Source organism: Phoenix dactylifera, chromosome 10, assembly GCF_009389715.1.
Source record: "Phoenix dactylifera cultivar Barhee BC4 chromosome 10, palm_55x_up_171113_PBpolish2nd_filt_p, whole genome shotgun sequence".
Classification (NCBI taxonomy): domain Eukaryota; kingdom Viridiplantae; phylum Streptophyta; class Magnoliopsida; order Arecales; family Arecaceae; genus Phoenix; species Phoenix dactylifera.
In genome coordinates this window covers 3,218,768-3,487,896 of record NC_052401.1, presented here as the reverse complement: position 1 = coordinate 3,487,896, position 269,129 = coordinate 3,218,768, and the positions used below count along the sequence as shown (strand labels likewise).

The following is a 269,129-nucleotide window of genomic DNA, read 5'->3' as shown; positions in this document are numbered from 1 at the left end:
TTTTTGGTATTAAATTTAGGTTTATTAGTTGTTTAATTGTATTATAATTTATATGACCTAATCTACCATACCAAATAGAAGGAGGTTCTATATTCATAATCAAAAAATTTTTAATTATTAAAGAAACTATTATATTCAACTTAAACAATCCTTCACTTAGAAATTCTTTTCCAATAAACATTACACCATGAGAAATTACAATTTTATTGGACTCAAAAACAAGACGATAGCCTTGCTGGACAAGCAAGAAACCACTAATTAGGTTTCTCCTAACAACCGAAACATGTTGAACGCCGTGCAGGGACAGAACTTTTTCAAAAGTAAGTTTTAAGTCTACACGTCCCACTCCTAGCACACGCACCTCTGAGCTGTTTGCCATGATCACAGCTCCTCCACTTGAGACCTGGTAAGAAGAAAATCAAGAGTGATCCGAACAAATGTGAATACCAGCTCCAATATCAATCCACCAATCAAGTGCTTGTAAAGTCATGTTAACTTCAAGAGGAAAGGAAACGGACCTGAAAGCGGTCTCAGAGAAGCCAGCGCCGGAAGTCACCATGTTGACTTGAGCATTGGTTGCGTATGGACCTTTCTTCTTGGATTGAAGAGGTGCAGTTTTCTTATAGAAGCACCGAGGAGCCAAATGGTTGGTCCGACCACACACATAACAGAAACGAACACCACCTTCCTCTTTCTTTTTCTTCTACTTCTGGGATTGGATTGGTTTCCCATTATGGTGGTTAGGGTTTCTTTTTGTAATGCTTATTTTTGAAGGGTCGGTTCTGATTTTTTCTAGATGGGGCCTCTACATTATAAGCATCATTCTTGTTCCCAGTAGAGATTTTACTCCTGAGCCTGTGTTGCTCTTTAATCCTAATGGAGTTCAAAACTTGGGTTAGGGTGAGACCTTCTTGGGTATGGCTCAGAGTCTTAGCAAAATCAGACCAGAAATTAGGTAATTTATCTATCAGATAGGCTACTTGAATTGATTCATCCATTAGTCCTAAGCTGATGGATCAGGATTTCAAAATCATGGATTTGGTCATTCATAGGCTTTGAGTCTACCATCCTAAAGTTATTGAAGTCGGAGGCCTTGAGCCTCTTTACCCCAACATCATCAAGGTCATATTTGCTATCTAGGATGTCTTAGAGTTCTTTGGCACTTTTGGCTATGTAATAAATATCATACAGCCTTTCAGAGAGGGCACCTAGGATTCCATGGATGCAATGAAAGTTTATCTCATCAGATGTCCTAGTGGGTGTGCTGGTGGAGGTAGAAGGTTCAGTTTGGGAGGAGGATGAACTTCGATTTGGGTTTGGGTTTGGATTTTGGCGAGTAGCAGATCGTGAAGTAGTTGGGTTGGACCCATTATCAACTTCAGTAGTGCTCTCATCTATGGCTGAGATCAACCCCAATGTAGTGAGCCAGAACCACATTTGGTTCTGCCACATCCTAAAGTTATGGCCATCAAATTTTTCAAGTTTGGCACTAAGGTGATCACTAGTGTTAGAGGCCATAGGTTCAAGGTTATAGGGAAGGGACAAAAATCTAAATGAAGGTAAAAAGTTTATGTCAAAAGATTGCACTAAAATTTGTATTGAATTTTGAATATCTAGTTGATATATCCAAAAAATAATAGCTAGATCAGCTCCAGATCGGTGGTGGAGCACTAGGCTCACTTAAGTACTAGCCTTTCTAAGGTACGTTTGCCTTTTTGACAAGCTTTTCTTTGACACTATTAGTTAGTGGATATAATCACTAGAAATTACACAAATTCAATTTTTTTACAAAAGCCTAAGTGCAAACTTAAATTTGTTATTATGGATTAATCAATTTTCAAATTTTCTGTTTGAATTTTTTCAATTAGTAATAATTAATTATTAATTTAGTGCTAGCTAGACAATTATTGTAATTGAAATTTAATATGTCAATTTAATGAATTATATATTAGAATTGATTTATTACCTTATTAGAATAATTGATTACTAATTTTGTACCAGCAAATCAATTATTGTAATTGAGATATAAAATATCAATTCAATAAATTATAAGATTTAACTTATTAAAATAATTGATTACTAATTTTGTGTCAGCAAATCAATTATTGTAATTGAGATCTAAAATGTCAATTCAATGAATTATAAGATTTATTACTTTATTAGAATAATTGATTACTAATTTTGTGGTAGCAAATCAATTATTATAATTGAGATCTAAAATGTCAATTCAATGAATTATATAATTTATTACCTTATTAGAATAATTGATTGAGATCTAATAAGTCAATTTAATGAATTAATTATTATGTATTAACCAATTTTCGAATTTTTTGTTTGAATGGAATCATGAAATTACTCCTTGAAGAATCCAAATGGAGGTATGATAAACCTCTTAGAGGTTAAACAAATTATTACCTTTTTAAAATGATTTACTGAATTATATATTACTAACAAAAAAAATAAACAAACACTTATTTAGATTGTTAGCAATATACCACCTAACTAAGCAAATAAATCTAATAATTGCAATTAATAGAAAATCTTAAACGGAATAATATATATATATATATGTATATTATTCGACATCAAAATAATTCTATTATAGTATAAAAGAAATCTATTCTAGTACAAAATAAATCTATTCATTTAATAAATTCAAATCATAAAATTGCAAATCCTACAGATCCACTAATATTAAATTTATAACAAGTAAGAGAAAATATCCCGATTGAAGGTAGGTCGAAGCGCGTAGAGTTGTTCCAAAAAAGTATTTGCCCCACGTACGGGTGTCTCGGCAATCTTCCTCAGAGATACGACGACCCTAAATTTTTTATTCGGTACGTCTCGGAAGAAGCCAAATCAAAACCGATCAAACTTACAGATCCAGCGAAGAACGAAATGAAAAGAATAAAATAAACTGAATATAATTGCAAAATAATAATCAGAAGTGGCTAAGAGGAAGAACTTTTCTCTAGAATTTTTTTGATATTTTTCTCTAATTTTTCATGTCCTGAAAGAGATGAAATCAAGAGGTATTTATAGGGGTATTTGAGCAAGGATATTTTAGTCTTTTTGTGAACACGTCCACGCCTTCCGCGGACGCACCCACGGTGATTTCGTGGAGGAAAACCACAGCGACGCCAGCTGCTATTGCGCACGCGGCCCAAAAATGGTCGCGTGCGCATTTAATTTTTTCAACAGCTTTACTATCGTAATTGAGTGGATTCATCAAGCTGAGCGACAGGGCAATAGCCTTCTATTATTCCAGGATATCCAGAGATTGGTGTCCGGATGTCGCTCTATTCAGGTTGCTCATGTTTATCAGGAGGCGAACAGGATTGCTGACAGAATTGCCTCCTTTGCTGCTTATCATTCGAGAGAAGACGTGTGGACAAGGTCCAACTCTGCCCCTTCACCCTCGTGTCATTTTTTTTTGGCTCTGCCGGTAGTACTCATGCTAGGCTGATGTGAGCTACCATTATATATATATATATATATATATATATATATATATATATATATATATATATATATATATATATATATATATATATATATATATATATAGTTAGAATTGATCGTCTGCGAATAGTTACTGTTGTAGGAAATTTGAGTCCAACAATTAGGCTAGAATGGCCACGTGCAGATTCTTGTCATGGTTGGTGTGCAGGGAAATAAAATATGGTTGGAATGTTTTGTCACTTCTTAGAATGTAAATTTCTCGATTGTCATGCGGTTTAAATTACAATTCAAACATATTGCATTGTGGATCAGATCATGCCACATATTAGATGAGTGGCAAGACATCAACCTGATTCTATATAAAATAATTTTGCTATGGAAATTATATAAGATCATATTCAAAATCAAGAAATTGCATGTGATGATCTATGCTTTCCCTTGAATTGTCCTTTTCTTTCACTTTCTTATTCTATCTTGATATGGTGAAATAAAATTTTTGCGTATTAAATGGTCAACAATATTTACATTATCATGATATGTTGTTCTCAAGCAAAGTGACATGATATTTTGTTCTCAAGCAAAGAAATATGCATCACAACTTCTTGTACTTTCGGTTTCCCTTCTAGGTTAGTAAATTTGTGAATGATATAACTAGAGTCTTGGTTGTTGCAACTTACCTAGCAACTAATATTCTTAGTAGTTGAGCGATTTTGCATGAGACTTAAATGGTTCTTGCGAAATTTAATAGAGAACAATCCAACTTATCTAGCAACTAATATTCATAGGAGGGCGTTGCACCTGTAACATAACAACCATTGGAGCAGTGCTCAGAGTAGCTTAGGAGGGCATCACCTTCGCGAGACGTATTTTAGATGCTAATGATATATTTCTAGAAGGAGACTCAGCAATAGTGATCAAATGAATTCGGGATGAGGAGTAAACGGACGATAGCCATCTACTGCTCAGAGATATATGCAGGATAGTAAAAAACAATGACTCATTTCAGGTTGCTTATATGTATCGGAGGCGAAAAAAGCAGCAGATTGGATTGTTTCTTTCGCTGCTAACATATTTCATAAAAGTCTCTCTATTCTTATGTTATCTTCTTTTTATCCTTGTTGGTTGCACTTATTCTAGAGTAAAAAAAAAAAACAACACCACCAGACCCAAACTATATTCAGAGCGGATGAATGATTTCTTATAATGGCGCACCCAGAACCATCCGATCAGTGGATTTCCAGCTACCCTCCACTCGTGCAGATACTTTTATTTCCAGAGGCCCACTGACCGTTACTGGATTCCCAACGAGAGAGCTAGCACCTATGTAACTTTTCAGTTAAACTACTCCGACGCAAAGAGACAAAAACAACCCCTCCTAACGATGCGATACCTCATGGAGTTCAGCGGTAGGAATAGTTTTATAAACTATTCTCTAAACGAACATTTAACCAAGCCGCTCCACGTGCTTCCAGATAAGATGCTCCCTTTTATTATTAGGCCCCCGCGGTATACCGAAATCATATCGCGATACGACTCGGCCAAGTGGACCGATATTTTAAGAATATCGTAATTTGAGGTTGGCAATTAGGAACACGTGCTGTACGAGTTTCCACGTGCCAATCTATTTGGGCTGCATCCTAGGCTCCTAGCGATGCTTGCATGATGGGGTGCGGTGATGCGTGGGCCCATTGTATGACGTGGGATGCGACGCTTGTTTATGGCCGTTGATGTGATGTTCCCTCCAAGGGATCATACGGTTGCTACCTCGCGATCGAAAGACGCCCGGACATGGGGTCCACAAAATGAACGGTGATGATCTGAGGAATCTTGAAGAAGCCCAGCTTGACCTCATAATAAGGTTAGATTTTTGTAGCCATTTCGCAGCATACTTTGTTACCACCCCGGAGCAGCAACGCATATGTCTATATATATACAGGACGGCCCAATGAATTGAGGGGTTTAAAGGCCGTTTTCTTTGAAGCCTTTCTGCAGTGGGTCAGCCTAAAGCAAACTTATAAAAGAGCTTTTTTTTTTATTTTTTCTTTAAATACTTTTCTGTGGTGAGTCTTCTTTGGGCTATATATATATATTATACCCACGTACATAAATGCCTATATATATATATATATATATATATATATATATATATATATTAGATTTTTGTAGCCATTTCCCTTGTGCGGCTTGTTAGTGGGCTTCGCAGCATACTTTGTTACCACCCGGGAGCATCAACGCATATGTCTATATATATACAGGACGGCCCAATGAATTTAGGGGCCTAAGGTTCGTTTTGTCTTTAAAATCTTTTCTGCAGTGGGCCAACCTAAAGAGAACTCATAAGGAACCTTTTTCCTTTTTATTTTATCTTTAAATCCTTTTTTGTGGTGAACCTTCTTTGGGCCGGAGCCTTAGGCGACCGCCTCAGTCGCCTAAGAGTTGGGCCGGCCCTGTGTATATATATATATATATATATATATATATATATATATATATATATATATATATATATATATATTATACACACACATACATGTCTATATATATATATATATGTATATTACACACACATACATATATAGATACACGCACACATACATATACATGCACATGCACAAATACATACACATATACATATATACATATATACATATATGTGTATATATATATATATATATATGCATACATGTATACAAGTTGAACTTGGTTACACTCAAGTGGATCTCTGATCAGATCTTGATCAGATGATCAGAATCTCACATTAATAATTCAAGCCATTGGATATGATCTACTATCTTTAAATTGTTTACACACCAATAATTATATGATTTGAAGACCTTTAACTTATGCATATAGTGGTCAAAAAAGCACGTACTATCTCATATTATTTAAACTGGCCAATTTTTTGACCACTTAATGCATAAGCTAACAGTCTCTAAATTATATGATATTTAGTGTGTAAGCAGTTTAAATGTACTAAATTATATCCAGCAGTTCGGATCACCAATGTGAGACTTCCATTGTATGACCTAGATTTGACTGAATCTAAGTGGAGATCCACTTGAGTGTAAATAAAGTCCAGCTCCATATATATATATATATATATACAACAGTTCGGATCACCAATGTGAGACTTCCATTGTCTGACCTAAATTTGACTGAATCTAAGTGGAGATCCACTTGAGTGTAAATAAAGTCCAACTCATATATATATATATATATATATATATATATATATATATATATATATATATATATATATATAAGTTTTGTATTACATTTAGTAGATAAAGATTGTTTTGCAGATACTAATGCTAATTTGGTGTCACCGTGCTTGTGTTCCAAGTGATTATAATGGATTTCAAATCAGAAACATTTATCCTGTTAATTTAGTGTTCAAATTGTTATATTTTGCTGTCTACTACTTGGCAATTACCGATGTTTCCATTTTATACATAGAGGATGTAATCTACAATTAATGCAAACAGTCTAACATGACCCTCGGAATTGCTAGATTTTTATGAGTGTAGAATGGTATATCGATTAATTTAACTTAATATTGAAGTTCATAAAAACTTTTTCTCTAGTTTGAAATGAAAGTTGGATAGCGATAATGGATATACGAAAGCAAATATTCTATTTTAACATCCAACAATAATTTCGAACCCTTGTTGCTCATCAGTTGGAAGCAAAATGCTTCCTCAAAGTAACCCTAGGTTTACGTCAATTATATATTATATAGTCAAGACAATTAAGCTTCAATTTGTACCTCAATGCCACACTTCTTATTGCTTGGTCATGTGCTACTTATAGAGTCAACACTTATTAATGCTAAGTCTTTAGGAACTAATGTAGTATTTAAAACATGAGTCATGTCACTCTATTGTCATTGTTTTTTTACCTAGGAAGATGAAAAAAATGTAAACATCCTGCTTCGGGCACTCCGTAAGCTTGTATTTTTTGATTTTATTAGATGTATTCATACACGCATGGTATGAAAATCCGTAAAAAATAATAAAATAAAAATAATAAATAAATAAATAAGAAAATGAAATATGCAACTCTCAGTGCTTTCCTATAAAAATTTCTTAATAGCTGAATGAGTTCTCTGTAAATAACATATTCTAGAAGGGTGGTGTTGTCTATCCTGTGGTTCATACACTTTGGGATTTACCGGACACTTTGTTGGATGACAATATTTTGTCCTTCTTGCCATGTTCTCTTCCATTTTCAATTAAAATAATTTCTTGTATGATTCCTTTTTTGCTGAAAAGTTATCTATCACTGAAGTGCTATCTGCTGTTCTCATATTAGTTCATTCACATTTCCTTGTTTCTTATAAAATTCTTTTCTATGGTGATACTTAAATAAATATTTGATGAGCTTTGGCCTTCTGTCTGTTTTTGTGTTGATGTTGAACAATTCTTTTTTCTTTGATATTCTTTCGGGCAGTTGGGAAGCCAATAGTTGTGGGTACCATGTGGACAGGCAAAAGGAGAATCTTTGCCATTCAGGCGAAGCATGTATTCCGGAAGGCCAATAGGGTTGCCAATTGATTGGCTTCTTTTGTTGCCAACCATTCAGGTAGACACTTATGGGTGGACGAGGCGGAACTGCCTAGTGCTTTTTGAAATATTTTGCTTTTTGACTTTTTTGGCTATATTCGTATAAGTTTAGTATGATACTTCCATTTTAGTGGGAAAAAAAAAATGATGGCCCTACATTTATATCTGGTGATGCAATAGGTGCTGGTATCAACTATGCATCACTATAATTCCTTTTCTAATTTGGTTATTAATTTGAAATAAGAAAATAGCCGGACTGTCATAGTTTCTTATATGGTTACATGACTTGCTGATCTGTCAGCATAGTTATAAAATTGCTGAAGTGCTTTATTTTGATTGTCCTAATTGGTCTTAACAGGGTTTTAAGTTTTAACGGGAATTAAAATTTTTTGGTTAAAACCAAGAAAATTTGGTTCGAATTTATCCGCTATTTTTCAGGTGAAAATGTAATGCATATATCAGTTATTAGTATATTTTTTATTAGTTTTTCTTTTTTCCTTCTTAAATTGATGGAAAACCATTTTAAATAAATGCTTTCTTAAATTGGAAATTGATTATAAGTTTATAAAAAATTCATAAACATTTGGTTGTGGGGTCTCAAGAAATTTGAAATGTATTTTTTTTTCAAATATTAATTAGTTTAGTTTTAGGCGAAATTTACATGGAGGAGAAAGTCAATTTATATATAAAAAAAAAGTAGTTTGATTGAGTGGCCTTGATGATTTGTTTTTAAGTGCTAACCTTTTTCCTCTAAATCAAATGAAAAATAGCATCGAGCAACCTACAGAAAACTAGAAGTAACTCACACTATTAAGCTTTTGAATGGGAGATATTTTAGGATATTTCCATCCAAATTTTCCAGCTTTTTGACAATAACCGAGTTGCCTGATTCATTTGTGATTTCCAAAAAATGGTCACCGACATATTTCAAATTCTTGTCTAGCTGAAGTTAACCATTTATGGTGCCAATTGCTGACTTGCTTTTCGACAAGAAGCTTGCATAATTAGAGTTATGATGGGTCTTCCATAATCATGGGAATTACACTCAATCTCCAACTCCATAGAGTATCATATTAGTGCCACTGCATATTTCGTTTTAAAAACAAATTCAAAAGAAAAGAGGCTGAAGTTCCTCTTTTATTTCGAAACAGAGGCTCTACCCTGTTATGCACTATGGAGGAGAGAGCGCTTTGAAAGCCCTCTCTATCCCCCTCCATGTCTCTCACTCTTTGCTGCCTTCTCTCTCCCTCTCTTTTGTCTCTTTCTCTTCCTCTCTCTCCTTCTCCCTCTCCTCTTTTCTTGCCAGTTTCTTTTTGTCACATGCCGAAACGATCTATTAGTAGGGGTGCCAGTTCTGGTATTGCGAACCTTATCATATATAATATAGTTCTTGTAATCTTTTTGGTTGTGAAATTTCTTCTTTTTACAGTGAATAGGGGGTATGCAAATTAAGTAACCATTATCCTGGGTATATCAATGTGGGATCTAGGCATGCTAAGTTTCTTTTTGGGTTCGAGAGGTGCAGTGTAGATTTAGACTTTAGATGGATAGGATTTCTTCAATAAGATTCGGAGCAGGGTCGGCGAAATTATTCCGAACTGGGCAGTTTCGGGCGTTCCAAGCCGTTCCACCAGCTGATCGGCACGGTTCCAACAACGGAAATGAAATCCATTGCCGAAGGAGGAGAAGGAGGAAGAAAGAGAGAAAAAAAGAGAGCGAGCGGGGGAGGGAGGGAGAGGGAGAGGAAGAAAAAGAGAGAGCTATAGACTGGCCGGCAGAGGGCTGGCGAGCCACGTGGAGAATGCTCCTCCGGGCTCCGTGGTTCCGCAGTTTGGAAACAGGGCGGGTCTCCTGTTCCGTTCAAAATAGGGGTTCGACCTTTTTTTATTTTGCGATTTTTAAGTGAAGTCAGCAAATTGCAAAATAAAAAAAGAGTCGGATCCCTGTTTTGAGCGAAATGGGGGACCCACCCTGTTTTCAGGCCGCGGAGGTTTTCTCATATATTTAAGTCAGAAACCTAGAACAATAGTGGAAGAGAGAGAATATGTTGAGAGAAGACTGTGTTCACTTAACTAAGGATCCTCGGGTTACCCCTTTATATAGGGTTAAGATAGATGCCCATTACCGGATTTGGCGCGGTGTGCTTAACTATGAGATAACAATCAGTTACACATTAACGATGTGGTAATCGTCCCGCACAAATAGCACACAGCAACAATCGCACTAATCATGCCTTAACTACGACTTTAGCATAACCAGTAATCTTTATTGCTTCAATCAGGATAGAGTCTCAATTTACTTCGAAGCCATTCACCTCGTTTACGGCCAAAGTCCAAATAGTCGGTTTAAGCGGAGGTCAAGATGTCCGATATTCTCCTCGTCAAACATAAAAGATGTGAACGATAGCTTTTGGTGATGGAAACACATTCCTCTAGAAGCCCTGAGCGTCTACCAGGAGATAGTTAGGGAAAATAAAAATGTTGCTGTGAAATGGCAAAAGGGTGATGTTCTTGTAAGTGGATAACCTCACAGTTCAACATGCGAAAAGACCTAGGAAGCCACCACGACTTACACTTGTTTCTGTATGTAATTAGAGTCCTTTGGCACCAATACTTTCCTTCATCCAAATCCAATATAGACTCAGGTGTTTGATTAGCTCTTTTCCAAATAAGCTGCACTATATATGTAACTTACGGCATATAGGTTCTAATGAAATTTTCAATGAGAAATACTAGGGGATGCCACCATTGGAATTTGAATCCAATATGGAGGAAGATGCCAACCAGCTAAGATAAGTCTAATTAAGTATAATTAACCAAAAATTAAAGATGTTACCAGATAATATGTATTACCGTATCTTTATTGTTACACGTTTATGATGCAAACTTTTGATGGTTTGTTTTCAGTGTAATAGTTATCCGTTATATATACAGAACTTAACCATTCATTCATCTTGACGCTTTGGCCGAGTGGTTAAGGCGTGTGCCTGCTAAGTACATGGGGTTTCCCCGCGAGAGTTCGAATCTCTCAGGCGTCGAAAATATTCTTTAGTTTTTTTTTTGACCTAGAGTGAGGGATTTCTCTGTAATATTTCATCAGATAGGGAGTTATGTGTAAATAAAATGACATCTATTTTTGGTAATATTATCATGCAAACACTATTACGTAAAACACCTTGTCGAAATTAAATATAACTAATAGCCTTTCATCGAAATTTCTCAGTGCACGTGATCATATGTACTAAGACATGGGGTTCCATAATAAGAAAATACCTGAGTTCCCGTCACCTCCTGTCTTCCTCTCTCAAACCCTAGTAGCTTGCCGGAACCCTAAACCCTCCGGCCATGGCGCTCTCCCTCCGCCTTCGCCGAGCCCTCGCCCTCTCCTCCTCCCTCCTCAAGGACCGCTCCTTTTCCTCGATCGTCTCCTCTTCTTCCCCTCCTCTCCCTCTCTCGCGGTTCCGCGCCGCCCCGGCGCTTCTCGGAAGCCCTCGCACTAGCCTCCATTATCGGATCCAATCACTCTCGTTCCGTTCGTCGCCGATGCTCGCTGACCGCCGTGCGGACGGCGGCGAGGAGAGGAAGATATCGCCGGACGAGATTTTGTTCGAGGGCTGCGACTACAACCACTGGCTCATCACGATGGACTTCCCCAAGGACCCCGCGCCCACGCGCGAGGAGATGATCGAGACCTACATCCAGACCCTGGCCAAGGTCGTCGGAAGGTGAGCCTTCGTTCTGCTCTTGGATTCAGTTCTTTGGTGGTATTCAATTGAATGAAGCGTTTTATGAGGAAATCTTGGTTAGATCGTTGAATTAGAGAAGCTAGCAGACTAATTTGCTGGCCAAAGTGGAATCTTTTTCCATTTGAAATTGGATTTGGTAGGTTTCTAATAATTGGGATTTGGTTTGAGGTTTTCGATGGGTGGCATATGTATGATGAGATGGATGGTGGAATTTGAATATGTATTTGGATTTAGCATGTGGAGCATAATCAGTTGGATACTGTCTTACGAATTGGAATGTTTGATATTTTCCCTTGAGTTCTAGTTGCTTCTGTTGTGTTTAGTATCATCTGCCATTCTGAGTCCAACTAGTGGTGTGGGTTTAATCCATTTTTTTGGCTATGGATGTTTGATTTACTAATTAAGAGTCTGTTTCGTATTTCTTCATTTTGTTTTCATAAACCCAAGAAGAAATATGAAATAGACTGAACAAAATATGATTAAACCCTTTCATTTTTTAAACTGTTAGAGGTTTTGGCAGCAAAGGTTTATTTTCTTCCGGAAATAGTGAAAATAAAAGGCAACGAATAGCAGAAGACTTGTAAAAATGCAATCTTCAACATCAATCTCCATGTGGTGCTTCGCCAATTTGTAGGTAAACAAAAACACAAAAATAACAACTATACAAAACAGTCCCAAACATAGTTCAGTTGCAGATTTTATTCTTCAAATCTTACCATACAAAATTAGAATTTAATTTTTGATTCAGTTAAAAAGAAAATGACCTGCATTGTGGTATTTGGCTAAATAACCTTTTTTTTTAAAAAAAATAAGATGTACATTATTTTTAGGTGATATTGTTTTGTTTTACATCCATTTCCTGTTGCGGCATCTGCTTTGATATTTTGCGTTCTGACCTCAACTATATATGGCATTTTTGGTCATTCATATAATGGACATGGATCTTCTGAAGTATTAAGTTAACCGATTGCTGATGGTTGCAGTGTGGAGGAGGCTAAGAAAAGAATGTATGCTTTAAGCACCACAACCTACACTGGTTTTCAAGCTGTAATGACCGAAGAAATGTCTGAAAAGTTTCGAGGTGAGTTCTGTCCTCTCAAGGCAAGCATGATCCATACAATTCAGGATTTGAACACTTACATCTTACATCATTGGAATCAGGCCTGCCTGGAGTTGTCTTCATTTTGCCTGACTCATATATTGATCCAGTAAACAAGGAGTATGGAGGTTTGCTACTTTCCACTTGATTCTTATTATTTATGTTTGCAAGTTTTGAGAAATCCTCTTCTATGGTGGACTATGAGTCAAACATGTATGATGTTTGATATAACGTTGGTTTTTTAAGCATTGAACCAGAACATTTAATTAATGAGAGTTTCTTAACTTTTATATGAGAATTATATGTGCATTTCCCCTTCATCTTGAAATATTTCAGGCGACAAATATGACAATGGGGTTATCACTCCGAGGCCTCCTCCAATTCAATATGGGAGACAAGGAAGACCAAGAAACCAAAACAGATACAACAGGCCAAATTATAACAGACCACCACTGCAAGGAAACCTGCCACCTGATAATCAGGGCTATATGCAACGAGATGGAGGAAATTATGCTCCACAGCAGAATTATAGTGAGGCCAGAACAGATGGAAGGGGTTATGGTCCACCAGGAGAGAGGAGGGAATTTGGGCTAGGTGAGCGAAGAGATTATGCACCAGCTGGGCCAAGAGATGGTTACCAGGGAGAACGGAGAGGTCCAGGGTCTTCGTATCAAACAGATTTTAACCAAGGAAATCGAGGTAATTTTGGCCCTCCAGAGCAGAGGAACTTCCCACAAGGACAGGGAGGAGATTATAAATATGGTGGCTCTTCTGGTTATGGAGATTACAGGCAAAATTCAGACCCTGGTTACACTGGAGATTACAGACAGGGGTCGGTCCCTGGTTACAGTGGACAAGGTTATGGTGGAGATAACAGACAAGGAGCAGGACCTGGATATGGGGCAGATTATATGCAAGGATCAGGTACTGGTTATGCACAGGGCCACCCTGGTCCTATAGAAGGACAACCACAGCCGTGGAAGGTATAATTCCCATTGAAACTCATTTAAAAATCGTGCTTGCTTTGTTTGCTGATATGATTTCCAGACAATCTTAAGATTTTCCGTTGATTTTGAAGGTTGATAGTATGTGTAAAATGCCATATTTTTAGTTAGCGAATGTTTATGATTTTGGAATGTACGAGGTCATACTAAATTTGCAATAGTCATGAATGTTCCTTGTTAAACAATGAAATCAGGAAATGTGGTTTCTAGTGGATGTATTGTATGGGATGCTAGAGAACTGATATGTTAATGTAATAACCATTCAAGTGCATATCATTACTGGAAATACCTTAGATCCTCAAAGAAGAGGTCCTGAAAATTTTTACTGTCTCTGGACATGGCTTTGCTTGCAAATTGCCATATATAGCAACGTAGGATATACGGGCTTCCCATGCACTTGATTTATATATATGCCACCTTTCTTATGAAGGCCATAATTTAATGGATTGATAGAGAATTGACTAGTAAAAAGAGCTTATATCTCATCATGCTTATGGAAGGCCATGATTTAATGGGTTGATATTGGTTTGACTTGCAAAGAGAGCTTGTATCTATGGTAGAACCCATAGCCCACAGGCATGGGCAACACATCGGGTTGGGGGAGTGGGGTAAGCCCTCCCTCAATACCCTTAAACCCTCCCAAGCAAGATGAACAAGATGGGATTCATAACACTGGTTTCTGGAACAACCACCCTAGAGACTTTCCCTGCAGGCTACCTTGACACATGCTAAGAAAAAGGATAAAATGACTATCCTTGCATTTTCACTTTTATATGCAAGATTTTCTAATTTCAAATGCAATGTATGATCTAAGTTAAACTTTGTCTGCTACAAAAACGTTGCTTGTAATTGTAAATTTGTCTATTTTAAATACATTCCTTGTCGGGATTATCTATGTCTTGCTTGGAGGTTGGTAAAATGTTGCTATAGTGTGAATTTGTCTATCACAAGTAGGATTATAAATGCCTTATTTTCACTTACAGAGACTTACTTTCACTTTCAATGCTATAACTTGTTGAATATTTCTCCACTTTGTTGATCTAACGTGGACTGAGTTAATAGGTGCAGTTGTGAGAGATTTTGGTGAAGTGACGCTGACATGTCTCGGTTATACAGGGTGGTCAAATTAATAAGTTAACTTCAACATACTAAAACTTTGTTTCACCAACCTAGAAGTCTGTGATCTGTCTGATAATGTGTTGTGATTGTCTATTGCTGATATATTATTAGCTGATTTGTTATATTTTTTTTATTTTGGATCCATGGCTGCATGCTATGACTAAGGTTCTGTCAAAACTTTTGTATCCATTGTTCTTTTATTTTGTGACACAGGGGCATCCTCAACATACTGATGTTGAATCAAGTTGGAATTCAAGGAGATGAAAGATAAAATCTCTCCCCGAAAATGCATAACGGCACTCAATTCACTGTAAATTTTTGTGTTAAGTGTGCTCATTCAAACTAATGTATGGGCATTTTGACTGTCTATTGTTAATGGAGCACATATGTGGCCTTTTACCTGTGTCTGGTCTTTCTTTCTGTAGCATTTGTTATAAATTTAATGTTTTTCTTTCTACGGAGCTTCAAGGGACTAACAATAAATTCCTTTTCTTTCGCGGCACTGATTTTGTGTGTTTTAAGTTCTCATTTGCTGATTTTGTGAGAATTCCCCATTTGAGCTAATTGGTTTCTGTTTTAAGTTGCTGCTATTCTGTAACCCATCCATGATCCAGCTCTATTTTAAACGTGAAAATGTAGTGCAGCTTACTAGCCATGTGGAATTCTGATTGTAAGTTGGGACTTGGTCAATAATTTTATCTTGGAACTAATTTTCAGATTGTCAGCCTGGCTTAATCAACCACATCTTTCTTTGCTATGGCTTTAATATCTCTAAGTGATCGGATGAATTATCCTGAAATAACCAGGTTAATTTATTTCTAACCTACTGTACTCTGCATCCAATAGGATGAAATAGCAAAAGCTAAAAAAATGTTATTTTTTGTTTCCAGAAAAAAGAATTATCTGGCTTTGGTGGTAACATTATTGAGTTAAGGAGGGATTTTAGTTGTCACCAGAGTTTAGTTCAAATGATGTACTGTTTGCAAGTTAAGGCAAGGGCAGAGGGTCGATTTAAGGAAGGTGTCAACTTTTGTCTCAGGCTGCCGTTACTCAATACCTTAATTTCACAAGCATTGGATTCTGGCCTAGGTTAAAATCCTGGTATGGTTATAGGATATTAGGTAGGGTTAACATCAAGTTTCACTATCTTAAATTAAAGTTCGCTGTATTGGTGTAGAATTTCGTATTGATACTATTCTATTCTATTACATTATCAATATATAGTGTCATATAGTAAGGTTTAACATACTAAGTATTAGTACGATACGATAGCACGTAGCCGGTTCAGTACCCTAGAAATCTTGTTTTTATGCAAGTTCTCAATCTGGACTTGCTCTCAAAACTGAATCACGGAGTTCTATCAATTTTGCCTCTTAAGTATGCGTTTAGTCTCCACATCTTTTACCTATATATATCTTTCCTTCTAGACTAGGCCTCCATTACATCAATTCTATAGCTACACTTGCCATACTGATTGCTCTTTATGAGTAGTGTTTTATGATCTCCATACCAGGAAGGCAAGCCTCTTGGAAACCTAGCACATCTGTCACACTTTGCAAGTCATCATTCTCATCACTTGCTCAATACCTACTCATTTAGAGAATCACTTGAGATAATGATCACCAGATGCTTTATTTAAGTCGTTTGAAGATTTAAAAGCGAATAAATAGATTCCGACTATGAAATCCAACACATTGGGGATGTAGCTCAAATGGTAGAGCGCTCGCTTTGCATGCGAGAGGCACGGGGTTCGATCCCCCGCATCTCCACTTACTTTTTTTACGGTGAAACACGGACCACACAAAAAATTAATTATTTAGTTCTCTTTCCCTGCTTTTAGTAACTTTTTCTTCTTTTGCGTTTTTTAGCAACTAAATAGAGCCTGAAGTTGTTACAAGTTCACACCATGGAGTCAACAAGCTATATAGTAATTTTTTCATAATAATTTTTTGCCTTGGAAATGACTTGGTGCTGCTAACTCTGAGCTTATAACCATTTTGGCTTCCATCATATTTGAAGGAGTTCCAACACAGGCTGACATGGAGGAGATTAAATACACTTTATCGAAGATTGTCAAAGGAGTATCATCTTGACACAACATCGCTCCCTCTAAAAGAAGCCATTGAGGAAGGCATCCAATTAATATCCCGAGCTACAAGATTAACTACCGTTCCTACCTTAGCTCGAGAGGCCGAGAGTAGAGATGATAATGCTTAACTATTTAACCCATTTAACTTGGTTTAACTTATTGTGCGTTGGATTAGGTTATCTATTCAATAAAATAGCCGGATTTGCATTTGAATTTTTGATCTATTTGATAAACATGTCGAATTCGAGTTGACAAACTTTTGATCTAGCTTAGTATCCAACTCGATCCGATTACTGACCTTAATTTAGAGCCGTCGAGCCCAGAGGATGAAGATGAAGCAAGATGTGCGAAACTATGAATCATTAACAAATACGGTGAACCGATTTGGTGGAAAGAACATGAAACTCGGCGTTCAAGCAATGACAGCCATAATTATTGATGCAGAAATCTTATTGTTCTCTATCTATTGTCATACTTATGTGGTCATTTTAAGGAGCAATATTGATATCGTAATGTTTTACGTTATGCTAATTGGAGCATGTGATACAACATGATGGGGACATCGGAGCTGATTATGTCCCCGCTTAGTCCACCATTTTATTTTTTATATTTGTTTTATGTTATTTCTGAGCTTGTTTGCATTTTAGGGCTTATTTATGTTATTCGTGGGCTTATTAGGATTTATTTCTGTGTAAGGAAATTTATGCAAATTGTGTATTTGGGCCCTATATGTAGGAAACCTCTTCTCCTCCTCTCTGTCATTCCTCATCTCTTCTTCCCCTTCTATTCTTCCTCCCTCTTCCTCTGTTCCTATTTTAAAGCCACAACGCACGGCAATAATCCCAAGAGTGCATCGTCACTGCTGCAGCCATCCTTCCCGGGACCGATCCTACACCATCTTGGCATCCCTCCCGTGACTGGTCCTGCACCACAACAGCTGTGGGAGTTTTGGTGGCTGCAAAATATGGCAGGAAACAGTGCACTGTGCTGGCCTGACTAATGGGCATGAAAAGTTTAAACTGTATATATGGATATATGGTGAAATTCAAATATGTAGCAGTTATAAGGTTAATTAGCTTCAAATATGCAGCATTATTTATTCATGTTTCAGTCCATCAACATTCATTTGATTTGGGCACATTAATAAGTTTATCACTGCTAATGCTACAGAAGAACAAGCTGATGGTAGAAAATCAACCATGAATACCCTCTCTAGTGTATAATCACTGCACCTCTCTTTTATCCATCTATCCATCTATCTATTTATCTATCTATAACCAGTTTTTGCCAATGCACACAGAACAATAAAGAATCAATCAAGAGTCTGTGCATCAATCACCTAAATGAAAGAGATATGGCAAAACATCTCAAATATATCAGTGCTTGATGGCATCACAAACATACATCAAATGGCTTGTGTTGAATCCATGACCTATAAGCGATCTGGGTGGTATCATCGGTTGCTGCTATCTTCATGAATTTGCTGGCATCTTGGCAAGCATGCATGGTGGCTATTTTGCCATCTTGTCAAGCTTGCATGTTGGCCTGTTGGCACTTGGTACCCGTGATATGCATGACAATATTTATGAAAGCAATATGTGTTGGTTATCAAAATCCTCTCATGCAATGAGGGTAATTCAATTTTATTCCTTATTTTCTGGAGATAGAGATGGGCAATATCTTGTTAGGGACTCTTTTTTGGCACCTAATACGACTACCGGTTGGATTAATCTAAAGCAAAATACTGTCATTACAAAAATATCCCTTCCTTTCTACAAATTAAATGCTCCCTATTTGGTTGGCTGACATAACGTATAGAATGGAGCATTACTTGCCTCCTGTCTAGCCAAAGTTCATGAAAAGGGCGTATCTTCAAACTGGGGCTGGGGCTAGGAGCCATGCTACGTACCATGCAATATCGCACACGTACAGTGACATGCAAATATATATATATATTAGATTTTATCTCTTATACATTTTTAACTATACGTATGCATGCATGAGGGAGGTAGAAAAAGTTCTACAACATACTTAACATTCTTAACATTATGTTTGTCATCTACAAGAGAAACCTCAGATATCTGCTACATCCAAGGCCCACAATAAGAAGGTAGATGGTCATGAGCAGATTAACATGCATCCTTTGAGTTTTTTTATGGTCTATTTCTATTGTTTCTCTTTGCAAAATAAACAGAGTAAGATCTAAACTAAGATAAATGTATCTGTAGAAAAGATAGTGATGGAAGGATAAAGGTGCCATCTGCAGTGCTAGTGAACAAACAAAAGGGTAAAATGCAAGGATAAATAGATATTTTACTAAAGGTCAACTTGTCACCATGACTATAGAACTACTAATTGATGACAAACCAATCTCAGACTCTTAGGTGTGGTATTTCTAGAAACCATTTGCCTGTCTACGTGACCTCCTGTTCATTTGATTTGCAGCTATGCACATTATAAAATAATAATAATAGTAATAACAACATCATATTAATATTAATATTAAATCAAAACTCTCTAATTCTACTCCATTTTGTCTAAGTACCTCTCTGCATCTCCATCAAAAATACATTCATCAGATTAGTAAAAATCAATAGCTCTCCTATTTTTGTCTGTCCTGAAATTTCTATATTGCCAAAACCACTTTTTAACTTGTACTTCTAAAAGAAAGAAAATGCTTTTATTTTAGTTAAATTTATCTTTTTAATAACTATCTTACAACAAAGAATGGTTAAAAATGTATTATTAATTTAATAATAGTTAATTAAAATAGTTAATCTAATTTTTAGATCATAGTCATGACAAGTGATAGATTGTGGCCGATCATCCCCTTGGTAGGGCAGTCATTCTAACCCACAAACACAATATCCGATCGAGTCATCACTCTGACCAACTAATCAATAGGTTGGATATGACTCCAAAGTTAGACACATTGAAAATTTTGGATCAAATTTAAGTTTGAAATTTTAGACCCAATCCAATCTTGACTAATTAGCTAGTTATATTATAACTTTTATATATATATAGACGGCGCACCCACTCACCTACGTTGCAACTTTGTGATTCTTGGTATGTGAAATTTTGGCATTTGCACTTGATGCTAAATTAGATGTATCTTTTAATTATTAGTCAATTATTATTTATGGTTAACTATCATGTGGCAAGTATTCATTATTTAATAATTAAATATTTTATTAGCTAACTATTCTAAATATAAATTATTTTAGTTTGCTTAACTGTTCATTGTTCAAGATAAATTATTTGATAACTAATTTTTTCCAGATTGTGTGTGTATAAATAAAATTTAGATCCGAAATCCCAGTAGCTCTTGTACTAATATCGGACCCGACCCGACCCGGTAGCGCCCCTTCCCCTTCTTTCTTCCACCGCTGCGGCGACCGAAACTGGTACGCTCTCTCTCTCTCGTCTTTCTTTCTCTCCTCCCCTGTTTTCTTCAATTCGATTAAAATAGCTCCATCAAACAACAGCTGTTGTCAACTTTTCGTTGTCCGCCACGAAATTCTTGTTTAAATTGTTTAAAATTAGATTTTTTTCATCTTGATTCTGATTTCTCTTTGCCGGATGCCATCTTTTTCTTTAAAAAAAACCGATTTTGGCTGCCAATGATTAGAGCGTGGTGTTGAAGGAAGAGAAATCTAACGGCTGTATGCATTTTTTCTTGCAGATTTCCATCTGGCTCTGATTGAAGTTCTCTTCGTGTCCATCTAGAGCGCCGATTAACACCGAATTAGAGTGTCTTCTGATAATTTTAATTTGTTTCTCAATAAATTTCTCTTTTTTTCCTTTTCCGTCGGAAGAGGGTTTATGTATCAAGATTAGGAATTTAGTATCATATCGGTTTATCCTTTGAATCCTCCCCTGGTTTTGTTTGATACAGTTCTATATTCACCAAAAAGAAGTTTCCTGAGGGAAAGTTCCCTTCTTTCTGTTTTTGTTCATTAGAATCTACTTGCGTTTCGTTTTTTTCACCTGTTTTAGTGAGAGATCTGTACTGCGAGACTAGAAATTCGGAATCTGTACAAGTTTTCGTTCCAAAGTTTGGTCTTGGTGGGTTTAATCTCTTACTGGCTTTTGGGGGAATTTGATGCCAGTATCCATTGGGTACTCATGATCTCGCTGCTTTCCTGCCATCATGAATAACCAGTCATACGGGCCAGGAAGTCCCAAGTCCTTTCATGCTTACCCTAGAGGGGACTTTGATTTAGAATCAGGAAACTCCTGGAAGGTCCGAAGGTCCAAAAATTCGCAGTCCGAACCCCTCAAGATGCTTAAATCCATCGGAAATCGCTTTTATCATTTCTACAAGCGGCACCCTGTTGCAATTTTTCTCATCTCATTGTCCTTTGGAGTGACAATTCTGATTGTTCTATCTGTGTATGAGAGCCGGGTTAGAATGATGGGTTACCGAAGGGTTGATGATCTGAGTGTTGGTTCGGGTTCTTATCCTTTTGCGAATCTCCACAATCTTGTCATGGTTGCGGGGCATTCGATTTATACGAGCAACAGCTGTGGGAAGATTGACCGTGAGGATTCATGGTTCTTGGAGCCATATCAGAGGCACCAAGGTCAAGCTGCTACTTTTTTGTCACATATAAGAGAAGGGGTGGAGATTGCAGCTAAGGATGAGGGAGCTCTTCTTTTATTTAGTGGTGGGGAGACTCGAAAGGATGCTGGCCCTCGAAGCGAAGCACAGAGTTATTGGGCAGTCGCAGAATCAAAAGGGTGGTTTGGTAATTCGTTCACTTTCTCTCTTGGTGATTGTTTATAAATTTTCACTGGATCTCATCTGCTGAATTCAATTTTTTTTTGTTCCGGATGTGATGTTCTATCTTGGCTGTGCTTGATCTGAAGTTATGGTGTTGACTGATTGTGGAATCAGGGTGCAACTGTGGTTGAATTTTATAGAACAGTAAGAACAAGGTAGAATAGATCTTGTTCCCAAAAGTGTTTCACCGCGATGCTTGGACATTTCTTTTGTGAGTGACTCTCTATTTTCTTATACTGTTGCATATTACTTTATAATTGTGATTGTAGTGTTGGGTTGGATTCTCAGGTTGGAAGTATTGGACGAGCTTAGAAAATAGACCTTGCATCCATAAGCATATATGCACTACCACTAAAGAATGAAAATGATCTGTTTGTCAAATACATGGTCATTCTTGATTTTGTTAAGCTGGCTGATAAAGCAGTTATTTGTTTACATCATAATTTCTCATCCATTTAGTTACTTTTTTTAGGAATGCCACCATCAACAACAACTATTTTCATTAGCTCTGTGATTTGAGGTCCTTGTACTCTTGCAACAGTTGGTCATACAAGAACCTGGTTTACTATATGGATGTCATGATATCTTCACCACCTCATCAGCGATTTGGCTAACTAGGTTTTGTTATTAAATGGTGGACATAATAAACAACGTGTTAATCTTGCAAATGTGTGTTATCATTATTTCCAACCACTCGATTCAGATCTTGATATTTTCAGACTTTATAATTGACCATTCTGATCCCAATCAATACTTTTACAATGTTGGTCATGCTGAACTTCCACTTAGCAATATTTCATATGTTACTAGTTTCTTAAACAACTAATTTTGCTGGCTTTAAAACAAGTGGATTTTTTGATCCAGCATTCCTACTTAGGGCATTGCTGCTTCTCTGGCATCTAGGTCTTGCATCTGCTTCTTCGCAATTGACATCCTTTATCTCTACTGCCAAACATCACTTGTGCAACATTATTGATTTACATACACATTTAACAATGCTGGTTTCTTTAAACAAAAACATGAAATAGTTCTCTTTCTTGTTTAATCAAGCACCATGGTGCACAAAGTCTTTGCTTCTATTGCCTATTTTTCTGGGACAGTAATATGCAACTCATTTTGTTCCATCAAATATAGGTTATCAGGTATTTGTATGCTTAAACTCATCAAAATGCATTTGTTGAACACACTTTTACAGATTCAGTATTACCAATCATTATATTATCCCTGTACTTCAAACATCATCATTTTTAAAGCAGGTGCATATGCATGGTGCCAACCAGTAAAGATAGATTAGATCAATTAAGTGAAATCAGGGTATGATTTTTTATAATTTCCTACAGGCTTAATGACTACGAACTAATGAAGCATGACTGCTTTTCTATACATATAGAAGATGTATGTGCATGGACAAACATATGAGTAATATTCAAGAATGTGGCACATGTGTGTTTCCACCATGCCACCAGGAATGGACCACTATTTGACCTAATGTTAGTGGATCATGATTTTAACTTAGTGTTAAGCTACTTGACTTATTTAAAGTTCAAGCTGAATAAGTGAGAGCAATTTCTGAAGCAAGTTAAAGGGTAGACCTGGGCGCAATGGTAAGGTTGCTCCATTATGACTTGCATGTTATAGGTTTGAAATACAGAAATAGCCTCTCCGCTCATGAGTTAAAGTGTGTTCATCTGTCCCTCCCCAAATCTTATAGTGATGGGAGCCTCGTGCATTGGGATGCTTTTAGTTTGAATCATTTTACTCTCAAGACTAATAAGTTGGGGTTCCTTTAAATTTTTATGCTTTGTGAAAACAGATGATCAACTAAACCGCTTTAGATGGTGCCATGAAAATTTCGATGTCAGCTTGGTGATTCTTTTGACATACCAGAAGTACAATCTGAGAGCAAAATGGACAAGTTAGTTGACTTTGAAGGAATGCTTTTATTTTTGAAAAATTGGTGGTCATAATTAAAATGATTAGGCTTCTAGATTAGAATGGGGCAAATCAAACATTTATATTAGAAACAAGAAAATAGCTGCATATCTAGTGAGCTTGCTACCAAACATTTATGTTAGGCTGGATGGAAACCGGAAAGAGGCTGCATATCTAGTGAGCTTGTTTTTGATCAAAATGTTAAGTTTTCACCCGTTTTCTACATTTTGATTAATTTTTCATAACTAGCCTGGCCAACTAGCTATGTCCCATCTTATTAGATTAGTTTGTAAGAATATTTCTTGCCCATTCATTCAATGGAGGACTACATACTACGTCAGTACACTTGGTGCAAATTTCAGAACTTCCCGGCCTCTAATTTGCATACTTAATATCTTTACTGCCAATAACTGGTTGATTCTATTTTTGAGGATATTTCATTTGGAATTAAACCACGCTGTTACAATTTAACATATGGTTGCTTTATGTCTTCTTGCTAATGAGAAATCAATAATTATGTACCTTCCAAACACTTCTCTATTACTGAAATAAGTCATTAATGTCCTCACAAGAAAGTCAGAGCCACCAACAAAATTGTCTGCATGTGAGTTTTGTATGTCGGCAATTCAGAACATTTGTAATACTTAAGTTCTTGAATACAAACTTGACAACTCGAGTGATTCTTTTCATTTTTTAGTGGACTATTAGCTTTGCAACTGCTATATTGATTTCATGTTTATCCTTAGTGAAATTTGTTTTAATTTCCTTTTTCCTTGTTTTTTCATAACTTAAGTTCTAATATTGATATATAGATCTTGTTTCTGGCATTTGCTTTATCCTTCTATTAATTATCATGTGATTATACACTTCGTCTAGGGTTGGAACGGTTTAGGCTGGGTAGGGTTTTCCTGCTGCTCAGGCCCGGGCCTTTTGGGCCTCGAGTCAGGCCTAGGCCTGGATTTTTTTTAAAGTACGACTTGAGCTCAAAACTAAGCCGACCTGATGCTTGAATGGGCCTGACCTGAGTAAAGCCCTCTAGGGGGAAAGAGAGAGAGAGATCTTATCCTTGGGTTTTGTCCTCCATGGGTGGGGGTTTGGGTGATGAGAGAGAGAAAGAACATTAGGTGGTGGGAGGAAGAGAGAGAGAGGAAGCGAATCAGGTGAGGGGAGGGAGAGGAGATTAGGGAGGTGGAGAGAGATTGAAGAGATTGGAGAGGTGGAGAGAGAGTGGGGGAGAAGGGGATCGTGTTTGTGTGGGGGAGAGGTGGGGGGAGAGGGGGGGAGAGAGAGAGAGAGAGAGGAGATCATGGGAGAGAGAGGGGGGGAGTGGAAAGGGGATCAAGTGAGGGGAGAAAAGGGGGGCACTGAGAGGGGAGGAGAAGAGAGAGGGGCAGCTGTTGAGCAATAAGATGGGATGGAGAGGTGAGAGGAGGGTAGCGTAGATATTTTAATGGGGAGATCGGGACAGGGGCCAGGCCAAACAACAAGGAGTCTGACAGCTGGCATGAAATTTAATCTAACCATGAGTTTCAGGTCCAAGCCTTACCTGAATTTTCATCAGGCCGGGCCCAAAGCTTGACTCAAAGCTGGCCTAAGTTGAGCCCATTACCAACCCTAACTTCATCTAAGATTGATTTCTCATATTTAAAGGATTATCACTCCTTCCCTTGTCGTCATGCCTTGGAATTACCTAAAATTGGTTTTGACAACATTTTTGGGAAAATTAATGCTTTAATCATATGAAGTCTTTTTTCCTAATGGTTTAATCATATGAAGTCCTTTTAAATGTTTGAGTTTTGGTGACATTTGACTTGCAGATCACATGGAATTGTCCCATAACCTGTTCCTTGGAAATTATGGCTATTGAATACTCTCCTATGACATTGAGATGCTTTTGTCCTGCCACAGGGAAACAAGATAGTGTGAGGAGCAGAGCACTCACAGAAGAGCATGCAAGAGACAGTTTTGAGAACCTTCTTTTTAGTGTGTGTCGGTTTCGAGAACTTACTGGCACTTATCCTCAGAATATTACTGTGAGCTTCTGTCTCTTTTCCTGTGATGCTCATTTCTTTTTGGCCATTTATGCTTCTCCAAACATCTTGAAGAATAATCTTGTTTGACTCAGAATTTGGAGGCATGCTAACAAGTTTTTTTTTTTTTTTTTTGGTGGTGTTTTTTTTTTTTTTTTTTGGGGGGGGGGGGGAGTGGATTAGGATATTTTTGTCTTAAAAAAGAAAGAGATTTTCCTGAATGACATTTTAAGTTCTTGGTCGCCTGAAAGGTTGCCACTTGAGAGTTGCCCATTTCAGGTTTGACTCAAGCATGTAGCTCAAATTTGCAAGAATGGTATTTCACGACCTCTAAATCATTGAATTGATCTAAACATTGATCTAAGCTTTTCCAACAAAAATACCCTTTGGTAACGTTATTTCATTCAAAAGTTGTGAAAAGCATGCTTGTTAATAGAAGGTGGGTAGTTCTAGGGTTGCTTGCTTCAACTCGAGGACCAAATGTTTATATGGCATACTGTTACAGTCTTTAGAACCTTTTAAAATGAACAATTGGTTAATCGGACATTTGGTAGTTCTGAACTTTATATAATTTGTTTTTTTCCTTTTATGGAATATCTTTATTTCTTTTTAAAAGAACTGGAGGTGGTGGAAGTTTGATCAATCAAGTCCCCCCCCCCCCCCCCCTTTTCCGCTTCATAAAAAAAGAACTCCCGAGCATTAGACATAAAATTGATTTTGCCGAGATGTGTCTAGGTGAATGCATTTTCAGTAGGATTCTACATGGAAGAGTAAAGGCCATGTCCTCTCCACATGTTGGTTGTGGAGATGTCCTGAGAACCAATTCAATTAGATAGAGCTTGTTTTTTATGCATAATTATTGATTCGACCTGGATGCCCAAAATGCTCACTTCTGCAGTGCATTTAGTAAATGGTCAAGTTCGTGCTTTGGTTCTCACATCTCACGGCTGTTTTTTGCCATTTATAACATGGATAATAGTAGGGTCTTGAGCAGACTTTACGATGTATTGAAAGCACATACTTCCTTTATTTGATGGCAGGTTGTGAGCTATGATTTCAAGGAGGAGAGGTTCGCACATTTACATCGTTCGGCAATTGGATTTCCAGAAGGAAGGTTTTTCTATTTCGGCACTGCTGCTTCTCCAACTGCAAAAGAGGCGGCGAAGAAAGGTGAAGCTTCTGTTAGGGTCCAGTTCCAAGAAGACCCATATGGATGTCTAGGTTCTCTTCATCGTAAGAAACTTAAGAGGGATCCATTTCATAGGACCATCCCTTATCCCAATGGATGCCCTGAGCTGAAGGGCTTGTTCAGCTACTGCGGTCCAGTTCCTTATCCAGGTTCTCTTCCTTGGACCCAGTAGGATCAAGGTTGGATGGAGCTTGTTCCTTGACAATTTCGCAGATTAAACATCCTAACCTTGAGTCAGATGCAGTATGGATCTTGAAACTAACTGTAATCATCTCTGCATTTTCTTTTGCATACTGTGTCTATGAGAAAAAAATGAAGTTTTGCAGTGAGGATTTTAGAGAACAAAACATGTTGAAAGAATACAAATATTTTTGGTGATATTAAACCGGACCTTGTAACGGTGCCTTGGCATATAACTAGGCATTCCTCATTGTTCTCAAATTAAGTCTTAAACATGAGTTTAAAGGATGATGATGATCTGCTTGTTTGTTGATTTGAAGGACCAAGCAGTTAGTTTGGTTATTTAAAGTGGAAGATGACAGAGTTTTTCATCCCTTAGGACAACTAAGAAGAGAGAAATGCCGGCCAAAATCGGGTGAAGGCGGCACTGCAGAGCTTGTAAGTTTCTTTTGATGAAATAACGTTACAATTGCACGCTACAATTGCATGTACGATTTTTCTATCTGTTCTCTATACAATGACGGCACGCAGCCCATCACACTCTGGCCACTGTATGCACTAAAACTTGTAGGCATCGTAACCCCATGACCTAAATCTTGCTAGAAACAAAGATCACCAATAATCCCATCAAATCTTGAAAGATTTAGGAAGGCGGAAGGCACTGGCGGTGTGTGTGGGTGTCAATCCTCTATTTCGAGATATCTGTGTCATGATTAGTGGTGGCATGGTGTTTCAGGCCAAATATGTTTGCAGAGAGATCAATAAGGCTGCAGACTAGATGACCTTGTACGAGGCTAATTATTTTGAAGTTGCCCTATGAGTAGGAAGGAGCTGCATAGAGTGCTTCGAGATGTATTATTTTTCGATCTTTTTAGATGTGTCCATACTAAAATTGTATAAATAATCTATCTGAGCAAAAAAAAAAAAAAAACTTCTAAAACTGGCCAATACGACAAACATAGTGTTGCTCGTGTCCTAAGTAATGGATACGCTCGGTCTCAAATCACGGACCATCCATGATTCATTCAATAGCCCATGATACAGTGGATCATGCATACCAAAACCTCTCATTCCCAACATTTGTGGTTGTGAACCTTGGTGAAGGATGAAGGGGCCTTTTTGACCAAGCATGTATTCCAAAAAGCTAATAGAGCTGTGAACTGGGTGGCCGCTTATGCGGCCAGCCATGCAGATAGTACCTTATGGGCTGGGGATGGAGAGCTGCCTCGAGCACTTCGAGATATTTTGTTTTCTAATTTTATTGGGTGCATTTATACTCGTCAGGTATGAATCGCCCGTTCTAGCACAAAAAAAAAAAAAAAAAAAACTTGGCTTGCCACAAGTTGCCATACACAAGAGGTTATATACAAATAGTATCTGTATCTGACTTACATGGTAAGGTGACATGAGATTTTTTCCTCCCTGGCTATATTTAGCCGTTAATCCCTGTCGCCGTCCGCTGCGACGAATGGATTTGGTTCCAGGAGGAAGCGTGCTTGGGAGGAGGCGGCTCTCTCCTCTGATCGCCTCCTTAGCCTCTCCCAGACCCAGTGTTTGCCCGCGGTGTGCGTTCCCCTTCACGAAATGCCCCTATCCCTCCCCGTATTCTGCAAATATTTCTCTCACTAGCCACGCCAAGAAGAGGGACACCTACGCGCAACCAGTTCCTAAACAAACTACAACTAGAGCTGAAGAAGAAGAAAGAGTGGAAGAAGAATTTATGGAAGATTTTGAAGATGGTAACTACTGAATGCTCCCATGGTTCTGTTCATACTCTATCTGTATTTATTTTTGAAGACAGTGCAAGTTTTATTGCTAGTTGGATGCATGGAAGCTAGTGTTTCTCGTTGCTTTTGTTAGATGAAATGTTATCTGTATTTACTTCTCGTCGCTTTCTTTTTGTTAGAACTTTTCTATCTTACTATAGGAATTGGGATTCTTATTTCTTTTTCTTTTTCTATTTTATTTTTTACTCTTAGATTCTACTTTTGTTTCAAAACAACAAAATGTTGAGCTTATTTCTTTTGTTGTACAAATCAGAAGTTATTAGCTTTTTTATAATTTCGACATGATTAAATGTTTTCTTTTTTTATTTTTAAGCCAGAACATGATATTACTTTTTTTTCCTGCTACTTGCTAACAGAACAAACCAACTGAGAGATGGATGATGATTGATATTCTCCAAAGCTCAATTTTGGTACTACTTAGTTCTATTTTAAGAGTGATCACAACATCTCTGACTTAGCATGCCAAAAAGAGTCAAATAGAATTAGGAATTAAATTTCAAGCTTAAGGCCTCAAAAGGGAAAGCCAATATTTTATGCATCAGGATTCGATAAATTAATATGCTGTCCCAGAGTTCTCTTGTCGTCGTCGGCACATCGGATTATAGAGAATGCCATTTCCTTGCCCATGTGATGGAAGCAGAGAAGTCTGAAGAACTAGGTTTTTCACATACATTTTTTTTTTTAAAAAAAAAAATCCTAATCAATTTCAAGTCAAACAGCAAAATCAACTGTTAGGCAATTGTCTTATTTATCTACTTATTGCACTACAATTATCATTCCTTGTCTGATTATTTTGGGTCAGCTTGATAAATCCTTCTTCTAATCATTCCTACTTAATAAGTTTTCTTATGCAAACAGTTAATGTAAGGTTTAGAGAGAAGTGGAAGAACCAACATATAAATTTTATTGACTTGGGAAAATCTTAAGTTATTTTTTTCTCCTTCCAAAAGAAAAAAAATGTGGAAAAGTGAGGATTCACCCTGGTTCATTTCATGAGATATGAAAGGAAACAACCTGAACTTAGACTATTCAGAAAGCTTAAATGATGGGCAAAAAAAAGGCTGGGCAGAAGGAGTGGGAGGTTGCAGAGTGACGCATATGCAATGGGTGTATTGATACCGTTAATCATCTAGGGAAGAGCAAAGAAACTAGTGTACCAATTACATATGGAGATAGCATGTAGTTTTTTTGTGGTAGTAAGCTTTTGCTGGTGATCATTTTTAAACACTTCACTTTTTCATCTGTTTTAGGTGCATTATCTGATGATATCCAAGAGGAGGTACCTTTGTGTATGTTTTCTGCCTATAACATAGTGTTGGTTGATAACATAAGAAAGGGTGAGCACTAACTCAAAACTGAATGGAAATTAGATCAGTTTCTGAGTAGTAGCCTTTTAGGATCCCCAGGTGCCTATATAGACCTAAGTCACCAAGACTCTCTAGGCATTTATTATATATAAAGGGAACTAAGGGAGGAGGAGGAAGAGGAGCAGGAAAATATCTAAAAGAACAAAAATTTGAAAGGAAGGAAATCAGTTTTCTTTTTAATTAATACTAATGGCCAAAAAATACTCAACCTTCAATCTCCTTCCGGCTTTCCTTCTGGTTTTATGATAGCTGTAATTCTAAAATCTGATTTTCTTTCACAGTCATCAATTTTCTTCCAATTTCTAGAATTAATTTTTTTTCTGTCCTGTCCAAGGCTATCAGCATATGCAATCACTTGGGCACCTGCAATCACCTACTAGGGATCGTAACTGGTCGGGCAAGGTCAAACTCATTCAAATTCGTTCAGCAGGCTTGTTCCGCTTGTTGGCCTGCTCTTGTGTACTTTTTTACTTGCTTTTATCTCTCATCTGCCTCAATATTCACATATGTATAACACTTATTTGGACCTCTTTATGCCCCTCAAATTGTACGAGGTCAGTGTTAGCTGTCATGAAGAAATTTATTTGGGGTCTTACTGGAACGTGATGACCATACAAGACATGAGTTCATCGACTTTGCTCTGGATTGGTCCATATAGTCCTTTTATTTTTTATTTTTTACTCTACAATATATGTGAGATCTTTAAAATAATTAATTTGGGGTGCTTCATGGACTTTATATCAGCTGAGGCTTTGCTAAAATTTTATCACGCTTGCAATGTCTTCTCCTTTTCTAATTATAAAGTTATTTTTGTATTACATTTTTCTTTTCCTACATCAAAGCTTCTAATATTTTGTTTGTGAAGAATTTGTTCGATTCTATAATCCATGAGAAGTGACTTTAGAAAGTCAGCTTTATTAAATCTGTCTTATAAGGCCCCTTGAATGGGCTTAAGGCTGTAACTTCCCCTAGTTTTAGTTACTGTTAGTAGTAGAATCATCTTCATCTAATGTCTTCTCTTGATTTTGATTTTTCCCTTGTTTTTTTTGCCCTTGTAACCGCAGGTTGATCCTATTTTATTTTCTCTTAAAACATGCAATGAGGTCCATACACCCTCTTTTTTTCTTTTCCCCTTCTCTTCATCGAGGTGCAACTGTAAATCTTACCATGCATAACTATGTCTAATGAGATCTCTATGTTAAAATTCATCACACATAACTTCTCCTAGGCTGGCTAACGCCAACCAGCTAGAGAAAAAAATGCTATGCCCACTTTTATCTGAAGTGATAACCATGCGGAAGATACAATCCTTATGAAATGAAGGATCGGTAGTAGCTTGTTTCTGTCAACATGATGTGAAATAATGCTTTCTTGGAGTTACATGGCGCGATCTAAATTGGTTGAGCTTATTTATCACTGTTGTGCTGATTGAAGATCTTTAAGATCTGTACTCGACTGAAAGTCCTATCGGAGTTCATCTTCCAAAGCAGAAGCGTGATGTTTCTCTGGTACATAACCTCTTTTAAGGATGTTCTACCTAACTTTTTTTTGACTGTTTGTTTAAACTGTGTAGAGATCATGATGGATGATACCGAGGACTTTGAAGATGATTTTGAGGTGGAGTATGTAGATCTCAATGTGAGCTTCTTGTCTCTGAAATTGCACATGCACCAACACACGTTCTACAAGTTTCAAGGAGCTACAATGTTTTTCTAATCAATTTGAATCTTCTGAAGGTAGGAGATGGAGCTGAAGGAGGTGGTATCTCTCTTGCTGGTACATGGTGGGACAAAGAGGCATTGCTTATTGCAGAAGAGGTCTCAATGTTATTTGACGGTGACTTGAAAATATATGCTTTTAAAACATCTACAAATTTGACCATCCGTTTGCGCATCGAAAAGCTTTCCAGTAAGTAAGTATCTATCAGCATTTTACCGGCCAACAAAGTAGCTTCTGCAACAGTTGTTAAGTTTATGCTAGTTTACTTGTATTTAAGTGTATAAATCAACATATAATGAAGATACCAATTGAATAGGTGAGAACATTGGAGAGATCAAAACTGGCATTGCACCATCTCTCTCTTCAGTATCATATGCATGTACTGCTGTCACCAACCGAACCATCAATCAACAAGTTTGCTACAAAGCATGTATTTTTAATCTTCTTAATGTAGTACTTGAACAACAAGAGTTGAAGCATGTAGACTAATCATCAGATTTGCAATGCACTTGAACAAAATCTTCTCATATGAGACTTAAAGTTGTATAGGAAAGTTGTTATTGGAGTCCAGGAGAATTTCATCTGACAAATGGAAATCTAGGTAGATATCATGGACTGGTGAGTGGACCATGATTTGATGCTTCAACATCCAATCCTGTTTTGTTGGGTAAACTATCTGGTCCCATGTAACACTCTTTACAAGTAATGATGGAGATCACTCATGAGTTATTCCCTCCAAATGATTTGACCTGAAGATGTCAATATTTGTTATGTTTTCAGATATATATATGTGCATTTGCACACGAAAAGGTATAGCCACTATCCAAAAGGAGAAACCACTTACTTTTAAAGAGGAAAATAGGAGCTAAGTCCACATCAAATCATAGTTCAACAAGGTCTGGAGGTGATAGTGTACCTAGCATGGAAGTCTCAACTGTGTTTGTGAACACAACTAAGAATGATTGGATGTTACATGCAGGTGGGTTCCCCAATTGAGCGTTATTGAAGAAGCCCTTATAAAATCCTGATGTGCTGGCTGATATACATGGTTGTTAAGCACATTATAACAACATTCACAACTAAAAGATGTAAAAATCTATGGAGTATATATACAGTTCATTGTGCAAAAACTTCGCCGGTTATTGTGGTGGTTTGAGGAACTCTTAGTGTGCTGTCATTTCTTAACAAGGTAACAGTTCGAATTGTCAACCAAAACCAGCCTTTTCTTCCCATTGTAGGTCCTAAAGAGGGCAAATATGAAGGGAAAATTATATACTATGCAAGTTTTTGAGTTAATGAAGTTGATCAGGAAAACTAGTTCAGAAATGTGCAAGCTTAGCATGATGAAATTGGGATGTTCTTTGTCCCAGAAATGTGATATGACAAATAGTTGTCATTGTAGAAGTGTATAATTATGCATCTGTACTCAGCTGTAGGCCCCTTTAATAGAATTTACTTGGAAGATTAGTTGAATTTTTTTATTTGCTGGGTGCTTTGCTACAGTTTTCTTCTGCCATATTTAAATTATGGAATGCGTTATTATGCCATCAAATTTATAATACATTAAGTTTGGCCCTTCTATGCTAATCAAACTTGCTTAGGAATTCAGCACCAATCTAAGTTTATCTTCCGCTTGATATCACTGCCGGTTACTTGTTATTTTGGTAAAAAGTTATTCTAATCAACCGCCATTTTATAGATATGGTTCTCCATGTATGAGTGACATTGAGGCCTTTTCTACTGCTTATCAATCACACTTGGATGAAGCTGAGCTTGCTGGAAAAATACCAAAGAACATATCCCTGGAGGTATTTTATTTAATCATTGTTAAGCTGTTATGATACAAAGCTGCACTTTCCTTCCTATTAATTTGTGGTCTTGCTAATTATCAAAGAAAATCTTATAGGATACTGTCAATAGTTGAAGCTAATTCAATTTTGATGCTTTCAAGGTGTCTTCTCCTGGTGTAGAGAGGGTTGTCCGTGTCCCGGAGGAGCTCGAACGATTCAAAGACTTGCCGATGTATGTGAAGTATTCCAGCATTAATGCGGAGACAGCCTTAACTCAAGAAAATGATGGCGTCTTTAAACTTATTTCCTTTGACTTGGACTTATGCCAGTGTACTTGGGGTTTAGCTGATGTGAGGATAAATAGACAACAGGCAGGAAAGGGAAGGCCATTAAGCAGAAAACAAAGAGAATGGCAGTTGCAGACGCCATTTGAGTCCTTGAGTCTAGTTCGATTGTATTCAGATTGTTGAGATACGGTGCAAACTCATGTTCTTTGTTATCACTGTGTTTTGATAATGATATCTTGGCTCTTGCTTTATACAGGTGCCTGAGAGTGAAAGTTCATTAAATTTTAATATTTTTGGACAAAGTTCATTGAAGTAGAATTAATTAAAATTGTAAGGCCTCTGCTTTAGTGTCAATAAAAACATTGAGAAGTGGATGAAGTGGAGATGTGTTTAGGATTGTCTCATGCTCATCATATGGTTGGTGATTACTGATGGGAAGCCACCAAACTTGGTCTGAACCTAGGAACTTCCTCAGTGCATATGGCAAGTGTCTGAAAATCTCACATGTTTAGAGGTTGAAGAACTCTAGATGAATTTCTTAAAGAGTTCAAAACCAGTGGAGAATAAATTGATGCAGAATCTGCCTGAGATGTTTTCAATGAGGTGAACAGGAGTGCTATTTATAATTATGGAAAGTGGAAAATCATTAGAAAACTAATAATGGTTTTATTTATTTTTTTTAAAAAAATGCAGATTGTCAAATTTTGCAGCAGCTCTTCCTTGGGATAGAAAATTGTGTAGGAAACTGTAATTGGAAGGGAACTAATCGTCGATTTATTCTCTTCTTTTGTTGATCCTGTCTCTGTATAACCATACCACCTGAATGTTTTCTTTTCTCTTTGATATTTTAGTTATAAACAGTTGTTATCCCCTCAATTACAATCTGAGAAATTATATTTTTTTTTCTTACAGCACCAATAGTTTCGACGTTAAGTAGCTAGAACTACAACAGCACATGAAGCCAGGGACATGGTGCAGTGTTTATTAGCAACTGAAATCATAGAGAACAGGTTCACAAGATCAATTGGATGCACTGTAAGTAGTTGCAGTCTTAGGCCCTGTTTGGGAGAGCTGTTGGCAGTAGAGCTGTTGGAAGTAGAGCTGTTGGAAGTAAAGCTGTGTGAAGTAGAGCTGTTATAAAAAGCTGTTTGCTGTTTGGTAACTACATTCGTAAAGTGCTGTGGTACTTTGTTTTGTGTTTGGTAAACAAACTGAGAAAGTACTTTTATATGACAAAATTACCATAAAGGACATTGCATAGTATTATACAACACAACATAATAAAACATAACATAAATTAATACATAAATATACGATATAGTATAATATTATTGTAATATAAAATAATATTATGTTAATATAGCATAATAGTAATATAATTATTAGAGTAAATTAATATTTGGTAATATAACATAATATTAAATTATTTAACATAACATATTAATGTATTATGATATAATGTAATATATATTATATTTATAGTATAATACAATAATAAAAGTATAAAATATTATAATTATTAGTATAAATTAATTTCTCATAATATAACATAATATTAAATTATTTAAAATAACATATTAATGTATTACAATGTAATGTAATATAATACAATATTTATAGTATAATACAATAATAAAGGTATAAAATATTATAATTAATATTATAAATTAATTTTCCATAATATAACATAATATTAAATTATTTAAAATAACATATTAATGTATTATAATGTAATGTAATATAATACAATATTTATAGTATAATACAATAATAAAGGTATAAAATATTATAATTATTAGTATAAATTAATTTTTCATAATATAACATAATATTAAATTATTTAACATAACATATTAATGTATTATGATATAATATAATATGATATTATATTTATAGTATAATACAAAAATAAAGGTATAAAATATTATAATTATTAGTATAAAATAATTTCCCATAATAATTTTTCATAATTTCTCATAAAATAATTTTTCGCGGTCCAGGGGCTCTTCTTCGTGGTCCACGCTCGAGGAGGACCTCAGCGTGGGCCGCGAGGTTGATGATAAAAAAAAAACAATAGATTGATTTTGGAAGGTATGGAAAAGGATTAAAATTTTTTTCTTCTAAAATGTGGTTCAAGAGATGCATACAAAAATTGAAAAGAAAAATACATTTTTTTATGGAAGGGAGTCTGACGGCTTGGGTTCTTGGCTCCAGCAGATTTTTAGGTTTATATAGAGATAAACTATGTAATTATGTTATTTTAATATGGGCATTTTTGTCAAAAATACAGCTTTCCGAAAAAGCTAAAACAGCTTCCTCCCAAAAGCTCCAAATTGGAGCTTCCTCCCAAAAGCTGTTTTCAGCTTCCCGCAAAAGCTGAAACAGCTTTTTGAAAAAATTACCAAACACAGTTTTTCATCTAAAAGTACTGTTGGAGGGCCAGAAAGTGCTTTTTGGCCCTCCAAAAGCTCTCCAAACAGGGCCTTAAACATTAGAAAGGCTTATCTACTGCATCCCATATAAAAAGGCTTTCCCTTGTCCATGTTATCCATCTCCCACGTCAAGGCCTCATCAAGAAGAATTTTCCACACCAAGTGGCTCAGTTATTGCCGAGGGGTTCTCGACGTGACCATCCTCCCTCCTTTGTCTTCTTCGCCACAAGTCTCTGTCTCGTGACATGACTTTTCTTAGGAAACAAACACTAAAAAGAGAATTACGTTAATTTTATATGTTAACACGAGTGGTTGTGCATTGAATTCGACCTCTCATACGTCATTTTTGCCCAATAATTACTTTAATAATAAAACATAAAAATATCATTTGGTCCCTCACCTTGCCGTTTCAAGCCACACCCTCACTCTCTATCGCATTGATCCAATCTCTTAGTGCCATCTAAACCATGGTCTAGCCTCTATCACTGTTTTCTTTTTTTTTCGAACCGCGGCGCCTCACACACAAGGAGTGTGATTGCCGCCAACAAAATTAGAAAAAATAACTTAGCACAAAGAAAAAGGAGTAGACACGTGATTCTTTTAGATGAAACTACTGAAGTGATGAGCCGCGTAGGAGGCAATTCAGCTAGCTGCACTATTTGATATGTGTAGCCTAAAAGGAGTCACACATTCTTCCAAAAGTTTGCATATGTCGTGGAGCAGCGACATTTCATCGGTAGCGCAGCGCCGATCCCAAATGCACTCAATCATGATAGTCGAGATGGATGCGGTTCGCACCCAAAACGATCAACGTTGTCATCTTCTCTGGCTCATACTTGCTATTTTGTGGACTACAGCACATGAACGGCGGCATGTTCATCTTTTAGGTGGGAGCCACCCCTTTCTTAAACCCTTTTTTTTCCCCCCACACTCTCCTATAAGCAGGTACACATTCTTGAAGTATAAACAACTAGCAGAACAAATAAGTAGCAAGAAGCACTCTGTTCGACCACATGCACACCGATTGGAGCCTATTGGCAGGCGAAGGAAAGCCATGTGAAATTCTCCAGTGTCTTGAACTAAGCCATATAAAAATAAAAAAAAATATAATTAAAGGCATCACTATTTTGTATGTTCCGTAGGTTCATTATCCCAACTAGTCCCCACCTGATGGCTTTTTTTTTTTTGTTAAAAAAAAGAGGGGTAGGGGGGAGGAAGGGATCAGCCCACCCTCACGTAGCAACCTCCATACACTGGGCCTCCACCCCGCCAGGAGAATGTTCGATACGGGCGGACACCGTTTTACTCACATCATCCCTACCTGAAGGTGAGTACGTCACACCTGGCACCACTAAGCTACAGGTGGAAGGAAAGCATGACCGCCAACGAGCCAACCGGACGTGGAGCATCCAGTCCCCGAATTTAATCGACGCCCACACCTTTCAAACCCGGGCAACCCGGGCGAAATTATCGCCCTCTTACCACCAGGCTACCACCTTGGTGGCTTTCGAAAACAACAATTGTTAAAATTTGTTATCGAGAAATTATATCCTAACTTAGGTGCACCATGTCAGCACATCACGTAAATCAAATTTTTTGTTTCTATGAACTCCATTTATCATGCACCCTCCTTACATCATCTCTGATAGTTTTCATGGTGCACCGCTGATATGGTGCACCTGGTGTAGAGTATAATTTCTCCTATGATATTTTCCATTCAAGAATAGCTATGGAAGAGATTATGGTGCCTCCTATTAAAAAGTGATGCTTATTGAAATGGACTTATCCTAGCAAGTGGGCACCTTAGAAGTGACATTAGGAAAGAGAGCTCTAAAATATCTCGAAGCATCTTTTTATATGTAAGGGGAGATTCCTATGTAGCTTGAAAAGAAATAGATCTTATTAGAGATGACCCATGGTAGTCGAGTGGTACATGGTGTCATGAGATAAGATTCGATTGTTTTTTATCTGAACGCGTTAAAGTCGTAAATATCGTTGTCAATCACTAGAATCTTGGGATTGTCATGTTGGAAATATCTATTGGGTTCAAATTCAAAATCTCTCCTCATATGCTTCAAAAAAAAAAAACAAAAAACCCATAAACAATATTTGCAATATCGATCAAATACACGACTCAATCAACTTTTTGTTGAACACATCAAGATCTTTGCTATGGTTCATTGCATCAAGCCGTAGAGCACTCCAACTTGCACTTAAAATTGCATCAATAGCTTACCTATTAATGGTGTGTCATTTGTCTAGAGAACAACAATGTTGGACATTGTTTTCCGTCGGCACAAAGGTGCTAATGGTTTTTATTCACATCAATCGTGATCTATTTCAATCACTTCATATGTCGCCATTCTTTGTCCTTCAATCACATCTAGCTTTTGGAAAAAACGGCTACTGCAAGGGGTTTTTCTTGGTGTCCCTTCTAAAGTAGATGTGGATGGATAGCCCGGGGATGATTTCTTTGTCTTGGAAATATTGGATAATTCAGTTATGTTGTGTCCCATTATGGTAATAGGTGGTTTAGAAAATGATTTACAGGGGGATTTCATATCTTCTCCACATGCTATTTGGCATACACCATTCTATCTCCGGCATCTGGTTCCTCAATCTAATTGACTAATGAAGGCTTGGATTTTTTTTTTTTTGTTACCAACCATTCGGAGGACCACCTATGGGTATGAGAAACGGAATTGCATGGTGCGCTCCAGAATGTTTTGTTTTTTTATTTTCTTGGTTGTATCTGTATACGTTATATATGATACTTTCATTTTAGCCAAAAAAAAAAAGGCTTGGATTTCTTAATATCTCCTCTAAAATTAGATTGTGGTTCAGAACCAAGCTAATATTAATCTTAAATGATCACCGAACTCGATATGAACTACTTTAACTATTATAAGTAAGATTGGACAAAGGTCAAGAGCGAGAACCGCTATATCAAGAAGTCAAATTATATATCAAACTTCTAAAGATCATAACCTGCTCATATGACGACTAACGCTCGATTGAAATATTTTTTTTCTAAATTAACTTTTTAAAACCTACGACATGACATCACCTCCGAATGGGGTCATTCAACTAGAGATCAAGCATAGTTCCATTTATTGGGCCCTAAAACGAGCCGGTCAAATAATTTTTTTTTTTGAAAAATACTTTAACCAGACGTATCTCTCAATCCAAAAAAAAATGGGAGAGTGATAGAAATCAATGTACGAGTCGAAATCTATCTCATATAAGATTTTAGTTTTTATGTATTTATTTCTACTAGCAATATTTATTCTTGAAAAGCTAGTCCGATTTAAATTAGAAAAGGACTTTGACTCGATTTGTATAAGAGCGGGCCTCATTATTATAAATAGAGGCTATATATTTATAGTTTATAAATTATCAATAAAAGAAAATGGGATCTAAATCCTACTGTCAATTTTTCCACCTTTTTAAATTTTTTGAAAGATTCGAGTCAAGGTCATGAAAAGTTTTTCTTCTCCTTGATCGGATCAAATATAGATAATTTATTTTAGAATGAGAGTCTAAAATGATCTTTGGCATGTAGAAACAAACAAGCAAATACACAAAGGCAAAAAGTAGACTACTCTACGACTGAATCATTTTTGGTCGGTAAAATAGGCCTAAGGCGAACTAGGAGGGATTTGCCTTGGTCATCATTACAGGGGAAACGCCAAGGTACATATTTCTTCCATTGGAGGAGTTGATAAACTAAAATGAACTAAAATGACTATGAAGTTTGGAATTTTCACATGTACAAGAGGATATCTCTTTTAGTGTCTATTACATTTAGGGTTACAAATGGGTCAGATCGGGCTGGGTCTTGAGTGACTCTCATCGGACTCGGTTTCTTGTTCGAGTCCTAATTTTAGACCCATATTTGATCCGGTTAAAAATCGGGTCAGGTGCATGCCTACAAATTTTGATCCGACGAATCATTTGGGTCGGATCGGATCCATCCTACAAATTTTGACCATCATTAGATTTCAAAAAAAAAAAATGCAAACTAAGTTAACCCAAAAAAAAAGAGTCGGGTTGGGTTCGAGTCCGAGTCGAGCTTGGGTGGACCTGATCTGATCCAAAAAAATAGAACGGATCCAAATTTAGGACCTGTCCCAGCCCTGCGGATCCTAAAATTTGGGTCGGGTCAGATCTTACGCGAGTCGGGTCGGGTCACGGGTCGATCCGACCTATTTGCAGTCCTAATTACATTTGATGTCTAAGACTGGGTTGGTCTACTTCGTAAAAATACATGATGAGACATGAATCAGGGAAAGCATTGATTTAGCCATGTTTCTTATAATTTTCATGCGCACGAGCTTACTTTTACACCATTACATCTTTTCTCTCACTGCGTTCCAAAACTCTTTTGTCACTTTCACTAAAACATAGGTCGAATGTGTCCGAAGAAAGAACCTAAATTGCCTAATACGAAGGTAATTAAACAGATTCTAACAGTAGTAGCTAATGGCTTAAAGTACTCGGAACATTCTATTACAAGAAATAAGCTATTTTGGTCATACATACTTAAGATCAAAGGAATCCAGGTATCTTTCTTTTAATGATTATTTCCATCTCATAATGCTAATCAGCACAGACTCTACTTTGCATCCTTACAAGATTTTATGTTACAATAATTTCGACAAAAATTAATTCTTGAAATCTTCCATGCCTGCATATTAAATTCCCTTTTTTGTTATATTGATATAATTTTTTTGTAAAATTCACTATATATATAAATCAGTCATTCCACTAGTTTTTATTGACAAAATTCTAATTATGATCAACCTAGATTGCAGGAGGACAAAAACAACAATGAAGGAACACCATATTAAGAAGTCGGCTAAGAACAAAAATCTCTGAAAAATATGAAATTGGCATGTGAGAAAAATATAAGCAAAATATTTCATCATCATCGAGATTGAATCCATAGCGATCATAAATTGACTTAGCGACGATGAATTCTAGATAAAAAAATTTGATGGATGGATGATAACTGTATGTTTTTGTTTTCTCTCTTCTTTTTTTAAGAAGAAGGAACCGATGATAGATGCTGCGGAGGACGAAGAAGATTCAAATCTATTTTCAATTGGACTAAAACATCTTACAATACACATCTTCAATTCACCATGTCACAATGCAGTGTCCAATTTTGCCTAGGAGGCAAGGTGCAACCGGTCAACGCCAGCGGCGAGACCAGGAGGCCCTAGAACCGGCCGGCTCCGAATACCGGGGGCGGTTTCCGGTTTCCGGTTTCAGACCATGGTTTTAGACCTTGTGAACCCTCTCCCGCTCCCCCCATCCAAAAGTCCGAATCAAAGCTCAGCAAATCTGTCGCCGTGATACGGGAATTCGTAACTGGAAATTGTGGGTCCTTGAGAAATTATGGGGAAAAATCAAGCTTTTTTTTTTTTATAGATAAAATTGGATTTACCATGCTAATCCAGTAAAAATATATATCTAGCAATCAAAAAATAATATAAATATAAAATAAAATATATATATATATATAGAATTTTAAGAGAGTTTGATATTTTTCAAGCCAAAAAGATCAATACAATTGCCGACTAAGTTACGTCTTTTGCTGTGTGAGATTCTTGTTTCGAATCATTCTAGTATACTCATGCTCATCTTATCCCAATATATGTATATATATAGATATAATAAAATAATAATTTAGTAAATTTTTTTTGGATAAAATTGTATTTATCATGCTAATCTAGTAAAAATATATATCTAGCAATTAAAAAATAAAATATATTTAGAATTTTAAAAAAGTTTGATATTTTTTGAATTACGTGTATAGAGCTCTCGAGTAGGAGTGGCAAAATATGACCCGACCCGCCAACCCGACCCGTGTTCGACCCGCCATAAACAGGTTTGGGTTTGGCCTAAACAGATTCGGGTCGTAAACAGGTCGACCCGTTTAACCTGTTTATTAATTGGGTCGGATACGGGTTTTAGATGTCTGACCCGTTTAAACCGTTTAACCCGTTTAACTGTTGGGCAGGTTAAACAGGTCTAAACAGGTTAAACGGGTTAAACAGGTTAAACAGGTCTAAACAGGTTAAACGGGTCTAAACAGGTCTAAACAGGTCGGGTTGGGCAGGTTAAACAGGTTGGGTTGGACAGATTAAACAGGTCTAAACAGGTTAAACGGGTCAGGTTGGGCAAACAGGTTAAACAGGTCGGGTCGGGTTGGGTAAACAGGTTACCTGTTTATTAAACAGGTTAAACGGGTCGGGTCGGGTTACCTGTTTAATAAACAGGTCAGGTTCAGGTTTGTAATTCCTGACCCGTTTAATAAACAGGTCGGGTTCAGATTTATAGTTTTCTGATCCGATCTGTATTTGACCCGACCTGTTTATGCCTGACCCGACCCGATTGCCACCCCTACTCTCGAGTGAGTTGCGTCTTTTATCGTGCATCATTCGGAAGATTTTCTTCGGAAAATGTTATGGACACTCATGCTCATCTTATCTCAATACATATAAATATATATATATATAATAAAATAGTAATTTAGTAAAAAAAAAAATCAAAGTCTTTGACCTCTCTCTTGGCTACATATAGCGGAGCCACCACCCGGCTTTCTCCAACTTTGTTGTGCAAAGTAGCCTGAAAGAGTGATCTGATCATTGGAGAGGGTTTTGAGGAAGAGAGAGAGAGAGGTATTGGAAATTGAGGGGGAGGTGATGGCAAGCACTGCGGGTAAAGTCATCAAATGCAGAGGTTTGTTCCATGTTACTCACCATTCAGAGACTGATTTCTAGTTTCCAGTAGATCGTAATGCTTATTATTATTATTATTATTGGTGATGAAGTTTTGGTTTTTTTTTGGAATGCAGCGGCGGTGTCTTGGGAGGCGGGGAAGCCGCTGGTGATGGAGGAGGTGGAGGTTGCGCCGCCGCAGGCGATGGAGGTTCGGTTGAAGATCCTTTATACTTCGCTCTGCCATACCGATGTCTACTTCTGGGAAGCTAAGGTAATCTATTGGTGTTATTAGGAAAAAAAAAAAGTTTTCTTTCTTTCTCTTTTATGATCGATCTCCGAGTCATGATTGAATGAGTGATTTCTGTGTTTTTTTTGGATTGGATTGCTAAAATGATGATAATTTTGAATTTTACAGGGCCAGACTCCTGTCTTTCCTCGGATCTTTGGCCATGAAGCTGGAGGGTATGACTTCCTCAACCTTATCATTGCCATCTTCTTTTTTTTTTTTGTTTCTTCTGAACTTTGTTTATTGCAAGTTGATACAAAAATTTCTTAAGAATTTTGTCTGTTTACTTTTCGATCCATGGCATATTTGCCTTGATCCTGTCATCGAGAGTTATGTGAAATTGAAAAGCACTATTTTTCAGAGAAAATTCTGTTTTTTTCCTGAAAGCTTTGCTATCTATGTTTGCTATTTCTGTTCATGTTGGAACAACCCCTGCTTTATTATTATTTTCTTTTTGAAATTTCATGGTCAAGATATGTACTGAGTTTTTTTTTATCGATTATTTTTATTATCATTTGGTGCTCTTAGGATAGTAGAGAGTGTTGGGGAGGGTGTGACTGAGCTTGCACCCGGAGACCATGTCCTTCCTATATTCACTGGAGAATGCAGAGATTGTGCTCACTGTAAGTCCGAGGAGAGCAACATGTGTGATCTCCTCAGGATAAACACAGACCGTGGAGTGATGATCCATGACGGGAAATCGAGGTTCAGTATCAAGGGAAAACCCATTTACCATTTCTTAGGAACATCCACCTTCAGCGAGTACACAGTCGTCCATGTCGGCTGTGTTGCCAAGATCAACCCCTTGGCTCCCCTTGATAAGGTTTGTGTTGTTAGCTGTGGCATTTCAACAGGTGAGACACCAAGGCTGTCATATACATAAGATTTCAAGATTTAGATATAGTGAGGATTCTAATCTTCTTTTGAATTGTTGTTCTTAAGGGTTCGGTGCGACTGTTAATGTAGCAAAACCACCAAAGGGTTCGACAGTGGCTATTTTTGGTTTGGGAGCTGTAGGTCTTGCTGTGAGTATCATTCTCGTATCGTTTTTCTGTATTTAGTGCTTGGAAACTTCATATAAACTTGAATCAGCACCCGCTTCCTAAATGCTACATTGCCGCTGTTCTGAAAGCATCTGCATCGCTTTAGCTGCACCTGCAGCCGCTCTTGCACCTGCAACCGCACCTGGTTCTGTTGCTGAGGTCTGGCCTTCTGTTTCTTCCTTGTGGGCATGTGTTAATATTGTGTTTTGGCTTCATTTTTTGATTGATCCACTTCTATTTCAGGCTGCAGAAGGAGCTAGAGCTTCAGGAGCGTCAAGGATCATTGGTGTTGATGTGAACCCCAAGAGGTTTGAGGCAGGTGAAACAACTTCGCCTCTTAATCATTGAATCCATATTACTGCATCAATGAATCTAGTTCAGGCTAATTTAACTTTTAGCGATTTGTGAACAAAGTTTTTTTTTTCCCCCTGAGAATTCATTTGATGTAGTTCTACTCTTAGTAGCATAAAACTTCATATTGGGCAAAAATACACTCAGAGTGTTCTTAAAATACAACACTTGCTCTTGCTATTGCACTTGCGCTGCTCTTATTAGTTAACGCTTACTCATAAATGTTGATTCCAATATTTTGTGTGGGCATTTGATCGATACTAGATTTCTTTATAACATGGTGCTAAAAATCTCATTTTCTTTTTTGCACCAGCAAAGAATTTTGGTTGCACGGAGTTTGTGAATCCAATGGACTATGACAAACCACCCCAAGAGGTTTGTTTCTGGACATGATAATACTTCCTATGTGGTGATAAAGGCCTTCATTCCATGACACCTGCTATATTATAGAAGTTAAAACTATATTATTGGAATCAACTGAACTGATTGTATTGTCTCAAAAAGAATGTAGATGATTGTAACTAGAAAGATGGAATATTTTTCAGGTGATTGCTGAGATGACTAATGGTGGAGTTGATCGAAGCGTTGAATGCACCGGCAACATAAATGCCATGATATCTGCATTTGAATGTGTTCATGATGTATTCTCTGACTCCCTTTACATACTTGCAATTCAAACCCTGTGGTCCATAAATTGAGGCTCAGATATAATAGCAATCTGAAAATGTTATTTCCTCAGGGTTGGGGTGTTGCTGTACTGGTTGGGGTGCCTCACAAAGAAGCTGAGTTCAAAACCCATCCTATGAACTTCCTCAACGAGAGGACTCTTAAGGGAACCTTCTTTGGAAACTATAAACCGCGCTCTGACATTCCTTCGGTCGTTGAGAAGTATATGAACAAGGTAAACAAATGATTCTAATTTCTCTTGCTCAAATTGTATTGCTCTGTCTTGCTTAATGAAAGTGATTAGGCTCTGCCTGATCATTCTCAAAAATCTCTTTCTTAATGTATTTGTACTAATGGCTAAAAACGGTACTCCTAATGGATAGAGATTTTGAGGCCTTAGGTTTAGCTAACAAAACATGACGATTTATTGTAAGATTCTAGAGAAGTATATTTGTCTTCTTTGGTCATTAGTCTTATTGCAGATGTACCTCTAATTGGATTCTTACCATCACTACTATCCCATGTTGCATTGATGGTGCAGGAGCTAGAATTGGAGAAATTCATCACTCACAGTGTACCTTTCTCCGAGATCAACAAGGCCTTCGATTTGATGCTCAAGGGGGAAGGCCTTCGGTGCATCATTCGCATGGAGGGTTAGAGCAGGTTTACACCTTTCTAAAGCCACTCTGGAGAGAAAGAAACTGCAACATGAAGAATGTCCTATGCCATGCTAATCTTAGCTTTCCCTTTGTGTTTGAAATAAAATAGGCAACTGAGCCTGACTGTGAGATGAGCTCAGTCCTTATCTTTTATGCTAGTTGAATAAAATTTGGGTCGCATAATCTCTTTGTCTGTAATTCGCTTGCCTTTTGTTTCTTACGCGATGTGAGCTTCTTCTGGAGATTATGGGGAGACAGTTATCTGTTCTCATTTGCTGCAGCTCTTTCTCCTCTGTTATTTTTGGTTTGGAATGATCCATATCACTTTCTCCTCTGTCTGCTGTATCTCTCGGCTTGTTCTGCGCCCAGCTCTCTTGTGCCACAGTGTCATAGGGGATGCAAATACCAAAAGCTTCTATTGTAACCTGATACTTTCTTAACCTTTTTTTTACTAAAATTTTGGGTGGTGTTTTCCTGCCTCCCTTTCAGTCAAAACAAAAAAAAAGGTTATCTTTTCTCAGTTGTTACCTAAGCTTCTCTAGAAGGGCCTGATGAAACAAATGCTGGATTATTCTATTGATGGTTATCCAGAGGCATCTTCTAGTGTCATTTTTGATTTGGATTTCCTTTAACTGGTCCTGGGTTCTTTTAAAGGAGAATAAATCTCCATTCTACAATCCCACTACAGAAAGTGACATGTAGTGTATTGAGAAAAGGTCTTCACACATGAAGGTATCATGAGCCAGACAAGTTAGTGCAGGTGGATTTATGCAAGGAAACATCACAAGGTGGCTTGACTCTTTTGGTCGATAGTCATAGTGCCAAGATCTATTCGTCATCGACAAACTTAAGTTACTACATTTCTAGATATATAGGCCCTCCCTACTCCTGGTCTCTTAAGTCCCATATTTTCGATTGGATTTAATCTTCTACCAGGCTTGGCTCTAGATGGATTCCCTGCTCTTGGGCTTTTGTTAACAAACAAGAGTCTCGAGCAATTTTAATGAAATATTTCTTAGGTTTCTCTAAGGGCATTCTTAAATAAGAATTGTACAAAATAATGATTTATACAAGTGATTAAAATAAATAAACGTTCATCTGCATCATTAAGTGGTTCATTGTGTTTATTGTATGTATTCGACACCTTGTAGGTTTACCTATTAGGTCTTCATTTTAAGATCCAATGTTTTGTTTCAGAATTGCTCTTATGTGCCCTCCATAAGCCTATTCTCTCTCCATTATAATGATAATTTCCATAGAATTTGCAGTGTTATTTATCCCGTTTCCTTTAGCAGTAAAACAGTAACCTTATTGATAATTTCCAAATGAGTCTGTCTTTCAATGACCTAGCTGTAACCTTAGAAAAAAGTTCCAGTCCCCCAGTACTGAGAAGTGGAGGAAAACAAGGTTCTAGTTGGTCAAGAAATGGTAATATGAGTTTGTAAGTTTCCACTCAAGTTCTATAAGGCTTCTGCTGGGTAACAAGAGTTAGATAAGACACATGGAAAAGGGATCAATAGATGTAGAATGAAACAATAAACCCTCTCAAAGAAATTATTATCATAGTCGAGCAATATCAGCATGTTGGCTTGGATGCAAGTCGTTCGTTTCTAGCTCCTTGATCAAGCCTCTAAAATTTATGATGTACTTGCAGTGAGCCCAATATGTGGAATCCACCTTATAGTTAACCTTGTCACGCCCCAGATTCAGAATATAACATGGCCATACTACTGAGAGGTACAGTCCACTAGAACACGAAGCTAACATTACTTTTAGCTTTCAAATCCATCATAATAAATTATAATAATTAAATGTCTAAATTTCATCATCTATTAAATAAAACCAATATTGGTTCAGAGCGTCTAAATCTAACATCAATACCAAACCCATCACACTCAACATTCAAAAAATCATTAGCTACAAATTATAGCCAATACGAAAATTCTTCTACAAAATCGCCAAGCTTGCTAGTGCGAACTTTAATCTTAGACCAACCTTCGTCCCTACTAATCCTATTTGCCTGGAGAGAGAAAAAAAATAAAAATAGAGATATATGAGCGATACAGCTCAGTAAGTAAACCTTTACTACTTTACTAAATCAAGCATAAATTTTCCATGTCAATGCATCATTTAAGAAAAATAAAAGATATTCCAAAATAAGTATTTCATAACACAGTATATTAAAAACAGGTCATAAGGCAAATCATGAAAGAACAAATCATCTATCTTTCATAAACATAGTGTCAAGTTTGAAATTAAAATCGTAAATCGTTCTTTATGTTATGTAATCCTAGCATGAATCAAAACATTGCTCATAGATATTCATGCTATGGTCACTACAACCCGCGATAAGGTCATTTTCGTAATTGACAAGATATCATAGTTTATATTCATTACCAACTTTATTCCATTGGCAGAGGACCGTTTTTGTTGGATGTTAGCTCCAAGGTGTCAATTGACCCCTATTTCTAGAGGCAGTCATAGCAATCTGAGAGTCTTTGAAAACTTGTATCTTTTCTTAGAACATCTACATAAATAGGTAAAAAATACTAAATGGTATGATTAGGTTTATATTTCATAACAAAACTATTTTCATCAAAATATTCATAAAAACATTTTTCATAATAAAACATAACTTTCACAAATATTTCCACAAGCAAATATGCACGAAAATGGTCATTTGAAAAATAATAAAAAGTGCAATATCTACTTACCTGTTTTGTCTTAAACCATCAAATTTTAGAAAACAATTCAGCTAATCCTATACAAATATTAAAAACATAATTACTTTCAATTTAACAATTTTAATCTAATTAAAATAATAAGAAATACAGACGAGCATTCGACGATTTCGGGTGGATTAGGCCTAAGCGACTCGATCAATAAATCATAGGGCATAGACTCGATGAGGACTAGAGTTGTTTAACATAGTTCATCATTAGTGGGTTTTATGGACCTTGACAAGGCCGGGTCATCGATCCAGAAGGCGACCCATGGGCACCCAGGCAGTTCAAGGCCTCTTTTCAGGGGTCAACTTAGGTTTGCTGATCGGGACCCGACTCTAGATTCTTGAGACATTCTAGAGAGAGAAAGTAGAAAGGAGAGAGAAATTAGAGATAGAAAAGTATAGAAAAGAGAGAGGAAGGCATATTTGGTGGCAACCGAGTGACAACCAGGATCTTCTAGAATAGAAAAAATTTCGGTGAGAAAGGCATGGGGTAAAGAATACCATACCGCGCCATCCATGAAAATTTTGGGTTTTGAGATGTTATTCTGAGATGATCAAGATAGAGCTCATGATTGAGAAAATGACCATAAATATCTTCAAGAGACATAGCATCAACTCTAGTATTGATTGCCGTAACTAGCAATTCATAGGAAGAATCAAGTCCCGCTAAAGAAATTGGGCAACTTCAAAATCTTGGAGACGTTGGCCAATAGCAGCAAGAACATCAGAAAGAGATTTAACTTTTTGAAAATAATCAGAAATGGAGGAGTTGCCCTTTTTGATAGTCGAAAGATGGTAGCGGATTTGCATTACACGAGCCCGAGAGTGAGAAGAAAACATACGCTCCAAGACCACCAAAAGAGCCCGAGAACTTGTCAAGCCAACAACCTTGGCCATGATACTGTCAGAAATAGAGGACATGAGGGTGCTCAAGAGGACTTCGTCTTGTTGGAAGTACAATTGAAAGGATGGATTGAGTATACGGGTAGAGGATGAGGAAGAGGTGGAAGGTGACTCAATGTATTGCGGAGGTATTGTGGTTCAAATTTGGCCCAAGGGTGACCACGCTGGAGGAGTCGAAGGAGACGCCAGAGTGTGGAGGAAGAGGATGAAAGCCACCTCCTGCGGTCGGTGATGTACCTATACAAAGCCTCACCGGTGTTTCCGATGCGGGCCCTCCGACGATCAAGTTAGAGTGGGATCTAGTTGGTCCGGCCAAAAGTTTCTTAGGCGTTACCTGTTGGGGTTCTTTATAGTCTCAGTAGGAGCGCTTAGGTAGTGGAGGTATAGTCCGTTCCCATTATGAGTGGAAGTGGCGTGCAGCTAGAGCTTGCTTGTGGCGCGCGGTAGAGTCCGTTCTTGGAAACAGTAAGGCGTTGACAGCCGTAGCAGGGTATGGCCCATTTCCATCATGAGAGGGAGTGGCACGCAGCCAGAGCTTGCTGTGGTGCGCGGTGGAGTCCATTCTTGGGAACGGTAAGGCATTGACAACCGTGGCAAAGTATGGCCGAAGTAGCATATCGTGGTGGCGTCACAATGTACAACTACGTAGGAGGGCGTAGGCACGAACATGGATGTAGCCGTTGTAAGGCCGAGCTCGTCAAGAGGTCGCATTAGGCATTTGGCGAAGTTGGCTAGACGGGTGCTAAGGCCAACCTACCATCCCGGGTTCCGAGGTGTGCTCGGTGGAGCGCCCCGAGCTCAAGGGTCGGGGCGTATTACTGAAGAGGGTGCCCCGAACTTAGTCGGACGAGTCGGCGAAGATAGGAGGTGCCCGAAACTTGGTCGGGCGAGTTGGCGAAAATAGGAGGCGCCCCGAACTTGGTCGGACGAGTTGGCAGATACAGAAGGTGCCCCGAACTTGGTCGGACGAGTTGGCGAATACAGGATGCGCCCCAAACTTGGTTGCACGAGTCGGCGAAGATAGAAGGCGCCTGGAACTTGGTCAGGCGAGTCGACGAAGATAAGAGGCACCCCGAACTTGGTCGGGCAAGTCGGCGAATACAGGAGACGCCCCAAACTTGGTCGGACGAGTCGGCGAATACAGGAGATTGAAGGGGCTTTCGGCGGAGTCCGAGGTCGGGCTGATTCTAGGCCGAACCGAAGACACGTCTGGTCGGCGTTGGTGTTTATTGAGCCGAAATTGGGTGGCCCTTTTGTTATGGGCAGGACGATATATTTTGCCCCCTATCAGGAGGTATGAGAAAGCTTCCATCAACATAACCAAACAATTGTTGGCCAAGTAGGTAGGGTATGATCTAAGTTTTCCAAAGAAGAGAAGTGTCGGTGTTGAGTTTGACGGTGACAAGGTTGTGCATGCTGACCGTGGTAGAGACTTGAGGAAGGTTTGGGCTGGCTAGTAGTAGGAATAGTGTTTTGAGTAGTGGTAGGTGGAGGCATGTTTGGGTTGGAAGAGAGGGAAGACACGGTGACGACGTGTGTCATTTAGAAGGCTTTGATACTATGAAAGAGAGAATGTCAAATTGAGTAATAGCAAGGGACTCGTACACCTCGTCTAGCCTACTATATATTTCATTTATAGAAGGTAATTACAATATATTTTTGGAAATAATTACAAAGAAGGAAAGAGCATAAATTACGGGTCAATGACAATTATTTTCTTCTCTATAAGAAGATCTCGAATCTCACTAATAGGGAGGACCATAAATCACGGGTCAATGATAATTAATTTCTTCTCTATTTACAATTCTTTCCTTCTTTATAGGAGAATCTCGAATCTCACTAATACAACGTCATGCCCTACACATATAGTAAATTTTTATTAGATGATAACAAGGTCTTGGCTGTATAGTTCGTCGCTTCAAACATTCAGCTATTTTCAGATCCTGCAGTGGCGAAAACCTTGTGCATTGAATCATCTCTAGTTACGAAAACATGTGCTTGGTCGCCCATGTTTTTGGACCCAAGCCTTGATTTCAGTGGACTCGAGGTGCGAACCAGTGGACTGTGTTCCCTGTTGCCACCTAAAATCCAGCGGCCGTGCAAACCCCGATTAGCTCTACTATTAATCCAATCTCTCGAAACCTTAATCCATTCCCCTGCCGATAAAAGACAACAAAAACCCTGATTAGTAGTAACTACTCCCGCCAAAACCCGTTGTCTTACTCAATGTAGCCGGCTAACAAGAAGCTAGATAAGGAACACCGCAACCGATTCCCGGTTTTTCCGACCGACAGTTGGAAGGCGAAGGGGACCTAGATTCTTTGCACCCTCTCGCTTTCTCTGTGGGTATTCTTTGAACTCTCTCTCTCTGTTTCTCACTATCTGCGTGTGTATAAATACCTCTCTCTCTCTCTGTGCTCCAGTTTGCTCAGTCCTGTTGCATACGAACTGCTCTTTCCAGGGGCACTTGAGGAAGAGTTTCAGAGATGGCGATGGAAGTTGGTCGACTCATGAGATGTGGAGGTTTGTAGCCTTGTAAACCCACCATGTTGGGGTCATTTTGGGGAGCTTAGTTTTTGGATGGAATTGGAGGGTTTGATATTCTGTTTTCTATTAATGCCCCCATGCTGTGTGTTCTTGAATCTTCCTTTGAATTTGGTTCGGTTCTCTTCTCTGAATATTAGAGGCCTTCTAATTAATTTCTAAAGTTACCACTCTTTTTTTTTGTGTGTGTAGTTATTTGTCCTAGGGGATTTCCTATCTTGAATACCAAAATCCACAAGGTGCTAAAGAGTATGAGCAGAGGTGGTCAAGTCATAAGATGCCAAGGTTTGTAACCTTCCATAGTTTTATTCATGAATTCTTCCATTGTATCTCCAGTTAGTTTTGTTCTTGGGGGTCATTTTTGAAAGTACTTCTGTTGGATAGATTGGTATGATTGGATTTTTTTTTTACGCAGATACTCCCTCTCTCTTAAAGATTTGATTTAATTCTCTGCTCTGTTTCTTTTTTGCTAATTTTAGGCTCTCTAGTAAGTTTCTAAAGTCCTTTTTTTCTTTCTTTTCTTAAGTTAATGATTCCAGGGGACTTGCTACTGTACAGCCCAAAATCCGCAAGGTGGAAGAGATTGAAAGCACAGCTGGTCAGGTCATACAATGCCGAGGTAGCATTTTAAATCCATTAAAAGGATATCCAATTAAAAGTTTTTGTATGGTGTCATTTTTGTGTTTATGTCCCTATGCTATGTTCAGCTTTGTTTTAGATTTCGTTTGCGGTTCTGTAGTTACAAGATCTTTGAGTAGTGTAATCTTTTGTCCAAATAAGAGAATCTTAATTATTCTTCAATGAGGTAATGGCTTTTGTCGAGCTAATTTTGCAGAAATTTGATATGATCTTTTTTTTCAATAATCGTTGCAGAAGTTTTGCCTTTTCGAAAGTGGGCATCAAAAGTACCAGCCCAATAAGTTGGTAAAATCTCTTGGAAGATGTACCACAAACTTGGCTCAAATCTTGCCTTCAATGAGTTTAGGGGTTATGACACTTTTAAAATTTTTGGCTATGTTTGCTTCTGTTTTGTGGCTTATTGCCTACTAGCCTCTTCTACCCAGAAAAACAAAAAAACAAAAAACAGGCAGATGTTTGTGTTTTCTTAATCAAAGAAGTTAATATATTGCTAATTAGAAAAAAAATATTGTTAGAAATAATTAATTTACTACACTGGTCTTTGCTTTGCGTTATTAATTTTTGTTTCATATACAGCGGCAGTTGCATGGGAAGCTGGGAAGCCATTAGTGATCGAGGAGGTCGAGGTTGCTCCTCCAAAAGAAAAGGAAGTCCGGCTGAAGATCCTTTACACTTCCCTCTGCCACACTGATCTGTACTTCTGGGAAGCCAAGGTATTTTCATTAACATATATTATCAAAAAAACAATATTCGTTTTCTTCACAAGAATTTCCTCTGCCACTTAACATTTAAATGAGAGAGAGAGAGAGAGAGAGAGAGAGAGAGAGAGAGAGAGAGAGCTGATATCTATTGGTGATATACCTCTATCAGCTTTATTTTCTGTGTTCATGTTGTTAAGATTCTACAATTTTATTGGTTTTATAATTTGCAGGGCCAAACTCCCTTGTTTCCTCGAATCTTTGGCCATGAAGCAGGAGGGTATGGCTTCCATAATCTTATTTTTTTGAGCAAATCTGTTTGTTGATAACCGTTCTTATTTAGTTTTATTTGTTTAATGATTTGTTAGATGAGATTTCAAATTTATGGGACTAAAGTGATCTTAATAAATACCCATGCAACTCATATCACCAATATAGCATGCTGAACCTGGTGTCTCTTTCACTCCTCTTTTTTAAAAAGATTATAGCTGAAAAGGGATTAATTGTGGTTCATCTGCTTCATTAAAGGTGTTGCTGTCCATTGACTCTTTGATACATGAGACATTTGACTTAATGACAAGGTTATCATAGATTGAAAACTCAATACAAAATTGAGCAGCACTCAATAGTCTTATATTTCTGCAACCATTATTAGTTTCTGAAAGCTTTTCATTGAGATCTTTTTAGTAAGATTGGTAAATAAATTATGTTCACAGCGGACTACCCCTTTTTTCTTTCATCCAGAAGACTGATTTAATGAACTTTTTTCTATTCAGCATATATTAATTCATTTTTCTTGTTCGCCATATGGTGATATCAGGATCGTGGAGAGTGTTGGTGAAGGCGTAACAGATCTTGCACCAGGAGACCATGTCCTCCCTGTATTCACTGGAGAATGTAAAGAGTGCGCTCACTGTAAGCATGAGGAGAGCAATTTGTGTGATCTCCTTAGGATTAACACTGAAAGAGGGGTGATGATCAGTGATGGGCGGTCCAGGTTCTCTATGAATGGAAAACCAATTTATCATTTTCTAGGAACCTCCACTTTCAGTGAGTACACTGTCATCCATTCGGGCTGTGTTGCCAAGATCAACCCCTCGGCTCCCCTTGATAAAGTCTGTGTTCTTAGCTGTGGCATTTCAACAGGTGAGACACCAAGATTGTCATGCATCCAGAACTTCCAAAACAGACACATGAAATTCCCCATGTTGTTTTCTTTCTAAGGTCTTGGTGCAGCTCTTAATGTTGCGAAACCACCAAGGGGTTCGACGGTGGCAATTTTTGGATTGGGTGCTGTAGGCCTTGCTGTAAGTATCTTTCCTATTTCAGTTATCTGATTAATGGAGCTCCGAATGCGTAGTTGCGTGGCCCTCGGGTTCATGCTTCTTGATACATGATCTCCATGTAGTACTGTTTTTAGTTTCATTTATATTTGATTTATCAAACTAATATTAGGCAAACAATTATGTTTGATTTATGGCTTCTTATTAATAGGCTGCTGAAGGGGCCAGGATTGCAGGAGCATCAAGGGTTATCGGTGTTGATAGAAATCCTGCAAAATTTGATGAAGGTGATGCACTGCTTCCTTTGATTATTGAATGTGTCATACTATATCAACAAAACTAGTTTAGGGCCAAATTAACCTTTGTTGACATGAACACCAAAATTTAGCATGTTTTTTCTTCCAAACCATGCAGTATTCTATATTTCCATTCGTAGGCTAATCTGTTGACATCTGATTCCTGCTGAACTTGTTCAAAATTTGGTGCTAAAAGTCTCCCTTCGTGCCACCAGCAAAAAAGTTCGGCATCACTGAGTTTGTGAATCCAATGGACTACGACAAGCCAGTCCAAGAGGTTTGATCCATAATGAACTTTCATGTTCTGAAAATAGAATTATGGTGCTAGTAATATATCACAGGTTAAATTAGATGTTGAGTACTGGCTATACTGCTGCAACGACTATTATGCAATGGCAACATTAGAAGCACTGAATATTTTTCAGGTGCTTGCTGAAATGACTGGCGGTGGAGTTGATAGGAGCATCGAATGCACAGGCAACATAAATGCCATGATATCTGCGTTTGAATGCGTTCACGATGTATCTTCTGACTCCCCTTTACAAGCAGTTCGAAAGCCTTTTGCACTAATAATTTGTTTTGGAATATTGTAGTATTCTAAAAATGCCACCTTGGATGTCAGGGTTGGGGTGTTGCTGTGTTGGTTGGGGTGCCTCACAAAGAAGCCGTATTCAAGACCCACCCTATAAACTTTCTGAATGAAAGGACTCTCAAGGGAACCTTCTTTGGAAACTATAAGCCCCGAAGCCACCTTCCTTCGGTTGTGGAGAAGTACATGAACAAGGTAAATGCATGAAACAATCTTTCTAAAGGTAGAACTAGATAAATTATGCAGAGGTATTGATGAATGGAAATTCAGAAGCTTATCGACAATTATCTAGCAGTCACGATTGGTCCCTTAGAAATGCCCTGATCTTTTTTGAAACTTTGGTTACATGGTGCAGGAGCTAGAGGTGGAAAAGTTCATCACACACACTGTACCTTTCTCTGAGATCAACAAGGCCTTTGACTACATGCTCAAAGGAGATGGCCTTCGTTGCATCATTCGCATGGATGGTTAGAGCAGAATTTCACCACTTCCTTGAAGCTACTCTGGAAAGAAGAAGTTAGAAAATGAGGCATGTCTTGTTCCATGTTGATTGTAAGCCTTTCCCTTTTGTTGAAGAGGAAATAATGTCTACATCTTGAAGAAAATTTTGTGATATAATGTCTACTACTCACATTTCTGGAGGAAAGATAACAGCTTTTATCACATCAATTACTGATTCACACCTTACACAGGTCTCGAAGCACTTTAATATTTTTCTTTCATCTGCCTGCATTGATCTTGAAGCGGTCATTGTACGATCCAAGGTTGATGTCGTAAAAAAAAAATGAATCATTTTTTCGCATGAAAGATACAATCCGAACCCTAAAAAAAAATAGATGTATCTTTGTCCAAGAAAATAATGGCAATTGATATAGATAGATGGTCCCAAGCGAGAGTTGTAATGATAAATGGTGATTGATGTAATGCAATTGCCTTTACTTGGATCTTGTCAACTAGCTTGCAACCCTCCAAATCCTGGTTCGATCAAATTGCAAAGGGACATTTTCTATATGGTGGTGCAATGGAGATTAGAGCAACCAGCCTACAATGTAGTCTTTGCATTTAGTTCCGATGAAAATTCTAATCACTATAGAGGTGAAGGGCCTTACTTTAGTCAAAATGCTGAATGTTTGGATCAGCTCCTGCAAGTAATACTAGGTCTAAACATATTTTCAAAGAAGCTAAAAAGGTTGCAGACTTGGCGGCACATTGTTGTGACATCCAGGCCAATTGGGCCTGTCCTGGACCAAAGTCAGTAGGCTCAGCCGGCTTCAAATAATAATAAAAATAAATAAAAAAAGAGAGAGACAGTGCACACGTGCCAAAAAAAAAAAAAAGAGAGACAGTGCGCACGTGCCCGGCACGTGCAATGAAGGAAGAAAGACACCCGATGGGAGTCTCCTTCCTTCCGACTTCATTGGATGAATCCGATGCTGAGGCGGATTCCGGCGTCCTCCGGCCTATTTCGAAGCCCCTCTAATCTTTTATTCGATCCCACCGGATAACTTAGGCCCCAATCGAAGCCATCGCCAGATTCTTCGATTTCCTTTCCGATTGCTGGTCACCTTTCGCACTGTTGTCGCGGCTGAATCCTCCACGAAAAACTAGCAAGGGCCCTACCACCATCAAGCTACTCCTCTCCTCTTCCTTCCAGACTGTTTGGAATTTCTATTATGGCCGGTGATCGCCGGAATTTAGCCGAGAAGGACAACCCCTGTTGCCGCCCCTATTTGTTTTCTCTTTTCTTTTTATTCCGACCGCCTCCGCTACTGGTGTTCATCGCCAAAGCCCTCAACCCCTTCCATGCATCGCCTCCTGGCCGGAGCCAGACCCTGCAGCCGCCGGTGAATGGACTAGGATCTGAGGACAACCGAGCCAAAATTTTCTTATTCCACCCTGTTTTGGGTTAAATTCGGCCGACCGACCGCCCCCGCCGGCCACCCTCTACTTTCCGCCACCCCCGCCTATGGCTACTTCATCGGACCACCGGGATCATAGCCACTAGCCCACCTCCTCCTTCCCCTGTTTTGTCAACGAGAAAATAGTGGGAAAAAAAAGGAGGAAAGAAGAAGAGGAGATAACCCCTTCCATATGCATTGCCCCTTTGCCAGAGTCGGACTCTGCAGCCCCCGGCGAGTGGAAAGGACAACCAAGCCAAAATTCTCCTATTCCATCCTGTTTTGAATTGAATTCGGCCGACCGACCACTGCTGTCAGCCGCCATTTGCTTTCCGCCACCACCGCCTGCGACAGCTTCATCGGACAACCGTGGTCACAGCCACTAGCCCGCCTCCTCCTTCCCCTATTTTGCCGACGAGAAAAGAGTATTAAAAAAAACAGAGAGAGAGAGAGAACAACTTTCTTATTTCTCTCTCTTTCTTCTCTCTCATCTCTCTATTTGTCTTTTTTTCCATAGATCCATGAACTGAGTCTCATCTCTCTATACCTGAGTTAACCCTTACAAAAGGGCCCTAATCTGCCCTGGTGCCCGGGTAGCCTGACAGACTGATCACTCCAGCCCTGTTAAGTACATATAAAATCTAGTAATGATGAACTCTATCGAATGGCCTTGGCCTTAATCAAGTCTATGCCTCATCGAGTTGCTTAAACCTGACCTAACCAGGCCACCGTCATTTGGCCAATCGTTCTTTGTCTTGTTATTTCAATACTATTAAAGTAATTGAATGGGAATTAATCTTGCTCTTAATATCTTTAGATAGGTTTTGCAGGTTAGTCTAGTGAAGTTTGAAAGACTAAGACAAAAGAGGTAAGTAACCCTAACGCTCCTTATTAATTTTTAATTTTTCACTTATTTTCTGGTATTATAAAAAATATAAAAATAGTATTAAATATTGATGATATCATATTTTCTTAAAATCAAAGATCAAGCATATGATATTATGAAACTCATGATTTATTGTGAAATAATGGTTCCATAATTGTTTTACTGTTAAGCACTATTTGAACTATGAACTCCATAATTATGAAATTTATATTTTTGTTATGAAAAGAATAATTTCATGATTATTCTACTATTAAATGCTTATTTATGGGCTGTGAACTCTGTAAAACCATAATTTAAGAAAATATGACCTAAGAAAAAATTGTTTTAAGAATTATGACAAAAAGGCTCTTAAATAGCTATATATGGCTTCTGAAAGTGGGGTAGATCAATATCCAGTTCCATACGACACTACCGGTGGGTAACAGTAGTTGGCATATGACCCTACAAGTGAGTAATAGTAGTTGGTATGTGACCCTACTGGTGGATAATAATAGTTGTCATACGACCTTGCCAACTGGTAATAGTAGTTAATATACAATCCTACCAACAGGTAATATTAGTTGATGTTTGTCGATTACGACCCTGTCACAAGTATATAGTGATTGTAGCATAAATATCTGTGAGCAATATTTGGAACTATGATATGACTAAATAGCAGAAGAATGATTTATGAATTTTTTAGTAAAATAAATTTGGAACCATATTTATCAAATATGAATGATTTATGCATGCATAATTGGCTTTATGACTTGTTTTAATATATTGTGCTATAAAATATTCTATCTCGCAATAATTATTATTTTTACTTAATGATGCATCGATTCATACAAAAACTTATGCTTGATCCGGTTATATAGTGAAAGGTTAACTTATCGAGCTGTGTCGCTTACATATCTTTATTTTATTTTTCTCTCTTCAAATGTATAGAGTCGATAAGAATGAAAGATAGTCTAGGCTTGGAGTTTGCATTAGCAAGCTTGAAAATTTTATAGAAGAATTTAATATTTTAATTGACTATGAATTTGTAGTAAATAATTTTTTAAATATTAAGAATTATGGGTTTAGTATTTATGTTTGGATTTAGACACTATGAACCTGTATTGGTTTTATTTAATGGATGATGAAATTGGACTTTCAATTATTATATTTTGTTTGTGATGGATTTAGAAGTTAAGATATAATGGTTGGCTTCATATTATCGTGGGTTGTACCTTTCGGTAACATGACCATATGTCTCGAATTTGGGTTGCGACAATTGTGGACACATTTACTATGAAGTTTGTGTACACAGACTATTGAGAGGAAAAAAGGTCAGCTTTGGGACTTCTTTTCAGTAGCAGGCACTTTGTTATGCAATTCTATGAGAAGCCTAGATGAAGTTTTTCTTTCTTTGCAAAATTTAATGGAGTCTATATTTAATCCACATGTACCCACTCATACACAAAACAAAAAGGTCTAACATCAAAGCTGCATGGTGGAGTACTATGGTGGGCTCAAACCATGGAACAAGAGACACATGCCACCAACTATCCTGTCCCACTTTTTGGCACTTGGTTTGCATCCCCTTTAATCTCTTGGACATTGTGACACAAGGCCTGCTCCTTGTTGCCAACTTCTCCACTCCAATCCATTCCACTCCTAGTGGCCATCTTCCTACCTGTTTCTCCATCTATGCTCTTCCTCACTCAAATGCGCCTCCCCTCCCCTTCCCCTCATCATCATTTAGAGCTATGTTCTGTTCCACTTGGTCATGGTTCTCATCTCCTCTCTTCAATACCAGTCCTTGAGGCAACTTCAAGTAGGCTTTTACTCCAAGTCATGCCCAAATGCTGAGTCCATTGTCAGCTCAGTCATGAGAGAGGCTTCCCTCTGACCCCACTGCAGCTACTGAGTCTCCTTTACCCTGAACCGCCTTGTCCAGTGGCCCTTCTGGGGTGAGTCTTGATGTAATGGTAAAATTGCTTATTTCTATATGTTTGAAACATAGAAATAGCTTTTTTGCATAAGGGGTAAGACTGCATACATTCGATCCTCTGCAGTATCGAGTATATGATTAATAGAACTCTGTATAGGGTGACACAGGAAGTCAGTCACCCTCTGCACTGTGAAGTGGTTGAAAGCTTTGAGTCTGGCTTTAAGGAACTATTAGGACTGACAGCACTAGAAGTTAGGAGATCATGGAATTGGAATGTACCCAAGGACAACAGGGCTTATATTTTGCTCTATTAATGGTTGTTTGGATACTGCATATTCCCTTATTTATCCTCATTTTCATTTCTATTTCTATTTTGGACACTGAAGTGTCCCATACTTTCTAGAAGGGAAACCATCCAGCAAATTGGCTGGCGGAGGCAAGAGAAAGTTGAATTCATCAGAATTTAAGAAATATTTTTTGCTATTTCTGTTTTCTAAAAGTTATTTTAAAGTTATTTTTATTTTATTTTCTAGATAAAATATATTTTTCCATAATTAGTGTTTGATACTCATGTGTTGTAAAAGATGGCTTTAAAGGACCCATTTTATAGAATACAAGAAGTAGAAGTCAGAAGCTTTGTTTTTACTTCTTTTAGAAATATTTCTCACATAATACTACTAAATACTTATTTTTAAATTTTTATTTTAAAAATCATAAAAGAATTCCTTAAGAACACCAAACATGCCTTTAGAGGTCTCCAACTTCTACTCTCTTCCTCCTATCAAAAGAGGTATATGAAAAAAAAAACACTCTAACTTCCACTCTCTTCCTCTTATCAAAAGAAACAAAGTAAAAATATAGATTTTTTTTTTATTGAGTACTGTTAGATCTCCCCTCAATTCACTGACCTTTTCATTGTTTGGCTAATTTGCGAACACCATATTAGTGCAAGGTGTTAAGCAGGGATCGGCGGCGCAGGATGGTTCTTTTTTTTTTGATTGCAGTGAAATGATACCTTTCAAGCTCGCCCATTTACCTCTCTCTCTATAACATGCATTGTGGAGAGGGTGACAATCAGCTGATCCAAGTTCCATAAGCTCGGTTAGACATCAATGTTTTATATGGTTGTTTTACATATGATATTCTTTTTTACCAATCTCATTCCATTTTTCACTAAAATTTATGCCAACAACTTATAATCTTCAAGTTAGTTATTAAATTAGTTTAGGTGGAACCAATTTTTTTTTGGTCTTGGTTTGAGATACATGCCATCTTCAAGAAGGAACCAAGATCAAAATTTAACTCCACCCTCTCGATAGGTAACACAAACAAAGTTGTGGAGCAGAACTAAAAATTCTTCAGAAAATCCCTCTGTAATCCATATCATTTATAATTCACCGACAAAGACTCACCGAAAGGTATTTTTGGAGTTCCTTAGTCCTATATAAGTACCCAAAATCCCCCGATCAATAACTAATATGGGATTAAATATACGCCTGCATGGTTCTTACAACTTTATTGTTAGTTTGTGAAAGAGAGCAGGACCCTCTTTCCTCTTCTACTCTATCCCCACCCCTCCATTAGTTTAAATTTAAGATGTACAAAACTTTAATATAAATGCCCCCATAGCTTAGTAGCAAAGCATGGGACAATTAGACATTCAACTGTGGGTTAATATTTTAGAGACGCCATTTATGATTCAGGTGGGAAAGGATTTTGCGACTCAATACATGTTGGTAAACATCCATCCCCTGCGTGCAGATGTATGTCCAACATGCTTCTTCTTAAGCTATCAAGCTGATTACAATGATGAAATAGTTATTGCCAACGAGGATGTTGCTCTCAATCACAAGCACCCAACGACTACTACCATTAATTCTTGAGCAGATTCTACTAAAGATAAATTCTTAACACAAATCTTTAATGTGGGAGTTCTAGATTATCTCATATATATATAAGATATATTTCTGAAACCCAACTCGATTCGACCCATCTAGGCCTTAATCCCAAACTAGTTCAGATTGTCTAAAATATATGTATATATATTTCCAAAGCAAGAAAAATAAAAAAACATCGATAAATTCAGAGGTGTCCTTCATATAAGGTCACATATCAAATTTAGATTTTTCTGTTTACAAAATTCAATAAATCTTACTATTTAACATCAATAAGATGTCCACAAGCAATTCTGACCCTAATATATATGCATCATCTTGAAAAAGGAAAAACTGCTAACCTAACAACGAAATGACTTGTTGAAATGAATTGAACCCATCCTTCCCCTGAATTTTGTTTTCTTCCTTTTTTTTAAGGACTTAGGCAAGTTGAACCCGTAAAGTAAACCATATGATGCAAAAAAAAAGGACCAACATAACAACCTGAGACTTGAAAAACTACAACTACTTAGGTCAACATCCAAAACAGTTTGCATTAATGGAAGCATTAATTCTTTGAAATTTTGTTAAGTACTATAAACAGACTTTTATACTCTCAAGCTTATAATTTTGATCGATGCAGCAATTCATGAGAAGAAAGCATCATACGTAACCACCAAATATTTAAAATTCTCAAGCAATCATGCACTTTTTTTTTTTCAATTACAGTCTGTAGACTTCATAAGACAAATGGACTTGGAACCATTCCAACCAAATAGAATAAAGAGAATGCAATGAGCTCTGAAATACCAAGTCACACGCCAAAGGCAATTGATCTAAACGAACTAGGTGTTATCCCCGCAAGGTTTCCCTTTTACATTATTAAAATGATCACTATTGATTTATTTTAACTTTCAGGTTCATGAACCTACCCTTGGATTGCAATAAGAAATAACAGCTGAAAGTTGCAGGCATATGAAGAAATCTAGGGCGCTTGTGACCTTGTCATGGCGAGAAAATGTAGAAGTGAACATTCCTTTGTTCTTCTAAATATTATGTGGCTCAAGCATACCACAGCCAGCAGTGTTGTCAAAAAAGGTTGCTTAAAGTATTCAAATGTAGACTTCCATCAAAAACAAATAGATAAATAAATGTGGCCAGTTATACGTCGCAGTTTAATGTAAAAAATACTCATCATATTTTGGATTGACTTCCTTCTACTGTTGATGAATCATCTCATCATGTCTCACATATCCTAAAAAAGTCAATGCACAAGCCAGATTACAACCTCTTTGTAATATATTGGTTTTTAATAACTTAAAGTTTTTCTTTGAGTGACATTGGCATGTTTGATATCCTCAAAGAAGACAGAGTCACGGAGGCCAGAAGAAAAAAGGAAAACAAATGATTTAAGGCAGCCAAAGATTAGAATAGATGAATAACGGAGAAATAAACAAATAAATAATTAGTCATTTGAGCTCTGGTTGACAACCTTGGCCTTCAGGGCAACATCACAATGGTGAATTTTTTTTCCCTTAAGTAACCGCCTTGACCATTAATCCCAGGCTTACATAATTCCAGACGATTTTATTTTCCTAGTCAGTGGGATGTCCCTCCCTTGGTGCTCTTGTTTCAACATTTAATACTTAGTGCCAAGTCCTATTGTCAGACTGCAGATGTTAGTATTTTTCTGGACTTGAATTCAGACACTAATTTCTCTGCCTTTGTTTTTGGCATGAAGCTTTAAATTGACAGCAAGCATGGCACCATTATAGTTCTCCAGACCCAAACACATGCCTTCCCTTCAAAGAATCATGGAGATCGATCAAGCACATGACTCAACAAATCTCGACGATTACTCTCCTAACACCAAATCTGTGCTTTTTAGTTTACTTCAGACGAAGCCGGAGAGAAGCAATGCAGCAGAAGAGAGGACTGCATGGTTGCGATCTCAGCTGATCGGAAGCAGCTTGGAGTTCGACACCCCATTTGGGAAGCGCCTTCTCACGTATGCAGATCACACAGCATCAGGAAGGTGTTTGCAATACATTGAGAATTATATCATCGAAAAAGTCCTCCCAGTCTATGGTACTCTAGTTATTCCCCTTAGCTCCTTTCTGTTGTTCATTCCTCCTCCTCTCTCTTTGTTTGTAACAAGACAAACAACTTAAAGCATCTATATTTTTAGAAGTTTTCAGCAAGTTATCATGTAAGTTGTAGTTATAAATTGATAGATTGTCTTCTGAATTGGATGGAAGAAATGAATTTCTGAATTGATCTGCTTATAGGGAACACCCACACAGATGATAGCTTTGTAGGGAGCAAGACCACAAGGATGGTTCAGAGAGCGGCGACGTACATCAAGCAATGCATGGGAGGAGGACCCAATGATGCACTCATATTTTGCGGCTCAGGCTCCTCTGCGGCCATCAAGCGACTCCAGGAAGTGATAGGCATTGCAGTGCCTCCAATCATGAGAGATAGGGTGCTGCAGAGCCTAAGGGATGAGGAAAGATGGGTAGTCTTCGTCGGGCCATACGAGCATCACTCCAACCTCCTCTCATGGCGTCAGAGCCTCGCAGAGGTGGTGGAGATCGGCATGGATGACGAGGGCCTGGTCAACATGGAGGCCTTGAGTCTTGAACTCATGTCACCGAAGTATGCAAACCGGTCCATGCTCGGCTCTTTCTCGGCTTGCAGTAATGTCACTGGAATCCTTACCGACACTCGGGCTTTGGCTCGTCTTCTTCACCAGCACGGTGCATTTGCGTGCTTTGACTTCGCTGCAAGGTAAGCAATGGCATCCATATTTTTCATCTCATTGGATGCAAGGTAAGCAATGGCCTCCATATTTTTCATCTCATGTTATGGGATGAGGTTGGTCTTGGGATTGGGTCCTTGATAGAACAGTGCTCAGCTGCACCATGTCAAGCCTGTCTTTGTTTTCTGTTCTGGTTTGGAGAACTCTTTTTTTTCAAAATTTCAAAGTAGCACTCAAGAAGAAAAAGAAAATGAAGATAAGAGTCGCAAAGGTGGGTTTGACACTCAACCTGGTCAGAACCCCTTGCTCTCTTTTAATTTAGCAGCAAAATCCTTTTTCTAATACTCAATCGAGCAGCCAATATAATATTTTGTTTGCTGAGAATGAATTAGACGCCATTCCACATCAGCCGATGACTTGAACCATGAGCAGGCCAGCTATCATGGTTGGAGTCTTGGAGAACATCAAAACTATAATTTGACCTTGGGATACATTTTCTAAGGGAAGACCTTGTGATAGTACATGACTTCATGACAAGCCTAATTAACATGTGAATACATCCGTTTCCTTTCTTTTACTTTCAACTTTGGATTATGATCAAAACAACTTTCAACTTGAGACGTTGCTTCCCATCGTAACCAAGCAACTACTTCCCACCTACTCATAATTAAGATGCACCAGCTACCTCTTATGACTATCCAACTTCGAAAGCTCTTAGATCAAACAAAACCATCCACAAAGCTATCTTGCTTCCCACCTAAACTGAACCATCTTTAACTTCCGGTCATTCCCCGTGTAACTGGGGAAACTATACTTATATTTAATGAACTATGATCGTGTCTGGGCCTTCATGTGCATGTTCATGGCTTTAGCAACATGATTTGTGCTTATATAAGTCTTGTGTTGAGATGCAGTGGCCCATATGTAGAAATCGACATGCGATCGGGAGATGTAGATGGATACGATGCAGTCTTTCTCAGTCCTCACAAGTTTCTTGGAGGCCCTGGAACTCCTGGCATCCTCCTGATGCATAAAGCCCTCTATCAGCTGAGGTCTTCGCCACCTTCAACTTGTGGAGGTGGTACCGTTGCTTACGTTAATGGCTTCAATGAGAAGGTAGAGATGAGTTCATGGTAAGATTTAGTTTTCTCTACGATGAGAATCTAAGACATCGCAAAAAAAAAAAAAAAAAATAACGCAGGATACGCTGTACTATGACCATGTCGAGGAGAGGGAGGACAGTGGAACTCCACCCATCATCCAAAAGGTTCGAGCTGCAATGGCCTTTTGGGTGAAAGAGTACATTGGCCATGATCTCATCGATCTCCAAGAGCGAGTTTATGCTGAGACAGCACTCGGAAGGCTCCTCCACAATACGAACATCGTAGTACTAGGCAACAAGCAAGTCAAGCGACTCCCTATCTTCTCCTTCCTTGTGTACCCTCCCATGAATTCCTCGAGCAGTGAGGCGTATGGACTTAGGACTACTAGTCATGGAGTAAGAAGAGAAGGTTATAGGTGGCCAGAGGGAGAGAACAAGGAAGGCAAGCCCCTCCATGGGCGCTTCGTTGCAAGGCTACTTAATGACCTCTTTGGCATCCAGGCTCGTGGGGGCTGTGCTTGCGCCGGTCCCTACGGCCACCATCTCCTTGGAGTGGACAACACACTCTCTCTTCGCATTCGCTCGGCTATTCTGAAGGTATTAATCTCAGCATCCATTACCAATATCTTCTTCTTTCTCTTGGTAAAACAGTCTCTCTGGATGCAGAGGTAAGACTGCATATATCTGATCTTCCACAAACTATGACTACGGTTTATGATTCCTATTGTAGCAAGGATGGTTCCCTTAACACTTGCAATCTTAATGCAAATTGTCATATTTGACAGGGGTACAGTGGATTGAAGCCTGGATGGACTAGAATTAGCTTCCCATACTACATGTCCAAAGAAGAGTTTGCCTTCATCCTTGCTTCGGTCGAGTTCGTCGCAGCGCACGGTCACCGATTCCTCCCTCTATATCAATTTGATTGGGTGACAGGGGATTGGACTTTTCGTAAGCATGTGCTCAAGTATCATCTAATGAAAGAAGAACTAGTCCTCGCATCGCATGACTTGTTGGTAGAGAATGGTATTGGTGCGAAGGAAGAGGAGGCATGGAACTTAGAGGCAGGAAGAGCAAGTGACGAGAGCTCAAAGACAACGAGTGCAGCTCAAAGATTTGAGAGTTACTTAGAGAGTGCAAGAAGCATTGCACTCTCCCTCCCCGAGCAGCCTCATTCAAGCAGCATTCCAGAAGACATAGATCCCAACCTGATCCTTTTCAGAATCTAATTAATTATGAGCTCTTTAGTGCATAATAATGCAGTCTCCTTAATTTGCAAGCAAAAGAGAAAACTAGAAATTATAAAATGTGAGCTAGTGATTAACAATAATGGGGAAATGTCCCCTAGAGAATCAAAGAAAGGAGAGTCTTTCAAAGTATAGGGTATTCCTGCAGCATCCAAATCTCTTCTCGAGCCTAAGAAGATTAGAACAAGGTGTGAAAACTAAACTGACAGGTTTTAGCTAGAATGATACACTACGAAATCTATGGACATTTGTACAAGTTTCGTTTCATCCATTATTATCCAATATATATATTAGCGTTGAATCTTGGAGTCTTTTAATACTTGTTTTATATTTATTATTATTAAAGAAAGGGACTTTAACTACTTAGACGACTATGTGCTTATGTAGCCCCTTATGTCTCTCTTCTTATCTCTCTGTATTCTTCTTTCTCTTTAATAAATTTGGTCCCTTTGCCTTCCCTTCCATTGAAAAATTGTAACCCTTTATTATTATTATTATTATTATTATTATTATTATTGAAATGCCACTTATCATTTTGAATGGAAAAAGTCATGCACTTTATTTTTTAAGGACTCCACTAAAGAGATGAACTTTTTGAGGGGGAAAATGATTTAAGTATCATTTTACCTTCCTTTATGATGAACGACTCGGTGACTTCAAAATGCAGAAAAATGTCGTGAAATAGTTATAAAGGTCCAATCAAATTAAAATATTAGCCATATCTATGACATAGCATAAATGGAATATTATGTGCAGATTACTTGTCATACGAGTAATCTCACATATGTTTCAACATGCTTGTTTTAAATATAATATTTGAAATGTATACATACATACATACATATATATATATGTGTATATATATATATATAGATATATATATATATGTATATATATATATATATATATATATATATATATATATATATATATATATATATATATATATATATATATATATATATATATATATGTATATATGTATATATATATATGTATATATGTATATATATATATGTATATATGTATATATGTATATATATATATATATATATGTATATATATATATATATATATATATATATATATATATATATGTATATATATGTATATATATGTATGTATATATATGTATATATATGTATGTAGATATATGTATATATATGTATATATGTATATATATGTATATATATGTGTATATATGTATATATGTATATATATGTGTATATATGTGTATATATGTATATATGTATATATGTGTGTATATATGTATATATGTATATATGTGTGTATATATGTATATATGTATATGTATATATATATGTATATATATATATATATGTATGTATATATATATATATGTATGTATATATATATATATATATATGTATATATATATATGTGTGTGTGTGTTTGTAAAATTAAGATAGGTGCCCGCATCTAGGGATGAAAGCAGATCGGATAACATCCATCCGGATCCGTTTTCATATCCGAATACAGATAAATTTGAGCGTCCGACTAATATCTGTATCTGTATTCATCAAAAAAATATGGATATGAATAGATAACTATTCGATCCGTATTTAAATATCCGATTACACAAACAGGAGGAACAGAATAGAATAATTAACCAACCAAAGTAGACAGAACGCGAATGAGAACCAGCAAAAAAAAAAAAATAAAGCCACAGCAAAATACTAGTATTTAGCGTATAGGATGCATATGCACTACGGGTAGAGTGCGGAGGAAAAAGGTGGACGAGGGGAAAGAATTACTTTTGGAAAGGAGCAGGGGTGGGGGAGAGGAGAGAGAGTGGGATTGTCTCTAATTCATGGATTGAGCTAGAGACATCCAATTGCCCATAATTGTCTCTAATTCATGGATTGAGCTAGAGAATTGCCCATGCCAATCACCAGTTAATCATGTATTGTAACAGGGGCGTATGGACAAGTGGAACTCTAAGATGGAGACGCATTCCCAAAACTTGCATTCAGTAATGGATGGATAGATTCAAAGGAAGTTGAATGTGAAAACATGTTGCTGGACTTTCAAAAAGTTTTTTGACCAGACGGTTGAATTTTACATGGGCACTAAGAAAATTTGTACATCATCTTGGACCTGTCTCATTCTCATTTATAATTCTAATTAAAGAGGAAATCCTCTACATGTACAGACTACCAAATCCATACTGATGAATTGCTATTGAGGAAAAAAAGTGCAACATGTGGAGGATTACATGCAGGGCCACATTGCTTGGACTGAAGTTTAGCATCATTTAAGGCAAACCTATCTTCATGCTTCTTCACTATCAACTACCCTATCAATGCAACTGTCAACGAACTCTCCCTTACGCAGGCGCACATATTCTCATCCATGAGAGCATGGCTACCAACTTGCTGAGAAACAAGTTCCATCTAATTAGGGGGAAAAAAAGGAAAAGGAAAAGAAAACGGTTCCATTTCATAGAAAAGGTGAACGGGAGAGGATCGTCAGCATATAAAGTTATTGAAGGCACCTGCACAGGATACCACCTGATTAAAGAGGTCCATTACAAGTAAATACCAGTCCCAGGTCTCCTTGATTCTTTTTATCCATTTCCTTTTCTTTTTAGGAAGAACTATGAGGAATGAGTTTCCAATAATATTTTAGATCTTGAAGGAAATGACAAAATTGAACAAATTGGTCCACCTAAGAAGTTGATCAACGCTTTTGGGCCAGAAGTTATTGGCGAGAATGTAGAAGGAAAGGTTCTAAGAATGGAGGTAGCAGAGCATTCAGGAAGAACATTACTATCATATGAACTGGAACCATTCCGTGCTCTCATCACAGCTACTGCTGCTGGAAACCAGCTCTACTTGTTCAATGAAACTGCAAGTGGTAACACAATCTTCCATCATTTTCTGAGTAACCGTATGGGAAAACAAAGTCGAGGGTCTGAAACTTAACAAAGCTCTCTGATTTTGCAGGTCTTCAATGGAGGAGGCACTACAAGGGTTTAGAACAGATTGCAGATTCCTTTCGTGTAATCTATAGTTGCATGGATTTAAGTTCCTTATGTTTTCCAGATTTGAGATGATACCAAATCACAGAAATTCAGAAACCATTATCAACAATTATATCCATCTCAAAAAAAAAATTGCACATAATTTTGATGGTAAACCCTTGAGATAGCTTTCTTGGTTCAAAACCTGTCTTGGAAAATGTTCGTACTACTTTTCAAATCCACGTAAAATCCATGCATGCATGCATGCATACATACATACATACATACATACATACATACATACATACATACATACATACATACATACATACATATATATATATATATATATATATATATATATATATATATATATATATATATATATATATATATATACAGAGAGAGAGACAAACAGACTTGGCTACGCTTGAGCGTATTTTCATTTAGATTTGGTCAGAGATATTGAATGTATTGCCTTTAAATTATTTTCATACCAAAAATCATGCAATTTGATGCACAGGCTAAGGATCTGCAAATTATACGATTTTTGATGTGCAAGCAATTTAGAGGTTGTGGATCACATCAAACAACTTGGATCATCGATTTAGAATTATCATCATCTAATCTGGATCTGATCGGATCTGAATAAATATCCACTCGACCACAGCCAAGTCCAACTCTCTCTCTCTCTCTCTCTCTCTCTCTCTCTTCCCTCAAATATATATATATATATATATATATATGGATATATGTAATAATATATATCTATCTATAAATTTGAGATATTATACTTGAATCTAAAAGGAGGAGTATTTACTAGAGTACATCACAGCATCTCAAGAATGTGTGAGCATCCCCTAGAAGTGAGCATGCTGAACTAGACACTCCAGAATATTCGTTGTGCACAAAATTTATGTAGAAGAAATGTTTGTTTATTGATGCAGTTGAACATAAGTTTGAGCAAGATGCTAATACATCCTTTGAATTATTTCTGAGGGTCAATTCTTCCATGGAACCTTCTTAACTTTGAGTGATGTTGTATAGATAATATTGTATTTGATAAGAAGAGGCTTATGTGGACAAGGTGGTGAGATGGTGACAGTTATGTGTGAACATCATTTTAAACAAAATTACGACACAAACAAGCCAACACCAAGTTACTTTGCTTAAAGATAGTAATTCCCAACAAACATTGAAATTTTAAGAAAAAAAATTACTCTTTGAATGTTATAAATGTGAAAACCCCAAACAAATCTGAATATTTAAATAAGAAATTCTATCATTATCAAGGGCCTCAATTGTCTATAGAAATAAAATTTTAGTTTTACCAAATCACGTCTTTATATAGGTCCTAAAAAACTTGCTAAAGAAACATCTTCAAAACTAAACAGAAATTCTAATTATAACTAGGGTGTTTATGCCTAGAAGATTTTTAAAGTTCGGGGCATTATCATTTTAATAAGAGGCTTTTTTGTGAATGTAAAGTTCATCAAGTCATGGACTAGTAGGGAAAACATAATTCTTTGACCGCTGAGGTTTAATCTGAATATACTATTGATCCCTCATGAAAATGCGTCGAAGAGTTGATTTTGGAAGTTCATTTAGAGACACTACTAGTAAGACTTACCTAAAAGAATCTGTTGGAAGATTCAAGAGACCAGTCAAGATCTCTGTTGAAAGTGAACAACAAAATGGTAAAGAAATATAGCTATAACATTAACCACCCGGCGTCGTTTCTATGATGATTCTAACTTCATTGCTGATTGGAAATCATGTGGCTTCAACAGTATCTGAGTAAGAAATCAAGCTCAAGGAGTAAAACACAAGAGAAGTTCATAATAATTTCAAAAAATAGATAAATATCAGGAAACAAATATGTTACACAAGAATGCAATAAATTTAAGTGGAAGACATGTCCAAGAAAAAACAAACTAGCAAATAAACAGCTCACTAACAGAAACAGAGGCATCGTGAACAAAGGCACACTTAACTGCAGAAATATATTTTTAACAACATTTAGGGAGCAATCTGTATCATTACATTCACATCACACACTGGTACAGAAGATGATAGGATCTCAGTACCTTCAGATATGTTTCAAAAGACTGGTTCTGGTCTTCGATAGATTGTGGAACCATGAGAGTGCTGAGTTGCATGACTTTCGCCTACAAAACTTTTGGGTGAGGCTTGGATGACTCCCTATGAAATTGTAAGATCTCAACAAGTAATTAGCATGGAGTGCCTGAACCCCTTGGAGTGTCATTCCATTGCGCATCAAAACAATATATTCATTTGGAAGGAGAAGCAAATTGACTGATCTCAATAAGTAACTAGCATGGAGTGCCTGACCTGCTTGGTGCCACTCCATTGTTCATCAGAAAACAATATACTCATAGAGAGGAGTGATAAACTGATGGGTTCGGACAAAGTGGCTACATGTATCTTCACTCACCTTAACACAAGCTTCTGTTCAGTAACTTTAGGCAGCAAAACTGCATGCACCTCAACTGGATCAGAGCCAAACCCCAAGTCCATCTGCATGAAGAAACAATTGAGACATCCCTGTGCGCCTGCCATGGAAACACCAAAGGTACATTGATGTATATAGGTCTTCCAGAGCCTTTCCAACTTTAACAATAGGAATGAACTATGCAAAAGTTTCTATAAGGACTAATAGAGATCAACATAAAATTCAGCAAGTAAAAGATAGCTAAGTTACAAATAAATTTGGAAAAGCAAAGTGGGAGGGAATGGTACTTTAATTGATAAGTATAAGAAATGCTCAAGATATATATCCAGAGCCTAGGATGCTTCTTAATTTTAATCTGAAACGGAATGCATTTAATTGAATTTAGTTTCAGAACCCTGAATCTTCTTCAATTTGAAGATGTATTCTACAAATAATTTTCTCCAGAGTTAATCACTTAATGATCTTGACATTTTACAAAGCCAATTGTCCAACCTATGAAAGTCTTCCTGGTAAAAAAAAAAAAAGCCAACTTAACCTCCTTATCCAGTATCTAGTTTCATCAGCACTACCAGCAAATTAGTTCTTGTCTGTGCCTTTTAATTGTCATATCAGGGGGAAAATTACAAAAAAAAAAAAAAAGCTTTTAGGGAAAAAATGGGTCTTAAAACTTGGAAAAGGCAAGAAATTTTTTTTTAAAAAAAATGATAAATGGATAAATAAGATTATATATGACAACCATCAACTGGGAGGAAGCGTAGATACTAAGCTATGCGAGGGAACATTGCAAAGAGTGGGCGTTAGTGGTGCAACAAGCAAGTCAGCAAATGCAATTAGCTTGGCTCAATGAGGTCCTAACATTAGGTTCATTGCAAGTATGCATAATGCATGCAATCTTTACCAACACTCCTACAGCAAAATTCACCCTGCTGCTCCATATATGCAACATCAAGCAATGCCAGTGACAATGCATATACCATCTCTTCGAGTTGGAATCTTTAGTTCCATATTGAGATGATATCCAGGACCGGTTTTTTCTTTTTCTTTGGGAGGTGGAAGGGGGCTCATAATTTACTTAAATGTCCAATACCCAATAAGTTTTCCAATCACCAGTTTTCAATTAAAATTTACAAGACAACTAACATCCAGTGAGCAAAACTTCACATACATATCAGTATTCATGTTGCATATATAAAGGTCTCCACCAGCATTTTAAGAACCAGCCAACCGGGCAGTATGGAGCATACCATACCGACCCAGTGAGGAATCAAATATAGAAACCAGATTTGGTACCTAATTTCTGGGCAAACTGGGTCCATCTGGTTAATAACGTATCAACAGGTCATCAGTTAGCAAGAGGCACATGCAGCTTTCACCCGAACCCGTTGATACCGGATGAAAAAAAGTTTTGCTACCCTTTTTACATTCCTTCTTTTCTTTTTTTTTTATTTTCATGTGCTTTGGGTAGAAGAGAGGGTGAGTGAGGCGGAAAATAAGTTCTCCTATTTCAAAATATTCAACCACCCCTACTACAAATAGGCACAAGAAAAGCTTCTAGGAAAAACATCCCACCTCCCAACCACCATCACCAACTTTTTGCCACCAAAAATGGCGGAAGTTCGAATAAAATAATGCCGTTTTTTTTAGCATAATTTCTTGATATCTTGTAGGTACAGTATGGATCTACACATCCATGTGATTTTTTTGAAATTATTTTCTTTTATTCTTTAGATATACTGATTTTTGAAGTGAATAATATTAGAAATAAAAATAATTCTGAGAAAAAATTGTAGCATGTTATTGCTTAAGATGCCAACATGCTTCCCTAAAAACCATTAGAACTTGGAAGAATAACCTGAAAAACCTATGAAACAGTAAAAGAAACCGATACAATAAAAAATGGAAAGATGAAATTTAAAAAAAGAAATTTTTAGTGTAACTGCACCAGTATGGTGCCAAGCCAGTACTTGATTGACGCAAGGTCCGATACCGGTACTTAAAACACTAATCTCCACTATGAAGAGTTGCAAATATAAAAATCACCATCAGTCAGTTTTTCCTATGTAGCATCAGTCTAGTTCCTATTCAAAGATTTTACAGACAAACAATAAGGATCCTACATAGCCAGCAATGCAACAAACCAGGAAGGCAAGCAATTCTTGGCCAAGGACAAGAGAAGTTAATCACACCCAAGTTTTACTTCCTATGTAGCCTCCTTTCAATTCTTTTTTATGGCCTGTTTGGGTATTCCTGAAGGAACAGGTGAGGTGGAGGGGTGCGGTGAATGGAGGGAGGAGGAGATCAAGGAGAGGGTGGGGGTTCAGAAAAGATGAGAGAGAGAGGGAGAGGCCCAAACATCACAGGAAAAAAGGAAAAAAAGGACCATCAGAGGTCTCTTGTTTTTCATGCAGGATATGGGCTGGAGGATCCAGTTGATGTGGGCCGGGTTCGATGTACTTAGTGAAATCATGTTCCCAATACTTCAAATCCAGAAGGACTACTTAGATTCATTCTATTACATGATATGAACTTCCCCTAAAGAAGACAGTAAAATACCTAGGTTTAATCAAATGGAATCCTCAAAGGAAGTGGTCAGCCATCAACAACTGTGGTTTTTCTGTGTCTTCTTCAACCTGCATAGAGACTTCATCTTTGATCTCCTGGATCCTTTTGTCCCAAATGCCATCTATTAACTTCCATGTTTGGTCACTGATGATCTGTGTCTGTAGAAATTAAGAATGGCAGGAATTAGCTGCAACCATAGGATATTTACTTCTAAATTTTAAAAGACCACCTTAAATGCAAGTTCATGTACCTCTAAAGGTCTGGGTGCACCAAATGTAGCAAAACCCACATTTCCAGGTGCAAAGGTAACCCTCCCAGGACAGGAGATACCATGAATTCCCCATCTTCCAGCATAAATAAGTGCCCCATACTCATCAACTGGATGCACAGGTGGCTGCAACAATGACCAAAACAAATATATCAAAAAGCACACAGTATGTTTACATGCCTAAAGTTCCACAACATCAAACATCACTGTTGTTATTGTGAACAAAAACAACTGCGGCACAACAAAAAATATAAAAAAAATTAAAAATCAAGCAAGAAATGAAACCATATAAAAGTAAGATAAAAGCTTCAAGGTTCTAAAGCACCAGAGCATAGCAAAGAAGAACCATGTAGAACTAGCAGTTAAGGCCTGTTTGAATTGAATGCGAGAAGATCCGACTGATCCAATAAGATCTTCTGGCGGGGCTCCTCTTCTGAAAATATAATTGAAACAGAATAATTGAAGGATATCACAGCAGCCAGTGGGGCAACTAATCACTAATCATATTTTAAGATAAATCACCTTTGAAAAGGAATTTATAATGCCCCGCCCAGCTGACTGCTCCATTAACCACCCCAATTTCCGTGTTATTTTTTTTGTCTTGCCAGAAGATCTTATTGGAGGCATCTAAACAGGCCTTTTATGTAGCAAATAAAATGCAAGATTTTTATAAGTGTATGCATTCATGTATACAATATTACATGAAAAGGCATCTATAATATTGCAAAGAATTAGAAAATAGAAATAATATCCACCACATCTCCAGGTTATCACAACTGCAGCCTTTTATCAGTTTAGAATTAAAGCATTATATCACCATTTATCAGAAATGGAGACCTAAAAACAAGCTCTATCCTATATATTTGCAATAGTTTCATTGATCATTCTTCATTATTGGTTCCTTTCCAACATAATTAAGTCATGCAACTTGAAGTGTCTTCCACTCCTTCAATCCTCACTACTCTGAACCAAGTCTTCTTCGACAAACCCTCCTTATTTCTGATTAAAAAGGATGTTCCAGTGCATGAGGCTCCCATTATGCATCGTCTGGAGAGGGTTAGATGTACACGGCCTTACCCCCGCATGCAAAGAAGCCGCTTTCGTGTTTAAAAAATGTGACACCCAAGTCATAATAGACCAACCTTACCATTCTGCCAAGGCCCACCCTCTAGAGTCTAAATCCAGACCCCTTTACAATAAACGCCATCTATGGCCCACATTGCACGCATACTAACCATCATACTAGCCCCAATGGTACTAACTGTCATCTACTAATTTGCAACTGTATTTTTCCTAATTCCACCATACATCCAGCATATTTTCCAAACACATGTAGCATGAACTATCAGCATTTAACATAAAGCTATTTTTGGTTCACGAAAAGACCTGCACAAACTAGGATCTTTTTTCAGGATGCTGAAAACATTCTTCAAAGTAAAATTGGGATATAAAAATGATGCCATTTTTCTAAAGACTTCTCAAGATTCCTGGCTAAAGGCAGATCCTGTTGAAGTAGCAAGCAATGAGTACTAATCTCCTGTGTAGAGTGCATTTTAAAGTTGCTTAAAGTGTATCAAGAAATTTTACATAACAATAATTATTATTCACTTCTCCTAATGCTTTTCTGTCAAACTCAAACTTATATCTCACAAATCCATCAACCACTTGAAACTATCCATAGTTGGAGAGAAAAAATAGCATGGTGCAAACATTGAGAACAAGGAACATATACCCAGTGGTAGGACTGCAAGCCCACAATGTGAATATTCCAAGTCTTTAACTGTCTCCTGTATATTGACAAATGCATTTTATTGGTTCCCTCGTATAAAATTATAGTTCCGGAGCTCTGACCCTAAAGCATGTCAGCCTTCTCATGCTACAAATAATTTGATCGAGACTGATAATATCAATTGATTGCAACAGGGAAGTAAAGCACACAACAAGAAGTAATTCAATTTGGATAATGATCAAAAAAAAATTGTGTGTAATTATAGATCAGTTCATTTGTAAGGGTTATAGCCATGCAATGTCTACCAAATATGACAAAATATACTAGAGGCACAAATAACTAATTATGAAATGGAAGCTGAAAAACAGCCATAGTGTTTCAATGGGAGAAATTTTTCTGCCATTCCTAATAAAATAATAGAAAGAGCGAGAGAGGGAATTATGTGCATACTTGTGGAATTCGTGGGGCTTTTCTGTATATATCCCAAATTTCCTCTGCCTTAATCTGTCCTTTCTCAAGCAAAACATCTAAAACAGCACAAAATGTATCATTCTTCAGCAGCACACACTATCACATAATACCAATACATGACATAATACTTCAGTCTTGACATTAAGCTAACGATGTTGCATCTGAAACACATTTTAGCCTTCTAAAGAACTACAACTAATTCATAATATAGATTGAAATACCTGTAATTGTCTCAACTGCTGAACGATATTCCCTCAGCACAGATGAACATTTTTCCACAGCAAAGCGCATGTACTCATCCCTGAGAGCTTCCAACTTTGCTGCAAGCTGCATCCTTAAATAAATTTAGATTACTTATCTGAGCTATTTTTTCAGGCAAGGAAAAGGCTAGCCATTTGCAGAACCCATGGCAAAATGAATGGACTGTTGAAATTGAACAAATCTACCTACATGGGGCACAAGATCGCTCTGATTTCTGTAGTATGCTTTGCCAAATGCTGTCATCCCTGTTTGGAGAATCAAAAATTCTGCACGAGTCGATGCTTCTGATGTAGCCTTTGCAGAAATCCAACACAAGTTCTCCACACCAAACATCTCCTCCTCAATAACTCTTGCTATTTTTTTAAACATTTAACAGCACAGAACACATACTATTAGCAAAGTTTGGTCAATAAATCTGATTGAATGTGTGTATATGTATATACAAAATTATGAAAACACTACAAAGTTTAAAAAGAATAAGAAAATCATAATTTAAAGCAAAATTGAATAGCATATTCATGAACATGTGTTGGACAATAAATCATCATTGTCATAGGTGAGAATGAGATTATGGAATATGGATCCAACTTAAGAAGAGCATAAATCACAAGTAAAATTATTCGAGTAAAGGTCAGAAAAGTAAGAGAATAACAAGCAAAGCATAAAGCAAAAATGGCATTTGGCAAATGACAATCGGTAGATTTAGGACCATTCTCATAAACTACTCCCGAACGTACAAACCGCAATCATCTCTCTAAAATGCAGAGATGATTTACGTTAAATGATGGTAGGATTCAGAGGGGTATACAATGTCCCTCAAAGAAAGCAGGAGATAAACACAAAGTAATTTGGCATCCCCACCATACAAACTCTGTTGTCTAGTAATCTAGTGCATTCAGCTTTTTTCACGATTTTCCTAGGTTCTATAATTTTTAGTAAAGTCTTGAGTTTTTGCATTGTCTTCCTTTCTTCAATGTACAAGAAGAGAAGTTCAACTTATGATAGTAAAAGTAAAATGATAGAGTATGAGGGTTCTAGTTTCTAACTGATAATGAAGCCAAGATAATGATGGTCAAATAAACTAGTTAGTCTTTCTATACCCTCTTGCACAAGAATGTTCATAATTTTCATGAGAACGATGCAGTCACAAGCAATACTGCCAATCATGATCCGCAATCTCTGTACTAGGTACCGTATCAGTACATTACCGGTTCGATAAAATATGGTCGAAATGATATAATATTCATCCCAAGGATCGCCGACCGGTACCAGCAGACGTACCGATCGGCCACCGGACCGGTTCGATACCAGTTCGGACCAGTTCGGTACTGGTTCGGATCAGTACCGGACCGGTACCGAACCAGTACCACTGGTTCGGCCTCCAAAAGCTCAAAAAAAATTAGCCTAGCCGGTTCGGACCGGTACAGGCTAGTACCATTTTTTAACGCCGAACTGGACCAGTTCGATACATGCTGAACCAACCGGTACGGGCTGGTTCAGCATTCTTTGATTCATCACATACCAAGATAGATCTTGACCCCTTTTTCTACTTTTTTATTAGGGTACCACCGAAAACCAAGCAATACGGATTTGTACGGTATAGTATGCACCCCTGTTTTGGGCAGTACCGTATGGTACGATATGGTCCATCTCAGGGCGGTTTCGATCCAGTATGGTGCAGTACGGCAAACATTGCTTCCGATGTTGTTTAAAATAAAAGTTTCCAAAATTGAGCATAAATTTTCTAATCAACAGCAATTCTAGTATTCCTAAACTCAACTTTAATATTGTACCAAAAAAACTCTAACTTTAACATTAATAAATTGTTTCTACAAAGGTTTGCCAAAGCAGTACCGAGGCTCATACTAGTCAGCAATCGGTTGGGTACGATATGGGTCCGCATCATAACATGCCGAGTCATACTGAAACAGGGAGAGGGAGAGGAGAAAGCGAAAGGGGGAGGGGGAGAGAAAATCCTAACCCTAACATTAGGAAAACCCGGGGGGGCGGAGAGAAGAAGAAAGGGAGGAAGAGGGGCGTGGAGAGGAGGGAGAGGGAGAAGAAGAGGGAGGGAGAGCAATACCTAGGTTCGGCCACAATCAAAGGCGTCGGAGTCACCGTTGAGGCTGATCAAGGGGAGCATCAAGGCTGTCGACATCAATGGTCTTTGACATTGCATATTGTGGAGCTTCAAAGCTCCCATCATGGTGGAAAGGGGAGAAAGATCAATTGATTGATCGACTGAAAGGGTTAGGAACTGGGGGGGAGGGGCGCTTGGAGGCTTATTACGGGACTGAACCATCCCATCCTAACCACCCGAACCAATGAAGAAACCATTCAGATACTTCATTGGTTCGGGTTCGGTACAACCCGAACCACCTCATTTCAGCTAACCCTGAGCTCTACCTTGCATTCATCTATGATTATGCAATGTCATGCTCATTTCCTTCAAAGCTCATCTTCCAATGGAATTGCATCTTGTAAGTGTTCTCTGAAGGGCTAACATAGCAAGACTGCAACATGAAACCCTCTTGCTTTAACCAGGGAGGGCTTAAGTTTTGGACCCAACTAAAGATGGCCGAACATTGAGCTTAAGAAACCAGATTTGCCCTGGCAGTATATTAGGATTTCAAGACTTCCATATTAGAGGGATTAGCTTCTCTTAATGTCAATATGTCAGATTTTTAGAGGAAATCCTGTTTATGCATATGCATGTGTCTGTTTATAAATATGTATGTATGCATGCATGTATATATGTACATATATATATATGGGAAATAAAGTATAGTGGAGAGAATACATTTAAGATTACAATGGACTGGAGCATAACGTTTTGAAGTCCTCACTGTAACTGCACAAATATCTAAAGATTAATATTAACAAAGTAGAATGATAAAAACTTACGTGCACATGCTCGCACTATAGAGTTTACATAATCAGATTTTCTCAGAAATGCTCTTCCTGATGCTTCGGCATAATGCATATTTGGCTTACTACGGATGGAGTGGATATCAGTCTGCAAAACATAGATATATCTCAAGGCATTATTTGAGAAACAACAAGAACTACCACTGATATGAAATAAAGAGAATTGGATTCTTTGACCAACCTCAATAAATGGACGGTGAGAATCTGGATAGTAACATGCAAGAACAGCAGCAGCTGCTTCTCTGTATGCCAACCGAAGCTTTAATTCCTCAGGGATTTCAGTACTGTCTTCTTGACCTGTTTCAAAGGTACCTTTTTGCTGCAAACATGTAGAATGTGTAAGAAAATTGCTGTGCACAAGAAAGGGTTCAGTTCACTTGAATCACAGTATGAGCATTGGTTTTATGCCAACACTAAAAGCAAATGAATAAATGATCTACCCTCTTCAAAGCCTCCAATAGCTCTTCTCTTCCAATGTAATCTTGATCCTTTCTTGCAGTCAAAATACCAGCCTCATTCCTGACCATCAATTTGAATTTTTCAAGTGTCTCTCAGTTAGGTTTTGATCAAATAGAAAAGGTCTGGTAAATAATTACAATATATTTTGCAGCTCAGCTCCAGTAAAATCTACTGTAAGCTCTGCAATCTCTTGTAGAAGGGCCTCTTTTTCCTTTTCTGATCTGAAAAACTTGTTCCTAGCATGCACCTAGAATGTGCATAAGGCACGAATTAGATTATCCACCAGGAATACTACAAACTTAAATAAAGCGCAATCTTGGGAAATGAATAAGCTACCTGCAGTATGGCCAACCTTCCATCTTTAGATGGCAAGCCAACCCTAATAATTTTGTCAAAGCGACCCTTTCTCAACAGAGCTGGATCCAATATATCCAAGCGATTGGTTGCACCTATAACTAACACCTGAACAGTTGATTATAGCAGTTTATATTAATAGCATCTTCCATCTGGAAATTAAAAAAATTATAAACTATAGCATACCTGTGATGTTGATTCTTTAAATCCATCCAGCTCAGTTAAAATCTGAAGCAAGCCTTGCTCCCTTTCAGCACCACCCTAAAATTAAGCATACTCACATTTGAGTCATTGGACATGACAAGAAACTGTGCAGCAGTAACTACTAGTTTTGGGGGTAAAAAAAGGACAAAAGCTACAGTCCTTCCAACACTAAGCAGAATGCACTTGCTGCTATTTTAAGAGTGCATCAGGATTTGTTCCACGCATGTTTGATGCAAGGACATATTAAATAACAAAACATGGATGGGAATTTTTTAATGAGTAACCAATAACATTATAGAGAAATGTTAGATGCACACAAGAATGTCCACCCTAGAAGCATGCTCAGAGCCTCATGCTGCTATGTGTACGGCATTTATGCAAAAGCAGTATGTTAGGTGAAAAAATGGAATAAATTAATGTGTAACCAAAAACTTTTATATTGGATGTGGGACCAGTTGCAGTGTGAAGCTGCAAGTACTTCCCTCCATGCCCACTCACATGCACAAGTAGCACCCATGACATTTTAGGTAATTTCATAATGTGATGTGATGCTTCCTTCCAAATTTTTAGGTCATGATTTTTTCCTACACGCTCTAATACTCCTTCAGTGACATCATGCTAAAAGAGCACTAATCCCCTAACCTGAGCTACCTAGCAATGCCAAGAACATCAATTTTACTGGCCAACATATGGATTCCCAATTTACTGGTGGTACTTTCACTTACCATATCTCCCATCCCAATTCAAACTAGGATGAAACATCAACTTTTGAACAAATACGATGGACATCCCAAGTGTAAGGAGACGTGACCATTCAAACATGTTAAAAATGATCATTCCTGTACGAAAGAGGTCTTTTCTCCCTGGGAGACGATAAAGTGTTTTATTCATATCACCTGATGTCTAATTTGCTCTTTTCATTATTTGATCCACAATGCAGGTGTCCAATTTCTAATGATGTCTATGATGAACTTGAAACCACCAATCATGACCATCAAGAGATTTGCTTAGCTGATTCTTTTCTTTCAAATAAATCATTAGATGCCTTATGGAAAGGACAATGACCGCACCTTTCCCACATCCATATATTCTGTCCTCTCTTATAAGTGAATGACCTTTCTTCATAAACCTTTAGTGCACAACACTCAATTAAAGAATAATAATGTAAGTCTTTTATGCATTAAACAGATGTTATGATTAATGGCTTTGCTATTGATTGATATTTCTTGGATCTGTTGCCTAAGAAATTTATTTCAGCTATTGCTGTGGACATTAGAGATGTCCACAGACCCTCACAAATATGAATTGCTTTTCATTATGTAGAAGTTATGAGAGATAAGGAAGCCTTCTCACTCCCGCAAAGGTAAAAATTTAACTTTTTTCCAAGACAACCTTCATTTGTGTTAGCAATAATTCAAATCTTTCCCAATGCTTAACTGGCACAGTTGACAAGATCAACTACTTCTAAAGTATGTGATAACTCAGGCATAACTATATGGAATGTTATCAGTTTACTCCTCATTATGTCAATAAACAGTAACTCCACTGGGGTAAAAAAAAGAAGAAAAAAAAATCCAGAACATAAAATGAATAAAAAAAATGACAAGATGTAATGTTGTTAAAACAGTCATAAGAATCAATAAAAGCTAGCATGTAGAATAAAGAAAACAGTAGGAATTGCAATTTTTGTGTGACGAAATCAAAGTCTGTAAATACACAGAACAAGATGTCCCATGGCCATATATGCACATTTTCACGCTGCATAAACATCAAAGTATCAAACCTATAAGAAGAGAAAACACCAGGTTCCATCTTACCCCACCAATATCAGGCCCACCGCGTTTACTACCTATTGCATCGATCTCATCAATAAAGATTATAGATGGTGCAAATGATCTTGCATTAGCAAAAAGATCCTTAACACGTGCTGCTGCAACACCTACAAACATCTGCACTAATTCTGTCAGAAAGTGGATTTGTTCTCTTGCTAAAACTTAAAACTGATAAGACACATGGAAAACAATATATGGACCTATAATCGCAATATTTATTGTATAAGAACATTTGACCTATAATCGCAATGTTTCAGTAAATAGTGCAGTACAATTCACAGAAAAATGAAAGAAGATCCTCTTAGATTGAAATGCAATATATTACTGCATTAACAAACAATTTTTAAGATACTGAGAACAATGATGTATACTTGATTTACATATACACAAAAATAAAAAGTTAGGTTTGGGTGGGAAAGAAAAATACAAGAAAAGCATTCAGTTGTAATCTCAATCATAAGCCATTATCCATTAACTTGTGCACTTCCTTATGGTGCAAATTCTTTTTGGAGATAAGGGTGTCCATGGTTGTGTTAAAGGTCAAGGGCATGGTCGGCAGAACCGTCCCGCACCGTCCAGTTCGGAGCGTCCTGAGTCGTACCAGCGATGGACCGGGACGGTTCCGGTAACGAAACCAGAACCAGCAACTGAGGAAGAGAAGGAGAAGAAAAAAGAGGAAGCGAGAGAGAGAGTGAGGCAGGGAGGGAGAGGGAGAGAGAGAGAGAAAGGAAGAGATAAGCTGGCCGACGGAGGCCGGGGAGCCTCCGTGCGAAGGAGGTGGAGGCCGGAGAGCCGCAGAGGCGAGGCTCTGCCTCCAGGCCCCTTTTATTTGTCAGATTATTAAGTAAAAATCGGCAAACCCATTGTCTCCACGGCTCTCCGGCCTTTGCCTCCTTCGTGCAGAGCTCCCCTGCGTCCGTCGGCCGGCTCCGGCCAGCCTCTCTCTTCCTTCCTCTCCCTCTCCCTCTCTCTCCCGCTCTCTCTCTCTCTCTCGTTCTCCCTCTCCTTCGCCTTTACTGTGTCGGTACAGGGCCGGCATGGCACAATGCGGGGCTGTACTGACCCATGCCGCCAACAACCGATCCGGAGCCTGGTACCAACACAGCAAACTATGGTCAAGGGTGATTCACATAACATTATTATGAACAATACAGATGTCATATACGCATGATGCACAAAGAGATTGAAATCTTGTGCATATTGACCCCACACAAGCCGATAGACACCACTAGCCATGAGCCAGAACAATAGGGGCTGATAGACACTTTGGGTGAAACAAACCCTTCTCTTGCCATCTCAAGGCATATCAAACCCATACCAACTCAGTATTGCCTGATAAACTTTTCTTTTACTCTTCTTTAGCTCATTTGTTCTGAGGTTTATCAAGGCATACCATCCCCATATCGAGGATCATAACACACCAGCTGGCCATCAATGCAATTCTTGAGTTTGAATCCTTGTGTATAAATTTGATAGATTTGGAGACTCACATATTGGATAGGAGCAGCTTGGGGCCACTCTATAAGATCAATAATTGCTGATGAAGACACATATTGTGATGGACTCCCTTTGAGTTCTCTTTTCCTTGTGAAGAATACTAAAGGTTGTGTTTGTCTCTGGCAGACCCCATCACAACTTATGTATATGAAGACCTTATATGAAACGAGTCTAAAAGATTACGAGTCAATGCAATGATTGGGAAGCACTAGAAGGTCACTGAGGGATGAGAACCAATAGCTCAAGACCCAAACCAAGATAGATAACTTCACCTTCAGCCACCATCCATGCCACCCCACCCCGTTCCTCTTTTAATTCCGGTAGAAGCCTCCCCTCTAAACTAACACCACATCCAGGAAGGAATAAAGCGTCATGTACCATGTCTAAGACTAGCTAGTGGCTGGCACAGAGCAAGTATGGTGGTACTACATTATGCCAACACTTGGCATGCACCAACAATAAAGGTACCCAATTTTCAATAAATGTTCCAAAGTAAACGATACCCATGCAAGGAAAAAAAAATTCTATCCTTTTGGCAGGCAAACTTAGTTTAGTTGCCTTCTTATGAGAAGTAAATATTTGAATGTTCAAAAAAATTATACTCTTCCATAAGCATATTAGGTCAAATTAAATACACTTTGTTGCTAATGAACACAATCCCAAAGGTGTAATACACTATATAATAAAATATATTCCATGGAAGAACATCACGTATAACCTAGTAATCAAAAAGAATAACATGTGAAACAAGTTGTTGAAACATGTTTTTTTTTAACTTTCATTGTTTTAACTAAAAACAAATGATCATTTTAGGTGAAACTATGACATGCTTACAAATTTATGAAAAGAGAATGCAGCAAAAATTACTTTCAACTGGATGGGTTTATGATGGGTTTATGTATTGATATTTTAAAAAGGAAACTCATTTATCAACTCCCTTAACCCATTCTTGAATGAAGGATAATAAATGAATTTACTGAAAATTCCAAGATTCTCAATGTGTTTATTGCCTATCATCAATTTAATAAATTTAAATGTTAGAACTAAATAATTTGGATCAAGTGCTACCTCTTTAAATCTTGGATTAATTTTTAATTTGTATGTATTTGCTTATAATTTTATGTATCCAACCCTTCTTTGATGGCAAGACAACTTTGGAGAGGTTGAGGGGACTAAGATGCAAAACTAATCCCACTGTAAGAACATAACAAGCCATGTCAACCCCAGACATGGTGTACTGCTGTGATAGAATATGATATGAGATTATATGGACCCACTGTGACTAATACAGAGCGATGCAGGATAAATGTACCACGGTATTCTGCTGGTAGCCCCGTGGCATAGTGCATATCAAACAGCATCATACAATTCGAATCAACAGTTTTGGTCCTTAAAGCTAGTTGTAAAAGGTGGTGCAGGAAAAGTTGCCAAGCAAACTCAGTTGGGGTAGAGAGGTAAAGAAAAAGGGAAGAGAAGAGAGAGTTGTGCTTGATGGGGAAGAATTGTGTGTCGTGTGTTTCCACATTTGACCTTTCTTTCCTCTAACATTTCTGAAGCATCCTTAGCAAAGGACCAACAATAGAGCCAACTGAAGGTGCATCATTAATTGGTTGTCTGTGTCACCAGAAAAAACAAATTTTAAAAAAAAAATATACAGAGGACTATACATGGAAAACAAGATAGATTTTACCTACTTGTGTGAATTATCTTTTTCTTACGCATCATATGGACCAAATGCACAAGTATATCCTCAAGTAGTAATCCACATATATTTACAGTAAACAAAAAATATGATAACTGTTTATTTTCTATATTGCTAATTAAATAGCAGCTACTTTCTGAATTTGATCCCGTCAGAAATGGCAGAACTATGTGCAGTTTAATTAGCAGTCATTTTATCGACATGATAGAGCAATAATAGCTGTGACAAAGTTACTTAAATAGCATAAGACACATCGAATTTAAAAGGAGGACAACTGAAGATTATCATTATCAATGAACAGTCCTCAATCAAGTAGAATGTGAATAGTGGAAGTAATGTTAGTCTGCTAGGATCCTGAGCTTCACTTGGTGCAATATTAGGTCGCGCTCTATCTTTTACATATTCACTCAATGCAACATTAGGTTGGGACTCACCTCAACAAAATCAGTGCCATTTGCAGCAAAGAAAGGGAGACCTGCTTCACCAGCAATGGCTTTAGCCAGCAGAGTCTTTCCAGTTCCAGGTGGTCCATGAAGAAGCACACCTTTTGGGCAGTAAATGCCCTTATCTTGAAATTCCTCATCATTTTTAAGGATACGCACGATTTCTTGCAATTCCCTCTTTATGTAATCCTGGCCAGCAAAATCATCAAAGGTGATACCTGTAGTTTCTTCTGCGGATATGAATTTTGCCCTGCGGAGAAGCTAATATAAGAGGCCGGAAAAACCATTTGAGATTTAAGGTGTCTGACATGTCATTGCATTCATCAACCTCAGGATATATACTCTTCCGTCCAATTAACGGTACTGGCTGTCCGTACTAAAGAAATGTTGCTAAAGTGACAAGTGCACTCTACAAATGTTTGGCATTTACACAGGTTTTACAGATAAAATTCAAGTGAGGAAGCCTAACATATATTAAACTGCGTATATTGACTTCTAAGTCACTTCATGTAACTTCTGAATAGGATCAAAGCAATTTTGCACATGGTGCTAAGTGAACTGGTAAAGAAGTTAAATGGCAGCACAAGTCTAAGGACTGCCTGCAAGCATCAAAACCAAGAACCTTCTGGTGAACCGGTAGAGGATGATTTACTTAAGTTAATTTCATGCATGATTATTCTCCTTTCACAGCACTAGTTAAAAACTTATGATTCTTAGTCTTGTCATGTTTATTCTCAGATGTCCATGAGTATATGTATAGTATATTTATAAACGTATAGACACAGGCATTTGCCTAAAGAAAATTTAGCAGCAAGCAATATTTGCAGGAATTCAACTGCAAGAAATAAGCAGACAAATATCTCAAGAGAACTAGTCTTCACTCACCGACTTTTGCCTAAAGATCCAAGAGCACGGCGCTTGAGGGGCTGCCTTACTTTTGGTGCAGGTTTGCCCAAATCGCAGGGAATTAACTTGGAGTAAATTGGTCTTGTCACACTATCAACCCAAAGGTATACTGCAATCGAGAGGGCCAACCGCATAGACCATACAACAGCAGTTGCAACGGTGGAGTAGATCTCAGCAGGTACAGAATCCACATTAATAACATCAACATTTATCAGTTGCTGATGCAGCTTATTCCAAATATCATTCCAACCGTCAATTGGCAGTCGATCAACAATATGGCGGCGAAATACAATTTCTCTATTTGAATTTTCAATTCCTTCCCCTTTTCTTCCATCTTTATAATATGGTAAAATTACTGCAGAATAATTAAAATAGAATGTTATATTGAATGGTCAAAAATTGCATAAAGCCACTGATATAAGTAGGATAAACAAGATATCCAAGATGGAAGCAACCGAGGAAGGAGCATCTAGTAGATGCCTTGGCATGTATGCTCATACAGCAAAATTGGAGGAGCAATAATAAGTCTATTATCCTATAACTTTAAGTCCAACTAAAATCATGCCAGAAAGAGGAGGGGGCAGAAAAACAGAATTCATGGCATACAAGAGATTAAATGGTCACATGGGGAAAAGATCCTGATTTAGGGTACAGAGGCAGTCTAATTTGACTTTTTACTCTACAGATTATGAGTGGACGAACACCACGTGCAACAATTACAAGAAGAGTGATGTTTATGTGCTTGCATGTCCAAGGCATAGTGATAGTCATGTCAATATAGCACTTGTACGAAAGCGGTTCGAACATTTCAGTGTAACTAGGATAGGCAGGAAAAAAAGAGGATTGTTACAATCATCAATGCCACGGATCTTGGTCATCCACGAACGTCTCATCATGGATTAAGATCTCTTGCAAACCCCAACAAGTGTGATGGTTCAACAAATTAAAAGAAGAAGAAGAATACACATTTTTAACCAATATAAATTAGGTCAGCACCTAAGTAATTACACATTAGAGGGAAGGACCATGTGTTTGGAAAGTAGTCCCCTGAAGGTAGAGAAATTGGTAGGCTAAACCTGTTTAATGACTGCCTACCAGGATTGTTCATTGTTTTAGCATTGCTCTTGCAACAAATGTACAGCCTCTAAGACAAACAGGAGGAATGATTTGCTTGGTTATTTGCGGTACTTGGAATGTCTGCAAATCCCATGAATCATCAAGCATTTTTCAGTTTGTCACTCAGACATTTTTAGCATCATCAAACACATGATTTCATCAGCAAAGAAAGACAATAAGCAGTCCGTACGAATTTCATTTACCGTGCAAAAATATACAATGTTAGTGATGAATCAGCCATTTCACTTGAGGTTTCTTCGGTGAACCATTCAGAAGCTATAAATAGCTAATGTCTTTTAATTCATATGCCAGGTGACCAGTTCCAATACATATGGAGTATAATAGAAGAGCCACAGAGAAAGTGTCCTGAAGGAATTTCTTTCAGAAACTCTGGCTGCAGAGAGTAATCCTACCACTTTCAACTCCTAAGCAGATCATGGCTACACCTAACAGACATCTCAGATCTGATTTTTTTTTTTGAAATATAATAAATGGAAAGGTTCTTCAAATGTTAATTCTCTGAAATAGGCACCAGTCATTTGTCAAGGTTCTCATACAGAAAAAACTAAAAAAACTCTTAAGTAGATAGCCATGACAAGCCTATTATTGAGTGAACTTGTAATAATTTTATCTAAAATAGCAAGAGAATTTGAGTCAATCAGATCTTGATATAAGAAACAAGCATAAGCAGATAGACATCACATTGTATTTCATGTTACAGTATCATATGAAAAGCTGTCTCGTATGTCCAGCATAATTCTATCAATAAGTGGCATACAAAAATTAATAAATGCAATTGCCTTCCATGCACTTTCAGATGTTCTGCCATTTGGTGCTCTCACGAAGAAATTAGAAAAGACTATAATAATTTGCTGCAACATACAAGACCAAAACAAAATGACCAGCCTCTCTTTACTAAATGTAAGCTTTTTCTTTTAAATGCATTTAAAAAAAGAGAGATTTTTGTCCACTTTAACATCTAATGCAAGACTTGGAGTCAAGATGATGAATCACATACCAGAGATTGTTTGGCCAAAATTAGAGTATTCCATGAATTGGACATTGTTTGAGTTAAGAAGCGTCCAAAATTCACTAAAATCAAGAAGCGTCCACTCTACAGATTATGAGTGGACGAACACCACGTGCAACAATTACAAGAAGAGTGATGTTTATGTGCTTGCATGTCCAAGGCATAGTGATAGTCATGTCAATATAGCACTTGTACGAAAGCGGTTCGAACATTTCAGTGTAACTAGGATAGGCAGGAAAAAAAGAGGATTGTTACAATCATCAATGCCACGGATCTTGGTCATCCACGAACGTCTCATCATGGATTAAGATCTCTTGCAAACCCCAACAAGTGTGATGGTTCAACAAATTAAAAGAAGAAGAAGAATACACATTTTTAACCAATATAAATTAGGTCAGCACCTAAGTAATTACACATTAGAGGGAAGGACCATGTGTTTGGAAAGTAGTCCCCTGAAGGTAGAGAAATTGGTAGGCTAAACCTGTTTAATGACTGCCTACCAGGATTGTTCATTGTTTTAGCATTGCTCTTGCAACAAATGTACAGCCTCTAAGACAAACAGGAGGAATGATTTGCTTGGTTATTTGCGGTACTTGGAATGTCTGCAAATCCCATGAATCATCAAGCATTTTTCAGTTTGTCACTCAGACATTTTTAGCATCATCAAACACATGATTTCATCAGCAAAGAAAGACAATAAGCAGTCCGTACGAATTTCATTTACCGTGCAAAAATATACAATGTTAGTGATGAATCAGCCATTTCACTTGAGGTTTCTTCGGTGAACCATTCAGAAGCTATAAATAGCTAATGTCTTTTAATTCATATGCCAGGTGACCAGTTCCAATACATATGGAGTATAATAGAAGAGCCACAGAGAAAGTGTCCTGAAGGAATTTCTTTCAGAAACTCTGGCTGCAGAGAGTAATCCTACCACTTTCAACTCCTAAGCAGATCATGGCTACACCTAACAGACATCTCAGATCTGATTTTTTTTTTTGAAATATAATAAATGGAAAGGTTCTTCAAATGTTAATTCTCTGAAATAGGCACCAGTCATTTGTCAAGGTTCTCATACAGAAAAAACTAAAAAAACTCTTAAGTAGATAGCCATGACAAGCCTATTATTGAGTGAACTTGTAATAATTTTATCTAAAATAGCAAGAGAATTTGAGTCAATCAGATCTTGATATAAGAAACAAGCATAAGCAGATAGACATCACATTGTATTTCATGTTACAGTATCATATGAAAAGCTGTCTCGTATGTCCAGCATAATTCTATCAATAAGTGGCATACAAAAATTAATAAATGCAATTGCCTTCCATGCACTTTCAGATGTTCTGCCATTTGGTGCTCTCACGAAGAAATTAGAAAAGACTATAATAATTTGCTGCAACATACAAGACCAAAACAAAATGACCAGCCTCTCTTTACTAAATGTAAGCTTTTTCTTTTAAATGCATTTAAAAAAAGAGAGATTTTTGTCCACTTTAACATCTAATGCAAGACTTGGAGTCAAGATGATGAATCACATACCAGAGATTGTTTGGCCAAAATTAGAGTATTCCATGAATTGGACATTGTTTGAGTTAAGAAGCGTCCAAAATTCACTAAAATCAATCTTGTGAGAGTTCTCGGGGTCCCATTCTGTTCCCTTCAATTTTCCTTGCAAGGTCAGCAATGACCTGCTCCAACAGGAAGCCATGATAAGCTGCCTCTCCAATTGCATATTTGCTTTATTCTCAAACTTTTCCAATTTATCAATACGTTGTCGCTCAGCCTCCTTCAACTTCTGCAAACCCAATTTTTAAACTTTGCAAATGTGAGGAATAGACACTTGATCTCCATAAGGTGCAAGATGTAAAATGAATCAAATCAATTGACAAATATAAGAATAGTGCCTCAGCTAGAATTGTTATATGTCTTTAGGTTTTAATTATTTTATTTGTTCCCCAAAGATTTGAGAGAGCGGTTTATTAGGTTCATCTGATGACTGTCTTGGTATGATATGGAGTGCTTTCAAAACATGGGGTACCCTAGTAAGCTATCTATAACCCAGAATTTTAATTTCCTTATTAGTCAAGTCAGAATCCCACCATCCACAAGCATTTTCTGCCCAGGGATTTCTCAAGTAGCAAAAATGGGAATATGAGAAGGCCTCCAGAGAACTCATCCATTAACATCCACTCATGTTTCCAAGATCTTCGAACAACAATTGAGCATCATCCAAGCTTGTTGCATTACATGACACTCTAGTTTGGGCCCTTCATGACATAAACCATAACCATCTAGCCTTTTCCCAACTTTTCAGGGTTGCTGAGCCCTTCATGACAATTTATCTTAAGGAATATATTTTGAGACCACATCTAGGATTGTATCCAACTGCCCAACCATCAGAAAATTTAGTTCTGGAAGAATTATGAAATCTAACAGATCTTGGAGATTAGGAGCCTGCTTATATGGAAATTAGATCATACGGTAGAGTGTCAAAATGATAAGAAGCCAACTTAATTGCCACAGAAAGTGGAAGCTGCAAGACAAGAAACATAATATATGCAAAGTGGAACAAAAAGGCCACAAAATTTCTTTTACTCGTGGATATTAGGCATTCCCTATATTCTGTTTCAAATTTTATTTAAAAAAAAAAAAAGACCTTTGAAGTACCATTTTATCCCTCTTAATTCTTGTCTTCTCTTTGCTTCTTTTTTTCACTTTCAAGTATCAACCCCAGCCTTTCCCTTCTTGAACTTCTATCTTTTCATATATCTCCTTTTACCCAGTCTACCATACCAGAACTTCAGAGTTTGTTTCAATCAAATTGTAAACCCTAGAATTCTTCATTTTCCCTCCGTACGGGTAAAATTCTAAGAGGACGCAGTTCTCACATAACTCAACATGCCTAGCATCTTATAGAAAGCACCAGAAAACTTTCTTGTTTGAACATAATATTACTAAGATTCCTGACTCTAAAGCAGGGATTTACCAAAAGAGACTCATCAAAAACGTCATGTGATATCCCCACTGTAGTTTGTGTTATGTATGCCTTCAAACATAAAATTTGACTTTTCCACAACCAGTGAGACCAGAACCAATATCATATGGCCCAAAGCCTAAATTACAGTATTAAGTTTAAGACCATGAACCATTAGTTGTGAAATTTATTACATTGATAGTGTATCATTTATATGCCTGGTATCATTAGAAAATCTCTTTTCTTTTTTCACTGAGTCAAAACATCGAACACCAGTATTAGTATATAACAACCAATCCACAGCTTAGCAACGGTTCAAGTATATTAGCTCAAAGATCAACCCCGAATTTTTCGAATAAAAAATAAAAAAAATCAAATTAAATGCTCAAAAATGTGCACATGTTTTGGGGAATCTTCTTCGTATAGAATACATCCTAAACTGAGTTGTCTACCCATATTTAATTAAAAAAAAAAAAAACCTGAAATCAGAAAACGATGGGAACGCCATCAGGAACCTCAAAACAATCCCCAAAAACGAATATTTCATCACCAACAAGACCTAAAACAGGCAAAACAAAGCCGTACCTCGAAAAGCCGATACGACTCCATCTCCTCTGCCGTCCTTGCTCCTTCCATAGCTTCCGCTTCGCCATTGGAGACTACGGTGGAGTCCGATTCCGAGCTCCATACCCTAAAACGGCCGTTCTTGAGACGATGCCTCAGTCCGGCGGAGACAAAGAGGCGCCTCTTGAGCTGATAGCGTTCGAGATTTGCTCTATAAAATGCGGGGAGCGGAAGGAGCAGGGGCGAGGGCTTGGAGAAGCGCGAGATCGCCGGTGGGCTGAGAGCCGGCGAGGCCATCCCCTTCCGTCTTCAAGCACTCCTCCGTTCTTGTTCTCGCTCCCTAAACCCCAGAAAGCGAGGGTGGGACGGCCGCTCTTTATCCACCGAGGCCGGTGCTAGAAGAAAGTGATAACGGGTCGGATCTATCTCGGAGTCGCCAACCCGTAACCGACTTCAACGAGAAAACTTATTTATACGTACCCGGGAGAACATTAATTTACTTAAGAGTCCCTAAGTTATAAGAACCGTACAAAGTCGGCAGTGAAAACGACGGCTTTAGTTTCTATTTAGTACGTTCAGAAGAAATTATTTGAAGGTCCCTGATTAAATATAAAATTATATCTAAGTCTCAAACTGTTCTTTGGGCTGTTGATTTTATTTATTCCAAAAAGTTGTTGATAGATCCCTGATTGAATTGTAGTGCACCTATAAGTCCCTTATACTCTAGAATTGAACATTTCTGGTTTTTTACAAATGCTATGCAGAAGATTATTCTTGTGATATTCTCAAGATCGCATAGATGATTATGATCTTATATTTTCTTGTGATTCAATGTGTGTGTTTCTTGAAACTGGAAATCAGAATTGATTCAATATCTAGAGATTCAAAAATGTGAGTTGGATGATCAATTTTACAGCTTTGCTTGTTTTGACTTGGATTAAAGATAAACAAGGATGGAGTTGGCCCATAATGTTTGCTAAATGGTCAAATGGTCAGAACATCAAGAGATATTCCAAGTTTTATTACTCTCCAGATTAAATCCATGTTAGATATAGAACTTAACTTCCTATAAAAATATTTAACACCTAGATTGAAATTCAACTTACTTTTGTTATAGATTGAAATTCAATTTGCTTTGTTGATATCAAGATGCTATGAAGTATTCTCAGCAATCATTCAAGAAGTTGCTTCAAAATAATATACATTTTAAGAAAAAAGATGGTTTCCCAAGGATTCGTTTCTTGAGACATGAAAATGAACACACGATATGGAATAAAGGAAAGAAGGGATAGGAACAATTAAAAGGAGTAAAGCCTTTCTAAGGAATATTTAGAAGAAGACATTGAGCTGAACCTTTCTAACTCCACCAAATTTTGCATCACAACTCCCTGAAAACCAATCTTTTGCCATTGGACCATGTGATAGCTTTTAACTGTTTTTTTTTTTTTGCTAAGGCGGGTGGATCATACCTGATGAGTATGGATACACCCAATAAAATCGAAAAACAAAATACCTCGAAGTGCCAGGGGCAACTTCCCATCTCCAGCCCATAAGGTGCTACCGAAGTGACTGACTACATAAGCAGTCATTCAATCCGCAGTCCCATTAGCTTCACGGAACACGTGTTTGGCCTGAAGGCCCCTCCAGCCCCACCATTGTTCAGATATTTTAAAGCAAAGGGTGGGCACTACCATTACCTCTAGGCCCCTCCGAACCCAACTGATAACTGTGGCCGAGTCCCCCTCCAGGACAATAAAACTGGCCTGTAAAACACACCAAGCGTGATGAAGGCCCGTCCAAGCGGCCTTCAGTTCCACACCCAGGATCGATAAGTCAAAGAGTTGACTGCCCCTGACAGCCACGGCCCTGGCAGACGGATCCCGAATAACAAAACCCATACCGCCCCTTATACCTTCATACAAGACAGATCCATTGAAGTTGACCTTGAGAAAACTCGGGGGTAGGAGCTTCCAGGTGAAAAACACCGTACGATATGCTGCCGAAAACAAAATAGAAACTCCAGATGTCCCGAGCTGTCAACTTCCCTTCAACAGGTATGATGTGACTAAGCTTTTAACTACTTCATAGTTATAATCGATAACATATTTCAAATAATAATTGAAAGAGGGTACATTTAAACAAAGACACACAACCATAATGCAGTTATCCACTGTGCGTGTGTACATATATGTTGGTACTGTAGACAGTAATAATCATCAAAACAAAGTGAAAAAATATATGTCTACATTACTTTGTTATGCTTATGGATTCATGCATGCCCGCTCTAAGATCATCTACTTTTGCATTAACCAGTTATGTTTTGGCTAGTCATTGATTGGTCGCTCCTATCTTTTTTTTTCTTATTTGAAATGGTTATTATTCGCGTGCAAATATGAAAGTTCTTGAAATATTATGCCCACACAAATACTTGCACAAGGAGAAATAGAGAAGGAGAGAGAGGATAAGAGCATGATTAGAGAATTGCATGATGGATGACCATAGATATTGAAGAGCTAGCAAGACATAATAAATTTAAAATTGCATGGATACAGAAAAATTAAAAGTTTAATGACCCATGTTTTCTAGTTGGAGGCCGTGGCTATTTAAAACCAAAAAGAAAGTTGGGACCATGGTCACTATAACTATACGAACTTCATTTCAACTTGGTTTTATTCCTTACGTTCTTGACATCTATTTGTTATATCATTAATTATACCAAAAAAAAAAATAATCAGCACAGACATCACCAATAATTAGAAAATTCACAAATTGATTAATAAACTCTCTGCTAAACTATCTAATATTATGGTACACAAGTACAAATCTATTATATAAAAAAATACTACGAGCGGAGGATACACAACCAAACTGAAAAAATAAACTCCCTTATTATTATTATTATTATTTATTATTATTTTTTGCTAAGGCGGGTGAGTCAGACTATACAAGTACGGACACATCCAATAATATCATAAAACAATACATCACGGAATGTCGTAGGCAACTCAACTCTCCGGGTCCACAATGTGCTACCAGAGTGATTGGCCATATGCGCGGCCATCCAGTCTGCAGCGTCATTGGTCTTCTTAAAAACGTGTTTGCCTGGAACGCCACCCTACCTCCGACCATCGACCAAATATTCCGAAGCAGGGGGTGGTCTCTGCCCAACTCACTCGGCCCTCCTAAATCCAGCCTATCACTGTGACCGAGTCACCCTCCAAGATAATAGAATTGGTCCGCAACACGCGGTGAGCATAGCGAATACCCGCCCACGACTCACAACTCGGCTTCAGGTATAGCACTGTAAGAGAGCTGACAGCCACCAACGGCTTCCACTCTCGAGCGTGAGCCCCTGGTATCTCCTCCTTTCTCTCCCCCCCCCCCCCCCCCCCCCCCCAACCCTTTTGCTCTCTCGAAAGATATGCATGCATGATATAATTGGTTCTATATGTCATGCACTAATCGAGTAGCTACACTACCCAAACATGATCCTTTTTTCATTGTTCAGTTGAGCTCCATGCTCTGATTTTGCAATCCTACCCAACGGCAGTCAATAATTGGGTAGCAACCGCTCCTTGACGACATGGTGGTTGGTCAGGTGGTCCATATATTGGTGAGACGCCCACAAAACTTGCCAACTATGACGTCAAACATGATAGCCTTGCATTGTGCTTCCTTGTAAGCAAATGTGCCCCCTGTCCTAAGCAATGTCCTTGTCTTCAACTAAAACACTAAAACAAATGAGAATTTTTTATATAAATATCCTTTTAAAAAATTAAATTTACATAAATATTTTTAAAAATTTATATTTATTTCTATATTATTGTTTTCACAAATACTCCTCAATTCTTCTAACATTATTAATAAAAATTATATTTATTTTAATTAAAAAAATAAAATTTTAAAATTGCTTTTTGTCTTTCATCGCAATCGTCTTATATAATTTTTTTTTTTTGCATATCTGTATTTTAATCATTTTAATTTTAAATCTTTAATTTTTTAATGGTTTTATATGGTATGAATATATATGCAAAAATAAATAATAAAAAAATAAAATAAGTATTTTATGAAAAAATATATATGTAAATATCAATTTTAAAAATATATTTATATAAAATTTGATATTTGGAAAAATATTTATATAAAAATAACCCCACAAATGGCCTACAGGCCCTCACGATGAACCGGCGCCGTACCCTCGCCCCCAAAAGCTCCGAAATCCGTGCAACACTTCAATGGGTCTCGACTTCATCGTGTACCATCAACATCCAGCACCCGTCGGATTGTATCCAACGGTTCTGATCCGCTCATCCCAACGTCGATCATCCTTACATTCAGCGGCGCGCCAAGGTTCCACGTCGATCTTATTTCGAACGGCCAGGATCGAACGGAAGACAGTTCAAATTTAACCCGTTGGAAAAAAGAATTCGACAGGTTGGTCGGATCCGCTACACGTTGTACAAATCGAGTCCCACGCGCAACAATGCATCCTACCTGGACTTCAAAAGTCGCGCTGGCAACTAGGGATTCCTTACGATACACGACGAGTGAAGTCCACGTGGGCTGAGCGGACGCGAAGTCGAAGGCTTCCCTTCCTCTGCCTCGGAGGTAAAACCGCAACCCATTACGCCTCCCTCCCCTCTTTCCCTCTCTCGCCGACGACATGGCGGAGGAGCGAAAAAAAAGAGAGAGGAATAAAACAAAGCTAGAATCCGGCGAAAAATATTAAAAAGCCCTTCGCGAAACCCCCATTGAAGAGAAGAATTCTCTCCGCTTATCTCTACTCCCGCCGCCTTGAAATCCGAGAATCTCTCCGTCTCTCTGTCCGTAAATTTCAGTGAATTATTTCTTATTGATTCGAAGCCATTGAAACCCTTTTCTCCGATCCAGGAAACCCGAATCGAAGCCCTAATTCAAATCCTAATTAGGGTTTCGGCTCGGCTTATTTTCTAGGGTCTGTGTGGGTTCTCGGAGAGGATTTTCTTGTTTAGGGTTCGGAATCTTGGATTGGTTTGTTCTCGGTTTTGTTTGAATTGGAGGTGTTTTCGGGTTTGGATGGGGTGAGGGGAGCTGCGGGGGATGGGGGATTGATCATGGTGCGGCTGCTGGGATTGAATCGCTTCGGTGTCGACGACTCCCCGCGCGAGATCACCCGCACGAGTCCCATCGTCGCCGGCGGCGAGAGCAGCGGGGAGAACGGGTGGCTGATCCGGTTCTTCGACTCGGCCTTCTTCTGCGAGTGGATCGCGGTGAGCTACCTTTACAAGCATGACCACCCTGGGGTGCGCGACTACCTTTGCAACCGGATGTACACGCTACCGCTCGCCGGCATTGAGAGCTACCTCTTCCAGATCTGCTACATGCTCGTCCACAAGCCGAGCCCCTCGCTCGACAAGTTCGTCATCGATACGTGCTCGAAATCCCTTCGGATCGCTCTCAAGGTGCACTGGTTTTTAATGGCCGAGCTTGAAGACTCCGAGGACAACGAGGGCATCAGCCGGCTCCAGGAGAAGTGCCAGATCGCCGCCACCTTGATGGGGGAGTGGCCGCCGCTGGTTCGTGTGCCCCCGGCCTCCGCCAGCGCCCCTTCCAGTCCCAAGAGTAAGCCGGTGCTCAACCGGATACTCTCGTCCAAGCAGCGGCTGCTGTCCTTGGCCTCGTCCCCGGCATTGGGATCCAGCCCCCCGATTGAGGAGAGCAGCAAGAGCAATAGCAGTGGAGATGGGAACAGCAGGGCTTTGACCTCTTCAGAGGAAAATAAGCTGTTGAAGAAGCTGATCCCGGGGCCAAAAGTACGGGATGCGTTTTTCTTTAGGAAGTCCATGGAGAAGGGGGCGGAGGAGTCGGACAAAGATGGTTTTTTTCGAAGGCTTCTCAGGGAAAGCAAGGATAAGGAAGAGGAGGATTCAGACAAGGATGGGTTCTTTCGTAGGTTGCTCAGAGATAGCAAGGATAAGGAGGATGAGGATTCAGAAAAGGATGGCTTCTTTCGGAGACTGCTCAGTATCAACAAGGATGAAGATGTGGAGCTGACTGCAAGTTCAGAAAGCTTTATCAAGAGACTGTTTCGTGATAAAGATGAGAAATTGGGAGAGGAGGATGAGAAGGACAGTTTTTTCCGTACGATTTTCAAGGACAAGAATGAAGAGAAGAAAGATGGTGGCAATGATAGAAATGAGGAGGATAAGGCAAGGAGGAGCATCGAGGAAGATGAGAAAGATGGTTTTTTCCGCAGGCTTTTCAAAGACAAGATTGAAGACAAAAAAGATAGTGGGCAAGATAGGAACATGGAGAAAGATAAGGATAATGAGAGTATCGAGGAGGATGAAAAGGAAAGTTTTTTTCGCAGGCTATTCAAAGACAAGAATGAAGAGAAAAAAGATGGCGGGCATGATAGGAATGAGGAGGAAGGCAAATTCGGCAGGAGTGTTGAGGACGACAATTTCTTCCGTAGGCTTTTTAAGGACAAGAATGAAGAAAAGAAGGTTGTTGGGCATGATAAGAATGAAGAGGACAAGTGTAATGGGAGCACTGAGGAAAGTGAAAAGGATGGCTTCTTCCGTAGGTTTTTTAAGGACAAGCATGAGGAGAAGAAAAATGAAGGGCATAATAGGAATGAGGAAGCCAATAAGCAAAATGGGAGTTTTGAGGAAGAGGATGCTTCAGAATTTTTGTCATTCCGTAGGTTGTTTAGAGTGCATCCTGAAGATGTTAAGACAAGGGGTAGCAGTGAGAATGGTCTTTCCAGTGGTTCGCTGGAGAGCAGCCCAGGGACAGAGAACTTCTTCCGGAGGCTTTTTCGGGATAGAGACCGCTCTGTAGAAGATTCTGAACTGTTTGGTTCAAAGATACACAAGGAGGTAACAGTGAGTCTTGCTTTCATTGCCATTAGTCTCTGCATTGCGCCACTTTTCATGTACTTCTTTCTTGGTAATATTCAGTACTTTGCCGATGCATTCTGGATGCTTGATTATGAATTTGACTACTCTATCATAAGGTTGTTCTGTCATCCAGTTTCTTCTCATTTATTTAGTCATGGAATTTAAAGCACATTGGTGTTGCAATCTAATGTCAACCACCTTGACAAACAGAGATGAATCTTTTGACCGTCCACCTTTTATAGATGTATCTTTTTTTGTTATATTTATTACCATATCCTAACAAGCGAAAATTAATTATTTCTGCGAGGAATCAGGATAATAAAAATACACCTGTAATGTAAGACAGTAACAAACGATGTTCTAACACTATGCCTCTTGACCGGCAAGGTTCTGAGAAATGCAGGGAAGGTTGAGTATGGTGCTGATATTGTGCCTGACTCTTACCCACTACTTGATTAATCAGAAATTCTCTCCCTCCCTCCCTCTCTCTCTCTGAAAAAAGCCCTCATTTTTGTGCCTACAAGTTTTAAAATATTTGATCAGGTTCGTTGAAGTTGATGATCTTAGGTTTTAGTGTCTTGCTTTCCCCAAACAGTGAAGTGAACCAGTCCCCAAAGCAGTTGGCAATGCCAACTTATAATATAGTTGTTGCAATATTTAGACTCCAAGATTGCAATCTGGTTGGCCAAGAAAGTTATATCTACTGTTCCTGTTAACAGAGAATATATTAGCATGCCAGATGCATGAAGATAAGCAAAACAGAGAAATGAACATAATAACTGTTCTACTTTCCATATTATGTTGTTTTTGGAAAAAATACTAGCTGTACCAGATAGCTCTCATGAAGCTCCTTGTTATTGTATCTATCTGCCTTCATTTTATTCTCATGTCTTCTCAACGGACAACCTTATTGTCCCTTCGTAATCTTCTATCTGAATCCTATGCAAGGTGAAAATTTTGAGTCACCAAAAATCTTGTTGATAGTGAGATAGATCCCCCTACTAGATCTGTACATAAAAGGAAACTCGATTCTTGAATAGCATTGCAAAATAGTACTATTCTGATTGTTCCATAAGATCATAAGATCACTAGTTGGTTCTCCTGTTGTTCCCTGTGATTTCTGAAGTTCTTAGTTTGCTTGTTCTCTACAAAATTCAGGAATTGTTGCCATTGTTTTCTGAACATGACTTATCAATGATTGTCTGTACAAGAGACTTTGTTCATTACAAATCAAATTCGCATGCTAAATCCTTTGATTAATTATCATAAAACTACAAGATGATGATCCATGGAATGCCTAGGAGTTGGATGGCCCGAGTAATCTTCAAGAAATCCCTTTTCCGTCGAGAGAATCCTTGTCATTCTTCACTTTTGAATGCTGCACGTCTTATAAACTGAAAGTCCACATATTCATACCTTACATGACATGGATGTGGATGAGTTTATCGATCATTTGCTTCTTTATTTTTCTTATCAATCATTGTGTGTTCTTGAGATTGTGCATTTATCTTGGTTCTAGCCTAGGAATCTTTGCCATGCTTTGTAGCTTTTTTTTGTTGGTGTTTCTTTAATTCTAAAATCTACATGGGCCATTTCGTGAGAGATTAAGATAGATGAAATAGAAGATATTTCATAATCTTTTGTGCAGATTAGTGGATATTTTGCAAGCACACCTTTTTTATTGTACCTTTGTAGATGGCGAGTCTATTTGTGAAATATACATGTTGTATATGGTGCCTTTGTAAGGGGCACTTTAGTTAACTGTTTACATCGGTCATTGATTCTCAGTCACCAGTTAGATGATTGTGGCTTTTCTTTTGTTCTTTCTCTGTGAATAAAACTTTCTTCTAGCCCACTACAAAGAGGTCTTTTATGGAAATAGATTTCCATTTTGATCCGACAAATTTTGTTATTTAGAGAAGCATGAGGGGATGGGAACCTCATGAAAGAGTATACAGGAAGCAGTTCTTTTATGAAAATTGCACTATCTTGAGCACAAATCTCTAGAATATAAGTTTCATAAGGCAGCACATTTTTTGAGTAGAGATTTGCTCTAATATTTATAACCTTGAAGATGTGTATCAACATATCATTTCTGTGAAAACTCTGATAAGGGCAATCCATATGTCATGAAAGGATCTATTTTAGATGCATCAGGCACAACCATGGTTTTAAATACTATGGAATGGGGCCATCCCCATTATTTTGTGGAATGGGATTTCCCACATCTCGACACTTGGCACAGCTGATGTCCCATTTTGTCCCAGAGCATTTTCCAGCTCGTTTGTTCCTGACAGTCGGGATGGTGCCTTGTCTCAATAGTCGGGATGTTGAAAAGCCCTGCTGTCCCACTGGTATTTAAAACCTTGGGCATAACCTTATTAGCATTCTGCAGGATCAGATGTTTCCTACGCTGAACATGTAACTATACTACTATGTCATCTTTCCTTTTTCTAATTATTGATTCCTAATCATGCACTTGGAAATGCTTGATTTTTTTATCGTTAATGACCTATATTTTGCATAATTCCTTAATTTTATATATCATCATGTGCTGATTAAACTCGTTCAATTACATATGTAGTCGAAGAGAACCCAAGAGATTGCATGCTTTACAGAATCCCAACTCCATGTCAATCATGTCATCGCATACTGGAGATAATCCATTAACCCTATAATATGATCTTCAGTTATTTTGACGTAGATTATTTAGAAGGCCTATTTTTCATATTCTATATTGATAAATGAGCTAAAATTTGATGCCTTTCAGGTACTCAACACCTACCAGTTCTTCACAGCTTTTCAATGTTGTGCTTTACAAGTTTCTTGATTAGACTTTTTACAGCAAAAGAGCCTTTGATGTGATAGCTTTATACATTATAGGACGGTAATAGGCAATCACAAACAAGATGGCAAACATGTTGGCAAGTTGAATTTGAATGTTAGAATGATTTTAGAATTCTAAATGAAGTATTTTGTTTTTATTATTCTCTTCCCCAACTCTCATCTAAAATTTTATTGCAGAAGATATCTCCTATCATGTAATTCTCACCTATTAAATAACCTCAAGAATAATGCATGATCCTTATATGTCATGCTTTTGAAGAATAACCTCAAAAATTTTGTGATTGCATGATCCTTACATGTCATACTTGTCACCACATTTTGTCATTATTGTCATACTACTGTAGTACTATGACATGATTGCCTGCTTTTGAAAATATAAGGTCCCATTATAAGCAGATTATACTGAAACAATTTAAAATAGATTATGCTGATGTTTCTGTTGTGCCTTGGGCACTTGTTTTGATCTATATGCGTGCTTCCTTACTGCTCACTTTGTGCTTAGCAGAAGCGTCCTGGTTCACCAAGACAACGGAATGAAAAGCATGGAAAGCCGCCTCTACCAAATAATGTGATAGCAGAAATTCGCAAGGGGTCCTATCATGCTTCATTGGAGTTTGTTCAATCACTGTGCGAAACATCATATGGGCTAGTGGACATTTTTCCTATTGAAGATCGCAAAATTGCTCTTCGTGAGGTTGCTTAGGCTTATCCAGTGATATCTAGTTGTGTGCTTAATATTTTTTTTCTTTATCTCTAAAACCTCTCTCAATTTGTTTTCTTTTGGTTCTTGTGCTGCTAGTCGCTCATGGAGATCAATTCACATCTTGCTGCTGCTGAGAAAAATGGAGGTATTTTTTTGAGATTTTACTGCATTTTTTAACATTATTATTGTCAACTATCTCCAAGTGGTGCTTGCTCATGGGATCTCTTAATTATATCAATGCAATCTTTTTAATTATATGAAGCATTTTAAGAATCTTCTCACATCAAATTCACTTAGGTCACCAGTTGGGCAACATATAGGTCTCCATATGCCCAGGCAACCCTTGTCTAACTATTATACATTCAGATATACGAGGATACATGCACATATGCTCTTTATATGCAGATATATACATGTGCATACACACACACACACACATATATTAGCCTATATATATGCATATGTAAATTCTTATGTATGTTTCTGTGAATATGAGGAGACAATATTTTGAACATGTAGATCATACATACATTCATACAAATACACACACATGCACATGTAATGCTAAATCTTTAGTAAAGATTTTAATGATTCAAAAGCAATGATGAGCCATCCAAATTGGAAATCCTCACCATTGATCATGGTTTATAATTCCATTTTTACACCTTGATCCACTGGTGAGAGACCATTCTACACACAGTAGGCATATAGACTAAAAATTCTTCCAACTCCATACATCTTAAAATACGACGAAGTTAGAACTCAATAATTCTTGATGTTCAGACAGTAGCAAAACATCACATCATTATAACCAACTAACATTTGTTCTATAGCTCAGAGACCTCTAAATAATATTTGTTGAACTGGTACCAAAGGGCGTACTGGTTGGTACAGGTCCATACCGTGCCATTTCGGGACATATCGAAAACAGGGAGAGGGAGAGGGAGAAAAGGAAAGAGAAAGAGAGAGAGGGAGGAAAGGGGAGGTTCCCTCTAAACCGTAACCCTAATCCTGAGCAAGAGAGAGAGAAAGAGAGGGAGGGAGGGAGGTAGGAAGGGGGGAGGGTCAAGGGCTTACCTGTGATGGCCTCTTGTGGCTCTCGATTCGGCACCTGTTCCCTTCCTTCACCCCCCCCTCGGCGCCTTCCTCACATTGTTGAGGCAACCCACGGCTCCTCAGTGCTCAATTTGTTCAATCCGTCGGGAGATCATCTCGGATGGTTGCGAGCGGTGGGGGAAGGGGGTTAGCTCTCGAATTGTCACGAGCGAAGGTGGGGTGGAGGGTTGGACAGTTCTTAATCGCTTGGATGGGGCTGGGAGGGGTTTAAAATTGGACTAGGTTGAATTGGGGGGTTGGGGAGGGGTTTATTGTGCTGAACCAGGGGTCTGGGAGGGGTATATATATAAATGCACACGCATCTATTTTCATTTTTATAAATGACACGAGGATGCTAATAAGGGAGTAACGCACATTTGCCCAAGAAAACTGGATTGCACTTAAAAAAACAAAGACAACTTAAATTTTAAGTTTTATAGATGTAGACGCAAAAGGTTATTAATTTAAAAGACTAGGGTGACCAAGGAATCTCGATAATCTCTTACCTTTGAATTAAGATACTAAGGTTTGTTAGAATGTTAATTTGTTAACATAGTATGAAACTTTAATGATGTAAGTGAAGTATGAGCTCGTTAAACTGCTTATAAGATCTAAGATCGATCTCTCAAACCCAAGTTTAGATCTTGTCAATCAGTCTACATGCCTGTGAGTGCAGCATGCTCTTGAATTTTTGAATTGAACTGATTGTTTCCAGTTCTCTTAGTAGCTGCAAAAGAAATGTTTTTAATCTCAAGAAAATGCTTCCTGAAGATTGTATTTATTGCTCATGTGTAGGCATAGTAGCATTCTTTATGTGACTAATTGTTAAACAGAGCTATATATTTTCTATTCCATAGTTGAAATTTTGAGTAAAACCTATTATACGTAGAAATCAAGGTTTTCTTATCTTGTTCGCTTTATTCTCATATGTTTTCGATTAATTGGCAACTGAAGTGGTTTTTCATCATCTACTTATATCTTTTTGAGACTGGGGATATACTTTCGTCTCGTATGTTTTTGATTAATTGGCAACTGAAGTGGTTTTTCGTCATCTATTTATATTGCTCAACTAATTCTTGGTGAATAAGAGATGAGACTTGGAGAAGTCCAAAAATTTACTTGAATGAGTATAGCTAGAAATTCACAGCTTCTTTCTAGCCTAAACCAATTAGTTTTGGCCAAAAGTTACAGGCTTGAATACTGTCCTGGAAATGGTAAGCATAGTTTGAGAGGTATATCTGCGTGTTTCATTGATAGAGGAAGGACTTGATCATAACTGATCAGTTCTGGCTGTAACCTGAAACCTAAAGTTGCTTGTGGCTAGAATTTTGTTTCTTATTCTTGCTGAAACCTGTCTGTTTTGGCTGAAACTTAAAGCCCTAAACATTTTTGCTCGAAATAAGATGCTTAGAGATGACAAATTAAAAAATGATTAATGCTAGATAATTTTGAAATTTCAGAAATTTTATTCAGATAATGCTTACAATATATTTTAGAGTCCCATTTTAAGTATGATTTGTTTGAAAAAAGTTGGACATCTTGCTGTTTTAGGTGTCTTTCTATATAGGATTATGTGGGATTTTGAATTTTCTATTTTTAGGAAAGTTTTTGGAGATTGGCTATCTGGTTATTAAGAGTCCTAGATTATTTTCAAAATGAGTTATATAAAATCTATAAAATGGTGCATTAGGTTTGATGAAAATCATTGTATGTGATCTACTTTGAAAGGAACAACTACGGATTTCTTTAGGTCAAGTTTGGCCCTTTTTATCTCCCCCTTCGCCGGTGCTCTGTTCTTGAATTCTCTTCTGTTATCTTTGATCTGTCCTCCCAATCTAAACCTCACCACACTTTTGTTTTATATATAGATATAAAATATGTGACCCAAATTGCTGATATGGGATTACTATAGACTACCACCAATTGACAAGTGTTCTTTAGAAACTTGTCCTTTGGACCTTTACCTCATCTAAATTCTAAAGACCTACGACAGGTATTTTTTGACCTTGAATTCTACAATCACCAAAAGACACCTTTTCCCCCTGGTTTCTGTAATAGGTCAGCAGGGAAACTTCTTGACCTAAACTCTAGTTTTTTAAACCCTTTAGGTCCTTCAATGCATCATTGTAGGCCATCCTGATTGATCCTAAACCACATAGTTCAAGAAATATGTTTCTGTTTCTTCTTTAGAGAGAGAAGAGAGGAGGGGATGCTATGGTCATAATTTAATATCATGCTTCTACTTCTTTTTCCTGATATTCGAATCATCGAATAGGTAAATACTGGATATTATTGCTAGCTGGCTTCCATTTCCAACTTGGGGTGATCGTAACCTCAGGTTCTTGACTGTTTAGTTCTTGTTTATACATTTCAATATGAATTGAATACTATTGATTTTCCACAATTTTTAATCATTTCATCTATTATCACAGGAGTTTGCTTTCCAATGGGAAAGGGAATGTACAGGGTGGTTCATATACCTGAGGATGAAGCTGTTCTTCTGAATTCTAGGGAGAAGGCACCTTACCTAATATGTGTTGAGGTCTTAAAAGGTGAAGCACCAAGGTATATGAGATGTTATAGACACCTTCCGGTTGATTTTTTTTTTTTTGCTCTAAGAAAGAGAAACAGTTGTCAGGTATGATCCACCCGCCTTAGCAAAAAAAAAAAAGAGAGAAAAAAAAGAGAGAGAAACAGTTGTTGAAATAGTGTGTTCTTTATAACAAAAATCGAATTGCTATAATTAAAAAGTAATTTATGGTATTCTGGAACATGCTTTATGTTAAAATTATCTAGTTATAGAAGTTGTTTCTACCAGTATCTTACGTCTGATGACCGTGATCAATGAAAAAAATGCAGTTAGAACGTTAGATTGTCACACTCAACATTTTTATGAACACTATGTATTTTTTTCCAGTCATACAAAGGTGTCTTCCGATGCTCAAAAGCTCTCTAAAGGGGGGATTCCTCTAGCAAATGGAGATGCACAATTGCCAAAGCCTCCTCCGTGGGCATATCCTTTATGGAGGCAGTATGACATGCATCAAAATGTTACAGATAGGATGCTGATGTCTACGTCACAGGCTATTGACCAAGCAATGACTCAGTTATGGGAGGCCAAAGTAAAATTTGTTCATGTCAGTTTCTCTATTGAGAAGCAATTTGAAGATTGCTCAAAGAGTAGTGAAGGGCCTGACTCTCGACACAGCATCCAGCAAGCTGTAAATGGGCAATATCCAGCTCGTGAGCTAAGACCTAATGTTGATCACAACTTGGAATGGATAAGTGTTAATCTGACAGCAGTTCCTGGGGTCAACATGGAAGATGTGGATGATCAAGAGCCAGCACGTCGAAAAGACCATCGCCGTGTTCCAAGCACCATTGCCATAGAGGAAGTAAAGGTGGGCCTGTAAGTGAAAGATATAATTATATATTCGAAGTTTTGGTAGTATAGCAGTCAGACCAGATATATTTTCCCCTTTTTTGTATTTCATCATGGTTTTTGAAATGTTTAATAATTTTTGCAAGGCTAGCTTTTGTAGACTGCTCGGTGTTGGCATGAGTATGTGATGCTATATTTTAGCTTAATTTTTGGAAAACTATCATTTTTGATATAATATGAAGTCAGGATGTGTAATTGACATTGTACTGTGCTGTTATTAAATCGGCATTAGATCAGAAGTAGATGCATCGTCAAATGTTGTTCAAGTGCCGGGTCATCTTGTTGTTGACTTGTTTTGTAATTGATACTACTAGTTAAAGGTCCTTAATATTGTCTAGTGATTAGTGTCGCTTGTTTGCTGCTTTCTTCATTACTATCAATCTGATATTGATATTTCAATATTTCATACACTTCATTAGCAGTCTGTAAAACTTTTCCGACCCTTATTTAGTTCTATAAACTTCTACTAGGCAGTTTTTCGTTGTTGTTTTGGTGGTTGTCATCCTAACTGTTGTTTTCAAGATGGCCATAAAAAATTGCTGTTATCATGTTGACTGTCTGTCAATTTTTAGTTACGCATTTGTTATGAAGTCCAAGCCATCAGGCACGGTTGTATGGAACCTGAGTTGTTGATGATTAATTTGAGTTCCTACTTTAGGCTGCTGCAGCGAAAGGACAGGCTCCACCTGGGCTACCTTTGAAGGGAGCTGGACAGGATTCTGAGGATGCAAAACCAGAGGTGAAGGTTTTTGGATCTACTGTTTAATCATTTCAGAAGTACCTGGTGAATGGAGTTAACAGTGAGGCATAATCTCTAACAGGTGATGAATGGTGGCACTCCTAAACCCACTGATGCTTTGTCTGGTGAACTTTGGGAGGTAAAGAAGGAAAGGATACGGAGGTCATCAGTGTATGGGAAATCACCTGGTTGGGACTTATGTTCTGTAAGTGACCTTCTTGCTTAAACTTCTCTGATCTGGCTGTGAACATTAGTTATTCTGAGTGGGCAGGCAAAATACTAATAAGATTATGGAGGAACTAGGAACCCATCATATGGGCATGCTTGTACTTCTGCAAGGAAATGTGAATTCTACTATTTGGCCACTGCATACAATATAATGTCATAATGATTCTTTTGTGAATTTGTCAGCTTATATAACTTGTGTTCTTCACCTCTTGACCTTTGGATTCTGATGCAAACTATTTAGATGATATTGCATGCAAGTTGTGATGACCTTAAGCTTCATCCTGGTTTTTTGTTCTCTGTGGCTTGGGTTGTTTTTGGCCCTTCTTTTGCACGAGTCAAGTACTTGCATGGTATCCGATGGCAAGATTGAAGGAACCTTGGATGTTAGTCCAAAAATCTTTGAAGTGCTCAACTCATATAGGGAAGCCTTAATGAGAATTTCTGCACATCATTGCTGATGGCAGACTGAATGCTAACTGATATCATCAACTCTTGCACTCCACCTTTAAAATCTTATTGATAATCTCCCTCAGGCTAGATCTCCAATGCTTCCACCATTAATTTGCTGCATAATTTCATGCAAGTCACTTGTATTGAAGTTGTTTTTGCCTCCTAACAAACCTTTGCTGAGGATTTTTACAACCATGCTTTTTTTTCTTCGCAATAAGTTTCTAGCTCCTCATGCCGCGATTGAAGTAAAGATTAAAATTTGGAGGTTTTGTTTGCTTTTGAATTCAGTAGAGTATGTGATGTTGCACTAAATATCTTGTGTTGAACTTCTAATATCTAATTATGCAGATTGTACAATACTTTAAACTTTTTAAAAAAGATTATGGTAGTTGATAGTTTTAGATCAAATCTGTCTGCTCATATAGTTAGTTTTTTGCTTTTCATGTCATTTCCTTAAGCAGTTTCTTGTTCATCCGTCTAATAAACAGATGATTGTGAAGAGCGGTGATGATTGCAGACAAGAGCATCTGGCTGTGCAACTTGTTTCACATTTCTATGGTAGTAATCTATACAGTTGTCTTTTTCTTGATCAGCAGTCATATTAAGCTGCTACTAATTGCGTATAATTGGGTTCTGCTCAACTTCTATGGATTTTGATGATTATGTTAAGCATCTGTTTTAAAACCCTAAATTTTAGATCCTCAAATGTCAGAGTATCTTCATTGTTACATTTCACGCCTCTTTTGATGCAGCAGAATCTAATGTGTTAAGTGATGGGAGAAATGTTTGCTGGTCTTTGATTGCTAATTCTACTGCTCCAAATTGATAAAAAAAATTCATCTTGAAAATAAATAGTTGCCAGTTTTCAGAGTGATTGTAAGAAATTATTATTATTTAGAGATAAAATGATCCTTCTACTGTCACGTCAAGAAATAGAGAAGTTCATCACCACATATTCGGACTTGGGTTTTGGAAATAATAAACATTCTTTACTTGATAAAATGTAAAATTGACCATGGATGGGTTTCTGCCTTTCTTGTTTCCTAAACTGTCTGCTTGGAAATATAACAGAAAACAGTAGTGATGCAAAAAAAAAAAAAAAATCAACGCTGACCTCTCCAGTAAGAATTTTCTATTGATCATAGAGCTGGAAATTGAATTATATGCAGCAGTCATCTTTAACATTTTCAGAGTTGGACACTGTTGTGACTGAAATGTAGAAGATATTCCGGAGATACTGTTTTTTTTATTAGCATGGGTCTTGTGCTCATTTTAGGGATCCTTTTCTAGTTCATTAGTTGTCTTCTGTAAAACAGACTGTCATTATAGCTAGGGCCTAGGCTTGGCTTGCTGTTGTGGTCAGCTTCATGAATTCTGATTATTCACTTCTCTGTAAGCAATAGATGCAATTTCTCATGTGATCGTGAGCTTTCACAGAACCTTTTTCTCATCTTCCATTTAAGTTACCTTAGGTCCTCCCTGTGACCAAATCCTTTTTTCCCATTGTTGATCAAAATCCAAGCCTACCACCTTATCGAAGTCAAGTTTGGCTGTCATTATTCTATGCTTTGTTGATGCAGCATTTAGATATTCTAATTTTTGATTTAGTTGTTTTTCATTTTTCACCACATTACTTTTAAGTCTCATGCATATGCTGCCTCTTTTATGCTCAAATCTCCACTTTATGCTATGTGACCATCTCAGTGTTGTAAAATATTTTTCCTAAGGTGCGTGTACAAAGTCCACTTATAGCAACCTTATACATTCATCAGAAAAAAAGGATAGCAAAAGTTTACTATGAAAAGAATTATGAGGTGAAAAAGAAAATACCCAAACGGTGTGCTAATCATTTGGTTGTTCTGCTTTTGTATGTGTCATTTCTTTGCATAACTTCTTGCCATTTAGTTACTTAAAAAGCTTCTTATGTATCTCATTGTCAGATATATACCAAGAAGCTGGCCTGCCACTTTGGTTACGTCCTTATGAGGTTCTTGTTACATCTTCTTATACAGCCCTGATCGAGACTATTCCTGATACAGTAATTCTTCGTTCCCTTGAAACTTTATAAAATTCATTCCTGTAATGTTTATTGTCTATCATTGCCTTAACATCTTACTTTTCCCTTCTTTTGTGTAGGCTTCAATTCATTCCATAAAAAGTAGGTTTCCTAATATCTCAAGCTTGCATGATTATTTCATAGCCAAATATGAAGAAAATTCTCCAAATTTTAAACTTGCCCAGGTAATCTACCTTATGGTACATTCTGTTTCGGATGACTTGTTGCTGAATCATTTTGTATTGTATTGCCCATTTTTTAAATTGACATGTCCTTTATCTGCAATATTACATGATCTGTTGCTTACTTACAATGCTTATACTAGTTGGTAACTTGTCAATAATTTGCAATAACATCTCTATATCGTTTGTAATTTTCCCTCAGTTGAGACTGAGTTTTCTTCCGATATCCTTAAATCATGAAGTATTTATTCAATTGTTGATATATTGATAAATTATTTTTTCATGCGACAATCTTGTTGTGCACATATTTGGTGCTCTTTTGTTGAGTGTGCACCCATGTGCTGTCAATGCTGTGGCATTCGTATACTGCAAGTTTGTTTCCGTGTAGGAGGTTGATTTAACAAAGATTGTAGGCTTTCCTGGAGCAAATTTTAATCACGTTTTTGTAGAACCATATTTATTATTTTAATGTAAACTAGGATTTTACAAGTAAGACTCGTTGAATTATGTTGCTGAAGCCATTTTAAACCGTGCTTCTGCTCCCTCCATTGCTCCCATTCCTTGCACCACCTCGATTTTTGAGCAATATTTGAGTTGTTCCCTTCACATACTCTTTCTCTCCGTTTGGCTTTGGGCATCTAAACTCTATGAAATTGATATCATAAATTAGTTTCTTTGATCCATCTAATAATGACTTGAGTTAGAAGCAGGAAAGGTATTGGTTAGTCTAATGATGCTAGTTGCTCAGTCTTCCAGTGGGGAGTTCATTTCGGCTTTGTGCATAGATTTTGTTTGCTGGTTGGGAGCCTTCCATGTTACTTTATTTTTAACAAGTTAGGGAATCTGTGTTTATCTTTCTGGGAGATAAGGAGTATGCCATCCTCTCCTTTGACTGCTTCAAATCTCGTTAACAAAATTACTGGTGATAAGCTCTTACCTTACCCTAGTAATAGAGGAAAAAGGTACTGCATATGGAAGAAAATCAGAGCCCTGAATCAACAAGGCCAAGAAAACTTAAAAATAATCTGCTTCCTAACTCTACAGTTGGATGGGAAGTGATGGTCAAATTTCTCGACATGTGCGATGTTTTCGTAATGCAAGGAAAGTCATGAGTAACATCTGATCAATTTGCATTCAGATATTCCTATAAGCATTCAGTGATGTTGGAAAAAAATTGAGATTAGAAGGAAGCAATTGTGCAAAAGAATATGGGAAACATTCTAATAGAAGTGTAGGACTCAAACTCATTCAGGAAGTAACCAATAAATTGTTTGCAATCAATCGTTCGGAGCATTTGGCGATTGCGGGGATCTAAAATTTGGGTTCATATCATGATATATTCATGAACAGAAACTTTATGAAAATTTAAAGAATCAATGAAAAGAATTTCACAAATAAAATAGCAATATGGTAGTGGGTGTTTTGTAAGGACATTAGTTCTTCCTATATGACATAGAGCGAAAGCACAATAACAATCTTATAAAGCAACAGATTTCCAACTTATTTTGTGCATGGGACTTGGGATGATAGGTGATCCAAGCTGCCAAGATAATGTATACAGCAGATCGATCAGATGAGGATGTTTAAAATCTGAATTAGAGAATTATTAATAGTTTTCTTTTAAGGAGTTTTAGACACTTTCAATAAAAGAGAGTTATGAAGTTTTTCTCACATTAACCCTGTTTCTGTTTTGTTTTGATATCACACCTCCCATCCTCCATGGACTGAAAACTCTACTTAACTTTCTTTTCATAAATATTAGGCATCCTAGCATTACTTCTTCTCTGTATGCACAAAATGAGTATATTATCGAGCACCTTATAGTCCAGCTTGTTTTGAGTGTTGGAAATCTACAATAGGGATAGTCTATCTGGAACCCCTCTCCCTGGGACATAGTCTTTTTGTCTGCAAAGTTCTTAGTTCTTACTTCAGGTTATGATCGGAACCCAATGCGTTGGTTTGGTTGGAGGGTCTGGAACAAAAGATAAGTGGGAAAATTGGTTCTAAATGAGTAAATGACAAGTTTGCTTTCCTTCCACCTTCTTAGGAATAAATTTTTTTCTGATGTATTTCCCGGTTGAGGTTAGGTGGGTTGGCTTAAGCATGAATTCAGGTGTAACAATTATGCTCTGCATCCATATTGTGAAATTTTATGGGAATGCTAAGTTATGGTGTGTGGTCGAAACCCAATGCGTTGGTTTGGTTGGAGGGTCTGGAACAAAAGATGAGTGGGAAAATTGGTTCTAAATGAGTAAATGACAAGTTTGCTTTCCTTCCACCTTATTGTGAATAAATCTTTTGCTGATGTATTTCCCGGTTGAGGTTAGGTGGTTGGCTTAAGCATGAATTCAGGTGTAACAATTATGCTCTGCGTCCATATTGTGAAATTTTATGGGAATGCTAAGTTATGGTGTGTGGACTACATATTATATTATAATTTTGCTTAATAATGGAAAGTTCTGATTGGTCATAGAAACATTTTTATTTGGGAATCTTATATGACTATGAATCCCGAGTAGTATGACCTGGAAGAACATTACAAAAATTTCTTTTAATTAACTTGAAGGGATATTTCTTATGTAGTTTGTTCCAGTGTCAGGTGCTATTGTTGGCATCCTGTTGAGTTTGCAGCAATTGTAGTTTGGGATAGACTCTTTTATATTCTTATCATTTGATTGATTTCCTGTCATTGCTTCCTCAAACCAAGCATTAGTTTTGATTTTTGTTAATTTATGTAAATGAAAATGATATGTGCTATTGATGTATGGATGCCTGGTGGTCCTTACAGAGAAATTTTGTGGAGAGCATGGCCGGATATTCCATATTATGTTACCTTCTTCAGGTATCACTATTCCTCTTTTTGGGTGCTTGATTTCTGGTTCAGAAGCAGTATGGTCATTTTAAGAATTCACAATTTTCTGGTCCTACTTTGTGTATGTTTTTATTTTTGATACAATGAACTGCTTAGCCTGTGCATCAATGAAAGTTTTCGAGTCAAGTCAAAAAATCAAAAAAATATAAAACTTGAAAATATAGAAAAAGAATAGAAGGAAGTTAAGAAAATTTATTGGACAACATTTTGGAGTATTTAGTTTTAGAAAGTTCTTTATTTATGTAGTCTCAACTGTTTCAAGCTAAAGTTAATCCTGCATATAAATGAAACTCATAAATTATAACAGTATTTTGTATTGTGAGCTTATATATTATTTAGTTCTTGATCTTCATTTGTTTGAAAATTCACTATATCTAACAATTTGTTAAACTTTTCAATGCCTAGGTTATTCAAAATATTTTCTTCATTTTTTTAATAGAAAAGGCAAACATATTAAATTTAGCATTCCAAACTTTTTTTTCCATTTTCATTTAAGTTGCTGTCTAAATTAAATGCATATATTTTTAGGATGTTATATGTTTTTTATATTAAAATAGATGGTAGTTTCTTGCAGTTAGTTGTTCGCATTGGTCTCTGATAAAGTACTGCAGTAGGGTCTTGTGGAGGCCTTGCCTTGTTAAAAGTTATGTTTATCATCTATCCTTTTTTCCAGCAGAGAAGAAAAACTACCCAAAATCACCACTACGTAGCCTATGCACTTAAAAAGTAGTGAAATGATCCCTATATGATGCTAAACAATAAAATAAAACTAAGAGAAAAGCATTCATCTCTAGTTTCAGTAAGTTTCAACCAAAACTGACTGGAATTGGTTTTTTGGATCACTTCCATCTGAAGCTGGTTGGTTTGAGTCTTCCAGCTGAAACTTCAAACCTTGCATACGATGCAAAACGCAGGCATTGCAAGTTAAATCCTATGATTCCTAAGCTTCAGGACTTAGGATTCCCTCCTCCTAGGAGAACTTAACTTAATGTGGTGTGTGTGGAGTGCGTATATTTCAGTTGGAAAGTGAGAGTTGTTTAGTTGTCTCTGGCAGCAAACTAAAGGCATCCACTTACCAGATTTAAGTTTTAGCTTCCTCTCAGGAGAGGAGGCTTCCTCAAGCAAACAATGGGAAAGAATGAGAGACACACACATGAGAGAGAGTGAGTGAGAGAGAGAGAGAGAGAGAGAGAGAGAGAGAGAGAGAGTTTGTAGTACACTAAAGAAGAGAGGAGAAAGCTGTAATGACCCATATATATGTGCTGGAAGTAGTTTTAATTGGCGAAGCAAAGAGTGATGCTGTACTTTGACATTAAAACGTCAACTGTAACCAGTGAGGGGGGAATACATGATATGATGCACAATGATATCGTAAACCTTGTGTGATCTCTATTTGATGCTCATTCTGTCCTACCCCTTTCTTTTGTGTTTTTATTGATGCTGTTTTCCGGGGACCCTGTGGATGAACTTTAGGTAATTGTATTTTTGTCAATTCTTAGCAATTGTATCTGTGTTAAATATACACATTCAGAATGGTTACCTTCTTGTCCATTTCTTCTGCTTCATTATTTCATTCCCTATAACACATGCTATCTATTTGGTGGCAGACAATGCATATTGAGATTGGTTACCTTCTTATCCATTTCTACTACTACGACTATACCACTATATTGTTTCATTCCCTACTCCACCTATCCTATTTAAATGCATATTGTGGACTTTTTCATGAAATCTGACACCATACATGATTCCAGTTTTATATAGCAAACTTTCATGCATGGATTATGGTGTGTATTGAAGAGGTGGACTAGGATTTGGTCATCCGAATTTCAAGTCGGGTCTGGTCAGGTGAAATTAGAAGATGAGGGTCTGACAACAATGATCTAAGTCACTGATGTGATCTAATATCTCTAAACTGCTTCTGAACCAAAAATCATATGATTTGGGGACCCCTATCCTATGCATCAAACGGTCAAACATAGGCATTGTAAGGTGTTATTTAAACTAGTTGCTTTGACCATTTGATGCATAGGATAGGGATATCCAAATTACATAATTTTTGGTCGGTTAGTAGTTTAAAAGTAGTAGATTACATCCATGACATGGATCGTCGGTGTTGGAACCCCATCTTCCAATTTCACCGAGCAAATCTGATTTGAAAATCCAGTCGACTGGGTCCTAGTCTACCTTATGTTTTAAATTATTCATCATTATATTGTGCTATAAAGCAATTTATTGTTGAGTGTGGTGCTGGTTATCTTAAGTGTACATACTTTGGGTATTGACTACACTTAGCATAATGCAATATTGTTCCTGTCTATCCTCGATAATGTCCATGTATATATGAATAATGTTGCTTTTTCTTGATTTTGGTCTGTTGACTTCATGTGATCTTGCACTGTTAACTGTTGCATAATTGGTGGTTCAAGATAATATGTGATTGGAATAAGCATCATTAACTTGTGCTAAAATGGGTGTTGGTGCTTTGCAACCAAGTATTGTTAATTCCCTGTAACTGCATGCATGTGGCTATTGCACAATGTTAGACCTGTCCTCCATATACTTCATACTTATTTTCTTTAATTATGTTTCTGGGTAAGATAGAATTTCATTCTGCTTGTTGCTTTGTTAGTTCTTTCATAAATGATGATTTAGAACTTCTTTATAGTTTTAAATGTGTAATAAGAAAGGCATCATTCCTATTTATTACTCGCATATAATATTACTTGTATATTTTATAAAAAAAAAGAATGCACTGGCTCATGAAAAAAGTACTTGCTCTTTGCCACCATCAATGATCTTCCACTAGCCATTGATTTCCTTATACTATTCTGTGACTTTCAGTTCTCATTGCTTTACTATTGCCACTCTAAAGTTGGCATTCTCGAGCTCCTGCAATTGCATGGAGTTGGGTAATTAAAGCTTATTTTTTGTGGTTGTATAGGTTAAGGATCGACACAATGGAAATCTTTTAATGGATGAAGAAGGACATATCATTCATATCGATTTTGGTTTCATGCTATCTAATTCTCCTGGGGGTGTAAATTTCGAGAGTGCACCATTTAAGTTGACTCGAGAGCTTCTTGAGGTCAAATACCAACTTTTGCAGCATTTATTCTTAGGATTGTATTTAATAACTATTGTCTTGTCTAACAGTTGCCTTCTTACTTGACATCTTATGGGATGTTTTGCCGCTAGGTGATGGATTCTGATGCAGAAGGAACTCCTAGCGAATTCTTTGACTACTTCAAGGTATGTGATCAATGTTGACCTTTTCGTTGTAATCAATAATGCAACTTCGAATAAATTCAATAATTTGCTTTGTGCAGGTGCTATGCATTCAAGGTTTTCTTACATGTCGCAAGCATGCGGAGCGCATCATACTTCTTGTTGAAATGCTGCAGGTAATGCAAAGTCGCTATTGATTTGAATTTTCAGAATGTACATCTCTTTTACTGCATTTAGTTCTTAGTTGTGATTTACCGGTAAATATTTAGTGATTGGTTCACATTCACGAATATGTTTGTTTAACTCAAGGTTTGAAGTACTAGTATCAATACCCATATCGGCACCTTACAGGTATGGTAGCATAGTACACCGACACATGGTACACCTCCACATGCTAGTACAGCAAAACTAGGTACCGTACGTGTTGGTATGGTACCTATACAAAGGATTATGGTTATTGATATTAGTATCATATTAATACAATCCAATATATACTAGTATGCACCAATATATGAATCATTGTTTTAACCAATCAAAATTGTTTATACCTATGAAAACCCTATTTCTAAATGTTAGATTGGAGAACTTTTTGCCATATTAAGTTACCTTGTTCTTTCTAATTATATTTGTTTGTAATTTAATTTTTCTCAAGAAGTCTTTAAATATTTATTTAACCTCATCACTATAAGATGGGTTTCATCATGAACTCTGTAATGGTAAATGGACTAATTGTATCAGTGTTTGGTATGAAATATCTATATATGTCGTTAGTTTATCCTCATGTATCATAGTATGTGGGTTTGAGAGCTTAAACATATATCATGGTGTGCCTAAACAAAAAAGGCTGAATTTTTTTAATGACCTTTGGATGTTTTGGGTTATTACGAGAATCCCTGCACTAATCAAGGTCCACAATCTTGGTACTGAGTACCGTATCGGTACCTTATTGGTTCGGTATGGTACAGTACACCTCTGTGCCGAAATAGCTCTTTTACTCATTTTTTCAATTTTCATCTTGGTACGTCTCAGTACGGACCGGTATACACCTTGGTACGCCTCAGTATAGGTCGGTACGGCTCGGTACAGGGCTTGTACCGACTTGAATATGTGTTTCGTACCAGTTTTCTCTCAGTACGGAACGGTACGGCCCATATGAGGCGGTATGGAGCGATATAACAAACCTTTGAATGATTTTTTTATATATTTTGTCCTATCCTATCTCGCTTTTGCATACCAGTGCCCAAGCAACCAATCTTACTCCAGCTTTTGTACGTATAATGAACTTTTTTGCTCATATGTTATAAGTAAAATACTTATATAAAGAAATTAACTAAAGCTTGCTCTCTTCTTCCTTCTCCAACCTAGCTTGTCAAGTTCAAAGTTGTACACGAACCTATCTCATCCAGAAACCTACTCAACTCTCTCTCTCTCTCTCTCTCCCCCCGACGACCTAGATTTAAGATCTCATATCCGACCTCCAACTTTTCAATTTCTAATTGCCAGTCAGCAAGGTTAGATGAACCATATTGAACCAACCATTTTGAGGTGTATGAACCGGACTGGTTGGTTACTGGCACGGTTCAAGACTTTGGTTTAGAATATAAAGCTCGCCTGATCCCGTTCATCTTTGCTTCGCTTCATCCCTCCCCCATTTTAAACCACTAATCCCTGAAGCCATTTGTCGGCGACCGGTTCGACGATGACGACAAAATCGTCTAGGTAAGTCTCTCTCTCTCCCCCTCTTACCCTTCCTCCCTCTCTCTCTCCCTCCTGCTTTCTCGCCCCTAACGACGATGATGGCTCAAACCTCTCTCTCTCTTCCTCTCCTCCTCCCTCTCTAGCTCTCCTTATTTTGGTATGCTCTGAAATGGTACAATACAGACTTGTACCATAGCAAACCGGTTGCTGGTCAGTACAACCTCTGGTATCGATTTGGTGAACCTTGCCAGTTAGTCTTTCGGTTTTTTTTATTCACCTTCCAGTTTACGCAGCAACACTTGCCAGCAATCCCTTCATCACATCCAAACCATGTAATCAAGAAACCCTCTTTCCCACACATTGCTTCAAATTAGTTGAAAAGACCTGTTGACCACCTTTGATATTTTTGGAACCCCTTATGGATTCAACTCCAAAATCTCTTTCCCTCCCTCCCCCGTCTCATATGGTATTGGCTGTTCAAAGATTAACAGCCACTGAAGCTGCCAGAATGTTGCTTCCCAACTTGTAATGGGGCAACACATGCCTTCTCTGGTGGCTTCCTCAGCTGTCCTATCTTCCTTGCTCGTCCTACTCCCCCAAACAAGAAAGCCCTATACCATCTGCCCAATTGCTCAAGGCTCATGGTTTACCTTCCCTCTTTGAGAACCAAGAACCAACATTTTCTGTGACCCAAATAAGCAAGGAGTTGTGACTTGAGAAGTTGCTCTTCTTGCTTACCATAATGTATAAGAAAATCGTCAAAAACACTTTGTCATTTTTGTGTTTCTCATTCTGCATCATTAGGTGGCATAAGAAAAATGGAAGGAAGATGAAAAAGATTTTCGACAAAAATTCATCAAAGGCCCCTCTTTCCTTGCCCATGAATCCCAAAAATTCTTTTGTTATTGCACAATCCAACAAAAGAACATGTAAATGTCATCTATTAACTGCATTCTGTCTTTGAGAATTCTACATACCAAAATTTCTGGATACTTGGAAATGACTGAACTGGTTCTGTGAATGTAATGTTAGAGAGCTCACTTCCTATGCATCAACTGTAAATTTCAGGACTCTGGCTTCCCCTGCTTTAAAGGCGGTCCTCGTACTATACAGAACTTGAGGAAACGGTTCCATTTGAGCCTTACAGAAGAGGTTTGTTTACCTAACTTTTCATGTATATCTTTTTGTTTCAGCATCCAGAAAATTTTTTTCTTTCTTTCCCTTGTTTGAGAAAAGTAAGGGAAATCTCCATCCAGCTTCATTAAGATAACAAAATATATGTTACAAGAAGTATCCAGAAATTTTCTCACTGCAATATCTGATGATTTCAAGCAGCAATGTGTCTCGTTGGTGCTCTCCTTGATAAGTAGCAGCTTAGATGCATGGAGGACACGACAGTACGATTACTACCAGCGGGTACTGAATGGGATTTTGTGAGGTGCTTTCATCTATTACAGGTTCTTCTTGCCGATTTGCTTTTTTCTCCTTCATAAAAAGCAAACCTACAGAAGGATGTTAGGCCAAAGGAAGTTTGGTTTCTATAGAGAGGGGTTTTTTGAGCCTGATCAAGTGGTTTAATGTCAATAACTCAGCACCTCTGACACTTTGGTCTTACGTGGTGACTTCCTTGAATGAAAGTTGCATTGCAAGTCTTGTGGGAGATGAAGTTGTTTAATCTTTGGCAGATTCTAGACGGAAGCATACAAGACTAAATTGCAAGTGGTGACATTGTTTCTGTGATCTGTAACTGAGAGCTGCATTCCCACATTGTTGTAGATATAAAGGTTAGCATATATGAGATATTCAAAAGAAAAGAGATTTAATTGTCAGTGACTGTACAGAAGAGGTTAATTTGATGTCAAATGGACAAAAGAGGGCCACGGAGACGGCATGTGTACAAGGAGCCCAGTTGATTCTTGTCTGAATTGTAAAAGTTTTCCCTGGTCATAGCTGTGATTTGTGAACAAACATAGCTTTGAGGTTATGAGATACCTGAAAACATTTGTGCATTCAATTCTTGGCAGAAATGTAATGAAGCACTTGGTGATTTTGAAAAAAAAAAAAAAGGCCCAGCTGCTTCCAGTCTGTGCTCATTGACATCTTTGCTTTATTTTTATGATTCCTTGGAACATTTCTTTTGTTGTTTCACTTTTTGCTTGGAATTCTCCAGTTAGCCTTGCATACTTTGATTTGGATTTCAGGATACTATGTATAAACTATGTATAATATTCACCAACAATGCTTGTTTTCATAAGGAGATGCATTCTTATTTCTATTGATGGGTGAACTATAGAAGTTGCGAGGCAGTGTTTCCATGACTTTGTTTTGGTTATTAAAGTTGCAGAATCATTGTGTTGGTGACTACTCTGGGCAAGCTAAAGAAGTATTGCTTCTCTGAAGCAAAGTTTGGGCATTTACACTCACACTGAACATTGATATTTTTTTTAGGTGCCAAAGGAGAGAGCTGCCATAATTATATGCAATTGAGACCATCCTGAAATGCACTATTTTTGTTGCATTTGTTCTTTGCAACCTGCGACTCAGTTGCACTTTAAATTGTGGTGTTCCTTTTTGCTCTGTTGTGTGGGCTGAAGCATCAAAATTTTGGGTAGGATTATCTCTACTCTGATATCTTTTTCTTTGGTGCACTTCTTACAATCATTTGCCATGTTCTGATTATATTGCATTAAGATAGAGTTGTATTTGAGCTTTTTCAGTGCATTCATTCAGATATGCCATTTAGTTGTCAGTTTTTTCCCATTCTTCATGCAAAATCATTTGGAAGATGACCATCGATCATATTGTCTTCTTTCTTTTTTCTTCTTCCTTTCCTTCCTTCCTTCCTTTTTTTTGTTGGGCTAAAGAGTAATTGTTGCATTGGGTGCTCTATACTTTCTAAATTAAACACCAGCTGAATACTAGAGTGAGGTTAGGATCAAGCTCAGATCTTTTGTATCAATTATTGGGGACTATCAAATTGGCCGGTTAGCCGCAGGTCCTTTGACTAGTGTGGCGTGGGCATGTGGTTGTGCCTTCACCACGAGCTGCTTAGATCCTGGAATCTTGTTCAGAATATTATGTCAGACATATGAAAAAATAAAAACGAGGGATTACAATTAGCTTGACTCTTCAGTTTCCAATAAATTATTCAAATACTTTCCTCTGGAAAAATAGAAAATTGGTATCGCAAGATCTGTTTAACGTGCAACAAAAGCATTTTAATAGAGTTTCTTTCTCTTATCCTGGGCTGGTAGAATTAACAATCTTTCAGCCATAGATGTCACCATTATTTTTGCCTATACAAGAATCTAGATGGTATGAGTTGGACAAGTTTGGTATCCGCATTCACTCTGATCAGGCTTAGGGAGGATGTTCTTTTCCCTTTTTGACGTATCTCTTTTTAGTTATGACCTTTCAAGTTCTTGTGAGGCAAGTAATTTAGTCCCACATGAAAACCAAGAAATAAAAAAAAAGGTTAATGTCATCATGCTGTCGTAAATGCACCCGCAAGTAGCCCTACCTCGACTGTAAAATCCACTTGAAGTCATGGATCTGGCTGCTTAAGGACCATGAGAAAGGGCAGCTCAACTTACGGTCCTGAAATTCTCATGATTCATGTCCCTCTCTCTCTCTCTTATGGTTGTCAGCTGGCCTTGTCAAGAATATTAAGGAAGTCTGATCAATTGGAACATTTTGGACAGGGACCTCAAACTAGAGGAGACCAAATGCTAGCAGGAACCAATGACCAAGTCATGAATCCATGGTCTTCTGAATGCAACCCACCGCCAAAACCAATCGGTTCACCTCGAAGAACTTTTCTGCACCACTCATGCTTGTTGAGGTCTACCACAGCCATTTATTAGGCATTTTGGCTAACAATTCCATGTCCACACCAGCCAAAACTAGAGAGTCTTGATCATAAAGCGAAAATAGAGTAATTTTTTTTTTAGCATGGATGGGATTGTTATTCTTGCAATATTCCCTGTTTTTGTTTTGGTTATGACATGGGGGTATTTTGATATTGTTTGCTGCGACTGAGCAACAGTTCTCTCAAGAATTGTAGACAGAATTTGGTCTCATGGAGCCAGTATGGACAAGAAATAAAGCCTATCTCATCCATTTCATGAAGGATAGTTGCATCCAAATGGGCAGGACATATAATATTCTTGTTTTGGATTGAGAATATTTATCATGTGAGGCAGACATTGTTGATTTGTTGTATCACATCTATCCCTCATTCCTGGAACCCCTTGGTCACGCTGTAAATAATAATAATAATAATATTATTATTATTATAGTTCTTGATTTCATCATGCATCCGACTTATCTGCATTTGTTTAATGCTGCTTTTCTATATAATTTTTCACACTCCATCCCTGGGTCCTGTTTATTTTATACCATTTGATCTGAATTTTCTCTTGCTTAGTCCCTAGAGTGAAGTAGATTCAAGAACAGCTAAATGTGATTAAAATCCTTCAAGATCTTACCCAAGCGGTATCAATTATGAAAGGACACCATTGGATTCCTGGGGAGGATTGTACGGACTTCTGAAAAAACAAAACAAAAAAAAGAAAAGAAGAAATGGAGGCAGAGAAAAATCTAAAGGTGCTCAAGGACCACGGGATATACAAACAAAAGACGTGAGTGGGGAGGAAGCCGCCACGTTTACCGTCCTCAGACGCACTCACACCTCATTGGATCCCCAGCGTCCACATGCTACTGTTCCTAAAATATATTTTTTTCCCAAAGATTTGGTTGGGATCTCTCAAAGGTAGAAACCTGTCTCTTTTTTTCTTTTTAAACGTCCAGTGATGTCACCATGTTGTATAAAATAAGCTCATGTCTTTGGATGAACTTCCCAAGATAGCCTTGAGTGTGACAAAATTTGAAAATGGTAATCTTTGGGTTATGTTGTACCAAGAGGCTAAGAGTGCTTGAATATACTGGTGAGATAAACGTAGCGAAAATGAAACAACTAAATTTTAGATTAATTCCATCTTTTGGCCTGTGGGTTCCATAGATAGTTGGACACTCTCTCGAAATTCAACACTAACATAGTATGAATAAATATTTCTCTTGTTTATCATTTGTTTTTTCATTGCTTGAGGAACAACTTATTTTCAAACTTTCTTGTAATTTTTAGAGATTACTATATCTTGACCTCCTAACTTCTTTCATTAGAAATAATTGACAATTAGTCCTTTAAATAAGAAAGACATCATATATGAAAGAAAAAATTTGATAATTGAAACAGATGAAAAGTGAATTGAAATCAAGAACCATTTTTGGTATATATGTAGCAAAAAAAAAATAGTTTTTTTTTGGAGATAAAAAAATAGTTTAAGATGAGTATTACAGAAAATTGCTCATCAGTTCAGTTCGATTGGATTTGGTTCATAAATAAATATAGTCATAAACTTGAAAAAGTCTATTTACCCAACTTTGTTGGGCTTTTTTTTTTTTTGATGTCTAAACCAAGCAAAAAAAAAATCTCCCATTTCAAATATTATAAAATATTTTTCAAATTATATAAAAGCAAAAGAGCATGTTTCTTACCTATTTGTTTTGTGTCAAGATAAGTCCATTAATTAGAAGAGATAGACCAAATAATAATTTAATAATAAAATTAAGTATTAAAATAGATAATTTCATTTAAATATCAACGAACCAAATTGAGTATATAAAGTAATTTGGATTGCAACAAAATAGAGCCAGTATGCATAGCAAATCTAGCATAAATCCATTAAACATAGCTTTTCATTATTTCAATGATGATCGAACATTTTTTTTTCATTTAAGATAATATTTGGATGTTTAAAAAAAATACAATTTTTAATATTTTGAGTTGAAATCTTGCAGCAATAATTTATATTTTAAAAGAAAAATAATCCAAAAGACCATAGAGAGAGAAAGAGAGCAAAATCATCGGCGTTAAAAAATTTAAAATACTACTCAAATTTGAATGTTGAAGCTGATGATTTGAAAAATCTTATAAAAAAATTCTTGTATTATGGAATATTTAACTAGCTAAAGTCATGACTCATAGTTCCACAGAATACTAATTGCCACCAAATACTAAATTCTTATAGTACATTCATTTTATCAGTATTTACTAATAATATATTCAATGGCATTCTTTTTTTTTTCAATGGCATTCTTGGAAACAAAGAAAAGGTATTGGGTTGGTAATTTCATAGCATGTTATACTTTGTCCTGCATACAACAATAATTAAAATATTATTGAAAAGGGCAATTTGGGCCCACCAGAGTCCAACAAATCCAAGCCCAAACCAACCTCCCTCTCTTCTCTATAAAACGAACGCAAGACCCCCTTCCCTCTCTCACTTCCAAGCAAGAGACGGGCGGCGAGGAAGCGAGCGCGAAGCAACGAGAGCTCGATCGAATCGAAGGGATTCCGAGTTGGGCCACCACGGCTAGCCTTGGAGCCGGCCGGTGGGCAACCCACCGCCGCCTCATCCCCCGCCACCATCACCCTCGAGTGGAGCACCGCCGGGCTGCCGGCGTGGCCCTACGCCTCCTCTTAGACAAGAAGAGCAGCCCCGCCCTACACGGAGGCCGCGGAGCCCTCCCCTCCGCCGGCGGAAGCCCCTCCGACCTCCTCTTCCTTGCAGGCGGCGGTCATCTAGCTGCCCCGCTCCTCCTTCCCTTCTCGTAATCGACCAACTATTCCCCTTCTCTGCTTTCTTATCTACGTGCTCTATAAGGCTATATGGAGATGCTGACCATCAAGAGGGTCCCCACCGTGCTCTCCAACTACCAGGAGGACGCCGCCGAGCCCCGTGGCTGCGGCCGGAACTGCCTCGGCAAGTGTTGCTTGCCCGGTAAAGACCCCTAAACCATCATCTTGATCTAATCAGCGAAGTCCTTTCATCAAAATCCATTTTTTACTGAAATTTTGAGATTTCTTTATGGCGATTTTATTGATGCTATATGTGTTTGGTTTCGTTCCCTGGGATCGTCGGCAGTCTCTAAACTTCCCCTTTATGTCTTCAAGAGCGCGGCGGAGCTGCCGGATTCTCCGTCGGGCGCCACCGAGAAGCCGCTGGCCGACTTCTTCCTCAACTCCCTTTTGCTTGGACAGGTATTCTTATATATGAATACCCTCAAAATCTGATCTTTTTGTTGTTTTTGATCTTTGTGATGTGTTACGGTGATGTGATTATTTTTGATTTGTCGATTTTTTTTGGGGGGCGGTTTGTAGTGGGAGGATCGAATGAGCAAGGGGTTGTTCCGGTATGATGTGACGACCTGCGAGACCAAGGTGATCCCTGGGGAGCAGGGGTTCATTGCCCAGCTGAACGAGGGCCGCCACCTCAAGAAACGCCCCACCGAGTTCCGTATCGACCGTGTCCTCCAGCCATTTGATCCCGCCAAGTTTAACTTCACCAAGGTTGGCCAGGAGGAGGTGCTGTTCCGCTTCGAGGCCGGGGGAGGCAACAAGGCTCACTTCTTTGAGAGTGCCCCTGTTGATGGAGCCACCTCTCCCACCGTCGTCGCGATCAATGTAACATGCCATCGTTTGATGTATTCGTGTTAGTATGGATTTTCATGCATCCAGTTTTACGACAGATTGTTTGATGTGTCTAATGGTTACAGGTGAGCCCCATCGAGTATGGTCATGTGCTGCTGATTCCTCGTTTGCTCGATTGCTTGCCTCAGAGGATCGATGCCGAGAGCTTCTTGCTTGCCTTTCACATGGCAGCAGAAGCAGGGAACCCTTACTTCAGGCTGGGATACAATAGTTTGGGTGCCTTTGCCACCATTAATCACCTGCATTTCCAGGTTACTGCTCCAGCTTTATGTGTTCTTTTCTTATTGTTTGACTGCTTATGCTCGCTGTTTTATTTGAATTGTATGCCACTTTGTGATAATGAAGTCAGAAAAAAAGTTTATGTTGGTAGAGGAATGATTTTTCGATTGTATGGCGACAGGCTTATTACTTGTCGCTGCCCTTCCCGGTGGAGAAGGCCCCAACGGAAAAGATACCAATGGCTAAGGGCCTGGCCAATAGTGGTCTGAAGGTCTCACTGTTGATGAATTATCCTGTGAGAGGCCTGGTTTATGAGGGTGGCAACACCTTGAAGGACCTAGCTGATGTGGTAGCCAACTCCTGCATTTGTCTTCAAGAAAACAACATCCCATTTAATGTGCTTATTTCTGACTCAGGCAGGAGGATCTTCCTCTTCCCACAGGTAAATGTCACCCTGCTGTTCATATCCACCTCTGTCATGATTTTATGATCCTTCCATGCTGGCCATGTTTCTGAAATTTCTTGCTCAGTTGTGGATCAATAGGCATAAGCAACAAACAAGAGTATGCAATTTTTATCTTGCGAAAGTAGATTACGTCAGGTTAAATGATTTGATTAGTTGGTATTTACATAATTATAATATATAATTTGTGAAAGTATGCTATTTTTAAATTTTTTGTAGATATAATCATAAGATAACTTACCAAGAATGCCTGAACCTATTTACATAATTGTAAATATGTAATGATGTAATACATACAAGCCTTGCTGATTGCTGGTCTTCTTTCGTGTGCGCAAACGGTGCAGTGCTACGCTGAAAAACAAGCTCTTGGTGAGGTGAGCCAGGAAATTCTGGATACTCAAGTGAACCCTGCTGTATGGGAGATCAGTGGGCATATCGTGCTGAAGCGGAAAAAAGATTATGAAGAGGCGTCAGAGGACTACGCTTGGAGTCTCTTGGCTGAGGTCTCCCTCTCTGAAGAGAGGTTTCAAGAAGTGAAAGCTTATATCTTTGAAGCCATAGGATTGGTGGAGGCTGAAGTGGAAGATGCGGACGTAAACGAGAATAAAAGAACCTCACATCAGTCCACCCCTGTGGACACTACCCATTTCCCAGAAGGGTGTCTGGTTCAACAATGAAGGATGAGCCTTTTCATTGCATCGGTTACTGCTGTTTGCTTTTGCTTGTTTCTGAACCAAATAAGGGCAGTTAATATACTGTTGCTTGCAGCAACACTGCCTGAACTTATTTTTCTTCAGTGTGTTCTCTGTGGTTGGCTGGCTTGTGTACCAACTGTTAGAATGTCGAGCAGATGCTGAATCTATTGCTTGTTTTCGACCCATATCTAGTTCTATGTACATTTCTGTTCTTGTTGATGTTTCTAATGGATCCATGAACTTAAATGAGCAGCAGGAAACAACTAGTAAGAGCACTGTGAAAATGAGTGCCAAGATAATTTGACCTAATTAGAAAAAGCTAGTGATTACAACCAACAGCTTTTATCATGAAGTTTTGTTCTTTTCCACCTGTGCTTCAATGCTGGATGAATGGAGGATGACGGGCTGCATTGGAGAAGTAAGGGAGTTCTCTTTTTCTCCATTCTGAAATCAGTATGGTTTTGTGTCACTTGTATAACGTCAGATGAAGAAATATGCCAATTCTACTTATGTATGTGCTTTTTTTCTTCTACTGGTTCTGATCAATGTTTATCCATCAGCAGTTGAACTCAATTGAACTGCTGCTATTCAGAATCCTGCACCTATAAGAAGTGTTCTTATAGTTCCAGCAGTTCACAGGCAGCTTAAACTCTATATACTCAAAAGTGCTGCTTCCAATAGGTGATCTTCTTGCACACTTTCAGCTTGTTTGCAACAATTCTTATGAAATATTTTTCAGTGAAGGTACTTGATCTACTGGAATTATAGACAAAGGTCCTTGATAAATGTGGCACTAATGGTGGGGGCACCAATGATGAGGTCATAGACATAGAGAAGGTAGTGGCTGTAAGAGTTGGAGGCTGCAGGATAAGGTGAAGAACCACAAGAATGCAAACGGGAAAGCAGCTGCTCGATTAAAGGAATGAAGGAGGTGAAGAAGAACGGCTAAGCGTGGATTGGATGGACCACTGCCACTGATAGCGGATGAAATGGCTCTTGCTCCTCGTTCAATGCGGCCACAGATGGGCAACGTGTAGCTTCCAAAGCCTGGCCCAAATCAACATCAAAATTAGGGCCATGGTCTGGGCCCATTAGCAGGGCTGTGATTAGCACTGCATGCATGCATGCATACATTACATACATACTAGAAGATATCGATAAAGGCCAATGCACCCTTAAAACAAATGATGAGTACTCTAGAGTTTTCTATTCGTGGATATACAGAAGTATAGATATTTTTCTATGATCAAAGGATCTTTCTAATGAAGTTGCTATTGGTAAAGTTTTTGGCTGTTGTACCAAATGATCTGCAATCAAATCTTGCTTTCACCTGGATTTGGAGAATTGCAGTTATTGGGAAGAAGGCTATCCCTATTAAATAGCCCATTACTTGTGGGGCCTTTTATATACATATACATATGCATATATTCCTATGGGATTTTTATGTGCATATACATATATATAGATATTTGAATGTATATATGTATTTGTATATACATATGTATGTATGTACGTATATATGTATGCATACTCTGAAGAGGAGAGAGTAGCGGCTCTTCTCGAATTCAAAATTAATAATAGAGTATCTAAATCGAAGATCTACTTGATTGGTCATTATCTATACCATTAAAAATATCTCGAAATTAAAAATCATATATTTTGACCATTATGTATTATATGGCATAAAAGTAGACAGTTTCTATTATGCCAACATACTAAAATGCATAATAATTTCAATTGAGAATTCACCTTATTGATTATAATCTATACATGCTGAAACATATGGATTTTGATATTTAGTTCATAATAGAACGTGAGCTTATATCATTTTGCCCTTTCGTATCCACACGATGCATACATTAAAAACTAGTAAAACATGTAATTTTTGACTTCTAGGTTTTTTGGTGACCATAATATAAATCTTCAATTTTGATGCTTCATTATTGATGTTAAAATCGAGCGAGTAAATCGTTCTCTTAGAGCAAAACCCATCTTTATCTACATATATGCGCGCATAGACACACTGTTTTATCTTCTTTCATAATTCAGAAAAACTCAAGTTTACTCCCCTTATTTAAAGATGATCAATAATAGCCTACACTTCTTGAAAATAAAACTTCCAACTTTAATAGTACAACACAATGGTCAAAAAAAAAAAAAAAAAGCTTCTTCTTTGAACTACATCATAATTTTATAACTTTATGAGCTCAACTTTCAAATGCATTCAGTGTCCAATCAATAATGAGGGAAGCCTTGATAGGAATTGTGATGACCCGTGCAAGCATGTGTTTAATTTCACGTCGGTTATTCGCTGAATAGATATAGAATATTTATATAGGATTAAATAATCTAAATAATATCTTCTGGCTAGCTTTTTTGGATAAGATTTTAGGTTGTTATAAACAATATCAGAGTGGATCCAGCCTATAACTTATGTACACTAGAAAACCATACAACACAAGTATATTTGAGCTGACTACGAGTTAATCATGGTATTTGTGATTGGATTTGGATTCTCAGCCTAACGAGAATGCCAAAGCTTAAACAAGAGGAGAATGTGATGATCTATACAAGCATGTATTGAGTCCCATATCGGTTATTTACTAAGTAGATCTTTGGTACTTATATAGAATCAGATAATCCAAATAATATCTTTTAACTAGTTTTTCTGAATAAGATCCTAAGTTGTTACTGGAACTTTAATATCTGCTAGTTTCTTCCCCTCCTGTAGCAATGCAACCGTGCCCTGTGAGGGACAAAATGCCAAGGGAGGTGCTTCATATTGCAGCAGCTTCATTCATGTCAAGGGTGAGGTTCCTCCTAACTTCCATTGGCTTTGACCTATCAAAGAGGCTTAAAAGAGGAAGAATTTCTAGTAGCGGGCGCATAAAATCACTATCTTTTCAGCCTTAGTTTGGATCGTAATCCTTGCTAATATATAAGCATCAAAGTTCTGTAATGTGGCATTAACTCTCCAGCCTTCGAAATTTCTACTGCATAAAATAGAGGCCTTCGGTCCTTCTTCTCTAATTTTCCAATGCATTTGACTTCTGAAGTTTCCAAGAATCCCAAGGAGCACAGACAGACCGACCTCTCACTGACTCCTCCAAAGCGAGCAGGTCAGATTAAAGGTGGTAATCCAAGCACTGACTTAATAGATTTTATCAATATCTTTGGGACTTCACAATTGAAGTGATATGAATTCGCAAGTCAAACCAAATGAGAATAAACCTCTGATCCAAACAAATTAAACTGCCAAAAATTCTAGGTCCTTATTCAGCACCATAGCTGGGAAAACATATAGTAGACATCATTAGAAATTCTTTTAACAACATCCCGTACAGAAGCTTCTTAGGTTTGTACAAGTGACAAAACTAAAAGAAAATAAGATCAAATAGTCCGAGTAGTTCTTCAAGAGCCCCATATGGAGGATAGCTACATAAGCTATTCCACCACCACTCAACATGCCTGCTTTATATAAAAATTTAAATTTTCAAAAAAAAAACTTAGAAAAATAAGAAATTAAGGAGATCAAAGGAAAATTTGGACCAATCATATGCGCAAAGACTAGCTAAAAAGGGGAGGAAACTGTTTCTCTCTTTAGCAAGGGGAGGTTTAGATGCTCCATTTCTGCGCAATCCAACATTTCAGCATCAGCATCCAAATCCTTGTTGTCCCTTATGCTGAGCACTGGCTTCAGACCCTGAAAAAGCAATACTTGATCATGATTCATTACCTAAACAACCTTCTTTGGAGTTTTAACTAGGCAAAATTTTCATATAATCTTAACCAAAGATGACAAATATGACTCTCACATCTGTGAATATTTTAAGAGCCTCTTCTATGGTTTTGGTGCTTAGCACACATAATGCTTCCTCCTGAAATAACAAAGGAAAAGAAGAAAAAAGAAGAGCTAATTACTTCAGTGTATCTAACTGTACTCATGCTAGGTATAGCTAACAAAATAAAGTGAGCAATCTATTGAGAGACCACATAGAAGTCACTAGTAAGAACCATGCATCCCCAATTTTCTTCTTTCTGAAGAAGAATCATCACAATATATATGACTAAGAAATTAACATAATAAGCCATCAAGAGGTCACTGGTAAAGAAAGCAAAAATAAAAACCAAAAAACATTGTTCTTTTGTTTTCAAAAAAATAAAATAAAAAAGAGAGAGCAAATCCACCTCGTTTCATTCACCAAAGATGAAAGAAACAAGCCCCTAGGAGATATTAAGTACAACAAGATCCAGTTCTCCACCCTGCCAACATCCAACTACAAGAGAATAAGAAAAAATAGCAAGAAAGAAATAAACCAAGGTTCAAATTAATCTTTATCTGCAGCTAACACCATACTTACATATGCATCTATCTACCAAAAATATTACATATATAACTAATATCACAACATAGGCAATCTAAATAGGGACTGTACAGAGATATATTGGATCCAAATACCAAATTCTAACTCAAGGATCCAACCAAAACCATATATAAGGATACAAGGAAGCTTAACCATATATCTAACAAAATAAAATGGGCAAACAACTTAAGAGTAATCTTTTTAGTTGTAACAAAGAAGAATGAAATGGCTACCCTTGCATATTGGAACTGATCAAGCCTGAGAGTGCGAGGCTCATCCTCTATTGAAGACTTCCTCTCTATGTTGAGACGTGGAGATGTCTTCTTCATGCTGTTACCTTCTCTCTTCTCTTTATCTGCTTAGAAAGAAGAAGAGAGAAGAATGCAGAGGATGGGAGATCCTTATATAGAGGAGTTGGGCGCTTTTTGACGGACGCGTGTCGGTTTACTACGAAAGGAGGATCATACACGTGTAGAGAAGATACTGGTCTCTGCACACGTGGCAGTGGATGGCAATGATGCTTGGGGCGGTCGAGAAAATTTTGAACGAGGACAATGACATACTCCATCTTATTTCAATCAGACTATCAACAAAATTTTGAGACGAAACTGCTATAAAATTCTCTTTTTTTTAATGAAAAAACTACTATAAATTTCATCAAGGCAAAGGTGACAGGCACAAAGGCTCCAACTCATGCTGTTATAATATGATTAAGATATAATGATATGCTCTAGAAGATATGGCACCAAAAGTTGTAGAGCTGGTCGTTTTTCATATTGATCAGTCATTGAAGCAGTGCGTCGGAAGGTCCAGGCATACCATCAGGGGACATCTGGAAGACTCTTTCTTTTCTTTTCTCAAAAAATGGAATTCGGTTAAGCATAGTCTTGTCCGAAGCAGTGACTAAGTTGGGGATGACAATAAGGATACTTTCAAAAAAGATTGAACCTTCGGTGGAGAGCAAGTGTTTAAAGAAATTTTATACCGTATGTTGTGTATCTGAATAGAATCTTTTTCATTAATTAGGCAAGGTTTCAAGTTCATCCCTAAGGAGTAATGCAACTATGACTTCTGTCGATAAATATAATATGTATCTTAGTTTTTTATTTACCTAGTGGGTATATATTGGCGCAACGTTGCTTGCATAGTTTTTGAGCAAATATATAGAAATACTTCTACATTATACCTAACAATAAAATTTTATAATACATAGCAGAACTGTTAAGTGCGTCTTAAATTCTTTGATTCATCCCACATTACGATTTGGTTCAATAAATTTGGAAATTTTTGTGAGGTCTGTAAATGCAATTTTGATAAAAAAAAATTCTCCTCATTCCAGGTAGGTAGGTGAAATGGGGTGCATTAGAGGTTAGGATTTGTTGAGAGGCCGCTCTGCTCCTCTAATCTATCATTTTTGATTATAGTAAGATCTCTGCGGTGCTCCAAGATTTGTGGTATCTATTTATCTTATGTTTTTTTTTTTTCTCTATCTTCTCAAATCTTTTTATTTTTCTTCATTTTAAGAACTAGGTATATTACTTTATTTAGATCTGTTTTAACTCCGAAGTTATCGTGTCATTGCGAAGTCAAAAAGAGATGGCTCGAAGCTTTTATTATTTGTAGGCCGTCGGTGGCGGTGGATTCGGAGGTTTGGAGGCGTTAAATTCGCATATTTATACCGGAAGCTATTGCGTGCGGTTCTCCACCTCCAATGGAACTTACCGTTGCCAACTTTCCACTTCTTCTACTTTAATTATTCACTGATCCATCAAACTAACGTAAGCATGCACAACCAGACATAATAGATGACCCGTGGGTAATCATTTATGCCAAAGGATGTGCGATCAGAGGGCCAGCAATATATCTACTCAAGACATTCATGGCCCGTTTGATTCATAAAAAAAAAATATTTTAAAAAAATATTTTTTAAAAATATTATGTCGAAAAAAATAATTTTAGTTTTTTTGATTGATCATAAAAAAAAGTGGTACATTTTTTTGATGAAAAAATAGGAGGGGGAAGGACGAACCCACCTGCGTAGAAGCCCCCACTGGGCCCCTTTCATTAGGGAAATGTTCGATGGAAGTCGCAAGTTTTCGCGTGCCCTTTCCGACCTGTGGGTTGCCCCACGTGTGAGTACGTCACCAATGCCACCTAGGTACTGGCGTACCAGATGACGATTCCACCGGACAAACTAAGCAGGGGATATTCGGTCCCCACATTTAATCGACTCCCATGCATTTCGAACCTGGGTCACTTCCGTTGAATCTTAGCCCTGTTCCAACCGTGCTAGCATCTTGGTGGCAAAAAAAAAGTGGTATATTACAAAGTGGCTTATGCTTGGTTGAACATTTACTTTTCTGAAAAAGTTGTATGAAATATCTATTATATTCTTAATAAAGAAGAAGATATTATCCATAAATTTTAATAATTTAAAGGTACTTCTGATAAAAAAAAGTTTGCTTTTTTATATTTTCTTTGGCTTATTTTTACGAGAATGTTATTTTTTATTTTTTAAAAAAATTTAACCAAACCAAAAAACTATTTTTGTTGACTTTTTTTAATTTTCCTTTTCCCGAAACTATTTGAGTCCCCAAGGATTTGTGATTGCTTCTTTTCCTTTCCAAAAGTTGCGGTCGAATGCCTCTTTTACCTTGAAATGAATTCCTTAGGCTCCAAGGAGTCAGGCAAAACACTTTAAATCATTGTGTTTGATATGCATAATTGTGATTAGATTCGACGCAAGAATTGACTATACTAAGAGAGATGATACCGACATAGGAAGGCTTTGTGTAACAAAAATAAAACTTTGTCCGGTTCCCTGGGAAGGCTTTCGTTACCTGCACGGTGTAATGATGTCCAGGTAACTTATGAGCCCAAGTTGTACAAGAAACGTATCAACTCCCACGAATTGCATCCGGGTCGGCAACTTTGATATAGTCTTCGATTCTTCTAATGGGCCATAATTACTACGGTCGTGCATATTAATGATGAGGACCCATTTTTTCTGTGCTATTAATTGTTACTGGAAACTGGATGCGGGGTGACCGCGGAACAAGAAGGAGGAGCCAACACGGGATGCGGCGGCGAACAACTTTCTCTGAGGGACCTGTAAGAAGACGGTGGCCGGGGGTTCCGGCGCCGGTCCTTCGATGATTAAGTCCGAGAGATTTTTTTCGTGAAGCAAGCAGAGAGATTACCTAAAAGAAAAGATCTCTCTTGAGAAGGAAGAAGTCCCCCTTTTTATAAGAGAGATGTATGGGTTACCTATTACTGGACGTGACTGTGCGAATTAATGAGTTACCGTAGTGATTGGACGTGATCGTGTGAATTAATGAGTTACCGTAGACGGCCCGAGATTTTGGGCTGGCTAGCGGTCCGTTGAGATTGTGCACATTTAATCGTTGGCAGTCGTTGAGGCGGAGATCGCGGGATTAGACCCCGGATGAGGAGGAGGGGGACTTGATTTTCGGTGGAGGGGAGGGGTTTGCTTATTCCTTTAACTGGATTTTCTTTGGGCTTGAGGTCGATCAGGCTCAACTTAGCTGAGATTAAGGCTGCAAGCTCTGGGGCCGAGCGCGCTGAGGTCGGGCGCCTTGGGGTCGGGCACCTTGGGGTCGGGCACCTTGAGGGTTGCTGTCGTCACGCTCGCGATCAAGTGCCGGTGATATATCCACGTGCTTTGAGCAATCCACTTTTTCTCCAACACAAATATTTGTACTTGTTTTTACTATTCTGCCCAAGTCTGATGGGAGAAGAGCTGGACCTGAAATTCTTGTTTCGCCAATTCAAAACTGGGCGATTTTTTTTGCTAATAAATCCATATTCAAAACTATTCTATTTAGAAGCTTTTACTTTATCAAAGCTCCAGAATTCTAATCCAATAGATTCGATTTTATACATACAAAAAATAATAATAAAAAATTAAATTCTTTTCATCTCACGTACTGTTTTGAATGGCGGTGCGAAATGAGAAATTCTTTTTTCATCTCTAACTCTTCCATTTCAGTCGTTATCTTTCTTCTTGTTGCTTTGAAAGTAGCTACTTCAGCTTCAGTCGTACTAATTTCCGATATTTTTGTTTATTTCTCATCAAATTTGTATCTTTCATGCGAAAGAAAGATTCATCTGGAGTTCCAAGCACTTTGAGATCTGTTCGGTGGGTGATCCAACGGTGTTCCGCGCACATAGGGCTGAATTATCAGTTGTTTGCAATTCTTCTCTGAATTATCTGCTGGAACTGCTTGGAGAATCCTACTGTTCAGTTCCTGTTGGTCAGACAGCAGCAAACATAGGAGGAAAGCCATTGATAGAACAGATCTCTCAACTAGTTAAAAATATCAATTGGTTGCTAGAGATACTTGCAGGCAAGCAGATCGCAGAAGACTTCTAGGAGCAGTGGGCGTACCAGAAGGAATTGATTAGGATGCAGAAGAGGGTGTCACGCCCCGAGCCCGAGGCGCGGCAGACGCCGCACGCCCGCACGGCGGGCCGCACAGGCGTGCAAGGCATCGGATCATATCAAAGCAAATACAAATGTTCAAAACTGACATAATTATTTAGATTTATTTGAGGATAATCACAGATGTTTAAAATTGACATAAATAATTAAAGTCATTCAAAAGCAGTCTTACAAAATTCCAAAATAATATTTGCTAACATAATTCAAATGTTCAAACTAATCTAACTAAAATGCCAATAATCGAAGAAATCATCGGAAAATCTAACGCACTCCCCAATCCCATGCGATCAAGCTTCTGAATCTGAAAAACAGAGAAAATAAAATAATGAGCTACACTAGCCTAGTAAGCAACAAAATACCCCAAAGTAGGGTCAGAGCATATCAGATCAAAATACAGGATAATGTCTGGAATAAATCATAAATATCATTGTTTTGCTGTTTTCAAAACTTATTATCATTTTTCCGAAAACTTTAATACCAGAATCTCAACATGATAGGCTACGACCACTAACCCAGTGGCATGGGTTGCACAGAGTGCCAGAAACCACTATTGTTAGTCACCGATGGCAACGGTGTCCAGAAACCACTATTCTAATCACCGATGACACGGTGTCGAAACCGGTTCCTCACAGATTACAAGTCGACAGGTCCAACGTATAATCCCCATTGGCGAGGCCAGAACAGAACAGATCATAGCCACGCTGAGAATGTATATATATATAAAAATAGATTTCATAAACTGTACAGTCATATTTCACGGATTTCAGAGTATATAACATGATTTTCAAATAAAATTTAGCATGCTTGACCCATTTTACTGAATACAAAACATATGTCAGTTTATCAAATAATTTGGAAATCACACTTGAAGTATTAAGTTATTTACCTCTTCTCGCTTAATTCCTACTTCAGGTAGGCGGATCAGGTTCCCTGTTTAAATTTAATTAATCCTTTATTAATTTCAGAGCTAAGCAAAATCCAAAAATAATACTACTGGGCACAACACAACAGGGCTCAGAGTTGGTCCATAGCGGGCATGGCCCGATAAGGCCTATATCGGTCATGGCCCAATGGGCCCGCATAGACTTGGCCTAATAAGGCCCCCAAAGTTGGTTTCTAATGGATCATTTATGCAATAAAAATTCGTTTCAGGGACCAATATCTAATTGCATAGCACCGTTCCGTAATAAAACTTGGGTAAAGGGACCAAACAAACATAGTTGAGGACCTTTATGTAATAAATACTTCTTCTAGGGATCAAACACAAATTACAGAAGACCCTTTTATGAAATAACATATTGTCAAGGGCTTAACTGCAAAATTTCATTTATTGGCCAAATGGGTTCGGATTTTGGGTTTCGGGTTCTGGTTTTGGGTTCGAGTTCGGGTTCGGATTCGGGTTCGGGTTAAAGCTGGGCCCAAGTTGGGCCCACCGTGAACTGGGCCCAAGTTAGGCCCACTGTGAAATGGGCCCAATCTTGGCCCAGTTCGGCCCACAACGGGCCTTCTTCCTTCCCAATCTCCCCACGAACAGGGGAGATGGGAAAATAAGGGAGGAAGGGGGGCCGGCCTAGTTGGCCGGACAGTGGCCCGGCCGGCAGCTCGCGGGGAAAGCGACCGTCGGTAGGGCGGTCGTGGCCGGCGGCAGAGTGCCACAACGGCTCGGCCGTGAAGGGAGGATCCGAGGATGACCTCGGTTTAGAGCTTAAATAGAAAAAAAATAATCATGAAATACAGGGCAAGAGAAGGCTTACCGGCGGTCGACGGAGGTGGCGGGAGGAAGATCTCGGCCGCTGCTGTTCGATCCGGCGGTCAAGCAGCGGCGGCGCTCGAAACGGAGAGGATGGATCTCGGAACAGGGGATGGTCGCGAGGGAGATCCGGACGGCGCTCGGTCGGGAAGGGGACGCCGGTCACTCGGGAGGCAAGAACAAAGGAAGAAGAGGGAGGAGAGGGAGGAGAGGAAGGTGGTCCTAGGGGAAGGAACGAAGGAGTTTTGTAGCCCCTTCATAACGGCTCTCCGCCGCGAAAATCGCGGCGGTCAAGCGTAGTCCGCGGCCGGATTGGCCGCGGATCGGCTGGAGGGGAGGTGCCGCGGGACGTCCGCAGCGGCCTCGCCCCGATCGCTCCCGAAGGAGCCGGAGAGGATTGCATTTGCGATCTTCTGTTCTGCCCCTTCCAAAGAAGGAAGACGGGGCTGAAGTCGGCTGGGGCTGCCGACTTCAGCCCGTATCTCACAGGAGGCAACACCAATGACAAGGTATGAGCTGAGCCAGATCTCAGCAAGTGTGTTCATAGCACTAGGGAGAGGGAAGCTGCAGTGCTGTGGAGACAAGAGGTTCAGTGTCATTCAGGCATGGTTTCGTCCACCATTGATGGATTTTGGTTGGTTGCAGTGGTGTTCAAATGGACAAGACATGAGGATCTTAGAAGAATTAATGCCATGGTTAGGCTTCTCTCCTCATCCTGGGCCTCGCACTCAACCAGCAGCAGAGTCTATTTGTGTGGACTGGTTTCAGGTATTCAGTAGGCAGGACAGAGTGTCCAGTTCTAAGCTGAAGCATGAAGCTGGCTTCATTGATTCAATCTTAAATTTATTGCTATATGTATGTAGTGTGATGAAAGGTCAGGGAACAGGATGGTCGATGCAATTGGCATTATCTTCCTTTGATCACAGAAGGTCAAGTGATTTGCTCACCACACAGAGATAGATCTCGACAATGCTGCAAGTTCTTTATTGTTGCAAAGCACAGCAATACCAGGTATTGCGGGGACGGCGGTTTGGTCGGAGCCTCGCGCAACAGCATAGCCCACATTAAGCTAGCAGAGAAAGAGGACCGCGTTCCTGCCGAGGTATTGTCCGCTTTGAGAGTCGAGCGTACCCGGAGCCCTCCTCACGGTTTTGCCCTTCAAAAGACGCCTCGAGAGAAAAGGGCTTTGCCCCCCAATTAAGGCACAGAACCTTTCCGCTACTAGCCGATGTGGAACTATATTCATGCCCTTCCCACAACATAACCTCCCTAGCGGGAAGGTCCTGTGCCGGTTTTACCCGTGACAGCCCACCAGGCCCAGGAAGAGTTTCTATGTGCGGGAGGCCCTCCTTCTAGCGCCATCTGTTGCGGGGACGGCGCTTTGGCCGGAGCCTCGCGCAACAGCATAGCCCACATTAAGCTAGCAGAGAAAGAGGACCGCGTTCCTCCCGAGGTATTGTCCGCTTTGGGGGTCGAGCGTACCCGGAGCCCTCCTCACGGTTTTGCCCTTCAAAAGGTGCCTCGAAAGGAAAGGGCTTTGCCCCCCAATTAAGGCACAGAACCTTTCCGCTACTAGCCGATGTGGGACTATATTCAGGCCCTTCCCACAACACCAGGCATTCAGAAAATCTACTTCCAAATGTCTTACTAAAGATTCCCAACATGTAGATTTCTATCTCTGGGGAGGGATTGAATTAAAAGGGAAAAAAAAACACAGAAAGATATCTCTATGGTCTTCTGGTTAAGTGGATGGAAGCTCTTTGAAGGATTAGGTGTTTGAATGTTGAATTCTCTTTTCTAGTCATGGGTTAGGAGTCCTCCAATTCTATTTACTCATGGGAGATGGCCATTTCTGGAATCGAATTTAGGAATACTAAGCCATCGGAGCATGAGCTAGCTAAATTCAAATAGAATCTTTAATATACAAAGTAGCTATTGCCCAATTTGTCAAATGGCATTAAAATTACCTTCCAAAGTTTTGGGCAGCGCGGCAATCAATCATACGTTTATTGATTCAAGCTATGAAGGATATGAATAATTTTTTTAAAAAAAAGTGATAAAATTGATCGTGGAAGAATCTTCGACAAAAACCTACCTTCCAAAGTTTTGGGCAGCGCGGCAATCAATCATATGTTTATTGATTCAAGCTATGAAGGAGATGAATACTTCAAAAAAAAAAGAAGTGATAAAATTGATCGTGGAAAAATCTTCGACAAAAACCTACATCCAATAATGGTTCCATGCACGTTTACTTCACGCTAAGATCTTCTTTCGTGGCATTAAAGGATTATGGGACACGAAAATTGTGCATCGCATGTAAATCACATATTTCCATGCTTATAAAATATAAGCTCGAAAAGCTTTTTATTTGATTGCCTACCCCCCTAGCAATCTTTCCTATAACCAAAAAAAAAATCTTTACTACTTAAAGCTACTACATAATGCATACGTGTGAAAGCTTATGAATATCCGTTACGATGCACCATTTTACATACTAATATATATATATATATATATATATATATATATATATATATATATATATATATATATATATATATATATATATATATATATATATATATATATGCCATGCTCGATCGACTATATGTGAGGCTTTGCAACTCTTTGAGACACGGTAACTCATAGGCATAATCTTAAGCGCATCTATTAGCATGATTTCCCCTTTCGATTTGGATTATTACCGATCACCGCCCCGATCCTTAAACCCTAATCCTTGCTCAATATCTTGGTCCATGCCGCACATAAGAACTGATGCATTAATACACATATTACCAAATGTCATGTGCAAGTCAAGCTATTCATCAGGTGCATATATATATATATATATATATATATATATATATATATTATATATATATATATATATATATATATATATATATATATATATATAATATTGCTCCATAACATTTTTTTTATATAATTAAAATAGGGTCTAACTTTATCATCAAGAAAAAAGCTTCATTGCAATGTGTTAGGGGGAGATTGGTTGGGCCCCCAAGCTGTACTCTAAAATCTAAAATAAATCCAGGAGAATCTACGCTCGCGACAATGCCATGAGTCCGTCCTTCTAGAAGCAAAGCCCGGTGGTTGCCGCTCTCTCCTAATCCATCACCTCTTAATGCCGTCGTCCGTCCGATTGGTGGACCACTTCCTCGATTGCCCGCACGTACACGGACTCACCCTGTGTGTGCGGGGCTACACGCCAAGCCGATCACTGTCGACGGCCGTAAACGACCGGAAGGCCAGAGAAAGAACGGACCTCGACCCCTGGTCTCATGGATGTGGACGCCATGTCATGCCATGATGATGATGAGCCATACATGGTCATTTCTTGTCCTCCAACTGGACGTGGACCTCGTGTCCTTTTTTCTGGAAAAAAAATATGCTTGTTGTTTAAGTTTCAAACCAACTTGCCTTTTCGCATTTCCATTTTGTTGGTCGTTGGGATGTCCTCCGTCCCGGTGAGCTTCCCTTGAGAGAGCGTTGGGAAGGGTTGCGATTGACGCAGCGTGTAAGATTCTGGTCATAATTTTATTATGCATACCGGGAGTTCGTGGAACGGGTGCATCTAGAACCGTTTGATCGTAAATCTGAAGGTCAGAAATTGCTGAACCTATAAATGGGTGGTTTGGTTATTCTGAAAATTTTGGCTTCGTCACCTCGTTGACGGTTGACACTGCCCGTTTGTTATTCGGAACTGCACTTGTTGCAACCGATAATTCTACCCTCTTTGATACGACAGCTTCGTTAACTGAAATAAGAGCCGTTTAGGAGGAATTCTACATGCGGATATTATTATTTTGAAAAAAATTTCTAAAACTGGCGAGGCAACTATGGCCCCATCTTCCGCAGTTTTTGTTAGCCTCCGCCGACCTCGGCCACCTTTCATTGGGCTCCCTATCTCTTTTCTTTTTCTCTTCTTTTTTTTTTTTTTTTTTTTTTACGGTCTGCATGCCGTCTCATCCATCGGTATAAAATATTTGCCCTTGCTGTTCTACGCATGAATTTTATTATTTTGGAAAGAAATTCGAAAATAGGTGAAATGGCTACTGTCTCGCTTTCCGTGGACTTCGCCGGCTCTTCGTCGATATCTGCTACCCTCTGTTTGGGCTTCCTCTCTCTCTTTTCTTTTCTCTTTTACTGTCTGCGTATCGTCTTTTTCATTGGTACAGAGTATTTGCCCTTAATGTTCTACATGCGAATTTTATTATTTTGAAAAAAAATCTAAAATAGGTGAAGCGGTTGCGGCCTCTCGTTATGCGGCCTTGGCCGACCCTCCATTGACGTCCGCTGCCCACCATCGAGCTCCCTCCCTTTCTTTCATTTTTTTTCTCTTCTTTTCTCACTTTTATGGTCGTGCCGTCTCTTCTATCGGTACAAATTTGGTACAGTTCATACCGACTCATGTCGCCGCAGAGAATTGATACGGTGTTCGGTATCGATACACCAATATTGATTAAACGGTTTTCTTTATGGCGAATCCTACAATTTTGGTATCGCGGAAACTATATCGGTTTTATCAGGAACTCTTCGCAACGGCTGATGTAAATTGATGTATTTATTCTAGTAAAGCAGTTGTCGAGATAAATAAATAAAATATTACGGATGGACCTGCGTTGAGGTGCGAGAGTTCTAAGTTAATGGTAGCCAAAAGCTGCTGGCTTGAATTAAATACACAGAGGAGCCGGTCTTCAAATCTAACCGGCCTCCACCGGGCGGACCGAGGGTCGCCGCCTCGAGAATCGCGCTGGCCGCCCATCGTACGGCTCATACCAACCCCGCCGTCCACATCTTCTAATCCCGATCAGCCGTTCATCTGATACACTCCCAGATAAGCGGTGATGCTATGGGGTCCAATGCTCCCACCGCAAAGGAATATCTACGCCAGTTGGCACGAGATGATTGGGCCTCAAATGTTTTTCCGGGGGGAAATCCGCAAATAAATGCCATTGCAAGTCGGCGAGCGCGTGGTGGATGAATGGGTCATGCATGACCATCCATCAAGCTTTGATGGATGATGGCATGATGCCAGCTATATTTTATTTAATATCTAAGAAGAAGAGGCTTTGACTTCTTTGAAGCGGAGAGAGAGAGAGAGAGGGGACGTAAACAGAGGAGGAATGAGAGAGAGAGAATATAATCAAATCTAATGGAATTTTGACGTCCGCAGCGACGGAGAGTCTCTCTCATCCCTTCTCTCTCTCTATCTAAAAAAGAAAGAAGAAAGCGAGAGAAGAATGATTTTTTAATATAATTTTAAAGAAGTAAAAATAAAGGCAGGAGGGGAGAGAGAGAGAGAGAGAGGGAGAGAAAAAACCGCGGTCGCTCGGAAACCAAATCAACTACTCTGAAGGCAGCCTAACCCTAAAATTCGGACCAGCAGTAGAAGTTAACGAAGAAGAAGAAGGGAGGATATCGGGTGAGTTCTAGCGTTGTGCTTTTTATTTGTTTAGCCTTTGTGTGATTTTTCTTCTTTTCTTTTTTATCGTTTTAGTTCCGTTATTAGCGAATCTTCGTGCGATTGGATTGCTGGAGCCCTGTTGGATTTGTGCAAGATCGGGGTGAGTTGTTTGGCGGCGTTGGACTTGGGGAGGATTATTGTGGATATTTAGTTGGGGTTTTTCTCCATTTGACTGATTTTTCTGGGGTCGGAATCAATAGAGGGATTTTACTTCTGGTTTCGGCGTGCAAAGCGGAAAGGATCGCAGTAAGGGGTGAGAAAAGCGATTGTTTTGGAGTTTAGGGGAGGAAAGATCGGATTTTGAGCTGGGTTCTGCTTGTTTGGTTGCCGTTTCTGGAGAAAGATCCCTTTTTTTCGTTCTTCTTGTGCGTTTGTTTCTATACATCCTTGCAAAACCGGGGGCTAGTGGGAGTTGGAGTGAGATATCTGAGATCAAGATACTGACTTTTTGTTGGGAAATTGAGAGAAGAGATTGAATAGGATGTTGGAAAGCAAAGCCCCTTGCTTGGATTTTGTTTCTATCGCTCGAAATTCCTTATATTCCTGTATTTTTGAGCACAAGGATTCCATCTTTCTAGTGGTTAGCTAAAATAGTATGGATCTGGGGTTCCAAACCTTGAAATCCGGGTTGCTTTAACTAGAATTTTGATCTTCTTCTGATCTATGAACCTTCCATTCCCTCGCTTCTGTTAAAAGATGGTGCCTTCGGGGCCTCCGACTCCCATGGGTGGTGGGGCTCAATCGGTCTCCCCCTCCCTCCTCCGGTCGAATTCCAGCTTACTTGGAGGATCTCAGGCTGGTTCCCTCCCATCTCAACCGCCATTCTCGTCCCTCGTCTCACCTCGCACTCAGTTCAGCAGTAACAGTTTGCTGGGAAATATCTCCAATGTCTCGTCTCTCCTCAACCAATCGTTTGGAAATGGACGGTCTGGGTCTGGTGGTGGGCTTGGTACCTCTCTGGCGAATCTACAACAGCGAGGTGGCCTTGGAGGTGCTGCTGCAATGGTCGGCTCTTTAGAGCCTGATCCACTCTCCTTCAGTTCTTCATCCGTCCCAACTCAGGGGCAGCACTTCCAGAATCCTTCTGGAAACCAGCTTGGATCGGACCACCTGCAGCCTCAGCAGCTTGAGGCAGGGCAGAATTTGCAGCAACAGTTCTCTGTTCCTCACAGCCAGCAACAGCAACAGCAGCTTCAAGGAGGGTCAGGTCATGTGGGCAATATGGGCGCTGTGAAGTTGGAGCCACAGATGGGTCTGACACATCAGAATGGTTCCACACAACACTTACAAACATTGTGCAGCATAGGTGCGGTGAAAATGGAGCCACAACAACTGCAGCCTTTGAGAAGCTTGGGGCATGTTAAGATGGAACCACAACATTCAGATGCATCAATGTTTCCGCAGCAGCAGCAGCAGCAGCAGCAACAACAGCAGCAGCAACAATATTTGCAGTTGAAGCAGTCTTCCCAGGCTATGGCTGCACAGATGAGTCTCTTGCAACAGCAGCGGATGCTGCAGCTTCAGCATCAGCATCAGCATCAGCAGCTTCAGCATCAGCAGCAGCAGCAGCAGCAGCAGCAGCACCATCCGCAACAGCAATTACTCAATAACCTACCTCAGCAAAGAAGCCAGTTGCAACAGCAGCTTCATCAACAAGCTCTTCCTGCAAGACCCCAAGTGAAACAGGCTACGTATGAGCCTGGAATGTGTGCTCGGCGATTGACTCATTATATGTATCACCAGCGACATAGGCCGGAGGTGATCTCTGTTGCTCTTGATTTGGGTGTTGTTATGTCAGGGTGTAGATAAGCTGGCATATTTCTATTCTCAAGCCTCATCTATTCCCTATTCTGAGTGCAGGATAACAATATTGAATTTTGGAGAAAATTTGTTGCTGAGTATTTTGCTCCCAATGCAAAGAAGAGGTGGTGTGTTTCTCTTTACGGAAGTGGTCGCCAAACTACTGGCGTTCTTCCTCAGGTATGCTTAGCTACCAACTTAACCATGGTATTACATGGCACTTTGGTTTATATGTGGTGCTGGTTGGTTTCTGTTTTTTTTAGTTGCCAATTATAGTAATTGTACTTAGTGTTGATAATGCCATTGAGATGTGTCCAGTAATCCAGTTCAATTTAACATCAGTCGTTATGAGTGTCATTTTTGGAGTTTCTGATCAGCATAAATTTCTTTTACATGCTCTTGAATTTTATGTGCATTTTTACAGGATGCGTGGCATTGTGAAATATGCAACCATAAGCCTGGACGTGGTTTTGGTATGTACCATCCTAGTTAAGAATTATCATATATTATATTATTATCATTTAATTATATTGCTGGTAGGTTGCACTTTATGTAAATTATATATATATGTTGCTACTGTATAAATAGCAATTGTTTCTGGCTTAAAAAATGTGGGGCAACTAATTTAATTCCATGCACGTCCGCACTTTAGGGGCCTTTAATTTGTACCCGGCTTGGAGGATTTGATGATATGGCTTCAGTGAGCTAATAGACCAAGTTGTAGAAGGTGTTGGTGTGGATCATGGTGGTCAACGGTGCCACCATGGTGGTGATCAGGGGGTTTGGGTTCATGGGCCTCTCAAAAGTTGGGATTGAATTACAACAAGTGGAAAGACGGGGAGAGATTGAGAGAGAGAACGAGAGAGACTGAAAGGTTAGGGAGAAGAGAAAGGTAGGACTGGAAGCAGGTGTGGATTTTGTTTTTAAACATTAATCAGTTGAAAGTAGAAGAGACCTTGTTAAGAGAGGGAGAGGAATTGTACCTCCAAAGTGAAATCACATTCTAAACCATGGAACTAAAACTTCCAAACTTTTGACCTAATGTGCGGAATGTGGATCTTCTGTGCCTGTTCTTTCTAAGATGTTAAATAATCATTAATTTTTATTATTATAATTATTGCCATAATTTTATTCATTAAAAGGTTACTTATTGCTTGAAGCCCATCTTGGAAGGGCTCACTGTTTTGATGTTTCATTGTCCTTGCTATTTATATAATCATGACTTAATTACGTTCTTGGCGGATAACATTTTTGAGTTGGATATATAAGCAAACTCTTAGTTGTTATAACAAATTTATTGGTTAGAGTGGTTGTTGGTGTTTGTTCCTTGAGCTCCATCCTGGAATGACCATTTGTTTTCAATTCTTCCCAATTTTGCTTCATAGAAACTACTGTTGAGGTTTTGCCAAGGCTATGCCAAATCAAATATGCAAGCGGTACTTTGGAGGAACTTCTATATGTCGATATGCCCCGTGAATATCGGAATGCATCAGGTCAGATTGTGCTGGATTATGCTAAGGCAATCCAGGAGAGTGTCTTTGAGCAATTACGTGTGGTACGTGATGGCCAACTGAGGATTATCTTCAATCCAGATCTAAAGGTGAAACATGAAAAAAATGGTTGTGCTGCATGCTAGATGCTTACTTTCTTAGCCTTAGAATCTATTGAATCAATTTACCTTTTTTATGCTCTTCTCCTAGATTGCTTCTTGGGAGTTCTGTGCTAGGTGTCATGAAGAGCTTATTCCTCGAAGACTGATAATACCTCAGGTACCACGTAACCTTGTGTCTCAGATATCGGCCTGCAAACTTCTACGTTATTTTTAACTCCTAAATGCGAGCTTGCTCTTGTAGTTCTGGTTGATGAATAGTTGATGTTTTTGCTGTGCAGGTTGGTCAGCTTGGTGCTATGGTACAGAAATATCAGGCTGCTGTTCAAAATACATCATCAGGCATATCCATTCAGGATTTACAGAACAGTTGTAATTTGTAAGTCTGTTGCTTTTGTTTCATATCAAATTCACTCATCCATTAATATCTATTGCTTTATGTCTCCTGCCAAATGCATTTTATGACTTTGACTATTCTTTAATCCTTATTAAATGAATTAGGATCACTTGACCTTGTTAAGAGAGGTGTGCATGCTACAGTTAGGGCTATAATTGGTGTCTGGTTATCGAATGACATAACTTGACCATAGAAGACAATCAAGCCCAATCCTAATTATTATTGACTGATTCTAATAAAAAACACTTAACAAATTAGCCATTAATATTGTACATGCAAAAGTGCATACAGAGTATTATGTTTTAGGAGAACTTGCATATATGTTGACATGTGCGCCTTATTTTCACATTTTTCATTTTGACTTGCTATATAATTTTTTTTATTTTCAATAACACCATCAGTTTTAAGATAATTTTGGATGCAGAATTTATATAAGATGCCGCGACAGTAGGTTTCTTCTTTTATTTGGTGGAAACTACTTAGGCTCATTAAAGAAAGATATTGCAAATATAAACAATCTAGTTGCTAATTAATAACTTCACCATAACGTTGCTTTATATTACAAAAATGATTCTTGGAAAAATAATGGCAAAAAAAATAATTTTATAAGTTCATAATGGAGCAATCGAGCATCTGATTAGGAATCTGGAACCATGGAAACCAAAGAAGAAAAACCTAAGCCTGACCTTGCTTGTGTTTGACTAAATTCTGACATGTTTAGACCCCTTATTGCAGTTTGTTATATGTGTGTTATGCATGTGTTCTACAGGTGCCCGTGTGTTTGTGTGTATATGCATATGTCTCTACAGAGCCTGCCATTCTTTTTGGTGTGAAATGATTAGTAACTTTGACTATCTAGGAAAGCTTTTGAGGCTTGAGGAAAGCATAGCAGCTCCAATTGGGTCATTTATTTTAACTGCAGATAAGTCATGGGTGACACTGTACATGGCTTGGATCTTTGTTCTGCACCGATCATTGTTGTTAAAGGTTGTTGCCTAGGCACCAAATTGGGCGAGGCTACCTAGACAAAGCCAGCTCAAACCATACTTTTTTAAGGGTTTCCATTACCCTTTTCTTTCTTTATTTGAACCCCATATAGTACATTTAAGAGGATAGTGGAGGCTACCACCAACCCAGCAGCAGCTAGTAGGCTGACCAATCGATATTGTTGGGTCAGCTGACCTTGATGTGTGGTGGCACTGATAGAAACCACTAATGCTGGCGCAAAGCATGTGTATATTTTTCATTTTTTCTTCCTTTCTTGTTTCATTCATTCTTCTTCTTAAACCAGCCATCTTCATCTTCTTCTTCCTCTTACGATTGTTCTTCTTTTTCTTCTGATATTGCTTCTTTATCTGGTTATATTTTCCATGCGTTCTCTGATTTTCACCTTGTCCTACTTGTAGCCCCTGTTCTGCTTGCCTCATTCTCCTTCTTGATGGGTGTTTACTGTGGCCAAGGAATGCGGAACCATCTTGAACCGTCCGGTTCGGAGCGTACTGAGCCATACTGGTGGCAGATTGGGATGGTTCTGGCCTTCAAAATGAGAAATCGGAAGGAGGGGGAGAGGGAGAAGGAAACAGAGGAAAAGAGAGAGGGAGGAGAGAGTAAGGGAGAGGAAGAGGGAGGGAGGGAGGGCCGGAGGAGGGGCTCCATCCTCTGGACCCCTGTTTTGAAAGCCCTCTGGAGCCCGTTCTCTCTCCCTCTCCCACCTATCTCTCTCTTCCTCTCTCCCGTTCTCCCTCTCTTGCCTTGGCTCTCTCTGCTGTGTCGGTACGGGATCGGCATGGGGGCATACAACCCATGCTACCGGCCGACCGGTATGGGCTCCAGTACCGGCACGGCGAACCTTGGTTGTGGCCCTGCAGTCTATTTATTGCTTCCTCTCTGCCTTGCTCGTCCTTATTTTCTTCCTTCTTCTAGTCCTTTCTGGGAGTTAGTTGCCTAGCTATGTCACTACAGCTTGCTGGTTGCTGCAGTTGCAACAATGCTATTTCCGCTCTCCTTCTTCTTGCAGATTTTGATCTTTGGACTCTTAAAGTATGGAAAAAGGTTTTGTGATGCCATATGGTGAAAAAGAGTGCATAGATGATTTATGCACATACTTAAGAGTGCATAGATGATTTATTCACATACTTACGCATATTATCAAATGTGTGTAGAATTAAGGCTTAAAGGCTTTCCTCGCTAGGTGGCTGGCTAGGCAATTTGACAATCTTGGCACCGAATCAGTTTTTGCCATTAATATTTTCCCTTTTGTCACTATTCATGCATCAAATTATTCATACTGTTTCTGGCCTTCAAAATGAGAAATCGGAAGGAGGGGGAGAGGGAGAAGGAAACAGAGGAAAAGAGAGAGGGAGGAGAGAGGAAGGGAGAGGAAGAGGGAGGGAGGGCCGGAGGAGGGGCTCCACCCTCTGGACCCCTGTTTTGAAAGCCCTCCGGAGCCCGTTCTCTCTCCCTCTCCCACCTATCTCTCTCTTCCTCTCTCCCGTTCTCCCTCTCTTGCCTTGGCCCTCTCCGCTGTGTCGGTACGGGATCGGCATGGGGGCATACCGACCCATGCTACCGGCCGACCGGTATGGGCTCCGATACCGGCACGGCGAACCTTGGTTGTGGCCCTGCAGTCTATTTGCTGCTTCCTCTCTGCCTTGCTCGTCCTTATTTTCTTCCTTCTTCTAGTCCTTTCTGGGAGTTAGTTGCCTAGCTATGTCACTACAGCTTGCTGGTTGCTGCAGTTGCAACAATGCTATTTCCGCTCTCCTTCTTCTTGCAGATTTTGATCTTTGGACTCTTAAAGTATGGAAAAAGGTTTTGTGATGCCATATGGTGAAAAAAAGAGTGCATAGATGATTTATGCACATACTTAAGAGTGCATAGATGATTTATTCACATACTTACGCATATTATCAAATGTGTGTAGAATTAAGGCTTAAAGGCTTTCCTCGCTAGGTGGCTGGCTAGGCAATTTGACAATCTTGGCACCGAACCAGTTTCTGCCATTAATATTTTCCCTTTTGTCACTATTCATGCGTTAAATTATTCATACTGTTTTAGCCTGCTTTTATGATAATTTACAGCTGGCTGGTATTTAAGTTTCAGAAATTTCTTATTATCTTTATAGGAGTGTTACTCATGTCGAGGCTCCAGCATGTTTTGTTATAACAAAGAAGACCTTGCAGATCCTGCTAATGTTAAAATTTTCAGCAACTTTTGTAGAATTTTTTGTCAACCATATTTCCCTGTGAAGACTATATCAAGTGATGTAAGCTGTGAATTGAATTTCAAAGTCTGCATCTCTATTTTGATATTATTGCTGCCATATTTATGAGTGGCATCAAAACCTACCAGCTAATCTGCTGCTGTCTTACAGTATAAACAAGCAAACGCCAAGTGACCTGTTGTCACCTAACTTTGTTGGACGTTCAGAAGCCATACGTAGGAAGCGAGGAAATATTATGGCTAAGTATCCAAGTGGAATAAAGAATTGAAATTGGGATGCAAATGTTTTTCATGTGCATATCATGTGTCCTAAACTAGTGCAATTAATTTGAATATGTGGTGCTGATTTAACAATAAGACAAGTGTACAAGTGCATGCTTGCGGGTGTAGCCTGTTGAATTTGAAACTTGGTAGTTAAGCGAGCAGAAGTTGATGGCTTTGATACAACTAACCTTGTTTTTTACGTGCCAATGTGCCCTTCTAACCTCAGACGGTATCAATGCTGGGAAGAAGTATGGACACTGAAATTTGGTGCATTTATTGATATATGCTATTTTCATAGCCTCTCTCTCTCTCTCTGATAGTCATTTTGATAGCCCTTCAAAGCATTCTTCTAATTTTATTTTACTAGATTTCACCAGGGAGATGCATGTGAGAGATAGTATGGCCCAATTTGTTTAAATATTTTTTATTGTTCATGTAATTTTACAAAACACCCCGTTTTGGAAGGTGCAATTCCCTTCTCTCCCATGAGTAATAAGCAACCAAATAGGGCTTATTTGTTTAAAATGGGGAGTATTTGTGGTGGTGTGGAGCCTCATGAATGATTCATGCATACAGGCGTTAGGTTTTAATGTTGATGCAAACTTGTCAAGAAATACGTTTGTTAGAAGTCCTAGTATTGCTAAGTTAACCGAACTTTGATGCGTTTATTGATAAAACCAATTTTATTTTTCTGTCAAAGCACTCCTCTATTTTCAGCACATGGAAATTCTGAAAGAAATATGAACCATAAAAATTTAAATTCGCCGATCTATCTGAATTTGGATCCATATATTGACATATAAGCAGACAAGTGCACATTCCAAATAATCGTCCAAATAATGGTTTGGTTATGCACTGAGGAGATGAATAAATTAGTGGGAATGAATCTATAGCTAGACATGTGATCGACTGTATATTGTATTTGGTTGCATAAATGAAGTAACGATATCATATTGTCAGTTCCAATCAATTAAGCAAGGTTACTGCAATTGCCTGACAATATCGCATGACTCATACAAGATAATAACTCCCTGGCTTGCCATTATTATGCATAAATAAATGTCAATGCCTTCAAATTAACATTTGCTAGTAAATATCCTGGTAATTTTACATGAAAAGTACTATTGACATGCACTTTAAATGGTTAATGTAGTCTTCTCCATACGTCTTTTTACTATGACCTTCCTTGAAATCCTTTTCTTTTTTTCTTCCATTTGTTAAAGTTTGTCCATCCAGTCGGTAGTGCAATGCCTACATCTTCATCAAGGACCTCAAAAAGTGTGCCTTGTGTATGCTTTGCTAAGTCAACGAGGTGCAAAAAAGGAACACTATCATGATTGTTTATGTCCTGTGCATGTGACCGGGTGATTACAAGTTTTGTGTGCTATGCTGACGCTTTGGGTGTTCTGCGTGAAGTGTTGTGATGTGGTTCCTGAGACTGTTTGTGGGTTTGACAGAAATTATTTAGGTGTTTATATATGTTCCCTATCTGTTGTGTTTGTGTTGTTTTTATTGTCATGTAATATATTACCCAGACCATTTGATGGAGGCTAAAGCATATGCATTTAACACCTGAACATGGTTACTGATATGATACTTGGACTCAGGTCCATAAGTAGAAATATTTAGATATTGAAAGCATTTGACACTTGGGACATACCCACATCGGATGCAAGAACTTGACTCTATATAACATGAATACCTTATAAAGTCCATGTAACATACATAGCAGAGCTAATACATGGGTGTCCACACAACAGACCTTTTAAGGTCGGTACTAATGTTCCACACTGTTGGATGTGACCTACGGTCACTAAACTGTCTACTAACAAAAAATTATGTGATTTGGAAATTTCTAGCCTATGCAATGTCTATGCATCCAATGGATAAAAATGAACAGTTAAAAAAAAAAAACATGAATGATACATGTGTTTTGACCACTGGATCTCCAAGTCGCATCATTTTTTTGATAGAAAGCAGTTTAGAGATTTGTAAACCACATCTAATGGCTCAAATTATTGGTCGTCCGATCAAGACCAACCTAATTATGGCTGTTGTGGGGGTGTCCACATAATTAGTTATACTCATAAATATACATATTTGAGGATTACCAAATATGTTTAATATTATAAATTTAATAAATGTGTATATTTGTACGTATAATATGTATATACATATGTAGTTACATAATTCATATGTATGCATGTATATACATATAAGCATACATAGACATATAAATGTACAAATGTACATATACATATGCACGGATATACATACACACAAGTATGCATATATGTGCACATGGATTTATATACATATACATGTAAATTACGCCTTTGATAACACGTGCCTCGCCTTGCACCTTGCATCTGACCCTTCAATAACTTTGCATGCAGTTACTTAATGCAAGGATTACTTTCATCAAACATGTATCATGCTCTACATTCATGATGGTTGATTTTCTACCGCTGATCTATTATATTTAAATGGATTCTGATTAAGATGCATGTGATTATAGGATTGTGGCATCTGCTCGTCAGTTAGCTAAAGGTTTGGAAGTGCCATTAGTAAATGATTTAGGATACACCAAAAGATATGTTCGCTGTCTTCAGGTGGGCTTTTCTCTTACTGCTATTACTTTGAATCACTGTGAAGAGCAAATTTTTTGTCTTAATGCAAGTTTTAATCAAGTTTTCTGCTACAATGCTCTGGTTGCGGTTATACTATGATTTTTAATTATGTAAATCAACATACTTGATAAAGATTTCATCATGTTGTTCCTCGATCCATAACTGGTTACATTCTCCTGGTTGTAATATTCTACAATTGCAGATATCAGAGGTGGTAAATAGCATGAAGGATCTGATTGACTATAGCAGAGAAACAGGGACTGGACCTATGGGTAAGATTTCTTTCGTTTCCATCTCTTGATTATAGCTTCTCAGCAAAATTATGCCTTTCATATATGACTGGTTGATTTACTAACAATAATATCTTTAAAATATTCATTAGCATGGAATTGATTAATTGATGGGAATCTAATCCGTGCACATTTAAATTACTTGAAACATTTCTACATTAATTGTAGTCTGGTAATTCCATGTAGGTTTGGTCATTCTGTGGATTAAATTATTTCCTAAGATCTGCAGGTTGCTGATTTACCACCATGTCCATGGAACTTAAGAGGACATTGACTTAATTTCGGTATCATGGACATGCCAGTGTTACTAATTATTTTGCAATGCCATACATGCTGTAATTTAGTGACACTTAACCACAAATGAACTTTATCATATCAAAATTAGTCTTTTATACTGTCATGTATGCTTTTAATTACCCTCATATTCAACAAATATTCTGTCCTTGCTTGGTTCAGATAGTTTGATCAACTTTCCTCGAAGGAGATCTCTGTCATCGGGAGTTCAAGCTCGGCAAGCTCAACAACCTGAGGAGCAGCAGCCAGTTACACAAAATCTGAACCACAATGATCATGGCGTTGCTCATGCCAGTGGAGAGCAGCTTGCTTCTGCTAGCAATGGTGGTGTTAGTTTAAATAACCGTCTCAATGCTGCATCATCTACATCCACATCTGCAACTACACCTGTAGGGCTCCTCCATCAGAATTCAATGAATTACAGGCAAGAAAACCAGATGAGCACTGTGAACAACACCCACCTAAGCTCATCGAGTTCACTTCCTCAACTCAATCCATCTTCACCTTTTCCTTCCCCAACACTGTCTACGTCTGATAACAACCCTCCAAGTTCTCATAACACCACCCACCTACGCTCCACGAGTTCAGCTGCAAATTTGTTTGCAATGCAACATATGACGGTGCAACCTCATGAAGCTGATCCACATGAATCACAGAGTTCTATGCAGCAAATTTTACAAGGGATGATGATGTCCTCACAGGTAAATGGTGTCAGTACTTCAGGGAATGATATGAAGGGCACTAATGGAATGAACCCAGTTTTGAGTGGTGGAAATTGCTCGGTTGGGAATGGAATAGCCAACAATTCAGCTATTGGTGGTATGGGGTTCGGAGGCACGGGCGGGATCGGTCCATTGGCTGCAGCTAGTGGGATCAGAGCAGCAACCAGCAATGGTGCTATGACGATGAATGGGAGGATCGGAATGAATAACATCTCTCAGGATCCAACGACTGAGCCATCAACAACAACAGGATATGGGAAATCAACCATTGGGTGGGCTTGGAGCAGTTAATCCATCTTCATCTTGATTGTTAAGTCCTCACCATAAAAGTGAAATAGGGGCTGTGAACCCAACTAGAGCATGTTGTCCAGGCAGCAAAAAATCAACTGAGCACAAGGGAATGTTACCATCAAACTACGAGGCAACCGCAACCACAACTCCTCCGAGAACTACTACTACAATGCAAGCTTTTAACTTCTCCGAATGCCTCGCTTTGTACTAAGTTCTCAAGAGGCATATATAGTAACATCATACAAATCTTCGTACCGTATAATGTCATATCATCTAACTGTTGTTTGTGAAGAATGTGTATTATGCTTGGCACATTCTTGCCAACGCTGTTATACAAATGGGAAACTGTAAGTCTGTACCACAGGAAGAACAGGGGTCTTGCCTGGTAGCACCTCCAGTTGTTTTCTCCACCATTTCATGTGGAGCTTTTGTAACCTCATCCTCTTCCAAAGGTTTGTGGGCGAGTATATGCTTTATTTCAATTAAAATGTTCAAAAGTCACAGGGTAGGTGATTATTTTAAATGATAACAAAAAATGAGAATGACTTCTGGAAGATCTCTGAGCAAACTATCATCATTTTTGTCATTCTAGTCATCATTTTTGTCCATGCTGAATGATTCGGATGCTGTTGATTAACTTAGTTGAAAGGATATACTGTCACGAGATGCATGGAGTAGTAATTAAAATTAAGCCTGTTCATAACATGATCCATGAATCCATGATCCAGCAAATGATTGCTAGGATAAATTCTGTTAATCACATGATTAGGTGCAAATGAATGCACACCCAAAAGCTGTTTGGCTTTTCATTATCTCAATGATCAGAGGTGGATTCCCTCCCTTTGTCTTCAAGAGTGCGTTTAGTGGGTTCAGATCATGGTAATGAGTTATATGGAACCAAGACATGCTGCTACCCTTTGCATTGGTACCAACTGGATATGTGTGGGTTTTGATAGCTGACATGTATTTGGTAAAATTTAAGAAATTAAATGATAGTTGGTCATCAACAATTTAGGAGATGCATGTCATCCGTTAGAACCATCTCATTTTAAAATGAATGCAGTACATAAAGGCAGCACCATCAACTTGAGTAGTATCCAAACCTTATGTTCTGATTTACGCACTTCCCCTAATAATCCCATCCTACAATTGGACCACCTAACACTATCCATCTATTGATTATAGGACCATGATTGAGCTAAGATTAAGAGCTATATCTTTGCCACTCTGTTTCTCTAGAAATGAGTGATTCAACAAAAGTGAGTAGTTCGTCCAAAAAACAAAAACTGAACAGAGACTTGAATTAGGTTTTGAGTATGACTTTGGATAAGATAGGTAACTGATGACAAGTAGTCTGGGATGTCCATTAACTTGTATTCTTTTGTTCATATGACTAATTTAGATTTAAGGTGTAAAGCTTCTTCCACAACTTGAGAAATATTAAAAGGCAAACATAAAGGTACAAGACGAGAGATTTATAGATGGTAACTTCATGAAATTACAATGCCATGATGTAACATGACAACCATAGTCTACATTTACTTGACCATACAATTAAGAACCTGATCACATTTCCAAATATTTGTCTATGATACCACACAATGTGCTCTTTGGCACTGCTCCAATGACACTCTCTTTCTTGTCGCCATTTTTGAAGAATAGAACAGTTGGGATGCTCCGAATACCATACTTAGATGCGATGTTCGGGCATTCATCGGTGTTGACCTTGCAGCAGATAATTTTTCCAGCATAGTCTTTGGCCAATTCATCGATAATTGGTGCAATCATCCGGCAGGGACCACACCATGGTGCCCAAAAATCTACTAGTACTGGTGTTCCGCAGCCAATGACCATGCTGTCCCAATTGGCATCATTCACCACCAGGACTGCAGATTGCCCCATATATATCACAGTTATGATCTTTGAACACCATGTAAAATAGTTTAAGGTTCAAGTCAAGATGCATCATATTGTAGCCATTATGTATTTCCAGTTAGAAGCTAAGTGAATCTCGTAAGAATGAAATGAACTCCTTCATCAGTTAGAGAAACTTAATTGCAGTATATTACACACTTTCTATGAAATGCGAAAAAGAAAAATTTCTCTGAAAATGAGAAAGAACAAAACTTAAAGGCACTTAAAAGACCTTAGTTCTTTCTGATACAAAGTGAGAACTAACTCCTCATGAGATCATGCAAAACAATACCATCACTTCAGCTTTTCTGTTGCACTTGGAAAGTATCAGATGCAACATATGTCCAACATGAAAGAGCAAAAGAGTCAACAAATTTACCTTCATCCACTGCATTTTTAGCTTGACAGATGAAACGTTTACGACGGTTATTAGCCGAAGGGATCGATGTGGATGGAGTCGACGATGATGAGAGGGCTGAAATAGCTCTCTTTAATCCACTGTTTGCTGGCAAATTATGCTTTTCCTTGTAGGAGAAGAATCTGGCTCTACTATTAGTCGGAGTTGTGGAGGCAATGGTGCTCATTTGGAAACAGGTTTCTAAAGCCATTCCTACTTATCTGACCTCCTTGTTCTTCTCTGAACTCCTCTTTTTCTTGGTACTCTTCTGTTAACTTTGGTTGGTCCTGAAGAGAAGGTAGATAGGGGAGCTTGTGGACCAGGCAAATCACATTTTTTCCCCTCCTTTTGCTCATTGGATATCCAGAGGAATGTAAGGTGCTTGGGATCTCATATGTTATGTGGATGGAATTTTTAGATATATGGACCACCAATCTCTCTCTCTCTCTCTCTCTCTCTCTCTCTCTCTCTCTCTCTCTCTCTCTCTCTCTCTCTCTCTCTCTAACTTTTGAAAAGCCATGGGCCACCAATTTTTCAATCATTGGTAGGCATGGCAATACCTAAGTTATCTACAAAATTTGCTCTACTCATTTCCGAATTCATTTAAAATTCTACTACTTAAATCTATCCTAGATTCGATTAAAAATTTGCTCAAAAAAATTTCAAAATTGCCCCATCAAGAAAATGATAAATCCGTCAGGTATCCAAACCCATTCGATTAATTTTTATGTGGATTGGACTAATTCGGGTCAAATTGGGTATCCAACCCAGAACTAAAAAAAAATAAACAAAAAGATGCAAGAACATAAGCAAAGATATTCACATAATGATCTGGATATAACTAACATCAAATAAAATTGGACAATTCAAACTTTAACAAATATCCATAATCCGTAATACCAACATTAAGCCCATAATTTCTTCACCCCTCTATTGTATATATATTTTTATAATATTTTATAAAGAGTATATATATTATACATAATCAGGATCGGGTAACGGATATCTGAGGGTCAAATCACAAGCTTATCCTAAAACTTAATGAGTTTTAATTTTAAATCCCAAATCCTTTACAAACCTTATAAGATTTTGCTAAATGGATCCTATTAGGATTTGGGACTGGCCGGATGTCCGGACAAACTTGGCCGACTACAATCCCTAATCATTGGTAGTGTTTATTTTGGAGAGTAGTGGAACTTGGGTCATGGTCTGAACCAGACACGTCCCTTCTTCGGACAAAATCCAGCTCACCACATACCAAGCCTATTCCATTGCGCAAGTAATCAGCATCCCCAAAAACTTACACTTTCCTTATTGTAAAACTTAAATAGATGGTGCATTTACTTAGTGGACATATTTGATTTGGATTTAGCCCCATTTGGCAGAGCTATTGGCAGTAGAGCTTTCAAAAGTAGAGCTTTTTGAAGTAAAGCCTTTTGAAGTAGAGCTTTTATATAAGTTATTTGTTGTTTGGTAACTATAATTGTAAAATGTCGTAGAACCTTAATATGTATTTAGTAAAAAAACTGAAAAATTACTTTTGGTATGAAAAAATGACCATAAAGAATATTATATAGTGTTATACAATAGAGCATAATAAAATATAATATATATTAATACATAAATATAAGATATAGTATAATATTACTATAATGTAATATAATATTATTATAATATAGTGATATAATATTGTATACTATAGCATAATTTAATATTATATAACATAACACATCAATGATATAGTGTAATATAATATTATTTTTATAGTATAATACAATAATAAAGATATAAAATATTATAATAATAATTATTATATATTAATATTTTATTAATATAATATTTTTAGGAATTAATTTTTGTAATTATAATATTTTATTATGGGTATTTTGGTTCAAAAAAAAATTAAAAATTAAAACAGCTTTTCGATGCATGCTAAAAGTGCTTTTCCAAAGAAGCTCCAAAATGGAGCTTCTTCTAGAAAGTTGCTTTAGCTTTTCAAGAAAGCTAAAATAATTTTCCGATTTTTTTATCAAACACCTCTATTCCATCCAAAAATGCTTTTCGAGGGTCAAAAAGTACTTTCTAGCCCACTAAAAATTCTGCCAAACGAGCTTAATCTCATGCAATCTCCTTTCTTTCTTATCTTTTTCTTTTTATTTTTTTTTTTATTATCAATGGGATATAAAATGACCTGCATATGAGGCTCTTCATACAAGAAGTAAGACAAGGGAAACAATAAAATTAAAGAAAAGGCCCACAATGAGTTCCCTATGTACGAAGTCTTCAATCTTTATCTCAATGGCCTGTCCCTGGGGAATGTGGATAAGGTCTCAGAAATATAGGATACAGACTTGGATGGTGCCTTCAAATATTAAGAGGCAGACTCCTGATATACTGTAAAAGCATCAACCAATGAAGGATTTACATTGTAAACATTGTTATGTTCAAGGTTTCAAAGAACATGGTATCCCATTATGATGGACCCTCAACATAACTGTTACCAGATGTTATAAGCATTATAATAGCCATTTTAAAATTTTAGTATTAAAATAATTCCTACAATAATGGCTGATATTGGTGATGTTATAATGTGTACTAATGGAGAAATAATGGCATTATCTTACCATCTATTTTTTTATTAAATAAAATAATATCGCATGGTACAATTATTTTTTGAGCAAATTTTTTTAAAAAAAATTAAATTTTGAAAAAAAAATATTCTGTTTAAAAGAAAATACAGGTGAAAATAATGGTCACCATTTACGTTATAAAGATACGTTATAAGTTGCAGAAAGTATTACAACTACTAGTACGATAGCTATAACACTATTATTTAAAACCACGAATGTACCGTAGATTCATTTGTAGTTGGGGCTGATTTCAAAAGTTTAGATCAGAGTAGCCCATATCTTGCCTGATTGAACCAATTTTGGTTAAGTCATATGTGATCAGGTTTGATCGCATTTAGTCTGATCGGGGCTGATGAGCCAATTTTAGTAAGGTAGGGCTCAATTACATCCTACTTCTGTACTAGATCTAGGAATGCATGTTGTGAGGTCAATTTCCTGTCTAGATTTACTCATATCTGATCATAATTGCCTTCGAATCTAACGTTCGAGCCATCATTTAATGGATCCATGTCGAGCCGAGGTCGGTTTTCTGATCATGTCCAAATCTATGGAACTCGACCAAGATTTTTGGGATCCAAGTCTAAAATGTCGGTCACGAACGTCTATTATGGGTCGGATGCCACTGAAGTCATACCCAAGTCTACTCGATTCGCTTGCACCCTTACCAACTAAATCAAAAATTTCAGAGTGAATTGGTCTCAAAGTTCATATACTCTGCGTCAGATGCATGACACAAGCTTATGAGAAGGTGTACTCCCTTTCTTGTCAAACAAACACAAGTCATGCATTTGGCTCAGTCGTTTGGTTCGCTAGAAAATAAGAAAATGATCAACAGAAAAAATAAAAGAATTCTTTTTATTGGGTTAAAGTTTTTAAAGAAGCGAGATGAAAAAGTAGTATTTCTATACATGCTGTGTCAGATGCATGACGTAGGCTTCTGAGAAAATGTACTCGATCTCTTTCTTGCCAAACAAACATAAGACATGCATTTGGCTCACGGTCAATTCAAGAACTCATTCAGTCATTTGGTTTGTGGAAAAATAAGGAAGTGGTCAATAGAAAAATAAAATAAATATCTTTTATTTGATTGGAGTTTTCAAAGAAGCGAAATAAAGAAATAACATTTATATAAAAATAAGATTTCTATATTTTATAGAAAAAAAAAATTTATAAGAGACATGAAAAAGCTATTTTTCCATCGATTGAAAATTGATGTCATTTTTTTTTCATAAGTACTCTTAAGCCATCAAAATTTATGGACGAGATCTTTCGCTTTATTAAGAGTATAATAGGTATTTTATACAACATTTCTAGAAAAATAGTTGCTCAACCAAATATAAAACATTTTAAAAAGTATAAAATTATTTTTTTAGATATCATATTTTCCAAAATTACCATCTCAAAAAACATATTTTAGTAAAATAAAAATTTTTCCAAACACCAAAAAGTACCAAATGTCACATGTTCCAAACGACCACCAATTTTCCTCAATGGAACTAAGTCAAGCTGTACAGATTTGACACGATGTGATTTTCTTCTTTTTTTTTTTTCTTTTCTTCGCATCATCCAATGCAGTGTGAGCCACGCGTCAAACCCCTAGTTGTGCGTTGGAGCTGCCCCATTCCTTCGCAACTTCGCAATTTGACTGACATTTGGGTTGGACCATGAACCAATTCATTCTGGAATTTGGACTTAACCCATCACCTAAGTTGATGTACGTGACGACAAACACCATTCTATGAAGCTCATGAAGCATCCCTCCAAATCACGGCATTTTTTTCTCTCACTGTAACCAGATGATTTGGATTCACCTATTTTGACTACAGCCAATCACATCAGAAAATGAGCAATACCGAAAATAAAAAAAGATAGAGCGGCATGGTCTATCCGTAATGTTCTGCCCGAATGATCCGCAACAGAGGACGCCATCAGTAATCACAACATCTTGATGGATAAATTGTATGGGAACAAAAGGCTAAGTCGCGAGCGATCATTCCATGCACGTGTTACCGATTATTATACCTTTCTATATGTCCACAATGTGATTATATATTTTACCCCTAACCTTATCCTCACTAAACTCAAAGGAATCTTCGCTGACTAAATCTAAGCATGTTGATGGAATTTTAAAACCAAGGGCCTATACCAAACTATAAAGAGTAGAGATTAGATGGAGAATCAATCATCACATTATGAGACGATAGCAAGATCTTAAGTTCGCTCTCGTGTTCCCTTTGGTCATTGTTGTTAGGCCGATGAATGTGCCGGGAAATGCATCTTTGATTGCGATCAACTACATAATTCCAAAGCATCATGCTATAATCCTTGGGCATTGGACAAGGACATAGTGTCAATTGCTTTGTTGGGAAGTAATGAAGGTTTTATTTTTGCAGGGCCCCATTTGGATTGCTAGGGGCACAAAGCCTATGAAGATATTATTAGAATCTTAATGATTGGTACCTCATAATATAATGCTCCCTTTATCAAAAGTATTGATGACAAATCACGTCGGATTTGAACCTTTCAAAGTAGTCCTCAACAAACAAAAGATTAGCCTAAGGAGGCCAATTTGAAGAGACTCTGGTTCTTGGAGCATATATTTGGCTTTGGTTCAAATTAAGCAATCAATGGATGTCCGACTTTGTTGCAGACTTGCATCTTGTATCAGATTCAGCTATCAAGAAGAAAAAGTGAGGAAAGTTCTCTAAGAAGAAAAATAGAATGCATTGATAGGGGCATGCATGCTTGGCAATCTTATATGGTTTCGTAACAACGCAGAACCTCACCCAAAATAGCTAGCTAAAAGGTATTATTTAGATTCCTTAATCATGTATAAATACCTAAGATTTTCTCGGCGTATAACCAATATAGAACTAAATACACGTTCTGTACGGGTCCTCACTGTTTTACCTTGATCTATTTCTATGGTATTTCATTGTCCTCCAAAGCAATCACTTTAGCACCTTGGTGTAATCACGATGCAAATTGTGATCCTATTACCTTAGTACATGTTCTTAGGGGCTAATTCATTGATGTCACATGAAATCTGTACCCATTCAATCTACGGTACTCATGCTCAAATTTATCTGAGGAAGGCCACCGATACTTGAAGTAATGGATTATAAAACTGATCTCCAGTGCCAAGAAAATGGAACATAATTAAGCATTTTGGTGTGCATTAGATGCCCTTCAAGACAGTGTTATGTTGTAATAGAATTTTATTGTATATTATTTGTTGATTAGTTGCATTAGTTAGTATGGATATGATGATTAACCACGGGACATTGTTCCTGATAAAAATTGATATTGATACAATGCCTAATCAATTTGATAAATGCTCTCGAAGATGGCATGGCATGGAAGCAACCAGAGATCTCTAATCTTTGCTAAATATGTAACTCTCAAGGTGGCCATTACTTTATACTTAATTTTCTTTGTTCTTTCCGCAAGTCATCAACTAACCTTGAGTAATGATTAAAAACAATTAAGGTAGCTCCCAAATCCTTCAAATTTAAAGAGCCCTTCTAACTACCCTCATCTAAAGAAAGCGAAATCTATCTAATAAGTGATAGTGATTGAGACTCAAGTATAGTAATTATAAGACCTTATGGATTTAAGCGTACCATTATTTAAGATAAAGGTTCTCATCCGCATGATACTCTATGATCTCTGCAAGTGCCCTTTTTGACTTCGCAAAACAAAAAAGAGACGAAAGAAGAGAAATGTTGACATGCAAAATTTTCAGCTACCATCAATCCATTCATGTAATCAAATCCAACCCTTTTATCGTCGAACCTGATTGCCTTGTATTAGCTTGGCACTAGGCTAAGCAAGTGGTATTGTCATGGTGAGTTAGAGATGAACGAAGAAGCAACTATAGTTTGTTCCATATTTCTCTCTCTCTCTCTCTCAAAAAAAAAAAAAAAACATCTTGCTACCTCCAAATCTCCCAACTTGTAAAAACATTAGTTATAACTTGAATTCAATCATCCCAATCCTTTATATATATTTATATTCAATTATTTTGGCTATTTTTTATTTTTTTAAAAAATGTTAGTGTAATATTAAATTTGTTTAACTATTGGATGTCAAGTCATTTAGGAATCTAGACAAGCTGATCAAGATTGTGACTACACTGAACTAGATGTATTGCAAATTGGTGTCTCCAAATATTTTGTCAGTTTATCAAGCCAATGACCATACTATAATGAATAATGATCCAATGGGCAATATACCTGGACCTCTTGACATATGATCCGATTTAAGCTTAAATTTAGAGTGAGTCAATTCCAAGCTGCCACCCCAAGCACCAAGAATCAGCAAACTAGTCAAGTGCCCATTGGCCTTTCAAATATAATTGATGCTAATACTCTAGCTGCAGGTCCAACCATAGTTTATAGCTAAACGTCACCTCGCTAGCCGCCTCCATAATGGATTAGATATTATTTTATCTCATTTAAAAGGTTGTTGGTACGGAGCATGGCCCATGGAAATACTGGGATACAAATCTTCTTAAAGATAAGGGAACGAATCTACTACCTCCATATGAAAGGTGACACTGGGGCTTTAAAATTTTTTGGATTTGACATCGATGGATTTGGATATAATTAGGTCAACCCTTTCTAGACGTATTTATTATATAAATTAGATTTAAGTTTAGACTTAATTTTGTTTAATCTGTTTTTATCTATTTAATAATTAAGTTTGGACATAATTCAATTCATCTGACCTGTTTAAAACGTGCTGTTTCAAATCTATTTAATTCGATCTGCTTCACTTGTTTAAGCCTATTTTGATCTATTTAATAAATAAGTTATACGAGTCGGATCAGATTATCCGTTTAATAAATAGGTCGGATTTAGATATGAAATTTTGACCTATTTAATAAACTTTCTACATCTGATTTGATTAGTACTTGATTCGATCCTATCTGATTGCCACTCTTAGGTGACACTCTACGTCTGATGCACAACAATTTATATCAGTAGGCAATATCCAAACCATAGACACAATTATTGATTGCATCTTAGCCTATTTTGAGATCAAAACAGTTCGAAATTATTAATCCACTTATGAATAATTAGAATGATTCATAAAGAGCAATGCCTAACACACTGGACATGTGCATGAAACGATGAGTTTTTTTTTATACCAAAAAAATGTAAAGTTTTCTCAAGGTAGATTAAAGAGCTAAATAATATTTTTCTTCTTCAATTCGGAATCGGAGTGCTCCAAACCGTCACAACTCTAGAAGCTATCCATGCACTCTATTTCTATGTTTCATTCCCTCGAGCGCTTGGTTAGGATTCTATTCTTTCATAAGAAGGGGCAGAGGCTTAGCCAAATCCACTCTTTTTTTTTTTTATTTAGCCTTACACTGAGGTGGTAAAAAAGGCTACATATTATAGCAGTTATATTGGTACACCTGGTGCAGGATATAATTTTTTCCAGAAAGGAGATCTAGCTAACGTCACTATGGGCCCGGTGATGTCATTAAGACATGTACTCGTTGGATGACACTATTTATGAGCAAAAATCGAAAGAAAGAAAAGCAGCCACATTGTGCTTATAGGACCACGCATGAGACAACCACCTCTCACCACGAAAATATTGGAATGGCTCTGCTAAGAAATCAAAAAAGCGTGGCCCTTAATTTATTAGCCTAGATCGGATAATGTTAAGCAAACCTTAATGAGTGCTCTTACAATTAAGTTCAAGGAAAATTCTAGAGGCAGGTTTAGTTCTTTATCCTCTCGGTTTCCTTAACTAATTATTTTGCTTGCTAATAGCCTGTAACAACTTAGGATCTTATTTAAAATAGCTAGCCGGAAGGTATTATTTGGGTTCCTTAATCCTGTATAAGTACCCAAGATCTACCCAGTGAAAAACCGATGTGGGACTAAATACACGCCCGCACGAGTCCTCACATACTTCTCCGTTCAAGTCCTGATATCCTCGTCAGGCTAAGGATTCAAATCTAATCACAAATACTATAATCGGTTTGTGGTTAGCTCCAATAGATCCGTGCTGCAGTGTCCCCTAGTCTACATAGGTTATGGCTCAGGTCTATTCTGATACCATATATAACAACTTAGGACCTCACTTAAAATGGCTAGTCGGAAGGTATTATTTGAATTTCTTGATTCTATATAAGTACCCAAGATCTACCTAACGAAAAATCGATGTGGGACTAAACACATGCCCACATGGATCCTCACATCGCCCTCTCTCCATACATGAGAAAATAAAACCAATGAGATTGTTCAATCACGGGAGTTGGTGCAACTAATTTGATGTTAAGCACAGACTTTTAAGAAGGAAGAATTTAAGCTCCACATATATCTTTGACTCATTTTGGAAAAAAATGGCTTTTGGAATGTAGTGAAAAGTCATCAAAGTGATATATATATACATATATATGGCTTCATCATATGTGAAACCATGCATGCTCCATGCAAACATGCCTATTTACGTGCATCTAGAATCTATAACAGGCATGAGTCACTCTAACCCAAATTTGGCACTTGATTTGCGTACACTTGCACCCAAAATCACGGCCACAGAATCAATTGAGGAATTGAGTATAGCTAGCATTACAAGATAAGAAAAATTATCTTCACAAACTTGATTGATAATTGGTTCGGAATATTTTGAGTTGCCTTCCCCACAAATCTTAAGAGCTTAGCTAGACTTTAGCCAAGATCTAAGCTCGTATCAGAAAAGTAAATGTCGAAGCAATTATAAATCAGATACCAAATTGTTTTCCCAACTGATGCATTTTTTGTTTTGCAATTTCTTGTACACTGCACAAGCAACAAAATTCAAAAGATTCTAATTAAATAAAAATTTTGGACATTATCTCTCGAACTTCAAATTAAATTAATTATTTGGTTTTAATATGGAACACGAATAACAAAAGATAAAGCATTACCATGCTATGAGGTTAAAAAATTTAATATAACATATATATATGTATGTATGTATGTATGTATGTAAATTTTAAATTCTAATATCAATCCACCTCAACCTTATGAATCCACCTCCCACATTGAAAAAGAAGAATGCATCCATCTTCTTAAAAGGCGATCACTGTATTTTTTTTTTTTTAAGTGCAATGGTGACTTATACATTGCAGGTGTGAATGCAGCTCATACACCGCAGGTGTGAATACGGCCAACAAAATCAGATCAGTACACCTATAAAGATCTGTTATGTGGACAATACCGACTTTACCATATGAAAATGACCATAGAAGCTTTAATGCAGCTATTGCATTTGGCATCGCTATCATTTGCACAGAGTCACCACACCTCCTCCTACAATAAAAAAAGGTGACGCTTCACCTGGCGTCATATCAAAATAGACATGGAAGACGGCAATGGACATCTAGAAGATAGTCTTGATGTTGCCTAAGAGCAACACGAACAACAGATCCCATGCCGTATAGAAATCACAATTCAGACATCAGGAAAATATCCAACCCATACTGAACATTCATCAAAGCTAGGAACACTTATATGCGTTAACAAACTTATAAAATATAATGAAATTACATAAAAAAAGAAGAAGATGTTGAGAATAATACTGCCGATTCCAACCAAAATCAACACCAGCGAACCCTAGTTCGGATGACAGTACCTCTTACTAATTCGAGATGAACATGGCTCTTACAATGAATCTAATAATTGTACTAGCATAAGATAAAAGAATTATAATAATAATAATAATAACTTACTTTCTCTATCTTTAGAGAATGATTTCTATGTGACATGGGCATGCTTGGGTTATATGGCCATGGCGTGTATATATTATCATTAAGCAAGCACAGAAAATTGGACATGGGGGATATCTTATTCCGTCTTGGATAAATCATCGATACGGGGGTGTATATCGAGGAAGATTCTATCCCGTCTCACGTGTCACTATCGGTTTTCTCCTTATTTACCAACTAACCCCAACCCCACTCCGCCGGTAGGCTGCTGAGCTGTGATCCACTGTAGCTCAAAACCCGTCGCCTCCCCCTCCAAACCCGCAGCTTCTCGCTAACCTAAAAATATCTCCTTTTCTCCTCTCAGACACTTCCTCTCGATTCGTGCTCTCTCGAATTCTCCTTCGTTTGTGCCGAGATTTCTTGCGAAGATGCTGCCGTGGTGGAGAAAGTCGAAATCGAAATGGAAATCGAGGTCTACTTCGAGTCCAAGGAAAAAGGACGCAGAGGCGGCGGCGGCGGCGGCAGCGGAGGTGGTAGTGGTGGAGGAAGGGGAGCGGGTTCAAAGGGGAAGCAACAAGAAGGAGAAAGCTAACAGTTTTGATGAGGTTCTTCTCGCCAGGAAGAGCAGAGATCTGTCGCCCGTCGGTTGTGCCCGTGGTCGTGGGCCGGGGGCAGGGTTTGTCCTTGGGCATCCTCTCCCCCGCCCGTCGTCCATCTCGTCGCCGCTGCCGACGTCGCCCCACGACCCTGGGGTGGCGTCGGCGTCGGCGTCGGCGTCCAGTTCCAGCTCCTCGGGGTCTTCGGAGGAGACCCCGGATCTGGGGTTCTATAGGTATCGGGGTTTCGTCTCTTGGATTGAGTTTTTGTTGTTATTTGGGTCTTTCTTGATGTTTGCTTCATGGATTTGTCGCGATTAGATCGAGCCTGTATTCATTTCTGCTTCGGCATCAGAAATTGGTGCTTGATTCCGTTGTGAGACCTATCTGTCTTTAAAAGATTGGGTTTTCATCGGGTGTTTGGTTGCTTTACCGGAATTGTGTGCTCGGGGAGTGCTGTTTTTTTACTCTCAGGGTTTCTAATGAGATCCAAATTTTCACATTCTTTTGCCAAGGATTATTGATCAGGGCTGAAGTTTGTGATGCACGGGTTTTATCCTAGTGTTTGTCGCTATTGATGGAAATATATTATCTTGAAATTGTTGATGAACTTGTCATATGATCTAATGGTCTGATGTAAGTTTTTTCTTTTGTTTCTCTATTTTCTGATAGTTCATAGAGCTAAATGAAATTAAGGGGATGGGGCTCATTATTTCCGCATTCGAACTCTTTATTTCGTTCTCTTGTTTGTTTATGTATCAGTACTTTAGGATTTGGCTTGTTCGGTGGAATGTTTCTGAGTCTGGTCACTATGGTTTTCAGACCAATCTGGATGTCTGGTATGATGGGAACGTTTGTCAGGTAGTTAGGCACCATAACTTGTTCGATAGTTTATGATACTGAGATTCTTAGGCTTATTGCCTCTTGAAATTGTTCAAGTCTGTGTAATTTTTTTTTTGTACTTTGGGCATGCTTTGTGAAAGTCTAAAACATTTCATCATTTCATTTCAAATGCAGGTTTGTTTGATTTATATTAATTATTTTATCTCTATGCTGGAATGATTAGATATTCGGACCCGATCAACATGCCAAGGGGCAGAAATACAACAACTGATTCACAGAGGCATCATCATGGGACCCATGACAGACATCTCTTCTCATGCAGTCCAGTTTTGGAGCATCCTAGATGCACCGAGCTCCCTGTTTCTCCGGGAAAAGAGTTTCAAAGACATGGTTTTGATGGTTCTTCCAATGGAAATGCTTATACTCATTTCCAGACTCCCATTGAGACTGTCTTCCATACAAGAACGCTTAGTTCTCCCCCTGGTCCAAGATGCCATCCATTTCCTACATCCCCGCGACATCCCAGAGCGTTCAGTTTATGCCCAGGATCACCAACTCAAAAGCAGGATGACCTGAGAAGCCCACCTCATCCATTACCTCTTCCTCCAAGTTCTCCCAGATCTTCCTCTACACATTCTCTTCAGTCACACTGGAAGAAGGGAAAGTTATTGGGAAGGGGAACATTTGGCCATGTCTATCTCGGATTTAACAGGTACCTGGTCTCTTTTCTCCTCTAAAGAGATGCAACATTTTGTGCTATGAATGTTTTTGAAAGCTTAAGAAAAAATTCTTGGATGCATTAAATTATACTAAAGAAATCTTTTGAAAATGAACTTAAAAGCCTTTGTAAAATTTCTTTATTTTTATTTTTTGGGAGGCAAAATTCTTCAAACCATTACATTCTAGATATGTTAATTGTTTTATTACGCTGAAATTATAAAATATCTCTTCATTCATGTTCAACATGTGCATTTGAGATCTAAACTTTTGTCTCAAATTATAAAATTTCTATAGAGCTGATATTTGTGGTGCGTATTCTGCAGTGAGAGTGGGCAGATGTGTGCAATTAAGGAGGTCACAGTTATTTCTGATGACTCAAATTCAAAAGAGTGCCTCAGGCAACTAAACCAGGTATTTTCTAATCTTAATCAATTTATCAGGGAACACACACAGATACACACATATATATTCCCATTTCTGTATTACTTTAGATTCTTTCCTGTCATAGGTTAATATGAAATTATGATTTGCATGACCAAATCAAATCATAGGATTTAAGTTGACTTTTATTCTCATGAATGCAGGAAATTACTTTGCTTAGTCAGCTCTCACATCCAAATATTGTGCAGTACTACGGCAGTGAACTGGTAATTTGAATCTGTTCAGTAATTTCTCTGTAGCAATGACCTGGTGATTTATATGTATTTGGTTGTTCATATTATCTCTTTTTCAGTGCTACTCTATATGCTGCACTTTAGGAAAAAAAGTAAACAATATGCAATGACAAGGGTAGAGAGATAATGGAATGATAATGCAGTCCATCAAGGTGGACTGTGCACTAATGGGCCTATCATAATGGAAAAAGAGGTTGTAAAGGAGGTAAGAGAAAAAAGAAACTGATGACCTAGACCCCACATGAAAACTAATTGGGCCATAATTCTTCAATCTTAGTAATGGGGATGGCCTCTCTTAACTTCTATTGTCAGGTCAATTAGTCTTAAAACAGGATCAATAAAGACCAAAGCAAGGATGAATAAGTCCAATAAATGTAGGACTGAGGGTGCAGCACAATCAATGCAAGGATGAATAGGTCCACAAATGCGGTCCCCCTTTCATTCCCACAATTGATATGCTTAATGCAGGGGTGCCATCTTGCATAATTGAACATTCACCAAAGTGGATCAAGGAAACCTGGAATATGAAACCAAGATATTTTGGCATAAATGATTCCATTCTCTAGCAATTCAACTTCTTTTCGGAAGTTATTTAGGAAATTTCTTTCTTTAAATTAACAACCATGTGAAAATGACTTGGATTGAGTTGAAATAATATTCTTTTTCATTTTTTCTTAATACAGGCTGAAGACGCACTTTCAGTTTATCTTGAGTATGTATCTGGTGGTTCTATACATAAGTTACTTCAGGAGTACGGTCCTTTCAGAGAACCTGTAATTCGTAGTTATACTGGACAGATTCTTTTCGGGCTTGCCTACTTACATGGGAGGAATACTGTGCATAGGTACTTGGCTGCCAAACATTTTTAGTTATATACACTTGCAAAGGATATATTTTCGTAGTTGGTTAGTGCGGCGATGACTGAAGGTTGACTGTTTACCTGGCAGGGATATTAAAGGGGCGAACATACTTGTAGGCTCTAATGGTGAAATCAAGCTTGCTGATTTTGGCATGGCCAAACATGTAAGCTCCCTTGACTTATGAAAGTTACAATTTGCTAGTAAATTTGGATAAACTTGAAATATATTTCTGATAGTTGAACTGTTGAAGTAATTTATAACTGGAACATTCAGGTCATCAAATGCATCATGAAGCAGTGTTCCTTGGCCTTTTGTTCATGGAAGCATCAAACAAACTTTTTCGTACCCTAGCTTGTCATTGCCATGGGAATCCTTCTCACTTGTGAGAGAACTTATAATATATGTAGCTTCTCTGATTCAGAGGCAAGCAGGTTGGCTGAAAAAGCCACTTGAGTTGCTGAGAACACCTAATTGTTTATGTGGAGGACAATGTCAGCATCTGTAGCTTAAATTTATTCATAATACAGTTTCTTTTGTAGGATAAAGTTTTCTAAGAGTACTATTGCAGTTGTGGATATTCATGATCACAATGTGGTCAAAATGAATTTGACAGGACAGAAATGAGAACCAGGAATCAAATTCTGATGTGTTTGAAAATAAAGTTGGTGGTGGATGAGCTTCTTTTTCTCCCCTCGAAAAGTAATTCCCAAGTGGTTTTCTGGTATCCAAATGTAATGTCTATGGTCTTTGTTTTGCTGGCAGGCATACTTGATTTAAAGTTTTATTTGTCAAGTAATTAAGCTTTTTGAATACAATAAGACTGATGGGAATCCTTTTATTTGTCAAGTAATTAATCCTTTTATTGTAAAGATGAGAGGCCCCATTAACCAGTTCAGTACAAAATTGAAATTGCTAGACTAGTGTTATCGCGAAGGAAGTTGTTAATTTAGGTAGGACATGTAAAAGCCAGTTGTTAGGGTTTCTTGGCAAATTGGATCTAGAGATGTCCTGCGAAAGGTTTGCATTCTTTGGAGGAAGGATATCTTAAGTATATACTGATATGGTTTCAGAGATTTTGTGCTCCCTTCTGTTGCATATTGATCATAGTAGCATTTTTAAGAGGCATTTAAATGCCATAATGGTGATTTGTTTGGTTCTGGCTCTTTGAAGATTAGGGTGTTAGTTGAATTATGGAAAATGACTTGTGTGCTGAGGCTCATTGAACCCTGCTGCTTACTCAACTGATAAGATGCACAGTAATAAAAGATAGTGGTGACTGACTGCCTGGATGGGACAAAATGATGTCAAAAGAGAGTGACTACATGTGAAGAAGGATTGGATGAGAAGGATAGAATTATACTAAGATATTTCATTGCATCAATGGCCAAGATATGGCAAGAGTAGAATTGAATAGTCATTGTCTTATTTGATATATTTTTAGGTGTGTTGGAGACCAGCCATTATTGCAGTTATATTTCTTCTTATTAAGAGGCACATTTGCAGAAGCATACAAGCATGGATAAGGTGTGAAAGTTGGCCTTATGGAAATTATGTTTTCTAGCAGCTGATATGTTGGTCTTCAGTTCATCTGTTAGAACTTAGCAGACTGGAGGAAGTTACATCAGATGATCTGAAAGAAAGTCTAGGACAGGCAGGTGAAAAGGCAATTCTGAGTGATGCAAAAGAGGCCCAACATTCCAGCTATCTCAGAAACTTTCTTGAATTTCCTAAGGGCTTCAGTTTCTTCCTTAATATGAACTTTGATATTCGTGACTCAATTTTCTTGCCACTGATAGGAAGAACTTGGGCAACCTGATCTCGTCTTCATGATCTGTTGTTACCTGTAGCTTTGACCTGGTGACAGATTTGTCAGAGCAAGTGCTCACTGGAGGAATTGCTGATGCAAATAGAAGTAGGTTACACAAAGGAAGGAAACAAAGGAAAAGGTCTGAATGACAAGAAGACACATTGAATTTGAGATGAATTTTTGGTGATGGTATAATATGATACCACAGAGTAGGAGAAAGAAGGATGAGAGAAAAGCAAAGCAGTAAGGTCCACTTTTACGGCTCAAGTGCCTTGTAACTTTCTTTATAATTACATTAATGCCCAAAAGACTGCAGTGGACATTATGAAGTGGAAAGCTAACTCGCTTTGTGGCAATAAAGTAAGCAAGTCCTGATAGCTGTCTGTGTTGCCAAAGATTGCAGTGCATTTGCAAATACAGTTATTTCTAGACTAAATCTGAAATTTGAAGGAGGAAAAAATAAAACCTTTTGACAACAACCTTGATGTGTGACTTTATGTTATTAGGTCCTCCTTCTAGCAAAAAGCCATGATTCATGCTTATTCAAAATTAAAACATTTAGATAGGCAGATCCAAGGAAGTAATTAATGCCTGTTGAATGTTTTTGCACTAAATAGAGGCCATCTATATAAGCCTATATTTGAAAAGGTTACGCAAAATTAGAGTTTAAAAATATAATATTTACCAGGATGAACAAATATTAACTTAGAGCTTGAAGTCCAATCATCATCTAAGCTCTTGTCTGATGTCTGTACAAATAATCCTCATTCTCCTCTTATGTAATGTATGTGTGATATCTTGAAAATTATATATATAAGAGTTGGTTTCTGATTCTGTTATGCTCATTTTTCTTGAAACAGATTTCATCTTACACTTCAATACGTTCTTTCAAAGGAAGCCCTTACTGGATGGCTCCCGAGGTTAGTTATTTCAGATGACATTTACTCGACCTGTTTCTTCCTTTTCATGCCTGGATTACCAAGCACTTGAACTTTTGCAGGTTATCATGAATGGCAATGGCTACAACCTTTCAGTGGATATATGGAGCCTTGGATGTACAATTCTTGAGATGGCAACTTCAAAACCTCCTTGGAGCCAGTATGAAGGGGTGAGCTACTTATTATTTTCTCTCTTTTTCCTTTTGACAACATGATCTCATCTGATATGGATGCGTGAGGTTTTAGGGCTATATTAGTTGTTTTCCTGTGTGTTAAAGTTATGTTGCACTTCACAGGTAGCTGCAATATTTAAAATTGCAAATAGCAAAGATATACCAGAAATCCCAGAGAACCTTTCTTCGGATGCAAAATGTTTTCTAAAGCTATGCTTGCAGCGTGACCCATCAGCTCGTCCTACAGCAGCTCAGCTGATGGATCACCCTTTTGTTCGAGATCAACCAACCATAAAAGCTGCAAAATTCAATATGATTAGTGACATGTTGCCTTCTTCTGATGGAAGTCATACTAAGGTATAGTTTTCAAAACCTATGAACCCATGTCTTGAATTAATATAGAGTCACACAATATTTCTTTTCACGGCCTCCAATTACATACGTTCTATTTATATGTTTTTTCTCCTCAGTTTATGAACTGTCATTCTGTCAAGCAGTCAAATCATAGATTCTATAGTCTTAATCAGTTCTCCGCTTCTTGCAAAAAATATTTACAATCCCACACTCAGAAGTATCGACAATCAATACATGGAAGAATCTTAATCAGTATATATATTTGCTTCAATATAGACAAACTGCTGCATAAAAATATAACGTTAACATAATTATAAGAGCACAATAACTATGCATGCCACAGGCTCCTGGATCAATATATTTACATATTTCCCCCTTCTCATGGAGGGCTGGAGGGACACTTTGTTGTTTGACTTGCCATGTCTCTGAAAGTGTGTCTGTGTGTGTTTGGGGGGGGGGGGGGGGGAAGGTGATGAGGAAAAAATATTGACAAAGCTCAGTTGGAAGGGGGTATTGCGCTGCATTAGAAGAGTGACATGAAATGTGATGCTCTACTCGATCCAAATTCCAAAACAAATGGGACATCTGTTAATTGGTTAGGTAATCAGGTTTCTTTGCAAAGTGCCATCTTATAATTCTTTTTGTGAAATAGTGACTTTTCTCACAAAAATTGTTTGCAGGAGTCTTTTTCGTAAAATGTATCTGGTATCCCCGTCAATGTAAATTCATGGAGAAAGAATTAGAGGAATTGGTGCATAGCTTTGTATATTTAGATGTTGTTAACTGACCTATTGGCCACAAAAGGCTAAGTTGATAAGGAAAGGGGAATTAGAACAACTGATAACTGTTGATAATTAGATAAACTATTGACATGAAGGGGATTCCAACTAATGACCTCCACCAAACCAGAGCTCTGATACCATGTTAACCAACCAATTTACTCCAAAAGCATAAGCAGATAGGTAAAGGGTCAACAAGGTATATTATGCTTTAACAGATGTAACTATTTAAGGGGGGATTAGTTTTGCATATGTTCTTTTAGCTAATGACTTGTTAAATAAATTTAATGGAGAAAGATTTGAGGGTGTCACTTCCATTTTCCTTCTCCCTGTTTATCTCTCTCTCTCTTCAAACTCAAAAGAATCGAAGTTTGCCCCTAAGATATTGAAATAAAAATATGACTTCCACTAGTATTTTTTGCCCAAACATGGATATTTGTTAATTCAACTTATTTTCTAGGTAGAAAATTCTACTGCAAAGGAATTAATTTATGCGACTGATCTACCTGATCTGAATAGCTAATTTATATTGGAGCGATTGATTTTTAGCATTACGACCATTAACTTGTGAATCACATGCAGATCACCGCAAAATTTTCCTCCAAGAGAAGTATTTCTCCTCTACGTGTTAGAGATTATGGGATAAGACATGTAACTGAATATCCCTCAGCATTTTCTTCAGGATATAGAAACCCAAGGTATCATCATCTGAATCCTTCATTGATAAATCAAATGCCTGCTTCTTATCGGACTAGCACAAATTCTGTTCTTTTGCAGTGATGCAATGAGCATAAGAACGAATATGTCTTTGCCCGTTTCACCCTGTTCAAGTCCACTACGGCAATTCAAACAGAGTAATAGAAGTTGCTTGCCTTCTCCCCCTCGTCCAGCTTTTTCTGCTGGAGCAATTAACTGTAGTCCAATCAATCGGGCACTCTATCCAATGAGACCAAGCAACAATTTTGCAGATCGTTGGCCAGACATTGCCCAGCCGAAAGCTTCCACGCCTTTTGACTCTCCAAGAAGACTATAGGAGGAATTTGTAGACAAATACTAATAGTGAAAAAAAATCATTGCAGTCAGGGTTACTGCTGGTGGAAGATCAGGATAAACATTGAAAGTTCATCCAAATGCAAATGCATTTGAAGAGTCTGAAAGGAGTATTGATGAGATGGCTACACATGTAACTGATCTTGCTGGGATGTTGCAGGGGTGGTCTGATTTTATTGGTTCTGTTCATAAAATATGTACTACTTCAACATGATCGATGTAATTGTAAGATCACATCCCACATTCTGTACAGAGCAAAGGTTGTTTCATTAGATGTAAAAGAGTTGATAGCCTTTTTTTGTTTCATTTATGGCATCATGGGCTCTTTTATTCCCTCTCCGAAGTATCAGTGTTTCATCATCAGGAGCTTAATAACAATAATTGAGTTGCGGAATGTAAATTGGTGATTTATTCCTGTAGATAGATTGAGCAGAAATTTTCCATGGCAAAGCAATCATGGTTGTAAAATTATGGAGGCTTTAAAACACCCATTCAGCAGCATTTTCGTTTTTTGAGAGCACAGTTCGGCAGCAGTGATGTTACTGGAATGCTGCAAAGTTCTCTAACTATGATTGCACAACAGAAAAACCCTGCTACTGGGAAACACTGCCTCCTCCAGAGTCCAGACGCCCGCCATGGTTTTTCTAGTTGCTACAGGTTCAATGCATCTCCTTGTGTAATCTATAGGCAGCTACCATACATCTAAAAGATTGGCAGAATCCATATTGGATCACGGTGTTTTTGACCATGTGGAATTTATGTTAGATGAGAGATTTCTTAGCAGATGAAGGTTCAATTCTGCAACAAGCTTTTATAAGTAACATTTCTGACTCCAACAATGCATCAAAGAAATGACGCAAGTGCTTAATTCTGCAATTTGCTTCGGTGCAAGCTGCTCGTGTGCAAGAGAGCCTGCAATCAGTACTTCTACAAGCCAGAGTCAGGCAATTGCATATTGACAACCGGCACGCTGAAACCAAATCCAGTAATGGAATTTTCACCCAAACCTCTGAAATCTGAAGTAGTTCCCCACAAAATATTTACACATGTAATTACCTTTGCTGTCGGTGTAAAACCATACCCAATCCTAAGAGGGAAATATTCCAAGAATATTTTCTCTATAAAAAATAATATAATTTAATGGTGGTCGTTTATATGATCAGTTTGGCCTTCAAGAAAGACACAAGAAATGAAATATATGCAAAGTGCTGGTGCTGGACAGGGAAAACGAAAATAAACTAGAAACCAATCCTCACTCAGGTGAACTTAATTCAGACCTATATATAATACAAGTAGGATTTATACAAGGCGCCGTCATGATTTGCAAGAAGGCAGCCATCGATCTCAACGTCAAATTCACAAAATAGATATTTTCTTTCGAGATGCCTCTAGGATCGGATTTGGTTCAGGATGTGGTGGGAGACTCGTTTGGCACGCGATGTACTGCGACAGTTGGCTCCATACGGTAGACATAGTTAGCATGGAATATCATCAGGTTGCTATAAATTTCATTAGAATCTTCTTTTTCAAAGCGAGACTGCTCAGGAAAAGTCATGTTTAATTAGTTTAAAGCAAGCGGTCAAGCAAGGGACAAAAAAGCAGCATTGTTTGGCAATCAAATTCACATGCCAGATAATTTTTTATTTTTCATTTATGCAACACTAAATTTCTATTTATTTTCATGTCATAAAATCCTCTTTGGATCTTATTGGACTGTTATATCTCTATAATGAATGCACATAATTATTTTATTTTATACACATACTTAATAATGGATAAACAATATAAAATCTAAATGTACCATGATCTAGGAAAACTTAAGATAGGTATTTTTTTTTTTCAAAAAGAGAGAAATATCTTTGAGTTTGCACATGATTGCAAGATTGAATATTTTGAAATTAAAAAAAAATCCAATTCTAGCATAATATAATTTTATATAAATTAAATAATAAAAAGAAAAAAATATTGTAATGGGGGTCATTAGACGATGACGGCAGCGGTGACGGGAACAACCGACCGCACGCTGCGATGGGCTGGGAGTTCGCGCCCTCTCTCTTATCTGGAGGAACACAAACGAACGAAACGGAAACGAATGGCGGAATCTAAACCTCAAATCCACTCGACCTGGGCGCCGCTGTCTCGAGCCATCGCCGCTTTCGACCATGGCTTCCATGGCGTCTCTCCTCTCGTCCTCCAGCTCTCTCTTCTCCCGTTCCTCTGCTGACTTCTTTCCCCTCGCCGCCAAAACCCTAGTGAGAAAGCCTCCGACCCGAAGCGCCCCATGGATCAGGGCCGCGAGCTCCGCCGAGCCGGAGAAGGAGAAGCTTGTCCAGACTCCCACTGAAGTGCCGCCGTCCCCCGTCTCCTCTCCCAAGCCAAAGAAGCCCGAGTACTCAAGTAGGCTCCGCCTTCTTCCCGCTCGTCTTTCTCGATGAAATCTTGAATCTTGACAAACCTTATCTCTGGAATCATGGCAAGCTTTTTTGTCCCTTGGATCGATGCGTATTTCTTTATAGATATTACATTACTTATTCATCGTAACAAGATGTTTTTTTTTTTTTTTTTTATCTTTTTATCTTTTTTTCTTTTTCTTAAGCAATAATCTTGGGAGTAGCTTATATTAGTGTTCCTAATTATATGTTGTATGTGTAAGGACTATTAGAACCTTGCTTTTCATGCACCACGTGTTATGCCAGAAAATTTCCATTCTCTTTCTTTATAGACGCTACCTTACTTATTTACCATAAAAAGGTAATATTTTTTCGCCTTTTGCTGGATGGTAATCTTGGGAGTAGCTTATATTAGTGTTTCTAATAATTTCTTGCATACGTGAGGATTATTACAAGCTTGCTTTTCACAATGGTGAAGATTTCCATGCATCTGCCGTTATTCCGTAAGATTTCCATGCTCAAAACTGATGAGTTGAAACATAGCATGTTTCTTAATTTTGAATTTTTTTCAATGGGTTTGAAATGATTGGAGGATGACTGGCACCTTTTGATTTTTGTATTTATTGATGCCAGAATTTAGATTTTATGGAGGAAAAACTAATTTTGATATATAACTGATTGTTCATGACTATATTTTGATAGAAAGGATAATTGATCTCTTGTTATTATGTAGTGGGGCGGTGATGTAAATTGGTGCTTAAGACGATTATTGATTCCTTATATTTCTGTTGGTTTTGTTATTTGATGAGCTGGAGCTTGCATTTTGGTAGATTATGTAGCCTTTTGTTGAAATGAATGGCTAAGAGATTGATAAATCTAGGCTCAGATATTTCAGACAAAGCTTCTTGGTTATGTTTGTGTTATAGTTATGAAATGTCTCATGTAGAAAACTGTATTTATATCCCTATTATCTACTTCCGATGTGTCTTTTAGAAAAGAAATGTCATATGTTTTTTCTTGTTGTTCTTTCCAGTGAAGAAAGGGCAAATTGTACGCGTGGACAAAGAGAAGTACCTAAATAGCATCAATGTAAGCCTCTCTCTCTCTCTCTCCCTGCCTCACATCCCCCCCCCCCCCCCCCCCCCCCCTCTCCTCATACACATTATGTCTATCCCATTGCTTGACTTTGTCCAGTTATTTCCTTGGCCTTTGTTTTCTAGCATACCAAGCTGAATTCTAGGATATCCAAATGACAATCTGTGCTTGTTGGCTGATTAAGAAGTTTAATCTCCCTAAATTTTATTGACGAATGAGTTCTGTTACTGAGAGCTATGGTTTTCTGCTCATCTTGGCCTTATACATGCTTACCTGCCTCTTTGGACACTTTTTGTGCCCATTAACAGAAAGTCTAAAGTATCAGTCTGTTTCTATCTTATTCACATGAAATTTTGAGTATGTGCTCATGTCATGTCCTGTTTAATTGCAGAATGCAGTAAAGCTGCATTACGTGATCTAAACTTTCTTAATTTTCATAAAATATTACATGTTGTTCAATAACATACCGGTGAGCTCCATAAACCATTCTTATTGCACACATGAACTCTGCCTATAAACTTTGTTTGACGTAATTAACAGCACATGCAATGGGCAACTTCCTTAACATTTTCTGCTTTCATTTTTCTGTTTCTGTGCATATGCTGAATGCACCTGTTGATCTGTTTCAGTATTTATCTGTTGGCCATCCACCTCACTATAAAGGGTTGGACTACATATATGAAGACCGTGGTGAGGTAATCTCCAATCTGTGACACCTATTGAATTGGTTTTAAAAGATTTTTTTGTTCTACTTGTATTTTGTTTACATAGTCTGTTTGTATGCATTTACCAAATTTAAAATCTATAAATCCTCCCTCTTTCTTGAATTTCTTGCAGTGTCCTTTTTCTATCTTTATAATTACCTCTCTTTGTATCTTTTGTCCTCTATCTTCTATCTTTGTTGCTTGATCTCTTAGGTCTTGGACGTACGGATCTTTGAAACTGGGGAGCATGCTCTTGTAAGTAACTTTTCTTCTGTTCTCTCTTTCTACATATTTTGTTACCATCATCAAGTGATTAAAGACAATATGTTCCTTGAAAGAATAATTATTGTTGGATTATCATTTTTTTGAGCAAAAATTAGCATATTATTTTCTGTTGTTATAGACATACAATTTTTATTTTTCTTTCCTTTTTTTTTGGAGAAAATGGAGCAACAAAAATCTTTTTCTTTTTCTTTTTTTGGGTGGGGTAATTGGGGGAGGGTTGGACTTTGGATCTTAACTGGTATTCATTGATCTCTCGCTGCATTGTTCAGCTATGCATGAGCATGCAAAACAGTTACAATGACCTGGATTGTACGTTTACAATCTGCTTTGCTTCTGCGCCACACTATCACATGATTTATTCCATATGAAGTAGTGACAGATCTGCTGACCAAAATTTGATATCTGAATGCACGAGATATGCCCAAAATCACATGAAGAATAAAGCTGCATGCTCTCTCTTGGAAATAAATTTTAGTGCATAGTAGAATTTCTTTCAGCACAATGGGTTTACATATTTTGCATTCTCTTCTTAAGATGAGAGTAGCATAAGCAACCATGGGGCCAAATCAGACATCTACAATGAAGAATAAGGGTGAGCTACAGGGTAGATATTATGCTGCTTTTGTGATGGCGTGATTGGCAAAAAATGCTGACAGGTTGAGTAGGCTGATCGACACAGTACATCATAATATAATGAGGAGACTAGCATTAAGAAAAGGACTTGGCATAATCAGAAAAAGGAATTGATGGAGATGATTGGTGAAGTGGGAACCTCCTTTTGGTAGAGGTCATGCTGGGGATCAAAGTTATGATGGGCTGGGTTGAAGGGTGGGGTGGGGGGATAATGTACTTTGATACTTCAACATAGGTAGAAGTGATTTTGAGTCTTTGATAGGAGGAATCTTTCTTCGGAAATGGTAGAAATTGGACTTACGAGAAGCAGTGGATGGGAAGGTTAGAAATCTGTGGTATGTCAGGGGTGGAGGCTATGGATGAAGATGTGGAGGTATCAATTATGAAGGGATTCTTTGGAATGTGAAAAATAAGCTATTCTATGGTGAAAGTGGGTTTTAGCATTGGGTAATTGTTGAATTGATATGTTATAAACTAAAGAAAAGGAAAACATAGATGGAAATGAGGTCGACTAAATGAGGTTTGTTCTATTTTTAAGCCGAGGAAATTTATTAGGCTGGCGGTTTCACTAGCATTTGGCCTTTTGGGAAGAAATCTACGTCTTTTAGGGTACAGAAAATGAAAAATTGAGGATTGGTTGATGTGCTCATCTTTCTGGTGTTTCTTACACTGTTTTTTGTGAGGGGATGGTTTAGAAGATTCACATAATGGACAAGGCTAAGTGGCATCAAAAAGGTTGGGAGGTGGATTTTGTTTGAAAGAATGAAATTCTGCATGAGAAGGTTTATTTGGGAGATGTGTGTGATGGTTTGGAGGAAGTCAATATTTTGATATCTTATAGTAGGGAGCAAGGCGTTGGAATAAATCACTCGTAGTGTGTACATGAGGCTCTGATGTGTCCCAGTTTATATGCATAGATACCTTCTAATTTGCTTGATTTGGTGTATTGCGAATTGGTACAAAAGTAATCAGTTCCCTTGTCGTTCCATCTAATATGAAAAGATGAGCGAAAGAATTCTAAATGGAAGTTTATTTAAATTAAATACTAAATTGGTAATGTCTCCTCATCTTCTCTTTGAAACTCTGAATTTTCCATATTGTCTTGTATACATGATTAATCCAGAGGCCAGACCGTTTGACAAACTTTCTATAAACCAAATAATATTTGAAAATAGATTATATGAACCATTGCTCTTGTATCATTGCTAAAGTGGGCCTCAATATTTTTAAATAACAAATTGTGAATTATGGAGCTGAAATTGAATTTAAACCCAAACCAAGTGGACCTATGGACCATGCAGCTGGGGGCTCATCTACATCTAGTATCTAGTCTAGTTGAGATTGCTGAGTGGTTGGGTCATTCACTAGTTGACATAGGAGTGGCTAATAAAGCAATTTTGTCTATCCATTTTAAGGCATTGTTTTGGCACCCTTCTCTAAATTCATATAGTGACCAACACTTAATGGACGCCTTCTCAATAAGGGGGCCATGCACCTCTATTGCCCTAGATGGGCTCCACTCACCTATTCAACTTCTAAAAGCAGTGTTTTTTAAAATTAGAAATGCTAGTACTTTTATTGGAAAATTGTCGGTTTTGTTACCAAGTATGTTGGTTTGAACATGTGGTAGGTGTCCCTGGCAGTTTATGACAAGGTAGTGTTTTGGCGGATAAAGCTAGGTCTGTTTGGGGGTTCGAACACTAGCCAATAAGGTGGTAGTAGTGGAACTTGAGAGTTGTTTGTTGATCTATTGGATATTTAGTATGTGGGAGTCATAAGAGGTTTTGACTCATTGTCAGTTCAAACGGTTAGCGGTAGTAGTGGAACTTGAGAGTTGTTTGTTGATCTATTGGATATTTGGTATGTGGGAGTCATAAGAGGTTTTGACTGATTGTCAGTTCAAACGGCTAGCAGGAACGTAGATATAATGACTTTTATTTTTGCCACAGGTGTTGCATCTGATTTAGGAAGTCATACTTGCTCCGATTTTCACTCCATGGATTTCCCTCTTAAAATCTTTTTGTTATTTCGACCATAAGCTATTGCTACCACTCCATCCAAAGCACTTTCAGTTAGTGCACTCTAATATATATTTGTATACATGTATATATATGTTTGTCTATGTGTGTATCCAGTGATATTTTATGGCACCTTGGAATGGTTGGGGGATCTACAGTCTTGACATCGAAGTTGAGGTTATGGAACTTAAAAATCTGGAATGTTTGCTAAGTTATGGTACTGTGGTGTCAGTAAGAATTCAAAAGTTGCAAGAGCCAAGAATGGATCAATAGGTGTTTTCCTTGGAACACAAAGTCTTGAGGATAAATATATCATTTAAAAGGCTCAATTCTTCGGGAACAGTTGGATAGCAATTAAAGGAAATATTAGCAAATAATTATTTTCCAACTACTGTGACATTCTTGCCTTTGCATCTTCTATCTGCTGCTTGTTTATCTAAGTTTCCTCTAGTGTTCTTATTTGATCTTTTTTTTTTTCAATTGGTAGAGTCTATTTTAAGATGTTTTTGTTTGAAAGTAGAGCTGTACTGTTGCACAAATTTCTATTATTTAAATTCTGCCAGCTTAAGGCAAAATCAGATAGGCGTGCATTCTAATCATGCTTCCCATTATTTGCATGACAGGTTGCTTGGGTTGGGATACCAACCCCACCAGCATGGCTGCCTACTTATATGCTTATCAAGGTATGATTACCATCCTGAAAAGTTTTTGCAGCATAATTATGATATTGTATCATCCGACTTGAGGAGTTATGCACATTCCATTGATGATGATAGCTCAAGTAAAAGTTGTTAGTTTTTCTGCCTATGGTAAATTTATGTGATATGCTATCGACTGTTTAAAGGAACTAACTGATTCATGAAGACAGCTGATGGTACCGTGTAAAATCAAAGATATTTGGTGGCAACCTCCTGCTAACATTTTGCAAGGTTCCTGTCCACCAGGTCAACCTGTTATATAGGTTGTAATCTAGAGCTTCATTAGTTAATATTGCTCTTCTCCCAGATTTCTTCTGTAAGATCTGAAGTTCTACCTGCAATTCCGAGTTCAAATTGAAAAAGTTTTGGTGAATAAGAAGGAAAAGATTTGGTAATTGTACCTATTCAATCACTAATTTTAGGTCTCCTTTTCTTTCTCACAAGCCAACAGAATCCCTAGATTCCTTTTTCAGCTGCTTCAGTCGCCTCCTTCTCAACCTTTTCCAAGTGTGCTCCTATTTTGCAATCTGTTGAATTGAGGAAGATGAATTGAGGAAGATGATCCTATTTTGCAATCTGTTGAATTGAGGAAGATGATGGGAGAAGAGAAGGGTTGAGATGGGGTATAGGAGAGGGAGAGGGGTATCCTAAGCCAATTATAATGTTCACTTCACATGCTGCCTCAGAAGTCAGGTCAGTGTGTGGCTGCCATTAGGATGTCCTCATGCTCAGGTAATCTAGTCTTGCCTTGTGCTTAGTGAGAAAGGCCCAATCAGCCTTGACGTAGGACATGGGATCTATTGCACATAGCTGTCATTTTGTTTTGCTCTTGAAAGGGATTTTTATCTTTCATTATCTTAAAATGACTATATAGTTTTGCAGTAGAGTATTCTGTTCTGCATTGATTTACTTGAAAGGGCTTTATGCAATAATGAAAAACTAGCACTAAGAGGATGGTTAATGGTAGGGCTAGCAAAATTTGACTCAACCAGTCAAAATTTCACTTGCCATAAGCAGGTTTGGGTTTGGGCTAAATGGCTTCAGGTCTTAAACAAGTCAACCCATTTTATTTGTTTAATAATCGGATCGGGTTCGGGTTCCAGGCCCGCGACTTGTTTAACCCGTTTAACCCATTTATTCCCCTATTTAAGTCTCTAACCTATATAACGGATCCTATGCCCGAACCCAACTTCCCATCCAAATTCCAAACCCGTAATACTTAAAAATGGCTTAGGCAGTTGGGCTTCTGGAGAGTTCTCCAGTTTTTCCTTCTCTTGAGTCATCTTCGACTTCAAGGGTTAGGGTTTGGAAGAGCGCATTTCAACTCTCCCCGGCTCCTTGTCACTTTGTGGCTCCGGCTTCGGCCTCCAATTGTTCTTTCTATGAGGCTCTAAGGGAGAAGAGGAAGATCCCCTCCTGGATCTCCAATTTCTTGCCCTCAAATCGTAAGTCTGTGGAGGAGATTGGTTCGGCGGTGGCTAGGTTCATCACCATTGTCAGCGGTGGCCGGAGAATGCTGGTTTGGCCCTTTTTTTCTCTTTCCATCTTATCTTTGCTTCCATCTTCAGCTCTTTTAGTAGTTAAGGTTAGGGTTTCTCGGAGAGTGGTAGAGCGCTACCCGCGTCACTCTATGGCTCGGATCGCCTCTTTCTCTGAGGCTCTGACCAAGAAGAGGAAGAGCCCCTCCTTGATCTCTAATTTGCTGCCTCAAATCAAGGTTCTGTCTAGAATGAAGACTGGTCCACCTCGACTCTTTAAGTGGTCAGCGTTAGGGTTTCTTGGAGAAGAGGAAGAGTGTTTTTCCCATAACTCTGTGGCTTTGATTGCCCTTTTTTTGAGGCTCTAACTGAGAGGAGGAAGAGCCCCTCCTCAATGTTCAATCTCCCGTGGAGAATCAATCTTGTCTTTGTCCCTCTCTCTATCTATGGTTCCATCCTCAAACCTTGTTTGCCCTTTCTCTCTGACCTAGTCCATCCTTTGCAAACCCTGCTTCTCTCTCTCTCTCTCTCTCTCTCTCTCTCTGTGTCTCTCTGTGTGTGTGTGTGGCTCCATTTTTGCAAACCCTGTTCCCTCCTTTCTCTGTGTCTCTATCCTCTACAAGGTTGTCATCCGGATAGATGGGAGGCTCTGCGACGGCTAAAGCCTCACTAGATTTCACCTAGGAGCCTGCTTTTAGGTTTGTATGAAGAGGCTGGGATGATTCTTGGACGAGAGTTTGCTGCATTGTGAAGCAAACTCGGAGATGATTCGGATGACAAGAAATCTTGGATGGTCTGTTTCCATTCTGCAAACAATGCAGTCATTCTGATTTAATTGTGAATCTGAGCCTCCTCTTCCTCTTCCCCTCTTCGCTTTTCTAAATATTTGTTTTTACTGGTTTCTGTAATGTTTCTTTAGAAATTTGCAGGTTGGATGGAAAACATACTGCTAACATAACTACTTTTTAATGTGATGTTATTTGTAGCAGCATTGTTGTCTCCCTCTCTCTCACATCTTTTATTTCAAGCTCGTTGAGTCTTAGTTTATCGGTCATTTTGTGGCTATTTAGAGATAACCGTTTGTTATATTGCTTGATGTAAAGTTTAAACTTATTTATAAATTATAAGTTGCTGCTAACTTTGTGCTATTTACAAGTTTGCTAAGTGTTAATTAGGTTATACTTGTGTATGTTAAACAGGTACAGGTTTACGGTTCGACCTGACCTATTTATTAAACAGGTTAAACAGGTCGGTCAGATTAACTGTTTATTAAAGATGATGGGTTCAGGTTTCAAATCTGGACCTGTTTAATAAACATGTCAGGTTCAGGTTTGGGATTTTCTGACGACCCAACCTGATATGGTTGGTGCCCCTAGTCAAGGGTAAAAAGCCAAGTTATCAAATTAATTAATTAATTGTATAACAGTAAGTATTTTACTTGCAAGATGCATGTTAAATGGTTAGGGATAATACACAAAATTCTTTCAGTTATGGCTTAGAGCTGATCTCTTTAATTTACAGATGTTCCTTGGTAAGCTTGTCATGGTTTCTAAATTAAGGATCTCCGTGTTCTGTTTTACCAGTGATCTTCATTTTTTCTTGTACTTATAAATAGTGCACATATGGATGTTTTCTTTTCAAGTTGTGGGGAGTAGCCTATCCATGGGAGAGTCATATATAGATTTGTGTTAATATCTATGGTTGATCAGTTATCATCTTATTAAATCTGAATAAAGGAACACTGTATGCAGACTAGAACGTAGACTTGGTTTATTTTCCTGAATGTATCAAGCAGAAGCTAGAGCGAGTGCTAATTCATGGTATACTCACTTTTTATATTTTTTCTGATCATTGGCAGTCAGAAAAGCTTAACTATGAGAGAATATGACCTTGGAACCCCTACTGCAGTATCTGGCAATGTCAAATGGTGCTCTTTGCTCTCCTTACTCTCGCAGCCCACAAGGAGTAATTCCAACTTCCAAGAGCTCAATGATATGCATTTTTGTTCCTCGCTTGTTCATATTGCAGCGAAATTTTGCTTACTGTAAATCTTGTTTGTTTGGTTGCAAATATTTTCGTGCCAATTGTTAATTGATCACCCTTCTTGGGTGCATTTTGTTCTTGATGTGCAGGCATTAAGACATTTTTTCTGAGAATTCCTGTTGGTTGTTGATGCAAGGTGGGTGCATTCAATATGGTCCTCTGATTGGGCATTCTTAGCTGTTTTTCTTGTCTAGCTGAATTCCTGTGGCGAGCTAGGTCAAGATTTGTGATTATGATCGTCATTGGTTGCTCGAACACAGGGCATGGGCTGTCTTGTTGTGAAATATCAGACATTATCCCTGTGAAATAAAAATGCTATTTGGTTAAAATTTACATGTGTGATTCAGCTATAGCACTTAAATCTTGATATCTCTATATTTTGTATCATACTCAGGTGCTGCGCTTAACCAGTATTGCTTTCAAGCCAGATCATATCTACATGTTTGTAGACAAATTGACTTGCTGTAAGATTTGTTCTATTGTGATCGTAGATGAATTAAAATCTCTCTCTCTCTCTCTCTCTCTCTCTCTCTCTCTCTCTGTCTGTTTTTTTGGTACACGGTGAACTAAAATCTCTTTGCCTGAGAAAGAAAAGGAATTCTTTAGGAGGATTATTGGATTGGTTTGTGAAATGCAAAGTGTTTTATCATCTGCCTCTGCAGCCTCTCTTTATATATATATATATATATGTTTCTTTGACATGCATCTCAAAGTTCTTTCCAAAACCCGAACCATGGAACATCATTAAATTCCATATAAATGATTTTGATATTAAAATATAAAAGTCAGGAACTAAAGCTGATCCTATTCAGAAATATTCAATTTATTGTGATCAATGACAATGAACTAAAAGCATAAAATAATCCAATTAACAACATGGAACTATCGCCGAAGTGATAATATATTTCAGCAGTACTATCATGTGCAGAATATCTAAAAAAAAAGAGTTTCGACACCTGATGTGAAGTTTTCTATTATTTCATTTTGAGCTTATATGCACTGCCATTGAGAGAGAGGAAATCAATAGAAAATAACAATATCTAATACCCTTCTTTGAGGTAATGCGAGATTTGCCGGATGGTGTCAAATCAGCAATTACATCTTCATTTGCTTGTATGGCCATGCGCACATTGTCTCTTAATTTTCTTCTCAAACAATTCATAGCTTTATGAGATGATACCTATTGTCGCCAAGAACCGATTAGCCTTAAGCACTGCGGCAAAAGATGTAATAATACTAGAGAGCTTGGTGGTCAGTTACTTTGGTCAAATTTAAGGAAGACGAGCGGTGCTCGGTTGCTGTTGTTGGATCTTCGTCAGATGACAGCAGCACAACCTAAAACAACATCGAGTAAAGAAGTCCACTGGGCGGAATGTTTTTGACGAGAGACCCTCTGATATCTAAGTCGGTGTATTCATAAGAAAATAGAAGTAGGTTGTCTCTCAGTTTGTCAGTGTTTTTCTTGTTTGCTTACATTTTTTTTTTCGTATATATTGGACGAAGGAGTTTACCTGCCACCAGAGGACGTGGGCACGTGGGTCGACCAGAAGTGACAGTTTAAGTACAGCTTGAAAATCGGGCATAAATGCTTCGCATGTGAATGATGTCCTGTCTATCACATTGGTGGGATCGTGATGATTACTAGATCCCCTAGTAAAGATGCAACCAATTGTAAAGAGCTTTCAATAGAAAAGCTCAGGGGCATGGCACTGGGCCTGCCCGGTGATCACTTTCGATCCGCCACATATTGGAGCTATGGCATGTTTTGATTGAATGGTCTTTTTGGTGCGCTGTAACCGATTTGGAGGCGTATCAACACCTATACATCATATGCTCCCCTCTTAATGCCGATAACATGAATTAGAGGCATTGAATGCATGTAATCATTTCAAGAGTAGCCTACTCTGTTGAAAGAGAGTTGGTTTCACAGCCAAGGTAGAAGATGAGCCGGTCCTTGAATGTTAGCATGCAACTCAAGGCATTTAGGATACATCTGGATGAATTGGCTTCTTTCAGTCTCTGAAAATTCTTCTCGATGACCAATGGAACCAGCCTCCATTTCTCTAATGCACTCTTCTGGACAGAGGCCCTTGGTTCATGAAAAAAATAAGAACACCTGAAGGATTGCCTTGTCATTCATTCATTTTATGAAGAAAATGTTGCTCTATGTAAACAAATGTAGCACTGTGTTATAATTTCTATGCATGCAGATATGCACTATGTACGAACCTTCGACTAATTACTATTCAACCAGAGTAACAGCCAAAAATGACCTTTTCTTTTTCTTCTTTTCAGAGAGAGGCAAGGAATACCTTTGCAAACTACAGGAGAAGATAACCCGAATATCAGCATTTATGAAGTACATGAACTCGACAAGGTAGTCGTAGATTCATGTGACTGGTCAGCTGAAACACCTTAATTTTTTTTTTCTTTTTTTTTTTTTGGGTACAACTGAAATGCCTTTAATTTGCTAGAAGGTTTGCCGGTTGCTTTCTTTATAAAGAACATGCCGGGCACCATCTTTAAAGCAAGCCATGTATACCGCAAGACGGACAAAGCTCCAATTAAGGTCAGCTTTCTGATAAAGGAGGATGGAAAAAATGGAAAGGAGCTTATATAGAGTGGAGACTAGAATTTTCTAGTCTCCATGTTCAACCAGGGATCTGCCCTAATTCTAGTTTAGACGGGTCTTCGAGCCGTGTTTGGATGCTAACCCAATGCCAATTTTCAGCTACGAACATTCTTTGTATGGCCAAATATATGGTTAATGTTACTACACTGTTGTAAAATCTTGCAATTATAACTGCTGTTGCTCTATCATGAATAAAGTTTGCAATTTTTTGCTTTATTATCATTAGATTTTGATTTGTACAAAGTACATGATTTTCTTGTAAAAAAGATATATAATGTTGATTGTATTTGTGTTTCTTTTCATAACTGAGATTAGCAAGGAATCTGATTCTGATCTTTTATCTCAAAGCCATTGTAAAAATAAAAAAAAAGTACGTTATTGCGTTGTCAGCGTACGCTGTACAACACTCGTACCTCAAATCCTCACCGTTCATGCTAAAATCAAAGCGTTGCGTGCCCTGGACCCTTGTCATAGAAGATAAAATGTAGGTACGAGGGCAGAGTCGCAGAGAAGACCCAACAGCTCGATAAAGGAGAGAGGGAGAGGGAGAGGGAGAGAGAGAGAGAGAGATCAAGGGATTGATGGAGGGGCGAGGACAGCACGAGGAGGACGAGGAGCGGCGCCACCTCGGGGGATCGGGTCTCATCCTCCGGCGCGACGCCGCCGGAAGTGGCGGTGGAGGAGGTGGAGGGGGGGATAGCGACCCCAGCTCGCACCAATGGCCGACGGTGGACGGCCCCCTGGGCCTCTCGGAGGAGGAATCGGTCGCCTACGCCCGTAGATTCTTCCTGTGGGGCTTCGCCCTCCTTCCCCTCCTTTGGGCGGTCAACTGCTTCTACTTCTGGCCCGTCCTCCGGAGCCGTCCCTCCTCATCGCCGTCTTCCTTCTCTCGCATTCGCCCTTGTAAGCAAACTCTTTCTTTCTTTTTGGGGGTTTTTCTCTTTAATTTCTCATTTCTTTACCTTCTTTTGGGTCAAATTCGAATCAGAATGTGATTTTACTCATTTTCTTCTTGGTATCTCTTTGAAGTGGGATCGCTTTAGAAAAGTGAATTCTTATGATGGTTTCTGCTAATTTATCCGTTAAGGGAGAAAATTGCGAACTTATTGACAGATAAGCTAGAGATTTTTAGTGCCATCATCCAATTGTGATTTTTGGCGTGTGAGATACTTCTGCTTGGCGTATCATTGTTTTTCTAGTGATTTTTACAATATGTTGTTAAAAAATTATTTAGATGAATGAAAAATTTGTTGCAAATAAATGGTTAAGCTTGACAAGGGCATCCGTGATTAGCAAAATGAGAGTAGGAACTGATGATGAGAGCAGGCTGAAATGGTTTGGTAGGTGGTAAGAAAGGGCCACGTCAAAACTTGATGGGAAAGGGGATTAGTGGAATTAGGGCTGATCCAAAAGAGCTTAATTAATCAAACCGCACACATATATAGAAATATGGCATGGATGTTGGTAGTTCAGAATGATCTTAGACTACTTTTATGGCAATAGATATAGCTCTGAATTGGAATATAGCAATGTCTCATAGACTCACAACCCAAAAGCTTATGCTGCTGGGTGGAGGACTACCGAGGCCAAGGCTTGCTGTGCTTGTATCGGCAGTGGTACGGTATGGTGTGATACTGTGCTGTTTCGTTTTGTGTCCGTACTAACACAATAGAGCTGGCAAGGAAGGGGGAGAGTGAGAGGGCAAGAGAGGAAAAGATAGAGGGAGAGGGAGAGAGAGGGAGGGGGAGGGAGGGAGGGGGAGCCCTTGTTCTCGTGTGCTGGAGGAGATGGGGGCTTAAAAGCCCCCTCTCTTTCCTTCTCTCAGTCTCTCTCTCCCCCCCTCCCTTCCTCCATCGCTCCCTTCCTCCCTCCCTCTCTCTCTTTTCCTCTCTTGCCTTCTCCCTCTTCCCCCCTTCCCTAGTTTCTTGAACCAAGGGATGGAACCATGCCGGTCTGCCCCAGGTTCGGCTTTGTACATCCTGAATTGGGCAGTTTAGGCCGGTACAACATTCTTTGACCAAGGCTAATAAACTCATATGACACCCTTTTTATTAGTCGATGTGGGACTATGATATTCTCTCCCCAACCAACCTCGTGACATCCTTATCATGGATTGTCCCCTACTTGAGAGGAAGGACCCACCAATGGCCTGGGCTGTATCCTCTAATGAGGGTCTCTCATGACTGATTAGGTTGTGACGCACATTGGGCTTGGCTCTGATGTCACCTGTTACGGACTTGCAGTTTAAGCTGTTGGTTGGAGGACTGTCCTAGACTAATAAACCTATGTGGCACCCCTTTTTTTAGTTGATGCGGGACTATGAAAAATGGCATTAGTGGCCTGCTACCTAGCCCGTCCCCTGCTATGAAATTGTGACTCATAAGAAAAGGATGGTGTTTGTGTGCATATCCTTTCCCACTTTTAAAAATGAAAATGTGGACCCATCCTTGCTAGCCAAGAATAAGGCAGCCAACCCAAGATTGCCAAACAATTAGTGTAATTACCGGCCTCATCCCTGCATAACTAGCTAATCCTACACCTTTTATGACTTATACAAATTGGTTATCCTGATTTAACTCATAGAAATGGTTAATACCTTTTAGGAAAACCATATAAGATACTCACAATTGTCCATAAAACTGAAAATTTTTGGGCATGTATTGAATTGTACTATAGATCTCAACTTGGCTAGGAAGGAATCCCTTGAGGTTCCAAACCCTTTTGCTTCAGCTTGAAGGCCTTCTTTGGATACATCTAGAGTTTCGCTGCATGAATGCCACTTGTTGAAAGAGAACTCATGCACATCTTTTCAGCTTTATATTAACTTTGTCAACCTTCTCAGATTACTAATTGCCACAATTGCTGATTGATATACTTTTTTTTCAATGATCAAATTCGATGACTAGGACCACTTCATGCATTTGTATTGTATAGCACTCTTGTTGCCTATGTGTCAAGAATAACACAAAGATAGGTCCACCTAACTTCCTTATGCATTGAATAATTTCTGATGCAACTTTCTTATATCACAACCTCATGAGAACACTGCAATAGATAATTACTATGACTGCATGGTTCCTCCTTGATGCTTGGATCGTCAAATAGAAAACATCCATGATGAGAAACAGATTTATTGAGTCACATCCAGATGGTTGGAGGGAAAGGGGTCTTTGATAGTTTTAATGGTTGTCTTGACATCAATAGTACTTTCTCCCATAAATGAAGAGCTTTGTTTTTTTCAGAGGATATTTATTGGTATTATTATGTGTATGGATGAAATAAGGAGTAAATCATTCTCGAAAACAAAGAAAGAAAGAAAGAAAATTCTGTTGGTACTAGGTAAGCCATAGGCAATCCCATGCTTTTTTGATGATGATCTGGGAGACTTGTGCATATGTATCCTTAGCAATGGGCCATGGATAATTTATATTTAGAGAACCCCTAATCATAAATAGGCAACAGTTAGCGGGGAACCTCTAAAATGACTGTTGAAAGATTTCTTCCTAATCTGAGGTTTGAAGATCTGGAGTTTCACAATTGAAGCTGCTACGACATGGCTCTGTAAACTTGCCAAAAATCAAACCTTTTCAACAACTTACTAAATTGTTGTATGCAGGAATCTACAATTGTGGCTTTGTGGTCACCGTTTACAATGCATAATTTCATACAGTAGCTCTTCAATCTTGATTTGCAGAGACAATGATAAACCTAGGAAGAAATATTAGAAAAAGAAAACTATAGCTTTTCAGATTATTCAGACCAACAATTGATTTAATCAGCAAAGGTACTTGACTTTTGTTAGTTTAGTATGTTGAAGAAAAATGGTTGCCTGATTAATCTACTTAAGTAACTCCAATTCACTGTGCATAGCCAATTGTAATAGATTACTGGAATTTGCTTTTTAAATTATATATAATTCATTTTCATGCCTAGGTAATCATCCATGGTTGTTGTGATCATTCTAGAGCTGGAAAAATTGTGGGTCCTATCCTGATACATTTATAACAAGCTACTAGTGTTCCTATTCTATCTAGGATAGTGTACACACTCAAGAAATTGAAAACTCGAAGCTGCACCTGCTTTGTAGCAATTCCTCAAGGTGTTTTTAAAAGATCCGCTACCTGCGCCTACATCCACACCCAAACCTACTCCTGCACCTGCTCCTAATTCTGGCAACTAGGGTTAGGCCTAGTGGATTATTAGTTATATACATGCCCAGATGGAGCTGCCATGGTCAATATTATTTTCATAACATGCCTTCTTTCAATTTCTTAAGCCTATTTGTTTCAGTTGCATGCATCTTTAACTATTAGAACATGTTGAAGTCCTGGGATTCATTATTTACTCTGCATATATGCTCTCATTCAGATTTTCTGTTGACAGCCTGTTTAATGAAGTTTATTGTTGTGGATTACAATTTTGTTTCTGCATTAGCATCTCAGCCTCCTTCATATGTAGACTCTGTTGTTCTGATTTTGGTAAAACCTTCTCATAGAACAGAGGGAAAAGCATGTAAGAAGCTTTATGGCTATGATGAATCTATTTTCCTGCCTATAGTCTTTCTTTGATATTCAAGTTAAATGATCAACTCTCCTAGTGCATTCAGAAGCTGCTAGTTTTATCTCATTTATAATTAAGATCAGCTTAGAGGTGTAAGCATTGCTCCAATTGAAATTTATGTATCTGATAGCTTTGAATGCATCTACCTGCACGACTGACATGCTTCATTTTCTTGTGGCTGGTCTGACTAACAAAGTAATTGTGAAATGATTGATTGTTTCACTTGATAAATTTTGGATACATAAGTAAGAGACGGGAAAACATGGGGATCTTCAAGATTACATCCATTTGTGTTGTGACAAAACTTAAGTTTTATGTTCCTGTTGATGATTGAAGAGCAAAATATTCTTTGACATGTATTTTAGATTGAAGAACAGAAAAAGGGTGCATGCTTTCCAATTTTCTTTTTCCTTTTTCTGTTTGGTTTGTGTGGCAACTGGTTACATGCCTTCTTCTTACTTTTCTTCGAAGAATTTCTTCCTTGATAATTCACTTTTTTGTGTCATGCTAATCTGATCGTAGAATTTTGTACAGATGTTCTGCGTTCAGCAATAGGTTTTCTGGTCTTTGCCGTGCTCCTTTCTTCGTGGGTCCTCATATTTTTGATAGGAGGTGAGCACCTCTTCGGCCCGGTCTGGCAGGATCTTGTCATGTACAATCTTGCAGACAGGTTAGGTCTGGCAGGCTGGGTGTAATTGTTTCAGCAAAGTGGTTTTACCTTTCTGTTTTCAACCCAACTTGTATCTGCAAATCGTAGCAGGGAGCACAAGGTGGTGCTCACACATTGTAGCTTTGTAACCCTGTTTTGATCTATGCACCACATGATAATATTTTTGTTGGGGGACATTCCTACACCTCTTTCAGACGATTAGAATTTGCATGGTTTGTTATTGTCTATAATTTAATGGCATTTGTTGGCTGTTTGAAATGCTTAACTGAACTGTTGTTCTGTAAACTAATTTCACTACTAAAAGCAGAAGAATTGATTGGTACTGGAAGCTGAGAATTTCAGAAAGTGCATCTTTACCCAGCATATCTGAAATGTCTGGTTCAGGCCGTTCAAACTTATTTACTGATATGCATCACACAAGATTGGGACACCCTCGTAATCTTGAATTTTCTCCTTGATGCTGTGTTGGTCGCAGTGAGAATAGAAGAGTGATAAAATGAAGGGAAACATAGAAAAATTTGATTTATTGCGTGCAAAAAATTGCAGAGTTAAAAGAAAGTTGCTTGGGTTATGATGGAGTCAGCTTGAGAATTATTTTTTCAAAATTGTCTAAAATTAGTATTACAAGGTAATGAAACATTGAGTTTTGAAGAATCTTTTCATTTTAAGTTTTCGAGTTTCTAAATTTGTCTTAATAGGAAAAAGAAAATACCCTTCAAACCAGGTTGTTTGGTTCTTTAAATGACTATATTTGTTAATACCAGTTTACAAATAGCTAAAATAAATAAATTTCAGATAGGCTCCTATTTGATTGCTTGTGACAAACCAAAGTGGATGTCTGTGAGAGAGGGCGGCCGGGAAGCCTTTTTGGAAGCAGTTTCAGGGAAACTACTAGGACATGGCACTCATGCAAAGAGCTTGAAGGTATCCATCAGCTGAACTTGGTTCATGTTTGCTTGGGGTTAAGATTTGTCCCTTTCATTGTCCCTGTCAACCTTTGAGCTAAGATCATACCATGCCCGAACAAGATTTCTAAATGTTGACTTGCTAATTAGCCAAAGGCCATTCTGAGGGTGTGTTTATTTCGCGATCAGAATCAGAATTAAATAGATTAAAATGAAAATCGGAATGGATTTATTCTCTGACGCATTTAGTTCACGATTGGAATCGAAATTGGGATGAGATTTAATACTAAGTGAGAGTCTCCATTATTTCCTAAAATCAAAATAGAAACATAATTCTCTCCAACCAAATAGGAGGAATAGTAGTCACTTATTTTTATTTCAGAGCTCAACTTTCTCCCATCAAGCATGCTCTAAATGTTAATAGACTCACTCTAGCTTAGCTCAAAATTGCTATTTATTCTCATGTCAGCTGGGTTTGGTAGAAAAGATCGCCACAAGATGCTAGCTTAAAAAACTGGTATTCTTTTGGAAAAAAAAGGACTTATGAACCAGGTAAAGTCACTTGCTTTTGCAGTTGTTTGGGAATCAAGGGTACTCGGGAAGGTGCTACTTTATGTTATGTAGCTCATGAGTCTATTCTACTACCATAAACAAAGAAAAGAAAAATGAATACTAACTCTGGTACCTGGACTCCAAGGTGCCTCTCTTGGACTCTTAGCCAGGATTAACCAAGAGCGAACCCAAGAGTTCAGGAACGGATAGCTGGCCCAATTCGAGGCGGTTCCCTCAAAACCAATTGCTTCTGCCCTTCATCTTTCTACTATAAATTTCGTCTCGAAGCTCTTTCTGCTCCTTTCTTCGATTCTTTCTTCCGCCGCTCTCGGTTCGTCGGAAATCGGGCGTTCGAACTCTCGGCGCCCCAGATGGGCTCGTCCTCCCGCAAAAGCCCTGAAAACCCTAGCGGAGACCGGCTGGAAGATAACGCCTCCCCTTACTTCGATGTCTACGGCCCGGACGTACGCCCCCTCTCCCATTCTCCCTCTCCTTCCTTTCTTTCCTTCTTCTTGTTCTCGTACCTGCCATGCTCTGGCCGCGAGCTTTACCCTAGTTTTTCTTGGAAAAATAAGGGTTTCGTTCGTGCTCTTTTCTATTTCCTTTTCTTGGTGGTAAAAGGGTTTGCAGTTGTTTCCTTTGTTTAGTTGGTAGAACAATGCTGTGAGATAGAAACAAGTTCGTGGGATGAGCGCCAGAGAGCGCTTTTAAGCCCTCTTGGATGTTTCTTTTGATGTTAACTTCTAAAAGATTCTTGGATGCTATCAGTCATCCAACTTTAAGAAATTAAATCAATAAAAATGCTTCTTTGGAGTTTTCTTGAGGCATCCGTGGAAATGGTTCACAATTAGCTAAATCATGATTAACTAACTGATGGAAGTTGCGGCTAAGTCAACAGAGAGATCGCAGCTAACTTTCTTCATCATGGTTTCATAAGGAAACAATGGCAGGGATAGCATTTATGAAACGAAGTAGAATCCATATTGTATATCGGCAAGAATAGCCAACATTTTAGATTCTAGATTCAAGGTTTGATGTGAAAGAATCGATGCTCTTGCCATGGATATGCATTCTTCTGGATTCTTGTTAAATTATGAAAAAAGTGTATACTAACTTACTAAGGAAGAGGGTTCATAGAGTTGGAACAAGGGTTTTTTTTTTGAGCAATATTCTGGATTCGAACCCTAGACCTCCTTCAAGGGAAAGCCCTTAGGGAACAGGTGCCCCATATCTGTCTCTCAAAAGGTTTTGGTATATTATGAGCCGTAAACTGTGTGCCAGAGAGTGTATGTTTTTGTAAATCTACAGGAAGGATTGTGGTTTGGGTTCCATTGAAGTGTTGCCCCGGAGATGATTAAAGTTCAAATATATAAAAAGTTGTCATCTTCCCTCTTCACCTAGACCCTTCCCCTTTGTCCAGGTTATTATGGACCCTGGTGGGTCGCTTCCTAGCTGCATGAGTTTACAACTAGTGAAAGGGGTCTGTCTATCCTCCAACTGGCTTTCTTGGTTCAATGATAGGCCACATTCATGTCCAAAGTTGCCTTGATTAATAACTTTAATTTTAAAGAGGTCGGCGTCATATTGATAGCTGATCATAAAAGTTTACTCGGTCCTTCCATAAGGTCTTTATGACTTCGAGTTCAGCTGCATCTGATCCCATTTTGATGGGGGGAAAGGCATGGACTATCTGAGTTAGTAGGCTCTCTCTACAAAAAACTGCGCTCTGTTATGTATCATTTTATGGTGTCTTCCTTATAGTAGATTATTTTTGACTTCTGAGAGTGGTTATCTTGCTAAAAACTTCATGTTCTATGCAGGGAAAAGCAGATGTTATTTTTAAAACTCCTGGAGCTGATTCAGTATTAAATCTGCAGGTCCATTTTGCAATATTCAATTTTTATTGAGTTTTCTGCTTATATTGAACATTTGATTGGTGTTTACTCTGTGAAGCAGGATATTCAAGGACTTGTCACATGGGTCATTGGTGATGGTCTCATGCCATCTTGGGTTTTTGTCAAAGTATGAGTGTTCCTTTCTTTTCCTTCTCTTGAATCTAGTACGTATGTTCCAAAATATCTATTCTAAATATGAAGAATTTTGGTGGACTTGAGACTCACACTTTAGTGACATATGATTCATCAATGCACTCTTGTTTTGTGTTACCTGTTTTGACTTTGTTGTTTTTCTCCATGTGCATCCTTGATCGATGAACATGAACATTTTGCAGTCGATAAAGTAGTCGGATATTACACAGTGAATATGCCAGTTTCTGTTCTAACCTTAGGTTGAGTTCATGTGTAAGGTCCTGTCCTGCTTTAATCTTCAATTTGAATGGAGAAGGTGATGCATGGTGAAGGCAAGTATGTCATGGTTGATTCAGCTAAGCAGCTCTTTTAACCAAAATCATCACATAGAGCATGAAATGTAGACCTTGTCATTCTGCAGTGGCTTCTATTGACATGCATCAAGTACCAGTTTGTGGACTGGACTTTAGGAGCAAGTTGTGGGAATGGAAGAATTTTCACAGTTTGTAGTGGTGGTAGAACATATTTAGAATCATGAAAAGCAGAGGCAACATTCAAGTATTGCTTCGACACTATCAATATCCTCATGACTGCATGAATATCTTCTTAATACATCTTCCTATGTCCCGTTTGACTTACCATTTGTAAGTCCAATGAGATCTTTCCTTAATTAGGCACATTAATACAACCATGACTCAAATTTTATGCTAAATTTTTTTATTCTTTTCATATGTAGAGAATGACACTAAAAAGGAATCTAGAAAGTCAAGATGACATGAAATGGCTAAGTATTAAACAAAACTAGAATCAGAAGCTTACTACTGTTTGATTTTGCTTTTTTGCTTTTTATTCTGTTTGCCTTAATCTGGATTAAACTTTTTCCTTATATGCAGGATAGCACTGTAGAAAAACTTATGGTACACTTAATTTTTTTATATTTCAAAGATTGTACAGCTCTATGTAGTTGCACACAGCTGTCTGAGATCACTTTCTATTTACAAGAATGTTTATTTCAACACTGATTAGTGTCTTTGTGATTCTCAGAACAAGCCACTTATACGAAAAGTCGTCCTGCTCTATGTTCCAGGCTTGGATGCAGCCTTGTATATGTCAGAGTGCAGCACACTTGCTGGTTTAAGGGAAAGTTGTGGTACTCCTAAGCCAGTTTTAGCTCTGAGGTTTGTAATGAAATAGTAGTTTTTGTTATCACTGTTGCAAAACAATAAGTATTGAGCATTACGGTATGTTGTTTCTTAAAGCATTGATGCTTCAGGAAGTTTGCTGTATAGTTCAACTTATATCATGCATCTACTATGGCAATTTCTTGTTAATGCGTTTTTGTATGTGTTATTGCTAGTTGTGTGTCAGATGAGATGCACACAATCGATGCACTTCTAACATGCAGAATGAAAAGAAAACACGAGGAGATTGATTCGGATTCCCAGATGCTCGATCAATCTTCAAAACGAGGTCAGTAATAGTGCAAAAGAAGATTCACTTATTTGTATTTGCCTCTTATCTCCATTTCATGCTGATTTGAAAATTCATATACAATCTAATATCATTCATGATTTGTAATTCTGGTTTAGAAAAACCATTTTCTTTGAAAAATCGAAAGGAACTACCATTCCCTATTTCATATTACAAGCTTTCCAACAAGGAGCTAGAGGATAATGGCTATTGTTTCAGTCAACCAGGTGGCTTTCTGCTTTGCATAATAGCTTGTTTTCCCCCTCCCTGTTGTTTCAGTTCTTGAGTTCGAAAGTTTTATGCTTACCCTTTGCTGCAGGTTTTGTCTCCACTATTCCTGCTCCTTTAGGGTGTTCTCCCTATGAAATTCTTGCACTTGACTGTGAGATGGTAAGGCTTCAATGCACTGAAACTCTTTTGACTTTCATGGAGAGATATCACAATTATTACAACTCCTAAGATTTTGGAGCATGAGGTGATAAAACTGCAGATAAAAACATTGAGTGTTGAATTCAGAAAGTTATCTCTGATGCCTACTGATAGCGTTCTTTAGAGTTGCATTTTGTCTCATATAATTGCAGTGCAATTTGTTAATTGAATGTCATTTAATATAATTATCCTCTCTCCTTTATGACTAACATGAAAGGGTAATAAGGGAGAAGAATCATCCATGCTGGTCATATTGTTATAATCCAATTAACAAAATTGCTTAATCTCTTAAAAATATGAAGAGAGATAAATTTTTTCTATGATGTAGCTATTAATGTCGGTCAATGAACAGATATCATCAGTGCGGTTAACACCTTTTCATGAGTTAAATATATGGTGCCAACCACAGATAAACTCTCAATTATCAAGCCAGAGCATTTGAATCAAAGCCTACTTTGAATTAATTCGATAAAATGTAACCCTAAAGATAAAATGATAGAATAAGTGCAATACTACGCTGACAAGGGCAATGGTTCAGTTATATGTAATGTAGATTAAATCGTCTTGCATATGATAGACACACCAAGGTCTGCTGAACCGCTCGGAACCGACCGGTTCAGCCTGTATTGTACCGGTGCCGGCCGGCATCGGTACGGTACAACCATAGAATTCGATTCCGACCCAAAGGGGTTGGAACTGAACGGTTCGCACCAGTACAAGCCCGATATCGGTGGGAACCGCACCGGTTCGCACCGGTACTCGCGGAGAAGAAGAAGAGGAAAGAAGAGGAAGAAAGAAGAGGAAGAAGAAGAGGAAGAAGAGGAAGGCGGTTCACACCGGTACTCGCGGGGAAGAAGAAGAGGAAGAAGAGGAAAGAAGAGGAAGAAAGAGGAAGAAAGAAGAGGAAGAAGAAGGGAAAGAGGAGAAGACTTTCTGTCGAAGGGGGAAAGAAGACCTCTCTTGCGGGGAAGAAGACTACCGGGCCTTTTTCTTTCTCCCAAGCACCTCGCGGGGAAGAAGACCTTTCTTGCTCGTGGGAGAAGGGAAAAAGAGAGGAGGAGAGAGGGGAAGAAAAGAGAACGGCTTGGGAAGAAGAAGAGAAGGAAAAAAAGGAAAAAAAAGAGAGAGAGAGGCCAGGGGAATAGTGCTCACGCGCGGGGGCGTGGGCGCGAGTGGAGAAATATGTCCCCGATTCGCGCCCGCGTGCGTTCCACACGGTGCAAACTGCGCGTCCACACGCTGGGAATCGCACGCGCGGGGCAGCGAGCCCACGCGCCCATGCGGGCTGCCTCTCGTGGGCTGTTAATGCCACAAAGTGGCATTTAGTATAATGCGTCCACGCGTTTTTTTTTCCTAAACCGGTTCGGTACCGGTACGTCGGTTCGGTCAGTACTGCATACCTTGAGACACTAACTAACATCTTTGACTTATATATCAAACTATTGCTAACAATGTTGTTGGAAATAAGAAGGATGAAGAAGTTTGGTTAGCTTTATATAAATCCCAAATCGAAAAAGGATAATAGGAAGTAGTGTATAAAAAGAAATAACATAGAAAATGGAGTACTCTTCAAGCAGCATACGTTTAGCAATTATTGCTTCACTAATAGGCATCAAAATTTTATTGCTGCATGCAGCTACTATGTAATAAGCATGGAGGCTTCAACTTTCACCCCCCCACAAAACAACAACAAAAAAAAAACACCCACAAAATATGTGGAATTGAATTTGACAGCCATCAGAGTAGGTTTAGCAATCATAAATTGATGTTTTATGCATTATGACAAGCCCCTCAGGTTCTTGGATTTGCATTGGCTAGGTTAAGGATACTGGCTAGATTTCGGGTCATTACATATTACCAAGTGACATCTGTATATTCTAAGTCGTTTATTCATTTGTTAAAGCACTGGTATAATGAAGTGCAAAACCAAATGAAAACACCGTTTTATTCTAAGTCGGTTGAGTTTAAGATTTTTAAATATTTCGGAGTGGGCATTGTCATTGTAGATGGCTCGAACACATGGGTTCATGTTTTCTTTAAATCCTTTATAAATGTGGTTATCTTATGCATAAATTAATACTTGTCACCAAGTGTAGGTAACTAGGTATTATTCTGGAGCTTGAATTTGATAAGATTTAAAAATTGCTACCGACTATTCTGCTGTTTTACTATTGATATCAATGGAGGGAATGCCATGTTTACCAAATCTTGTGAACCGAACATATCCTTGAATATATTTTTGCATATGTTATGTTTGCAACTCACATTGAAAACAGAAAAATGACCATGCAACTGAGAACCACATCTCAGCAGTGTATACCATTGGAGATTTTTGTGAGCGTTGTTGAAATCACTATTTGTTGGCCTCTCTTGATATAATTCTTGGAATGCTTGAGCCCTAGCAAGTTTTTTAAGATGCCTCATTTTTGTTTCCTGATGTTTTTTGCTAAATTTTATCAGTGTGTGACCGTTGAGGGGCTTGAACTTACAAGGGTGACGTTGGTTGATGTTGCAGGAGAGGTAATCCCATTTTCTTTATGTCATCAAGAAAATATCCTAAAAACTGTTATAGTCGTGTATACTATATATGCTTCCTAGAAACTATTTGCTCAAAACTTCTATGAGAAGATTAATTTATTACTTTTTCAAGGGCCCTGTTGGCTTGTTAATCAAATATGGCTAAGTCATTTTCTATGGGTATAACAGCATAGAAGAAAAAAATGAGATAAGGATTCTCTTTTAGGAAGAAAATTTGGCAGCTTGAACTTGGGCATGAGTAGAATGTGACCCTTCATCTCAAATGGGTGAAATCTTAGTTTTCATCAGCAGATGTGAGTTTTCATGAAGGATTCCCTCCTCCTGTCCGCTTTACATTAACTGGTTAAGAAAGCCTGATTCCATGGCTCTACCTCAATAGTTCCACTGAATCACAATATTTTCATCAACGTGGTCCTCAACAAGAATGGTTCCTCGTCATAAAGTTACTCCATTATTTCTCCTAGATGAGTTAAACAAATGCATCTCCTCTTCCAGTACGTACCAACTTTCTGAAAGAATTCCAATCTAAATTCATCTTCTTCTGATACATCTGGGGTGCTTTCCATGTAGGCATCAGGATGTTTCTAGGCTGCTTTAACTACAAAATAATATTGCTTTTATTTTTCATGGTCATCCTCCCCTCCCAGTTGCATTGGTTTCTTAAGCACTGTCCATTTTTTACTCCCATGTTACTCCCATGTTTTTACCAACAATTGCTTTAACATTGAAGCTTTTATCCACCATGATCAGCTTAGCTTCTAAATGTAAAATGGTCCTTGAGAGAATAAAGAGAAGAACCCAAACCATTCCCTTTTCAATCTGTTGGCTTCTAATTTGCAATTTCTTCTTTGAATCACATGTCTAGAGGGTCTATGCACTTCAAATGCACTTATGGACGTAAATGCAGTTGAATGGTTTAATAGCAGTAACTCATTAAAAGGAGCGTCCCAATGCACGAGGCTTCCACCATTGTAGTATTTGGGGAGGGTCAAATGTATATGGACTTGCCCCTGCATATGGAGAAGTTGTTTCTGTATTTCAAACCTATGATACCCAAGTCACAATGGAGCTACTTTACTGTTGCACCAAGGCTGCCCTCTAATTGCAGTAGCCCTTTGCTATAGAATAACTCATCTTCTATGAGAATTATTTTAATCGTCTGAAATAATGAGAAAACGAAATTCTAATATACCAGAGAGTGACCATCCAGGTTGCTGTCCTTTTATTGAGCCATTTGATCTTTTATATAAATGGAAAATATATGAATCTTTTAAGTGTGGTCGGTGCTCAATGTTTGCAAGCCAGCACATGGAATCAAAGATTTCTACTATAATATATGAAATCCTCATGCACATTATCAACTCATGCATATTTATGACTATGTTAAATGAATATGATGTGGATATCAAACATTTTCCTTAAGGTCAGATTCCCACTGATCTTTTTCTTCCAAAGTATATGTGTTGATTCTCCAAGCTGTTAAAAATAGGCATGTCTTCTAGCCGCAGTTATACCCAACTTCATGGATTATGAAGAAAGTAAACAAAAAAAAAAATTGAATTAGCTGGTGACTGGTAGCAAGTAGAATTATGATGGATGAATGATAGCATATAACCTAAGGGCACCAGCACTATAAGAAAGTTTTGAAGTACAAAATATTGGTACTTTTTTGCTGGTTTATAACAATGCAGTTTATTCATAAGTATTGTATGCTTGGTGTTCTTTATTTTTAAATGGTCTGGATCCTTCCACTCTGGATGTCTGTTCATCAGCAAATGATTTTCACCCTGGATGAATATAATTGTCTGTGAATGATCAAGTGTTATTATTGGGCCTTGTATTTTTCTCCTTTAACATAGTATATTGCTTGTGTTATTTCTCTGACTGGCTGTATTCTTTGAATTTAAGCAATTTCTCCAAATGTTTACTGTTTACTGATTGAATCTGATTATACTTTTCTCACTCCAGGTTGTGCTAGACAAATTAGTTAAGCCTTCCAATGCTATCCTTGACTATAATACTAGGTGCGTATTACATTTATTTTGAGATCATGAAGTTTATAAATGGAACATATCAGCTACCGATAGATATATTCCTTAGCTAACCTGTGAACTGCCTGAATTATTCTGTCATGATAGAAGAATAGTTCATGATTACAATGAATTATGTCAATAAAGTTGCTTTCACATGCTCTAGAAATGAAGAATTTACACTTTCTAAGTTAAATTTAATTTCTGTGTTAATCTGTATATTTATTCATGCTGGCTTAATTGCTTGCTTTGAATATCAATTTGTAATAAATTATGCATGTGGACCGTTCATATCATAGGATTTATGAGGGCAAGCTACATAGTGTTTGTTGTCATTTCGTTGAAAAAAAAGAGGAAGAATCCTGTATGTCATAGGATTTATGAGGGCAAACTATATACTCCATATATTTTTTTAATCTTAATGACTTTTAATCATATAATCTGAACCAAGGTCCGTCGTACCGGTACTGGTCGGCGTACCGATGGCGGTCTGGACCGGTACGTACCGGTCCCATACCAGTCCGTACCGGTTTTATACTGGTTCTCCAATGATAAGCTACCGGTACCGGATTCCACACTGATCCGGTACCGGTCCCAGGCCGAACCGGTATGTACCGGCTCGTACCGGCCGGTACGGACTGGTACGGCAGACCATGGTCTGAACAATGCGTTTGAAAGTGACAGGACTAGAAGATTGATGCATTTTCAACTTATGGATTGTTATTTTAATGATTGAATTAATAGATAAAAATGATATTTAGGAATTATTAGATATTACAGCATTGTATTTACCACCTTTCAATCTGAGGTTATCCCTATTAATTATGTAAAATTTAGGGGCTGCTCATGCCTTTATAAAGGGACATCTGAGTCTATGTGCTTTTGATCCCATGCCACATGGAAAACCTTATAGTTTGTGGCTGCCTTTTACATATGGTTTAATATTTGTGGTAAATATGGTCAATAAGACCATGAGAATTTGTGCTTGCGATCTTTATAGTTATAGTTATAACATATGTTGCTAATGGCTTACATCAATCTGTTTCTTGTAAAAGTCAATATTTTGGGATATGCAGGTATAGTGGAATTACCTGTGAAATGCTAAATGGTGTCACAACAACACTCAAGGATATTCAGGTACAAGAGTTTGTCTTTTGTTCTTGTTTAATATTTTGGAGGTGACCTTTTACTGTTATATATTAAATGGTAAATTGTTTCTTATATGTATGTCTTGTCTAGTTAAGTATTATGTATGCATGCATGCTTGTATTCTTCTTCTAGACAAAAACATAATTATAAGTTTTAAACCGGTTTATCTGATGGTAGTCCTGATTTATGTTTTCAGGAAGAATTTCTTGAGCTTGTTCGCAAAGAAACGATTCTTGTAGGTCATTCCCTGGAGAATGACCTTTTAGCATTGAAAATATCTCATGCTTTGGTGATTGATACTGCTGTTTTGTACAAGCACCCCCGTGGTCACAAGACAGCTTTACGGGTCCTGTCAAGGAAATTTCTATCCCGACAGATCCAGGTGTCAGGAAATGGACATGACAGTATTGAAGATGCAAGAGCTGCTATGGAACTAGCACTGCTGAAGATTAGACATGGTAAACTTTGCACTATATTCTGATGTTTGTGTCCTACATTGACACAACAATTTTGTCAGTTTTCTAGATTCTTGGTTGTGATATCCATGGGACACACCATAGGTTGACATAGTTATGATTTTATTTATTTATTTAATTTATTTGGGAGGGGGTGAGGTTGGGCCCTAAGTTTGCACTATATTCTGATGTTTGTGTCGTCCATTACCCAATTATTTGACTGTTTTCTTGATTCTTGGTTGTGATTTCCATGGGATACACCATAAGTTGACACAGATATGATTTGAATTATTTATTTATTTATTTTATGAGAGGGCGATGTTGGGCCCTTTTGTAATCAATGAGTCGGGGGTCTCTAGTCATGTACATTTTTGTGGGTTACCACATTAAAGGTGATTGGCAGTATATAAATTTTTGAGACTTCAGTGTCAACTGGCTTGTGTTTATGATTCCTCCTATCTTTCTCCGCCTCCTGGAATTAATTGATTCAAATTCTTCAATGTATGTCCCTACCCATATAGGGATATTGCAGGATTATGTAATAGCTGCACAAATGTAAAAAGACTCTGTTGGAGATTTTGTCAAAGTTATTGTATCTCAGCTTCTTCTGAAGTTGTATATGTTTCAATTTTGCAATTTCCTTGAACAAGAAATCTGCTTGTTAGTGGCCATACATCATATTATACAAATGAAGAGTTGTAGTACATTTTCTCATATACTATTTAAGTAGTGTCTGTGTCTTCATTAAGTATGCAGCAGTTGTTTGCATGTGTAAGAGTAATATGCAATAAGTGGCATATGATTTACCAGGAAGGGCCTAGGCAAGTCTGTCACAGCTTACCTTTTGAACTCAGCACATGAGAAGGTTGACAATGCTTAGAGTAGATGAGAGGTTTTCACTTATTTGTTATTTTCATATAATTTTATCTTTTGCGTGTGGTAAAAACATTGACTACAAGTAGTTTGATGTCTTAGATTGGTAGCATTGCTTAAATAATTATGAGATGCCTAGAATCGGTTGGAACTTTGTAAAGCTTTTTTATTTTTCATATGTAAGTATCACATTTCCACCTCTTTGGCAGCCAGAGCACATAATTGAACCCAACTTTAACCCTAACTAAATTATCCTTATTTTTGTTAATAATAATTGTTAATCTCCGATTTCTGTTGCCTTAAATATAGACAATGTTACATGGACTGCTCGAGATTAAGGGGTATATTTTGAGAACTTCATGGGATAGCATAAAGTAATGATCACGTTTCAAATTCCACTACAGAAGAGGATCCTTTGTTACATCTTCAGGACAAGTAATGGCATAGATATTCAATGCTTGTGACTACTAATTGTTACGTGGAACCTTGCATTTAATGTTGTTCCCAGTACATTGATCAAGGGACTGAACTCCCAATTTTTTGCCCCCATTACCTGTTCCAAACAACCTTAATGATCTTTTAATGTTTTTATGCAAGATAATAGTGTAGAATTTGTGTCTGATTTAACTTCAAAGTGGCCCATGTTTTGGTGCAAATGCATTCCATTGTCGGCTTGTCATATATCCTTTGAATGACCTGTTCAAGCACTGTTATTTGAGATAATCTTTGATGGGGGTCAAGATATAGCCCCAGTATAAATGAGCATAGGTTTCAACATTTCAAGAAACATATGGAATCTCTTTTTTATCGAAGGAAAAATGATTGTACGACATTGAAGCCACCTATCAATGGAAATGTTCTACCATTCACTGGTCATGTAAATGCATCATTAGCTTTTACATGTTCTAACATCTGAAACATATTAAGGTTGACCATCCTCACAACTAAAACAAAGTTGAAAATAAGAAATCATTATTGCAGCAACTGTTCTTATATATGCTGCCTGATATGCTTATTCTTATGTGGGTATAGAAAGCTTCTGTTCTTTTGTAAATGGAATACCCTTTTCTTATAAATCTTGAATGCAATTTGGACATCTTCTCTTGTTTTGCTTTAAAAGTACGAGACAATTTTATTAGTACTTGACTTCAAAAAACTTCTGCTGCACCAGGACCAGAATTTGGCTCACCTCCAAAATTTATGCGAAGCAAGCTGGTCTCAGTTTTGCATCAAAGTGGCAAAACCTGCTCTCTCATTGATGATATATCCATCCTCAAGAGATATTCTGATGATTCATGCAATACAATTCCAATTTTTTCAGATGATGAAGCTCTTTCCAGGGCTATAAAAGAGGTTGATAATATAACTCTCTGAATAATTTGCTTCAGTGATAGTTGGATGTCTCATCAGTTGCTTTGTATATAATTTATCTGTTATTGTAGGTAAAGAATGAAAAAGTGATCTGTTATTGTAGGTAAAGAATGAAAAAGTGAACTTTATCTGGACCCGATTTTCAGGGTTGATTTCTTATTTGAAGGCTCAAGCACAAGATGCAGAGAAGTTGAAATCTCAAGTTGCAGAGGTGTTATCATTACTGACATGTAAGAAGAAATCATCCAGGAAAGAAACAAAGCACGGTAGAATAAGTTCTGAATTGAAGGATATTCTAACTGGCATAGATATTAAAATCAGAAAACTCTACCAAGCATTACCTGATAATGCTATGCTTATAGTTTCTTCTGGTCATGGAGATACTGCCATGGTTCAAGGGTGAGTATCATCATCATCATCTTATTTTACCTTCTTCTATTCATCATCATCATCATCATCATCATATTTTACCTTCTTCTTCTATGTGATCTCCTTTTCTTTTGTTTCTTTGTGGCACTAATGGCCGGTCCATGCACACAATTTGACTCAAAAAAGTTTTAGGCCACTGGAATTTTGTTGAACAAGTATGTTGGTATATTTTAGCTGAATAAGTTGATCAAGTCAAGTCCAATATTATAGACGTTGGTCCCTAAGTCACTGACATATCAGGACTGGACTTTTGACTCAGACATTATTCAAAAGGTCTAGCTTTGTACCGTGTAAATTATCAAGTTGGGTCTGTGTTCTGTGTTCTAGATTGAATTGCATCCAGATATGTTGTTGGTAAAACTATACCTAATTGTTGGACCTGGACCTTGTGATATCAGCTGTATTGATATGTATATTGACAATGTTAAGAAAGGCATATGAAGTTGGAATATCTAGTGGTAGTAGCGTTGTAGAACTCAGCTGTAAGCCCTTGTCTTTATTCGCCTGTTACATATGCATGGCCTGTTAATATCTAAAAGGTCACATTTGCTGTTTTTATTATATAATAGAGTTGATATATGAAAGTAAGGTGGGATTAAAGCTCAAATTAGACCAGTGGAAGTTTCTAGAAGCTAAAGGCTGGAATTTTGTAAAACCAGTACCAAGTAGTTGGAGCTCAAGTTTGGCGAGGTTATACGTGGAGATGCAGTGAGAATTAGTTTACAGAAGACTTAACAAAGGCTTTCCATTTTTCCTCTTTAACATTGATTTTTCTTAGGATAGAGAGGGAGAGAGATATCTAAGGGATCTACATGGATGAACTGGTATGTGCCACTAGAGTGTTTATGCAATTGTAATTTTCTGAAGACGAGGAAAACTAATAACCATTCTATCTGTGAGTTGACTGCATTGGTCATAACATTGGTTGTGACAGGGGCAGATGAATGAGACGTATGATCTTTACGTGTGGCATTAAATTTGGAAATGTTTTCAGTGGTTCAAACAATTCCAGTAAGCTAAAGATGCTCTTGGAAGAGAGGGCCTCAGATTCAGGCTAAACTCTAGTTGTAGACAGTATTTAATGGAGGTCTCAACTTACTAGCATACAATCTGGGGACACTCGTCACTGAGTTCTTGCCAACTACCGGCATATGTATTTTGTAGATTAGGGCATCCCAAACTTCATGTCATAGCTATTTCCAACACCCTGCTATATGCAGTGCACCTGACATATTACTGTAAAATGTCATGCCGTGCTATACTTTTCTTAAGTTTCACCTGTCTGTCAACGTATTAATATATCCAACCTGTACGAAATTTTTGGATGGCCATGCCATGCTGTTCTTCTAAGTACAAGAACATGGTTCGTTGAAATGATCCTGTATATGCATCATCCCCTTCCCATCTGTTTGAGTCGTGCTTGTCATGCTTTTAATTCTCAAAGTGGTTGTTTTATTTCTTGCTATGATTCATTTGCTCTATTTTGAGTTATGTTAATTATTCTGACAAGTGTTCCTTTCTTGGTGCTTCATAAATAATGTCTGAAGGTTGAGGAAAATGCTTGAGGAAGGCTTTGAACCATCAATCAGCAGGCAGAAACTTGTACAAGCCTTGGAAGAGCTCCAAGCCCAAGCTGAAGTTGCCCTATGTTTTGTTAGCGTAAAACATTGATTATGTAGATATGGTAGCTTGCTTTCACCAGTGTCCATTCATTGTGTTCTACTCATATAACAAAAGGCATCACTGATACTGTTACTTTCTTGCCAGGAATTGTTAAAGCTTCATGTACCATAAACATAATCGTCCGGCCTTGCCCCAAATGTTTGGGGGGGATTGAAGCTGCATAATGATGGAAAGAGAAATGGAACTATGTGTTACTGCAAGCTCGTTAAAGTGAAAATTATCTTCGAGGATGCTATTGCTGCAATGGACCTTGAGCATAACCATCCAGCTGACCTGCCGCAAATATTTGGGGGGATTGAAGCTCCATAATGATGGAAAGAGAGAAGGAACCTTGTGCTGCTGCAAGCTCAGTACGGTGAAAATCCATTGTTGCAAAACATGTTTTTTGTGAAACACACCTGAGAAAAATTGTAGCCATCAGCGGTTGAAGTGTTGTAATTTTTATACTCTGGAATGTGGAATTTACTCGTCCCTAAGAGTCATTCCCTAATTTCTTAGCGTATTTCTATAATTTGCAAGCTTCCAGTCATTAAGGGTTAATTAACAAGTAAACATAAGCGTGCAGCATGTATTCAACAGAGTTAAGGTCTTAAAGATGCTACAAATCAAGAACAGCTGAAACCCTTTAAAGGCTTATTCATCCATGCTTTGATGATCTCGCATGAGTTCAATCAAAAACAGGGTCTACTCAGTCATTTAACCTGGCCAAGGCCAGTGTAAATGCTATCAGAGCTTGCCCACAATTACATGCTTAAGAACGAGGGCACCATTATCTGATTGTGTATATATAATTAATATTTTTATTCAGGTAACTCCCTGGGTGAGCCATGCCGATTGGCTCCGCCATTTTAATGGCTTGTTGAACTGGTAAGACGAATTGATGATGGTTGTGACTGCACCGGACGAGCTTTGCTGTCTGGAAGAGCAGTTCCCTGACGGTGATACTTCTAGCTTGAATGTAGAGGAAGGGGTCTCAAATGGATGTGAGAGAGGTTTAACATATAGCTTGGAGTGAATCAATCATGTCCTTGAAACTTGCGCAAATAACACTTTGTTTTTAATATTTATTTACGTATTTTGAGAAAAAAAGGAACTCCTTTTCAGCAAAAAAAAGAAAAAAAGGAACTCCTCTGATTCATCGAGTTAATAAAGAAGTATAGTGATTTAGCAAGGTCGAGAAAAGTCGAAAACTCGATGATAAATTGAGATCTGTATTATGTTCTTGACAAAAAAACAGATGCCCGTGAGTGCTTTTCCTAAGCTTGACTGTTCCTATGGTTTTAGATCATTGTTATAGATAGTTAAGATCTGTATTAACTAGGCAAGCCTCTTGGGCATTATGCCACAAACAGCTTGGCTTTAAGCACTCAATGCTCTCCAAAATAAGCTTGGGCTGAGCTCTAGTTTAGATTATCCAAAATAGGAGTTTAACATGAATAATGCATATTGTCAAAGATGAAGGCTTTCTTGGAGATAGGATGCTTTTAAAAATATGGTTAAATAGGTTTTTTTTGGAAATATGGTCAAAAGGGGTATCAGATGTAAACTAATTTAAATATTTAAACTAATAGAAAGTTGGGGAAGAAGGGGGAGGATTTTTTGAGAGGTATGTTTACATAGAGAGTTTAAAATATAAAAATAGCAGAAAACTGAAAAAGGAGAGGAGGATGTTTATAGAGATTTGGTTAAATAGTATCTTTTGGAAATATTGATGAATAGGGGGTTGAAAATGAAAGAAAATTAAAATGTAAATTAACAGAAAGCGGGGGAAAAGGGAAGGATTTTGTAGAGATATGTTTAAACAGAGCGCTTTAAATGTAAAAATTGTAGAAAACTGAAATATGTGTGAAGGATTTTGTAGAGATATGTTTAAATAGAGCGCTTTAAATGTAAAATTGTAGAAAACTGAAATATGTGCATCACATCCGAACACTCTCCCAACTGAGCTATCCCCTCAACTACCTAAAAACTTTAGATTAACTATACATGTTATATATAATTGCAATATTACTTTACACCACAATATCTTAGACTCTTGCAAGTATTTTTGCTGCAGGCTAGAAACAAATAAAAGGATCTGAACCATGGCTTGCAACTTATTCCCTATAAGTTACATGACTGATTAGCAGTTTTCACTGCACCAGAGAAAGATGTTTCATCCAACCACCACACTTCATGAACTTCATATAACACTATCTATGACCATAGGGGTAAGATTACTCATCGAATTACTAAGCTAATACTACTCATTTCGAGCCTCGAGTATATTGTTACACGGATTTGGCTCTGGTAGAACCACCTAGGAGCAAAAAGTGCCTGACGATAAGCTACGGAGCTTTGCATTGCAACACAATTAGTTCAGATGTTCATAGCAAAATTATGAGTATTTGTTCCTATGTCAAAGTGATTATGGAACCAATCTCACTTAATTTTAGCGAACATAACGTAGCAGGAAGGGCATATGGATTGTAGTAATGGGATGACAGACTGGTGATTTAGCATTGCTATCATTCTTATGCCACATCTATAATTCATTAATATAGTTTCTTCATGTATGACTACTATCAAGAACATGTAAGCCTTGAAATGGATGTTGGAAGCTTCGCATGATCTCCTAGATTTCTTGTCCTTCCCAAAAACTAAGAGTAGCTGAAACGTCTTCATCTTAGGCTCACAAGCTAATGTTTTGAAGCAAAATTTCAATAAGGACATCTTGATCTTTAACATATAATCAGCATTAATTATTGCTGTCCTCCATATTTTCTGACCTATATTTTTATGGTTAGCTTGTGATCATAAACATGAAGTTGAAGAAGGAAAAGGAAATGGTCTCCATAGGTCCTCATGAAGTAGCAAAACACGCCATGGCAACTTAAGCCGCCATCCAGAGAGAGAGAGCTATTGTATCATATTTTTGATATATGTGGCTGTCACTTGAGGACCCATGACCTAGCATACACCGATTCCCTCTAATATTTACTTCATTCAAGTTTGTTTTAGATAGGTGGATGGTTTGATTCAGAGAACGATTTTTTAAAAAAAAAGTTGGATGGTATCAAACCCATGTATCGATAAGGAAAAAAATGGACGGTCAAATCCTGCAAACACTAACCTCTAGTTTGATCGGTTCTACTAGGTAAGGTTTCATTAGAAACTATCATCATCATCAAAAGAAAAAAAAAAAAGAAGGAAAAGAAGAGGTTCCATTAGGTACTAGTCAAGATCTTAACAGCGTTGAAGTGATGGTTAGCATCCAAATATTTAATACAGGTCGGTTTATAACCACCCACAGGCACCATCTAATAAATGAAAGCTAGGTTGCAAGCAGTGCACTTTGATAAGCTAGGGTTCTAAATACATACATACATATATATGGAGCATGGTTTCATGTGGGAATGCTTCATATTTGGATGGCCGTTGAGGGTGTTGCCTAAACTTTTCTTATGGTCAAATGCATGGCTCGGGAATTAGAAGGGAAGAAGGGTTGCTTGAATTGGTTTCTTGTTGTTTTCAATGTGTTTTTGATGTCAAAAACAAGTGTAGTTGGGAAAAGATGCTTTAGCTTGAAATAGTGATAGAGGGGAGATGACCGGTTGTTGCATTGTGTGCTTAGGTGTTAACTTCATGTTGGCCTTTTGTTGAAGTATTCCCAACGGAAATAGCCTTATAGTAGGAGGCAATGGATCGATGCCTGTCCAAAGTAACGAAAAGCTTCTGCATTTACTTGCTGATAGCTACTCCAAACCTCTCCCAATTCATGTCCAAACATCAGAGAGAGAGAGAGAGAGAGAGATGAGTGGTCTGCTGTCCTCACGATATTCGTTTCCAAGAGTAAGTTGATGTGGTGGTGCTCTTGGACAGTTTTGCTTAGCTGAATCCTTCAATGTAATGATACATATGTATATGTGATTTATACGCGAGCTAGCTATCCTCGTAAAGGAGTCCATCAAGGAAATTGCTCACGGGACACTGGAACTAAGTCTCAGGATCCTCTGTGATGCGCATTTTGCACTGCAAAGAGAGGCACAACCTTAGATGGCCGCCACATCATTCGATCATAGAGACAAATAGTTATCAAACAAGATCCGGTGTATAGCATCCAAAACATATCATATATGGCACGTAATGTCCATCTTATTTGATAGCCATCTACATCCATGATCGAATGATGCGGCGGTCATGCATCTAGAGCTATACCGTTCTCTACGGTGAAAATCTTGCATCGGCGTAGATGATGCAAACTTGTAGGTCTAAAGCCCTTCTAGAGGTTCAGAAAAAGGTCCACCTACAAAATTTAAAAGGAAAGTAAAAAAAGAAAAAATAGCAAAGAGAAGTCTAAGTAAGGAGATGAAACCTACACCCTGTGGTGTTTAATGCGTGCCCAACTATCCAATGTAAGTAGGTGACCCTACTTCCTCTCCAGTTCTCAACCAATGCGTATGTAACATATGACTTACGACACCACACATGCACTACCAAAATAATAATAGACTAAAGAGAAGAGAAGTAAGACACTTCATTGCAATTATTTTTTCTCCAGCGGTCATTTTCAAGCCAAAGCAAGCACACGTATTTAGCAAACATGAGAACTTGTATGCATAGTTATGTATCCATAGTTAATCATCCATTAGGCATATCCTACATCGACATTCACACCTTTAATTTGTATACGTGACTACGAGGCACAAAGGCGTACATTTCTTGCATGCATGCTTTAAATTGATTTTGATACCCAAAGGTGATAAAATTTGATGGCAGGCATCGTGCGTGCATCTCTTCCATCAATTAGAGAACAAGAAAAAGTTTTTCAAGAAATACCATCTTTATAATGCCTCATCTCTATTCAACTTTGTATACTGTAAGAAAATATAAAATATATAAATAAATCTACCTCATCCTACCGGCTTAAGTTTTTGGGATAAGTGTAGTAATTTTAACATATACATCGAGGATGGCGGTGTGTTGCACGTGCCCAGGCACTATTACATAGAAGTTGGTTCTTGATTTTCCATGAATCCAAGTTGTTGCATACTAACTATATCTAAAGAGGTCGCTTTTGATGAGGAATGGGAATATGGTTGAGTATGGTGTACTTTAATGGTGCCGACAATTTTCTTGTTATTCCTTCCTCCTGTGGTCATTGGGTGATGTCCCTTTTAATTCTAGCAAAATCTTGGATCACTTGTGGACTAAAGAGGCCCCACCTGTCTTATTTCCACATCATTCACACATGCATGGGGCCATTCTGCCTTGCCCCATTTTGGGAAATTTTGAAGGAATTCGTTTGGTACATGCCACCTGGGTTTGTCCAGTTTTTCCTTGTTAATAGAAATATTTTATGTTCTTAAGGTTTTAGGAGCCCTTGTTGGAATGCATAACATTTGCTTTGACTATGTTACTGTTCCTGTGATTCTGAGTTCTATAAGAAAAGCTTACTGATTTATAACATATATGTGTGTGTGTGTGTGTGTGTGTGTGTGTGTGTGTGTGTGTGTGTGTATCCACAGGTATACTATGAAGGTGGTTTCAAACAAGATTAAGTATTACAGTTTCATTTAATTAATACTGGCCGTTGCCATGGAATATCATATTGCATAGAGGATGGCCATATCAATTGTAGTAGATAACCCATGTCGTTGGATAGCATAGATTTCTCACTGCGCCCGCATGCTGACCGGTGAAACTACTTTGACTAAAAGAAATTGAAAAGTATTATTAGTTGGTGCATGGCCATCACATTCATCAAGAAAACCATCTACAGTAATTGCATGGCATCGACATCGAAGGATCGAATGATTCCATTGCTTGTTTGCAGGTACATATATGTGAAAGAAATGTGAAGGAGAACAGTCCAATTTAGTACAGTTAAAATCCTCCATCAACAGAAAAATATCACCTCCTAATTGTCTATCAATAACACTGGACTTGCCATCTACATGAAGGTGAAGAAAAGGAGATAGGCCACCCATTTTTCTGTTGATGCCATACTTACACGCCATAAGTTTCATCAATTTCACAAAAGGTAAGAAGGCAATAAAGTAAAAGGCCCATTTCATTGATAAATTACATTTGTGTACTTTCAGATATTTTTTGAACATTAGATGATGATCTGTGCATATACAAAGCTATAGCCATTTAATATGAAACGCACTAGTGAGTTAAGGGCATGAACTCTTATTGCTCTTGTTATTTGGAAACTTAAAAGCAAGTATCATTTTGCACTCTCCAAGAATGATGTAGTGAGCTGCTTATGTGGCTAGTTATTCTGGTAGTACCTTGTGGGCTGGAGATATGGAGTTGCCCTAAGCAGTCCGAGGCATTTTGTTTTCCGACTTTATTGGGTGCATCCGTACTTGTCAGGTATGATCAACCCGCTTTAGCAACAAAAAAAATAAAATAAAAAATGATATAGTGAGCAAGATGATAAGTTAATGTATTAAACCCAACATCACTAATTATTGTAACATAAATGAATCCAAATGATATCCACATAAGATATCCATAATCCCAATCATTCCTTAACCCAACTATTTCTTTAGCTCTTCTTAGTCCTCTTCTTATGCCAGCCCTCTTAAACAATATTTCCGCGTAGTCACATCCATGCATTTTCTCTGTGCAAAATGACTTGTGTTTGGGATTAACAATGGCAATGTAATGGATTTAAGTCCAATTATTGCGTAAGATAAAATCATCCAGCTATTCAACTTTATCTTCAGCAGAGTCTTTCTAAAATGCAATTTATAGTGCAATTTCAATTAAAGTTCCCAAGGGTGCGAACCGTGTGGATGCATTAAAAACTTCTCTCTATATATGTATACGAGTTCATGCTCCAAATTTGGGGTTTTAAGGTTTTAATTTACCCACCTTCCTCTAAACTTAGCAATTCTAATGTGGGCAGTCCAGCTGCCAGCTAAACCGTTTACCAAAGTAGTTTGGTAGGTTTAGAAAATAGAAAGAGCACTAAAAACTGCACATATGGCTTGTAATATTTTTTTAATGGTCTAATTTTTTTATAACCTTGCTAATTTCTAGGTCCACCAAATATATACTTGATCAAAACACTAGAAGCTATCCATCTTCCAATTTATATCAAACCACAATTCTGCACTCATGGACGATCAAGATCACTCGCTCGCACCTTAGACATTTCTAATGCATGAGCTCTAAACTCCAATGATCAAACAATCATGTATTTTAATGTGTGTCTAGAGAGAGAGAGAGATAGTTTTGTAAGGAATATTGTTAAGGAAGTTGAGAACATTATTAAGTTACAAGGATAGGTGCAATTGATAGGGATGGTTATGTGCCAATGGCCCAACACGCCAAGTTGTGAGGATGCTACATGGGCATATATGATGTCATCCCTCGCTGTCGTGTTATACTAACAAAAACGACTTCCCATCCAAACCCTAAACCAACCCAAGTCTCTCATTTCTTCTATTTATCCTCCCCATTCCTTCTTTTCCACCCCCTTATCCTCTTCGCATCCTGCTGCCTCTGATCATCTCCAATCGAGGAAATCTGAACAGCAGCAAAGCACCTTCCTGAGTGATGGGATCGTCAGCTGGAGCCATTGAATCCGATGACACCAAGGTTTGCCCTCGCGGGCACTGGAGACCTGGCGAAGACGAGAAGCTGAGGCAGCTTGTCGAGCAGTACGGTCCTCAGAACTGGAACTCAATCGCTGAGAAGCTGCAAGGAAGATCAGGTGTGTCCCAATAGTTAAGATCAACTCGTCACTCTCAATAGTCTTCTCCGATATCGGTATGTTTATATTCACAAGAGAAGAAGAGATGCTACTACAACATCTCTACCATCTTTCTTCTCACAATAGTAATCCCTATTATCTCATAAACAAGTCTCCAAATTCAAGCTTGTGAAGCTATGGCAAATTCCTTTATCTTATTTTCTAAGATATGAGTTCTTATGGCTCGCTCTTTTCAGGAAAGAGCTGTAGGTTGAGGTGGTTTAACCAACTAGACCCGAGAATTAACAAGAGACCATTCACGGAGGAAGAGGAAGAGAGGCTCCTCACAGCTCATCGCATTCATGGAAATAAGTGGGCGTTGATATCCCGACTTTTCCCTGGGAGGACCGATAATGCTGTGAAGAACCATTGGCATGTGATCATGGCTCGACGGCACAGAGAGCGATCGAGGCTCTTTGGCAAGAGAAGTTGTCAGGATCACATCCTCAGCAGCTCCGATCGTACTGCGAATGGCCTTTTTGCTTCATGCTCAGCTCCTCAAGAGGGAAGCAACTCAAATCACATCCAGTTTAATGCTTGTAGACTCTTTGAGTTTGGAAGCTCCACCAGTGATAGGTTCCCTGCGTCACCTTCAAGCTTATCACTTCCTTGGGCCTTCTCTGGATCGAATATCTCCTCATCACGTCAAATTTTTGGCGCTCAGAGAAGGAACTTCTATAGTCCTAAATATAATTATGATGTTCTCCAGAGATCCCATTTCCATGACCAGTCCCTTCGCCCTTCTCATCATACTTACAGGAGTTTCAATGCATTGTGCGACGCAGGCTACACCCGGGTGGTTCCTCATTCTATCAGATTCTCCGGCACAAGCGATGGTTGTGGAAGTGAGGTAGTGAGTGCAAGTGAATTAATTAGACTTGGGGATTCTTCAGCTAGAGCAATGAACCGTAGAACTGATAATAACCAGCAAGATGATGGCGACGAGTCCTTGAAACGCAAGCATATTCCCTTTATCGATTTCTTGGGTGTTGGGATCTCCTCTTGAATTCAAAAATTATCGCAGATCTGCATACTTGGAGTTAGGTTAGATAGCTAAATTAGGAGAGAGAACCATGTTGGCAATGGTTTTTGTTTGCAGTGTGTTGGTATCATGAAATTTTCATGGTTCTATCACAAGCTAATATTTATTCTGAACTATCAAAACTTCCAGTTCATTAATTTATCGATGCTTTTGATCTTGTTGATTTGATCATTTCCTTATTTTGATGGACTAAAATATATATGCTGTTGAAGTATTTGGTCGATGGCAGAGTTAAGTCTCCTTATGAATCCCTTGTAGTGGATATATTCCATCCTATAACATGGACCTAGTTTATAAAATTTGATCCCCATGTATGTACATGTTCTTGAAATATAAATGCAGCCTCTGAGTCTTAAGTTGTCAACACAAGCAAGGGTAATACCCTTTTAGTTTTAGTTCCAAGACATTGTCAAAAAGCATGCAAAAAGGTACCTACTGTCATTCCTTTTTCTTTTTATTTCGCTTGTCTGAAGATATGTTTTGATTGGTTCTCACCCTTTTTAATCTATTCCGTATAGAAGAGAACATAAGTTCTTGATAAAATGAAGTTCTCACAAGATGGCATTTCCCCTCTTGGATATCATTAGCATAGCTGATGAAGCAAGTGGGTAAGTTGATCGAGACTTCTTCCAGCCTCCTTTCTTGAATCTTGATGTTGCAACTTTGAAAGAATAGGTCAAGATAGGGTTCACTACAAGTAAACGTATGTTGTGGGTGAAATTAAGGTATACCTTCTTTGGTTTGTTGTTCAGTTTAGCCGAATGTTCTTCATTCAAACCATCAACCTGTATCTTTTTATTGTTAAGTTGGCGATATATATACTTTTTTTTTTTTCTTTAGAAAACCATCCCTAAGGGATTCGAGTTTGCAAAGACGCCTACCTGTTCATAGATCAAAGGAAAATGTTACAAGAAATGCCATTAGCAAACCCAAAAGAAGATCTATTATATCAACGAAGATATGACAAACAAAATTAACAAAATTTAATGACAAAGACCATCAGAAATGGTGCAGCCCAAGAAACATGGAGATACAGATCCATTAACAAACCACAAAATTTCAATAAATAGTCTTAAAAGCAGCAAATATATAAAGCATCAGGAATGTCCAACAGAAAAATGACTGGATCTGGAGCTGAATCCATCATTGGAAAGAGAGGATCCCCGCAGCAGGAAACACGAGCCTTTCATCAGTTTTCTGGCTGAAGAAAAAACATGCACCACAGAATTAATATATTTGTGAATGTTTTGCAATTTCTTCAAGCCAGATCTTCTGAAAGAGAGATTCAACTCCATGCCTTTTTTTTTTCCTGATCTATCAGGAAATCTTTTTCTCTGATGCTTTGTCCACAGAAAGAAGTGAAGGTCGGTCTCCTTCTCATACCGCAGAAGTCTTCACAGAAGTGCCAAATTTGCCCTACGAAACTAAAATAAAGGAACAAATGCCTTGAAGTTTCTTGGGCAAAAGATTTATATATCTAATGATGTTGCCAAGGCCAAATAGCTAGAAGTCTTAGTTGTCATCTTCAAACATGTCATGTCATTAAATTAATTTGAAAATGTCTATACAATAAGAAAACTTTATGTAGAAGAATCCTCACATAAGATGATGCGTCAAGTACTTTTCATTGTTGTGTTAAGCAAATACGTCTTATGCAATGATTATTATTGGGCTTATATCCTCCATCAATTCAAGAATATTGTCTAAACTTGTACCACCAAACATAGAAAAAATACTGGCTGCTTCATATTTCTTCATGTCACAACATGAGATTAATTTTGCTTCCAAACTTGACATTAGCCGGAACTTTTGTGCAGCAAAAGGGAAAAAAAATGAAGTTATATCAGCATATCACTGGAGGAAAGCAATAATGTCTTGATTCTTTGTAGCTAACACCTCTCTTCATCTTAATCTAGTCCTCTATTAAAATTTTGGGCAGATGCAATCGGACTAATAATGGTTATGTTTCTTTGTTGATAAAATCTTTCTAATATAGAAGTTTGATACACAATGAAGGCATATATAAAAAGAAAGTCAGATTTCGCCTGGAAATGGTTTAGGCTACTTGTAGCTGTAACTTAACAACATCTACCAAGAATGTATGCTTCTTACACTCTAAGTTACGAGCTTTGTAACCTCACTGATTGCGCTAGATGTTATGTTGGACCTTGTGCAAATTTATTATATTCTAGAACTCCTCACTTAGGAACTAATTAAGAATGAAGAATTAGTCGTGGTTGATAAGGTGGAAATCTTTACCATCGGAAAAAAAAGTGGAAATCTCCACATCCATATGAGCAACACATGTCAATCCAAAAGAAATCATTTATAGCAATGGCTTCTCCTAAATGGTATATTATAGTAGACCAAGAAGAAGTCACCTTTGGCTAATGGAGTCGTAGATTGTTTGAGCCTCGTATGTGGCTGACTACTCCAGAAGAGCCCTGTGAGTTGGAGAGATGAGGGAGGTGCCTAAAGCACTTCGAGACTTGTTATTTCTTGATTTTTTTGGACGTATCTATACTAGGATTGTATGAATTATCCATTACAGCAAGAAAAAGAAAAAAAAAAGAAGTCACCTTCCCAAGTATGAGAGTGATGTTTGGATGCATGAGATTTGTTAAGTGCACATGCACATTTTAGCACTCTTTTGTACCTAATTTTCTAAAGTTCTTCTGCATATAACTCTTAAAAAGATGTAATTTTTTATTTTGGTTTTCATATTGTAATTGAAGGTCCTTCCGAGCCAAGCCCACCTGAAACTTGGGTCACTCCCTATCTTTCTACTGCATCATCACGATTCATCCTTATTGTTATGGACAGAAGTTTCATCTCAACCAATTGCGATGACCCAATCAAATTGTTTTCATATTCATTTCGCCTATTCCCAACAGCTATGAAATTAATAATGACATTTATCCCTGTTCATGGCTTGAAAACACTGTTCATATGAACAGTGTTTGAGATGACACTGTTCATATGAACAGTGTTACGTGAAAACACGGTTCATATGAACAGTGTTACGAAAAATATGCTCTGTTCACTGTTCTTCTTCTTCCTCCCGTAGTGCATCACGGCCGTCCATCTTCCACGGATCACCTTCCAGATTAGCTCCCACGCCCGTCCGCCTCTTCCGCGTCAAAGCAGGCTCCAGCCTCCTCCACGATCCATCCCAGCATTCGTGCAACTTCTTCCATTTCCAGCGCCCGTTCCACAACGCATCTCAGCTTTCGGATTAGCAGCCATTCACATGCGATCCTCCCAACGATCCCGCGGTGTCCTCTCCGGATTAGCGTCCGCATCACGGCCGTCCTCTTCATCCGGAAAGCGTCCCAGCCGGGATGCGCATCATCGCCTCCCCCGCGTCCACCTCTTTCCCCCATTTCAAAAATCTTCCCACGATGCTTGCAGCCCCGCGTTCGGATACTTCCGTTTCTCGCCATCAAGGAGCCGCTCCAGCCGCATTTCAGCTCCCTTCCGCATCCTGTGACCCCCTCTCCGTGATCGCTGCATCTGCGCCGGATCTTCACCCACGATCAGCTCCCAGCGGCAAGAAATAGGGGAGAAGAGGGGGAAGGAAAGCCAAGAAACAGAGCCATGCTTTGTTTTTGAAAGAAAGGGAAATATTAAAAAAAAGCCCACCGAGCGTGCCACAGGAGGAGTTTTCTTTTTCTTTCTTCCTTTGTTTTTATGTTTTATTTTGTAGAAGGAGGAAGCATTAGGCTTCCAATCTTCATTTTATTTTTGTAATTGTCCTTTTATGCAATCCATAAATTTATTTTTATGCAATCTATATTCTAAGTTTCAGTTTTCTTAAGCACTGTTTTCATCCATGCCAAAGTTTTCCTTTGAATAGTTAAATATTTCATTAAATTTAGAAATGCTCTTCGATTCCAAGTATCTGTCTTTTCGTTATTTTCAAATAGAAAACATTCTCTGGTAGACTAGAGAATCATTCAACATCCCCGAAGTAATATTTTTTTCTTATTATTCAAAAATCGGCTTTGAATCGGAGTGAACGTTTTGATTTTTATGCAACTCCAATCGCCTCCCTGTGGATCGACCTCTTACGACCACTATTTTTCGAGTAGAAAAGATAAGAGTATAATTAATCTAAAACTTTGTTTGTCGGCTCTAACAATGATCTGTTTAGTGCATTAAAAGGTAAACAGGAAATCGGCAACAAGATTACAGTTGGAGAATTTTAGTATCTACCTATCTTCCTTTTCCCCTCGATTTCTGAGTAAAACGTCTACACATCTATGAATGCATTCACACATGCAATTGTTATTTGATAGATGATTAGTCATCCCCAAAACTTTAGTATATCGATTACACTCGACTATTTAACTCAGGAATACCAACATAAAGAAGCTACTTGCTGGGTGATTTTTAAAGCCACAAATGCAATAACCTAAGACCTCACCCAAAAAGGCTAGTCGGAAGGTATTATTTGGATTTCTAAGTTTTGTACAAGTACCCAAAATCTTTCTGGAGGATAGCCAATGTGAGACTAAATATACGCCTGCATGGATTCTCATAGCAAAATTATTCACCATTGCATTAGCTATCAAAGGGTTGTTTGCATTGCACAATTCTTTCATATCCATATTGGACTAGTTTAGTATTTAGCTTTCAATGCTAGGCGATTGTTATTCACATTGCCATTCAAGACCCACATAAATTCACATTTCATCCTATGCATGTGAAATTAACAATTGGCGTGGTTTGATTCATAAGAATCATTTGTTATTTCACATTAATATTATCTTCAGAGGAGCAAATCGTATTCAACAATTAGTTGAGAGTAACAAGGCAATTATCAAACATCAACAAGATGCATGGCAAAATAAATGAGATCATATGGGATGCATGTTAGCACAAATGTGAACATTTTTTTTTTCTCATCTTGATATAGTCTTATAGATGGCTTGGGCTGCATGTATTGGATCATCAAATAGTCTTGATAATTAAACCCAACTTATTTCTTGTTAAAAGAAAGAAATAAAAAATTTATTCAGATCAAAGAAAATATTTTTAAATTACAAACATGGAACCTACCTCTAAATGAAGGCTGAATGTCATTGAATGCCATTAAATCTCACTGACTCAACGGTCTAGAATGCTGGTATCCATCTCCTGCAAAAGTTTTGTTTGTCCATCTCCTGCCAAATTCTCATCTAACTGTCAAGATATGATCTCCATCATGAAAATAGCCCTACCAAGTCCATGTTCCTCAATGGGTGAGCAGAACAAAGACCTACCTTATATTTAATAGGATTTTTTTTTTGCATGAATATTCTCCCACATATCGGATTGTGCATGAATGCCCTTCCAAAATTGATATTTGCATGTATACTCTCGTAAAAGACTTGTTTTACCATTCTATTCTTTTTTATTTTTATTTTTGCGTATATATCCATGCTATTTAATGACGCTAAAAAATTAACTATTTCAAATTAAAATGATTAGAATACTTTTAATAGGTAGACATGCAAATAGATCGCGATCCCGATAGCAGGAGAAGAAGACAAAAATAATAGCGTAATTTTAAAATTTTAGTTTATTTTTAATTAATATAAATATAATTTTTTTTATAGAACAATCGTTATATTATGGGTATTTGTATAATAATAGAGTTTTACGAGGATATATATGTAAATATTAATTTTGGAAGAATAATTATGAAAAATTTGATATTTAAAAAGGGTATCCATGTAAAACAACCCCTATTTAATAAGTGAACTCTTTTAATCTTAATTAACCCAATAAAACTAAACCCCTATCGCTTCCCCGCTCCTCTCCCCCCAAGTCACTCCACAGTCTACAGTCGGAAATGTCGGCGACGGCGCTGGCGATCGCGATGAGGCCGCCCTCCTCCGCCGCCTCTCCTACCGGCAGGGCGCATTGCCCGCTGGGATCTCTCCGGCGGAGGACCGCCGTCGTGAAGGCGGTGGGGAGGACGCGCATCCACCGGCTGATCGAGGAGGAGGGGGTGGTGCTGATGCCGGGCTGCTACGACGCCCTATCGGCGGCCATCGTCCAAAAGTCGGGCTTCAGCGTCGGCTTCATCTCCGGTTACGCCGTCTCTGCCTCCCTCCTCGGCAAACCGGACTTCGGCCTCCTCACGTCTCTCCCTCTTCCCCTCCTTTGTTCTCTCTTTCTTTATTTTTATTTTCTTTTTTTTCAAGAAAAGTGAATTCCTGATTATTTTATTGATTTCTCAAGAAAAAATGGTTTCTTGTATTGCTTTCTGGTGATTCAGGGCGCCGGAGATGGCGGAGACGGCACGATTTGTGTGCGCGGCGGCGCCGCTCATCCCCATTATCGTTGATGCCGGTTCGATAACGTCGATCACTTCCACTAGGGTTTTTGCTCTCTAAATGGCACATTCGTAATTTAGTTATAAAAAAATTCTGGCTATTTCGTAGTGGAAGATTTTAGTAAATATGCAAAAATATCAAGGAATAATTTTTTTTTTTTTTTTGGTAAGTCAGAGAGATCATGCATGTCTAATATGAATACATCCCATAAGATTAGAAAGCAAAAGAGAATTTAAAGGAGGTATGGTTTCATAGTTGCGCCAAAGAGTGCCACCCGAATGTTGAGCAAAGAAAGAGGCAACCCAGTTCGCCGTTCGTCTCTCTGTAGATATGAGAAGCAAGCACTACAATCTCTAGTTAGCCTAAGGATGTCCTGTAGCAATGGGTGCCCACATGACATCTTTGGATCCACTGAATCACCACAGTAGAGTTGCCTTCAATCTGAATGTGATCCGCTCTCAGGGTGAGCCTAGCCTAGTTAAGCAATCTAAAGTCTGAACCTCTGGTCATAAATCCGGCTCCAACTCTGCAATCATCTGCAGATACGTTGCCGTCGAAATTAACCTTGAGAAAGCTCGAGGGTGAGGGCTCCCATCGGATAAATACCGCCTGGGTTGCTGCAAGAGTTGAACAGGAGTCCTAGATGTCCCTCGCAATCATGGCATCTCCAACAAAAGACGACTGAGAGAACCCGGCCACCTGAAGTAAGGCTTTATCGACCACTGGCCTTGGGTGTTGTCTCCTATTCTCGAAGACCAGAACATTTTTGTCTAGCTAGATGTGGTAGGCAAGGTAAGCAGCCCTCACCCCCCATGGTCCCAAAACAGAAGTCCTTATAGTTCCTTCCAAGTAATCCAGGAAGGCAGTGATGGGGGTCGTGGATTGCCAAAACCTCCAATCAACAACAAAAGTCGTCTACTCATTTTATTGTTAGCGACTAGGTGGCAGCTAAATTGAGCCTGGTGTCAGCCAACATCTAGGTCTGCCTGACCCCGAGCAGTACTACCGTCTCCTCCTCTAGACATCTGTCGCAAGCCGATAGAAGACTCAGCCCTCTACCATGCAATAAGCCCTTAGTTGGTAGGCATTCTCATGCCACATTCTAGAAGAACAAGGCAACTCAGGGGTGAACACGGAGCTTCCAAATCCAGCCACCGCTCATTCTCTATGTGGGCTCCACCTTATAAAGATCACAAAGGTCACTGGCCTTCACTCTTGATTTGGACGATGTCTTTCAGACCCTTCTATCTAGAGTATCTCCAAAGGAATTGGCAAGGCCAGAACTCTCTCAGCTAACTGGTCCCCAAAGATGCGTTGGATAGTCGCAACACCCCATCTCCTTTCCCCAAGCATGAACAAGTTGCATACCTTGAGTCCCTTGGTACTCAACATCGACCAAGGTGGGCCAGGTATGCAACGACTGATTGAACACCAAGGCATCATCCATGACTTCAATCAATCGCCTATCACCAACTGACCATCTAATGCTAGCCAGCACCAGCAGAGCACGAGCACACATGTCTCGCCATATGAGGGAGCTGTGCCGAGTCACTTGGAAATCAGATACTGTGGAACATGTCGCATATCTGGCCCTCATCTTGGTGCACCACAAGCCATCCGGTTCAAGTAAGAACCTCGCCACGTGTCTAGCAGCTAGGGCCTCCTCATCTGAAGTGACTGGATACCCAGACCCCCACTACGCATTGGCTGGCAGACAATATCTCAATTCTCAGGCAATCAAGTGCACACCGCCTCTGCCTTCCTGCCGTCCCCAAAGGAAGGTCTTGAATATCTGCTTTAGTCTCATCAGCAGGGCTTGAGGCATGAGGGTGTCGATCATCAAGTAGACTGGCATCGAACTTAAGACAACTCTTAGCAAGATGGCTCTGCCCATCATCGACAGTGCCTTAGCCTACCACCCCTCTAATCTCTGTCAGATGCTATGCTCCATACTGTTGCAATCAGTCCTCCGAGGCCGTCTGCTAGGGACAGGTTTTCTCAGGTATCGCCGGACCCCATCCTGCTCACCCACCCTCAATATCTGCTTTATGCTGGATTTGAGTTGAGGCTTGATCTTGGGGCTGAAGTAGACAGTGGATTTGGTGAGGTTCACTTTCCGCCAAAGAGTTCTCTTTCTAATTACTCTAATTGATAAAAAATTATTGAAAGGACTTTTGTTCCAAACCCCTCCCTTTCTTACTGGTTTCTTTTTTGACTTTGCTTTAAATTTAAAGAGAACCTGTTCAACCTATTGTTTCATTAAGAAAACATCGTATAGCAACTTAAATGGATTCTTTATAGTTCTTATTCAGGCTGGAGCTGGATGAAACCTTTGTTCAGTTAAATCATGTTACTAGGAAATCAATTAACTTGTCAAATTAACAATTCATCAATTCATGTTGGATGACCTTACATAATTGTGATATTACCCTTTTTGGTCAAAGTTATGTCCCAACTTCAGCAAACATTATGCCAAAAAATTACTTCAAAAAAGCTTATAACATGTAAAAGAAATATATAAAGAATACTCTAATACAGATGTGCCTTAAATTCTGATCATTGCCTAAGAAGGAAAAGAAAATCATGGACTGATGACTCCATCATCTTGTGGCTTGAGCTTGTCAGTTGTATCTTGTTGCTTATGAAATTGTTTTTTGGATTTTTGTGCAAAGCAAAAAGAAGATTTATTGAAAAGACATATCTACTAATTATAATATGAGCTATGATGAAAATCATAGTTTTTGGCAATCATATCTTGCACCTTAACATTTTTCACCCATTCTAGCGCTTTTAAGTTCTATTTTAATTGTCAGATGTTCCTGTATGATCAAGTGTATGCTTTTAAGTGTTTTAATTTGACAAACCACTAGTTAGGTACAAAAGAAACACATTCATATAACAATAGCTATGACGTAAGAGTATTTGCTAAAAATTCATGTTTCCTACAATTTAATAATAACATTGGATAATGATAATGAGATAATGCCTGATGTTACTACAAACTTTGGCAAAGTTATGCCTCAGATAATGTTTGTTAAAAATTAAGATTGGAAAATTACTTATTTGTTGGTTCTTGACTTCTTAAGGACTAACAAACTCATCATTAATAACCTCTGGTTTTCATGAAGGAATTAGATAAAAGAAGCTCAAATATTTTACAGAAGTTTTGCTTCTTGCTTGTGACAATCAGAATCATGGTTCAAATGTTATTTCATTTGAAACTATGAAAAAGGTTTGTGTTTTAGAGGAAATACAAATGGTTCAATTGGTTCTTTGGTTATGAAGATCCTTTAAGAATGATAACATTCTATTATCATTTGCAGGATCCAGTTTGTTGCTGACCTAAATTCATTTCCACAAATAACCCAATTTTTTTATTGATCATCATCAAATGAATTGGTACTCTCATAGCTCAAATTCAACCTCCAATGAGAACAAAGACATAATTAATATACAAAATCCATTTAATTTTGGAAGGACTACCAATTACGGAGTAGTCAAACTATCTACCTGTTACTTGTCGTAAGGCTCTAGCTTATCATGCATTACAATTCCAACTTTCAAAATATTTTATGTTGTTTTTGGATAGATCACAAATGAGACCCAAGCCAGCTATTCATTCTTTTGGTTTCAATGTGCAAGTTAATAATAGACCAGGATTCAATGCAACATAAAATTAATATGAACCAAATGGAGCTACTGAATTCTGTTCAAGACAACATTTATCAGAAGCCAGAATTTTATGGTCCAAAAAAGTTGGTATAATTGTGAACTTATGGGGAAGTTTGATTGTTTGCATCTGTCAGTGTAGTTTCCTGAGACATATTTCTACAGAAATTTTTCACTTTTTCCATTCTTTTCTATCTTGAACTCTTATTTCTAGAACAAGCATTGCCGCTCTCTAGCTACTAAACATTGTCTCCTTTAAATCAATTTCATTGCTTATTTGACTGTGTTGTTACATCTTGTAAGGTGCATCTGAGATATTTTCTTTGTTAAAAATATTCTAGATACGGGAGGTGGCAATGCTCTCAATGTTCAAAGGACTGTTAAAGATCTAATTGCAGCCGGTGCTGCTGGTTGCTTTCTTGAGGTATGAACAACCACTATACTAAAAAATATAGGTTTACTATGTCGGCACCTTTTAGTATCACTTCTCAAATTTTCACATTTGTTCCAGGATCAAGCATGGCCAAAGAGATGTGGTGAGAGAACCATCTTCCGTCCCTCATTTACTTTTGTTTTATTCTATGTTATTGTCTGATATATGCAGCACATTGTCTTTTTTCAGTTATATTTTGACATTATTCTTGCAATGATTCTAACAATTGTTATTGTTCGTCTGGTATGTGGGTGACAAGGACATATGCGAGGCAAACAGGTAATTTTATTATGGGTGATATTAAATTCTTCTCTCCCTGCAACTTCTCTTAGATGTTACAAACAAAATCTTATTTGTATATCAAAGACTGGTTCTGATAATCTGTACAAAAATTTACTCACTGATGTTTATCTATGCATGCATGCAAACGTTTTACTTGGTAGAAATTACATGCATTTCCATTTCCTCTACATAGACAAATTTTATGTGTGCTTGTGCCTTAAGTGAATATTATCTTTATAAAATGTTTTCTGCTTTGACAATTGACCCTTAAATATGGTTATTTGTCAATTCCTAATTGTAGGTGATATCGGCAGAGGAACATGCAGCAAAAATAGCATCTGCAAGAGATGTTATTGGCGATAGTGACTTTTTTCTTGTTGCTCGAACTGATGCTCGTGCAACCTCTGCTAAGTCGGGTTTGTCTGATGCAATTTCACGAGCTAACCTCTACATGGAGGTATTCTATTAAAAATTCTAACTATTTGCATTTTTATTAGCAGTTTATTTGGAATTTTTGTCAATACCCAAAATTGCTACCTAACTTTATACTCTTGTATTGGCATATGCTTTTACCAATATATATGGCATTTATTTTTTCCTTTAAAGAGTGCATGCCCGTCTGCATAATGAGCTAGGAAAAATATCATGATATGAGAGATAAAGCTGGAAGAGTTGCAATGAGTATTGACACCTGTACAACAAACAAGTATCTCTAACATTCTTATTCATGTAGATATATTTTTTAACAATTGCATGATAATGTTTTGGACATTGACAGAGAGTATAAATTCAATTTTTTTTAACAAACCAAACTTCTCTAACAATTTGGCTATTCACAAACAATGTCTATCTATATAAACCTCTCCAAGAAGTAATTTCTTAAACTAAATGTTTTCAAGTACAATCTGCAATTTTCTGTTCCAACCATTTTTCTGCTGTGCATGTTTCTGCTATATTTGCTACGCTATGATATTCTTATTATTTATCCAATTAAAAATGGATTTATACTGAGATAACTTATGCTTAATATGCCCCCTTTAATATTACCATGGGAAATGCAAATGAAAAACTATTCTGAGTTCTATTAGACTTATAGTGTGTGTCACTTTGTTCTCTACTAACAGAATCTGTGATCTCCTCAAGAAATGAACTCTATGGTTGTGTATCTGTTAATATTTTATGGTGTACAAAATATGGTCTGCCGTCTTGGTACCGGACACCATACCAGTGCCACACTAGTATAGTATCAATATGGTACGGTATGGAATTTTTTTGGCATATCGAGTATCGGTACGGTACCGGATACCGAACCGGTACGGTACGGTATGGTATGCAGCATACCTTGGTACGAAAGGGACTGATCTTTAACCTTTTATATTCCGGTTACCATATGTCCAATGCCAATTTTGTTCATATGCTTTAATGATATTGTCAAAAGTTTTTTTATATAGCCTTACATTCATTTTACTCTTTTTAAATTCCTAGTGTTTCCGCAGCACTCAGATGATAGAAATACCTTCCCATGGTTTTATTGTAACTCACGGGATAGTTTAACAATCTCCACCCTTCTTTGGATTACAACATATATTAATGGACTTTTGTAGGGATCTGATGTCGGTAAGCCCTCAAATAAGACAGACTGTAGAAATTCTGCTAGTGTCGACCTTGTGACACAAAGTATGAACCATCATGATTTGATGACTTACTACAACTGTTTCTCATAATTATATTAAGATGCGGTTGCAGTGATATCTTTTTTTTTTTAATGCAACATGTATATAATTAAGTTTATCTCATTTAGGCTAAGCTAAAGAGACTAGGAGCTCCCAGATGTGGATGAATTGATTCTATATTGTAGAGAAACTTTTGATGACTTAAAAAGTGGTATTTTTACCTTACGCAGGCAGGAGCAGATGCCTGCTTTGTAGAGGCACCAAGGGATGATGATGAGCTCAGGGAAATTGGTAGGAGGACAGAAGGTTACAGGGTCTGCAACATGCTTGAAGGTGGAGTTACACCCTTGCACACGCCACAGGAGCTCAAAGCAATGGGTTTCCATCTCATTGTGCATCCTCTTACAACTCTCTATGCATCTGCGCGCGCATTGATTGACATTCTCAAGGTTTTGAAGGAGGCAGGTACCACCAGAGATCAGCTCTACGAGCTTGCTACATTTGAGGAGTTCAACAAGTTGATTGGATTGGAATCCTGGTTTGAACTTGAATCTCGATATTCTAAACTCAAAAGTTCTGTTGAAGTCTGAAGAACTGTAACAATGTCCGGAATTTTTGCGGAACAGGAATGCTTCATATGCTGTTCATTAGATTTTGATCTAAAAGCTTTGGCAGTCACCATCTCCAGTCCACTGATCAAATTTTTGAACAGAAGTTTGTTCTTATTTTCTCTATTACTAAGGCACGTGAGGAGTTTATTCATATTCTTGAAGATAAATTAGCATGATACTCTTTCTATGTTAGTTAGAATTCTGGTATTATTTTAGATGATACCATAGAATTTCTTTGGGGAATATAACGGACAGCCATGGAGGTAATCCTAATACAAGAGGCTTCAGAATAAATCCAAGATCTGTGCATTAGTGCATGGGTTCAATTATTTTTGTTTTATCATCAATTGTGACAGGAGCTGTGTGGTTTCTCTTTCTGATGAATTTGAACTATGAATATGACGGGAGTAATGGTGCATAGAAACCCCTGTACAGGAGACACTTGGGTACCAGAAGTATAATGATGAGTTCCAGATCAAGTATCATCAAGCATGGCTGCATGACAAATATCCTGTGGATGGATGTGATTTATTCAGGCTGTTTGCTTTTTCTCTTTTCAGGTACTAAAAGATTACTGCTTTTTAAAATTATATGGCCATGGATATATGGGCTTGGGAACTGTTTGGCAGATTTCTTATTAAGCTAAGAGATATTGAAAATTGGCATTTTGAGATTTATTTTTTTTAATCATGCTGTGAGGGCTTTGCCCAATGAAAAGGCTACTCCATTAGATGTCAGAGTTTAAAAACATGGTAGAATCCCTTTATGCGCGAGGTTAAGGCTGCATATGTCTGACTTTTTCAAAATTCTGTAGTGGAAGGAGTCTCGTGTACTCGATTTTTTTTTTTTAAAAAAATGTGCTATATCCCACCCCACCTGACCGCTTCCACAAACAAAAAAAAAAAAAAAAAAATCCCAGCACCCGTTCTTTCTCTCACCACCATTCTTTCCCAGCCCATTCATAGCCAAGAACACCCACATCTCTTCATGCAAGTGGGTTTCCTTTTCCTTCCAATAAGAATAAATGGCTGCCATGAACTCCGGTGCCTTGGCTTGGTACTATGCGCTCAGGAGCACCAGAATCCAGCTTGAAGCTCATACCTATAGCATCGACCACGTCGATTGTCTTCTTGCCCAGAATTGGGCAGCAGAACCAAAAGAAGGAAGAGGAATTGAAGGAAGAAGGCCTGCACTTCTTGGCCTGGCTGCCGCTCTGTTCACCACAGCAGCCACCGCCTCGTCAGTTAATTGCCGGCATCATCGAAGAGTATCTTGAGAAAAGCAAAGCCAACAAGGTACATTGTTGCTGCTGCTGCTTATATTGTTTTCTTTCTACTCTAAGATTAGAGAGATAGGATAAAATAAATGCAGAGAATGATTAGTTACATTGGTTCTATATCTTTTCAGAAATCCATAATGGATCGGTAGAGTTTAATCAATAATTTAATATTATTAGTAAGAAATAACTGAACAAGTTTGTCAATTCTTCTTTGATCTTATTCGGCAAAGATAAGCTTATACTTATAGATGAAATGAAAAAAAGATGAAATACGTTGGTAGCCAATTTCTGATCAAGATTATTGCAAAATGCTAATCCCCTAATTGGATCTTGGGCATAGCAAAGCGATGGGATCAATAATACGAATTTATAAACATAATATTTAATCTTAAGTATCTAATAAATTGAATTTACTTTTTATTTTTGGAGAAATATTGGTTTTAGAGATGTTATCTTTAATGTTCATTACTAAGGTTTTCTTTTCTTGCAACTATTCATTTCAACATATACAATGCATGCCTTAGTTGTATGTCAATGCATGTGTGCATGCAAAATTTTTTGCATGAGCCAATGAAAAACAACCGAGAAAATTGATGAATACTTATGTAATAATAGGATTTTCTATGAAGACAATGTTACTCTGTTGACAGAATTTGCCAAAGTATTCACTGTTATCGCTAAAAATGTTTAATTGTATTATAATGTTTGGATATTCTAAGTCGTAGCGAAGGCTTTCATCATGCTGAAGTAAACCTATAATGACCTTTACTGAAGATTTTCTTCCCTTTATGACCATCGGCAATTAGAGAGCCTCCTGTGTTCTTGCTTGTAAATCAATAGAGTTAAACTCGCACAGTGAAGTCAATCTTCCTTTGTTCAACTAGTCCACCGAACCAACTTTTATTTCCATCAATCTTTGCGCTCTCTCTCTCCCTCTCCCCTGATTGTATTTTAGTGCTTCTTTTTTGCACCAAAAACAGAATCAAATTTGAAGTACATGACCAGAGTTGCATAAGCTGTCCTGGTAATTAGCTAGCTAATTGTAGCATCCCGAAATACATCTGCATGTCTTGCATCTGATGTTACATACACAATCACCACAATGAGAAACAAAGTTTTAGAAACATGAAGCAAGAAATAATGTGTGATAGTATACTTAATAGCAGTATATCTTCTAGTATGCATCATAGAGTTATTCCAAGCCAAATACAGGTCCAAGTCTATGGATGTTCCAAGCCAATATCCATTTTAAGATGCAGCTTTCGACAACAGACACCTGACCAAATTTCAGTATCTAAGAGAAAGTATGTAACGTGTTCAGGTGGCCATTATTATGTCCTTTGGCTAAGAAAGGAGTATAGAAAACAATAAGAGAAGCAAAAACTTTCTCAAAAAAAAAGGGAAATAAAAAAAGAAGCAAAAACATGACGCAAACAGTGAGAAAGGTATATGCCTCATATGCCTTTTCGAAATTGTTTCGGTGTATTTGTTCTTATTGTTTGCTATGTAACAACTCAGAACTTCATCCAAAAAGACTAGTTGAAAGTTATTGTTTTGAATTTCTTAGTCCTATATAAGTATCCAAGATCTCTCTGGTAAATAACTAATGTGGGACTAAATACACACCCACACGGATTCTCACATACTCCCTCCGTTTATGCTCTAGCATCTTCGTCAGGCTAAAGTCCAAATCCATTCAAATCTAATCATAAAGTCAGCCTCAATGAGCCCTTGCCATAGTGTCCTATAGTCCATATAAGCTATAGACCAGGTTCGCTCTGATACCATTTGTAACAATCCAAAACTTCATCTAAAAAGACTAGCCAGAAGTTATTTTATGGTTTTCATGGTATTAGAAGTATCCAAGATCTTTCCGGCGAATAACCGATGCAGAACTAAACACATGGCCGCACGGATCCTCACATACTATATATATCCGGAGAGAGCAGAATCCAGTTGACCAGATTTCAAGTTGGATATATGTATATATGTATGTATATCATCAAAAATATATCCGGGCCAAATGGATAAAATGATAGTATACTGTTTCAGAAAAAATAACAGAGCATTTAGGGAAATGATTACAGAGGTATAAATGAAAAAATAATGACATTGAGAAGAGGCTTCTCTGTAGTAGAACAAGCAGACAAGATACCTAGAACAGTATTTCGGTTTCATTGTATGAAGGAATTGCATAGAACTTATGAGCTTCCTTGCTATTGAAAATTGATAGACACTACTCTTTTCTGAAAATTTCTTTGTACATTAGAATTTGTGTGTATCCGACTTTACCTATCAAAAGAAAAGAAAAGTACAAAAAATGATAAAATTCAGGCTATTACTCTTCCAAAAGCTGATGTGAGGATGGTCACATTCATAGGCAATTTGAGACTTAGGTGTGCTTGCACCAAGATTTAGATCCATTGCTCCTAAGCTGGAGGCATGGTACTGGGGACACATCATAGGCTTCTCCAGCAACAAATTCACAACGCCATTTAGCCTCAGGGCCTAAACCACCCAAACTAACATTTCTCAAACAGAGACCTTCAAACTTTGCACCCTTGATGCCCTCTAAAACTGGTGCTTTCTCTATGCTGAGACCAAAAACATTGCTGATGTAAACACCATTGATTCTAGGAAGTGCCTTTCTGTCCCAGCCCTCATCAGGGTGGTCGTTGGAACCCCTGCTGAATCTTATAGGTATTTTAACCCTCTCCATTTTCACATTAGTTATTGTAATGTTGCTAACATATCCCCCTCTGCCCATATCTGTCTTCACTCGAACTGCAGCAGCAGAATCCCAGACATGCAGATCTTCCACCACCACATTGGATATCCCACCAGACATTTCGCTTCCAATTCCGACACCTGAGCAGGTGGGAGTGGTGCCTGAAACCCTTCTGATAACAATGTTTGAGCTAGGACGAGCCATGGAAATACCATACTGATCCCATCCACTCTTTACAGCAACTAGATCATCCCCACTCTCGATGTAACAGTCTTCGATACACACATTTGTACTCGAGTCTGAAATATATGCTAGAAGAATTAGCAATTGGATTTGGTAGAAATTTTGAACTAAAAGTTGAGGTTATTTTTATGTTTCAATGCTTTTATTTGATAAAGCATATAGCCAGAAAAAGGAAAATATCGTGGACATTGAAAATTCTAGTAAAAGCGCCATTTTCCATTTCAACATTCTAATGGATTTGAGGTCATAATTTGCCTTCTTATATATCCAAAAACAACTCTGAAGTTAATATGTTGCTATAATTATGGAAACGGTAAACTGTTGTATGCAAAAGCTTGAGGAAATATAGTTTTAGAACAACAATTCCAGACTATCTGGTAAAAGATCATTCCTAGAATCTGTTGAAATTTTGTTTAAATGAACCAACTGAGTAAGATTAATACAGAAAAAATTAACCTACCTGGATCGATCCCGTCAGTGTTTGGAGAATGAAGAGGTGCCAAAACTGTTAAATTTTTTATTACCACATCACTGAGGGGACATAAAAGCTGTCTGTTAGTTTAGAGGATAATGGAGAAGTAATCTGAAGCGACCATGAAAGCTTAAGTTCAGGAAGATTTTACCTGCAGTAAACTGGATGAATTGTCCAAAAAGGAGAATTGAGGAAGGTGAGGTTGGAGATTAAAATGTTGTTTGAATTAACCAATTCAAGGAGATGGCCCCTAGTGCGTTCCAGTGTTCTATTCCACCACATATCCCACCACATCCTTCCTTGCCCATCGATGCTCCCATTCTGTCCTGTAAACCAAGGGTTACTTCAGTATTTATAATAATAAAGAACATCTACAAGGAACTAAGAAACAAAAAAATAAGGGGAAAAAAGAAAAATACAAGGAGGACGCTGTGAAAGAAAGACTTTACACAGTACATCAGCATATTTCAAAGAGCAAAAAGAAAAACAAATGGACATAAGTGAATGTACTCATCTAGGATTCCTTAGATGAAGATCAGATGTGTGGTGACTATATACGATGAAATTATCTAAGGAAGGATAAGCTAATTAGTACCCACATAATCTTTGAATTATTTTTCATGAATTCATGTCTTCAACATTGTGTCAATCTCCTAATTTTGGGCAACAGTTTTGCAAATGAAGATAGGTGGTTGTCTGACAAAGTGCATATTACTGTCAGTGGCAGTTTGTGAAAATTCATGACACCAGGTAATTGGTTTATGGGTTAAAGTTCGGGATGCATCTGAGGGAGAAAAAGAACCATAATTGTTTGTCTGTCTCGAAGAAAGTTCTTTTATCTTGAGATATATAAGTTCTGTACATCACTTGTAAAGTTTGTCGGGAATATTTGAAAAGCATAGGCTGGTGAGTCTCTTCCATGTTATCATCCTGTCTGCAATGGCTATTGGATGTGCACCATTGATGTCTTTGCAAAAGTAGTAGTTCACTGCTATGACATACCAGTGCATCAATTTGGTTTAGCACCTTTGAAGGCTGTGATTAACTAGACAAGGTGAGAGAGAGAAGCCAAGTTGAGAATGGGGACTATTAACATGAATCATGTGGAAGTGGGGAATGGGCTATATATACCAACTCAGAGCTTGCACATCCACTAACTCTAGTGTAACCCTTATCTAATTCAACAAGCACTATGCCCTTTGGAGCAACTCCAACATGGACTTACATATCCTCTATCAGCACAATTTTTTTTTTCTTCTATATTCTCACATATCCTATAATAGTTTTCAAATTTTCCTTCTTAGGTATCCAAACTAAATTCATCTACAAGTAGAACCATTGCATGTGCCCTGTACTATGTGATTGAATCCTTAGTAAATTTATGTCCTCATGCAACAAGAGGCCAGCCATCTTACTACAAGTCCGACGCAAACAACCTTAATTGCGACTACGCTCGGATTCGATCCAATTATCTGAAGTTGGTATTGTTGATGGTACCTTAATACTTTGCTTTAGAGAAGAGACAACTACTCATGGTAAACCATGGTGAAGCATTGGAAGTGAGTCAAATAAAATCACAGCTTCATAGCAGAGAGGAAAATTCATACATGGCAGAAGTAGGTGTACCGGTAATAACAACATCAGTGAGTCCATCCCCATGGATGAGGCTGATATGGCGCCCTCCCCATCTCTCCCTCCCACGTCCATACGACGGCAAGGCCTCTATAACAGGCCACTCCTTGGGATCCTAAACAGAGCAATCCAAATTCCATTTCCTTATATCAAGAAGATGGATAAAAAATAAGAGAAGTATAAATGAGAATTGCTGCATAAATCGATATAGATTATCACGAATTTAGAAAAACAGGGCTCCAAGATTATCTCAATTTTTCACAATAAAGTTTCTAAAAATTACTATATTTTGTGCGGCATCATCTTTTATTGTTTCCAATCCAAAGGTATAATTCAGAAAACCATGACAGTTTAACATCAAAGCTTTCAATAACCACTCTCGTTTTATATCAAAAGAACAAAACGAAAATATAAATTAATTTCCGGCCTCATCATAGTCCCTTTCATTGCCTACAAACTATAACCCCCCTGTTCTAGTAATCAAAACCTCAAGCTAAATTATACTGTTGGTCCAATAAAAATCAAGAACAGCTTTATTACTTAATATTCAATATATAGGACTCCATGAGAATACCTGTGACCCCAAGATAACTGCTCCCTTCTCCAAAAACAAAGTGAAGTTGCTGGTGAGATTAAAGCTTCCGGTGACCCATCTCCCCTTTGGAACATTGAGTTGAGACCCACCCTTGTCTCCAAACTTCCTGAGATGATCCATAGCCCTCCGAAACGCCTCAGTGTTTGAAGCCTTGCCGTCTCCCACCCCACCAAATCTTTCAATAGAAAAGACCACCCCTCTTGACCGGCCGGGCCGGTAGAAGCTGGAGCAGCTTCTCACCGGCCCGGCACCGACATCATCAGGGGCCGGCGGTGTTATCGCCGGCACCACCGCCACCCGGGAAGGGGTGGTCTGGAGCCATGAAAGGCCCAAAAGGGCCATGGTTCCGAGGAGGATGGCACATGAAGGCCGCCTCAGACCACCCCACCACCATGCCTTGCAAGCGAGCCATGGCTTCTGCGGGAGTTCCATGTCTCATTTCCCACGTCAGGAGCCAGCCTCTGGAATAGCACTAATATAATAAGATAGCTCACGGGATTATGGTAATCCGCGGAGTAAATTTAGTACTCCATGGCTGGCAATTTTCGAACCGACTCCAAGGAAGCGGTGGGTTCGTAGTGGGAGGGAGCTGTGGCTTAACGTGCTCCGAGATGTACGATAATGCGGCCGGACGAGGAGCTCGTGATCCGTTTAGTTCGGCGGCACTTTGCATGCATGGAAATTTTCGCCGCGACTCACGGGTTCTTCTTGCAGCAAGAATAATTGTGTCCCTCTGGAGTACTTCCTTCCATGGATTCTGCTCACGATTTGTGTCTACATGCCATTTCATACACTTCCTATTCATGCAACCACATATATGCTCATGAAAGGTGCATCTCTTCTTATCAAAACTTCCCTAAATCAACTCCATATTTTAGAGTTTGAATTTAATTCCTTTAGAATCTCAGTTATTAGTTGATGGAGCCGGTTTATTGGATAAGATTCCGTAGTTTTGCAGCTAATTACCCGATGAATGGGTAACACTGACCCCATCTTGCTGTTAAAAGATCGATATCACCCCCATTCCATCTTTTGGGGGATGAAATGTATCCTTTTCTTTCACATTTTGGCCGTACCCATTATTCTACACCCTATCATTCAATTATTTGAAGCCCCCAAAACAACCCAGTTTCTAATTTCTAGTTTGACGTTGCATTAAGGACATGTTGGTAGTGCCACAGGAATTATCAACCATCTAGGATCAGGTAGAGGACTAATGCTGACCTAGCCTGAACCAGTCTGAACCAACCCATTTGCATCGTACCAATTTTAATCTGCACCATTTGTTCGCAAATGTGAAATCATGATACCATTTAATCAACTTGGACATTTGATGACCATATCAATACCTATTTTTCTGGTAAAAGGTACCCATTGTTGAAAAGCAATACAAACCAAACTATCCATATTTTGCTATTTTCATTATGTTTGAAAAATGTCGTATTCTAAGGCATGCACTCCAACCATATTGATCAAAACAGTGCTGTTCAATTTACATGGCTCTCTTTGTTCTTAGCATCATTTGGATGTATTCAAACTTTACCTTTAAAAGCTCCATCTTTCCCTGCCGATAATATTGACTCAATCTTTACCTTTGAAAGCTTGATCTTTCCCTAAGTACCCACAGTTCCACACTCTCCATTCCCCTAATTCCACACAATTCCAGTCAGTTTTCAGCGGATCGGGTCTGGCTGAGTGCGGCGAAGCCCGACCTCCGATACCATCTTTTAACCTAGACCAGGCAGTCTGAAACTGTGATATGATTTAATCAACATCCAACATACCATGACCATCTCAAAAATTATTGAAGCAGACGTCTCTGATAAGCAATACAAACAGAACCATCCATACTTTGCTATATTACATAATGTTTGACAAGTCTCTATTCAAAGCCATTCATACCAGATCTTCCAAAATTTATTACAGTCAAACAGCACTGATCAACAACTTACATAGCTCCGTTTGCTTTTAGGATCATATGGATGTCGTTTGCTATATTTTGAGCATCCCTTGAAACGCCTGCAAGTCCCATTCCTGATAGCCCGGCAAAATAAACACCATTCTTCCCCTTCCAATGGTGGGGAAATTTTTGTTTCGGGAATCCTTGCTCATTTAAAAGGTCATCCTCATCCAACAGAAAAAAAAAAATTAGCAGTCAAAAATCAAGAAGGAGACCCGTATGATATTTCTTTCTTCAAGCCAAATAAATAAATAAATTTCCTACCTGGAGCCAACAGTTTGCTGAACTTTTATATCCAGTAGCAAAAACGATAGCATCAAAATAATGTGATTTTCCATCCGAGAATACAATTTCATTGCCATTGATACTTGTCATTGCTGGTAGGACCTGTTACCAGACATAATACTAGTACTATGAAAAAGTATATAATACAAGACATACACTCATCAGGCCTTACTCCATAATATCTCCTTGTTTCGAAAATTATTTTAAGAACATAATATGATATGAAAATAGTTTGGAAACTTGAGATGGTCACTGGTACCTGAATCTCCCCAGCTTTGATTTTGTCAACTGTTCCAACGTCTATGACGGGAGACCTGCGGCTTGTAGCCTTAAGGAGAAATGGACCCTTCTTGGGCCTAACGATGCCATACTTGGACAGATCTCCAAATCTAAAGTTAGCAAGCAGGACAACAAGGGCATCGACCAGGAACACTGGAAGGTACTTCAAGAGTTTCATTCCCAAATATATCATTTCTTTTGTAACAACATGGAACTGCAAAATTTTTATCACATAATCACCATCACATTCATGATCTACATTTGATAAGTGCATTGATATACTGGAATGTAAAATGACAAAATAACATTGCTAATTAATAGGAAATTAATTAGATGCTAATTGTTAATATAAATTTACTTCTTTTGCATTATATCTTAATCTGTAATTTACAATGCATAGCACCAAAAGTTTAATTCTTTGTTGTTTTATAGCTTTTATAGCTAAGGATTTACAAAAGCAATACAAATCCCCATTAATGATCATAATCATCTATTGTATGCCCCAGCTTACATGCCAGAGAATAAGAGGTAAGAGCACTGGATATGTTCCAATCCATGTGGGGTTAGAGACTCAAAATAGAATGGGTTCATCATGAGGACAAATCTGCACTCTTCCAATGAAGATTTTACCTATTGGGAACTACCACCCATGCTCCATTCCAAATTATTAGTTCCTTGATGATTATCACACCAGAATCCAAGATATACTGAACCGGTCCCGGTAGACATACCGGCCGCCTACCAGACCGGTTCGAACCGGAACCAATCCGGTACAAACCCCTTTTTTTTTTTTTCTTTTATAGTTCACAGACGCGCGTAGAATTTATTTTTTATAGTTCTCGAGTCTAGTCTGTCATTGAACTTGACCTACTAAATTTTGATTTAGGTTTCCAATACTTTAAAAAGAAGTATTCCACAAGTGCGCATCTTGGATGCCTTATAATGGTGTTTGTCGTGAACAAAAATTAGACTAGTTGACACCCCAAAACAAACATAATTAGTGATCTAATAGCATCACTTGCATGCATATGTGCTTGAATAGCCAAAGCAAACAATGTTAAAAAGGAGAACAAATCCATTATTGGACAACTCTCTCGCATGAACAAGAAAAGAAAGCAACGACAGACGTCATAATAAGAATTTAACAAGAAGTAATGATCTATGTTGTGCTATTTATTGATAAAATTTAGAAGTAATTGAACAACATTAGATAACGGAAAAATCCTAGGCATGCAAACACTAACTAAAGTAAAATTGCATTGTGAATCATAAACAAGATATTGTGATGCAAAATTTATATACCGCGCTTCGAACACAAATCCAAGTTTTTGCACCAAACTTGGCGAGATCATAAGCGATCTCCATCCCCGAGTTGCCACTGCCGACCACCAAGACATTTTGTCCTGCATATGGGGCCCCCGATTTGTAGTATGATGAATGGATGACCACACCAGTGAAGCTATTTAGCCCAGGAAAGTTTGGAATAAAGCTCTTGCTGTTCTCCCCGGTTGCCACAATAAGAAACTTTCCTGCGTATCTTTTGACCTCCCCGGATATAGTGTTGCAGGCTGTGACAATCCAATTTTTGGTGCCCCGATTATACGTAGCTGACTCCACATTCATGTTGTACATAGGGTTTATATTGAAACGCTCAGCATATTCATCCAAATATTGGATGAACTTAGCTTTGGGAATGAATGTTGGGGTTGTCGAGGAGAAAGGCATGTGAGGCAACGCACAAAATTGTTTAGCTAAATGTAGCTTCACGCAATCATAAGTTCTCTTCTTCCATAATGAAGCAATACAATCCTCCTTCTCCAGTATAATGAAGGGAATGGAGAGGACTGCAAGGCAAGTAGCCATGGCAAGTCCCGAAGGGCCACAACCAATAATTAAAACAAGATCTTCCATGGTTCCTAAGGGATGGATGGTGCTTATCCCACTCTCTGCCTCTCTATGATCTCTAAGGTTTTGCTTATGGGATTTCCCAACCCTCCAAACCTTCTAAAAAGGTGGATACCATAGAAGAAGTTCGTGCGCATAATTAATGAAGAGATAAGAAAGAGCCAAAATTTGTTGGAGAGTGACAAACTTATAAACTACTTGTCAGCCTGTTTGTTGTAGGATGATAGGAGGGTTCTTGGCATGTAATGGTTCCTTGGTTAACGACAGTCAAGTAAAAAATTCCGCTACTAATACCGGCATTTACATGGTGAACAAAAAAGCTTTACGAAAGAGTCTCCATGCAATAAATCCCATCATTAATACCGGCATCACTAATAGTAGCCTTAAGTATGATTTTTTTCTCCTTTTGTCAAGTATTGATAAAATGAAATATAGCAATATAAAAATTATAATAAATAAAAGGTTTGAATAGTCAAGGACAATATTTTCGACAAAATTAATAATTATTGTATATTAAGCAATAAACTATAACGAAGGCCTAGCACATTAATATCGACATCATTCGTATAGACATCCACATTGCGATTTGGGAATTCTACATAAACCGAACCTTCGTTTCACATATACACACACGCAAATATATAACAATATAAAGAATTATAATAAATAGAAGATTTCAATAGCCAAGCAGATTAATACTGACAACATTAATAATTATTGTATATTAAGTAATAAACTTTAATAAAGGCCTAGCACATTAATATCGACATCATTCATATAGACATCCATATAGCGATTTTAGAATTTTGCATATACTAAACCTTCATTTCACACACACACACACATATAATAGATGCATCTATAACCATTAGTGTCCTTTTGATAACTGCTTGCTAGTTGACATACCAATTAGTCAGTATGCTAGGGTTTGCAAGTGAAAAACTAATGCCATATGGTTGTTAACAAGTTTAGGCCTTCCTTTAAAACAAAAGTGTAACAATCTATACCTTCATCCCAATAGATGCTGAAAGATATTATTTGAGTTTCTTGATCCTATATAAATATCCAAGATCTTCCCAGCATACAACTAATATAGAACTAAATATATACCAGCATGAGATCTTACACACTCTCTCCATTTAAGCTCTAGCATTCTCACTAGGCTTAGAATCCAAATCCAATAAAGTCCAAAATAGGTTTATGGTACATTATCCCCTAATCCACATAGGCCATCATCGAGTTTGCTCTGATGCCATTTGTAACAAAATAGGACTTCATCTAAAAAGGCAAGGAAGGTATTACTTGAGTTCTTTAGCCCTATATAGGTATCCAAGATCTTCCCAACACAAAATCAATGTGGGATTAGAGACATGCCAATACGTGTGTGTGTGTGTGTATATATATATATAATTCAAAATAAGCAATTTGTTATCATTTCTTAACAACTTCCTATAGGAAGAATTGTAAGTAAAATCTCTATTCCAGATTCATAATTTATAAGAAAAGCAATAACATAGATCTTTAATCAAATTTTTAAATGGACATAGTGCTTTTGAACAAGTTTTTTGAAAATCCAAATATTGGAAATATTGAATATAGACCAACATTTAGATATTAAATATCCCCATAACCGCAGATCTACCGGTCGCAATCTTAAGAGAGTGAGGGCCTAGTTTTGGCCCTGTAATTGCATATTTGGACAAATCCCTGTACTTGAGATTGCTAAGCATAAGAAGCGAGGTGCCCACCAAACTGACATTGAGCTATTTTGCTAAAACCATCCCCATGTACATCAACTTCTTGCTCATCACATGGAACTGTTACAAGAGCCCAAAAGTAAAATTACATCTACTTCACAAATATGTTCTGGTTAATAAAATACCACACCTATGGATTATCCTTAGTTGCACTAGCTGTGCATTCACAAGGGACATATGATGTTTAAAAATGTAGCGAATCCAACCTATTTGTGTTTTTCTAGCATGATATTGATTATATTTGCAAGTATGAAATATTGGATACAACTACATTGAATAAAACATACAAAATCCTATAAAGCAAATTGTAAAACTAATGTAGACCATGTTACAGGGTCTATCAAGTTACCGGGTTTTGGATTCCAATGGCGGTTTTTGCTCCAAAGTTTGAGAGATCATAAGCAATATTTACCGCTTCCGCAACCTCTATGCCAAAGTTACCGCTTCCAACAACTAGAACATTTTTGCCAGTGTAAGCAGCCCCCCGACTTATAAAAAGAAGAGATCGAGGATGACCTCCCCAGAGAAGGTCTTCAAACTTGGGATATTCGGTATCATCCCTTTACTATTCTCTCCGGTGGCCACGACCAAGAACTTTGCCTTGTACTCTTTGACCTCCCTTGTGACCTTGTCATGAGCCGTTATGCTCCATGTTCCTCTGTATTTGTCATAATTAGCAGAATCAACAATGGTGCAATAAAGAATATTAAGCTTGAAATGTGCTTGATAGTTATCCAAGTACTAGATGAATTCATCCTTGGGTATGAAGGTTGGGGTCATGCTATGGTAAGGCATGTGTGGCAGCTCACAAAATTGCTTGGCAAGGTAAAGCTCAGATGATCATATGTTCTCCTCCTCCAAAGAGAAGCACTACAATCCTCCTTCTCTAATATGATGTTTGGGATGGACAATATGTTTAGGCATGCAACAGTAGCAAGGCCTGACGGACCAACTCCCACGATCAGCACCTCCTTCTTTATTGTAACCTTGATGAGATCAAAGCCTTCAAATTGGCTACAAGGACGGTATCACGATGTCACCCTAACGGACCATTACATGCAATTATCCCACTTGCTGACCCATTATATCCTCCTGCTTATATATATGCACCAATATTCCTTTTTTGTTTTGGAATTGGTCTAATATTTGCTATTATAACACTAAATCTAGTAATGACCTCCCAAATATAACTCCGATGACCTACTGCTTATATGCATTCAATATCCATCTCTATTTTGTATATTGATAAGATTTGCAATAATTTCACCAAAATTAGTAAAAGTAGAACTTTCTATTTTTTTAATCTTTGAAATGGCCATATCCCTTTTAAAAAAAGGTAGGGAGACACCTGCACTATAAATACTTAATCGAATTCGAATATCTGGTTGCTAAGCAAATGGATGATCCATAGTTGCAAAACCTTGAAATATGCTTGATAATTACCAAATTCCGTTATATGTTGTTTATAATTTTTGTTTTTGAATTTTTTTGTTCTTTCAAGTTGCAACTGTGCTTTTTTTTTTGTCCCTTTAGTAGACTAGGTTTGGCTGTAGAATTTGAAAGCATATATAACTATGTTGTCCTTTCTTTTCTTTTTTTGTGATGGAAAACTATGCTATCCTTTCTGTATTCCATAGTTTACCTGTCCGTCGCACATTCAACAAATTGACGCGATGCACTCTGAGGTCGCATCATGTGGTTATTTTATGGCCTTTGGATGATGAGGGTCACCCTACTCGAGTCATCCCACAGCAAAATTCAGTACATCAAGATTCATTTGAATATGAAAGATTCAACATTGGCTCTCACTCTCTTTGCCTACTCCGTCAAGATTGTTGTTTACCAAGTATTGAACTTTAAAATATTGGGCCCTACATGGGGGAAGATTTGAGATCTTGCAAAGGCGGATAAACTTGGCTGTTTGCATATTCATCAAATGTAGAGGGGCTTCATTCCTATTGATCATCAACAAATAGAAAGAAACAAGAAGTTGACCATGATACCTGCCTAGGTAGTGTTTAAAAAGAAGGGATTTTGGATTAATAACTAGACACAATCTATGTCAAATAAAAGGAACCGGATATAATGACTATAAGCAACGCTAATTAAACCCAAAAAAGGTTTAAGTTTAGTTGACGTCTCATATGGCTAACAATTTTCATCGACATGACATCAACATATGAGCTTATCTAATTGGTGTCTTCTTGACAAAAATAGCTGATAACACATTTTGTTATGTTTTGTAAAGCTGATTAAGACTTGGGTACATATTGTCGATAAACTTTCGCCCATATTATTAGTAAGAGATGAAAATATAACAATTTTAATTTTTTTAATTATTATAACTGCACAAGAGAATATTGGATTTGATCCAATCCATGGCCCATCATGGTTTTCAACCATTTTTAGATCCTTAAAAAAAAGGCAAACGAAAGTGTCACCATCTCCCTCTTTTAGAGCGTATTTTTTGATGGTAAAAAGGCACACATACCCACAGGAGGACATTAGTTTGCAACTCGGTAAGGATATAAACAAGTTGAACATGAGCGAGCTAGGCGTAAACATTCTCGACTTAGAGGCAACAAACATCCCTACTCGAGCCTGAGTTGGGCAAAGAGAATCTAGTTCGACCTCGACTCATCAATTGCCTAGCTAGTTTGAGCAAGTTTCAAGTTGAGCAAAGAGAATCCTGTTTAACCTCGACTCATCAATTGCCTAACCAGTTTGAGATAGTCTCGACCAAGCTCGAAAAAAAAAAAGAATTGGTCCAAGCTCAACCATGTTGCACCTTGGGTTGGTGAGTGGGCCGACTTGGTTAATGGAACAGGAAGGGCATATGGGCTGTTCCCTGGAAGAATTAGGTGTGGCTAGGACATGTGATGGATGACTGAAAAGTGAAGTGGCTAGAAGATTGCTTTAATAAAAATGAGGAGGAATCAGAGGAGAGGCTCAACAAAAGGGGTGAGGGAGAGGTGATGAAGATTGCTTCGCCTTTTTTTTTCTTTTCTAATTCCTTTTATTGTTGATAGAGTAAGGACCTTTCCTCGCATCAAGGCTGCTTTGCTTAGCTGTTAGACTTGTTCACGGGCCGAGAGGCCAGCCCGGCCCGCTCAAACCTAGAGAGTTTTGGGCAAGCTTGGACCAATATTTTAGGCACGACAAGTCTGGCTAGGACAAGAAAATAGGCACGTTTAGTAAATGGGCCGGGCTTGGGCCAGGGATTAAAACCCAACCTAAGTTTTTTCATTTTTCATGTGTTGTTCATCTATGTTTGATATATTTGCATATTTAATTTGCAATTGTTGTTGATATGAGAATATAATGGGACAACAAGAATATTGTATGTTGTTGATACACTATAGGAAAAACGCAAATTCATGACACCCAATTGCCGACGCTAGGGAGGAGCATCGGCAATTTGGCTGGTGCCCCAAAATTTATCGACGTTTCTAAATAACATTGGAAAATACTGACATTTTTTCTAAAGCATCGGTGGAAGCCTAACTCAGACAATGCTAAAAAGCATCATCGGAAACCAAAAACAATAAAGCAATACCTCCGCTTCATAAAAAGTATGGGCAGGAGCTTTTCTTAAAAGAGGCTTAAAAGCTTCATCGGAAACTAAAATAGAAACATACGCTTATAAAAAAAAAAAAAACAAAAGCTTCGTTGGGATCCATTTCTTCCCTCAATACCCCCTGACCCTTTCCATATCCATCAATTTAAGCACTAGATCCAAAGGAGCCTCCGCCTCCCCCTCTCCTCCTCCCCCTCAGCAGCCTCCTTCTTGTCCTCCCCTTCTTCATCCTCCTTCTCCTCCCCCTCTCCGGCGGCCTCGTTCTCCTCCTCCCTCTTTTCCTTCAAAGCGGACGGCGCCGCCGAAGAGATGGCTCTCCTCTCTCACCCCAAGCCCTTGGGAGTGCTCGACGGATCGAAGGAGGAAAACCAAATTTCCTCGCCTTTTCACTCCAATCCCTCCTTTGATCCCTAGGCAGTGGACACCCAATTGCTGATGCTAGGGAGGCGCATCAGCAATTTGGCTGGTGCGCCAAAATTTATCGATGTTTTTAAATAGCGTTAGAAAATACGATAGAAGTTTAAAAAGTATCGTAGGAAACCAAAGACAATAGAAGGTACTGACGCTTTATATAAAGCATAGGCGGGAGCCTTCCTACGCTTAAAAAAAAAAAAAAGCTTCGTTGGGATTAGAGCTGATCAAAACTCGGGCCGGGCCGGGCTCGGGCCGGGCTCTACAGCAGAAATTAGGCACGATGGCTATGCCCAGGCCTGGCCCGGCCCGACTGTCGGGCTTAAATTTTTGTCCAGGCCCGACCCGACTTTATAAATATGGTTCTAGGCCCGTTTAGCCCGGCCCGACCCGATAGGCCCGACCCGACAAGCCCGATTTTTTCTTTGTTTGGAATCTGGAAATGGGCCAGAATGGCCCGACCAGGCCCGGCCTGATTTTTTTGGTCAGGCCGCTTTTCTTGCCCAGGCCCGACCCATGGGCCTTTTTTTAATGTCCAAGCCCGAAAAAATTCGGACCGGGCTGGGCGGGCCAGAAGGCCCGTGATCAGCTCTAGTTGGGACCCATTTCTTCCCTCAAGTACCCTCTGACCCTTTTCATATCCATCAATTTAAGCACTCGATCCAAAGGAGCCTCCGCCTCCCCCTCTCCTCCTGCCCCTTGGCAGCCTCCTTCTTGTCCTCCCCTTCTTCGTCCTCCTTCTCCTCCCCCTCTCCGGCGGCCTCGTTCTCCTCCTCCACCTTTTCCTTCAAAGCGGACGGTGCCGCCGAAGAGATGGCTCTCCTCTCTCATCCTAAGCCCTTGGGAGTGCTCGACGGATCGAAGGAGGAAAACCAAATTTTCTCGCCTTTTCACTCCAATCCCTCCTTTGATCCGACCCTCGAGGCTGGATGGATCGATCCGTGACTCTTTTTGTTGATCCACGACGCTCGCTCCATTTCTCAGCAAACTAGGGTTTGTTCCGGTTCTTGTCGACCTTCGACTCGCGGCATGGCCTCCAAGCAGTCGGCTCCTGGCAGATCTCCCCCCTCTGCTCAAGTGGTAAGCGTCTCGATCCGATTGGGCTTTGTTTTCCTTCTTCTTGATTTCAGAATGCGAAGAAAGGTTCGTTGCTATGTTGATTTATTGGATTGTTGGTAGGTTGGGAATGCCTTTGTTCACCAATACTACCATATCCTTCACCAGTCTCCGGAGCTCGTCTACTACTTCTGCCTAGAGAACAGCAAGCTCGTTCGCCCAGAGGACCAGGGCATGATGAGTTTGATCACCACCATGCAAGTAAGCTTATCCTTGTTTCTTGTAGGAATTTAACATCTTTGAGTTTGATTGATGAGAGAAAGTAGAGAAAAATAAGGAACAAATGAAGATCGATCTTGCTTGATGGCAATTCTTGCTTTTGGTTTTTCTTTTCTGATTTAATTGGTTTTCTATTGCTTGGTCGGATTGATGGGAAGGCGATCAACGAGAAGATACTGTCTATGGACTACAGAGAGTTCGAGGCAGAGAAGAAGACGGTGGATGCTCAGGAATCGCTTGATGGTGGGGTGTTCCTCCTCGTTACTGGGTACCTCACAGGGAAGGATAACATCAAGAGAAGCTTCACTCAGTCTTTCTTCCTTGCCACCTAGGATAAAGGTAGTAATGTCTTGAATGATATATTTAGATTTGTGGAAGAGGTTGATGAGGAGTAGGGGACCTCTGGGTTGGTGAATGGCACTGGTGTGACTCTACTTGATATTCTTCTTTGGATGACATTGGGTTTCATTGTGGAATTTCTTCTATAATATTTAACTATCATGTTCTTTGGACAAATTGTAATGAATTCTTTCTTTGTTTCTTTATTTTTTTTCTGGTTCTCCCTCAGCATCAAGTTTTAGTTCAGGAATGGAAACGTAGGATGCTTCTTGGAATGGAAACAACATTTTAATTTTTTTTTAAATAATTTTTTTGCAGAAAAATTAACTCTAATGATGCTGATAAGCATTGGCAAAGGCCGACGCTTGTTAGCGGCGGCAAAGCCTGGATAAGCCTGATGCTTATAAGCGTCGGCCTATTTTCGGTTTTTACCGACGTTTTTTAAAAGTATCGGCAAAAAAAGTTTCTACTTCCACCTATCCGACGCTTTTGAAAGCGTCTGCGCCAAAATTACCGACGTTTATAAGCATCAGTATAGGCTCTAAAAATGCCAAAAAAGTATTTTTCTATAGTGATAATATTTTATCATTAATGTTTAGTATATTTAAAATATTTTAAATATTTTGATATTTAAAAAAATAAAAAATGGCAGGGAAGTTTGAGATCCAATCTGAAGCCCAAAATCCAAGTAACACCTAGGGTTTAGCCAAAATGTAGGATTGAAAGCTGGGCCTGGCTAAGGGTCCTAATCTAAGTTAATTGTATTGACCTTTGGGCAAAGCTTAGCTTGGCCTATGATAGGTCTACTAGCTGTTGTCTCTAACAAACATCCTCACATATCTCTGTCTGCCCTTATCTTTCCACAATCATTGGAATTTATTTCTATACTTGTAGAATTCTTTTTTCTATATCTGTATTAGGCAACCTAGTTAAATATGCATACTCTCATCTCTCCATAAACATGATTAATTACCATGTCAATGCACCCTACAATCATGGACAATCAGTGGATACATTTTTATGTTTGTACTGTCTATAATCAGGACAAATATTGGAATCCAATTCCATATTATAGTCCATATAATCATAAAATTCCTTATATAATCAAATATTGGATATTCCTCATATCAAGGAACTTGTATATCTAGCTATCCCAAAAATTGTGAAATTTGAATTATATTAGATTATAGTTATATATTCATATATATACTCCATAAATACAATAAAGCACATCAAGTCATTCTTCCTAACTAATTTTCTATCTCCTCAAATCATTATATGTGCAGGATTCAAATTCTAAATCCTATATAATACGGTCGATTAAACGCTTTTTCTCCCTACAAGTGCGAATTAGAACTCCTCATAACACCCTGGCATACGTTTGCCTGATTCACCTCTTCTCTTTCTCCATTACCCCCTTTCTATGTGTGCAATCTCTATCTCCCTCTTACATAAAAACACATATTAATTTCTCTCTCTCTCTCCTTTTTCTTCTATTATCTAAGGATTTTTTTTCGATTTAGAAAATCTTAAAATTGGTAACCTATTATACGGTTTAATATAAATTTTCTGCTTTATCCCTCTTTAAATGAAGGGGGAACTTGAAATAAAAAAATGAAGCAAATTCCAATTTATATTTATAGATGCCATACAAGCTATATACAGCAACAAGAGCAGCAACAACAACTGAAACAATGATGATGATGATAGTAATAAATCATCGACACCATCCTATTGCTCATGAACAACGGGCAGATCATTAAAGGATTTTCTTATTTGAAAAATTCTTAATCGATAACCTATTAAACTAATTAATGCGCAAATTCTATTCTCTACCCCTGTTTATATGAATAGACAAATTTGAAACAAAAAAAGTGCATTGAAGCTAATCCCAATTTATATTTATAAAAGTCATTCAAGCTATTTATGATAGCAGTAAGAATTGCAACTACAACAACAATAATAGCCAACAACAATAACGACGGTGATGATAATTATAATTAAGGCGATACTGATTATCCTCATCATCATATGAAACACAAGTTGTGGGTACATCAATAATAAGCCATGTTTATATCATCAGCAATGTTTTTTGCATCCATGGAGATTCCGGCCAATCCGCTTCTAGCAAACCCAGCAAAGTATAGCCCATTTTCTCCCTTCCAGTGGTTTGGAAATTTTGCTATGGGAAACCCATCTAGGCCAACGAGACCAAAATCATCCTACATCCATATATTAGTTTTGTGAACTATAGCCCAAGTAAGTTAAATGAAAAGAATTACATCCAATGATAAAAAATCAATTGACAATTTCCTTATACCTTTAACCATTTTTTTACTTTGCTTTGATAGCCGGTTGCAAAAACTATTGCATCGAACTGATATGACTTGTCATCGGTAAAAAGTACCTCATTGCCTTGTATTCTCGATGGCCCTTTGACAACCTATTCAATAAACACATGCAAAACAAACGTCATCAAAATCAGGCACATGCGAATTACTTGGCCTATCTCTTGCATGATATTATGAAGAAATTAATTGAAAGTAAAATAGCATAAATAATTTGGGATTTTGGCTCGTCAAAAAAAGTGAAATAGTTACCTGAATCTCACCGCTTTTGATCTTTGCTATAGTACCAACATCAATAACTGATGATCTACCGGTCGCAATCTTAAGAGAGAGAGGGCCTAGTTTTGGCTTTGTAATCCCATACTTGGACAAATCTCCGTATTTGAGATTACTAAGCATAAGAAGTAAGGTGTCCACCAAACGAACATTGAGGTATTTTACTAAAACCATCCCCATGTATATCAACTCCTTGGTCATCACATGGAACTGTTACAAGAGCCCAAAAGCAAAATTACATCTACTAGACAAATATGTTCTAACTAATAAAATACAACACCTATGGATTATCCTTAGTTGCACCGTACTTTTATAAGGGGCATATGGTGTTAAAAATATAGCAAATCCAACCTGTTGTGTATTTCTAGCATGATATTGATTATATTTGCAAGTATGAAATATTGGATACAACTACTTATATAAAACATACAAACCCCTATAAAACTAATTGTAATACTAATGTCGAGCATGTTTCAAGGTAAATCTAGTTACCGGGCTTTGGATGGTGATGGCGGTTTTTGCTCCAAAGTTTGAGAGATCATAAGCAATCTCCATGCCTGAGTTACCGCTTCCAACAACAAGAACATTTTTGCCAGCGTAAGCAGCCCCCGACTTGTAAAAAGAAGAGTGGACGACCTCCCCAGAGAAGGTCTTCAAACCCGGGATATCTGGTATCATCCCTTCATCGTTCTCTCCGGTGGCCACGACCAGAAACTTTGCCGTGTACTCTTTGACCTCCCCCGTGACCTTGTCCCAAGCCATTATGCTCCATGTTCCTTTGTATTTGTCATAATTAGCGGAATCAACAACAGTGCAATAAACAATATTCGGCTTGAAACGTGCTTGATAGTTATCCAAGTACTGGATGAATTGATCCTTGGGTATGAAGGTTGGAAACGTGCTAGGGTAAGGCATGTGCGGCAGCTCACAAAATTGCTTGGCAAGGTGAAGCTTCAGACGATCATATGCCCTCCTCCTCCAAAGAGAAGCACTGCAATCCTCTTTCTCTAGTATGATGTTTGCAATGGAAAACATGTTTAGGCATGCAGCAGTGGCAAGGCCTGATGGACCAGCTCCCACGATCAGCACCTCCTTCTTCATTGTAACCTTGATGAGATCAAAGGCTTCAAATTGGCTAGAAGGATGGTGTCGCGAATGTCACCCTAAATTATCCCACTTGCCGACCCCATTGCATCCTCCTGCTTATATACATGCACCAATATCCCTTTTTGTTTTTGAAATGGTTTAATATTTGCTATTATTTCACTAAATCTAGTAATGACCATGGTCAATATCCATCTCTATCTTGTATATGGATAAGATTGGCAATAATTTCACCAAAATTAGTAAAAGCAGAACTTTCTATTTTTTAATCTTTGAAATGGCCATATCCCTTTTAAAAAAAAGGAAGGGAGACACACCTGCACTATAAAACTTAATTGAATAAGAAACTCTGGTTGCTAAGCAAATAGATGATTGAAATAAACCGTAGATGCAAAACCTTGAAATATGCTTGATAATTACCAAATTCCATTATATGTTGCTCATAATTTTTGTTTTTGAATTTTTTTGTTCACTCAAGTTGCAACTGTGCTTTTTTTTTTTTTTGTCTGTCCCTTTAGCAGACAAGGTTTTGCTGTAGAATTTGAAAGCATATATAACTATGTTATGCTTTCCTCTTCCTTTTTTTTTTTTTTTGATGGAAAACTATGATATCCTTTCTGTATTCGATAGTTTACCAGTCCACCAATCATTCAACAAATTCATGCGCTGCACTCTGAGGTCGCATCATGTGGTTATTGTATGGCCATTGGATGATGAGGGTCACACAACTCGAGGCATCGCACAGCAAAGTTCACTACATCAAGATTCATGTGAATATGAAAGATTAAACGTTGGTTGTCACTCTCTTTGCCTTCTCCATCAAGATTGTTGTTTACCGAGTTTTGAACTTTAAAATATTGGACCGTACATGGGGGAAGATTTGAGATCTTGCAAAGGCCGATGAACTTGGCTGTTTGCATATTCATCAAATATAGAGGGCTTCATTCCTTCTGATCGTCAAAAAATAGAAAGAAATAAGAAGTTGACCATGATACCTACCCAAGTAATGTTAAAAAAGAAGGGATTTTGGATTAAGAACTAGAAACAATCTACATCAAATAAAAGGAAGCAGATATAATGACTATAAGCAATGGTAATAAAATGAAAAAAGGGTTTAAATTTAATTGACATCTCATATGGCTTCCAATTTTCATCGACAAGACATCGGCATATGAGCTTATCTAGTTGGTGTCTTCTTGACAAAAAAAAAACAGATAACATATGTTGTTATGTTTCATAGAGCTGATTTAGACTTAGGTACATATAACTCATAATCTTTCGCGCATATTATTAGTAAGAGATGGAAATATTACAATTTCATTTTTTTAATTATTATGACTGCACAAGGGAATATTAGATTTGATCCAATCCATGGCCCATCTTGGTTTTCAACCATTTTTAGATCCTTAAAAAAAATGCAAACGAAAGTGTCACCATCTCCCTCTTTTATAGTGGATTTTCTGACGGTAAAAAGGCACACATATCCACAGGAGGACATTAGTTTGCATCTCGGTAAGGATATAAACAAGTTGAACATGAGCGAGCTAGGCTTCAATATTCTTGGCTTGGAAGCAACGAACATTCCGGCTCGAGCCGGAGTTGGGCAAAGAGAATCTAGTTCGACCTCGACTCATCAATTTCCTAGCCAGTTTGAGATTGTCTCGTCCAAGCTCGAAAAAAAAAGAAAAAGAATTGGCCCGTATAACATGCTGCATCTTGGGTTGGTGAGTGGGCCGACTTGGCTAATGGGCCAGCAAGGGCGTATGGGCTGTTCCCTAAAAGAATTAGGCGTGGCTGGGACGTGTGATGGACGATTGAAAAGCAAAGTGGCTAGAGGATTGCTTTAATAAAAATGAGGAGGAATTAGAGGAGAGGCCCAACAAAAGGGATGAGGGAGAGGTGATGAAGTTTGCTTCGCCTTTTTTTTTTAAATTCTTTTTAATGTAGATAGAAGAAGGACCTTCCGTCGCATCAAGGCTGCTTCGCTTAGCTGTTTGGGCAAGCTTGGACCAATATTTTAGGCACGGCAAGTTGGGCAAGGACGAGAAAATAGGCACGTTTTGTAAATGGGCCGGGCTTGGGCCAGGGATTAAAGCCCGACCTATGTTCCTTCATTTTTCATGTGTTGTTCATTTATGTTTGACATATTTGTATATTTAATTTGCAATTGTTGTTGATATGAGAACATAATGAGAAAAGAATATTGTCAGTTGTTGATATACCATAGAAAAAATATAAATATTGGAATCCAATTCCATATTATAGTCCATATAATCATAAAATCCCTTATATAATCAAATATTGGATATTCCTAATATCAAGGAACTTGTCTATCTAGCTATCCCAAAAGTTATGGAATTTGAATTATATTGGATTATGCTTATATATTCATATATATACTCCATAAATACAGTAAAGCACATCAAGTCATTCTTCCTAACTAATTTTCTATCTCCTCAAATCATTATAAGTGCATGATATAAATTCTAAATCTTATATAGTATCATCGATTAAATGCCTTTTCTCCCTACAAGTGCTGATTAGAACTCCTCATAGCACCCTGGCATATGTTTGCCGGATTCACCTCCTCTCTTTCTACATTACCCTCTTTCTATGTTTGCAATCTCTCTCTCTCTCTTACATAAAAATACATATTAATCTCTCTCTCTCTCTCTTATTTTTCTTCTACTATCTTAGGATTTTTTTTTTGATTTAGAAAATCTTAAAATTGGTAACCTATTAAACGGTTTAATATAATTTCCCTGCTTTACCCCTCTTTAAATGAATGGGAAACTTGAAATTAAAAAAAGAAGCAAATTCCAATTTATATTTATAGATGCCATACAAGCTATATACAACAACAAGAGCAGCAACAACAACTGAAACAATGACGATGATGATAGTGGTAAATCATCGACATCATCCTATAGCTCGTGAACGATGGGTAGATCATTGAACGATTTTTTGATTTGAAAAATTCTCAATCTATAACCTATTAAACCAATTAATGCATAAATTCTCTTCTTTACCCTGTTTGTATGAATGGAGCAATTTGAAACAAAAAAATGCATCAAAATGAATCTCAATTTATATTTATATAGGTCATTCAAGCTATTTATGATGGTATTAAGAACTACAACAACAATGATAGCCAACAACAATAACGATGGCCTCCTTCTCGTCCTCCCCCGCTTCATCCTCCTTCTCCTCCCCCTCTTCGACGGCCTCGTTCTCCTCCTCCCCCTTTTCCCCCGAAGCGGATTGTGTCGCTGAAGAGATGGCTCTCCTCTCTCACCTCAAGCCCTTGGGAGCGCTCGACGGATCGAAGGAGAAAAACCATATTTTCGCGACTTTTAACTCCAATCCCTCCTTGGATCCGATACTAGGGGCTAGATGGATCAATCCGTGACTCTTTCCATTGATGCACGGCACTCGCTCCATTTCCCAGCGAACTAGGGTTATTCCAGCTCTTGTTGACCTTCGACTCACGGCACGACCTCCAAGCAGTCGGCTCCCAGCGGATCTCCCCCCTCTGCTCAAGGGGTAAGCGTCTCAATCCGATTGGGCTCTACTTTTCTTCTTCTTGATTTAAGAATGCGAAGAAAGGTTCATTGCTATCTGATTTATTGGATTGTTGGTAGCTTGGGAACGTCTTTGTTCACCAATACCACCATATCCTTCACCAGTCTCCAGAGCTCATCTACCGCTTCTACCTGGGGAACAGTAAGCTCGGCCAGCCAAAGGCTCAGGGTTCATGAGTTCGATCACCACCATGCAAGTAAGCTTGTCCTTGTTTCTTGCAGGAATTTAACATCTTTGAATTTCATTGATGAGAGAAAGTAGAGAAAAATAAGAAAAAAATGAAGATTGATCGTGCTTGATGGCAATTCTTGCTTCGGGTTTTTCTTTTCTGATTTAATTGGTTTTTCTGTTGCATGGTTGGATTGATGGGAAGGCGATCAACGAGAAGATACTGTCTATGGACTATAGAGAGTTCGGGGCGGAGATAAAGGTGGTGGATGCTCAGGAACCGCTTGATAGTGGGGTGCTCGTCCTCATAACTGGGTACCTCATAGGGAAGGAAAACATCAGGAGAAGCTTCATTCAGTCTTTCTTCCTTGCCACCCAGGATAAAGGTGGTAATGTATTGAATGATATATTTAGATTTGTGGAAGAGGCTGATGAGCAACGGGGGACCTCTGGGTTGGTGAACGGCACTGGTGTGACTCTACTTGAGATTCTTCTTTGGATTACATTGGGTTTCATTGTGAAATTTCTTCTACAATATTTAACTATCATGTTCTTTGGATAAATTGTAATGAATTCTTTCTTTGTTTCTTTTTTTTTTTCTGGTTCTCTGTCAGTATCAAGTTTTAGTTCTGGAATGGAAACAAAGGATGCTTCTTGAAACAGAAATAGAGTTTTAATTTTTTAAATACTTTTTTTGCAAAAAAATTAACTCTAACGACGCTTATAAGCATCGGCCTATCTTCGGTTTTCGCCGATGCTTACTAGTGCCGATGGACTCCAAAATATGCCGATCCCTATAACCGTCGGCAAAGCTTCAATTTTTACCGATGCTTTTTAAAAGCGTTGGCAAAAAACGTTTCTACTCCCACCTACACAATGCTTTTGAAAGCATCAGCGCCAAATTTTTTGACGCATATAAGCATCGGTACAAGCTCTAAAAAGTACCAGAACAGACTATTTTTTTGTATTTAAAATATTTTAAATATTTTGATATCTAAAAAAAAATGGTAAGAAAGTCTGAGATCTAATCCTAAGCCCAAAACCCACCTGGGGTTGAGCCGAAATATAGGATTGAAATCTGGGCCGGGCTAAGGGCCCGAGTCTAAGTAAATTGTATTGATCTTTGGGCAAAACCTAGCCTAGCCTATGATAGGTATACTAGCTGTTGTGTCTGACAAACATTAACACATATTTCTATTAGCTCTTATCTCTCCACAATCATTTGAATTCATTTCTATACTTGTTGAATTATTTTTTCTATATTTGTATTAGGCAACCGAGTCGAATATGCACACTCTCATCTCTCCAAAAAAAGGATTAATTACCAAATCAATAAGCCTTGCAATAATAGACGATCATTGGGATACATTTTTATGTTTGTACCATCTATAATCATGGACAAATATTGGAATCCAAATCCATATTATACTCCATATAATCATAAAATCTCTTACTATTGACATCCATTATTGTACATACTATACAGATATATCTAATATCAAGGAACATGTAAATCTAGCTTTCCAAAAAATTATGGAATTTCAATTAAATTAGATTATACTTATATATATATATATACACACACACACTCTGCAAATACAATAAAGCACATCAAGTCATTCTTTCTAACTAATTGTCCATCTCCTCAAATCATTATATGTGCAGGATTCAAATTCTAAATCCTATATAATATGGTCAATTAAATGCTTTTTCTCCCTACGAGTGCTGATTAGAACTCCTCATAGCACCCTGGCATACGTTTGCCTGATTCACCTCTTCTCTTTCCCCATTACCCCCTTTCTATGTGTGCAATCTCTCTCTCCCTCTTACATAAAAACACATATTAATTTCTCTCTCTCTCTTCTTTTTCTTCTATTATCTACGGATTTTTTTTGATTTAGAAAATCTTAAAATTGGCAACCTATTATACGGTTTAATATAAATTTTCTGCTTTATCCCTCTTTAAATGAAGGGGGAACTTGAAATAAAAAAATGAAGCAAATTCCAATTTATATTTATAGATACCATACAAGATATATACAGCAACAAGATCAGCAACATCAACTGAAACAATGACGATGATGATAGCGATAAATCATCGACACCATCCTATTGCTCATGAACAACGGGCAGATCATTAAAGGATTTTCAGATTTGAAAAATTCTTAATCGATAACCTATTAAACTAATTAATGTGCAAATTCTATTCTTTACCCCTGTTTATATGAATGGACGAATTTGAAACAAAAAAAGTGCATCAAAAATAATCCCAATTTATATTTATAAAAGTCATTCAAGCTATTTAAGATAGCAGTAAAAATTGCAGCAACAACAACAATAATAGCCAACAACAATAACGATGGTGATGATGATAATAATTAAGGCGATACTGATTATCATCATCATCATATGAAACACAAGTTGTGGGTACATCAATAATAAGCCATGTTTATATCATCAGCAATGTTTTTTGCATCCATGGAGATTCCGGCCAATCCGCTTCTAGCAAACCCAGCAAAGTATAGCCCATTTTCTCCCTTCCAGTGGTTTGGAAATTTTGCTATGGGAAACCCATCTAGGCCAACGAGACCAAAATCATCCTACATCCATATATTAGTTTTGTGAACTATAGCCCAAGTAAGTTAAATGAAAAGAATTACATCCAATGATAAAAAATCAATTGACAATTTCCTTATACCTTTAACCATTTTTTTACTTTGCTTTGATAGCCGGTTGCAAAAACTATTGCATCGAACTGATATGACTTGTCATCGGTAAAAAGTACCTCATTGCCTTGTATTCTCGATGGCCCTTTGACAACCTATTCAATAAACACATGCAAAACAAACGTCATCAAAATCAGGCACATGCGAATTACTTGGCCTATCTCTTGCGTGATATTATGAAGAAATTAATTGAAAGTAAAAGAGCATAAATAATTTGGGATTTTGGCTCGTCAAAAAAAGTAAAATAGTTACCTGAATCTCACCGCTCTTGATCTTTGCTATAGTACCAACATCAATAACTGATGATCTACCGGTCGCAATCTTAAGAGAGAGAGGGCCTAGTTTTGGCCTTGTAATCCCATACTTGGACAAATCTCCGTATTTGAGATTGCTAAGCATAAGAAGTAAGGTGTCCACCAAACGAACGTTGAGGTATTTTACTAAAACCATCCCCATGTATATCAACTCCTTGGTCATCACATGGAACTGTTACAAGAGCCCCAAAACAAAATTACATCTACTAGACAAATATGTTCTAACTAATAAAATACAACACCTATGGATTATCCTTAGTTGCACCGTACTTTTATAAGGGGCATATGGTGTTTAAAAATATAGCAAATCCAACCTGTTGTGTATTTCTAGCATGATATTGATTATATTTGCAAGTATGAAATATTGGATACAACTACTTATATAAAACATACAAACCCCTATAAAACTAATTGTAATACTAATATCAAGCATGTTTCAAGGTAAATCTAGTTACCGGGCTTTGGATGGTGATGGCGGTTTTTGCTCCAAAGTTTGAGAGATCATAAGCAATCTCCATGCCTGAGTTACCGCTTCCAACAACCAGAACATTTTTGCCAGCGTAAGCAGCCCCCGACTTGTAAAAAGAAGAGTGGACGACCTCCCCAGAGAAGGTCTTCAAACCCGGGATATCTGGTATCATCCCTTCATCGTTCTCTCCAGTGGCCACGACCAGAAACTTTGCCGTGTACTCTTTGACCTCCCCCGTGACCTTGTCACAAGCCATTATGCTCCATGTTCCTTTGTATTTGTCATAATTAGCAGAATCAACAACAGTGCAATAAACAATATTCGGCTTGAAACGTGCTTGATAGTTATCCAAGTACTGGATGAATTGATCCTTGGGTATGAAGGTTGGGAACGTGCTAGGGTAAGGCATGTGCGGCAGCTCACAAAATTGCTTGGCAAGGTGAAGCTTCAGACGATCATATGCCCTCCTCCTCCAAAGAGAAGCACTGCAATCCTCTTTCTCTAGTATGATGTTTGGAATGGAAAACATGTTTAGGCATGCAGCAGTGGCAAGGCCTGATGGACCAGCTCCCACGATCAGCACCTCCTTCTTCATTGTAACCTTGATGAGATCAAAGGCTTCAAATTGGCTATAAGGATGGTATCGCGAATGTCACCCTAAATTATCCCACTTGCCGACCCCATTGCATCCTCCTGCTTATATACATGCACCAATATCCCTTTTTGTTTTTGAAATAGTTTAATATTTGCTATTATTTCACTAAATCTAGCAATGACCATGGTCAATATCCATCTCTATCTTGTATATGGATAAGATTTGCAATAAATTCACCAAAATTAGCAAAAGCAGAACTTTCTATTTTTTAATCTTCAAAATGGCCATATCCCTTTTAAAAAAAAGGAAGGGAGACACACCTGCACTATAAATACTTAATCGAATAAGAAACTCTGGTTGCTAAGTAAATAGATGATTGAAATAAACCGTAGATGCAAAACCTTGAAATATGCTTGATAATTACCAAATTCCATTATATGTTGCTTATAATTTCTGTTTAATCTGAAAGGAAGATTAGAAGCTGTCTAATCTAGGAGAGAATTTCAGAAATTTTTTTAACCTGATAAATCTCTGTGCAATTAGATTTAAGAAGCTACTAAATCTCACTTAATTCTAAGTCTAATAGGGTCAAATTGTTGTGTGGTGTTGGTTGTGGTCATCTGTGTCTAGCCCTTCTCTTCTCTTATGATTTTGTTTATTTTAGGAGTCAAATCTAATGAATTGTTGATAATGTATGCATGGTAGAAGGTCATTAAGGGATAAGTTAACCCCATTTGATCCTGAGATTGACAGAACTTTTCATCACAACCTGCGAACTGTAAACCAACTGTGAATCTCTACAATGGGTGAACATATCAGAACTTTGAATGAGTTGTTTGCACCCGCATCTGCTAGTCCCCCTACTTGCATAGTATTACCAATTAATAATGCAGCCCAATTCGAGATTCGAGCTGCAACAATAAACATGTTACCCAAGTTTCATGGGTTCGAGAGTGAACAACCCTACATTCATCTAAACAAATTTTTGACAATCTGTCAAACATTTAGAAATCAAAACTTAGATGAAGAGGGTATTAAATTAAGGTTGTTTTCCATGACTTTAGAGGATCGTGCCGCTGCATGACTGTATTCTCTTGCTTCTAATTCCATCACATCATGGGAACAACTATCTAGGAAGTTCATGGCTAAGTTCTATCCCATGGTAAAAACTAAAAAAATTAAGGATGCCATCAGAACTTTTAGAAAAAAATCTGAAGAGAAATTTTCCCAACTTTGGAAAAGATTCCATGATCTTTTGGTCAAGTGCCCGCACCATGGGCTTGATAAGGCTGATCTGGTCCACTTCTTTTATAAAGGACTAACTCCGGCACATAGAAATATGATTGAGTCCATGCACAAGGGTAGGTTCATGAACCAAACCCCAGATCAAGCCTATGAATTTCTTGTTGACTTAGCTGAAAATGCCCAAAATTGGAGTAGCTATCGTGAAGAAGTAAATAGAGATGAGTTCGGGTCTAGAGAACCAAGTACCTACGGAATGAAAACAGATTTAGAACTCAAAAATGTCATGTCTAATCTGGTGACTGGAATGAACAACTTAAGTAAAAAGTTTGATGCTTTCACTGTTTCCACTAGTTCGAGTTAATACAAAGAGTCAAATCCCGTCATGAAAGTGGATCACGAGTCATATAGTTTGTGTGTCTTGTGTAACAGTCTGGAGCATCTAGTGGAGTGCTGCCCTAATCTGCCCACCATAAAGGCCGAGCAAGCAAATGCTCTAAATTCATATAGTGCCTTTAAGAAGCCCACTCCCAACTCGTTCAGCCCAGTTTACCATCCTGATAATAGGTTCCACCCAAATTTCTCATATAAGCAGAATGAACCTATTCAGCATCAAGGTGGTCCATCAGGTTTTCAGAACAACTTTCCCAGGATAGGTCCATCACAAATGAACCAACCATTGGTTCCATCTGTACCTCCTTATAATGCCCCTATCCCACAGCAACCTTCACAATTCGAAACCATGATGGCTAATATGATGAAACAACAACAAGATTTTATCAAGCAACAACAACAGACCAATACAGCCCAAGCCCAGACTAACCAATTCCATGCGCAAGCGATTGCAAAACTTGAGGTTAGTCTAAGCCAAATTGCAAACTCTCCAGGGGATAGAAAGAAAGGTGAACTACCTGGTCAACCGGTGCCTAACCCTAGTAGACAACAAAATCAAAGTCAGAGAGGTCAGTATCAAACCGATTCTAATGAAAATCTGACCTATGAAGTCTAGGCAATTACCACTTTAAGGTCTGACAAGCAAGTGGACAATAAAGTCCAACTTCCTGAATATGAAAAAGAAAATAAAAATGAATCCGATAAGAACCCTATTCAGAAGAGAGGTAAAGAACAGGATAAATCAGAAAAAAAGGAAGAACCCATAGAAACATACAAACCTAAGGTTCTCTTTCCCAGTAGACTTCGGGACTCCAAGAACTTTGATGAAATAATGGAAGTCTTTAAAACTGTTCAAATAAATATACCTTTCCTCGATGCCATACGACAAATTTCCTCCTATACAAAATTCTTGAAAGACCTCACCACGGTCAAAAGAAAAACCAGCATTCCTAGGCAAGCTGTTATGGCTGCACAAGCCTAATCTCTCATTCAACAATAGATTGCCTCGAAATTCAAAGACCCTGGTTGCCCAACCATTGAAATAAAAATAGGAGAGACGATCATCCAGAGAGCTCTATTAGATTTAGGAGCCAGTGTAAACCTACTTCCCTACTATGTGTACCAAAAATTAGGTTTGGGGGAATTAAAGCCTACAAATATTACCCTTTCCTTATATAGCAGATAGGACAGTGAAGTACCCCAAGGGGATTGTAGAGGATGTAATAGTGAAAGTAAATGAGTTTTACTATCCTGTGGACTTCGTTATCCTTGAGACTGAACCTGCAATACATCCAGATAGTCACACACCTATAATTTTAGGTGGACCTTTCTTAGCCACAGCAAATGCTGTGATCAACTGTCGAAATGGGATGCTGAAGTTATCTTTTGGCAACATGAAAGTCGAACT

The 269,129-nt window shown here is 38.1% G+C and overlaps 25 protein-coding genes, 1 long non-coding RNA gene, 2 other non-coding genes and 1 pseudogene across 35 annotated transcripts; 20 read left to right on the top strand and 9 right to left on the bottom strand.

Moving 5' to 3' along the window:
• The first annotated feature begins 10,979 nt into the window (after window positions 1-10,979).
• On the top strand, window positions 10,980-11,061 carry TRNAS-GCU. Its single transcript has one exon. It is a non-coding gene; the product is annotated as a tRNA-Ser (tRNA).
• A 216-nt stretch (window positions 11,062-11,277) lies between these two features.
• Window positions 11,278-15,495, top strand: LOC103711050 (multiple organellar RNA editing factor 1, mitochondrial-like). Its single transcript, XM_017843779.3, has 5 exons — window positions 11,278-11,748; window positions 12,753-12,850; window positions 12,931-12,996; window positions 13,205-13,851; window positions 15,205-15,495. Exons 1-5 carry the CDS (start codon window positions 11,369-11,371, stop codon window positions 15,253-15,255), a joined length of 1,242 nt encoding a protein of 413 aa, XP_017699268.3. The 5' UTR covers window positions 11,278-11,368; the 3' UTR covers window positions 15,256-15,495.
• A 1,192-nt stretch (window positions 15,496-16,687) lies between these two features.
• TRNAA-UGC lies at window positions 16,688-16,760 on the top strand. Its single transcript has one exon. It is a non-coding gene; the product is annotated as a tRNA-Ala (tRNA).
• A 3,639-nt stretch (window positions 16,761-20,399) lies between these two features.
• Window positions 20,400-27,496, top strand: LOC103711049 (uncharacterized protein C57A10.07). 2 transcript variants are annotated; one of them, XM_008797023.4, is made up of 4 exons: window positions 20,400-20,487; window positions 20,766-21,831; window positions 25,707-25,831; window positions 26,869-27,496. In XM_008797023.4, exons 2-4 carry the CDS (start codon window positions 21,234-21,236, stop codon window positions 27,187-27,189), a joined length of 1,044 nt encoding a protein of 347 aa, XP_008795245.2. In that variant the 5' UTR covers window positions 20,400-20,487; window positions 20,766-21,233; the 3' UTR covers window positions 27,190-27,496. The 2 variants fall into 2 exon arrangements, with proteins under 2 accessions (XP_008795245.2, XP_008795244.2); XM_008797022.4 differs by lacking the exon at window positions 20,400-20,487 and having other exon boundaries at window positions 20,494-21,831.
• A 1,143-nt stretch (window positions 27,497-28,639) lies between these two features.
• On the top strand, window positions 28,640-34,422 carry LOC103711048. Its single transcript, XM_008797021.4, has 5 exons — window positions 28,640-28,936; window positions 31,925-31,989; window positions 32,088-32,263; window positions 33,770-33,878; window positions 34,022-34,422. Exons 1-5 carry the CDS (start codon window positions 28,666-28,668, stop codon window positions 34,328-34,330), a joined length of 930 nt encoding a protein of 309 aa, XP_008795243.3. The 5' UTR covers window positions 28,640-28,665; the 3' UTR covers window positions 34,331-34,422.
• Window positions 34,423-43,191: 8,769 nt separating this feature from the next.
• Window positions 43,192-46,605, top strand: LOC103711045 (alcohol dehydrogenase 3-like). Its single transcript, XM_008797018.4, has 10 exons — window positions 43,192-43,326; window positions 43,442-43,578; window positions 43,723-43,769; window positions 44,122-44,447; window positions 44,536-44,618; window positions 44,880-44,955; window positions 45,301-45,362; window positions 45,533-45,628; window positions 45,727-45,888; window positions 46,195-46,605. Exons 1-10 carry the CDS (start codon window positions 43,290-43,292, stop codon window positions 46,309-46,311), a joined length of 1,143 nt encoding a protein of 380 aa, XP_008795240.1. The 5' UTR covers window positions 43,192-43,289; the 3' UTR covers window positions 46,312-46,605.
• Window positions 46,606-52,266: 5,661 nt separating this feature from the next.
• On the top strand, window positions 52,267-56,655 carry ADH (alcohol dehydrogenase 3). 2 transcript variants are annotated; one of them, XM_026806222.2, is made up of 13 exons: window positions 52,267-52,285; window positions 52,405-52,466; window positions 52,680-52,772; window positions 53,014-53,106; window positions 53,703-53,839; window positions 54,058-54,104; window positions 54,645-54,970; window positions 55,049-55,131; window positions 55,319-55,394; window positions 55,619-55,680; window positions 55,829-55,924; window positions 56,026-56,187; window positions 56,348-56,655. In XM_026806222.2, the coding sequence occupies exons 2-13, from the start codon at window positions 52,430-52,432 to the stop codon at window positions 56,462-56,464; spliced, it is 1,329 nt and encodes a 442-aa protein (XP_026662023.1). In that variant the 5' UTR covers window positions 52,267-52,285; window positions 52,405-52,429; the 3' UTR covers window positions 56,465-56,655. The 2 variants fall into 2 exon arrangements, with proteins under 2 accessions (XP_026662023.1, XP_008795241.1); XM_008797019.3 differs by lacking the exon at window positions 52,267-52,285 and having other exon boundaries at window positions 52,320-52,466.
• Window positions 56,656-64,092: 7,437 nt separating this feature from the next.
• On the top strand, window positions 64,093-67,822 carry LOC103711098. Its single transcript, XM_026806218.2, has 5 exons — window positions 64,093-64,653; window positions 64,854-65,355; window positions 66,241-66,442; window positions 66,528-67,025; window positions 67,214-67,822. The coding sequence occupies exons 1-5, from the start codon at window positions 64,359-64,361 to the stop codon at window positions 67,655-67,657; spliced, it is 1,941 nt and encodes a 646-aa protein (XP_026662019.1). The 5' UTR covers window positions 64,093-64,358; the 3' UTR covers window positions 67,658-67,822.
• Window positions 67,823-72,493: 4,671 nt separating this feature from the next.
• On the bottom strand, window positions 72,494-94,791 carry LOC103711047 (probable inactive ATP-dependent zinc metalloprotease FTSHI 4, chloroplastic). 3 transcript variants are annotated; one of them, XR_005513633.1, is made up of 19 exons: window positions 94,453-94,791; window positions 92,476-92,688; window positions 90,882-90,924; window positions 88,727-89,102; window positions 87,833-88,091; window positions 84,185-84,316; window positions 82,350-82,424; window positions 82,146-82,271; window positions 81,947-82,056; window positions 81,791-81,869; window positions 81,532-81,669; window positions 81,327-81,438; window positions 78,612-78,775; window positions 78,383-78,488; window positions 78,141-78,217; window positions 75,944-76,087; window positions 75,685-75,851; window positions 73,114-73,231; window positions 72,494-73,010 (listed from the first exon to the last, which is right to left on the bottom strand). XR_005513633.1 is itself a non-coding variant. In XM_039130795.1 (18 exons), the coding sequence occupies exons 1-17, from the start codon at window positions 94,726-94,728 to the stop codon at window positions 75,708-75,710; spliced, it is 2,574 nt and encodes an 857-aa protein (XP_038986723.1). In that variant the 5' UTR covers window positions 94,729-94,791; the 3' UTR covers window positions 72,494-73,231; window positions 75,685-75,707. The 3 variants fall into 3 exon arrangements, 2 of the variants coding, with proteins under 2 accessions (XP_038986723.1, XP_038986724.1); XM_039130795.1 differs by having other exon boundaries at window positions 72,494-73,231; XM_039130796.1 differs by lacking the exon at window positions 90,882-90,924 and having other exon boundaries at window positions 72,494-73,231; window positions 92,433-92,688.
• A 4,261-nt stretch (window positions 94,792-99,052) lies between these two features.
• On the top strand, window positions 99,053-123,127 carry LOC103711044 (phosphatidylinositol 4-kinase beta 1). Of its 2 annotated transcripts, none has more exons than XM_008797017.4 (16): window positions 99,053-101,291; window positions 104,665-104,853; window positions 104,959-105,007; window positions 108,390-108,522; window positions 108,875-109,358; window positions 110,058-110,138; window positions 110,221-110,343; window positions 111,305-111,374; window positions 112,757-112,854; window positions 112,953-113,057; window positions 115,843-115,896; window positions 118,871-119,014; window positions 119,125-119,178; window positions 119,256-119,330; window positions 121,921-122,004; window positions 122,188-123,127. In XM_008797017.4, the coding sequence occupies exons 1-16, from the start codon at window positions 99,525-99,527 to the stop codon at window positions 122,287-122,289; spliced, it is 3,612 nt and encodes a 1,203-aa protein (XP_008795239.2). In that variant the 5' UTR covers window positions 99,053-99,524; the 3' UTR covers window positions 122,290-123,127. The 2 variants fall into 2 exon arrangements, with proteins under 2 accessions (XP_008795239.2, XP_038986722.1); XM_039130794.1 differs by having other exon boundaries at window positions 99,053-101,297.
• A 4,061-nt stretch (window positions 123,128-127,188) lies between these two features.
• LOC103711043 (GDP-L-galactose phosphorylase 1-like) lies at window positions 127,189-129,992 on the top strand. The gene is made up of 6 exons (XM_008797016.4): window positions 127,189-127,694; window positions 127,839-127,954; window positions 128,075-128,377; window positions 128,470-128,655; window positions 128,805-129,065; window positions 129,431-129,992. The coding sequence occupies exons 1-6, from the start codon at window positions 127,583-127,585 to the stop codon at window positions 129,761-129,763; spliced, it is 1,311 nt and encodes a 436-aa protein (XP_008795238.1). The 5' UTR covers window positions 127,189-127,582; the 3' UTR covers window positions 129,764-129,992.
• A 3,042-nt stretch (window positions 129,993-133,034) lies between these two features.
• LOC120112141 lies at window positions 133,035-134,520 on the bottom strand. Of its 2 annotated transcripts, XR_005513632.1 has the most exons (4): window positions 134,379-134,504; window positions 133,970-134,044; window positions 133,597-133,659; window positions 133,035-133,484 (listed from the first exon to the last, which is right to left on the bottom strand). XR_005513632.1 is itself a non-coding variant. In XM_039130792.1 (3 exons), exons 1-3 carry the CDS (start codon window positions 134,472-134,474, stop codon window positions 133,353-133,355), a joined length of 291 nt encoding a protein of 96 aa, XP_038986720.1. In that variant the 5' UTR covers window positions 134,475-134,520; the 3' UTR covers window positions 133,035-133,352. The 2 variants fall into 2 exon arrangements, 1 of the variants encoding a protein (XP_038986720.1); XM_039130792.1 differs by lacking the exon at window positions 133,970-134,044 and having other exon boundaries at window positions 134,379-134,520.
• An 11,125-nt stretch (window positions 134,521-145,645) lies between these two features.
• On the top strand, window positions 145,646-157,918 carry LOC103711041 (annotated as a pseudogene).
• Window positions 149,640-153,845, top strand: LOC120112140. The gene is made up of 2 exons (XR_005513631.1): window positions 149,640-152,916; window positions 153,025-153,845. It is a non-coding gene; the product is annotated as an uncharacterized LOC120112140 (long non-coding RNA).
• Window positions 157,919-158,804: 886 nt separating the features above from the next.
• LOC103711040 (thioredoxin M-type, chloroplastic-like) lies at window positions 158,805-160,040 on the bottom strand. The gene is made up of 2 exons (XM_008797012.4): window positions 159,658-160,040; window positions 158,805-159,250 (listed from the first exon to the last, which is right to left on the bottom strand). The coding sequence occupies exons 1-2, from the start codon at window positions 159,884-159,886 to the stop codon at window positions 158,931-158,933; spliced, it is 549 nt and encodes a 182-aa protein (XP_008795234.1). The 5' UTR covers window positions 159,887-160,040; the 3' UTR covers window positions 158,805-158,930.
• A 10,234-nt stretch (window positions 160,041-170,274) lies between these two features.
• Window positions 170,275-179,154, top strand: LOC103711039 (mitogen-activated protein kinase kinase kinase 3-like). The gene is made up of 11 exons (XM_008797010.4): window positions 170,275-170,848; window positions 171,679-172,167; window positions 172,499-172,586; window positions 172,760-172,822; window positions 173,533-173,693; window positions 173,797-173,872; window positions 176,377-176,436; window positions 176,517-176,624; window positions 176,751-176,984; window positions 178,343-178,458; window positions 178,538-179,154. The coding sequence occupies exons 1-11, from the start codon at window positions 170,445-170,447 to the stop codon at window positions 178,791-178,793; spliced, it is 2,055 nt and encodes a 684-aa protein (XP_008795232.1). The 5' UTR covers window positions 170,275-170,444; the 3' UTR covers window positions 178,794-179,154.
• A 1,683-nt stretch (window positions 179,155-180,837) lies between these two features.
• LOC103711038 (NAD(P)H-quinone oxidoreductase subunit O, chloroplastic) lies at window positions 180,838-190,581 on the top strand. Its single transcript, XM_039130791.1, has 7 exons — window positions 180,838-181,207; window positions 182,234-182,289; window positions 182,925-182,990; window positions 183,213-183,254; window positions 186,559-186,618; window positions 189,970-190,076; window positions 190,244-190,581. The coding sequence occupies exons 1-6, from the start codon at window positions 180,973-180,975 to the stop codon at window positions 189,997-189,999; spliced, it is 489 nt and encodes a 162-aa protein (XP_038986719.1). The 5' UTR covers window positions 180,838-180,972; the 3' UTR covers window positions 190,000-190,076; window positions 190,244-190,581.
• Window positions 190,582-193,276: 2,695 nt separating this feature from the next.
• LOC103711037 (probable gamma-secretase subunit PEN-2) lies at window positions 193,277-198,281 on the top strand. The gene is made up of 2 exons (XM_008797007.4): window positions 193,277-193,689; window positions 197,881-198,281. Exons 1-2 carry the CDS (start codon window positions 193,368-193,370, stop codon window positions 198,039-198,041), a joined length of 483 nt encoding a protein of 160 aa, XP_008795229.1. The 5' UTR covers window positions 193,277-193,367; the 3' UTR covers window positions 198,042-198,281.
• A 1,379-nt stretch (window positions 198,282-199,660) lies between these two features.
• On the top strand, window positions 199,661-214,475 carry LOC103711035 (small RNA degrading nuclease 5). 2 transcript variants are annotated; one of them, XM_039130789.1, is made up of 15 exons: window positions 199,661-199,937; window positions 201,294-201,350; window positions 201,430-201,495; window positions 202,545-202,678; window positions 202,858-202,970; window positions 203,090-203,197; window positions 203,290-203,360; window positions 205,851-205,919; window positions 207,906-207,961; window positions 209,044-209,104; window positions 209,313-209,574; window positions 211,616-211,797; window positions 211,919-212,214; window positions 213,792-213,928; window positions 214,012-214,475. In XM_039130789.1, the coding sequence occupies exons 1-14, from the start codon at window positions 199,845-199,847 to the stop codon at window positions 213,913-213,915; spliced, it is 1,692 nt and encodes a 563-aa protein (XP_038986717.1). In that variant the 5' UTR covers window positions 199,661-199,844; the 3' UTR covers window positions 213,916-213,928; window positions 214,012-214,475. The 2 variants fall into 2 exon arrangements, with proteins under 2 accessions (XP_038986717.1, XP_008795226.2); XM_008797004.4 differs by having other exon boundaries at window positions 199,665-199,937; window positions 205,860-205,919.
• Window positions 214,476-221,395: 6,920 nt separating this feature from the next.
• Window positions 221,396-222,888, top strand: LOC103711097 (transcription factor MYB54-like). Its single transcript, XM_008797099.3, has 2 exons — window positions 221,396-221,635; window positions 221,872-222,888. The coding sequence occupies exons 1-2, from the start codon at window positions 221,479-221,481 to the stop codon at window positions 222,678-222,680; spliced, it is 966 nt and encodes a 321-aa protein (XP_008795321.1). The 5' UTR covers window positions 221,396-221,478; the 3' UTR covers window positions 222,681-222,888.
• Window positions 222,889-228,492: 5,604 nt separating this feature from the next.
• On the top strand, window positions 228,493-235,906 carry LOC103711034 (carboxyvinyl-carboxyphosphonate phosphorylmutase, chloroplastic-like). Its single transcript, XM_008797003.3, has 7 exons — window positions 228,493-228,845; window positions 228,982-229,055; window positions 233,050-233,132; window positions 233,220-233,244; window positions 233,401-233,420; window positions 233,725-233,880; window positions 235,327-235,906. Exons 1-7 carry the CDS (start codon window positions 228,553-228,555, stop codon window positions 235,684-235,686), a joined length of 1,011 nt encoding a protein of 336 aa, XP_008795225.1. The 5' UTR covers window positions 228,493-228,552; the 3' UTR covers window positions 235,687-235,906.
• Window positions 235,907-236,628: 722 nt separating this feature from the next.
• Window positions 236,629-243,203, bottom strand: LOC103711095 (probable polygalacturonase). The gene is made up of 5 exons (XM_008797098.3): window positions 242,636-243,203; window positions 242,056-242,176; window positions 240,581-240,755; window positions 240,418-240,488; window positions 236,629-240,013 (listed from the first exon to the last, which is right to left on the bottom strand). The coding sequence occupies exons 1-5, from the start codon at window positions 243,086-243,088 to the stop codon at window positions 239,379-239,381; spliced, it is 1,455 nt and encodes a 484-aa protein (XP_008795320.2). The 5' UTR covers window positions 243,089-243,203; the 3' UTR covers window positions 236,629-239,378.
• A 1,285-nt stretch (window positions 243,204-244,488) lies between these two features.
• LOC103711094 (probable indole-3-pyruvate monooxygenase YUCCA11) lies at window positions 244,489-247,138 on the bottom strand. Its single transcript, XM_008797097.2, has 4 exons — window positions 246,483-247,138; window positions 245,161-245,394; window positions 244,881-245,003; window positions 244,489-244,781 (listed from the first exon to the last, which is right to left on the bottom strand). Exons 1-4 carry the CDS (start codon window positions 247,089-247,091, stop codon window positions 244,605-244,607), a joined length of 1,143 nt encoding a protein of 380 aa, XP_008795319.2. The 5' UTR covers window positions 247,092-247,138; the 3' UTR covers window positions 244,489-244,604.
• A 6,372-nt stretch (window positions 247,139-253,510) lies between these two features.
• On the top strand, window positions 253,511-254,710 carry LOC103711033 (nuclear transport factor 2-like). Its single transcript, XM_008797002.3, has 3 exons — window positions 253,511-253,910; window positions 254,010-254,147; window positions 254,324-254,710. The coding sequence occupies exons 1-3, from the start codon at window positions 253,860-253,862 to the stop codon at window positions 254,495-254,497; spliced, it is 363 nt and encodes a 120-aa protein (XP_008795224.1). The 5' UTR covers window positions 253,511-253,859; the 3' UTR covers window positions 254,498-254,710.
• Window positions 254,711-256,558: 1,848 nt separating this feature from the next.
• On the bottom strand, window positions 256,559-257,308 carry LOC103711092 (probable indole-3-pyruvate monooxygenase YUCCA11). Its single transcript, XM_008797096.3, has 3 exons — window positions 257,105-257,308; window positions 256,825-256,947; window positions 256,559-256,726 (listed from the first exon to the last, which is right to left on the bottom strand). The coding sequence occupies exons 1-3, from the start codon at window positions 257,306-257,308 to the stop codon at window positions 256,559-256,561; spliced, it is 495 nt and encodes a 164-aa protein (XP_008795318.2).
• A 196-nt stretch (window positions 257,309-257,504) lies between these two features.
• Window positions 257,505-258,508, bottom strand: LOC120112254 (probable indole-3-pyruvate monooxygenase YUCCA10). The gene has a single exon (XM_039131123.1). It carries the CDS (start codon window positions 258,227-258,229, stop codon window positions 257,585-257,587), a length of 645 nt encoding a protein of 214 aa, XP_038987051.1. The 5' UTR covers window positions 258,230-258,508; the 3' UTR covers window positions 257,505-257,584.
• Window positions 258,509-261,798: 3,290 nt separating this feature from the next.
• Window positions 261,799-262,576, top strand: LOC120112253 (nuclear transport factor 2-like). The gene is made up of 2 exons (XM_039131122.1): window positions 261,799-262,010; window positions 262,188-262,576. Exons 1-2 carry the CDS (start codon window positions 261,987-261,989, stop codon window positions 262,542-262,544), a joined length of 381 nt encoding a protein of 126 aa, XP_038987050.1. The 5' UTR covers window positions 261,799-261,986; the 3' UTR covers window positions 262,545-262,576.
• A 1,838-nt stretch (window positions 262,577-264,414) lies between these two features.
• LOC120112224 (probable indole-3-pyruvate monooxygenase YUCCA11) lies at window positions 264,415-265,164 on the bottom strand. Its single transcript, XM_039131086.1, has 3 exons — window positions 264,961-265,164; window positions 264,681-264,803; window positions 264,415-264,582 (listed from the first exon to the last, which is right to left on the bottom strand). Exons 1-3 carry the CDS (start codon window positions 265,162-265,164, stop codon window positions 264,415-264,417), a joined length of 495 nt encoding a protein of 164 aa, XP_038987014.1.
• Window positions 265,165-265,447: 283 nt separating this feature from the next.
• LOC120112223 (probable indole-3-pyruvate monooxygenase YUCCA10) lies at window positions 265,448-266,197 on the bottom strand. Its single transcript, XM_039131085.1, has one exon. The coding sequence runs from the start codon at window positions 266,084-266,086 to the stop codon at window positions 265,448-265,450; it is 639 nt and encodes a 212-aa protein (XP_038987013.1). The 5' UTR covers window positions 266,087-266,197.
• Between the last annotated feature and the right edge of the window lie 2,932 nt (window positions 266,198-269,129).

Bases quoted from the DNA above. Each gene is read 5' to 3' on its own strand.
- LOC103711050 (XM_017843779.3), top strand. From the start codon at position 11,369: ATGGCGCTCTCCCTCCGCCTTCGCCGAGCCCTCGCCCTCTCCTCCTCC. The intron at 11,749-12,752 runs GTGAGCCTTCGT...TGATGGTTGCAG, and splicing joins CTGGCCAAGGTCGTCGGAAG to TGTGGAGGAGGCTAAGAAAA. The intron at 12,851-12,930 runs GTGAGTTCTGTC...CATTGGAATCAG, and splicing joins AATGTCTGAAAAGTTTCGAG to GCCTGCCTGGAGTTGTCTTC.
- LOC103711049 (XM_008797023.4), top strand. From the start codon at position 21,234: ATGAATAACCAGTCATACGGGCCAGGAAGTCCCAAGTCCTTTCATGCT. The intron at 21,832-25,706 runs GTAATTCGTTCA...GTCCTGCCACAG, and splicing joins AGAATCAAAAGGGTGGTTTG to GGAAACAAGATAGTGTGAGG. The intron at 25,832-26,868 runs GTGAGCTTCTGT...ATTTGATGGCAG, and splicing joins CTTATCCTCAGAATATTACT to GTTGTGAGCTATGATTTCAA.
- LOC103711048 (XM_008797021.4), top strand. From the start codon at position 28,666: ATGGATTTGGTTCCAGGAGGAAGCGTGCTTGGGAGGAGGCGGCTCTCT. The intron at 32,264-33,769 runs GTAAGTATCTAT...GCCATTTTATAG, and splicing joins ATCGAAAAGCTTTCCAGTAA to ATATGGTTCTCCATGTATGA. The intron at 33,879-34,021 runs GTATTTTATTTA...GATGCTTTCAAG, and splicing joins CAAAGAACATATCCCTGGAG to GTGTCTTCTCCTGGTGTAGA.
- LOC103711045 (XM_008797018.4), top strand. From the start codon at position 43,290: ATGGCAAGCACTGCGGGTAAAGTCATCAAATGCAGAG. The intron at 44,448-44,535 runs GTGAGACACCAA...GTTGTTCTTAAG, and splicing joins TAGCTGTGGCATTTCAACAG to GGTTCGGTGCGACTGTTAAT. The intron at 45,363-45,532 runs GTTTGTTTCTGG...AATATTTTTCAG, and splicing joins ATGACAAACCACCCCAAGAG to GTGATTGCTGAGATGACTAA.
- ADH (XM_026806222.2), top strand. From the start codon at position 52,430: ATGGCGATGGAAGTTGGTCGACTCATGAGATGTGGAG. The intron at 53,840-54,057 runs GTATTTTCATTA...TATAATTTGCAG, and splicing joins TGTACTTCTGGGAAGCCAAG to GGCCAAACTCCCTTGTTTCC. The intron at 54,105-54,644 runs GTATGGCTTCCA...TGGTGATATCAG, and splicing joins TTTGGCCATGAAGCAGGAGG to GATCGTGGAGAGTGTTGGTG.
- LOC103711098 (XM_026806218.2), top strand. From the start codon at position 64,359: ATGCCTTCCCTTCAAAGAATCATGGAGATCGATCAAGCACATGACTCA. The intron at 65,356-66,240 runs GTAAGCAATGGC...GTTGAGATGCAG, and splicing joins TGCTTTGACTTCGCTGCAAG to TGGCCCATATGTAGAAATCG. The intron at 67,026-67,213 runs GTATTAATCTCA...CATATTTGACAG, and splicing joins TTCGCTCGGCTATTCTGAAG to GGGTACAGTGGATTGAAGCC.
- LOC103711047 (XM_039130796.1), bottom strand. From the start codon at position 94,728: ATGGCCTCGCCGGCTCTCAGCCCACCGGCGATCTCGCGCTTCTCCAAG. The intron at 82,272-82,349 runs GTATGCTATAGT...TCAACTGTTCAG, and splicing joins TTAAAGAATCAACATCACAG to GTGTTAGTTATAGGTGCAAC. The intron at 82,057-82,145 runs GTAGCTTATTCA...TGCACATTCTAG, and splicing joins GAAGGTTGGCCATACTGCAG to GTGCATGCTAGGAACAAGTT.
- LOC103711044 (XM_039130794.1), top strand. From the start codon at position 99,525: ATGGTGCGGCTGCTGGGATTGAATCGCTTCGGTGTCGACGACTCCCCG. The intron at 109,359-110,057 runs GTGGGCCTGTAA...TTCCTACTTTAG, and splicing joins TTGCCATAGAGGAAGTAAAG to GCTGCTGCAGCGAAAGGACA. The intron at 112,855-112,952 runs GTAATTCTTCGT...TCTTTTGTGTAG, and splicing joins TCGAGACTATTCCTGATACA to GCTTCAATTCATTCCATAAA.
- LOC103711043 (XM_008797016.4), top strand. From the start codon at position 127,583: ATGGAGATGCTGACCATCAAGAGGGTCCCCACCGTGCTCTCCAACTAC. The intron at 128,378-128,469 runs GTAACATGCCAT...TAATGGTTACAG, and splicing joins CCACCGTCGTCGCGATCAAT to GTGAGCCCCATCGAGTATGG. The intron at 128,656-128,804 runs GTTACTGCTCCA...GTATGGCGACAG, and splicing joins TTAATCACCTGCATTTCCAG to GCTTATTACTTGTCGCTGCC.
- LOC120112141 (XM_039130792.1), bottom strand. From the start codon at position 134,474: ATGAAGAAGACATCTCCACGTCTCAACATAGAGAGGAAGTCTTCAATA. The intron at 133,660-134,378 runs GTAGCCATTTCA...TTGTTATTTCAG, and splicing joins ATCAGTTCCAATATGCAAGG to GAGGAAGCATTATGTGTGCT. The intron at 133,485-133,596 runs GTGAGAGTCATA...TTGCTTTTTCAG, and splicing joins CTCTTAAAATATTCACAGAT to GGTCTGAAGCCAGTGCTCAG.
- LOC103711040 (XM_008797012.4), bottom strand. From the start codon at position 159,886: ATGGCTTTAGAAACCTGTTTCCAAATGAGCACCATTGCCTCCACAACT. The intron at 159,251-159,657 runs GTAAATTTGTTG...GGCAATCTGCAG, and splicing joins TAAAAATGCAGTGGATGAAG to TCCTGGTGGTGAATGATGCC.
- LOC103711039 (XM_008797010.4), top strand. From the start codon at position 170,445: ATGCTGCCGTGGTGGAGAAAGTCGAAATCGAAATGGAAATCGAGGTCT. The intron at 172,823-173,532 runs GTAATTTGAATC...TTCTTAATACAG, and splicing joins AGTACTACGGCAGTGAACTG to GCTGAAGACGCACTTTCAGT. The intron at 173,873-176,376 runs GTAAGCTCCCTT...TTCTTGAAACAG, and splicing joins ATTTTGGCATGGCCAAACAT to ATTTCATCTTACACTTCAAT.
- LOC103711038 (XM_039130791.1), top strand. From the start codon at position 180,973: ATGGCTTCCATGGCGTCTCTCCTCTCGTCCTCCAGCTCTCTCTTCTCC. The intron at 182,290-182,924 runs GTAAGCCTCTCT...GATCTGTTTCAG, and splicing joins AGTACCTAAATAGCATCAAT to TATTTATCTGTTGGCCATCC. The intron at 183,255-186,558 runs GTAAGTAACTTT...TTTGCATGACAG, and splicing joins AAACTGGGGAGCATGCTCTT to GTTGCTTGGGTTGGGATACC.
- LOC103711037 (XM_008797007.4), top strand. From the start codon at position 193,368: ATGGAGGGGCGAGGACAGCACGAGGAGGACGAGGAGCGGCGCCACCTC. The intron at 193,690-197,880 runs GTAAGCAAACTC...AATTTTGTACAG, and splicing joins CTTCTCTCGCATTCGCCCTT to ATGTTCTGCGTTCAGCAATA.
- LOC103711035 (XM_039130789.1), top strand. From the start codon at position 199,845: ATGGGCTCGTCCTCCCGCAAAAGCCCTGAAAACCCTAGCGGAGACCGG. The intron at 211,798-211,918 runs GTTGATAATATA...CTGTTATTGTAG, and splicing joins TTTCCAGGGCTATAAAAGAG to GTAAAGAATGAAAAAGTGAA. The intron at 212,215-213,791 runs GTGAGTATCATC...TAATGTCTGAAG, and splicing joins GATACTGCCATGGTTCAAGG to GTTGAGGAAAATGCTTGAGG.
- LOC103711097 (XM_008797099.3), top strand. From the start codon at position 221,479: ATGGGATCGTCAGCTGGAGCCATTGAATCCGATGACACCAAGGTTTGC. The intron at 221,636-221,871 runs GTGTGTCCCAAT...CGCTCTTTTCAG, and splicing joins GAAGCTGCAAGGAAGATCAG to GAAAGAGCTGTAGGTTGAGG.
- LOC103711034 (XM_008797003.3), top strand. From the start codon at position 228,553: ATGTCGGCGACGGCGCTGGCGATCGCGATGAGGCCGCCCTCCTCCGCC. The intron at 228,846-228,981 runs GTCTCTCCCTCT...CTGGTGATTCAG, and splicing joins CCGGACTTCGGCCTCCTCAC to GGCGCCGGAGATGGCGGAGA. The intron at 233,421-233,724 runs GTAATTTTATTA...TCCTAATTGTAG, and splicing joins GACATATGCGAGGCAAACAG to GTGATATCGGCAGAGGAACA.
- LOC103711095 (XM_008797098.3), bottom strand. From the start codon at position 243,088: ATGGAACTCCCGCAGAAGCCATGGCTCGCTTGCAAGGCATGGTGGTGG. The intron at 242,177-242,635 runs GTATTCTCATGG...TGCTCTGTTTAG, and splicing joins CAGTTATCTTGGGGTCACAG to GATCCCAAGGAGTGGCCTGT. The intron at 240,756-242,055 runs GTACACCTACTT...CTTGGTTTACAG, and splicing joins CACTGATGTTGTTATTACCG to GACAGAATGGGAGCATCGAT.
- LOC103711094 (XM_008797097.2), bottom strand. From the start codon at position 247,091: ATGGAAGATCTTGTTTTAATTATTGGTTGTGGCCCTTCGGGACTTGCC. The intron at 245,395-246,482 runs GTATATAAATTT...AAAATTTTGCAG, and splicing joins GGATTTGTGTTCGAAGCGCG to TTCCATGTTGTTACAAAAGA. The intron at 245,004-245,160 runs GTACCAGTGACC...GTCTGGTAACAG, and splicing joins TCAAAGCTGGGGAGATTCAG to GTCCTACCAGCAATGACAAG.
- LOC103711033 (XM_008797002.3), top strand. From the start codon at position 253,860: ATGGCCTCCAAGCAGTCGGCTCCTGGCAGATCTCCCCCCTCTGCTCAA. The intron at 253,911-254,009 runs GTAAGCGTCTCG...GATTGTTGGTAG, and splicing joins CTCCCCCCTCTGCTCAAGTG to GTTGGGAATGCCTTTGTTCA. The intron at 254,148-254,323 runs GTAAGCTTATCC...ATTGATGGGAAG, and splicing joins GTTTGATCACCACCATGCAA to GCGATCAACGAGAAGATACT.
- LOC103711092 (XM_008797096.3), bottom strand. From the start codon at position 257,308: ATGGGGATGGTTTTAGTAAAATACCTCAATGTTCGTTTGGTGGACACC. The intron at 256,948-257,104 runs GTAACTATTTCA...TTTATTGAATAG, and splicing joins TCAAAAGCGGTGAGATTCAG to GTTGTCAAAGGGCCATCGAG. The intron at 256,727-256,824 runs GTATAAGGAAAT...ATATGGATGTAG, and splicing joins AAGTAAAAAAATGGTTAAAG to GATGATTTTGGTCTCGTTGG.
- LOC120112254 (XM_039131123.1), bottom strand. From the start codon at position 258,229: ATGAAGAAGGAGGTGCTGATCGTGGGAGCTGGTCCATCAGGCCTTGCC.
- LOC120112253 (XM_039131122.1), top strand. From the start codon at position 261,987: ATGAGTTCGATCACCACCATGCAA. The intron at 262,011-262,187 runs GTAAGCTTGTCC...ATTGATGGGAAG, and splicing joins GTTCGATCACCACCATGCAA to GCGATCAACGAGAAGATACT.
- LOC120112224 (XM_039131086.1), bottom strand. From the start codon at position 265,164: ATGGGGATGGTTTTAGTAAAATACCTCAACGTTCGTTTGGTGGACACC. The intron at 264,804-264,960 runs GTAACTATTTTA...TTTATTGAATAG, and splicing joins TCAAGAGCGGTGAGATTCAG to GTTGTCAAAGGGCCATCGAG. The intron at 264,583-264,680 runs GTATAAGGAAAT...ATATGGATGTAG, and splicing joins AAGTAAAAAAATGGTTAAAG to GATGATTTTGGTCTCGTTGG.
- LOC120112223 (XM_039131085.1), bottom strand. From the start codon at position 266,086: ATGAAGAAGGAGGTGCTGATCGTGGGAGCTGGTCCATCAGGCCTTGCC.